Genomic DNA, 235,728 nt, shown 5'->3' on the forward strand with positions numbered 1-235,728 from the left:
CTAATTAAAATGAGTACAATTCCTTACTAGACAAGTCCAAAGGGAGAGCTTGCTGGATAAGGGTCCAGCCAGACCCAAAAGGCCCTTTATACTGCACAAACATTAGTTGTCTTGAATTTAGAGTATTTTTTTAGTTTATTTGATGACTTGAAAAAAAGGCTTTTAATTTAAACCTGGTTATTAAACTGGAATAAATAAATATCCATCCATCCATCTTCTTCCGCTTATCCGGTAACGGGTCGCGGGGGTAGCAGCTCCAGCAGGGGACCCCAAACTTCCCTTTCCCGAGCCACATTAACTAGCTCCGACTGGGGGATCCCGAGGCGTTCCCAGGCCAGGTTGGAGATATAATCCCTCCACCTAGTCCTGGGTCTTCCCCGAGGCCTCCTCCCAGCTGGACGTGCCTGGAACACCTCCCTAGGGAGGCGCCCAGGGGGCATCCTTACCAGATGCCCGAACCACCTCAACTGGCTCCTTTCGACGTGAAGGAGCAGCGGCTCTACTCCGAGCTCCTCACGGATGACTGAGCTTCTCACCCTATCTCTAAGGGAGACGCCAGCCACCCTCCTGAGGAAACCCATTTCGGCCGGAATAAATAAATAAATAAAAATAAATAAATAGCGTAACCAAGCACATCTACAAACCTTTGTGTGCATGAAATACACTGTGTATTGTAGTTATATGGTTTTATGGCATAACCATGCATGGCAAAACTGTCCATCCAAACCAAATGTTTTTGTTAAAACTTATTTTAAAGTGGAAATGCTCGATTGAGAATGGGGTCCATATAAGGTGTAGCTAATGAGAAAAGATGCTCAGGTGCCTGGACGAAATGCTGTGTGAAAAGCTAAAAACACCACATATGAACGGTCAGTGTTTTTCAGATACTGTACTGGACAGCCTAAATTCATTTTCCCATCATTTCTGCTTTCACAAGAATTTGATGCATGATTTTAATATGACAAAGTGAGAATACGGAATCAACAGTACATTTAAGAAAACACAACTGCTTTATTTCTTTTCTTTCAATAAGCTCTTTTTTTTTTTTTTTTTTAAACAAGGGAGAGTAATGACCAAATATCTGAAAGGATAAAGATCAGGTAGGATAAATAGAATGCCAGATCAGCTGTAGAAAGCACTGGTCCTTTGACAAAATGAAATATGCATCTTAAAAGTACAAAAAAAACAACTCAGGGCAACATTTTGGTGCAGGTACAATGATGAGAAGCATCATGATCTTTTGCAGTAAGGGATGAGGCAAAAAAAACTCCAAGCCCACTAAACCTATCAACAAGTGAAAGCAGTCCATTCTGAGAACACAGTGACCTTTCCAACATGAAATCCTTTATAGTGCCACAATATCTAAAATGAAATGTGGGTTTAAGCCTCCCCTCGCTGACAAGGCTCGACTGTACAGTTAAGTATGCATATACATATATACCAGTGAAACACTGTCAAAGATAAATCTTAACATTTTGTAGTGTCATGGAGCGTTATGGTAAGCAATAACATTTAACCAGTTATGACAGGCATTGTGAGTTTCAATAGAGTGTCCATTACAAAAAACAGAATAAAAGATGATTCCAACAGCTTCACATTTTCAAATAGAACAAACACTTTTAAAAGTCCTTCGTAGTCCACTGGAACTGCAGTGCTCACAAAAAAGCTTAAGCAAATAACGTATTTTATTCAACAAGCAATGCTATATGCCCCTCGTTTGTGATCATTAGCTTCTTGTTGGACCCTGATTGTGATTATAGTTAGGCTGCATTTATTGCTAGTGCCACCTCAGAGACCAGATGCTGAATAATCAAATGGTGATGAGTCTGTTTTTTTGCAAGTCCCCCACAGTACTGTTAAGTGGGATTTTACCAGAATTAGAGAGGAAAGTCTTTCAAGAGCCTTTAAAGAAGAAAGCTTAACACCCCAGACTTAGGGATGTAAAAATCATCACTTACATCACATGTTCATTAACAGACAATTTGATGAATTACAACCCAAACAAAGCGATAAGAAAGCAAACATTTCAATCAGCTATTTTGAGGGGTCCTTAGAGCAATTGCGAATGCAGCCCCCCCCCCCCCCCTGCACACACACAAAAAAAAACTTTACAATGAGCCCAAAAAAATTGTTGCCAGCTTGGTTGAACAAAATCCACACAAGTCAATGGCAGCACTATGAATGCTGAGTTCAGGTACAGTCTTTGTGAAATGTTGCTCTGTTCTAAGTAGGAGTCCCGCAAGTTTACACACATTCAGCACATCACATGCACACGCTGTATCAATACCAGTGAAGTTCCCATGGAAGCAACATGATTTTGGTAAAATGTCCACCTTTTAGTTTCAATTTACATACAGAAGAGAGCGAGCGACAGGATGTTAAAGCAAAGAACAGAGTATTAAGAAAAGAAATGATTTCTACCAATCTAAGCAGTTTGCCACAGTTCATTGACTGGGTGAAGTACCCCAGAAGATGCATTACTTGACTTTTGACATGTTGACATGCAATGATGTCCACAAATTGGATTTTTTTTTAAGAAAGTAAGTCCTTTACCAATAGCAGGAATGGGTGATGACTTTAACATTAAATTTACCAGCGAAAATGCCAATGAAAAATGATTTAAAAAAAAAAAAAAAAAAGTGCCCCACTGCATTTCAAATTTGTTTAAAAAAAATACTTTGCTTCCTAATAGTGAGTTATATCAAGTGTCTGCCTGATATTAATGGCAACAGTCCATAAGAGGGAGTAAATACAGTTTGGCAAAATGGTATGAAAAATGAACCATCTGTCTGAGTTGGCCATTTTTATTTTCCCCACCTTGAAGAGAAACAAAAAAAAAACAGAAATATCTTTTCTCTTTACCAATCTCCCCTTAAAAGTGACTAATAATAAATTAAAGAGGACCTTGAAGAGATCTGCTTAAAAGACTGTGTGTCTATGTATATATTTATATATATTTATATATCTCTATACGTGGTGTGAAATGGTGTCCAGTTCTGACAGTTCAAGAAGGGTAATTCATTACGATGTCTGCCCCTTGCCATGGTGCCTTTGGATAACGTGGGTCTTGGAACATTGGTCAAGGGGCTTGTGTTGGCAGGCTAAGTGATGATGAGGATTTAAGGTCCATTGTTATGCCTTGCCCTCCTCTACTTTGACAGCCTGGGGTTTGATGGCTCCAGTGCGTGCTGGTTTGGCTTGCCCTGTGGAGGGTAGGGGCTCCTGGAGTTTGCTGGTCATGCCCCCAGATGGTGTCTTGCCCTCACCCACTGCCTTTCGCACTTCCCGCATGGTTTTATTCTACACAAAGAAAAGGCAGAGTTACTAAGACCTACAGCAGAGCCTGGAAAACCATAGGTTTATGCACTAACATACTGATGCTCAGCTATCGGGTAAAAAAACTAGATTCCAACAATCTTTTGATGATTTTCAACATCTGCACAGTTTCTGTCAATTTTAGCAGTTACTTGGACAATTTATGCTTTGTCTGGAAAAGCAGTATTGGCAATTACTTATTGTTGAATATAACAAATCAGTTTTACAGTGTCAGGCAGGAAAGCTTCTCGGCTATCCAGAACACCATACTTCTACCTCATTTACCATAACATGCTTATGATTCTACAGAGATAATGATTTAGTCTCATCTCTGATCCTATTTTTAAGGCTTTTTAAATGCTACTCTAACTTGACCATTTCTTACGATAACTATCATGCTGAATCCATGCTGACTATTTTTCTATTTTAGATAACCATTTGTAAAACATTGTCATAGTACAGTTTAGTCTATAACAGAGTTTCTGCAGGTCTCAACAAGTCAAATTTAAGACTTTTCAAGACCTTTTTAAGACCATTATGAATGAAATTAAAGACCTTTATCACAACATCAACTGAGCCCTAAACTCAGTTTTTTCAAGCCAAGTAACGCTGAACTTGCACTTCCCCAAAGCTGAAGAATAAAATATTTATGTCGGTGGTACAATCCGAAAGAGACTCGCGCCAATCACACGAAAGCTGATTGGCTTCAATATAAGTTGCATGTTGGTCTCATTTGTAGTCGTAATACAGCGAATGATATTTGTACTAGAGAAAGAAAAAACTACATAATAAAAAAAAAAAAATAGAAAAAATAAAAAAGAGCATTAGAGGTAGTGTTGCAAAGACGTAGGAAAAATAAGACCCGTTTAAAATTATTCAAGACCTAGAACACCATACTTCAGCGAATTTAAGACTTTCAGGCCTAAAAGTTTGATTTTGAAATTTTAGACTTTTTAAGACCCCACGGAAACCCTGTATAAACACATCTATATTACTATTATACCAGTATGGAATTATACTATCCAAGATAAGTCTTATAGCACTACAAATGTATCCTGTCAAGACCTCTCAGATATGTTAACTACATCTCTACACTTAAAGTCAAAGGAACATACAACAAGCAATGCAAATAGAGAAAAAGAAAATGGATAAAATTAAATTACCTATATTTACAGTGGGTGGCTCACCTTCATGCCATCCTCTGGCCCTTTAACATGGGGCTCGGGGGCCGAGGGAGGGGTGGAGTGGGAAAGGTCGCGGCCAGGATTGGGGTAAGGGGGGGGGCGGATGATGACAGGCTTGTTGACCTGCATGACTGGTCTCTGGATGGGGTTGGGGAAAGGGCCAGTGGTGGGGGGCCGCATGTGCATCACCATGCTGCCCTGGCAAGTTGGGACCTATTGGTCCCGGGAAAGAAGGGGAGGGGGATAAATGAAAACACAAATAATTAGCATGTCAGTATTGAATTTCTTAGGGGAATTTCCAGACTTGGTCCAAATACTTGAATTCAGTCGCAGGTTTGTTTCTTCAATTGCATTCCATCAGTGTGTTTAAAAATATAGTTGGTTTATACTGCATTCCAACTTTGCATAATGACAGGTGATGCAAATGTGGATGCGTTAAACCAATCATGTTCTTAACAATGTGAACCCTGGGCAATCTTTTTTGAAAGATGGACGTGGAAGTACTTTTTGACGGCAGCTTTCAGACTTTTGAAAATGTCCCAAACTCATCAGCATTAGGTGTTGATAAACCTCTCCCATTGGCCCAAGAATGAAAATGCCCCAATCAACATTTAAATTAAACATATCTCAGTATGTATATAATTGAAAAATAAATACCTGTTGAGCAAAATGTGTAGGCAGAGGACCCCCAGGACCAGAGGGTTTCCCACTGGGGCTGGCAGACCCAGGCCTGATGAGGTGACGGGAGAAAGAAAATAAAAGATAGCTTTACAATCCATTTCCTAAAATGTGCATTTGTGATACACCATGTCACACTTGTTGACAGAGCAAAGCTGCATGTGTGTTGTAGACAGTTAATTTATATTATTTGCACAAGTCATTTCCACTCACCTGTAGGACCCCCCGGATATACCTGGGGAATGATTCTTCTCAGAGAACTGGAAGCCTTTCATTTCCATCTGTGAGCCCTGAGTATTGGGCAATAACAAAGACGCACTGTCAATTCACATAAACAATGTGTGGCCTAGTTATAGATAAGATATATGCAACATTATACAGATTTGTCTACATGTTTTTGTGGGACAAAATGGGAGTTGACTTCCATTATTGCACTAATGACTGAACAGATCAGTTTTTGGTTGAGCAACAAAAGATAAGTCACACCTCTCGGCTGCCAGTCATGACCGAAGCCTGGGAGCCAGGTGGCAGCATTCGGCGTGGGCCCCCGACTGACAGGTTTTGTCCCTGCTGCAGCTGGATGGACTGTGGGAGGATGAGATGTTGCTGAGCTGAGCCATAGCGGAGCTGAGAGCCTGGTAGGGGCATGGTCACCTAGTGAAAAAAAGGATTTTACTGTTATCATTTAAACCAACAGTCCCAATTATGGTCTGTTTATGCGATGAAGGCTTATACTTGCTGGGTTAACATGAATGCAATGGACAATTTAATAAATCCATTTGAAATAGCCAATATGAAACTGAGCTTCAGCAATCCACTAACCTGGATGAGCTGAGAGTCCATTAGCTGGGAGGAACCCATACCAGGCCCTTGGTTCATCTGGCTGTCATAGACTAGCTGCTGGCTGCCATTCATAGGCTGATAGTGTGAGCCTGACTGTGTCTTGACCATGTCTGAGGGCTGCATGCCAGGGAAAGCAGAGTAAGGCCCTTTGAGAGGGGCTCCGCCCGACAGCACCATGGGGCTGGGCTGTGACAGGTTGGGGTGCATGTAAACCTGGGACCTGAAAGGAGCAAGACAGGGCAGCAGTGAAAAGCATGAGTGAAAGGAAAATATAAACTACATGGAGGTATCACATACATGAAACAGATAATATGACTTAAGTGAAGCAAATGAATGGGCACAGTAGAAATTCCATGATAAATTGAGGGGGCAGTACCTGAAGGGGGGAATAGAGTTGAACATCTCTTGAGACTGAGAGACAGGTAGACCTCCCCGAAGCCCCAACTGAGCCTGAGCCTGAAGAGACGTGTGCAAAGAGATCGGAATCTGCTGTGCTGCGGCCGCCTGAATGATGAACAAATGTAAGATAATGACAATTCTGCTGATACACAAACACGCCTGTGTGTGTGTGTGTGTGTGTGTGTGTGTGTGTGTGTGTGTGTGTGTGTGTGTGTGTGTGTTTATCTCTCTACCTGTTGGTAGGTCTGCTGCTGGGTCATGGGAGGTACAAGGCGGGGCTGGCTAGGAAAAACATGTCCATCCAGATACAATGGGGGAATATGATTACCTAGAGAAGGGACATTAAACAGGCTGTTAGTTTAGTTCCCCTCAAAGATTAAGCCCCCATTAAATAGAGAATTTTTTTTTTGAAAAAAAAGTTTTACCTTGCATGGACATGGAAGGTGCTACTGATGCCACAGGCATCGGAGGCATTGAAACCCCTCCAAAGGAACTGTAGCTAACACCACTGGATGAGCCAACGCTGCAGGGAGGCTGAGCACCTGAAGCACCTCCGCCAGGAGAGCCCTGCTCAGGGAGGGACTGGGAGTTCTCCCACGCCTTGCGTGCTGATTCCATCTGAAGAAAAATAAACATTTAAGGTTGATATGCATGTTTAAATAACACACTCAGTTTTGCCTGTATGTTCCCACTATATTAGTTTCCATTCAAGAAAGGGTTGCATAAATGGACATTCCTTTGTTATATGTATGTAAATATATAGCTATGTATACATTGGATTGTTACACAAATACCTTGAGAGTGAGGTCAGCACTGGGAAAGGAAATGGGGTTGAGGTTAATGCCCGGCTGTAGGTGGTTGGAACGCAGCATGGGGATACTCTGATTGAGAGCCGTCTGTTTAAAAACAAACAAAAGATCAGGATCAATCAGTTGCATGTCAATATCTCTTATTTTTAAGCAACAAAAGAGACTCTTCTATTATCAAAATTTGGATGACCTTGTTATTTTATTTACAAGACACCACATAAGTACAGATATAATCACTCACATTGGTGGTAAGAGCCTCCTGAAGCTTGTTGACAGAACTGGACACGGGCACTGGGGTGGAGCCCGGTGGTAGGCTGAAATCAGAGTCTTTGGCACTGACACCAAACTCAATAGGAGGAACAGGCAGCACAGTGTCCACATGGAGGTCCACACCATTGACTGGCGTAATTGGGCCACCTTCCAGCCGATCAACAGCTTCTGATCCCTTACGGTGCTTTAGGGAGCGTTCATTTCCGATGGGCCCTGGCTTGTGCTGTTCTTTACTCTGCTCTGGGCCAGCATCAGAGTCCTGGCCAAAAGAAGAATTGGCAAAAATTTGTTTAGGTTTCTCAATTGAATCAGATACCATTGTAGCCAATTAGTTATATGTCAATAATGAGGCAGAAAAAAAACTAATAAGGGATTCAGAAATGGTTTACTAGGGGTGTAACGGATCATAAAACTCACGGTTCGGATCCCGGTTTTGAGTCACGGATCAATTTTCAGATCAGCAAAAAAAAGGGGGAATTTAAATGATTTATTAAAAATGTAATAACATTAACTTTCAACAATAATTACTTATTTCCCCAGTAAATTGCGGTTAAACGTCAAAAACAGATGAGAAAAGGGTATTTTACAGTAACTTTGAATGCACCACGAGGTTGACAACAGCAGTGACCAAGTGCTAGTTTGTGTCTTTTAGCTCTTAGCTTTAGTGGCAGACTGTTTTATATCTATGGTTGTACGTCCCGGTGTTGGAATCCTCTACAGTGAAATACAGACACACTTTACACCATTTACAGTTTAGCCGTCAGCATTTTAACCATGTTTAATCCAGCTACTAGCTAACCGTAGGCTAACGTTACCCAATGCCAAGTGTAACGTTAGTGTTTACTAGCGTGACATGCAGCGATGCTTCGGTTGCCTGTAATGTCAGTTTTGGAGCATCAGAGAGCAGCGCAAACATTTAAGTGGCACCGAAATGAGGCACCGAAATCCACGTTAGATACCGCTTGTTAATACACCGGTGCCACATAAGCACCAAATTTTAACATGCGCCGTTCACATGAAGTGAAAATTCCATTGCCTGTATCTTTTCACGGCAACCCTTCATAGAAATTTATCAGCTTACTTCAAGTAACAGCGACAGCAAAAATGCATTTCACACACTATTATTATGGTTAAACTTTGCAATTGATCCGCGGTTAACATGCATTCCAAACCGTGAGTGTTGATCTGTACGGACCAATTATGGTCCGTTACACCACTAGTTTTAACTGCAGACAAACAACACAGACACAGAATATATACAGTCATTGTACTACCTCAGAGTTGGGCTCGCTCCCAGTGTAAGACACCTGTTTAGTCCAAGAGTCTCCCCCTGAAGACTGTACTGAAAGAGCTAAAAAAGATAAATAAATATCAAATCAATGTATCTATTTTCACACAATTTCCATTCGAAAAAAAAACATCTAAAAAATTGGTAAGTGTTGAAAAACTAAAACTGACATTTTAACTAGGGATGCATGTTTTAAATCATTTCATCTAAACATCTCTTCTTTCTGGCGGTTTGAAAAATAAATATAAGGTTAAGAAATGTCATCATAAACTGTCTCATTTTAATATTTTAGAAAAACCTGCACAAAGCTAACTTCTGCTATTTGTAGCAATAAAGCAAATATGCTTTAACAATTTCAAGTTACTATAATGTGTCTAAGGCTACTGCTTAATAGCCCAGACAAAAACATCAAGAACAAAGCATTTACAACGGTATGTATGTCTCCTACCTGAGCTGTTTGTCTCCCAGATTTCAGTTCCCAGGTTGTTGGAAGAAAGCCCTTCCTCAGGTTGTTCAATGCCCAAGCTTCCCTGCTTTTTGGCAAAGCGTGGCGGTATCTTGGATGTGATAGTCCTGTTTTTCACTGGCACCTAATACAGGCAACAATGAGAAAAGCTCAATAAACTACACATTTTTTGTTTATCCTTGGCATAATTACTGAGCATATGTTAACTTACTGGAGCTCCCTGTTCCTTCCTCCTTCTATCATCTTCCTGTGGGCGTCTTTGCTTTTTTGACAGGGCATCCTGGTATCCATCTGGATTAGAAACTGGTCCCCCTGTGTCCCCCTCAACTACAAAACAAAACAGGCAAAAATGATCTGCAGATAGGTAGGAACTGCAGTACTGAACATTACCTGTTTTTCGGTTTCATCATCAGGTTGGTTTGTTAGGTGTTTTTGTTTGTTTGTTTGTTTTTACGTAAAAGGTCCAATATGTAATACTGACAGCTAGTGTTTAAAATGGTTACTGCAGTCCAAATTACAAATACTGGAGAGTCGTCTCCCCCGGCCCCTCCTTCCCAGCATCGAAGTTCAAGGGGGTTGCCAGGTTGCAAATGCTAAACCCAACGTCCCACAATGTCAATGTTAGCTAGATGCTAGTCTCGCATTGCCAGACATAACTCCACAGCGCAGCTAGATGCTGCTTTGTTGACGGTTATAAAAGCCTGTGCTTTCGTGGAGCTCTGTACCCAGCTGACAGTCACATTCTATCGGCTTAACGTAACAATGACCGCTATTAATATCTATAATATAAATTAATGAGGGTCAATGCTTGCCTGTTTAGGAGGAAATTAGCCAACTCTGTGTCCTTTTGGGCTCTAATCTAATCTGGTCTCCATCTTTTAAATACATCTCCAATATTTACCTCTGTTTTACCATGTCTCTGGTCATGCAACTGTTTAGAAAGATGCCAAGTTTTTTTTAGGTCGGGAAGATTGAAATATCTCTGTTAATCCAGTGTGTTTGGTTGCTGCTACCATCACTGCAGCCCGTTGTTTTGGAGTCTCATGTCAAAAATGGGCAGTTGACACACAGGCCAAAACAAAAACAGACATTCTGCCACAGAATGGAAATTTTAAAAGGAGAATATACTGACTTTAGCATTGTTGTCAGAGAAGTTATGTTTCCTTAATATTTGATGACATATTGTGGTACTTTTGTAATTAAATACAGTAAATATTACATATTGAACATTTAAATGAGATCAGCAATCAGTATTTACCCTAAAAATGTTGCAGGGATTTTTTTCAATGTAGATGGCAACAGTTCACCTTTAGAATTTTTCATTTAATTTCTAACAAGGACAACACAAAACGTTAAATTGAAAAAGATTGAACTCACTTGGATAGCTGCTGAGCTCATACTGGGACAGAGGTTCGGCTATGTCTGCCTTGACAGGTCCTTGCTTGAGGTCCTTGTCTAATTTCTTCCCCGAGGGCTCACTGGGCTCCCTCTCCTCCGGCTGCTCTATGCTGTAGACTGGGCCAGACTCATCTGGGCTCCTGCTGAAAAACAGGAAAAAGTAAGACAAATGGGTTTTAATTGGATATGGCAACACAACCAAATAACATCTCGAGAATGTTGTGGTCAATTTGAGTATCACTTTGGCAGTTAAAAACAAATATCTAGAACAAATCTTTCAGTTAGCCACTTAAGTTCAGTGAAGGCTACAGATGACAGGTGGAACAACAAGAAAAAATCAGGAGGGACGTGGTCTACAGTGTTAGTAACCAATCCTCCTGTCAGGCACAGGTGCCTTTCCCACATTCATCTAGCCAATGAAACTGAGCTACACCCTCATCTGGGACCGACTGCATGTTGAGTACTGCTCAGTATCTTAGGCTTTGTTCAATAGAAGGGAAAACATGTTTACTTCCTTAAACAAAGGAGCAGAATGGAATCTTAAGGGTAGTGAGTAGTGACAAATCAGTTTTGGTAAAGAGACAAGAAAAAATTACTCCTCAAAAGCTAACCGTTGGTACAAGTTAACAACAGACACAACAACAGATACCTGTTCACTAACAATCCAGAACTTAACTAAATCAGAATGTCCAGCAGTATAATCAGTGCTGGTAAAATGAAAGCTAGGTATCTTATTGAACAATTAAACAGTTTCTTTATGTAGAGTAATCACTTGCGCTCATACATTTGTACTACAAAATAGTTAGTTTGCTCAAATAAACGGTGAGCAAAGAAATTGTGTTCAGTCCTGTTGCTGAGTGTAAGCCAGAGTGTATTTACTGTAAACAATAAGGAGACACCCTGTGTTTTTGGTTTCCAAGAAACTATAACAAGCAGACACTAAAGCATTAAAGTAATTCACCAGCACATATTGAGGATGCTTCACCCAGGTGGTACAGGATAAGGGCAATTACTTCAACTTGAAGTTTGTTCTATTATTCACCTCACCTCTTACAAGAAGTCCCTCCATTCTGCCAACTGTCACTCCTGTTGGAGGAGGTAGGGGGATTATCAGGTGAATGTCTCATCTTGCTCGCTTCCAGCAGTGATGGTTCCCCTTTTCTATTCTGCCGTTCCACCAATGGTCTCTGGCTGGAGAAGCTTCTCTTGCAAAGTTCCCTCTTCTCACCTGAGCCTGGTTCACTATGGCAAGACTCTGAAGGAATATCACCATGTCCTTGTGTAGCTGCCCCTCCACTTCCACCTCGCTTCTCTCTCCAGTCACCAAAGTCGCTGTTCTCTGATCCCGTCTCCCATTCCTCTGCCTGACCATGCTGGTTAGAGCGGGCACCAGAGTAGTGGCCACTGGGCCAGTTGTCTTCCCCACTGCCTTTGGGGCGACCAGGCCATGGGTTTGCAAACTCTCCATTTATGTACTCATCACTTGTCCACTGGTTTGTGCCAGGTTCACGTTCTTGTTGTAGACGACGAAAGCGGGGAGGCTTGTCTTGACGGGGTGGACGCCGTCTCCTTAACATCTGCCTATCAGGGTTGTCATTGTCAAAGTAAAATTCTCCTTCACGGTCCTCTGTGCCATTTTCCATGAATGAGCCAGTGAATTTAGGGGGGTACTTGAGAGTCTCCCGTTCAACAGGTGGTCTGCGGGAGTAAGTACTCTCAGCTCCAGGACCATAACCATTTTCTTGCATGGAGCCACCAGTGCTACTAAACTGGGGCCCACGGCCCCTCCATGTAGAAATGTCCCTGGATCCTCCAAAGCCTCGACTGTAACTTCCAGTGGTGTTCAGTCTGGGAGGCAGCATGCGACCTCCAAAGCCCCTGCTGGCCTTGGCCTTTTCTCTGGAATCTGGGGCCGTCTGGTCATCTGTGTAAACCTTGTTGGATCTCCAAGAGTCTCTATCAGCCTTACGGACTTCTCCAGACTCTGTGTAACCTTCTCCATTTTCAGATCCCTTCTGACGGCGCCTCTTGGGCAGTTCCTCATACTCAGAGGCTTCACTCAAGGTCTCACTGACATTTCGCCTGCGGGGCTTGCCTCTCTGGAACTCCTCCACCTTGACAAGGTCCCTCGGTGGTGCTCTGCCTCTGGCTGTCCGCTGAGCGCCGCTGTTGTTATTGTTGTTATAAGCCCCTCTGAGATTGTCTCCACCTCGGCCACCACGGGTTCCACCTCTTGAGCTAAATTCCCTAAAGCCTCGACTGCGGCCTCTACCTGTTCCCCTGACTGCACCAAAGGCCTGTTCTTCATCGATGAAGATCCAGTTATTACGCCGAGGTGCCTGGGGCTCCCGGTTTTCCTGGCTATCTCTAGGTGATTGGCTCTTGCAACTGTCCCAGGAGCTCTCCTTGGGAGAGTCGTCGCTATGGGTGCTCAGAGGCCTCTCCGTTTTGGTGGGAGCTGGTGACTGACGCTGCCTCTCTTCGGACTGTTTCTCAACAACAGGTGAGGCTGCATGCCTGTTGCTGGCAGGCTGGTTATCTTTCTTCAAGTCGTAAACATTAGTAAGGACTTCTTTCTCCAGGCGATAAGGGACAGGCTTCTCCTCAGGCTCAGGTTTAGGCTTCTCATTCTCCTTCTCTTCCACTTTGAGAGCCTTGAGTACTGGTTTCTTGATGGGCCCAGTTCTGCGAGTCAAGGTGCGCCCACTGGTCTCAGATGGCTGGCTAACACTACTACTGGAACTGGAACTGGGTTCAGACCACTGGCTTTGAGCATTGTTGAGTCCTCCGTCTTGTTTCTGGCCTCCATCTCTCTTCCAATTGTCCTTGGAGCCATCTAAGGTCTCATCGTGTGATTCAGAGCCGTCTTTCAGATGCTTGTCTCTAGAGTCTTGTTTTGGGTAATCACTATCGGCATGATTCACGGAGAGGTTCTGAGCAGTGGTCAGCAAGCCTTGGTCATGGTGTTGGTGTTCTCTGTCTGGGCCTCGGCTCTGGTAAGCATGATGGGGGATATCATCTTGGGGGTGGGTCAAGCACTCATTGGCCCTCTCTTCATAGGAGTCCTGTGGGGGGCAGGTCATATCACTTCTGTGGAAAAAAGATTAAAAAAAAAGATGAAGAATGACAAAACAGACAGAGGCCCACTAAGGGGAGCCTATGTCACTAAGTACGGTTTTAGGCACTAATATTGCTTTGTGAGGTCAGTTCCAGGGATTTCTTTTATCAAAATACAAAAAAATGCCTTAATTAAAGAACTGCAAAATTCACAGGATCTAATATACTGACCTGTCATCTGGCTGGCCACTATCTGAGCTTTCATGCTGCCTCTGGTAAGGTGGAGTGAAGCTGCGCAAGGGGTAACCATCTTGGTTCCACATAGGGTAAGGCTCAGTGGAAGGGGCTCTTCTCTCTTGGTGCAGGTTAGGATGACATCCCTCATCGGAACCAGGGCTGTTCAGGTGGTCTTGATGGATCATGGGTTTCATCATTCCTGCTGAAAACATTTACAGTGTTCAAATAGGAGTTTTTCCATGATTAAAAAACCTGAAAGAAATGATTTCAGATGTGAAGGTATGTGCTCATTTTATTGAGTTAGAGTGGACAGTACCAGGGTAGTAGTCCACAGGAGATCGTCCTTGGGTCATGCGGGGATCCATGAAAGGTGGCATCATCATCCAGCGGGGATCGAACCCGAGGACATGTGGGGGGTAGTAGCCTCGCTGGCCGTGGCTGGAGCCAGATGGGGCAGGGTGACCTGACTGCTGCCAGTGCTGCATTTTGTATACTTGTTCCTGTAGAATGTATACAACAACTTGTAAGAGAAAATTAAGAGCCCTTGCTCTGTGTAAAAATGAATTCTAACATTCAGCTAAAGCCAATATAAGAATTCAGAGTTAACAAAGTCAAGAGGATATTTTCCAGTGTTCGTCTTCTTAGTAGGGATGTCATGAGAACCGGTACTTCACAGTACTTGTTTTCTGCAGTAGCGTAGGTACCGTTGGTAACAAAGATGAGAGAGGTTGAACTCATTAACATTACTGTACATTACAAACTATAAAACTTCTAATCCTTATCCTGAAACAGGCCCATGTTTGTTTGAAGTAGCTGGCATTATTGCTGTGAAACCAGCTAATGTTATGCTCCATGTAATGTTTGTTAGTTATTTGTCAATGACGCTTATGCATTGCAATGTTACAATACTCCTAATGGGCTACCATGCATTGCCATTCAGCCTGTGTCCTGTCAGCAAAATGTAGCCTAATGTCACTGGATTAAATAATTATTGAAATGTTAATGTTTTAATAAATCTTTTCGACCCGCCAGCATGTCAGTGAATTTAAACTAATGCTTGCATTCAGAGTATAAGGTGTGTGTGTGTGTGTGTGTGTGTGTGTGTGTGTGTGTGTGTGTGTGTTTATGAGTGCACCTTAGCACTAATTTTATTAGTCATTGTCAAACAGTATGTTTGATAACTAAAATATCTCTCTCACCCTCTCTATGTCTTTTTTTTTGCCAGTAACAGACAAGAGGATGTCCTCCAGGAGAGTACAGTGGTTACAGTTTGTTTTCTGTAACTGTTTGTGATTTTGTAATCGATCTTTTTTGTGATAGTTTCAGTTTCATTTTATTTCAAGAGAACTGAAAAAATTTTAACCCATCCTTTAATTCCACATTTACGATTGAACACAGAAGATGTTAAAGCTGCTCTCATCAGCTATTCTCTGGAAAGGAGAAAATTACCATATAGTCTAGCAATCAGCCTTTTTTGACTTGTCATAGTAGGAAAGGTTCCGTTCTATTCATGTGTCCCAGTTAGCCATAGCACTGGAATTCAGCCATCATTCATTCTATAATTTACAACTGTGTTGTCCTACACTGACAGGTGAAGTGAAACTTTGCAAATTTTCTAAATGAATAAATCCACCCCCTACAGATTGCATTTCCTGTTCTTCTTGCATGAGATAACCAAACATCAGCTCCAAAAAAATCCCTGACAAGAATTGACAACGGAAAATCCAATCAAAGACAAATAGGTTAACAACCTTCACAAGGCTGTTTGCATGTTGATAACTGCAACCTTAAAAAATCTTTGCTTCCACAAACTCTTGAAACCCCTCTTCTAACAAACCAGCCACTAATACATTGACACATTAGTCTGGGATCAAGACTTTATGGGTTATGGGTCCTGGCGCTCACCTGCTGCTGCTGTTGTTGTTGTTGTTGTTGTTGTTGTTGTTGTTGTTGTTGTTGCTGCTGCTGATGGTGCTGGGGCTGCTTTTGAAAGCGGGGTGGAATGGGTTTGGAGGGATGACGTCCACTGTAGTCTCCTGAGGGGGAGGAGGGCTCCTGGACATCATCCTCGCTGATACGGTAGTTAGAGAAAGCAGATTCCTCACGGTAACTATGGCCAAGAGAGTTGTCTGGCGGACACTCAGTTAAATCTGGAAATCATTTAATCGTAACACATGCTTAGAATTTATATTATTATTATAATCTGCAATAATCTTTACATTTGATATATAATAGATAGGCCTAAATGTACAAGTCTACATGCAATTTACCTTTTGTGCTGTACTGCCAGTTCTCATGGAGGCCTTTACTTGGTTCCCCGTCTGGGGAAAGTGGAACTTCTTTGCCCTCTCCCTCCTTCTGGCCCTCCTCTGTCCTTGATGTCTGCCTTTCAGTCTTCCCAAACTTTTCATCCAGCTTTTTGAGTTTTTCAGCACAGGCAGCCAGCCGTTCCTCACGGGCACGCCTCTCTTCCTCCTCCCGGCGTCTGCGGGCCCTCTCAACAGCCTCTGACAGCTCAGGTGACACATACTTCGCCCTAGCTGGAGCCTGAGACTGGCGCTGGTGATCTTCCTGGTCAGCCAGTGGCTCACCTTGGTTTTTCTGCTGGGTCTAGAGATGGAACAGAGGCAATTCAAGGGGGAGGTAAATAGTATAATATATAAAGCACATATAAATCTATTTATAATGTGTCCTTTGAGAAATGGTTTAACTGGGAAATTACTCTTAGTGACCAAAGGATTTGCTGATTTTTAAAGTATGCATGCTTAGAGGTTGTTATCCCTTTTCCCCAGCATTGATATTTTGGGTAACAAACATGTCCATTTCTTCAAAAAATATTCCTGATAGTTTATTCATGTTTAACTTTCAAAATTCATCTGACAGATTTTTCATATTGAAACTGGCCCAAAAAAAAAAAAAAAAAAGTCTTTCCATTATGTATGTCACATCGTTTTCAGTTAGTAGTCAGACACATATCTCTATGGTGACTGCAAGGTCATCTCGAGTCTCACTCAAGAGTGTTTGAAGGCACACTGCTATTCATATGCTCTGTAGCGTAGCCTTACCCTCCCCAGTCACGGAGGGATTAAAGAACAAGATGTGTTTTAACTGTAGATATCATAACGAGTTAATTTGAGACAAGACATCCCAGAGGAGGAAGATGAAAGTGGAAAAAACATCATGGTGTGCTGTTACCAGGGTGTCTGTAGAGAGATATCTGCCGTTGGTCTTCCGGGGAGGCTCGTGGTGGTGATGTTGGTAGGAATAGCTCTCCTCAGGGCCCTCCTGGGTGTAAGACACCTCACCTGAATTTAGGGAGGATTGGCAGTCACGCTGGTTCTCCCTCTCCCATTCAGCCCTAAAAAGTAACAGATCAAAATTAAACCAGGAACCCTTTAAATAATGACAAAAAACAAGAGTGTGAGCCTATTTAGAGCAATAATAAGCTATCAGGAAAGAGATCTCACCACATCCTGTTTTTATCACCGTGGTGGTGGTCTTCTTCGTCATCACTGAACTTAAGCTTCTCACTATAATCAACTTCCTCATGGAGTCCTGAAAAAACAACAAACTAACAGTCAGCGGCAGTAATGTAGGATGGGATATAGAGCATTGGGAACAGGCTTTCGTATCCTATCTGCATGCTCTTTGCTGGTTAACTTACACATTACAGAAGCTGAACTCATTAATGAAGTCAGAGCAGTAAATGGTAATAAATGCTGGTTTATGATGACTAACTCAGCAAAACTTCACATGCACACTAGTGCAGCAGTGAATATTCATAAGCTTGAGAAGAAACTTAATGTAACACAAACTTCACACATTCAACTGTAATCTTTTATTCTGTTAAACAAGTAATACTGACCAGCCCATCCATCCTCGCAGTCATTGTCAAGCTCATCCAGATCCTTCAAGTCCTCTGGATTAATGATGGCTGGGCGTTGCGGTCTGTCACCAGGCCTGCGGATGGGCTGAGACGAGGGTCGAGGTGTAGCACGGACAAAGCGGTTCTCTCTTCTCACATCACCACTGCAATCAGAGATGGTAGAAAGACAAATTAACAATCGCCAAACGTCACAAACCTCTTGGTAAAACTACTTAATTAATGGATAAATGCTCTCACATTGTGAATGTACTTACTTAACAAGTTCAGGTTTGGCGTAGTTCTGTCTAAAAGTGGGTTTGCTGTCAAATCGGGCTGGGGCAGCTACGGTGGTCGGAACATGGTCTGTACCCGGGGCTTCACGTGTCTCTTTAGAGCACATCTGAAAACAGCAGGATGAAGCAATGTGTTCGTAGTAGAAATACACAGAGCCACCTAAAGGATTTGAGATGTGTCTGGCTATATTCAACAGCTAATTTTGTACAAGTAAAACCAGTAGACCGTCTGACGCTTTTTTATTGTTGTTTGTTTTACAAAAAATGGCCTTAAGGAGTCACATAGTACTTACAAATGCAGGCAACATGTCATGGTAGACAGCAGTTGAAGTGTGATGAAGCTGGTACTGCAGGGCAGTAGGGACGGTTGTTCTGCGGACTGGCTGGGCGGGTCGCAGGGAAGGCTCCTTGGGGTCAAGGACTGGTGACTGAGCAGTCACTACACTAGAAGAGGTTGTGCCGGTGGCAGAAGGGGGGTGGGATAAGGCTGGAGGGGAGCCAGTCTCACCCAGGGCAGTGAGCTTACCCTCAGGATCTGCCGGCAGGCCAAGGGTCAGGGCTGAGGGTTGAAGGTTCCTGCCACCACCTTCCCTCCAGCTCGTCACATCTTGAGGTGGGGAGAGGGAGATTTCAGAAACATCGATGAACTAATTCTACATGGAATGACTTGCCCTGGCGAAAAATGAAATTAAAAGTAATACCACACTGTTTTTAACCTTATCGCCATGACTTTAATGACAGAAGTTAATTGCGTAGTGCTAAGTCATTGCTCTCTGTATCACTGAAACAGCCAATCCAGAACATCCCAAATTGTCCGGTGAAACTTCAAAAACGACATCTATTCACCCATTTGCCACTAGGGACAATTGCCCGACCCAGGGATGGCGGCTGTAAATCAGTGAGAATATGTCAACATGTCTGTTTGAGGAGTTCTACTTGCTTGAAAAATACTCAAGTGCAGCATGACATCAACAGACACACATCATTGGGTTGTAGAAACTCTCTTCCTCCCATTGTTGGAAGTCTTTTCCTTTAGTTAATGCTATTAATGTAAAAAATCTTGCCACCAATTTAATAATTTGCTTTTCAGCAGGCATTATGTTATCTATGAGTCAGCCAATTCCTAAGCGTTAAGACTTACTCTGGGGGCGGAGGCTTGGTCCGGGCCCATACGACGGATCGAAGCCGCTTCTTTCCCTGCCAGCCCTGTCCTGTTCTCCAGCTGCCTTCAGTGTGGGAAATTCCTCGTGAGAGAAGGGCTGAAGTCGGTTTGAGGCCCTTGAACCTGATGTCATTGAAAGAAGTGGCATAAAGAAAACTGTTTGTCTAACTTATGCAAACAGAAGAATGCTGTGCCAATTGCCATAGACATACAGGGGTCACAACCTGGACAACATATGATTCACCATTAGAATGCCATTTGATTTCAAACACTCCTCTCATAAAGATAAATCTGAGATGACTCACCATCTTGCTCTACTGCCTTTCCATTTAGCTGGGCCCATTGCTTTGGTCCACCTGTGTTTGTGTTCTGTGGAAATGAAGAAAACCAAGTCACAGTCAAATATCTTTTGATTATGTCTCTTTGACCTTTGAGGGTTTTTTTCCTGACAAAACATGGTTAAAAACAGCCAACTCCATCTTGATCTTCTCTCTGTTTTAGCTACACTGGAACAGAACAGACACACTGAGTCAAACTGAGACCCTTAATACAGCCGAAAGTATATAATACACACTGGGACAAACTGAGAATGTATGATATTTTCCATCAAGTACCAACACTGATTATTAAAAAGGTAAAATTGTACTGCAATTGTTCAGTCACATTTATTTTAAGACTGCAGTGAGTTTTCTTGCATAGGAGTGGCATTTTTTCCTGACTTTTTTTTATATATTTAAAGGGATACTTCACCGATTTAGCATTAAGCTTTGTATCAGTAGAAACACAATAGTATTTTCGAATGACCGTGCCTCCCTCCCTCATGTCCCCGAGACGAGAGATCTCTGTATTGTGGGTCTGGAAAAAATGACGCAAAAATCGTCGTTTTCCGTCATCGGAAGATTTTTTGCCCAGAGGAAATGGACTACAGCCACTAGAAGGAGCTACTTCCGCATGTTTTCAAACCGCCCATAGGGGGTTGGACTGTCGTCTTTACACGAAGACTGCCGAAGCTAAACGAGTGTCAGCCATCTTGAAGCTTCACTAACAGGGAGCTCTGTCTTTTCAGCAGAAAACTTTTGCAACAATAATGTGCATTCAAACTACCGCACATGTGTACCACCGGGATACATTGGTACAGATCGGAGAATATGCAGGAAACTTCATTACAGACGGAATACTCGACACACTACGCGAGCTTCGCCTGCTACAGAGACCAGCACCTCAGCCTGCGGTGTCGCCCGATGCCGCTAACCAGGGAGAGGGACCTCGACAGCGGTGTGCAGGAGTGGAAAGCAGCTAGGCGGAAAGCTAACGCTAGGCGGCCACCTGTTCCATCAATCCTGCTTGCAAGTGTCCGCTCATTAGACAACAAACTGGACTACACCCAACTTCAACGAAACTCCCAACCCAAGTTCAGAGACTGCTGTGTTTTTGTTGTTGTGGAAACATGGCTGAACAACAGTGTACCGGACTATTGTTGTACCGGCTGTGTTTATACTTGGTTACAGCCCACCAAGCGCTAATGCTAGTGTGCGTTTACGGAGCCTATAATGTGGGTGCACTAAATGTAGCCCGTTTCGTATTTATTTATTTTTTTCGTCATTTTTATATAATGTCGTTCTTATATATTTTAATTGTGTAACCACTTGAGCCATGGTGAAACGCTGTTTCGTGTATATGGTTGAAATGACAATAAAACACACTTGAGTTGAGTTGACCGTCTCACTGTCTGTCTGTCTGTAAACGGTAGGCGTGGCTTGGGAGTGGACTCTAAAGCAGCGAAGCAAGTGCATTCTGGGATTTGGTGTCTTTCATCCACATGAGCCAAACACACATTTTCTGTCTTTTCTCAGCCTAGAAGCCACCAATTTCTAAAAAAGAAAAAAATTCACATTTCTACTACATAAGTGACCCAATTTAAAGATATATTTATCTTTCCAACGGTGAAATATCCCTTTAATGAAAACTGCCCTAGTCTTGCAGTTGTGTGTTAAGGAGTGCTTTTCGAAGATTAAATAAGAGACGGCAGTTTAAAGACAATCTTTATGATATCCCAGGATGAACATAACCATAGCTACACATACACACCTCCTGGTTGGCTACCGGTGACGGCTTCTGAAGATTGGAGACTGATTTCTGTAAAGCCAGCTGCGGCTGCAACTCCGGCAGCTGTGGTATTGATGCAATAGAACTACAAATAAGCACAAAAAAAAAGAAAAGGTTTTGTAAAATTTAGTCAAAGCGGGCCAAAAGATACAATGACTTGATTAAAGGCACAGAAACACAATAACCTAGACTGACATGCACTGACAGACTGGACAACTATTTCTAATCATATAGTAAAAGCTTTGCAACAACAGCTTGACTTTTACAAAACTCTATTGTACTTTTTCATGATGCTGCCTTCTGTGAAGGATAAAAGTGTTTAACGTTGATGCTGGTCTTTCAGAATGCACCTTCCTATTGCAGCCAGTGTAGTTAACTTACTAACTTTTCTTTTATGTTCGACAGCCTGGCTGTCAAACACTGTAGTGCATAAAAATATAAAATAATTACTTTTAGCACAGTGGATTTACCTGAACTTTGTTATAATGATCAGCTGAGAGAGTAGTTTCAACAGTGTGTTAACCTTTCTCTCCTTACCTCTTTTGATCGGGTTGTTCCTGCTTGTTCGCCCATCCTGTACCGTCTTTCGGAACAATAATCACGTTGGGATCGTTTCCTTTGTTTTCAGACTTCAAGCTCGGCAGGTGAGCAGGTGGGGGCATGCGCCGGGCTGCGGCCACTTTGCCAAGACTCTGCAAGCCATGTCGCGGAACTACTGGGAGAGAAAACGCAGGAAGATAAAGCAAGAGGAGCAACATTACCAACGGGACTGACACATAGTAACGGAGATGTAAAGAATGTAATCTAATAAAATCAACCTTACCTGCGTTTTTCTGAGTTTCTATTGATTTTCCCTTGTACTTGTCAAATAGGCTGAGTGAGGAATACTTGCTTTTCCCATCCTTGGACTTGGTTATTTGCCCCAAACGATCGGACATTGCGATGTAATGTCATCGAGTATGGAAATTTTTCTTTGCGCCTCTTCCCAGTGCCTTCTGATTCTACAAAGAGAAGAATAAATGTCAACCTTAAGTAGACCTCACTAAGTCCGTTTTCATCCACCTGTTTTTAATGCGCATTTTTTAAATTTGCACATAAAAACCTGAGTGGAAAAGCATTAGCATCGCAAGTATCGCAAACAAGTTTAAATACTTGCCCGGGGTGGAAAAGTTGGTGTATCAGTAAAAGCAAAATGCAACAAAGTACAATGGAAACAGATTTAGTGAATAAATAATGCATACATATGCAGTGTTTCCTACAGAATTAGACCCCAGCGGCGGGGGTCTTATCCCAGAACTGGTGCTGGGGTTTGTGCTCAGCTGGCTGAATTTGAGTTGCTCCAGCCGCTAAGGTCTCTGGTGGTCCTGAGCTGGTGAGGAGGGCCGTAAGGTGAAGATCTTTGCTCCAAAAAACTGCAAATTGTAATTAAGGATTTGTAGGTTTTGTTTTTTCTTTTGGTTACATAAAGACAAGAGACATGTAAATATAGGATTGATGTTTTCAAAGTTTAATAAAATCAACTTTGCTTGAAATGTTTCTCCAGCTTATGAACACACAAAAATTGGCCAAAAATGACATTTGAGTATTCGTTTTAAAAAACACACAATTTAGAATATATTCGAATATCTATTTAGGCCGCGGATTACACCACCGTCACGGACCCGTTTGTAATTTGGTCATAAACAACAGAGGCTTTTGCTGTTCCATGAATTTGTACGACGATATTTTCTCGTTGTCTCTGTAGTTAAAGGGGAACTATGCCATTTTTTTTAGCTTAATTTAACTTAGCTGAACAGCTTCGGAGTCATTGGAATGGTTATATGACTTTTTTTGGGTTGAATGGTGGAGTCACACACAAGTAAACATCGAATTGGCGTTTTCAAAATGGGGAGAACTGAGACAAACAGAAGCCTGCAAATTCGATGCTGACCTGGCGTTCTTGCTGTTGCACATGTAAGTATCTTTGGGATAAACTCAGTTTAATCTTTGTATTTCTTGTTATTGTGAGCTCAGGATGTTTGCTATTGTCTGTAAAGGTTTTTATTATGAACGCTGTCTGTTACGGGCTAACTAGCTAGCTTACTAGCTGTCTACCTCAGTGGACATGTCTCTGTGCATTCGTCTGCTTATTTGAAAACAAATAAGAAAAAAAAAAAAAAAATAGAAACGTCAACACAGCCACTCGCTCACTGTGAATTCTCTGAAACTGAACTGAACGTTTAGGCCCACAAACGATCGAACGAGGCAGATAGCCGCAGTAGAGCAGTTTTTTTCACTATATTCTAATATTCGAATATACATTTATATATTCAAATGTCTTAACTATTCAACTATATATTCGGATTTAGAATATTCGTTGACAGCCCCAGTAGACAGTGGGCTGTTTGCCATCACTGTGCCACAGTTTCTTATGCGGTCGACCACTGCCGATAGTTTTAGCTCGATGGGTAGCACTGATGGGTACTATAGTTAGTAGTGACAGTCAAGCATTCATCTGCAGTGAATTAGAGAGAGCTTTCTGATCTTTCCAGTCCAACCAAATGAATCAGTATTTTACCCATAAATGCCAGTGCAAAGCAAATAAAGAAACTGCAAAGCAAAACTTTATAATGCCAGTTCCAACTTTTAAATCAGACATACTTTGTTAGTATTGTGAGCATATGAAGCAACTGTCAAATCAGATTCAGCGATGTAAATATGGATGGACAGTTTGTTCTGGTTTTCTCTCTGATCTGTTTTTTAAATTAGAGACAGACTATTTTCTCACACATTTGCGGTCAGATGGGTGCTGTGTATAGTTTTTCCAATGTGTTCATGTGCAACTTTTAACAAAGATGTGAGCCAATGTGAGGTACCGCATCAGACGTCCTATGTCAGTGCTGGTTCTTCCATAAGTCAGGACCCTTGGCCACACAGTGATCATAAGCATTTCAACTGCCACCTCAGCAAGATCCCAGTACAAAAACCACTTGCACCATGTCGGCTCTGTTCAGGGTTGACACAACATGGCTTGGAACAGGTATCATAACCAAATTTAAAAAGGCTTTTTGTGTTTAATCATTATTTTGAAGCAGGCACTGTCCTGTCTAGGGATGTCACGAGAACCGGGACTTCGGTACCAACATTCTTAAAACGTGACAGTAATTGTTTTTCTGCAGCAGCATAGATACTGTTGGTGATGAAGGTACAGAGGTTGCAATTCTTCCAGAAATGATGGGGGCAGCATATATAATTATTATATATCTATTTTGTAATTGTTTTTTATGATGTGAATGCTACCACTATTGTTGTGTTTTTTGTAATGTTCAAATGTTTAAATAAAGGAATTCATTTTTTGGGGGTTTTTTTTACACACCGTGGTGGCGACTTTGGTATCGAGTATCGTGTACTTTTGGTGGTATCCGTACCAACTGCTAGATTTTTGGTAACGTGATATCCCTACTCCTGTCCTTAAAAGGAACACGGCAACTTATTGGGACTTTGTCTTATTCACCGTATCCCCCAGAGTTAGATAAATCCATACATACCCTTCTCATCTCCGTGCGTGTTGTAACTCTGTCTGACGCACCCATCGCTAGCCTCGCTTAGCCCAGATCCTGGAGGTAACCAACTAGCTCTAGGCTCCAACTAGCCTACAGCTCCCAATAAGTGACAAAATGAAGCCAACATTTTCCTATTTACATGTTGTGATTTGTATAGTCACAGCGTGTACAAATAACGTCACATGAGACACAGCCATCTTCTAACCGTACACATACTGGGAACTATATTCTCAGAAAGGCGAAGCACTGCTACTTCGGCGGAGTGATTTGCTTGCACCACCTGAGAAGCCCCGTGGTGAGGAGCAGAGAGTAGCAGTGCTTCGCCTTTCTGAGAATGGTTGTCAGTATGTATATAGTTAGAAGATGGCTGTGTCTCATGTGAGTTGTTGTTGTGATTGTTATTTGTACACGCTGTGACTATACAAATCACAACATGTAAATAGAAAAATGTTGGCGTTATTTTGTCACTTATTGGGAGCAGTAGGCTAATTGGAGCCGATTACCTCCAGGATCTGGGCTAAGTGAGGCTAGCGATGGGTGCGTCAGACAGAGTTACAACACGTATTCGCGATACGGTGAATAAGACAAAGTTCCAATAAGTCAGCGTGTTCCTTTAAATGCACGTGACTTTATAATGAAAAAGTGTGATTTTCTCCTACATCTGCTATGAAACTTCAGTGTTTGTTTATTCCATATTCTGACCTGAGGGCAGAGACACCAACATGTCCAAATTGTCTATGACATGTGTCACAGTTCCTTGTGTAGGATTACTGGTATTTTGTACAAATACATAACTTACAAACAGCACTGCGTTGCTGTGATCAAAACCAATGCTAAAGACATGCTGCCCTTCATGTCCATAAAGTTATGTGAGTAAGTTTAAACAAGATAAATTGACTGTTTACTCTAATGCCAGACACCAATCAATCAGAGCATTGCCCTTTTTTCACTTATCTCTGTTTGATGGAACAGTTCAGGTTAGTGGATTAAACGGGAACATTGTTTTCTGGTATATTGCTTTTGAGTTTTTCAAATATATTTGTTCTATGCTTTGATCAAGTCTCCACTCCACTTTGAAGTCACTGCAAACATCTGTATGGTTTGCACCAAAAATCTGTCAAGTGCGACTAACCATTTCCATTGGTCGCACCAATGCGCCTGCAGTTCTGTTTCCGTGTGTGTATGTGTGTAGCGTTGGGTTCAGAGAGGAGGCAGACGCCGCCCAACAGACAGCTATAGCTGCGATCAGTTGAACTTGAGATGTGGTTCTGAAAGAGACTATTAGCCTGTAAAATAATTATCTAAACTAAGTAGCATTATGTATAAAAAGCAAACATGTAATAACATGTGAGACACTATTATCTTATAATGCTTAAACATATGACTGCGGCAGCAACAGGCGCAGTAACATTTTTGGATGCACCAAAATTATGTGCTGGTGCACCAATGAAAAAGTTAATGTAAAACGTTTTTCTGGAGCCCTGTAATGTAGTTCACATCTGACAAAATCCATAACTTACATACTTGGATAACAGGAAATTGTCAGCTACAAGACTCCATGTTCCCTAACAGAAATATGCTAATATACACCAGATGTAACGCAACAATATACAGCAAATACTACAGTAACTTTTAACAACACTAACTGCATAAGTACACAGAAACATGTGGATAAACAAAATTATGAAAAATGAAATATACCACCATCTCATTAATAAGTTGAGCTCTTATTAAACCTAGATTTGTTCAGGACTTATTTGTTTGTTCAAGAATTATTTTATATTAAAATTAAATGGTTTAGACGAGGATGAAGATATAGTGCACATTCCAAATTGTGTTTTCTCGCGTTAAATGTTGCGATACGTGGCCAAACATGTTCCGAAAGAACATTTGTATGATGGCTAACGTTATTTGCGCACGCATTTCAAAGTGACTGCTTCACACTAATAACGTTACCAAAACAATGTGAAGAGATGGAGAGACAAAGCTTTAATAATGTGGGCAAAATGTTCGTGTTTGAGTTTATATAACGTTAGCTACGGCCGATATTTTGAATATTTTATACACAAACGTATGCAAATCAATATGGTCGTTTCAGCCGAATACAAGAAAACCCATAACGTAGGTTATCGAAGGCCGCTCCGTTAAAGCTCCGCATAGGCGTTTTACCGGGACTACTGGGAAAAATCTGTCCATCAAGGTCGATTTAGCAGAGTATCAAAACAGACCATGCAATTACCTTCTACTTTGATTTCAGAATAGATTACTACAAGGACCACCGAATTATGAATGTAACGTTAGTTGACGTTTAGAAATGGAAGCTAGCATTATGACAGCTAACACATTCCTTAACGATATTTGCATTTTAAAGGTTATTTCAATCAGACAACCAATATAAAATAACACGTATCACAAATTAATATACTAGCTACAAGTATGACATCATTTTGACGACCGCAGAATAACGTTAGTTGTAGCTAGGTGTCCTTAACGTTACCTCATTGATAAAGCTAATTCCAGCACATGAAACTGACACCAGCCAGTTCGCTGCACGAAAACAAAAACATAATCTATTTCAACTAGTACGATACAACAAAACCGGTAATGGTTAAATAAACAGATAAAGACTAACAGTTACCTAACATTACTTAAATTGTAACGTAATAACACGAACGTCAAAAAGGACCATAAGTGCAGTTGCTAGCCATCACTAGTAAAATATGCTAGCTGGTGGCTCAAGAAAAATGGCTATGTAAACATGGCCAACAGTGGCCACGGTACTGTAGGGATATTAAACTGTGTAGATATGGATAAATTACTGTTTTGTTTTTTTTCAAGCAAGCATGCAGAAATATCAATACGCCGCATATTGTTCTTACTTAGCATTAACGTTAGCTGAGTTAGCTTCGATAGTCACAGCTTGTTCGAAAACAATCCCGTTCAACTTCCAGTCTAGCTAGCATTCAAAAACAACCCTGGCAGGCCGGTGATTTCACCGCATTTGCATGTATGCTTGACATTATTAAACAGTTTTTTTTTTGTGGAAATCTCTATAAAACACTCAGACCCATGTTTATATTTTGAACCTTTGGTGTTTTTTCAGAACGGTCTCACGACTGCGATGGGAATGTAGGACAAGACGATTAAAAATGGCTGCTGCCCAGAACAAAGCAACAATAAAACTGGGCAGCGGAGAAGACAAGCAAAACTGAAGATTTTACATAATCACCCGTATCCATAACTCACCGGTTGAACGACTTAGTGTATCTTCAGATCAGTGACAGTGATATATTTCCACAAAATGTTGTCTATTCAAAGGATGGATGGCGATTGAAAAGCCCAATCTTCATAGGTTGAACCGATCGCAGCGTTGTTGCTGGGGTCCTACCCGGCCTGTGTAGGCTTGGTCGGCTCGGTTCAGAGCGTCATACGTAACCGAACGTCGTTGGCAGGGAAAGCGCCTCTGCTGGTTTATTTTAGCACCTCCAGTAACACCCTTTTCTTTTCTTTTTTAGCAATGTCCATTAGTCTTTTGTGAATATTAGATTACAAACTGCAGTAAATGTCACTGGAGTAAAACTAAAAATATAATCTGAAATGTCAGGCATATTAACATTTAAATGAAAACATAATAACAAAAAATGATGAGATTTGCACCCAGTGATTAGCTGATGAGGTAGACAACTACAGGGTAGGGTATTATAGTAAACGTATCTAATGTTAACTTCTATCTATCTATCTATCTATCTATCTATCTATCTATCTATAAATATATAAAAGTAGGCAACTTCAGAGATAATTTGTCTTTTGCAGCCACAAAGTAACTGTAATCAATAAAAAAAATCCTCTTATGTTGAAATGCATTCACTGTTCTTTTAACATCTGGATGGCGATGTCATGGAAAATGGACTGCATTTATATATTTCTTTTATCCAAAGAGCTCTATATTTTGCATCTCATTCATCCATTCACAACTACATCTATGTGGCCATGTGGCCTACAGCAATACATATCATGTACATGTAAAGATATGTGAGGAATACATTTTAAATGTATAGCCTAGATAAAGAAGTGAAATGTAAGACTTTCCCCTCTCATAATTAATCTAAACAGTGTATCCAGCTATGTCAGTGAGTATGGTTACATTTACATCAGTGTCCAGGTTTTGAGTCATATCCTGGCTTTGATCTTATTCCAGGTATGACTGAGTCTATTTACTGGTATGACTGATTTCTTACTGAAAATTAGTTTTTTATTCAATTGAAATATTTCCACCCAAAAATGGAAAAGTAAAAACAATCCGTTCTTTCTTCTAGCTTTTCATTTATCTACTTATTTACACATTTACCTGTTATCCCCTCTAAATGATAGGTGCTATTTTTTTAATGCTTCATCTGCTTCACAAGAAAGTTGTCTGTGAAAGGAACATATATGAACATGCTTGCTCTTTAATGTGATGTGATTTATTTAAAATATATACGATAAAATAAAGGGATGAAATTAGGCAATGAGAATGAAACAGAGATGCAGAACATTCAAATCTGGATAATCATCAAATTTAATTCCAATGGATTCAAGGATTTTTCTCTCTGTATCATGCTTTTTTTAAATTGATTTGTTGTTTTTCACAGGTCACAGTCTGAATAATTTTAAATAAATAGGGTTTTGCTGCTTTGAATCCTTAAGACAATAAAATATTGCCAGAGCTCATGATAGCCAAGACAAGCAGAACCCTAGAGGGAGCACTTGTCTCACTCTTCTTCAACCATTCGTTTTAAATGGCTGCAAATATCTTTCACTGATCCACCAGCTACTGTATGTTTTTTTGTGTTCTCAGTAATAAAGTCACAAAAGTCACATTGTACAGATTTGGACTATAAACAAAAATAATGATGAATTTACACAAATGTTTATTAAAGCAGTTAACATTGAGCCTATAGGAGTTATGTTTCTAGTGTAAACACATAATTCACTCCACCAATTTGGCCAGTTCAATTTATTTTGAGTTTATTACATTTTTATGCAGTGACAAATGTTTTTATTAGCCTACGGTGCTTTAAATGGTGATATATTAGACCATACTGTTTATCCTAATGAAGGAACATTTCTGAATACTTAGGAAGATGAGAAAATGCAAATGTCACTGACAATCACCAGAATACCTGTTTGGCATTATAACATGCTCAGAGATACATACCTACATGATACACAAAGGTCAGTGGCACCTGGAAAGTTGTGGTGTCTAATGTTTCCCCAGAGCATGATACAAACAGAGCACAAAGACACAACAGTAGAAAGTGTAGTGTCTGTTGAGTCAGTGCATGTGAACGCTGCAAAAACAGACCTGTAAGCACTTGCTCACGGGGATATTTTGGGTACATTCTATGCAGGGCTGTAGAGGCCTTAATTCTGGCGCAAAAACAGACAAACCTGTATTGGAACAAGCTCTAATTTTGTGATGTTGCACATGTTTTGCAAATCCTCCTATATGAAGCTATAACTTAATGCATGGTCATGACATGACAGCAAAGACTCCTTTACTTTGAGAAACTGTAGAGAAAGAGTCCTCAAATACCACGGTGTCAAGTTAGGCTACTGCAGCTTAATGACACTGTCTATTTTTGTAAATCTCCACCCATCTCTTTGTGTGCATACATATCAATATTAATTGTGTTTATGTGAAAACTTTGTTCCAATGATGGCATTGATTAACATGAACAATCATCCTCATTTTGTTGTATGACATTGCATCTTGCGTTGCATTCTTTCTTTGCTACTCTACACTGCTCTACAAAAAACAACAACCATTTGCTCTAAATGTTTGACTTTTTTTTCTGATGTCTAACAATGCACACACAACCAGGTAACACATGAGAATCTCAGACTGCTGAAACTCTTTCCCTTCCGACTCTCTCTGTCAGAGAGTATTTTTAAAGCAGTTTCAGTTCCTGCTATTTGAACTGTTTCAGAGCACACACCATTGCACTGGTGTTGTTTCCTGTCAGATTTTTCTGTGGTAAGAGCCATGTGACGGGAAACTAGTGTCAACGGCTGTGACCATTTGGTATAAAATGAGATGAATGAAGTTAAAAACAATCAAAAGACTGAAACACTATGTTAAAACCACTCAAGCTTTATGTCAAGTAAACATTTACTTTGCATACTACACAGAGCACACTTGTGAACACGTAGTTGCACTGTTGTTGGCATATACACAGTATTCGATGACATAATTCGAAGGGGGCGTCGGCCATATTGTATGGACAAACCTCAGTAAAACCGCATTTATTCACACTTAAAATAACTAGAAAATGCATTTCCTGCGGAAAATGCGTGGGAATGCTGAATAGCTGAATTGCTAAAGCTAAACTGGATGAATAGCTTAAATCAGTAAGAAGAAGTTGAAGTAGTGAGAATAGTTGAAAAAGTGGAAATCGTTTTAATACGTATGAATTTCATTAAAAAGTTAAAAGCTTATGCTAAACTGAACTGTTGGCTTCAAAAGTTAAATAATGACAAAAGACGTAGAACATTGTGAGGTCTGAGTATATTTTCTAACTGATAATCACTCACAAATGCAGAAATATGAAACAAATAGTACGAAAAATCTTAAAGCTCAAATGCACTACACTGCTAAAAAATCAGGAAAATTGTTAGAGTTGGAAGCTAAACTGCATTACCCAAGTGAAGAGCTAAAATACATTGTTAGAAAAGCTTGAAGCTGAACTGTAATACTGTCAAAGATGAAAGTTGAAATGAATTACCTAAAACGGCTGAAAGAAGAAATACTTTGTATTATTATCAGACACTGCATAGAACGAAAAAGCATCAATTTAGCTGATATGAGATGTGAAATATATTAGGTAAAAAGAATGGGGCTGAACAAAAGGAAAGAGAGGACAGAGAGAAGGAGAGAAGAGAGGAGAGAAAGAGAGGAGAGGAAAAAGAGAGAGAGCCAAAATAAAACATGAATAGCTGAATTGTTAAAGCTAAACTGGTTGAATAGCTTAAATCCGTAAGAATAAGTTGAAGTAGTGAGAATAGTTAGTGAATAGTAAAAAGTGAAATGACACCTTGATCAGGGACACATTGACTGATGTAACCCAGTGGTATTTGAAACAGGATCTCCCACACCAAAGGCATGTGCACTATCCACTACACTATCATCTGTATAGATCACAAATGTTCCTTTAGCACTTATAAAGCCTCTCTTTGATCATTGATCACCACACCTGCTAATGAGTGTGAGAGAACCGTAGGTTCTTTATTTAGAACTGTAGGTGAAAGTATGAAGGAGCTGAAAATTTTGGGAGCGGAAGAAAATTTGAAGGATTTGAAGCATGATCTCATTGACTTCAATGTTAAAAAAAAGTGTTAAAAAGCTTAATATTTTAAAAAGTATAAATAGTAGAAAAAAAGTTGAAGACGTCATATTGCATAACTGAGCACATTGGCTGAAACTAGACAAAAATACCTACGTTTTGATGTATAAATTGTGTATGACAATTAGATATTGTGGGCGTGAGAGCAATTTATAGAGAGGGGACAAAGATATTTTTTCTAAGGTGCTGCACTCTAGCGATGACATCATCCACTCTGCCAGACGCCACACACACTCACTAGAAACGCAGAAAAATCCTGAAATGATCACTAAACTTAAACAGCTTTTTCACAAAAACTGTAAAAGATATCAAATTGAAAAGATAGAGCCTAATACCTGAATATTTTGTGAACATTTTAAAGTTTGTTTGGCGTCTGTAGGTGAAAGTATGGAGGGGCTGAAAATTTTGGGAGCGGAAGAAGATTTGAAGGATTTCAAGCATGCTCTCATTGACTTCAATGTTAAAAAAAAGTCATAAAAAGCTTAATATTTTAAAAAGTATAAATAGTAGAAAAAAAGTTGAAGTCCCATCATGAACATTTTAAAAGTTGAATGGTTTTAATAGCTGAACGTATGCAGAAGTTACGGAGAGCCAAAAAACGTACGGAATAATAAGAATAAAGAAAACCGAATAACAATAGTGGGAATGCTGCTGAACAGCATTCCCACTAATAAAACGCAAAGGCAACCACATTTTACTTACTGACAGCCCACTACGCTTTATTAAAGAGATGGAAAAAACAAAGTAAAAACATGACATACAGATCCCTGTACAGAACAAAGCAAACTAATATACACAAAACTGTATTTACACACCAAACCACACAAAAAACAGGTTTCATTCAAAGGTCCATTAAAACACAAAAGAAAGTTATAATTTGTTCAAAACTGATATTGCAAACATATTTTTTACTTTGTATGCCAACATTCACACACACCCCACACATCCCCATTAACTGGTGTTTAGTCTGAAATGTGTACCCGAGGGTATAGCCTAAGTCAGAAACACACACATAGACACACACACACACACACACACACACACACACACGCTTCAGTTGTTTTGTGGGGCATGTAATCAGCCTCACTGACAAACCATAAGCATCTGTTAGACTGATGTGCAGCAGCCTGAAATGAGAAATATCTGCTATAAAAAGAGAAATTAAACTCATTGGAGCATAAATGGCACGTTGAAAGGAAATTATATTTGACCCTGTAAAAAAAATATTAAATTCTGTGCCAAGTGTGATATTTCTTTAACACAAGCAGCTAAACTGAGTGGCATTAAAATAAGTTTATATTTGATCAACATTCAGTAAGAACAGAATTCCATCAGAAATATACAAACATAATAGTCATGCCAATCAGGAACAATGTGGAATATCCAAACAACAACCACTTTATATATTTTAGTGTTATATCCAATATTACAGCCTCACACCACACTATTCAGTGTCCAACGTTAAGTATATAAATATTTCTAAATAAAAGCACAAATATAAAAAAAAAAAAAAATAAATGAGAAAAGAGGAAGAGGTAGCAGGGAAGGAGGAAGTAAAAGGAATTAAGATGGCAAGAGAAAGGAGCACACAGGCAGGAGAGATTTTGTTGAATAGAAAGTGGTTCAGTTTTGGATAAACGGTACCAGCTTTCAATAATGCATGAGAATTAAAAACAAAACAAAAAAAATCATATATGTACATTTTCACCAAATCATTGTCAGTTTTCAGTTTTCTTAATTTCCCTTATATTATTAGTACGTAATTGAAGTTAAGGAGCAGTAGAGGTGTGTTTTAGTAGGGTTGACTGAAAATACTAGAATTTGTGAAGCATTATGAAGGTCTTGTAATGTCTTGTTAACTGCCAGTCTTGGGTGTTAATTGCAAGCCAGCATCTGATTCCAAATATGAATGCTTTTCTATTCACATAGAACTTCGGACCCTTTCAAAAATAACTTCATCAGACCTATAAGTCCTTGACATTGCGAGGTTAGTGTATCAAATAAGCTTTGTGTGCTAGCATAGCCTTATATCAAAAGCTCAGAAAAAGGGGCTCCAGCTGAGCGTGCTTATGGAAATAAGAGTCTGACAAGTGCTTGATGAGAGCCACACTGATTCCATTAAGCTAAAGTGGAGCATACCCAGCGCAAAGCCACACACCATATCAGTTAGGTGGTGTTTCCCCAGCAGCACGCGGGACATGCCCACCAGGAGGGCCCAAAGCACCAACAGGATACGAAGTGGCACAGCCAGGACCAGGTGGGACAGCAGGAACTTGGATACCATAGCGGCCCGGCTGGCATGAGCAGCAGGGAAGGAGTAGATGTCCATGGCGACGCAGTCCATGAAGCCTGGCATCATCTCCCAGGGTCCTCTGCGCTTCACCAGTCTCTGTACTCCAGCCACAGTCATGACGTCAAGAATGAGGGCTGTTGCGAAAAAAGGGAGTTAGATTATAAATGCTAAACAATTTGGTTGACATGCTATAACCTAGACAATTCCAGTAATTAAGATCCTTTACTTAAAAGTAATACCTTCTTTTTTTTTTTTTTTACAGTCTATGAGTAGTACCAATAGTTGACTTTTTCTAAGTGCCACCATAAGGTTCACATTTGTGCTTTTGAGTGAAATGTCTCAACAACTATTGGATGGATTGTCATGACTCAGACATTCATGTTGCCCTCAGGTGGAATTGTAATAACTTTGTGATCCTCATCATCAGGTCATGATTTTAAAGTGTCCAGTACTTTAATTTCTGACTAAATACTTGCAAAAGTTTCCCATCAGCCTTGGCTGTAATTTGTGTTTAGCGCTAATTAACAAATGCTAAAATGCCAACATGGTAAACTAAGTTGGAAAACATGGTAAACATTATGCAGCATGTTAGCATGTTGAAGTTAGCATTTAGCTCAAAGCAACTTTGTCCCCCTAGTACAGCCTCACAGAGCTGCTAGCACGGCAGACTCATAGTCTTGTTAATCTGAAAACAATACTGCACAGAACAATTAACATTTAAGAGTTACAAACTGGACAGCGTGGTTCTATCGTGACTTTTTATATAATGTAGTGATTCTTCAAATAAAGCAGAAAGCAGCTATAGCACATATGTAAACAGATATCTTGGTGACCAAGAATAACCGATAAGCCATACAGTACTGAGAAGCATTTGCTTTGAGTTCACATACCGGACACTTGCAGATGCCCTTTATAGCTCCATAGCACTCCCAAAAATATCCCCAACATTGCCATCTTTAACTTCTGTTCAAGTCTGCCATCTTCACACACACTCAACCAGCCACAAGCTAAATAACTGTCAGTTGTCTGACATATTGGTTTTGCTGCCCTGCTTCTCATTCCAGTCGCCCACTCGCTGTCCTAACAGGGCTATTATTTCATTCTATTCCAGCTCCTTAAAGGCAGGCTAGTGAGGTGGAAGATAAATCTAAATACCAAAAGGAAGAGATGAAGGGACAAAAGAGAGGTGGGCAGACTAGTGAAAAAAGTAAAAAGTTCAGGACATGAGCTAAGCAGACAATGAAACTGGTAAGATGTGAGTGAGGACTTTGGTGCAGGGCCTTATGGTGCCCTCTGGCAGTCCACATCCCAAAGGTACTGAGGGGAGGCAGAAGGTGAGCCAAGCAATGAGGCATCATATTATCAGCTGTAAGGACAAGCCTGTTTGTGGTGCCCTTCAGCTGACTAAAGCAACAGAAAACTCCATCTCCAAGAAGTGCAGAACAGGAGTTGTGTGTGTGTTCAGCTGATGAATGTAAGCAGAGTATTCACTCTCCTTTTAGCTTTGTTTTGGTCTCCACCAACTAATGAGCAAAATATCTATCTCTTCAACACTAAATGCTCCACTACTTTCTATAATTATATTATTATATATAGCTGCTTCAATCGTTGTGGTATTGCTGAATTATTCTGCGAACACAAAATCAAGAGCTGCACACAGGTAGGTGAAATATAATGCTAAATACTGACCTGTCTGTTCCATCAAGCATTATGAAAATTCAATTAAAGACAACAGCTGTGTGATGTCATGTGTTTGTTACTGTCATCATCCATGCAGTCCTTAAATACTGTACATGGAGCTGGGCATTTAAATTACACCAGACTCTGCCTCAATGATCTTATCAAGAGAAGCAGTGATAGTGATGTTATCGATATTGTTGTGATCACAACTGCATACCTGAAGCATCTACCAGTTGTCTGTATCTTTCCTCTTTGAATGAATGTTTTAAAAGAAGTGTGGGTGATATGAGGTAAACATGGCTTCTTGGAGAAACGGAGTAACTAAGTAAAGAAAGAAGAAGAAACCAGAAAACACCAAAGCAGAGCTACACCTCAGTTGATAAGAATGGGAACATCCTCTGCACAGTCAAGGTCTGCTTTGGGAGTCTCTGACATGCTCAGTAGTGTTGTTGACAGTCCCAGTCATTTCAAAACACTATATGGGAAATATTTCTTCACAGTTCATATGCTCATGGTAGTGGAATGAATTAAACCGAACCTGACAGGCCAGTCTTGGTTGATTACTTTCCTGCTAGGTGAAAACAAAACAGAATTTTAGTCAGCATTAAATAGTAATTCCCCACCCACTGTTGAGCATGTTTGGAGATTTTCTCCTGACAGACCTCAATAGAAATGATCCTGGGCCAACAAATAATGAACCAGCATTTGGGGCCTCAATCCACAGATTTACGGACTTCCAGTCAGAGCTCAAGGTAGCCACAGCCAGGAGATTTGTACTGCTTTTAGGTCAATCATCTGTGTTTGGGTCCAGACTGTGTGTGTGTGTGTGTGTGTGTGTGTGTGTGTGTGTGTGTGTGTGTGTGTGTGTGTGTGTGTGTGTGTGTACAGTACATGTGCACTTGCCTGCACACCCCCTCCCCCACACACAAACACAGTACCCCCAATCATTCACAAAAATGTTATCTCATATAGTCTGCTCTGCTCTTTGCTATATAATATGTTGGCTTTACACTATTTTTACCATTAGACGGATGGACAATTTAGTTCTGAATCAACAATAAAGACCTTTTATTTTAAATTTTTCACCTATTCCAAAATGTTGTATTTAAATATTCCTGAATACTGAGGTCCTAAACAGTCTTGGAATTGCATAAATTGAATATGACTGGAAACCTGAGACTCTTGTGGATTCAATTAGCACAATTGTATTCGCGTGTGATTATGTTAGTCCCCAGAGTAGCCATTTCATAGTAGTGAGACCATTTTTAAAAAAATTGACTTCACTGTATAAAATGACCTGTGACCTCCAGAATAATCAAACTCTCATGAAACTTTAGAACTACAAACTAGAGACCTAAGGCATTCAGAGGATTTATTACTTTCCTAGGTCAGAGCAGCCCAGATTAGTATGGGATTGATTCAAATGTATTAGATTTTTCAGCTAAAAAATTAATTCTGAAAACTAGGGCTGCACGATATGGGGAAAATATGCAATATGCGATAACGTTGTCGAATATCGCTATAACGATATGACTTGTGATAAATAAACAGATATTAAAGTGTACTCAGTTCTGCTGCTTTCAGTATTCTGCTAAAATACAACTGCTTGTTTAATTTAAAACAAATGAAAGAAAATCATTTTCAAAACATGAACATTGAATTGAACATAAAAGGCACCACTTAGTGCATTTTTCTGCTGATATTTTCTTTCAACTAACACAGAAATCTCTGTCTTTCGCAATTTGTCGCAGCCTTTTGCGATGTGTTTATTGCGCCAGTTGATATCGCGATGACGATAAAAAAACAATATATTGTGTAGCCCTATTGTACACTCTATAACAAAACTAGGTTTCAAGATTAGTAATGCTGTTTATGCCGAATTCCTACCCTATCTATGTTATGCAACTTAAAAATAGCAACATCAATTGTTGCCTCTCTTTAGATGGCAGGAGTGAAATTTATTATTATTTAATAATTATTATTATATTTCAGAATGATGAAGGCAGTTGGAGAACAGTTCGATAAAAAATAGGATGTAGGCTCTACAGATCTACAGATGATTTTTTGACAACTATCATGTTTTCCCAAATGATGTACAGAGTAAATGGCTTGAAAATATAGGACTATAGCTGCCATTCATGGTGGGGAAAATCTCCACAGGGGATCATATACCCCCGATGTTTAAGACATCTGGCTCCGCCCCTGCCTGAGCTACTGTTGAAGTTTTGGAGAGGTTGGTGAGTGTGGTGTGCCATTTACCAAGCAGCAGGTTGACCAGGACCTCTTGCCCAGCCAGAGTGTTACTCCTTGTGAGACACACGATAGTGCCAATGATCCAAGTGATGCCGTGCCCTGTGAACGCTAACAGGGCGACCATGGAGCGGCAGCCTCCCCAGGAGGACGACGTGTAGGCGCACACCCCCATGCGCTTGGACAGACAGATGTCAATGGCGAGGAGGGAGTTTTTCGCTATTCCCTTAAATGAAGGGTTCAGCAGCATACAGTCTTCCTCTGGCATTTTGATGGGCTCTCTCCTATCCTTGCTGCCACTGTCGGTAGGTTCTTCACTCGGCTGGCTTGTTTGGTGCTTGATTTGACCCGGTCGCCTGGCGCTGCCTCGGCTCTCAGAGGGGCAGCCAGCGCCGCCGCCGCCGCCGCCGCCGCCGCGAAGGGGCTGGTTCAGGGATATGAACTCAGGTCTGCTCAGGACGCTGTTTCTCTCCCTCGCCCTGGATCTCACACTGTTACTTGAGGGCATGTTTTGGATAGGGCCAAGTTCTCCTCTGTGGGTGTAATAACCAATTGTCAATCTCCAGAAGATAATTCAAGTGGTGCGAGTTCACCACGACAGTGAAACGTCCCAGGATGAAGCCCCTACAACAGTCCTCCCCCTCCTGTGGCCTTAATAGATATATTTAGACCCACTGGAATGCGCGATGGCCATGCTGTTTATACCCATGCACGCTGGGAGAGTGTATTGAATGGCATTTTCCTCGGCCAATCCAGTGAAACCCGATCTACAGCATGGAGATAAAATAACAACATGAGCATCTTGTTACGCCACAGCATGGCACAACTACACAGTTAACAGGTGCTTCACTGCGTGTGCTGCTGAGAAAAACAGGCTCAGTGTAGGAAATGTGCAAGGAATAGGCTACGCAAGACACGGTGTTGTCATCTTACCAAGCGAAGGCTTCCCTTTTGCCCTGCAGTCTCAATAACACCTCTGGTATCCTGGCAGCGAAGAGAGGGGGATTTAGCATAAGGCGACGCAGGCAAAACCTGAAACAGTTAACCGTCAGCCAATATCGCCAACAAAGGGTGAAGACGAAGCAGCCCAGCTAGTGCAGCATTTGGTACTGCCGTGAGGATTTGACGTAGTTTACGCACAAACCCGATTCAACCTCTGCAGTGCGCTGTGCTGTGGAGCGGAGTTCTCCAAGGTGCTTAAACAGACAGCGGCAGGACAGAGGAGCACCATATCATGACGTCAGCTTTACACAGACAGAGGGAGGATTGTCAGTGGTACCATGCTGCTAAACAAAAAGCTAATAAAAATAAAAGTAATTGAGTAGCCTAAATAAATATAAAGATAAATAATGTGTTTTGTGGATAAAAGCCTAATAAACTCACTTAATAAAATGAATCACGGAAAAATATAAACAAAACAAAATAGAGAAATTATCACACGTTGTTATTATTATTATTAAGTTACTATTAATTTCTCTCCAAGTTAAAAACGGTAAGGAATATGATCTAGTAAGTAAAACATGATAGTGCTGCTATAGGCTGTTGATTAGTAATATTAGCCTATCGTTAGCCTATTTGAAGACGCATGCGTATACGTCTATAAACATAGGTCTATGGGCAAAATACACAAAGGCTCAGCGTAGAAGGTGTAAGGTGAACTGTTAAAACATGTATAATTTCATCTTTCTGTAGGCTGAAATCCGCTACGCCTACATTTCCCAGCATGCCTGCAGCTCAGAGCGGAAGTGTCGTCTCAAAGATACTTATAAAGCTGCTTCCCAGGCAGCTGCATAGACCAATGCGTAGCGGGGGTGAACCTGCCGTGGCAGCGATGGGACGAGCACGGAGAAATGACAGCTTGTGCAGGAATTTAGGCTAAACTGCATCCCATCACTGACAGGACTGCAACTGTCGGCTCGGTCGAACTATGTAACAGCGGGCATTTCTCCCTTTCGAGGCGTTATATTTTTATTTATTTATTTTTAAATCTAAGAATGGATCCGGTGAAATGGGTACTAAAGTTAACCCAGCGGTGTCCTTTGGATGTTGCGGTGCTCCGTCTCCAACTCGACTAGGTTTCAATGCTTGTGGAAATGCTACCTCTCTCTGTGGGACGGTGAAATAATTTGCAGCAGTAAGGGGGATAGTAACAGGAACGGGTGTGAAGGAGATAACGGAATTACCTCTCTGACCGAAGAACTGTGTGAGCCACCGTTCACTCTGAATTTCTCCAGGATTTCACCCTGCTGAGGACACTGGAGCCTTTCCAGGGAATTGTTATATAGGTAGACTTTCTTTTTGCATGTTGTTTTTGTCGGCTGAACATATCCAATTCATGCAATTTCACTGCATGAGCCGTTCATTTTAAGAGATTTAAAGAGCGGTCAGTATAACGCTCTTTAAATCGTTAAATTGCACTTTTTATTGGGAGGAATTGAAGCTCTTGCGGATTAAATGGACATAAGGCTGCTCCACATAATGTGAGCGTCAGCTCTGAGCTGCCATTTGTCGTTTCTAACTGTCCGCGTGCACTGTCTAGCACAAAATTTTTGATTACGACTCTTGTCACCAGCTGGACATAGAGCATTAGCCTTTGGATAGTCCAGAGATTAGTTGGTAATGACATCAAAAATCACACAAAAGATAATTTGACAAGATGTAACATTATAGTTTTCGTTAATTATTTAACTCATAATTAACCAGAACCTTTTACGCGCATCTTTGCAATGGATGCATGTTGCCATAAGTCCTTTTATGATAAAGCACATTTAGGAGGCGATGACTTGTAACTTGACAGCATGAAAACATCAGTGCACGGATAATGGAAAGTTATTCTACCTGCACATGTTTGATGAAGTTGCGTTTACGCACCGGAAAGCATGCGCTCTACAACTAGGCAATGAAGATTTTTTTAGGCATGTTTTCTTCTTTTCTGAAAGTAGTTTTGCATCAAAGATGCATGACTTTTTTTCATGAGACAGTCTGCTATAAATAAACACTTTTAATCTGGTAAGCTATTTAAAAAATTTTTTTTTTTAAACATGATTTGGATCCGCCTGTGGTGATTTTCTTGCTGTTTCCATGCGTCTTTCTTCTTCTCCAGACCTCTGGACGTTGTTGTGGATTGTGTTGCTATTTAATGCAATGGGCTGTATCCAGAGTATCAGGTGTAAGCCTAAGAGTTTCCGAGACAGTATCATCGTCCAGGAGGTGAACACTTCCATTGACCCAAATCCTACCAGCATCGACGAGTCATCCAGCGTGGTCCTGCGCTACCGGACACCGCACTTCCGAGCTCAAGCCCGGGTCCTGGTGCCGCCAGTAGCCGGTAAAGAGACATGGACCATCGGCTGGATTCAAGCCTGTAACCACATGGAGTTCTACAATACGTATGGAAACAAAGGGATGTGAGTATCATGGGCTCTTTTTTTTTTTTTTTTTTACTGTTGTCAGGCTTTGACAGTCATCATTGTTAGGTGATGAGCATGTGTTGAGCATTTGGTTGAGACTCGTGTACCAGGGATTAATGGGAAATATTAAATATAATGCTTTATGTTTGGAATATTGAATCCCAGCACTATTCAGATTGACACTGCCACAAATCAGATTATGTAATTTAAATCAAGGTTGACAGGCTTACTTTGAAAATGTTGTTTTTTATCACAATTACTATTTACCACTTCAGAACTTTGATCATGGGTTACAGAAACAAGTTAACAACACATTTTTAGTATCGATTAATTTGCCAATTATATTTCCGATTAACCGATAAATTGTTTGGTCTAAGACATGAAAAATGTTTTGTTTTGTCCAAAACCCATATTCAGTTTACTATCATATCCACAGTTTTTACTTGAAAAATTACTGAAGCGAATCAATGATCAAAATAGTTAAAGATTATTTTTCTGTTAATCAACACTTTTACATATATTGTGTTTGTACCATCCAAATCTGATTAAAACAGGAGACACTTTGGAGAAGTGTTTTTACCCAAAGTAGAGAACTACATGGAGAGAATTTCAAGTTTTGAGATTGGACTTAAGTAGAAGAATGCCATTTCAAGTAGGCCTACATTAGGCACTCATGGCCAAACTGGACAGACATAGGAGAGAAACAGAGGAGAGAAACGAAAAGAGTTAACCAACCACCAAAAGAGAACCTTTAATTTCAGTGTAATGTCATTGTGAGAGTGTTGGCGTTCCTGTGTTTGTGTTAGACATTATGCTAAAATTATTCTTCAGTGGAAATATTGTTGGGTAGTGAAACTTGTCAATCTGCATCTGGGTTTCCCAGTTGAACACCTGTGCTGTGCAATCAAAATATTACACAATAACATCTGTATTGAGGAAGATAAGTAAATGATTTAAGGAAATAAATTAACTTGTCTGTAAGTGAACTTTAATGTTCAATCAGTAGCTCAGCTATCTAGAGTATGTGGGTTTGGGGCTGCATGCCTGCAGGCTACAAAGTACTTAAAACCTGACGGATATGAGTGCAGGACATTGGGATGGAAAATAATTGCTATGACCTTTCAGATCCCTCCACTTGTCAATACACAGTTATTTAGCACCAGCTAGCGATTACAAATTCAGCTTTAAGGAAATATGCTTATGACACAGAGTGATTGTTAACAGGTCTCTTTCTTCTTTCTTATTATCTGTCCCTTTCTTTCTCTGTGTGTGTGTGTGTGTGTGTGTGTGTGTGTGTGTGTGTAGGATATCGGGACAAATGTTAGACAACTAGCATTATATAGTTATATCCTGTATTGGGCAACCACAAGCAAACGTTACGTGTGTATGCAGAATATGCTTTATCTGTAGATATTGCAGCTAAGGATGTTTGACTGCTGTATGTCTAAGATTAGAGACAGTCCCCTCCCCAACACCCCAAACCCAGTTTGGCCCTGAATATGTGTGTGTGAGAAATAAAGAGACAGTGAGAAAGTCCTCCTTTCTAAAAGTCCAGTGTGATTAATGCTTTTTGTAAACTGCATTTGTGCTTTCATCCAAGCGACACTATTGTATTGTGTATATTTACTCTTTTATCTAGCTGAAATTAAATTGTTACGCTCTTTTGTCAAGTTATTTTTTTACTGTTCATATAGAAGGAACATAGACAGATTCAAAAACGTCCAATTTTGAAACACAACATATACAAAAAGTAAAATAGCTCCCCACTATGAAGTTCAAAACATAAAATTGGAGACAGGTAATTCCCAGTGTTCTGTACTCTACTGGGCTCACAGTAGTAGCCTAGTTTTCGCTCATCTTTCAAGGTATAAAAGATTCTTTTCAAGACGGCATTAACATCTAACAAACGGGATGCAAAATAGCATGAACTGCCACTTCAGTTATTAAAGAGTAATGGTTAATCAGCATACATATAATATGTGCTTAAGAACATAGCTCCTAAGGCAGGAAAGTATCTGTGCCCACACAAAATTAAGAGATAACATTCTCATCAATTCATGACAGCTTATGGTACTATACAGACTAGTCTCGCTTTGCCATACCTTCCTCCACACGCTGCAGAGGAAGGTCTGGCTAGTCCACACAGCATTCCGGGATGGGAGAAAAACGTGCTGTGGTTTATTGACATTTCTTTGAACCAATCACAAACATCGGCGAAAAGACATGCATCCGGTGGAATTTCCTGCAGCACCAGAGCAATCCCGGAAGTGGAACGTTGTGGATATAGACTATATATGGACAAAACACATCGACAAAAAAGATCAGTGGTCACAAACTGGAACTAACCAACATGGATGTAACAGACACATATACAGAATATAGCCCTATATATAAGGGTTTTTAAATGGACCCACCCACAGATCCCCTCTTTGTGCAGTGTCTACATTATTTATTCTACCCCATGTAGCTCACACACTTATACAAATGTAGCCTACTTTACATGTCATGCTATACCCCAGTATTAAAGTCATTAAACTTCATGACCACATTAAGGCCACTTATTTTTCGTGTTCATTTTTGAATCCGCTCTCAGGATGCAAAAGATGTGTCTGCTCTCGCTGCTGAGACTCTCATACTAAGTAGGTTCTTTGATGGCAATAAAGCTTCAGCGTGCTGTAATTGGAGAGAACAGCTGAGGACAGTAATATGGATGATTTCTCTGTTGGCTTTGGGTGATGTGCTCTGGATTCTAGACACATTCATCGTCTCACCTCCCTTTTTGTTGAACATATCATTTAAAATGGCTTTATGTGTGTATTTATCAACAGGCAGGCACATACGGATGGGTGATTACATGAGGCGTCTTGCACTGTTGTAAAAAACAGGAACTGTGGCAGAAGTGAAACTAAAAAAAAAGGAAATGAATATTCATCTGTTGTAAAAATTAGCACTGGCTAGAGTGTTTAAAAAAGAAGGTTAACCCTTGTCATGAACATTAATATTGCACCCAGAACTTACTGGCAGTATTCTTGGTGGAGCAGTGTGTAAGTGTCTACACACGACACATACAGGTGGTGAGGCTTGAGCATGCTGTAGTTCAGGGGTCTTCAACGTTTTTTAGCCAAGGATCCCTTAACTGAAAGAGAGACGGAGCAGGGACCCCCTACTATATGTTGCATATTAAACTAGGTCTTACAACAACTTGTAAGGCAGCCTAAAGCCTTTATAGATAATGTTTTGCTATTCAAATAGCCTAATAATTGTTGGCTTGATTTTATAAATCAATTTATAAAGTTTTGATGGTAAACATATGTGGCACAGTGAATCTTTAGGGTGAACTGTATCTGTGGGTGACTACCTTACCTATAGGCCAGTAAGCAGTGGGGACTTATATTTACTAATAATATGTTGGATTCATGTTAAGACTTTTTAATTTTTGAAAAAACTTTAAAAAACTAACAATAATTTGGAGGCCCACCTCCATTGACTCTGAGGACCCCCTAGGGGCCCCGGACCCCCTGTTGAAGATCCCTGCTGTAGTTGATTAATGAATTGCATTGGCACACTATTTCTTCCCTTCTACTCCTACAAAGTTGATCCATTTGCCGCCATCTGTTATTATTATCAACAGAATTCTGATTGACTAAACAATGTGCCCACACCATGCCAATGAATGTGGCAGCAAAGTTGCAGAAACAGGAAATGAGCTGTGTTGTCATCAGACCTAAAGCTTATAAACCTTTTACATATCACCAATCTAGTCTGCTCAATTACAGCTCTGTGAAATCAACTTCCATTTAGAGTAAAACACATGCAATCTTCACAGACAACATGTCACAGAAGACAGCAGATATCTTTTGGATGCATTTGGTGCAGCTATTCAAGAAGGTTCTTATACTCTCTAACATGTGGCAGTGAAATTGGACTAAGATATTGGTTCAGTCAATTTCGATGTGTAGAGCACAGGGCTTATAATCACTGAAGGTTTAATGCCATAGGCAGGGTCCAAAATTAACTCTTTTATCCACCAGCCAAATGGCTAGTGAATGTTCAAATTTTACCAGGCACTTAATAGATAACCATTATTTTTTGGCTGTTGAGTGAAGCAAATTTAGCAGCCACTTGCATATTGTACCAGCATTTGGCTAGTAGATGGTGCTAATTTTGGACCCTGGCCACAGGTGAACAGGAAATTGCAACCGTGTACTACAGCAGTGGTTTCCAACCTTCTTTCTCCCCCCCAGCCCTGTCAGATGAACTCAAGTAGCTTCATCAACACCACCAGTCATGTTCCAAATGTGGTCATTTGAACTGATTTTAAATTGGATGTTATTTAACACTCTTGTTACAATATATTTTCATACAATTGAACTGCCAGTGTTTAGTTTGGTTGGTCAAGTTTGCATTTATACCACCAGTAGCAGAAGTTAGACGTTTCAAATACTGTATGTATCTAATAAGGGTAGCTAACTGTTAGAACTGTTTATATTCCTTTTAATGTTAGCTATCTGCTCCAGCCATTTATCCATTACTTTTAGCTATCTGTTTAGACTTCTCTGCTCACTTGCTAACTTGTTTGCACCCACTCTCAGGCACAAACTGTGGTGTTCAGGTGTTACAGCTCACTCCATATGTGGATAATATATATATATATATTTTTTTTTTAGTCAAATCATAATTTGCAACCTTTCCAATTACCCCCTGGCAGCAGCAGAAGTAGAAGTTTCCCTGGTTGGGAATCACTGTGCTATAATGCATTGGCAACATTGGCCATAACCGTCATGCTCTGGAGTTACAATGTGAGGCAGTTTAGTATTTTTTTGTTGTTGAGTGAATGCTTTTTTAACATATCTGTGGCTCTATCACAAACACTCACACCACTTATTGCAGACCATTTGGCTGTGACAAAGCAGGAAGCAAAGGCACAAACAGGAAGTGAGGCGTATCTCGGTAATGTTCTCCCCACTCATGATCAAAGTTCCTCAGCAGGTAGACGACTCCACATCGTACCTGCAGTCTACTCTAATTGATGTGCATTTGCTTGCCCCAAACATGCCATTGCTGCTTGCTGCAACAGTATGTTTGATGTACATAAAAAATACTTTTTCACCAGGACAGTTTCACAGCAATTCATGTACAGGACTCTCAGTTTGCCTGTCAAACCAACCAGCATTTAGGCAGTGTAGTGTATTGCTTTCGAGGGAAGTACCACCTGATGAAGTAAAATGCTATGGACATTACATGTTATATATGGCCTCACAAGCACATGTGATAAAGTTCATATGCTTGTGAGGCCATACTGTCTGTGCTGTTAAAAATCCAGAGATGTATATCAAGCTATGTGCTCATAAATAATAAATAAGAGAAGTTTTCCGCTGAGAATCAGATGCAGATATTCACTGTTAAAATCTCATCTAAGTTCATGGCAAAATGGAGAATTGCTGCAAAATGTTTTGGTAGCATCAGTTGAGAGGATTAAGTAATTTTCAGAACATGCGCGTGCACGTGTGCACACACACACACACACACACACACACACACACACACACACACACACACACACACACACACACACACATCAGGCTATTATCATGCCTGACGTGCTAATCTCACCCCCTGGGCAAATACATAAATCAGAATGCGAGGCCAGGATAAGCAGGCAGTAAGTCATGTGGCTGGTGATCACACTGTTGTCTCCTCTGTCCTGCCGAACCTTGGCTTCAGGGAATGAAAGGTAATCTTTTTCCTGTTGCGGGCAGAAAATCTATAGGTGAGACAGACCGTAGGTGCCAGGTCACTTAAGCCATTCAGTATTGCCTGCTGCGTGTGTCACAATATTTTATTGTTGTATTGTATTTCTCCTCTGCAGTTTAAAAATTGGCGGAAATATCCAACTGTGAGGCTTTGAGACAACTCCTTGTGTCTGTCATGTGTTGTTGGATATACAGTGATATCAAGAGGGAGACTTGTAGTCACACTAATTTGAGATGCAAAATTCTCACCTATTTACAGTATACAGAAAGGATTAGACAGGAAAGCTTTTAACATGAGGAATCCTTTGGTTTAGTGTGCCAGAGATAAACCTAATAGATCATTCTGGTTGATTACAACTTGGGTCTTATTTTTGACCATGATTTATATCAGTAATAGAAATGATGATATAACAAAAAAAGAAGTCAGACGGATCATGAAACGTAGGTAGAGGCAAGCAAACAGTAGAATTATGACCCAAACTGTCATCCATCTCAGTTTAAAGACAACTTCCTGGTTCAACTTTGGCTTACTATACTTGTGCAAGCATACCATTTTCCTGTGTAATTAGGCATTATTACAGTTCACATAAGCTAACTTCCAGTTTAACTTCCAAAAGAGTTTTAAATAAGAACTGGCTTGATTGTTGTTGTTTGCTTGTGTTTCCCTGCCTCATCAGACTTAGTTGTAGCGATGATGATGATGAATACAATGTTATTATAACCGATAGAAATGATGACCAAAACTATGATCAAAAGACCAAAGTGGCAATAAAGTGTGATTATCCTTTAATCTCAACAGCCACGCATTTCTGGTTGAATTCTCATCTGTGACTCCTTTCAACTTCCAGGTCGAGTTGGGAGCTCCCCGACCTGCGTGATGGCAAAATCCAGGCCATTAGCGACTCGGATGGGGTGAACTACCCGTGGTACGGCAACACCACGGAGACCTGCACTGTGGTAGGCCCCACCAAGAAGGAGAGCAAGTTTACTGTTAGTATGAATGACAATTTCTACCCCAGCGTGACCTGGGGAGTGCCCGTCAGCGACAGCAACGTGCCTCAGCTTAGCAGCATCCGCCGCGACCAGAGCTTTACGACCTGGCTGGTGGCCATTAACCAGGCCACCTCAGAGACACTTGTCCTGCAGACAATCCGCTGGAGGATGCGGCTTCACATTCAAGTGGACCCAGAGAAGCCTCTGGCTCACAGGGCTGTTCTGAACGAGCCCGTGGCCCAGGAACAACCACAGATCCTGGGCAAGAATGAGCCCATCCCCTCTAACGCCATGGTCAAGCCCAACGCCAATGACGCCCAGGTGCTGATGTGGCGGCCAAAGAATGGTGACCCCGTGGTGGTCATACCACCCAAATACTGACCTGTTTCACTGACCAGACTGGCCTTGGATACCTTAACAGTATCATCTATTATTTGTTTTCTTTCTTTTGTTCCTGCTCATCACCAGCTCCCACTGCTTTAACCTTTTCCCTCCTTTATGCCTCTGTATACTTCTCTCTTACGTTTTAAAGAAGACTGACAGAGAGAAACAGGCAAACGAAACCAGCTCTGAGAAAAAGACCAGCTGTTGCTCTGAGGTCGGGGCTTGAACACACTTTTGAAACTGGAGCGAACAAACTGCAACCATTCTACCTTCAAACTGGGTCGGGTCGCACTGTGCTAAATGAAATCATTGCAAAAATGAAAAACAAGAGCATTTCTTTGTTTTTTTATTTCAGTTTTATATTTTGGCTGTTTGGGCCAAGTGTTGTGGGGTTTGTGAGTGTGGGTGTATTTAAGTATTTACATGAACATGTCTGCGCACATGCTCCATACATGGACATGCACAAACCTTATGTATGAATACCAGTTGTATTTTTATTTATGGGCTGGGAAAGAGTGCATTTAATTTAGTTTTTTGTTGCATTGGGTGATATTACTAGATTTTAGTACTTTTTTAAAAACATGCAAGACATTCAATCCATGCTGCCTTAAGTTTACATCGCTTTCCACTGCAAACTTTTTTCGCCTTAAACAAAGTGCAATGCAGTATTTTGCTCAATTGTCCCATCTCTTCCAGACTGTTGGTGCTGGCATGTGTAGGTTTAGGACAGGAACAATACCACAGAAGAAGACCCGGACTGAAGGCTTTTATGTTCAGTTGCATTTACCTGACAAATGTATTTTGTCTCATGAGTAAAACCTGCATTATGCGTAGACACAGTTATACAACCAAGCGCAAGTGCATTATGCAACCCTTGTCAATAGCACTCAACACAATAATAATGTGCAATAACAACTTGAGCAAAAAGTAGGAAAGCACTCCACCTTATTTCATTCACTTTATTCTGTTTATAGGCAGCCGTAGCATTCAACATCAGAACACAAGTTTACCTTTGTCTGTATCACTCCATCTCAGGGCCCCTTTTCACTTCCTTCCCTTCTTTCATCCATCCTGTCTGGCCTACTCTTTCTTGCCACAGTGAGTAACTAAGTGTTTGCATTGCTCACATTGAACAAGCAATGCTTTGATTAATAAGCAGCCATAGACAGGGGAAATAACTGGAGACTTAATATTATAGAAAGAAAAGGCAACAAAAATCAATAAAATGTGTATACGATTGTCAAGATTGACAGCACAGCAGATAGCCTGCTGTTTTTATTCTCCAGTTATTAAGATCAAAACATGTCTCTCATGTTAACAGTGTTTTTTGCCTTCCACTATTCTTTCTCTCGTTTTGATCCGTCTTCGAGGCTGAGAAGCAGAGCAGGAGGCATGCAAGTTTGATCCTGACTGCTCGGTTGGCATATAGATGACCCACTTTTGTGCCCTGCCAGTGGTAGCGCTCGCTGCAGAAATGTGGGGTTTGTCTCCCTTAAGTTCACCCCCAGCAAATGTAAGACACAGGCAGACGCATACACAAACAGCTCTGGTCAGCTAAATACCAACATTAAATGAGATGTCAGTTTAGCTGTTGAGCTTTCAAAAGGGCTTCAGCTGCAAACTTAAAACTTTTAAAAGCAGAGAAAAATTGCATCATTTGGCATCATGAGGAGCCAAAATATGGGTAAAAAGTTATTTATGTGCATACTATTTTAAAATGTGTTAACGAGCTCTGTTAGTTTGTTCTGTTAATGGCCAGTTTTTCACTTTCACATGCTACAAACATCTTCTTACTGTTGGCTCACCAACTTCCTGTGTTTTGCCTCCAACCAAAGAAATAATTTGCATGCAAGTCGGACCTGCTCATGTATTTCACAAAGATCAGTAAGCTGCTGCTATTTCAGTGTATTAGTGTCTCCCTACTACCGGCTGTACAAAGCATTCATCCATCAAACAAGCCACATTTCTTTGTGTTTTTTTTTTTAAGATATTCTGTCCATTTAACCATTACAAAACATAACTATTTTATGATTCAACTCATTAGTACTTTGATTTGGCTAATATTTATACCAAGACTGTAAAGGAATAGTTCAACATTTTGGGAAATAAGCTTATTCACTTTTGTTGCAGAGAATAAGATTACAAGATAGATACTCTCATGTCTGTGCGCTAAATATGAAGCTACATCTGGCAGGTAGCTTAGCTTAGCAAGACTAGAAGCAGCCTGGCTCTGTCCAAAGATAACAAAATACACCTACCAGCACCTCTAAAGCTCACTAATTAACGCATTATATCTCACTTGTTTTATCCGTACAAAAACCAAAGTGTAAAAATTACAAGTTGTGGCTTCACGGGGTTTCTACATAACCATCTCCTGGTTGTAGCTTCATGTTTAGTATACAGATACGAGAGTGATATCAATATTCTCATCTAACTCTTGGCAAGAAAACTGCAGAGCACCATGCAGATTCATGTTGTAATATTTAGCTGAACCAGAGCTAAAAAAATTTATAACCACGATAGCCTCTGCTCTGGGTAGGCTGGGTCGCAGGGCACTGTGGTGAAGGAAGAAGAGAAGTAAAAGACTATTGGGGGACTGCTGTCATAATTAGATCTACTGTGACACACTTACATGCCCTAGATGGACTGAACTGTGCCAAGTCGTGCCATGCAATGCAAGGGCCAGCTAGAGTCATGGGTGAGGTTTAAGTGAGATCAGATAGCAAAGGTCAGGGTCAAAGTCGACAGTCGAGTGGCGGTGAGGGAATGAATATGAAGATGACAACAAATTGAATCCATTTAGACATTAAAACCAGCTTAAAATAACAGTGACATTTACCAAGCGCAACTTGGATGTCAACCACAAGTTATTTCAATTTGGGGTTTGTTTTGAGGGGAGCAGAGAAAGCTGCGGCTCATGACCTTTCACTTAACGTAGCATTTGTATCAGCCTCGTAATGTCTTGTGATGATCTATTGACACTGTGGATAGTACTCAAGCTGCACTGTGTAATTAAACCTTGACACGCAAAGTGTCCCACACTCACATCATGTATGTGTGTGTGTGTGTGTGTGTGTGTGTGTGTGTGTGTTAAATCCCATTTGAGGGATTTAGGCAGGATGAGGAGTTTCACTGATGTGATTCTGTTGTTGAGTCATGAATCTCTCTCTCACACAAACAGTGCAGGGAAGGTTACGTCCTTGTCATAAAACAGGGAAATAGCTTGCCCCCTCTCTGTCTCTGTCTGACACACACACACACACACACACACACACACACACACACACACACACACACACACACACACACACACACACACACTCCCTGAGGGGAAAGGAGCAGGCCTGGCGTGGTATCCGATTGTCACAGCAGTGTCACATTGGCAGTGTGAACTTATTTATCAGCCCTGCACGTGGACCGGCTGAACACATGCTACAAAGCCATATTCACAAACACACCTGTTAACTTACAAACAGGAAGTGACACGTGTATTTTTTGTGTGGTTAAATAAGAGTGAGTAGGTTATGAAAGAGAAATGGAAGTATTGAGGTCACTGAGTAGGTGCCTGTCAACAGCATTTCATGTTATATTGTAGGATAAGGGCACTAATAGTCTTCTCTGTGTGTGTCTGAGTCTGTTTAAGATGTGTTAATGTGTATTTTATGTTCGCACAACAGAAGAACTTCATAAATGCTTTATGTGCTTCCTTAACTAAGCCACAGAAAAACAAAATCGCACATTTTTAATTTGCTCTATGGAGGGCAAAAGGTGCCAAAATTGGACAAAGCCAAAACTATGCAGAAGGACATTGTTAGTAACTCGTGAACTCTAAAACCTCTTGGCACTTAATAACAAGCCTGCTTTCAGTTGTTTTTGATCATTAAATGCATTAGCATATTTGTATTTCCAGAGAAACATCACAAAGGCAAATGTGGATGAAAGCCTCCTCTCATAAATCTACACCATTACACTTCTTCTGAGGGCTGCTACCTTTGCTTCAGAACGTTATGCAGTTATTTAACTCCCATGACACATCAGTGAATCATCATCCTTTTATTTAAACCAATAAAACATCCCAAGTTCACACTCAGGACCTCCTGCCTTCATCCTGCCTTTGACTTTTGGTTCTATCCCATGAAAAAGAAAAGTTCAGTTCATCTTGCTGTTCTTCTTACTTCAAAAATAAAGTCAACATGGTTTAAATACAAATGTAGCACATACGATAATATGAGCGACCATGTATGCTTCTCATTTTGTTTGGCTTGTTTTCTGGAAATACATCACTGGAATAGTTAAAGCAGTTTGTGTTTTTTTTTTTTTTTTTGTATAGCTTTGACTTTTACACCGATACTTGAAAATGGGTCAGTTCTGGCAAATATTTAAAACTGTGAAAATGCAACCCCTGAAAAAATACATAAAAAGTTTTTTTTTCATGAATGAATAAAACGTACAATTATTATCTGTTGTCCTTCCTTTTCTTTTTAGCTTAAATGTGGAGATATACCTTTCCCATTGTGATATTCAAACTGAAAACAACAATGAGTTTCCTTTGCTGTCTACATTGCCTTCCTTAATGACTAATTTATACTGCATGATTCTACTAGTTTCATCCATACATGTGTCACTTCAGGGTGATTCCTTACCAAACATGTTGGTCTGTGTGTTCCTTTATTGCACAAATCAAAGAACCAGATAACCCTCTGAGTCACGACAGAAACGTAGTCTTGAGTGTTGAATTGAAAAATCTTGAAAGCCTGTACGCGTATGAACAAACCCAGAGGCTACACATACATGGCTGAGCACATGATGCACTGTATGCCTCCGGCAGTCAAGAGATTTCTACAGCATCAGAAAGGATGTTACTGCTCTAAATATGTCTCTTTTTGTTGACGACAGTGATTAAAAGCAATGAAAAAAGATAGACTAAAGAAAGGACATCTACTAGAGTGAAAGGATGGGATAAAATCAGGAGAGGATGAACAAGATACACGCTATTACCTTTACAGCCAGTATGAGCCAGTACTGGTAAAAAATACTCCAGTCTCTGTTGAAGTGTGGAAAATGGCGACTCATGAAGTGACTCTTTCTATTATCTCTCCTCCATCTCTCATTATTGACTCCTTCACAGTTCTTTTCAATCCTATTCATTTATAGTAGCCTATTATTCTCTGGATATTCATTTATACTTTGTTTTCATTTACACTTTTAGCTATACTGCTATTTAAAAGATAAGACAATATATTGTGTTTTTTTATTGTCAATAAATCCTATTAAAAGACCAATACTTTCTGACTTCCATACCCTGCCTGTGGCATTAAATCTTTAAAAACTGCTTACTAATATTTCATTTCATTTTCAAAAAAGGTTCAGTAATTTCCAAAAACAGCTGGGCATTGGGACTACTTTCAACTATGAATTAAAATACATTTGGTGTCCTAGTGATTATTACAGTATGTGGGATTGACCTAAAATAAACTGCAGTGCCTGTGTTCTATGTAGCGAAGGAACATGTCAGCTAGTGCAAAAGCGTGGCTCATTGATTTGTTGTTGTTGTTGAATTTTTTAGGCCATCATTTTTATAGGACAGCTGAAGACATGAAAGGGGAGAGAGAGAGGGGAATGACACGCAACAAAGGTCAACAGGTCGGAGTCGAACGTGCGGCCGCTGCGTCAAGGAATAAACCTCTTTATATGTGCATGTGCTCTACCAGGTGAGCTACCCAGGTGCCCTGTGCGGCTCATTGATGTGGTTTTAATAGATTTCAGAGAACAATGGAGGTCTATGGCACAGAAGAATAATCTATATTAGGCTTTGACAAAGCAGGCAATAATTGTAAGTATGATCAATTTATTGTTTGTTTTATTTTTTCATGGGATTTGATGGCAATAAGTAAAATATAAAAAAATATCTGTGACCTTATCCGTTCATATATTCTACTGTTTATGTGTCATATTTCTATTTATACTCTTCTCTTCAAAGGAGATTTAAAGGATATCAAAAAGTATAACTGACTTAAATTCTGAGCAACTCACAAATCCTTAGACAAGTTTGGGATTTATCCACTGGTGGCTTTAATGAGAAGCGTGAAAAGTCTGGATAACAGTGAAGTAGAGAAGATAGAGGTACACTGATACTATACTTGGATTTAATGGTACAGAACTATGTACAGCTTCTATTGAAAGTGTTTATGCAGTGTTGACAAAGAATCAATACTTTCTGAAGGCACTGACTGTGATGTTTATGTCTGTTATGAAATGATCAGAGATTGAAGAGGCCACAAACTGCACCGTGTTCGGACCACTGCGCTTTCAATGATGTAATATCCCGTTTGGCCTGTTGGATTCTCAGTCAACACAAACGGGACAAAGGAATGAAGGGAGAAACAATGAAGGATTTCTATTGAGCCACATAGTTTCCTCCAGTCACCAGTTTTGAGATTCATATTGATAGTATTAGTCACAGGGTTTCTGCAGAGTTCTCCAAGTTAAATGTAAGTCTTGTTAATACCTTTTTAATACCACATAAAACGCAATTTTACAATCATACCGACCACAGCATGGAAGTATGATGAATACATCACATTTGTTTTTTCCCCTAACAGAATATAACAATAATTTCTTAGGATTTCATTAATTAACACAACCTGGACTCATGTAAGTGGCAGAAAATGGGTGTATTCATTAATCAATTAAGTTTTTGCTAGACACTTGTATATTATGGGATGTTGAGTTTCCTAGCGACTGCAGTTAGCAGTAGTGACAGTGTTTCCTACATGTCTGAAACTCCACAAAAAGGATTAAACAGCCTGCTGCAAACACAATCTACTTTCGCCACAATTCCACTTTGGGTTAATACATAAAACTGTTTTGTATCTGAGATTACTGGCTACAACAGGCAATTCAATGCTTTTTCAAGGCCTGCAGACAATATCATGTAATTTGTAATGTAAATGTAATGCAGAAAAGTAAATTGTCATTGTCTGCGCTCACATTACAACCTCACAGTTATGTACGAGATTGGTGTTTTACATCTGGACTGTCAGACTAAGACTTAAATAAGGACAACAACGGCTTACTATATAGTATAGTGTAATTTTCCAATTAAATTAATGTTAGCCATTAAACACTGAACATCCCACAAGCTGTGACAAGGTTGCTTATAGGCAAACTTGAATTGCCATCAGTGTAATTACAGCCTGTGATGCAGTTGGATGCTACATCTCCCACACTCTGCCAAGGCTTTTGTGATGAACACAAACATCACAAGCAGCTCCTGAGGGAAAGCATCTAGATCCTTTACACAATTATAAGCTGAACTGCTTTATGAGAAGTTAAACTGAACACCTCATCGGACCTGAACTTGCCTTGTACATAATTCATTTCTGTGAATATTAATACATTCACCCACATTAATAAAACATAAGACATAGTCTCCTTTAATTTCATAGTTACTTTAATTTATCTCTCTCTCTCTCTCCACAGTTGTACAATTTAAAGCGGCTTACATAAGGTCGAGAAAATCCAGTAGGATGAGAACAGGTCTAAAATAGGTTAAAAAAAGCAGAAAGAGCAACATTTTCTTTTAATAATTTCAATTACGGACTCATTTTACTGAGGCCACATTGATCATTCTTTACACGGCCAGTGTCGGTGTGGTATTGCAGCATTGTCCCAGGTGATGATGTGCTGCCACGTGGTGATATATGTTCACATGTCTGGGCCTTTTTAATCTCATGAGGTTCTCTGACTGTTGAGAAATGTCAAAAACATCAAAACAGTTCATTAAGATTGATAGCAGTAAGGACTGCAAAACATTCTTCAACGCCATTTTTCTTAACAAAATTCATGTGTGTATAATGTCATGTCTCGTCACTCCACACCGCTGTGCCATGTGTAGCACCTCCATACATCAACAAGCCATTCAGTCGTCTAACAAAAAATGCATTGAATGAACAATTTCTAGCACCTTTTAGAAAGGATGTATTACTATTGGCTTTATTACTGGACAATTAATCATTTAGTAATAGTAATTTTATAGACCAGTTACAAGCCATTAATGTTGGGTTGCCAAAATCCTAATGGAACAGTCATTAGTTATGACTTATAACACCTTTATAAGGGTACCTTATTAGAAAATGGTCAGCCAACAAACATTGGAAAATATGTTACTTTACACAGAAGTATTATCAGCTAATTACTTACATTTTATTTTATTAATATATAATTTAAATATCAGCATAAACACTATTTACAGCAGCAAACAAATTATCTGTCAAGATCGCTTCATACAAATATACTACAAAACAGAAACAATACATTATCTCTAGGTGGGGTTTTATTAAGGACATTTATTTTCACTGTTATATCTTAATATATGGCAAAGGGTAAAGCTACACTGAATATTTTTTAAGCATTTTCTAACTGATCTAAAGCAAAGCAACAATAAGAGATTGGAACAGTACCTACATTGGCTGGCATACTCTGACATTATCTGCAATCAAACATGATTGGATGTAATTCATGTAAAAGCTTAGTGAGCACATGGCCTATGATTCCTATGCTTATCCTCTTTGACCAATCAGAGAGAAAGCCATTCGTTTGGCCACATGCCTGTTAAAACAAACATATAATAAAGATAAAAGCATGCATGTTGACAAGGAATTCTGTGTGTCTGTAACTCTTATTTTCTAGCAAGTTGACGTGATGTTGTTTGAACAGACCAGAGAGCTGAATGACAAACACTCCACTGTCCAAAAAAGGTAAAAATAAATAAATAAAGTATAAATAAATACCATTTGTGCCGAATCATTGCAATGTCTCATCAGCAAACATTTAGATTATTGATTTACAAAAAACAGAGGAAAAAAGGCAATACTTTTTGGGGCAGATATGGATTAAGTTAATGTATGTACCCTAAATGTGGGCAGTGAAAGACATCTGCTGACACCAGCAGTGTTTAATATGCATTCAAATGCAAGATGCTTGCTTAGTGAAAAGGGGAAAGTCCTAGATTCAGCAAATAAGAGAATGATCTACTGTAAGTAACTGAAATACTCTCAAAGGGATACTGATTAAATAATGCAAGTCTTTGCTGCAAAACAGATTCCACGAATTATATCAAAACCATTGCAATCAAATTATACTTCAAGAGTTTGAAGAAACCTGAGTGATGACTGAGACCATAAGCTCAAGCTCAAACAGGATGCCAGCACTATAGAAACAGGGAATGCTCAGCTCAGTGGGAAATTTAGAGGTGATGCTGGAAAGCCAGCCGTGCAGCTGTGGCTTTGGGGCCAAAGCAAGGGGCTAACATCAAGTGCACTTGACATACTGTCAGAGCAAGCAATGCTCTTCAACATGGCATCCGTTTCCCTTCTTCTGGCCAATTTATATGTTCCCTGTGTAGGGCTGGGTATCGTTAAAAAACTTTAGATACCGGTACCGATATAAATACTGTGACTTTGATACCGGTTCCAAACGGATACTTTTTATTTAGATATTCAGTGTAGCTTTACGGCACAAATCTTTTTATTTATTTTTCAGCTCCTACTACGTGAGCCCTGTCTTTGTGTATAACGTAGAGTTTTCCCTGCGTGTCTCTACGACGTGTAACGTTTGACATCCAATCACAAACGTTATTAGATCTTGGTAGAAGCATGCTGCATGCTTATTGGCTCATTGACGCTGATGAGATTTACTCCTTAAGCCACCTACACGACAAGCGACCGCTACCGCTAGGTAGGGCACAGAGCAAAGCGCAGAAAGCAAAGTGCAGTGCAGATATTCGTTATCGAGGAGCTGTTATCTTATTGGTTGCGCTTCCGAAAGGTCAGCGGCAACTAGGTCAAAGTTGAAATAATTTGAACTTTGAGCGCAGCGCAAAGCGGCAAATTCCCCATAGGAAATCAATGGAACGGCCAGCGCAAATCGATTTTGCCGCTTATCATGTGTAGGCGGCTTTAGGTATTGAAATTGAGTATTGAATGACGAGGCATTTTTCGGTACTCAATACTTTAGAGGCAATTCGGTCTGTGCCTAAAAAGTATTGAATTCGGTACCCAGCCCTATCCCTGTGTGGCTCTGTTGATGCTCAAAGCCTCCCCCCTGACATCTGTGATAATGCCTAACATACATGATCAAGACTATTAGATAAGACTTTAAACCCATTCTCAGTAATCCATCCACATGCAGAGCAAGTGCTGAAATTGCTGTTACATGGACTGGTTTCTGTTGTGTGCACGTAAAGGGAGAGGGAGTGTTGACTTCTTCTGCAGAGGCAGGGCTCTTTTTCTGGACACTTAAAACTAAATGGAGTTTGATTGAAATTAAAGCTCTCAGTATAAAGCTCCTTTGAAGTATCAGAATAAGTAATGACACTGAACTGCATAATCCCTGTGAGTCAGTTAAAGTCAGAGAGGGTAATACAGTGAAAGAGGAGGAACTGAGGCAGGTAGGTAATTTAAAGGTTGTGAGGTTGGGATGGACTTACTGGTATACAGTAGCTGCTCGGGTGTTATTTATCATGCATGATGCTCGTGTCAGTGCCGCTGCTACAATGCTCAAAGCTGTGCTTAGCATTTGAGCATGAATACTGGCATACAAAGTGATCATGTCCTTACATTTTGCAAGCTATTAGTACCAGTACCCGTAGGGCTGTGTGACAGCAGTGAAAGAAGGGACAAACACGAAGCTGGGGGTGAAGAGTTCCACACAATAAAAGATTTTTTTTTTTTATAAAATACGATAACATTTTAAATAAATATTAATAGTAAATGTGACAATGCAAGATTACGGCAAAGTATAAAGCAAATATTGTCACTTGCTTTGGATTTTTTAGCAGTGGGTTGTTTTTGAAAATGGCCACTTTTACTGGGCATAACTATTTGACATGCGAAAGCCAAACATGGTAAAGAATGGATGGTAAAGAATACATCCAATTAACTAACTAAGAGAAGTCAAGTATCAGTATGCAGATTCATGAAATGATATGACAGGCATAAAAAATTCAAATCGTCCACAGAAAAAGATGTTGAACAAGACCAACAGTCTACAGTCATGCTAGCGGCTCTGCAAGGCGGTACTTAGGCACAATGGCGCTTTGAGCTAAATGCTAACATCAGTAAGCTAACTTGCTCACGATGACAATGCTAATATTCAAATGCTATGCACTTATAATATGTATCGTGTTTAACATCTAAATTTAGAGTGTTTGCATGCTGACAGCTCTGAAATATTTGTCTGGAAATCGTCCTGAAAACATCTTGTGAAACTTTTCACAACTGTGTGGCCACTGGCTACTCTTAGGTGCCGTTATCCAAATAGGGGGAGGCCTTAGATCCACAGTGCACCACCATCTCAGGACAGTGTGCAAAGAGAAGCAGGGGGCGAAGTCTCCCTTGTCCGTTAGCGGATTATTGGATTTGGATTATCTGCGCAGACAAAATTACCCATGAGAGACAATTGTAGCATGCTCTATCAGTGGAGCTGGTGCTGGAGACACTCGAGTGACCATCAGAATCAGTAGCTTTCACCACTGTTCATAGAAATGCCTTAAAACCCAAAAGATGCACCCACTGGGGAGTGCAGTGATGAATATGTCCGCAAAGCAAGACAGGATGTGCTCAAGTGCTGATCATCACTCACTTGGGAGGGGAGGCTGGGAAAACACAGAGAATGAAGGTGGGGTTGGGAGAGTGGTGAGAGGTGGTTTTGACTATGCTATTTTTATCTGGATTCCATGAAGACAGCTGCCATTCTCCCGAGTGTTTGTCAGACTTTCCATCATAAGGAACACAAGAAACAAGTAGTGTCTCTATTGAGTATTTCTGTTTCTATTTGTGATATAACCATAATAAAAAAAACAAACACTGTCTTTAATGCTTTCATAGAGGCCAGTTGTGGAGTAGGTGCTGGAAATATCATAAGCTCATCCGCTTTAGCTAAAAGCATTACACTTTGGGCTCTGTAACTGCCCGTGTGGCTCTCTAATCTGCCAGCTGTAATTCTTTACCTGAGACATCAAATAGAGCTGATGCTGATCAAACATAATTGTGATCATGTATACAACACTGCTCAGTATGTCTTCAGACAAAAAAAACAACAAAGTATAATTTATTTATAGCCAATTATTGTCACATCTACAAAGCCACTGGCTCTACTGTTTATATCTACTGAAGACTATTGGGGAATATGGATATGAATATTTCAGCAGTGGTTGGGTGCAGGTCACATTTTATGACCCTGACATTCCCGTGCCACTTCAGCGCGACCAGGATCTCTGCCACCCTTTGGTCAGAGACTCAAGATAAGGATGGACAGAGTGACGGTGACATGCTCCACAGCCATAAGCCGGGAATGTAATTCGGTCGATGGTGGCCAAATGCCACAACACGGAGGCTCTGGTACGAGCCATGGATCCCCATCAGCATTCTCCCATAGCCCAATTTAGCTCTGTATGCGAGTGAATGAATCCTTTACCGAAGATGGAGGAATGAGCTGCATATCAAGGATTTAGCATTAATTAGTGAACCGTGTACACATGGCCTGGGGCTTGCTGCCATGCTTTTCTTCATGCCACTTCGAATTAAACTGTTTCGTTCTGTATGGCTAATATTTAGATTTTCCTGTATTAAGGAAATACTAAGCACAGTGATGGCCTGTTTTTCCAACTGTGAAATGCTGTTACAATGTATGTCAAAATGTTTCAATAAAGGTTTATCAAAACATTACATTCAATAAAATCCTATATAACCAAAGTATAAAGTATGTAAGATCACTTGTCAGTTAACTAAGGAGCATGCTGAAGGCTTTAGATCATTTTTAGCTTCTTAAATTTGCTTCCAAGAATGTAAAGAAGCACTACATTAGTAAAGAGGTCAAATTATGACCAGACTGTTGGTCATAGAATGTTTGCTTTTGTTCCGTTTCATAATCACTAGCGAGAATTAGAATAACCAATGAGCCATTAACGTGACCGCATTAATAAATACAATTTTGAATAGACAAATCATTTGAGAAATTTCATTTATTTCCACTTTTTCATGTAAAAATATACATCAAGCGGGGATTTACTGCAAAAATGATTTGAAAAGAAAAAAAATAGAACTTTTTGCACCTCAAGACCAAAAATCTTTTTATTACAGTTCAAAATGTTGGGTTTAATTTTGGTAAATTCTACATGGGTTTACATTTTTGACAATTATTTACGAGGGTGCTGGCATCTATGACTGGACTGAATTTGAATTTGTATAGCCATGCTGAGAACACAATTTAACATAATTGAATGAGTGAACTGTTCAGAAGCTTGAAAAGTTTTGTGCATGTCTATGTTTAAAAGTGCTGGGAAAAAAAACTTTAAAATGCTGGACACAGAATGAACCTATAAGTCAAACTCACCCTGGAGTTTGAATGTTACGACAACAAAGAATGACTGCATCAATGTGTAACATGGTACTACATTTTCTGAAGAAGGTCACGGACCAAAAAGATTATTTAGAATTATTTCTGAGTTTCAAAAATCTTGTAAGAAATCAGGTTTTCCAAGTACCTCACTAACACGTCTTCTGCTTGTATGGATGTCAATACTTGATTCTTCTGTGTCTAAGAAAATACTGAGCTCAGGCATAAACTTCCCAAATTAATCTATATATATATAGAGAATGAATTGCACGCAAGCCGCTTGAAAACGTACAAAGTTTTCTGGAAAAGAAAATGCATGAATATCTATCTTCTAATTTATTTTATTTAACCAATGCAACATAATCTTCGCCCTTTTCCCTTCATCCATTATGTGGCACAAAGAGCTTGATTGCAGAAAGTACTGTAGCAGTGACGTGGAGGTTTAATAAAACTAGCTTCTCCAACTGGCAAATGTTTGTGGACTTGATCTGGAAGAAGAAATGACAGACAAAGCACAGAGGGAGAGATTATTGAAAAAGAGCTTCAATGCTTTGTCGTACTATTATTAGAATCACCACAAGACCTGTACAATTTTCCATTTGATGTTATGGTGCTGTTATTAACATATTGTGTACTGGATTTGAATATTTCTGAGCATAAGAATGATAAAGCTGCAACCAAGTGTTGGAACAAGCAGACAGATAATCTAAGTGATGCTGAGGAGCTTTGTGTTTTGTCTTTTAAAGAGGATAAAGATTATGGAGTAAGGTGGGAATTTTAAGGGGTACAAGAGGATAAACAAATGGCAATACGATTTTGAATGATTTTTCAACTACTGAATATGTGAGAGTTTCACAGGACTCTGTACGATGACCACAGTGAGTTTACGATGGGCTGGTGATTTCTGTTAATCAGTTATCTCTTTTTCGGTCTGGTTGTGGTTGACTGTTAAATTATAGTACAAAAGTTGTTGTTTTTTTATTTAGATTCAAAATTATAGAGGCTTGTTTTGCATATTTGCAACAAAATAATAGTAATGCAATCCAATAAATATGTAGAGCTTAGCAAAGACGACAATAAGCATTAAGCCCGCTTTACTATGTGAGGAAGTCACATAAGAACTAAAAAAAGATGGAGAGAGAAGGATTATTAACAGCATGCAAATGCGTCCAATAGGCTAAGCCTCGTTGACACACTCCTGCACACTTCAGAGTGCATTCCACTGGAACCCACCCCAGGGGACCCTGGCTGCCATGTGACACACAGCAGCAAAAGCAGTAATAAGAGAAGGAGAGGTAGGAAGTGAAATGGAGGGATGAGAAACCGAAAAGGAGACTACAGGATGAGAAGGAAAATCTAATCACAAGGGGGCAATTAGTAAGAAAGTGCTACTAGAGCATTCAATAATGCACCTCCCATTTCAGGGACAGCAACTTTCCACAGAGGGTCAGAATAATGTATTATAGTGTATAAAGTATATTTAGTATGTGCGGCATTGTACAGTATTTATGGTTTTATTTATTGGATCAACTTTTTAAGGTACTTGTATATGTATCATTAATTTCCCCCTGCATTTCAATATGGTGAAATAGCTTTAAAGCTGAGTCTGACTATAAACGAATGAAGAGAACAGAAAAGACAAAGAGTAGGAAATCAATGAGGGTACATGAATTGGTATTAAATCTGAAAGGTTCTATGGGGAACCGTGTTGTGGAAGAAAGATGTGAGCTTCAGCAGAGTTCAAACACCACAGGCACAACGCACTTCTGCCAAGGAGGAACAGAGAAATCTGGGTCTATCCATTCATTAATTCACACAAAAAAGACTAAATTAAAACTAAATGTGATGAGCACACTTACTGGTTTGCGGAACCAAAGGTGTTTCCAGAGAATCCTGTGAGATAGGGAAAAAGTGGTTAATTGGCTGATTGTAGAAATACAACACAATGACTATGATCAGTGTGCCAAAAGATAAAAACCCACAATCCTAATGCACTTCTTATTTCACAGCATGAGTTATCTATAACAAACATCTGTGTGCAGTGTAAGTAACATGACCTGACACAGGCAAAGAGAAGGTGTAGAAAGATAAATGGATGGAATTGGATGGTCAGTTGTACAATATGTATATGCTTAACAAACAAAGCCATGAAAGGCTGAAGAGAAGCAAAGGTGACTGAACAAATAAAGGAGATGAGAGAGAGAGAGAAAAAAAAAAAGAGAAGAGTGTGAGGAAGACTGCAAGAGAACGCTCATCTGCTACCTTTGGGTCAGGCATGAACATGGCAGTTTCTTTTAATTACAATTTTAATAATAAATAATGTCTGTAGAGCTGCAACAACGAATCGATAAAATTCGATTATTAAAAAAGTTGGCAACGAATTTCATTATCGATTCGTTGTGTCGCGCGATACGGCACTCAGTCGCGGAGATAAAAGCAATTGAGTTGAGTGCCGCGCGGAGCGAAAGAAAAGAAAAAAGAACAGAGCGGAGTAGAGGAAATACGGAGAGAGACCCTTAACGTTGTTCTGAAACACATGGCGGAGGCAGAGAAATCAGTCTGACCTAAGTCATCCAAGGTGTGGGAGCATTTCACACTAAATAAATCGAAAACGTGTTAATTGCAAGATAAGCAAAAGCGACACGGCATGGCATGGACGCACCACGGTGATGATTCAGCACCTAAAACGTAAACATGTTGGAGTCCTTGATGAGGAGGAAGGGAGTTCAACAGCAGGGTAAAGTCACTACACAATCCTACTTTTGTTCTGTTTTGAAGTGAGGAACGTAACGTCCCTCCAGTGGTGCTGGTGTGGGATTTACTCGTTATCCAGCTTGACAAGCATGACAAGCTAGCGTTAGCTCGTTAATAACAGTAGTAAAGCAGGACTAAAGACACGTTTTTATTCACTCGCCTTTTTTGGCCCATTCATTTTTCATCTATTGTCATGTATATATTCTGTGCTTTGTCCCATATCAGTTATTGTTGACGTATATATTTGTGTGTGTTGTACTTTTTAATTTCATTTTAATGTTCTTTTATAGCACTTGGTCATCTTAAGCTGTGTTTAAATGTGGTGTACAAATGAACTTAACTTGCACTTACTACAATGATGGTAATAATTTAATGAATAAGCTTCAAGTGTGTGTGTGTGTGTGTGTGTGTGTGTGTGTGTGTGTGTGTGTGTGTGGGGGGGTCTGTATCTGCTCTTTGGGTTACTAACCTTTACACAACTATTAACTAAAACAACATACATGTAAGTATGTATTGAGTTGATGTAAATTAATGTTTTTTTTGTTTTTTTATCCGATTCATCGATTAATCGAAAAAATAATCGACAGATTAATCGATTATTAAAATAATCGTTAGTTGCAGCCCTATATGTCTGCATTTCAAAGCTTCCTAAAATCCCCAGCTAAGAAAATGAAGTGCATAGACATAAGATAAACCACTATATGGTGGGAAATTACAATTGTGATTTGCACTGCTACTGTACTGGACTGATCTCAAAAGCTACAAGATGCTGTGTTGTCATTACTATTCAGCTGTGCTGAAGTTGGAGGAATTGCATACCAACTACAGTTGAGCCACTGACCGTGCTGCTTGCAATATTCAACTTAGTGCTGGTGAGCAAGAGGACATTTGAAAATGATGAGGGGAAAAACAAGGGGAACTAAAGTAGTAGTCTTACCTCCTGTCTGTGGCTGTTGTCCAAAGCCTGAGAAGCTGCTGGGCTGACTTCCAAACCCAGAGCCCTGCTGGGCCAGGCCCCCGAATGACGGTGCACTCTGATTGGCTAGAGCACCAAAGGACGGGCCGCTGGGAGGTGAGGCAAACCTGAAAACGGAAGCAGTCACAGACGTCATGATGTGGTACACAGTAATAAGAAGGTACAACTATGACGACTAAATTAAAATAAATATCTGATACTGAGTGGGGCTGATGAGACAAAATGACTGAAAATACTAAGACCTGTGGCTAGATGTCATTTACCAGCCCTGCTTTCAACCAGCAATGTATTTGTACAAAGAGAGAAAACAGGGATATAAGAAAGAGAAATTACTATATGTTTATATTCCTTGTTTAGCTCCTTCCAAGTAAACATGCTACAAGGCAGAAAGTGTCAGATAGTGTGTGTGTCTGTGCGTGTGTGTGAGGATTGAGAGACGGGGGTTTAAGTGGTAATCCCACTACCATTGACTCCCAAGGGAGAGAACGGGGAGAATAAGAGGGGGAGAGAGAGAGCAGGCCAGTTTAATCTGCAGGCAGCATGGCCCCAGAGTGAGATTATCTAAGGGGAATAATCTAGTCCTACATAGGGCTCCATAGTTTTGGGCTCATAAGGATGCTCACTGTAACCAAACCCACGCACATGGTGGACAAACAATGTTGAGAATGCTGGAGAAATCATTAGAGTGGAAATGATGGGAAGGAAGAAAAGATTAAAATAATCCATTTTATCTTAAAATGACATTTAAATTGAAATAAGGTTGATTTGCTGGCAGCTGGACAGAATTTCCTGTTCAGTTAATGGAGGTTGATTTAAGATGTTTGTCGAATTTAAAACTAATTTTAAATTTGGGGTTAAAAAAAAAAAGTGTGTGTATTACAGTGTGAAAGCCACCTCCCTTCATAAATGGACAAAGTTTCAATGGGGGCTTCCAAAACTTGCTTTATTTAGTTAATTTTATCACATCATCACTATAATGTTAATAGAGGGTTTACCAATGTGGTCAATGCGTCATGTGTTATGCTTAGTGATGGCACACTGAGCGCGAGAGAACACAGATGTTCTGATTGCTTAAAAAAAATCTGCACCACCCTGCAAGCAAAATCCTGCTGCTCCGCTCCCCCCTCAGTACAGACAGTTTGAATAATATTGCCTTGTGGTCCAGCAGAGGGCGTTCTTAAAATTTCAAATTAGCTTGACCTATTGCATGCCCTATTGACCTACGAGTAAACCAAGCTTGGATAATCACGACACTGAAGCATTAAAGGAGAATTCTGTCTGTTGTTTGTAAATTTGGAGTGCTGTCAGTAGCAAGAAAAACTAAAACAATCGGTGCTGCCTACACCGTGTTACCCTCCTGCTATAGTTAGCACCCAACAGGCTTAAACAGGGCAAGTTTTAAACTTGTTTTTAGTCCCTTAACATGTTCAAAATGTCATTAAAAGTGCCTACCCATGTGAAGTGATTCCTTCCGAGTAAACACTCGGAAGGAATCCGACAGTCAAGTGAATCTGACTGCAGGAGATGTGAAAGAAATGCACGAAAGTTCTGCTAATTCAGTTTAGTTCCGGTGTTGAGACGCAGTTGAGTGCTTAGGGACCGTCTACAAACTACAACACCGAAAAGAGATACAACAAAAATATGTAGGCTATTAATTTAATGATTAAATAAGGTAGCGTCTCTAAACTTACCTCAATTATAACTTGTCTCCTGCTAGTTGTACTACAGCACTTACTTTTAAAAAATAAGCATATGCCTATTTTTTTAAATATGTTTGCATCTCTTCTCGGTGTTGTAGTTTGTAGACGGTCCCGAAGCACTCAGCACTGCAGTCAGATTCACTGTGTTCACTCGGAAGGAATCACTTCACATGGGTAGGCACTTTTAATGACATTTTGAACATGTTAAGAGGCTAAAAACAAGTTTAAAACTTGCCCTGTTTAAGCCATGTTGGGTGCTAACTCTAGCAGGAGGATAACACGGTGTAGGCAGCACCGATTGTTTTCGTTTTTCTCGCTACTGACAGCACTCCAAATTTACAAACAGAGCTACGTGTTGGAATCGACCGGAATTCTCCTTTAAGAAGCGAGTGGAAAGGTTTAGGGTTCTACACTGTAGATGGGGTGGGGTTGGCATTTTGCTATATGGGTTGCGTTTAAATGAATTCGAACAAATTACGCATTAGTTCTTTATTTGTTCCAACTTGACTTTTTGAAAAAGTGGCAGCCATATTGTATATATTGCCATGTGAGTCCAGATGTATTCATACTATTGCCATACCTGTGTCGTTTAAATCGTTCACAGAGCATATTAAGTTTCTTACCCAAATCCTCCCATGTTGGCAGCTGCTGTTCCCTCTCCAAAGACTTTACCAGCTGAGGGAACCATGTTGTTGGGGAAGGAAGGGCTTGAGCCAAATGCTGCTGCAGAACCAAATGCTTGGGTACTACCAAAGGAAGGGGGGCTCCCAAACACTGGAGCACTGCCAAAACCACCTGTAGTGGGGGAAAAGATAAGTGCTTAAAAGGTTTTGTAACAGAAAGCAGCAGAACATAATACAAGGTGTTACATGGTCCTCGTCACTGTTTATACGAACATCTATGAACATCTAAAAAGGGTCAGCTGATCAGATAAAGTGTATTCCTGTGGCTCTTGAAGCATGGTGTGACTGCAGCTTATTTACATATATTTCACCTATGGTATAGGTATTTTTCTTTTGATGTTAGGATAAATAGTTCTGCTTGGACTCATGTTTAAATATGTAAAATAATAACTACACATACAATCCTCATGTGCTCTGAACCAGAGTTGACACTACCTATAGAGTAATAACTGTACACACCTAAATAGATATAAAAATGAGTATGTCCAATAAAAGTGAATATGTCCCCCCTATTGACTGAACATGGTGAACACAGTTATGATACTGTGTCTTGTTGTTTACAGTACATTTTTGTTTTGGAACAACACACTGTGCCAGCTTAAAGACAGGAAGAATACTTCACACCATCTCAAAGCCTCAGAGGTAGGAGTGGCAAGGAAGACAGGGTGTACTGAAATTACAGCCTGGTTACCAGCATGCCTCAGTAAATAATTGATTGAGCTAATGTAACAAGATTAAATTCCCTGTACGTAGGCCAATGATCGGGCATTAGTGTGCTGAGGGGTACCAATATCCCTGTGGAGCTGAGAGAGCTTTTTTATTTTTATTTATTTTTTTTTTTACCAAGAATTGCAAAGAAAAATAAAATAAAGAAGCTCAATCTACATCTTGAAAACCACGTGTCTGTGTGGGAAGGAACAAAGTTAATTTTTCCTGCTTAAACTTGCTCTACAGCTAATTTAATTTGCACTTGATCCCCTCTAAATTGTTGATCTGCTGAATAGTCTTGGTGCCTGGGCATATAGGAGCATAGTGGGCAGGTAAGACCATGTGCAATATCTAAATAGGCTAAATGTCTTTTTTGTTTTTATTATTACAAGTTTATTAAGGACCTAACCAGCAAAGCGCTTTTAAAGCAGTGAGACCATAACCCAAATGAACCATACGACTTGACGTTTAACTGATATTAAATCCTGCATACACGACTCTTACTGTACCACACATAAAACCATAAATAATCAGTTGTAATGAATTTACTATTTTAACTGTATAGCAACTGCAAGCTGTTGTAAAAAGTAATAAAAATGGATTTAAATCTACACTTTTTTACCCGTAACATTGCAGCTTTACTGGATGGTGATTATCCGAGATATAGAAATAATGTAGCTTAAATAAATAATTTTAAACTTTGTGTGCAACAAATATGCACATGCACTGTGACTTGTAAGGTTGAGAGGTAACACTGCATCAGCAGTATTCTGGCAGGTAACGACAGAGCATGGCTAACTCACTTTCTGCTCTGCTGGGGCGAGGAGATAAGGGCACTTGCTGTAGCTCAAGTGATAAAGGAAAACACAATGTCAAGAGTCAGCTGATGTGTAAAATGTGATCGTGTATAGGTTCCCAGGGTTTCTATTATAGCCATCCCACTATCACTGAACCAGAGCCCCTAGGCCAGACCCCAAAAATGTTGAACAGAGAATATCAAACATAACTAATACAAGCCCCTATCAGGTGACTATGTGTAAGCAAGGAATTATAAAAAAATATCATCAATATTTACATTTGCTAGGCCTTTTGCTCAATTCTAATTAAGAAAATGAATCCCTAACCTAAAGATGTATGAACATCACATGGAAAGAAGTCTGGTCTGAAAATGTCAGCACTATAAATTATCTGATAAAATGTTAACTGTAAAGTACAAGCAGGCATCACTTTCACAGAGTGGATGAGAGCATCTTAAGGGTGACACAGTAAGGACTGAAGAACCACAGTACTATTATAATTAAAAGCAATATGGGGAAAGCTGTACCTGATTTTGCTGGAGAAGAGAAGGAGCCAAATCCCTGGGATGCGACACTCCCTGCACCGGTGCTGAAGGTCCCACTAGGTTTCTGCTCACCAAAGGACGACTGTCCAAATCCAAAGGTCTTGGCACCGCTACTCCCAAACAGAGTGTTGGCACCTAGAGGAGAAATAGGCAGATATATGTATCTTTTCAACAACTGTAAAATTGAGGTTTGTTTATGGTAAAAGTCTAACACTCACTCAAAAATATGTGACCAAAAGTTTGATTAAAAAAAAATAAATAAATCGGCAATCTTAATTTTTTTGTACAGATTGCGACAGCCTACCTGTCTGAGCAGGCTGCCCAAACCCTCCGGTGGAGACACTGGTGCCAAATGGGTTCTTGTTGGCAGCATCTTCGCTTGGTTTGCCTCCAAGGCCAGAGAAGAACCCTCCACCAGCAGCTGAGCCTGCTGTATTGGCTGAATTTGAGCCAAACAGAGTCCCACCAGATGATGGCTGCTGCTTGGAGAGAAATGTTACTTATACAATGTATCCAAAAGAATGGGATTTTTTAATTGTATTTTAAGACTATACTATTCATTGGTTGCTCTATCAATCAATTAAAAAAAGAAATCAGTGGGTGATACCTGTCCAAATACACTTCCGCTGCTAGCTTGTTGGCCAAACACAGGGGTGGCAGAAGAGCAGCCAAAAGCTGTAATTAGAAGACAAGAAAGTGTCATAAAACAGAATGAACCAATTCTGGAAACTCAGACCCCATTTAAAATCTGTCGACAGGTGTGACAAACTGCGTCTAACTGCTGAGCTGATGCATTACCATCAGCTGTCCACAGATACACAGACATTCCCATACTGTGTTGGGAATTTGAAGAATCTTCATGGGACAACTCCCCTCATGCCACCCTCTTTACTTAGACTGCCACACCAGCCAAAATCTCACAGCCATTGTCACACCTCCAACCCATTCAGGCACACAGTATACGGTACTACAGACACAATTGGGTGTCTTGTCAGCTAAATGAGTTATGTTTACACAGCCTTTATTATTGCCCACTGCCCTTAACATACAATACAAATAAGGAGTTGTCTGACGTTAGCTTAAATATTGTCAGACATGACTTACCTAATTGTGGCTGTGTAGTTCTGATAGTAAATATAACATCACTTTGAGTGACAATAAAGTATCTGGCTGGCTTGTTTTCACAGTTGACTGGTTTGAAATTGAGAATCTTGTATACCCAATTACTTTGAAAGCCTGGTGTCATTTTTCTAATTTATAAATAGCCACAGGATTCCGAAGATGTGCCAAATTTAGTAGCTACAGCTGTTATTTCAATGTATTAGATACATATTTTAAAACATTTAAGTAAATATAAATATCAGACTCATTGGACTCTGTATTGGCAAATACCCAATGTTAAAAGGTATCTGATCGGGATCAGGGCTAAATAAACTTGATCAGGAGTCGGGATATCTCACATTTTTACAAAACATTTGCTTCAATAGCTATACTTCTATTGCATTCCACAGAATATTTTGTTTCAATACTCAGCGGAAATAAATAAAACCACTAGCCACAAACGCTAACCATATTTTACTAATGAGAGCAGTAAGAAATCAAGTGCATACTCAAACTCACCTGAGGGCTGTCCAAAGCTGAACCCTGTAGATGAGGATGTGGTGGTGTTACTCCCAAACACAGGCGCTTGGCCAAATCCAGAGCTCTGGCCAAATGCTGGTGTTGTGGTTTGTCCAAACAGCCCTGAGCCAGTGCTGCTGGCTGTGTTGGCACTGCTCGTGCCAAAGGAGAAGGAACTGGCATTGGTAGCAGTAGCAGCACCAAACAGAACTCCTCCAGTAGTCGCGCTGTTAGAACTTGCTCCAAATGCTGATTGGCAAAAAGAAAAGCCACCGGATGTTTCCGTGTTGCTGGCAGGCTGGCCAAAGCCACTCACCTGGCCAAACACAGATTTGCCAAAAACTGTTCCAGTTGATGTACCAAACGCTGTTGAGCCAAATCCTGTGGATGCTGGGGCTGTAGGGGCCGAGGAAGCTGGAGGTGCAGCGGGTTGTCCAAACACAGTGCTAGCATCAGTTGTAGTTGTACTGTTAACAGCAGCAGGGGTGGTAGTGGTGGCTGCAGCAGCAACTGTGCTGATAATGGGTGTAAGTCCAAGGGAACTGCTGTCTGTTATTGTAGGGGCAGGTTGAGTAAAAATGGAACCTGGTTTGTCAGAACTGGGCACCTGGAACGCTGGTGGAGCTACCTGGGAGACGGGAGCTACAGCAGCAGCGGAAGTAGGCAGAGGAGTGGTGGTGGTGCTGTCTGGGGTGGCATCAACTGTGGCAGCTGCACTGGCTGTACTTGGAGGGATTGCTTCAGTTGGTGCGGTGATGGAGGAGGGAGGGTCTGGGGTAGGGGCCGTTGTGGCCAAAGGAAGTGGGGGTGTTGGTGCTGTAACTGCAGCTGCTGCTGTTGCTGTTTCTGTGTCGGCTGCATCCGCTGCGGGCTCAGGTACTACAAGGGTGCTCACTACAGCTGGTCCAGTACTAGGTTCTTTATCAGGGGGTGGTGTGGGTTCTGAAGGCTGTGGGGAAACCTTTGGTTCCTGTGAGGCGTCTGAAGAAGCTGCAAGAAGACTACCGAAAGACGTAGGTGAAGCTGAGGCAGTTGAGCTAGACTGGGTAACAGAGAAGGCCGGCTTGGGGTTCGGTTCAGGAGGCTTGAACAAACTGCCTGACGCTGCCCCCTTGGACAAGTCTGCTCCTGTAGAATCATCTGCAGACTTTTGGGGACCTGCAACAAAGCTAAACTGTGCTGCACCCTTGCCCATACCAAGTCCAGTTTCTCCAGAGGTAAATGAGCCAGCAGCTGCTTTTGCGGATGAATCTTTCGCTTCTTCTCCGTGGCCCACACGTAGTCCAGAGAAACAACCCAGAGTTTCTCCTCCAATTGTCTTAAGGGGTGGAGGCTCCATCCTGGAGGCAGTTGTGGTAGAGGCGGGTTTGTCAGCTGACGGGTAGGGAGGCAGGGTGGGAGACCCAGTGCCAAGAGCAGGGGAGGTGGACTTTGGGGTGAGGGAGAATGGCTCCTCTCCAGTCTGGCCAAACATCATCTTGCCATTTCCACCGAAGGAGAATTTATTCACATCCTTCACTGGAGAGACATAAGGGGGGAAAACACTGAAAATGTTGTGGCGTATACATTTGACATCATCCAACAACTATACCAAGTTGCTGTATTGTTTTTACCTTGTGAGATTCCAGCTCCCTGTGTAACAGAACCAAAACTGAAGCCTGTGGACCTGCAAAAGAAAATTTAAGTTAACAATGAACTAACAGTGAGAACATCTTTAGCTCCTGTAATGTCACAAATGTGGGCGGAATATTATTTAGGGATTTGATTACCTGTGTGGTTTGATAAGGAGTCAGGGGCAGAGGGAGAAATTAATAAATTAACCTTAACACTCTTTTGGAAAAGTACACAACCCATTATACTGCTCCAATAGCTACTTCCACCCACAAGCTGACGGTCTAGCAGTTTTATATGATGGAAGATGTTAGTTGGTTGCCCCAAATTACATTTGATTGGATAAATAAGTTGCACCCCCAAGTGCAGGATGAGTCATCAATATTTCAACCGTTTACAGGAAGAGAAAAGAGACTGATTTTGATATTTGAATACTCAAAATATTTGAAATGAAAAATGTTCTGTTTGTTATGTTTTTTTTTTATTTCTCTTTGTCTTTACGATAAATAAAATCATGCACATATAATAAACAACATGTTAAGCGTTCTTTTTATTTCAGAATGCTTCCTTAATTTTCATAAGTTGAATCACCCTGATGCGAAGGAGAAACCTTTGCTGGTGTTTTGCTCTGCTGAGCTAGCTGGAGCCACTGAAACATCCGGTTTGGATGATTGACCTGAAAGACAGAAGTTTATGAAGTCAATCAAATGCACACCTATGGTCAAGAATCATAGGCAATGTTCTTTACTGCAATTTGGTTTATGACCAAATCTGGGCAATAGGTAAGAGGAAACTTATGTAGTGTGCTTACCAAACACAAAGCTTGTCTGTGGGGTGGTTGTACTTTCAGCAGACATCTTCTGCATACCTTGGGTAGGGTTCTGCACAGACAGTTTTAAACAGACATTGGCTATCAGAGCTTAATTCTGCAAAACCTTAATGCAAAGGCGACATGTTACAGTGCAGGCTGTAAACTGCAATCGTATCCTAATGTAGAGAAAAAGGCAAGTGTGCATGTGCACACATTTAGTTGAGATCTGTGTGGGTCATTCCCATTAAGGTTACATTGAACTTGGGCCTGAACAGTGGCGAAGATTTGTGTGAGTAGTTCCCCTTCACCTAACTGCAATTTTTAACATCGACATGGGAGGGAGCTGGGACATTTCTCACCCATGCAGTTAATGGTCTGTCTTCACAGGCAAAACTGTCATCAATCTGTGAATTCTCACAAGTTTAATGTTCTTTAAAGTTGCAGTTAGAGGGATACTAACACTGAATTTGCGTATTCAAGTAACAGCATGTAAATGGATAAAAATACATTGAAGACATTTATGTGTGGCTGCACCATGCAGTTCAACTTGGAAATCTCAACCACTACAGGTTGTCAAGTCAATAATCTCATATTTCTCATAATCTGAATATCTGAGAATCAGATCTGGTATTTTTTAAGCATATGCGGTAGAGGTGGTTGATATGAGCAAAACATAATATCCCCATACTGATATTGCTGTATGGGGATATTGTTGCTGATATTATTTTCATAAGCTTCATCAAGATTTGATCAATCCTGTAAAACATATTTTACTTGCGAGCCAGTCGAGATGTATTTTACAGACTATTTAAAGAACGTGTCACTTCAATGATAGTTATGTAGCTGTGTGGGTGTACAAACACATGACAAAATGAATGACAGCTTGGTGAGTGATGGATAAATATATTACTCACTCGTTTGGCCTGGTTGGAAGAAACTGTTGCAAAGACCGGAGCTGCTGGATCTGGTACCGATGAGCTGGGAAAGAGAGCAGAAGGAGAAGAGAGTGTTCAAGTGTATTTATTTTTTTTATTATTATAAAACACCTTGAAATTTAGTGAAATTAGGTATTCATGTTTAATAAAATGAGGTATGCACAACCAAAAACCTGGTTTCTGCTACCAAATATTTCCTTTGTGTAGGGCTTGACAAAAAAGTAATATTATTCTTGGGAAAATATATACATACATACATACATACATACATACATACACATTTTTTTTTTTAATGAATAAAATTCGTCAAATAATAATAAAAAATAATAATAAACTATATGTATACACATAAATATAGTTTAAAAAAAAATGTTTTTAATTATTTGACGATTTTGTTCTGGTAAGACAAAATATATCGAGCTGGGAATTATTTGAAGAAAAGCCTGAACCATTACTGTACTGCGAGATAAAGGGTATGTTAGTGTGGAATCACACACTTCATCTTACTCTCACAATGCCTTGCTTTCCTTGTTTGTTATTGTGAGCAGGCTTTATTTGGGAAAAGCCTCAAGGAGGGATAGCCTGATGAAATATCAAGCACAAAAGTGGAGCACAGCCCAGTGAGGCAGAAAGAGTAAGGTGTAGGAGACCGGAAGGGGCAAAACAAGAGAGGGTGAATTGTGGAGTAAACAAAGAGCCAAATGAAAGACGAAAGGGAATTGAAGAGGATAATGGTATGAAAAGAGACAATTAGGCATTGCGCATACGTGGCAGTCTAAGTATTCACACTGTTTTGTTTTGGCTCTATTCTCTAGTCCTCAAAGACTGCTGGCATCTGCCAGTCGTGGGCAGAGATTGGCTAAGGTTAGGTGGAGTCAGTGACCTGATACATCTATGCCGGGGAGACACACTCAAAACAAACACTGGACCCCTCAAGGACTAATAGTGACAGACTACTACTACTCACTGTATCCAAAATAGATCCACGTAGATAGAGGCAGAAACTAACGCCATACATATTATATAATGCAAAATCCTAATTAACTTTATCTGCCATGATGTAGATACAAACTACAAACATTTCTGCAGTATGGTATGGTATACTACATTTAAGAAAGATGTAAAGGCAAACAAATGTATTAATTAATTAAAGAAAAATGAGTGATGTAGCTAAAGTCGGATGCATACTGTGTTCGCCACATACGCGTTTTCTGAACCAAATTAAAGTTACATATTGTAATCCAGTTTCAGTAACCTCTAGATTTAAGTTCATCCAAAGATAGCTAGCTGACAGAACCTGATACAATATACAGTCTGACGTTACTCCTTTTTATTCTTGGCCCAAAACCTCCACTACCTTTACACTAGAAACTAATTGTCACTTACTTTAGGACATTTCATGACATCATTTAAAATAAATCTATACCATTTTTGGTTTTTACCTGATGATATTGGAAACCTGCATTGAAGGCCCTTTGTCCTTGAGCTCCTGGACATTGACCACCTGAGGAACAGTCTTCAAAGTGGACTCTGTCAAGGAAGTACTGACGACAGCTGGAACACACAGAAATGCATATGTAAGCAATTCACACACAGAGATGGGCACATAAACCCACAAACAATGTTTATATTAAAAAAACAAAAAACAGAAGAGGTGTATTTAAATGAATTTAGTGTTTCCATGGTGATTTAAGCCTGGTTTAAAATTATACTCAAACGTTTGTAGTTTTTTAAGTGATTCTCTGATATGGCACACACTGTGCTGGGATATAAAGCTACCAGGCTCACATTATTTGGTCTGGAAGTCTGTGTCTCCCCCTGGTGAATTACAGTGGGCATAGCAATACAATATCATACAAACAGCTTCACACACACACAGTTGCCCATAACGACTTAATACATCTACCATTTAAAAATAAACAAATAAATAATTATTTTCAATCGCAGTCAAAGTCATGTTCTTCTTACCTGTCTTCTGATTGGCCATCTGCCTGCGTACAGCGGCATTGGCTGCAGCTTGCTGGGCCGGGATGGTGACAGGGATGCTCCTCTCAGTTGGTGGGGCTCCATGTTTTACTGTCTTTGTGGCAAGAGCAGTGCTTTCAGCCCCGCTGAGGTTGATCTTATTGGTTGGAACTGAAATATCAATACAGTGAGCAACATTTATTAAACAAAGCATGTCTACTAGTGTTTAGCAGCTGTACTCTGTGTTACATGTGACATTTAAAAGCAGTCTTCTCATGGCTTTGAATGCCAAACAACTCTATAACAACAGTTGATGTGATTTACTCACCAGGGCTGGCAATAGGGCTGAGTCCAAACCCCATGCCCTGTACTGAGTTCATTTTTGTTAAGGGGGTGGACTGAATGGCCCCGAAGCCTGGCAGGATAGAGGGGGTCCTCACAACTGTGGGATGGCGGGGGGTGGACAATGCTGGAGGAATGACAGGAAGGGGTTCTGGCTGCAGTTCCTCCTCCTCCAAGTCAGCTGGGTGGGGCTCCAGGGACAGGGAGGACGTAGAGCTTACATCATCCAAGTCCTCGTAGTATTTAGGTGAAAGGAAGGCTGAGCGAGACAGGTTGGCTGGAAGAGAATAAATGAAGAACATCTAAATCACCAAAAACTGTGATATAGCTGCATTATTGTAATATTTTTAAACACTGTTGTCAACATAAAAAAATCAACATGAATCTCATTGACATAGAGCTCCACAAATGCTGAATTTTGACAAGGCATTTCCAGTTCTGATGACATTATTATGAACTCAAAACCAGGTCTTAGATTTCATGTATCCTCTTTTAAATGCACTGGAGAGGCTTGATGATTTTACAGGTTACATCTTTACTCTTGTTCAACAACCCTATTCAAGTGACTATTCTTCCCAACATGTACTTGTTTAAATAGACCTTTTCTTTGTTTGACTGTTATCGGAGTCCATTTGAGAGTTATTACTAAATTTGTAAACTTTCATGCAAACACAAATTTCTAGTCAGTAAACCAAATTTACACAAACCACCAGATATGTGGAGAAAGTGTAACCCTTTTTAAAATTAGTTTGAGCAGGATATGTGTACCTGGTGCAGTTGAGCGGACAGGAGGCATCTGCCCCTTTGAGAGAAAGTTACGCAGCTGGGACTGTTTCACTGGTGATATCTTGACTGCGGGAGAAACATTTACAGTTAGTGTATGTTGCAATTAAGAAAAATTATATCCTTTATTATTCTAATTTTAAATATATAAAGATTAATACCTGGAGATTTGGGTTTGGTCTTAGGAGGGGAGGGGTCCAGTCTGGCTTTCAGGAGTGCATCCCTTAAACTCTCAAGCTCGCTTTCCAAGCTGTCATAAAACATGGATAAAAGTTGCTTAAGTTGCAAATAACACATTTTCTAAGAGCTATTTGCAGTGTACTGATGCTCATAATTAGAAATGAATGCTAATATCCTGTAAAGGCTTTCAAACGGCAATCTATGTTATTCATGGACTATGGTGATTATATTGTTAGCCATCATGCCATCCAGTTACGAAAACAAATAACCTTTGAAGTTGACTTTATTCAGTTTTTATTATTCAAAAACTTAGAATTTCAAGGTTAACTTAAAATATGAAGTCTCTGATTTCTGAACCTACTCCGTCGTCTCCTCTCACACAACAAACTCAAAATCTACAAAATGCAAGACTTATTTATCCTTGAGATTTTAACATTCCTCCACCCCTCTCCTTGTTGTTTGCCAGCTCCTACCCAGCAGTTGTTGCTGTAGCAGAACTGCAGTGTATAGTTGGAGTGGTAGTGTTGTTGTAGAGGCGCAGTGAAGTGAGTTGCTTAATAAACTGGTCCAGTCTGTTCTTCTGCTGGTTGATAATGTACAGGTTGTTGGCCAGTGTAGTAAATAGTCCCTCACGCCCTGGCACGACCATGTGTCTGTGAACATAATTATTTCATAACCAATTATACCAAACCCCAAATCTTTTCAGTAACAAATACTTAAATAGCTGGTATTTTGTGCTTACTTCTGCTTTTTCTTCCTCTCCAGGTGTTTCTCCCATTCCACATCCAGTACGTCATTTACATCTTCCACAGCAAACATTACATACTGGTAAAGCCTGCGAATCTCCTAAATAAGGAAATATTTCAATAAAATAGACAAAATGCTATGAGTGTGTAGGTGACTTATTTAAAAGTTTTACAAAAGGTACCCATTGAGGCAAACATTTCACCTTGAGCTGTTCCTCGCTGCGGGGGTCCAGAGGTTTTTTGTACAGTAGCTGTCTGTAATTTCTGTCTCTGCTCAGCTCACTCTGAGCCTTGGCTTCTTCTGCCCCAGCAAAACCCTCCAGTAAGGTGGTCTTCAGTGTACCAATGTCCCCATGGAGAGACTGTGAAAAAAGAAAAAAACAGGTTGGAAGAGGATTTCCATGCAACAATCACCTTTATTCAACAAGGAGTACACAACTATTAAACTAAAAAAAAATAAAATTCAATGACAATGTAGTTGTTGTAGTTAAGTGAAGGTGATTCTCTGGAATGCTGCCGGTTCTCCTAATTTTGTTTTTGGGAAATACCAATAAGACTAAAATGGTTGTATATAGTATATAAACTATAGACAAGTCATACAAGTCAATACATACTTTGAAGAATAGAATATTTAGGCCTGTACAAAATATGTGTGGTGCACTTTTCAACATCAGAAGTTAAAAAGGGAGAGGAGAAAAAAAAAAAATAGGCTACACACTTTCAAAATGTTCTCGTTAATATATAGCGCCTTTCATGAAACCCAAGGACACTTTACAGAATTACTGTGGCTAAGCTAAGGGAGGTTGTAGGCTGTGGTGAACAGGTGGTGTTTCAGGAGTTTTTTTTTTTTTTAAATGTCCAGGGATGTAGCATTTGAGATATCAGCAGTGAGGGTGTTCCAGAGGGATGGGGCTACAACAACAAAGGCTCTGTCTCCGAAGGTACAGAGTCTGGTGTGGGGAATGGAGAGCAGGCCAGGGTCTGAGGACCGTAGGTTTCGGGGTGGGGTGTAAGGATGGAGGAGGTCGGAGAGGTACTGTGTGGCCAGGGCATGGAGGGATTTATAGGTGAGAAGGAGGATTTTATATTTGATGCAGGACTTAATTGGGAGCCAGTGAAGGTGGATGAGGGTTGGGGTGATGTGCTAATTTATGATAATACCCAAATGTTATGCATCGTCTCCCCCAGCCACAAAAGGGGAAGATGGTATACATGCTGGGGCTTAAGTTTACTACTGCAAACTTATGGCAGTGGGTGTTATTCTAAGATCATTGCATTCTGAGTAGGAGGCAGCTGTTGGGGGTAGGATTTAGCTGGCGAGTGTGATTTAGCGAACAAGGATTTGGGTTAGCCCAAAAAATATCTGAACATGTTTTGGTTTTCCAACCGTGGTCTTACCTCTGTTGTTTCCTTGATCTCCAAGGTGAAAATATGGAGGTCCTCTGACTCCTTCCTCAACTCCTTCATCTCCTCATTTGTGCCAACCTTGAAGTCAGCTCTTGTGCTTCGTGCCTTGAGGTCATCTAACTCCTTCTGGAAGTGTGCAATCTGATGACAGGACAAAGACATGTTTAGTTATGAACTAAACAATTTGAGGAAACATTTCAACACTTGGTGTACAATAAATGACGCGTTATCTTAATCATGACCAGAACCGAGTCGCACCAACTATTCTTTACTAAATTTTTATGTTAAGTTCTTCCTAAGTTGTTAGTACTACAGTAGCACGTTTCTAGTGATTTCTAGTGATTTACTAAATTGGTTTGTACTATTAAAGTTAAGAAATGTCTTGGCTAATAAAGACGTGTATGTATGTATGTATGTATGTATGTATGTATGTATGTATGTATAATATGAATTTATTTACAATATATATAAATGTGAAAATTAGTTTTTAAGAAACTAATCAGTCAGTTCAATATGTAAACAGAAGTAAGCGTAGCATCACATCACTTAAAAAAAAAACTTTTAGGGAGGCCAAATTATATATTTAACTTTAGTGGCAATCGTTTCTAAATATAGCCATAACGTTGCTTTATGTGCGTTTCAGAGTTAGTAGTATTTATGCAGTTAAGAGTAAGCTGGAAATATCTAATTAAGCTAACCTAACCGACGTAACTGGGGCATTTAGTCTGAGTCCATTAGCATAGCTAATGTTTGAAGTAGCTATATTGTTTTGTGAAATGTAGTCTACCTAGTTTACATCATTATTAAACAGCATTTTGATCACATGTCAGAACAGATATGTACAGCACATTCCATTATCTCTTTTTTTTCACTACAATCTGAACCAGTCATATATATAGCAAGCTAACATCAGTTCTGTCAGTTAGCTAACCTAGTACAGTTAGCTAACAGTAAGTAGCTAGCATTATGCTAGTATGTTCCCCTCATATGATTTGGGCCATGAGGGTCTCACTTTTTTTTTTTAAGTTCACCAAAGTGGTACATGGTACTCCAGTGTGTACAGGATGATATGTCTCACCTCCTCTAATATACCAGCCATAATGGGATCAGAGTCTTTCTTTTGCTGTAGCTGTTTCTCCAGGGCCTTCACACTAACAGCTGCCTGCATCAAGAAGTGATTAAGTACATCAAAACCTACAGTTAAATCAGTATGAAACAACAAAAACACACACAACCAAAATACGTTTGAGCAAAAATAAGAAAGATTTCTGGTATCTAATAACACTTTTCTTCACTAACAGTTAGTTTCAGTTGAACATTCTGTTGCTAGTAGCAACAGCTACTAGCACAGTTCCATAGCAGTTGCAGTTCAACTGACATTGTTACATCCACCCATTCTATATCAATGTATCCACCATTTTGTCAGATCTGTTAGCACAAATGTTACATATCTCTACTCCCCTAAAGCCATTGTTGAAGTATTATAAATAGGTACTGTTTTTTTTTCATAGCTGTTTTTAATTGTTTAGTAGTGATTTGTTAATTAACTGCAATCAGTTTACTGCTTAAGGTAGCCATTATACTAGCTGTTTGAGGCAATGTGTTGCTAATATAACAGTCTAAGTTACTGTTGGTTTATGTACGCACTCTTTACTTTTACTCTAGTGGACTGGATGTTTACTAGATTAATTAGGGACTGAATGTGTTTTTTTCACAGGTGACACATTGTTTCTTAATGCAGTGAGGTAGAATGTCGCTAATTCGACAGTTTTCTTGTGATTGTACTAATCCATTTAAACAATAATTGTGGTCTAACTCTTATCCAATAACAATGAGTGGAGGCTGTGTGACTTCAGTGTGTCCTATGGTGGATAGGTTTATCTTTTGACACAATTTTTAACAAAATATCAACTACTACTAAAAGAGGTCTAGTTAATATATGAACAGAGAAACTCCTTCATAATAAACAGGCAGGACCTGTGGAGTTTGGAGACGGCCTTGGGCAGCAGGAGCAGGTTTCTGGACGACTGTGGGTGGTGTGCTGGTTTGAACTGGACGCACTGGAGCTGAGACACAACCAACAATATTATAAATCATGACCTAAGTCATGTACACTTAAGAATTCTTGAATAAAACAAAAACAAATAAGAATGACACACTTGTGCTAAGTATAAAAGTGAAGGAACTGAGGCAGGCTTACTCAACACAGCTGGTGGCTTAGTGGCTGAGAGTGGAGGGGTGGTCAAACTACTGGAATTGGAGGCAACGGTTTTGGGCAGCAAGGGATTAAAGGGGAAAGATTGTGGTGCTGCGGTCTCCAGTGCTGAAAACCTTGGGAAACAGCAGACAGATTTTCTAAGTATTTGTACGTATGTAGAAAAACCTCAACGTTTCAGTTGGAATACCGTAATAAATGATAGGTCAAAAATAATGATTTACCTCTCATTTAGATTAAGTTTCACTGTTGGTTGAGAGGCAGTAGCAATGCTCTGGGGTGTTGGAGCTGGAACTGGAGCTGCCACTCCTGATGTTTTGATGGAAGGGGTGAAAGAAAACGCTGAAGGTGCTGAGGGGGTGTCAGAGGGAGGTTTGACAAAGGAGAAGCCTGAGGACCCTGAGCCAAAAGGTGTGGACACCTCCAGGGAGAAAGCTGGTGCAGAGGTGGAGCACGTAGTTGGCACTGAGAAACTGAAGCTTGACGATGCCGACGAAACAGGAGCTGTGGGAACCATGCTGAACGGGGCAGCGGAGGAAGCTGCAGCAGGGGCTGAAGGAGTAGAAGCAGCCGCTGAAGTAAGACCAAGGTTTGTGAATGTTGCTGGGACAGATGGGAAGGAGGCAGCAATTTTGGGTGGTTGGGCTGCCAAGGAACCTGTAAACAGAAAATAAATTTGCTTTCATTTAATCTCATCACATGTTGGGCAAGTTGTGTCTATACGCAAAGGTTGCTAATTCTAGAAGCCTCAGAGAGAAAATTAAATCCACATTTCTTTATGGTTATTTCTGTAAGACTTCAAAGGAGTTTGTGCACAAGTTTCTGAGCCTCGAGGAGTTTGGCTGTGTAAAAACGCTGGTTTACTAGCTTCATAAAAAGTAAGCACTTCAGTCTAGTCAAAGATCCCTGCATGACCAAAACAACTTGTCTCATTTAATACATAGTTAGTGAATATAGAGTAAAAAACGACTGAAAACAAGAAATGATTAGATAAAAAAAAAAACATTCTAGCAACAGAAAAAACTAAAGAAAACGATTGTCAGCATTAATGAATAACATTTTGCTTTAGTGTGACATTAAGATAAGCTTGATAAGGGATATATTTGGACATGCTGTTAGCTTGATTGACAGGTCTCTCTGCCTGTTAAACTGAGCGGTGAGATTAAACTCTTTAGAAACAAATGGGTGACATGTCAGATGATATGTCAACAGCCTATGATGGCATTAGGAAATGGAAATCACTTGCACACACTTTGGTATCACTGCATTAGATGAGCATTACTTGAGGAAATGTATCACTGAAATGTGTGATTATGAATAATTGTGCAGCCCTCTCAACATTTTATACGAAAATATCTGTTGAGTTCACTGGCTCCCTCACCTGGCTTGGGTTGTCTCTCCCCATCCAAGGCGAGGGCAGTGGGGGCTGAGACCAGTTGCTTAACCCCAGGATTAACGTTGAGCAGAGCAAATGGGCATAGTAATCCCTCCGTGGAGAGCATCAGCATTGTGGGCGCTGGGGGCAAGGTCTTCTCATCAGCTTTGAAAGGGAGAAAAGATGGGATACAGACATTCAGAAAGAGAAATACTGTAGTCTTCATGATGTGTAGTAAAAAAAATGTTTACTATAATTTCACAAAACATATGAAACACATTACTCTCCAGGCAAAACTTACTCACACATGCACAGATTCCATTTCGTCTCCCTCGGACACATTTTGTAACCTTCCACAGATCAGAGAGCCAGGAAGAATCCGTAGCTCTCTTGCAGTTTTGTATAGAGTCTAATAACTGAGAGCCACGTGCATGTGCAACCTACTGTACATTGCGCAGTAACAGACTTTTGTAAAAAATTATTTAGCATTCTTCACAGCTTTGTGCTTCCAACTCACACCACTGCAACAGGAAGATGATTAACAGCAAGTGTTATGATGTACTAATCTCATTGACCTTGGCTCATTCTGCCCCCCTGTGGTTAAAATTAGTAGCCAGCATTCAGTTCAAAAAGGCACACTGTAGTCGTGTACAGAAACTCTCCTAAAACACCTCATTTGGTAAAACACAATCCACCGCATTCTTGTTCTTGGCAAACCCCCAAACAGAGTTACTCTTTCCTGCTCTTCACACCCACTTTCCTGCACTCTCCACAATCATGCAATGTGCTGTGGGCTGCAGACAAAAACAGGCAAAGCCAGTCTAAACCAACATTTAAACGATGAAACCGAGTATTCACAATTCCCAAATTAAAGATGCACAGGTCAGAGGTAATACTAGTGATTTCAGATACGTCAAAAAAAAGTACACTGAACACTTTGTTTTCTCTACAGCTTTCTCATATCTAAAACTATTCCTCAAGTATAACTTTCACTGTCACCAGCGGATGACAGCACTAACTGCTCTTTCTAAGTACATGTCAGTGTTTGATTAATTACCACTGACTCATCTCTGGACTATTATCATATTATTTGCATTTACTGTTTATTCATTCCACGCACTGCATGTCTGCTTTTGAAATTATTAAAGTATATTAGTATTTTATTGCCTGCATAAATACAATGCTATATCTATTACAGACACATACAACCACACACAAAAATACATTTACATATTTAATATACAAATACATATTCAAGCAAACTTGAAAATTGCAAGTATTATGTTTCAAGAAATAAAGTGATCTAAGTTCTCCACAAAATTTGTACACAATGCAGAGAACAAAAACTAAAATACAGCATCTAATGTTTAGTTTAATCTCAGTTATGAAACTATGGTTGAAAGATAGCGAGAAGCAAAACAGATGGAAGAGAGTGAACAGAAGGGAGAGGCACACGGTAAACCTCATCAGCATTCTGCAACAGGATTGTCTGGGCTTTGGTGTTTGTTGTGGTCCTCTAGCTTGTGTGAGCCATTTTAATGAGCGCATTTTTTTTTCTACACAGATGAGTCTTGTTACTCTCCCTTCGCTTTCCCTATCCGATGTCTCATTTCGGATAAAGGTTTTGATCAGACTAAAATCATGTCAAAATGTTGTTCAAATTGCAGGTTTTTTCTTGCTGGGGAGGAAGTTCTTGAGTGAGGGGGGAGAGATGTGACTAGACAGTAACAGCAGCTCTACGTGAATGTCTGGCAGACTAGGCCATTTAAGATAAAATCGTGTACTGAGACGGTAGCTTATCACTATTCTTTGCACATGCTGCAAAAGAGCACTGCAGTGGATGCTGTATGCACAAAGAAACCTGGCAAATTTCAGCTTCATCTAAATATTAAGGGAGTGTTTAGCATCTTAAAACAAAGACAACGGAATGCAGTTCAAGAGATAACACCAACTATTATGAAATTAAAGTTAACTTTAATAGAGACCCCTCAATTCTTAAATATGCCAATCTAATACCACAGGAATCATTAGTTTGCAGGAATCTGAGAAGACAAACGGTGAAAGCCTCAGTACTTTAAAGTTTTTCTTAAAAAAGTTAAACATATGTCTTACCCCTACAGTACGAAATACTCTAAGCATGTTTATTAAAACAGGCTTATTGGGGTGGGCGGTATCGCTGGTGGCAGATGGTGTACAAACCTGCCTAAACTGGTTTAATTCTCGCTACACCGAAGTGCATTCCGTCAGCTTCACCGCAGATGGCAATTGCAGTTGGGAGAGATCAGATTTAACATATTTTGACTATTAAAAGTAGGAAATGTTGTGATTTTAGCTTGATTATGGCAGAGAATATGGTTGAAAACATATTCTATTACCGTCTATGTGATTTTATATTGTGATAGCGATCATACAAAATATTGGGATATAGTACATTTTCTGAAAATTAAATTCAGAAACTGGTCACAAATTAAAAAAAACAAAAAAAAAAACAGATGGTAGTGGCTGTTTAGGACATGAATTAAATACATGTCATATCAAGGTTCACCTCACTGATGCATAAATCCAACATTGCCATAAACCAGTCCTGCTCAATGATTTGAAAACACTGTCCTACTTGAGTAGAAATCTACCTCAGCTTTATATATATTTTCTATAAATAAAGACACACACACACACACACTGGGGTCAGCATTAAGCCAAATTTTTTTTTTACAGGGGTTCCGGCAGAACTTGAATATAATAATTATCACACCACAACAAGACTGATTAAACAACACATTTGTGATAAACAGCATTTGACCTTCGATAAAAAATAAAATAAAAAATAATATTAATTTTAATAGTAAATTAAAGCCTAACTTTGTTATTGTTTTTTGAAAAGTGATAAAAAGACTTTACTGGGCTCCAAGTTGGTGTTAATAGGCCAACTGATAACCATCTTTGAGGGCCCCCTTTGCTGAAGAGAATTTAACAACAAATATTATGGTAAGTGTAGTCGTATTGTGTAGATGTGGTGAAATCAGTGGTCAGACAGAAGAAGAGAGGAAGTACACAGAAAGCCAAATTCCACTTACTGATGTAGATCTCCTGCTGGCTGGTGTAGTCTATGGCTAAGCCAAGGGGCAGAGTGTCGTCATTTGTCTCGGTCACTGGAAGCTCAGCCCTACTTGCATCTTCCAGGATCCAAAGCTCCCAGATCTACAAGGACAACAATCAGTCGTGGTCATCACAGGCTACAGACATTTCCTCACACCATACAGTAAGCGTTCAAACTGCAAATTAAAGCTCAATGAAAAGATCAGAATAGATAAAAAGTTTTCTTCTTCATGTAATCAGTTGTAGCATAGATCAAACCAAGTCTAATTCAGCACTAAAGACCCAAGATAACATTATTTATTTGCAGCGGAGATCTAATACGGTAATTGAAAAACTTCAGCATATCCACAAACTGGCCTAACTGCAGTGAATTTGGCATTAGGTAGAACAGCTATGTAACTGTCCCTGGTACTTTACTATATCGATCTTATAGTTTACTTCTCTCCTGGAATTTAAATGGAAATCAATCATCGTGAGAGACACCTTTCATTTCTATCTTCATTCAAGACAGTGTCATTTAAAGTCAAACTTTGAAATTCATTTAAATTATTTCGATAACATCTTCAGCTTTTCACTTGATTTTGTACCTTGTCCTCTCTGGCGGCTATGACGCTGACTTCAATGGAAGCTGCTGATGCCGCAAACACAAGGTCCCTGGATTAAATAAACAGTGAGGCAAAGAAAAACATTACACCAATTTGATCAATTTACACCAAACTTGAGTTTGAAATTATAAACACAGTTATAATGCTTTTGGATGCATCCTATACCATCCATGCCTGTAAATCGTGATCATTCTTACCAGTCTTCTACATGGCTAAGAAAGTAGTGGTGTTGTCGTTCAGTGCAGCTTCCGTACACTGATTCACTAAAGTTCAAATACTTTATGTCCACATTCTCATCCTTCTTCTACAAAACAACAAACAAAAACAAATCACAATTTAACACATTTGGTTATGGTACATTAACAAGATGGAACAACTGATTAAAATTCTGTGTGGTGGAAGCATATTGTAGCTGGTTAATAATTTATAATTTTACCAGAAAAAGAATGCCACAAGAAAAACTGAGAAGTACATGCTGCCCGGCTGCAATTTAAATTTTCATATTAAGTGACAGTTGATGCATGAACAAGGAGATGTGTGACAAGTTGTGACCTCAGTAGCTCTATGGAACCAACAACAAAAGCCTTATACTGTATGGCTTAGTGGTCAGTTACATGAAGCATTCTACTCAAATAACAATACATAAGGAGGTGCATGGGAGCTGCAGTAGGAGCCTCTATGTAACTACAGAGCCACTTCAAAAAATTATGGTAACACCATAAAACGTGTGGCCTTAAAAGCTACAATATGTAATCTGGCAGAGGATCAAATGCTACAATTTGTTTCTTCGCCTTGTTGTGGCCATGTGGAGAACATAGCTTCAAAAAAAACATGTAAGATTCATGTGAATTTAAAAATAAATATATGGTCATATTTATCTACTGAGGCGATGGGTAAGACAGCATTGAAGATGGGAGGGGTGCAAGATGACAATAATCCAAATGTGAATAGGTGAATTCAGTGGACTATGGATGTAGGGCATACTCACAGGAAGGGAGATCAACACTAGCTCAGGAGGAGTCTCAAGGGAGCCATCTGCAGCAGCATATACCACTGCAAACACAAAGGTTCTCAGCCACAGCACATCCAGAACTGTGAGAGACAACGGAAAGAGAGGCATTAGCTGCAGATGGGATTTACACACAGTTATGAAAGTAAAACTAAATTAGAATGTGATATTTTGTCTCATATGTCATTAATAGTCCAGCTCAGTATATGGCGTACAACACATCTCATTCAATTTAATCGGTACAGGATCCGCCTTACCTTTGACAGGTTCGTCAGAGGTGTAGAAGTTTGGACATGGGATAACTTTCTTTTCTTCTAGTGCCTTTTCAACCGAGGAGAAAATCAGTTATTCATCTTGTCAGTCATCGGATGCTGCAGCTCTGAGGGAGCAATATGTGTTTTATTTTTTAATTACGGTGAATTCGGTTCACTTACTGGTGTATACTGACTGACTGTGGAATTCATTTTTCCTGCAGCAACTTGTTTTCCTTTTGGACTCCAGCAAACTGTGGGAAACGGAGTACATTAACTAAAATTGAGCCACAATAGAGATATAGAAGACAAGTGAACTCAACTATTATGCGCAGAGTTTCACTCACGACACGTGATGCCATTTGAAGCAGGTAGCTCGGCCTGCACTTTGACACTGTCAGTAACATCCAAAATCATCATACAGCCGTCAGACAGACAGACAGCCAACATGGATGCCTGTACAGGATTCCACTTCAAGTCTTGCACTAAACTGCCAGGGGGTACTGCTGGCAGCAGTGATGCAAAAGGTAGCTTCTGTGGTCTTGCCTGAAAGGGCATAAAGAAAAGTAAAAAAATCTCAACAACTCAAATGCATAAACTAATAGCTACATATCTGGGCATGAGAAGCAATCACATTTGAACTGAAATTTGTGAAAGTGTAAATTGATTTAATTTCCATGAAATTATTTCATTATGTACTATCTTCCAATAATAATTTGACTGTTCGTTGCATACAGACTATTCCCATGCAGTAGAGGTTTACAAACTGTATTTATTAAAAGGTATATAAAAATAAAAAAGGTAGAATTATTTGGAGACTTTATGGTAAATTAAATTAAAAATGATAATTTGATTGAAAATAACTGATGCATGTCTGGGTTTTCTTTATATTAGGGGCATCTGCAAGTCTGCTGCTGCTCACACTGGATAGCTCTGAATAACAATGTTAGCTTAAAAAAAGTTTAAAATGTGCACAACATTTTTATAAGAAAAGATCAGTAATTTCTTTGTTTAAATTGTTTATTTCATTAAGTTATCTGCATTGGGCAAGTATTTACTGGAGGACTGTGGTGATCCTGAGACAAACCAGCAAAACCTGAAATAAGCGTGATGTATTTCTAATACACTGGTACATTAAATACAGACTAAAGTAGTCACCTTGTTCATGAAGGTGCGGACATCATAGAATGTGAGGGACAAACCCGCCTCCTCAGTCATGCCACATACTGATAAGGTAAGTTCATCACAACTGAGAGCCAAGTGGTGCAGAGCCAGATCCACATTAACCTCCGCCAATGCTGCTGTCCCCTCGACTAGATCCAAGTGGAAAATTAGAGGGAAACGTAAGAGACACGAATGGACAAAAAAAAATGATGACAATGTTGTGCAAAACTGATTGGATACATATTAAAATTAAAACCTGTATGGTCATATTCATACCTATTTCGTTGGCGTTACCATCAAATTTATCAGACAGAATGTCTTGAGTTAGGTAAACTTTGAATGTTTTGTGGAGTCCGACAAAAGTTAAACCAAATTTGTTTGAGATGGTAAGCAGACTAGTTCTTTCTTTGGGCAAATCTTCAGCAGGGTCAAAGACTCTTGTTTTCTTCATCTGACGAAACTGAAAGTCCTGAAAAAGAAAAACAAGCACTGCTTGTTACTTCAGGGTGAGCAGTTATGGGTGGTAAACATATATGGTTCCAGTTCAATAACTGCAAACTTAACTAAACCGTACCTCCTTTTAGGAAGAAAAACAAGAATATTGTCAATAATGCTAGACATGTGCGCACCATTATAATCTAACAGGCCCCTTTTTTTTTTTTAACTGCGAGTAACATAAAGCGGCATACTTGCCTTTTAAAGAAGTATCTGTCTACTAACCTTGACTAGTTGTTACCAACACAAGTTATGTAAAGCCTCAAAATGAAAGTTAAAACCTTGGTTGATAGCCGACATGCTGTGCAGTCACGTCACGTTAGCTAACAATGCTAAGCTGCGTTGGTAACGTTCCAGCAAATGTATTGAAGTGACACGTATTTAATGACTTTATTTCACACACAGGATGTTGTTTATTAACATAACCTCAAGTTAACATCCAACTATCAGTGAGCATAACGTTTAATGATGTAGCTTTAGCTAATGTGCTAATAGCTACCGTGCTAGCATTTAGTAGCTGGCTACAAACTGAGAAGATAAAAGTTGCTGGAACAGCTTTTTCTTGCAAGACTTTTTAACTCTTACCAAGGTCTCTAACTGCTATCTTTGTATAAGTTATCAATATGGCTCTGTAACTTAAATGTTTATGGGTTAGGGTTAACTAAGCAAAAACTTAAACCCGACCAGCTAAGCTAGCCAGAACCATTAAAGATGAACTGACACAGTGCTAGCAAACATTAGCTCACACATGCTAACCTGTCAACACAACTTGTGGATAACAGCATACCTTCATTTCCCTCTCAGGAGGGGAGTCTGTATCGTCACTCATTTTAAAGCACCAAGGCTGTTGCTTTTCCACGCGATCTGTTGTGTTAGTTTATACCCTCCTTGTTTGTATCTGAGACAAATTTCTGGTGAGCCACATTAGTCTGTCAGGAGCACACCGCGCGATTTTGCCATAAAAACGTCATAGCTACGTAGGATGACAAATTGATGCCAGAGCACCCTGAGGCTATGGATGAGACCCTGAGACCACCACATACTTAGATACACTTAGATTTAAATAACTGTAATTTCTGCCAAAGCTGATATAGAAACATCGACACATCTTATTTGAGTATTTGGATCAAAATGTATACGTTTGAAAATAGCCACCCACCCTTGATGAATATCGTTGTCAATTAAATGTTAATGAATCATTTTATTTGTAGCCTACATATATATTTGTTATGTATTTGTATGGCTAAAAGGAATGCCTTGGCAAGAAGATATTTTGTTTTCACTTGTTTTCCTTTATCATTTTCACAAGATTTTTTTGTTTTGTTAATGTGATGTAAGATTGTATTAAAATCACTTCAAATAAATAAACCAGAAAAATCCTGAGACTAGAACACTGAGCTCATACACAAAAGCTCCTTTAACAAATGGGGACAATATCTGGCTTATTTTGGAACTAGGTTGTTCCAAAATGTGTTACATTTAAAGACAAACACAAAAAAATATATTGAGTTCCAATGCAGATTTAAAAAAGATATAATTTAACACGAATTTATGAAGATATACTATCACTATCTTTATGCCTTTTGTAAAAATAATTCAGACTTCTTATTGTGGCTTTCCAAAAAAGTCTCAATAGCCTATGTTAAGGATGATTTACAAACTTTTGATAGGGCGTAATTGCCCTGCTTCTTGACGATGTCCTCCTGCTATATTTCAATGCATTTCTACAATACATCACAACTTGCAAGAACTTCTCAAACAAGGTTTCTTGGTGTGAAATCTTAATAAAATGATTCTCTTGTGTAACGGGTATTTGGGTTAGCACTGAGCAAATCCCTGAAGGTACACAGCTATCTTTAAGAAACAACCCAATAGCAACAGAGACAAAAGAGAGGAGGGCAGTGTATGGTGAAGTAAGGACTTTTATTAGAAAGCAGATTTTTCTGTATTGCATTTAAAGAAATCAGGTACTCTTGGACTACACAACTGAAACTGCTGATGGCAAATACCATGATGGGAATGAAAAGTAGATTCTTATGCAACATCAAAAGTGGCAACTTGCATTTCTGTTGTATATATTATTGATGCTTGAGTCAGAAGGCGCATACACATTTTAACATTTTTCATTTGAAACATAAAGCAGTATCAACACTGAAATTGTCCCATCCCAGTTTGCCTGGTCCAAGCCCTGTTGATAGTGAAGAACGTTACCATGATCAAAGTGTAGGGTTGCATGATAAGATCCTCTTTTGTCATATGGACATTGAGAGGTTACCAATAAGCCCAGACTTAGGACCAAGTTCGGCCCAAGCTTACCAGAGCATTACAGATATGGTCCATGTCAACATGGGACAGCTCTTTTCACGAAGCACCAAGATATCAGTCAAACATCAGTCAGTCCTTGTTGCAGCGACACACACTTATAACCAAGAAGGCTGGAGTTAACAACACCATGTCCCTCCACTCTGGAAAGTAAGCTAGCACAGACCAAAGCAAGCTGGAGAAAGACAAAGCAAATAACAAGAGCACAGCAAGTCATGTCAGATCTCCCATAATGCACTTTGGGTCTCATCCCTATTCTGATTGTCAGCGCTCTGAACACATGGCTTTAAAAGTTGCGTTTTCTCCTAATTCGCCAAACCCTCGGTTACTCTTTTCTCTCATTTTTCTAAGTAGTTCTAAAGTGCTGGCATTATGTTCAAGGACACATACATACACATAAAAACTTTTAGTGCATTTTTATGCTGAAGGTTCAACTGGGTAGTTAGTTTACGTATTCCACTCTTTATCACTACTTTGCTGTTATTACTATAATAGATTAAACTTGTTGCAAACATTCAATAAAAGGCTAGGGTGTGTAATAAAAAAATACAACCCTACTCATTGCAAGAGTCTTTGTTTGCTAACAGTGACAACAGTTATTCAGCATAAAATACATGTTACATAAAGATCAGAGGTTTCATTGGGTTAGAGTGAGTGTCTGAATGGCATGCATTTTATGATACAAGTGTCTCTTTGCATATGTATTGTTCTCAGGACAAACCACTCAATGGAACACAAACTACTGTGCCTATCAGTTTTACAGTAATGGGGGACCATGTAGAAGGTAAGTAACAATTTATTTGAAAAAGAAATGGTTGTAAAAACAGGTTCTTTTCAACTAACAATCCCATCCTATCTCTTTTCTTGTCATTTTCAATGATCATCCAGGTGAATGGCAGATATTGCAAAAGACAAATTTATGTCATTAAATAAAAAATAAAAACAATCTTAACTACACAGTTTGCTGTGAAGGGGATACTGCTTTCAATTAAAGATGTATGTAAAATACATAACATTACATACATTTTACAGGACTTTTTTTCTTCCAGCCAACTCAAACAGCTCATCCTCCCTTAGGGTTAGCCATGACATTCTCTGAGAATATCTCAGTTTATAGTGCAACACCATTCATGTTCAAATTCACCCTGCCCAAGAAAAACAAAAAAAAGACCCGAAGCAGAAGAGAAGCAATATATAGTATTCCCTCAAAAATGTATGTATTTTTTTGCCCAGGACAGAGTCAGACATACAGTAAGGCAGACAAACAGTGGAGAAGCTGAAATGTAAATGCATCAAGGAAAATAAATGTAAAATGTTTATCTTGGATTGTTTTGTGAGGAAGACTATTCCAAAGTGAAGTTTCCCAAAAGCCTTATCTTAAATGCGAACAAGGAAATACTATATAGGTCTGTCAATCGTATAAATAATGTGAGGATGTCTGTCCAGGGGATCCATCCATCTAGCTGATTAGCTGTTGAATGCATTTAAGTGCCATCTGTTATGAGTTCAAATGAATTGGGCAGGTGCATACAATCTCCATAAAGAATGAGATGATAGCAAACAAACAGTAAGAAGATCAGTGAATTAAATATTAAATACATTATACTGAGCAAAGGTGCTTGGAGCCTAATTTTAGTAGGCACTGCTCCACACCCCTTTATCACTAGTGGAGTATATCAACGTTTCATTTCACATTTCTCTAAGTTAAAGTCGTGGCCATGCAAAAAAAATCTGCCTGTTTGAAAATAGAACTAAAAGCATAGATTTATTGTGCATGAAAATACAAAGAAAAAAATACTGTAGAATAAACATATACTTACTGCACAGTACACAGGTTTCAATTTTTTGGGGGCAGGCTGATTAAACTTATTTTGTGATCTAAAGTAATAACTGTGAATTTAGTTTACTTTAATTATATACATTTGTGGAAGACTGTTGACAAAATCAGAAGTGCAGGCGATCCTTGCATAAAGTCCAATAGTTAAGGTAGTGGTTCCAATAAACAACTGAATATCTTTATTTTTCTTACAAGAGCAACTTTAGGAACTGAATCTTAAATTAAAAGTGAGATAAAGAAATAATTTGCGAAATCTTGAAGTCTATACAGAAAATGTCATGATCTCTCCGTTTTGTGAACACATATATGTCATTTCAACATTAGAGACACACATAACTATCAAAATATCTAAAAAATGAGGAGCTCGTTGGGATAAAAATAGAATGAACAATAGAGTTATAAAAGCCTGTACTCGAACCTCGCTCAGTTTTCGAAATACTCCCTGGTGTTAACAAATTTGGAAGACCAGTTTAAAAATCATTAAATCACTAAAGCTTTAGGTTTGAACATCATCTAGTCTCACAGTCAACTTAATGCTATATTACGGCCCATTTTTAAGTATGAGTATGAGTTTACAATTGAGAAAAAAGCGAGTCTTGACCATATTTGACCATATTCAATCAAGGCTTGGACCCTTCGGCAAAGCAGTGCTACAGTTTACATTCATTCTTCACATCAGCCATTCTGTCACAGCCTTGTTTTATCGTGGATCACATTTCTTCCAAAAGAAAAAAAACTAGATACTGTAAACGTCATTATTATTATTACCTAGTGCAATTATAACCCTGTGTTTCTTGTGCAGGACCATCTTAAAGCTTCTCCTAAAGAATCCAAAACAAGATTACAACCTTTAAGGTGGCACAGCACTGAAGCATAAACAAACAGATCAAATATATCAGGGGCATATACTGTATTATTTTGCTTGGTTGTTATCTTATACTATACATTTTTGCAGTGGAAAAATTAATTTTGCCAAAACTCCACTTAATTTGGTGGTCTGACCTTGTGATTAAATGTGCTTTGACACAGAGAAAAAAAAAAATACAACAGTGTATCTCTTAAAATCAATGCACAAAACAGGAAAGGAATGCTGTTTGGACTGTGTCCCTATGCATGGCAGAAAGCATGAAAACAGATATCAAAAATGAAAATGAGTATGACAAATACAGGTTTAAGTCCCTGTTCGACATTGCCTCATCCGCCCCTTCCAAAATTTAGAAACAGTTATCTTCACAAAGACCAATTTTATCTTTCCAAACCCACAATCTCCCCATCAAATAAACAATCAGGGAGATGTGGAGGACATTTTCAGTCTTTAGTACAGTCACATTTTTGCCAAACTCCTTAGTTTTCCCACCCGTTAACAGTTTTTGAGTGCAAATGCAATAAGCCAGCAGAAATTGCTCTTACTAGTTTTATTCAATAATTTACCCCCCAACCCCCCCAGGAAAATAAACAGGATGGAAGCAGGACTATGTAGTCTTGGTGCCAATCACACCACCACATCAAGGTGAAACAGTGCTTCTTTCTTCTACCACTCAGTGTAGTGCACTTCCTCTTACCACTCCATATATTCAGTCTCCTCTACTCATGGTGACAGCACGATCCATAGTTAAAAAAGAAAATCCGATCGGTACTGTGTCAAACGCAGTCGATCCTGGGTCCCACCCAGGTCAGTTCTAACATGTGTCACACTGATAACAGATCCCAGTGAGAAGTGGAAAAAAGTCCTTTAATGGCATATCTCGAGGCAACAGTAGCTGTTTTCTTATTTAGATGCAGGTTTGTGGCTTGTTGTTGTTTTCAATGATTCTCTGTATCCATTGTTTGTATTCATGCATGCAAGCTGGGATTTTAGTGCATGTTCTTGTTCATGTCTCACTGTATCTCCAAGACAGAATGATGTAATTCAAAAGGATTTTTTCAAAGATAAAAAGCATTGTTACATTTCTTTTGGACAATGTATTTTTAATGCATCGGTGCAGCTATTAAAGACCAAGTATCATAAGGTGAGAAATGTGCGCACGTGTGTGTGGATCTGTATGCGTGTGTGGTTGGGAGGGGCGGTCTGGAGCAGACACAGGCATCACATTGACAACTTAATCCAATTTGTCATGCAAATATGCATGAAAATACAACTCCATGTGATAGATTATTTGTAGGATTGTCGAGAAGTCTTTAGCTTTTGCAGAAAAAGTTTTCCTCGTCTTTATCCTAAAAATTATGTGATGTTTAAACAGAAAGGAAAATTGTTCTGCATCATGACAGTAATGCACTACTTGACCTTTAGTTATAATAAGTTATAATACATTCTTTGTTATATATATTTATACATATTTATCATACAGCAAAATAAGCTGACTATTTAAGAGAGCTTTGTTTCTCTGAACTGTTTTTCCCCAAGGGTACACAGGGTATTTTCGGATTTTTCCAGAAAACTGAATCATTTTACAAACCATTATAACACACTCAATAAACTACCAGCAAAGCAGCGGTTTCTTTTGTTTTGCAATAAAATGATAAATCATTGCAGCCATTTGTTCTGCTATCAGACCTTTGTATTATTGCTGCGGGTGCCAAAATACTAATGGGCAAATTCAAAAAAGGGATTGCGTGGCTTTTGCAGCCACTAAACCTGCATTAATACGACAGAGAGAAACTGTGTAATTCGCAAAAGCACACATTAAATGGTGAAATGCACCCCAAACTGCGCTGCCGAGCATATAGCGTCTCAGTGCTCCTGTGCTATTTGCACATATCTAAGTTAAGTGTTCCTGTGTGTTCTTGGCGCAAAGGCAACATTCATACTTTGCCACATGAATAAATGCAATCGGAGGCAAAAAAGGCAAATTGCACTCTGCTGCAAAACTTTATTATGTTTGCACTGTAATATCATTAGCGCAATATCTTTTGTGAATGGGACCTTGAGACGGGGCAGATCGCGGTTGAAAGTGATGCGCAATTGATGGTGCTATCAGCAGCCGCAATCCATTCTTTGTGAATTCGTCCTGAGTAAATACTGAATATACTAAGAAAAGGGTGGAGCAGAAAGGGTTGATTTTCTTAATGTGCTAATGCCATGCCTGTGTCTACTGCTACTATGAGTGATCTACTTCCACTATCGGTAAGTATGCGTGTACACAAGCACACATGTGCACATGCATGTGTTACAAATTCCTGTATAGTAAGATCTACGATTCCTGTTGAGGAAGCACCATAGACTGTTAATATTAATGGACAACGCATCCGGTTCGGCGAAGTGACCCACTTCTCACTTGATGTATTACCTCAGTAAACATTTTCATAATGAGTTTATGGTCTCAATCGCTAGTTTTAAGTCTTCTGCAACACAGAATGATGTTCATTTTTTGAATGATGGTCTCGTTGATTTTAAAATCGGCGATAAAGCAGGGGGCTATGATGTGATTGCCAGTGAAAGTGTGTAACGTAACCTAGAGTGTAAGCCGCTCCTCCCTCACTCCTCCCTCTCATCTAAAATCGTCACATCCGCAACCAGGATGGCTGCACCCGTAACGGCAAACTCGACGATAGCAGATCTTAACAAACCAATGGGTGACGTCACACATGAGCTGTCCATTAATATACAGTCTATGGGAAGCACAGAGGAGAAGAAAGAGTGGTAGACGAGATGTTAGAGTTAGAGAGCAAGCAAAAGAAAATGCGGTGTTATACAGATTTCACAATGTGAGAGGCAGCCCAAAGGGACATTCACTGTCCGTTCACCCTCAGACCTTGTCCAAAACCTTCCACTTCCTGCTCAGGCGGCGTGGTGCCACTATTGACTGCCTCAACTCCTGGGATCAAAGTTGGCGCCCCCAGTGATCCGTCTACACCCTCTAACCCAGATTCATCCTCCTCTTCCTCCTGTTCCTCCTGGACTACTCCTTCACCTTCAGCCTCTGCCCCAGCTGCCCCAGGCCCAGGGCTACCCTCTGTCAGCGGTGGGTGAGTCCTGAGAGGGTTCTTACGATCTGGATACAACCTTTGCTCTAGGGCCTTGAAGTCAGGCTCGAAGGGGAGGGGTACTCCTGGTTGAGAGGCACCCAGTGCCAGGCCCAGACCCACAGCAGCACCCATGCCCATTCCTGCACGATATACCTCCATGCCGTCAGGCAGCATGGATTTGATCTTGGGCAACCATCGCTTGCGGACACGCCTCGCATTTGTGCACATGTCAGCAGCAATCACATTCATTTCACTCTCCTTGAAGTTAGGGTTGAAATTTTGACAGTAGACTGCAAAAGAGAGAAAACAACAACCTCAATCTAGAGAAATTGTTCTCTTTTAAAATTTGATCATATATATTTAATGATTTGGACAATAAACCTACGTTTGACAGCATTGAGGACCCTGCTGTCCAGGGGTTTCCTACTGGGGTCACTAGTAGAAGAACGGATACCTGTCCCGCAGCTGTTGGCTAAAGTGTTTCTGCAGGGATACAGAGTCAACACCAGGGGGCAGAGTCAGCAACAGGCACATGCAGTAGATAAACATGGGAACACACACAACCAAGGCATTGCACAACATGGCCACAGATGGAGTGTGAAAGTTGGTTTGAGACAACAGCGGTAGTGTTCGGAGTCATACAAAGAACTCAAATCTTACAGCAGGCCCTTATAGTCTCATACAAACTGTTCTGCTTAGGTGTGCATGTCTTTATACTCACCTATCAAAGAATGTGGCTAGCAGACGGCGAAGCAAGACTTTGTGTTTGATACCAGCACATAGATGACAATTCATCAGCTGTCCTCGGGTCATGAACACCTGTGTACCTGCCGGTTTAGAAAAAAAAAAAAATGTATTTGCTGAGAAAACTGTTCATATTACAATCCATTTATCTTTGCAGACTCTAGGGCTTTGTCCTTTCTCTCTTTGTCCCAATTGCCAGTTCATCTTTTATTCTTTTGCTACATTTGAAATTCATGTTCAAGGATATCTTTAATGCAGTTAAACAAAGCTTCAGCTGTACAAAGTAACAGAAACCAGGAGAAGAATAGAAGTTGAAGGCCATAAAAACAGCACACTATTAATTGTTTTTTGTTTTCTTTTCAAAACCATCTCTTTCACATTATTGTGTACTGTATGTTACATGCAGACTACAGAACTGAATAACCCGTTTCCACTGGGGTTTTTCAATTACATCACTATCTGACTGAATCTGAGCATGCAGTAACGTTTTGAACTCTTGTACCAGAAAGTTTGGGATTGATTACTGATTCTAACATGCATCTGCACGCGTCTGGAAAGTTCACTGGGAAGTATTCAGACTCTATTCTTTTGTGTGAAAAGATTTAATATTAAATTGATTAAACATTTTGTCCTGCTCCTTTGTATGAATTATATTAGCTACATGTTGAACAGTACCTGGTCTCTTTGAAAGTCTATGGTCTGACTGCCAAGAGCGACATCTGACAGTCAGACCAAAGAGTTCAGTTTTTGTTTCATCATACCAAAAAATCCTTTTCCTCATGCTCTCAGAGCCTTGTAAGGGCCATTTGGCAAACTCCCGGCAGGCTGTCATATGCTTTTTACTCCAGAGTGACTTCTATCTAGTCACTCTACCATAAAGGCCTGATTGATGAATACTGCAGAGATGGTTGTCCTTCTGTCACGGTCCTCAATCTCTGCAGAGGAACTCTGCAGCTTTGTTTTGTCCCTTTGAGATCACCACAGTCACGCGGCTCAAAACCACTATAGCGGCCATTCAGAGTCTGGTTGAATGTGGTTTGGATGCTACTAAATGGTGTTTTCATCAGGGATCAGAATTCAATTGAATGTTATTGACATCTAAACATAGTTTAACCAAAATATCGTAATAACATGGTTTACCACAATGTATATTTGAGCTAGAGATGACCAGAGATTAACCTCTGACTGCAGTCTCATATGGGTCAAATGCAGGTGGAATACATGTGTCTCCTGCATAAAAGGGATATTAGTAAGGGTCACTGGGTTGTGGGTAACCTGCTCAATCAATGGCCTCTTTTCACAGTTACTGATTTTGGTTGGTTGGGTTTTCTTTTTCACAATGCAATAGCTGGAGTTCTCTTGTGTCCTGAATCTTTAGTTGAAATTAATTCAGTCAGTTTAAGATGACCAACTATTGAATTTTAAATTATCTAAATGTGGAAAAAAGTGGAGGTATGAATACTTTCCAATCTTACTGCATACAAATCATTCTCCATATGTGTGCATGTGATAAAATGTGAGCAAGTAAATGTGTGTGAGTGGATGCATGTGTTTAATTGTTTGTTTGTGTGTGCCTACCAGCTACCAATTCCAGCTTCTCCCCAGGGTCCCCCTCAGTGTAGAGCTTAGGGTGGCAGCGGTAGCCTATCTGGCTGATGAGGCTTGCAGGCAGCGCCACCAGGTCCCTGCGGATCAGCACACAGTTGCGGCTCTCCAAGGCCAAGGGCATCGCTGCCATCTCTGGCTTGTCCTGGACTGATTAATTCAAGCGAGAATAGACACGTGTTCAGAAAGCTTTTTCTTACACAGAAAAACAGAAATAGATAAATGTGTATGCATCAATATAATTATCAGACTATAAACTACAGAAAAGACCATCCCATACCCACTGTGCCCTCTATTTAAATATAGGCTAAACATGTAATTCGTAAAGCAGGTTGGTGTAATCTCATACAATCATCTTATGTTTCATAAATGTATTAGAGCATTCCAAGTGTATCACAGAAAAGTCATAATGCTGCATCAGCAACTTGAGTTTTGGAGGGGGACATTTCCAAAGCTGGGTGTTCTGGGTAGGTTCTTACTCCCAAAATTGTTTTCCCTAACCTCTGAGATGACTTGCAGATACATGCAAACACATGCATGTACAAACACACATAGAGAACAGGAGAAATGAATCCATTAATTGCCAGACACATGCACATGCACGCAGTGTATACAGAAAAGTGTGGATTATTGCATTTGCATGTGCATTTACACTACAGTATACACACAAACCACACACACACACACACACACAAACCACACACACACACACACACACACACACACACACACACACACACACACACACACACACACACACACACACACACACAGGAAAGAAGTGCATGGTTCTCAAATATCCCACAATGTCACCCTGGGGTGCTCTGACTGATTGCAGATAGAGTGGATTTCATAAATATCTGAAACTCTAGAATTTGACAAACCTGTGTGATGCCTTTGAGCTGCAGGATGCTAAGAATGATGGAAGGTGTTTGTGTGTTTGTGTGTGTGTGTGTGTGTGTGTGTGTGTGTGTGTATGTGTGTGTGTGTGTGTGTGTGTGTGTGTGTGTGCATGCGTGCGTGCCTGCATGTGTGTGCACATCCATGTGTGAGTTTGAGTGTGTCCTCCATTGGTGTATGGTCTGTGTTTATGTGTGAATGCAAACACGACTAAATATACTGTAGCATCTGCACCTGCATGTGTAGGCAAAACTGTACCAGTATGAAAACTATAACAAAAAGCAGTAGAGACCAGCTGTTGTAGCAATGATAAGGTGTGTGTTGTTGGTCACGATGCACCCCAATCATAACTCCATAAAGCTATCTTTATGCTGAGAGAACCCACACATAAACTGGAGGCACACAATCCTGCTTTTTCAAGATGCTCAGGATACATGATTTATGAAAGATTAAAGTTAACTGGGATGAAATCAATGTGTATCAGGTTTTATTTTTATTTTTGTTGCACAATACATAACAAGTCTGGACAAGGAGCAACTATGTTCCATAAACCCTACATTCATCGGTAGCTTTATATTTCTGCAAGTCATGCAGAGTTTTACTTTTAGATCGGTCTGATATCAAATGAATTACCTCCATCTGAGCCAAGGGCAATTGGGAAAGCAACTCACTTACTGAGATCTTACATGACTAGAAAGATTTTGAAGACACTGACAAGAGGATATTGACGCAGGATTGAAATGAAAATTGTCTTGATTTTGACCAGTTTTTCCTTAACTTTAATTTACTTGAGTTAAGAGTAAATACGATAATAGTCGGTGTCGTGGAATAAAATATTTTTGAATCGCATTTTTTATAAGATACAAATGTAATATTAGTTTGTGATTATAACTGAGAACATACTATATTTTTTAGAAGTTTTTAATGATGAAAAACATCCAAAGTAAAGCTTCAGTGATGAGTGCTCTCCACCAGATACACCAAAGCACTGCAACACTTCACAAAGATGTTATAAAATATAATACTCACTCCCGTAGGGGTTAGCTGAACGTCCATAGAGATGACTGTAGGCATCCTCTGTGATCCCATCATAGGGCTCTTCCTCAAACTCCTCATCCTCATTCTGGTAGGATGTAGGACTGTCAGTGGTTGGCAGGCTGGATGCTCCAGGACTGGACCTTTCAACTCCTGATCCTCCTCCTGCTCCACCCCCACCGGGCCCTTGAAGGTGATACGGAGGCATACCGGGGATGGGGGTCCCACCAGCTGTCGTGTAAAACAGTGAACCGGCCCTCGCCAGCCGACTTCCCAACTCCGAAGACGAAATCTTGCTTTGCATTAAAGGTATTGTCAAGGGTGTCGGGTCACCCCCTTCTAGTTTAATCTTACGTTGCGGCATGAGTAAGGATGGAGACCAGCCCGGGGTTCCCAAAAGGGCAGCCACCGCTAGGCCGTTACCATTATTACAAGGACTCTGCGGCTCGGATCCTGTTTCCTCTAAAGACCCTGCTGTTTGCGAGTCACAGTGAGGTGAGTTTGCCTTGAACATTAGGTCCATGCCTCTTTCAACTATATGCTGAATTTGGAGGTAGCCAGCTGTGTACATGACCACCAGCTGTTCACTAGCTGCCATTGTTAGCTTCCCTGTATAGCAGAAAGTGAGGATCTGCTCAAAGCAAGCAGGTGTGACTGAGGAGGGCAACTCAAACTGGCTCTTGGTGGAGCTGCTGAAGAGGTCACGAAAGTAGAGGCTGCTGGCAGCCAAAACGGCCCGGTGGGCTTTGAAAGCCTGACCTGGTTGATAGAAATAACAGAGAACAGAAAAGAAGTTGAGAATATTGATACAAATTATGAAACATTTCAAAGTTCTGTAACTGAAATTTCCAGATTAACTACTAACTAACCTTTGACCAGGATGGATACATCGCAGTAGTGTCCCAGCAGGCGCTGCTCATTAAGGGAGCCCAGAACTGTAGCTCCAAAGTTTGGGATCTCCACATGGAGCAGCTGGGACATGTTGGCTGCAGAGGAATAGGAAGATGGGGTTTCAGATATTTACTGCAGACTCTGCCACTGAGAGAGGCATCTGTGAAAAAAAACAAAAAAAGTATGTAGAATGCATTGGGAAGACAAGGAATGCAGTGATAAAGATGGAGTGAAAAGACAATGCGTGAAAGATGACAAGGGATGCCAGAGGGAGGTAGAGGGGCGAGAAGAGAAAATGCAGAGAATCTTAAAAGAAAAGAAAGAGCAAGAATGAAAATAGAGTTGAGATGAAGTGAGAAAATGAATACAGTTGTTGAGGGAAAAGTGAGAGGTGTGTGAAAGAGAGATGCATATGCAGAGATAGTGGGTGAGAGAATAGAGGCAAGAGAGAGAAGGAGGAGTCAATTCAGTCCACATAAAAAAAACAACAATAAAATGCTGTGCCTACTGTATATGAGGACGCTGTGAAATACCTTAAGGCTATGTATTGTTTAACATGGATTCAATTCCAAGAAACCTGAACTCATTCAATGTATTGCACTTAATGTATCAAGCATGAACTTTGATGACTTGTAATTCAGCCTTGACAACAACTTATCCAAGGGGGGAAACCACACTAAATACAACCCGTTTTTCATTTCAGAGTTAAGAGATTTCGCTGACTCTATATACCGTTGTCAGCATTTGTCCTCTTTCTAAACTCTGGCTCGAAAACAAAACAACACAACTCACGTCATACACACAATTTCACACTAACTTTAATAACTGCATATTTTCACCTTCTTTCCTTCCCTGAACCTTGTTTCATTGTTTTTCTTCTCCCCACCAACCCACACACACACACACACACACACACACACACACACACACACACACATGCACACACATATATATGCACTGGTTTCATTATTAAGCAATGCTGCAGAACAGTTTCCAGGAATACAAACTGAAAAAAATGTCACCGCCTCTCTCTCACACACACACACACTCTCGCTCTCTCTCCCACTTCATGCACTCCATAAAGACAGGCATGCACTCTGGCTTACTTACATAAAAGTGTGCGAGTCTAAACACACACACACACACACACACACACACACACACACACACACACACACACACACACACACACACACACACACACACATACAGTACAGGCTGCATAGGGAAATGACTGTGTACTCTGGCACACAAGCACTCACCTGGAGAAACTAGCACACGACTTTCCTCTGCTTACAGTCTTTCACACATGCACAAATGCAGAGAAAAGCGCTCACAGTTATCCCAGACCATTCTGACCTGTGTAAGCCAGTCTTCTGGTTAAAACACACCATGGAGCCTTGGCACACACTAGCACACCAGCAGCAGGACAGAAGAGGAGTAGTTAGAGATGGAAGGAGAGCACTCTGATGTACTCCGTCTGGTTGACTCTCTCTTTCAATTAAAGTGTCATTCCCACTGTCTCAAAGATGATTTTCTTTCTGCAGTCTTGACTGACTTTTCCTCTGTCTGTCTTTCCCAGCCTAGCTTCTATCTCTATATGCTCCAAAGCCCCATTCTCTCTGCTCACGGTCTGTTCTAGCGTTGTCTTAAAGCCTCCCTCTGCCTCCCTGTCATTATCTCTCTCTGGTTCTCTCCCCTCTCTCTATTCTCCAAGGGTTGAATTCAACAAGTGCCGCTGTAGAGAGAGAAAGACAGAGAGAGAAAGACAGAGAGAGAGAGAGAGAGAGAGAAAAAGAGAATGGGGAGAGAAAGAGAGCAGAGCGAATCAATGATGAAAGGAGTGGGAGGCTCAGTGTGTGCGTGTGTGTGCATGTGTCTGCGCGCGTGTGTCTGATCAATGCAGTATCTATACGTCGCAGGGAGTGGGAGGGAGAAAAAAACACAGGCTACAGTTACAGACGGAGACAGAGACTGGGCAGAGCTAGAGAGAAGCAAAGAAGGGAGGGAGGGGAGAGTTGAGACAGAGAGAAAGTCATTTGAGGACAGTACGAGTAGAGAAAGACAATTAGGTTGAAGCAACTTCTGCCACTTGCCCCTGGACACAGATTCCTATATGGTCTAACAGAAAGGGGGGGGGGGGGGGATGACTAAGACAAAAGAGAAATGAGAAAAGCATACCGAGGTCATAGCCACTATTAATTAATTAAACATCCAATAGTGAAACTTCTGAAATCCCTGTTTGATGCAACTCTGGAGAGAATGTGTCACATCATTTTATAATGTGCACTATTGGTTATTTATTTAATTATTTATTGATTCATCTTAGCTATTGGACTGATGATTGCATGTCACCACCATTGCTGCATTGTTGATGTTGTTGTTGTTTATGTTCTGTTTTCTGTATCCTCTACGTCTTCAATGTTGTTGGATGTTTGGTGTGGTTTTTATTGTTTATTGTTATTTACTGTTGTCTGTGCTGAATGTTCAATGTGGCTCCCTTGAGTGCAAAACAAATTCCCCTCGGGGCAATAGAGGTTTCATTCATCTTGGTAAAGCAAAGCTTTACTAAACTGGAAGCTTTTAATATACGTGATGCCTGAAACCTCCTATCCTTCCAATTGTAGAATTAAAAAGGTTCATCGAAAACACAATCTGTCATTTCAAGGTATTTCCCATTGTCTTACAATTTATTGGAGGACAATAATTAAAAAAAGAGGTTTTACTTTTGAGCAAGTGTTGTGTATTTTCTCTGAATCATGCAAGACCTCTCTGCCAAACACCTACACACAAGCGGAGAGAAGTTCTGTCTTAAGGAATATTTTTTGTGTATTCATGTATTGTCTTTATACATGAATTGGTAAATTAAACGATTGATCAACGTGTCCACTTCACTGGCTCAGCTTATTCAGGTGACATTTTCGGTATTTTCTGTTATTACATTTTTTGACCAGCACATGGAAGGCCTCACTAAATGTTGCTCTATCGATGTGGATAAGGGAGGACAGGAGCCAGATGTCGCAGCCTGTGACAGGGAAGGAAAGATAAAAGAGAACAGCTAACAGAAAAGGATAAGTTCCAGAAAAGTGTGTGTGGGAGGATAAGAATGCAACATTGCTGCGACAGATGCATTTGTACAGTATGTGCGTACCTACATGTTAAGTGTTGTGTAATTCTTGTCAGAATAAAAACAGAGGAGGAAGCTCTCTGACCTCTGCGCTGCATTGTGGTTGAAGAGACATGAAGACAGTAAACATTTGTGATTTCAAAATCTCATTTCATCTTTTCACCTCACAACACAATCTGTTAAAGAAATAAAAAGCTGATGCAGAGCATTTGTATAATGGAGCGTATCCCCAGAAAGTATCCAGACACATTGCGCTTCATGTTTTTTGCCAAAAAAAAAACCTTAAGTGGAGAAAGTTATGCTAAACATAGCAAACTTTTACTCTTCAGTCACAGTGGAAATATGAAAGCGAGGATATCACAAAGCGTTGAATACAGTGAGTCAGACTTTGGTTTAGAGAGCTTTGCCCCAGCAGTGTGATATCTGCACGGCACATATAGGCACACATGAGTGAGCACACACAAAAAGCACAGTCAAATGCAGGAGACACAAATGCGCAAACACACTAATGCAAACAGACATATACACACTCCCCCCTGTTCTCTTACACACACGCCAACACACAGTCAGGTAATCTCCCTGTGCACACTCAGCAATACACATTCTGTTTGTTTGTCTGTCTGTCCCTCTGTGAACCTGCCAGACTGCTTGTCCATCGGTCCATCCATCAGTTATTGTCACTATTGTGTCCTTACATCGCCTCTTGCTTCCCCCCTGCTCCCTTTTCTCTATCCTCCCCGCCCTGCATACCACATACCCACTGTCTCTCTGCCAATTAATGCACACAGGGCTGCATTGCAGTGAGGTTGGCGCGTGCCACGGCAGCAAGCACAGTACAGAGTCTACAGACATGCATGTACGTGCCAGCCGGGCAGAGGGAGAGGGGGGGGACTGAGGGAAAAGAGGGAGGGGGAGTGAAAGAGCAAAGAAGAGTGAACAGAGAATATGTTGAGTCAGGCAGACAGGACGGCGGCGGTGTGCCACACTGCACATATACACAGCCGCATGTTCATGTAAATGTATGCATGAATGAATTTGAAACAAATATGCATGTACATGTACATTATGAGGATATGCACACACATTCAAACGTACATAATTTACACACACAAACATTCACATGGAAATTGCACCCTCCTTCTGCCTGCATCAAATATAGACTTTGCACATCCGTGATGAAAAAATATACATAAGGCATGAACTCACTCAACTTGTGTGGCTAACGGGTGATTATGTGTGTGTATGTGTGTGTGTGTGTGTGTGTGTGTGTGTGTGTGTGTGTGTGTGTGTGTGTGTGTGTGTGTGTGTGTGTGTGTGCCTCTCTGCTGCTTGTGTTCTCATTTATCTCTGTGTTTACATTTCCATGTCAAAGTTTCTTGCATACCAAGGCGTGTTTTTATAATCATTGTTATATACACGGCTGTGACTTTTGGCACCACTGTATAGGCGTGTGTGTGTGTGTGTGTGTGTCTGTGAGTGCCAGCGTAGTTTGTGAGTAGAGATATGAGATCTAATTGCTGTTCAGATAGCTGTTGTGTGCTTTGTTGGAATGTGTTACATGCACTTTAATCAAGCATCCATACCTACGCACACAGTGTTATTAACTGTAGCAGCAGGTCCAGACACTTTTAAATAATATGAAGAAATTAAATGATTCGCCAGATGGCACACATGGACACACACACATGCATACAGATTTAAATACTAGTTACACTGTAGCTATCTACCAAATAACAATAGGGTAACATTCAAATGGGACACTAAAAGTCATACACAGTTATGTTAGTACTTTATGGAATAGTTCAAGTAAGTTGAATCTTGAAGTTAAGTTTGTGTCACACTAACTTGTATCTAAGATGGAGATAACAAAAACCTAACTATGATAAACATACATTTAGAAGACAAATACAGTTAAGAAATGTTTGAAGTGAGCTGAATAGGAATAGCTCCTTCCTCTCTTGCTTATGTTGCCTCTATACAATCTCAATATCAACAGTTCCCTCGTTATAAATATTCAGATCCTGCAGTTGTTCTCATGTCTAAAGTATACCAGACAACAGATTCTATCCACGTTGAGACGGCAACGCTCCCTGGCAACAGTTCTACCAATCGGGACTGAGCGGGTGTCTGCCGGAGTCTGTCTCAGTATCATTATGGGATGTCGAGAGAGAGAGAAAGAGTGAGAGAGGCTGCTTATCACTGCTTATAATGCAACATCATTCTCTGTGTATAGTCCCTGCTGGGTGAAGTTGTCTGCACATAGTCAGGATCAAAATCATCTTAAAAAAAAAGAAAAAAATCTTGCTATGATTCATGCCGTTATGTAACAAACAGACAACTATGAAATGATTTGTTGTGGGCTGAATATTGTCTGGTATCTTTCCACTTGTATTCACTCAATATGCACCAATAATATAACTTGTGGTCTGAGTAGGAGAAAAGAAAAAGTGGCTGAATTTCAGATTTAACTAATGGCACAATGCTGTCTGTGGCAATATACTGTAAAGATGACAATGTGAATATAAAGTCATGTAAAATCATAGGGCTGGATGATGTGACCTAATACCTGTGTCATAATATCTTGTCACAATTAGTTTAGTTTAGTAGTATTCATCAGTATCAGCGCCTGATAATTAATTTCATGGGCTGATTTGTTTGTCCTGATTAATATAGTATGAACACTCAGTTTTTTGGACTTTTGGACTGGACTGTAAGCTGATTGATTTGTTGAACTTCAGGTTATTTCCATTAAAGTGACTATATGTAACTTTTATATGTTTCTGAAACTGTATCATTTTTCATCTAAAGATCATAAATGACATGTAACAGCAAATGAGACTAACAGTGAAAGAACACTATTTCTATTTAGTTTTTAGTAAAGCCTTTGCCCGGGAGCAATTTTTCCTGCAAAGTCACAAAATGATTTACGGTAAGTAGACGGTGCTACAGAGCACACATTCTGAAGGAAAAGCTTGTGTTAGTGTTTCCAGCCAGGTAAAAGGTAGCACGTTGTTTTGTTTTTTCTGGCCTGTAACTTAATTAGTTTACTCTCACTGCTCTCATAGTATTGTTTTGGCCGCAGAAGACAGCTATGTTCAGCAAAACATATTTGATAAACCCACTGTAACCTACCTGCCCAACACCAAAAAGCAGACAGAGAAAGTTAGCAGCTAGCTGGTGAACAGACATATTTTTCTCAGGAGTCTGTAGAGACCAAAAACAGAGCTAAAAGGAAAGTGAATACTGGACTTACGTTCGCTTAATGTACAGAAACACAACTCCAAATGAAACCCAATAATGTTACTCTGAATCTGCTGGATGTGTAAATAGGCAACTGCATGCTAACAAGTTAGCCATAGCTACGAAGAGATGATCATTTCAGGGTTGTGTTCACAGCTTGTTTCAGGCATTTCAAGTGGCCAAAAGTGAGGCAGAGGACACACCGCAAATTAATTGAACATCAATTCTACAAGGTAATACTTGGAACTAGGCTATGTGGGTTGTGTTCAATTTTATCCGAACACATATTGTGTTAGTTCTCAATCATTTAAAGTGACAGCCAAAACGGCTTTTGTAGATATTCTCAATTTGATTATATGTAATTCAGTTAAATGTGCAGTTTGAGACTTGGATTGTGACATTTGATAAATGTGGTTATATTATTATGTGAATCAGTCAAAGGCTCAATTGTCATTTGTGTAAAATGAACAATAACATCAATTAGGGGTGTAAAGATTCACCGATACGAATCGTTATCCGGTTGTATTATCGAAGATACGCGTAATACTGTATGATTATTATTGGAGTGCTCACAATGGCTGTGTAATGTGGAACTATGGTTGAGTTACTGTTTCTAAGATTACACCTAAGTAAATGTATTGTCCCAGAACCGTGTCATAGCCCATGTATACATATTGGGTCGTCTTATAAGGGAGAGATGCACACCCCTAACATCAATCCATCCATTTTCTAGTGCAAGGACAGGGGATAAATATTAACATGCACACACTTATACACAAATAGCCTATATAAAAGCAGTTTCGTGGAAAAAGACAGCACTGCAGCAAGTTAACGACCTCTCAGCACACATAAAACTCTGACATTTCACAGTGACAGGAGACTTTATTAAACACAAAGTTGTGCTTACGATGGACTACCTGTCAGTTTAGCTTGTAGCTCTGGTGATGGGCATGAGAGAAAACCAGACAGTGGCAAAGAGAGGAAGAGTCTGTGTGTGTGCATTTGTGACTGTGTGTGGATGATCCTCCTGAGGCAAAGGCATTGCTAATGAACTCCAAGTGGCTGTGGGAGGTAAACAAACAAACAGTAGCAGCGGATACTACGGTACATCACACCAAACTCTGCCGACTAGGACATCGGGATTGCTGCACACAGCCACACACAGAAACATATCAACCCACATACCCTTGAATATACATGATGGCTTTTGGGTATGCAGTTGAGAGATACAGAGATAGACATAGAAGAGGGAGACAAATTGAAAGGTGCATAAGGGGAGATTAAACTGAGAGGGGTGGAAAAGAGGAGACAGACGAACAAAAGGAGATAGGACAGAAAGCGGGTGCGTGAAAAATGCAAATAGAAAAGAACAAGACAGAAGTTGACAAAACTCAGTCACAGGGAGAAGAGAGTTAGAGAGGAATAGGGAAATCAGGCAGAGTGATAAGAGAAAAAGACTTCTGGGTGAGGAAAGAACTGTTGGAGCCAAAACGAAAAAATACAAAATGCTGGAAAAAGAAATCGAAATACTAATAGGCAAAATAGACCTGATTGTCTGAATCAATAATATTATCATTCAAAACTTGATCAGAATGTCCAATAACTTGGTATACGTTGTAATTCCATTTCAAACATTTGCATTTGGTGTTTACTTGTCCGAGCAAGGCAACAGATGAAGCCAAGTGATATCAACAAACTGACCATTTGTTCTAATCGAAAGAGATTCCACCTCCACATTACTGACTCCAAAATGTCAGCTCCACCACGGAGGCTTCCAAGACTGCCATTTTTTTGAGAAAGAAAATCCTGCTCTAGACACAGGAAAGGGGAAGAGAATACAGTATAACATGAGAACAACAGGGAAAGTGTTAAAATGACAAAGACATTTTTTGGTAATACTAAGCTCATATTGCAAAACTACGGGGGCCAGCAGGTCGTTCAGTTTATAGCAACACATAAGTGTGACGTTAGAGCAGCAGGGAAACTCAGGCCCAGGACTCACGCAAGGCTGAGATATTTTGAACAAACACTGACACAAGACCGAAAATTCCCCCTGATTTCCAACTTAAAAGGAAGCCACGTAAGTAGCACAGGAAGAAAAGGAGGGAAGATAGAGTCCACCAACACAAGAAAAGATTCAGGGGGCATCAGTAGAATGACTATGTATCTTAAGCAGCAGCATTTGTGTGTGTATACACAATGATAAAGTATACAGCACCATGACTACCATGTGATGTCTCTTTCTTTGGGACAGTTTCTAATAAATACTTTACATTGGCATCAGCTCCGAGCTGTCATGTGACTGGTGGGTGTCCAAAGCGTAACACAGAACTGTACGTTTTCCATGAGCCTGAGGGCCTTCTGAGGGCTTCTGCCAGCAACGTATCAGTTTTGATGGGCTCAGGCAGATTTGCCTGTTTGGTGATGAAATTACTTGAAAATAAATAGTCAAATGAAGAGCAAACTGATATTGGTGTCAATTTTGGTATGCATGGCATAATTAATTATAGTTTAATTGTAAGGTTAAGGACTGTATGCAAATTAGTGTCCAGTAGAGGATTATGTAATTTTCCTTATCCTACCTTTATGAAGGTAGGGTTTATTGCAAGGCTGTTCTAGACTCAATTTGTTTTAACTAGGTGTACCTAAAAAGTGGCAACAGTGTGACTGCAGAAAAACTATGTTCATCTACAGAAAAAGTGAAACGAAACAAACATAATTTGCCCTTGGCATCACACTATGGGTGTTGAACTCCTGCCTTGTGACTCTGCTTTGACAAGGACATTGAGTTTATTCTCAGGAGAATCCTTTGTGGCATCTCAAATGCGCTCCCTCATTAACTGTGATTGTGCAATGGCAGAGAGTGTACAGGTTTAAGAAGGAGCTAATTGGCTTTAGTTGATGCCTGCTTTTAGAGCTCCTTGATAATTTATTCTTGCAAGTACACTTACAAAGCAGGTGTGTCACTGATGTGCTGGCACTCCTGGCCACAAGACACTTGATACTCAAGTAGGCTAAAACACAGCAGATTTGAGCAGCTGCTTGCACTTTGTTTAAAAAGCAAATGGCCCTAAAACCCTATTGATATCCTCCTCCGTAGCATGACCTTCATCTGGGGACAAGGGCCATGAGACGGCCTGCTGAGTGTCACTAACTGTCACACAAGGACTACAATTAGGTTAGATTTCACAGCAGGTCTGTATGTTTGCGAGTGTATGTGTATCGGTGGTGACACTCAGTATGCATTTGTTCCAAACATGATTTGATTTTCATGGTGCACAGGACAGTGAAATAGGATATATCAGCATGAAATAAAAGCATATCAGTGGTGATCCTGCACACGCATATACTATACAGAAAACAGACACCATGTGAATGGAGTGGGTAAAAAAAGATGTCACTGTACATACTGTACGTACAATGAAATGCTCCACCATTGAAGCCTCCGTGGTGGAGCTGACATTTTGGGGTCAGTAATGTGAAGGTGGAATCTCTTTTGATTAGAACAAAGTGTCTATTGTCAACAGATCCATATAAAAAAACTTAGAGTTAAAACAAATGTTGCTGTTTATTGATGTTTTTGTCTTGATTTATCGATAAAACAAACATCCTATTATTTTGTAGTTTGTCTTCACTAGGGCTGTACCGAATACAATTGTTTGAGCTTCGAAGCTTTGGTGCTTTTCAACAGCGAATATTTGAAGCTTCGGTGGCGGTGGTGGCAGCGGGGGAAACCAACATTTCCGACCACACTTGAAGGCAGCTTTATTTCATGGAAAATGAGAAAAAATAAAAGGCGACGAAGCGAGAGATAAAGCGACTGCTTTGTAGGGCTGTGCTCAATTAGAGAAATTCTTAGTCGACTAACACTCATTCAATTGTATCGACTAATCGATTAGTTGATTTAATCGACAGATCTGTAAATCTGAGTTTCTCTGCAAAGAGTCATGCAAAAGCACCACTTTAATTCTTGTGTTTACCAAAGATGTACTCGTACGTTTCTTGGAAATAAGTCATTCAGCATGAAAAAAGCATAAAACATGACTAATCGACTACAGAAATCTAAGTTGACTAAGACCAAAGCGACCGATTAGTCGACTAATCGACTAAGAGGGAGCAGCCCTACTGCTTTGTTATTGCAGGACACAGTCACCTTTTAATACACAAAACGGGCAGATCAGTGCATGTGTTTCGTTTCTTACCCTAATAGTGTTTAAAACGTTTTTAAAGAAACGTTACGGGACTCGCACGCCGCAACTGATGCGTCTGTTAGCCGGTTAACGCTGAGTTGCTTTTCTCCCAAAGTTGATTCAGACTTAACTTTTATCGGCAGGCATTCAAAACAAATGGAAAGACCTGCGTTTTTGCCAGACTGTCTGACGAGTGACGACGGACACAGTGTGTGGAAATTAATCTTCAGCCTGTATTGACATTATGCACAGCCGTACTATCTTTACCTTTATCAAATCGCCTGAAAAGGACACAAGGCTGCTACAGTAACCATACAGCCCTCTACAAACATCAGACTGCTCGCTTGTAACTCAACATTTCTCCGTTGTTGGCTGAGATGGAGGACATAGTGCTGCATAAATTAGCCAGCGGCTAGTGGACATTTAGCAAGCAGCTTAATCCAGACAAAACACCACAGTGAAAGTTAAAAAAAGAATAATTTATGTATGTATGTATGTAATTTATATTAAGAATATTTTAATCCGAAAACCGAACCCGAAAATCGAATACCTACCCATCAAACTAATATTCGGATATTCGGATCTATCCCTAGTCTCCAAATGTTGCTGGTGGATATGTTGGTCTTCATATTGTTATCGGCATTGTGGTTTTTGTCTATTAAGGCCTAGTCCGCACGTACATGGGCATTTTTAAAAACAAAGCTTTTTCTGTGTGTTTTGGCCAGAGTGAAGACTTTTAGAAACGTTGTTTGTGTGTTGTCGTGTAGACAGGGAAAACAGAGTTTATGGCATGTAACTAGTGTGCGCTGTTATATCCTTTGTGAGGCGTCATAAATGAGGAGGCATTTCTTGCAATGGCAGATGTGGCCAAAATAGTAGAGGTGGACTTTTTACATGTTACACATAACTGTAAAGTTACTCTTCCATTGTATTGTGGAACAGAGGCGTCAGAGGTCACTGCTACATAATCCAACACTGCCGCGACACAGACCCCGCAGGTCTTGAAGGCGACCGTCAGACTTCTAGTTGGTAGGTAGTCTTCCGGTAAGAGCTTTTTTTCAGGCTTCTGACTGGCCATGATGTTGGCTTTGTCTTCTTTGCTTGACTGGGGTTATATCAAACACAGGAAAAACCCTGCTTTTAAAAATATCCGTTTACATGTGGACTAGGCCTAAGATTCTTAGTCATCCAGGTCAAATGCTATCTAGAAGCCAACACAAGCTAAATTAGCTGTTTTATACTCATCCAAGGAACTTTATTGATTCTACTGACAGGTGGGGAGTTCCCGGACATTTAAACCTCAAAGAGACTATTTTTTTTGCTAGGGGAGTTTCAAACCGATAACAGTTTAGGGTTGGGCATAAGTGTTTTAAAAAATGTTAAGTTATTTATCAATTTCACAGCCTCATCGATCCAAGTCCTCTAGACCACTATGATACTAGGTACTTTTTTTTCATAATGGAAAAACAAAAAAGGCGAGTAGAGTCGAGGCGAGTCGAGCAGGTGCCATGTAATGGAAAAACACCATAACATTTAAGTAATCTGAAAATTGCTGTACTTAACACAGATTTTGAGGGATGTGACTTGAAAAGAATAACTAGTTTGCTATCCAGCAAAATATCAAAAAATATATCTAACATTGTTAGAGGGCCTGTCCTATCCTACCCTCCCCTAACCTAACCATGAGACTAACGGGCTTTGCAAGTTCTAGCCTTGTCTGATTTCAGCTGAAACAGTTTGGGAAAACAATGCTGTTCTACCTGCTGCAACGCTATGTAAAAGTCTATAGGTATTCACATGTTGGAAAAGTGTAACATGTTATGTAAGTGGATGTTCATCCAAGAACAATTAAACATGTTGGATAGCAGCTGCAGCAAGAATGTCAATCAAACCGGGGCAGGCAAGGTTAGAGAAATTAAAACAAAAAATGAGGTTGTGCTCTGATAGGATTGTGGCACATATAAGTGTGAAAGCAGCGCTTAATTCCTTCCAGCAAAGCAGCTGCTTTTCTCCTGCCTCATGAGGCGGGGTGTTGTATGTTAAAGTTTCCAGTGCATATAGCACAGTGAGTAAAACAGTGAGTGACAGTAAGAGAGTGACACAGAAGTAGAAAGAGGGTGGATGGAGAGAGAGGATGAAGATGCCATTTTGGTAACCCTGCGCTGTTGTTTCGGTGTTGTTTTGCAGTGACACATGCGTGACATCAGAGCAGCCCAACATGACCGCCAGAGGAGCCCAGTGCAATGCAAAAATGAGGACACATCTTTCAGCATCAGTGCCCCACTGTCTACAGACAGGCATACACAAACTCACACCCACACAAAGACATACAAGGAGAGCAGTGCCCACATCGACTGAGTACCCCATGTACATTTTTCAATCAGAGCAGACAGAATGCTTTAAAGGTCCCATGGCATGAAATTTTCACTTTATGAGGTTTTTTAACATTAATATGCATCCCCCCAGCCTGCCTACGGTCCCCCAGTGGCTAGAAATGGCGAAAGATGTAAACTGAGCCCTGGGTATCCTGCCCTGCCTTTGAGAAAATGAAAGCTCAGATGGGCCGATCTGGAATCTTGCTCCTTATGAGGTCATAAGGAGCAAGGTTACCTCCCCTTTCTCTGCTTTGCCCACCCAGAGAATTTGGCCCACCCATGAGAGAGAGACATCCTGGCTTTCCAACGAGCAAAGTGGCAGTTGGTCAAGGCCACATCGCCACTCTCCACCTTCCCCCCCCTCTCTCCTCCTCAATAGCTACAGACACAGAAATGGAACATCCTAAGGAAAGCTCATTGTGCAGGGCTCCAGGCTAACTTTTTTCACTAGGAGCACAGTGGCCCCCAACTGAAAATTTTAGGGGCGCACACCAGAAAATTTAGGGGCACACACCATAAATCAACATGCTAACCAAATATTCACATTTCTACTAATTTCCACTGTATTACTAATAAATACTTTGATAATAGATGCAGAAATTACAATGTGCTGTTTCAAATTCAGTGTCACTTTTGAAGATGCAACATAGAAGGTTAACCGACAGCACCATCGCTGTCATGAAAAACAAAAAATATATATATACACCAGCTCTAGTCTACAATTACAATGAATTCAACTTAAAATTAAACATGCATTGTTTAGGCTACTACTGAACCAATATTGGTACCGATATCTGAAATTCGGTTCCGTTACCCAACAGTACCTTTTTTTTGGTACTTTCCCTCTATAATTACAAAACAATTATTTCAGTTGTAAAAATTATTGTCAAACCTATTTATCCTATGTACTTAGAACATTATGTTATTTTACTAATTAAACAAAATCCTCCTCCTCCCAAACCCGTCCCTACAACCTATTAAATTGAATAATTATTAATTTGTTACTCACTGTAACTTTTATTCTTGTATTTGTATATTCTTTTTTAGCCTGTTTTATTTTCATGACCGTTTTTAATTTGTTGCTCTTTAATGTTTCATGTAAAGCACTTTGAATTGCCTTGTTGCTGAAAGGTGCTGTAGAAATAAAGTTGCCTTGCCTTACAACCTCAGCCTGTCAGTCAGTCACCAGGGCACAGAAACCACTGTTGTGCCTGCTTAGGAAGTGTAACATCAACAGCACCGCGACTGCTTTCGACTCTCCATTAATATCATATCGCAGCAAACGCTGTCTGCGTGAAGTTTTGAAAAACTGTAACCACTTTATCGGCATCTCCGTGATTCACTGTGACTTCAACAAAACTGCAGAGCCGACGTAGTTTGCACCGTCCGCAGCTATGCGTGTGTATGCGAGTGTGTGTGCGAGTGTGTGTTTGTGTCAGAGCTCGGCTCTCTGTCAATTTTCAGAGAGGACAGATAAGTTTGAGCTTACGCGCTCTCAGGTACCGAAATTTCGACGTTTAACGTGTAAAAAAGGGGGCAAATTTACTGGTCGCACATGTGCGACTGGATGTAAAACTCAGTCGCACACTCTCAAATTTTGGTCGCAAAATGCGGCCATTTGGTCGCAGTCTGGAGCCCTGTTGTGGGACTGGCTCTAGTGGCTGTAATTCTGCACCAAGGCTGACTTTCGGGAAAGAGACTTCAGATACAGTATTAGGGGACCACTAAGGTCTATAAAAAACATCCAAATAGCACCATTTCATGGGACCTTTAATTCATTCTCCTTCATGCAAAAGAAAAGAAAACAGTGGGGGAACGAAATGCAGTTTGATATGATCAGGGTAGGTGAATCAAAAGAAAGTCTCATGACATGCGGCATTTCAAATGATAAAATTCATAATGCATCTTGGGTTACAATGTATCATAAAAGACTGTTTGTTCAAGTGCACAGCATTACATACACATTTATTTTGAGTGCATACCCCCCCCCCCCCCACACACACACACACACACACACACACACACTACTGTGACCTAAGAAACTTCCAGTCAGCACACCAGACTAAGCTAGCATACATGTGCTCAAATAACATGCCACCTTGGTTAACCTGATCACACTGGTGAGACACTGAAAAGGGCCCTAGCTGACCTATGCGAACAGAGCTTGTTTATCTCTGTCTCAAGTCTGATTTGAGTAAACAACACGAGGAGCACCCTCACACAGCACAAAAGTCCTATGCACGGTTATATGTATATATGTAGATGGGGGTCAGTTGAGGATGAGTAAATTATTATTGCTAAACATGTGACAGTTCCACAAAATGAACACTTCCTTGCTGTTGATCCTGTACAAAGGTACCCTAGTCTTCCTTGAGGAGATAACATCACGTATACATAGATCCAGATCAGGATGTTTTTGTTTTTTTACTTTTAAGGTCAGGTAATTTTGATTTGCTGATGGACTGACAATATGGAGCAATGCGAATCAATCATGAAAGTTTTATTTTAGTATTTTGGGAAATTCACTTTTTTTTTCCGAAAGTTAGATGAGAAGGTTGATACCACTGTCCAATATTTGCGCGATAAATATGAAGCTACCGCCAGCAGCCAGTTGGCTTAGTTTAGCACAAAGACTGAAAACAGTTACTGCGTTACTGTGCTGAAGGGGGGGCTCCATGTACTGTAGAGATACGTCGGAAAACCAAACACCGTCCTTGTCTGGGTATATGAAATCATCGGAGGCACATACAGCTCGGCGTATTTCACCGCCCACAGACAGCTACAAACATTTTTTTCCTCCATTTCTGTTTAAACAAGGTTGAGTTGAAAAAATAATTTGCATCACGTAATTTGCGTAATTCACATGCGTCCTTTGATTGCCAAGTGCGAATTTTTGCCTCTTTGCATTTACTTTGTATGTAATCGCCGTGCACGAAACATTGAACTGAATGAACATATCATAAAATATCATAAAATATCATAAAAACAACAAGTTGTGGTTTTACAGGGGTTTATGTGCTGGACTATTTATTGGCGTAGTGATTTCCAACCAGTGGTTTTTGTATGGATGAAATAAACAAGATATAGCGTATTAAATAGTGAGCTTTTTGAGGAGGGATAGGCAGATTTCCTTTTTTTTACTTTGCCAGGCTAGCTGTTCCCCCTGTTTCCGGTCTTACTTATAGAAGCGCTTACCATCTCATGGCTGCAGCTACATACTGAACAGACAGATATGAGAGCTGTATCAATCCTCTCATGTAACTTTTGGCAACCAAAAAAAGGTGTACTTTGTACATCAATGGATGATAAAATGAATTGTTGCCATCAGAATAACCACAAATGCCATTTCTAGCATTTTAATATATTACAAACCAATAAAAGTTGGGGCAAGATTTCAAGTCAGAGTGGCTTTCACCTTCTGCAGGGAACACACACGTGATGAAAGCATCAGGTAGGTTATGCTGTGATTTAGCAATAATTGCTAACGCACGTTAGCTGTGAAAATGGGAAGGGTTGGGGGGTAGTAAAAACTACCCGCCTCAGATTCCTGTCTTTTTCCACTGGCTCCTACCAGTATTCTGCCAGGTTGTTAGGCCATGAACAGCACATACAGGACAGATCATCGCCACAGAGAAGGGGTCAGCCTATTTGCTTTCCTCACTTATAACCTTATGCACTAATTAGCAAGCTTTGTTTACGGCCACAAGTCTTGAGAGAGGCTTGAAGTTTGCAGCAATTTAATTATTTACAGCAGACAGCAAAATGGCATGGAAAATTGAGGTGGGCTGCAAGCATAAATGCCATCCACAGTGTGTGTGTGTGCTCTCTCTCTCTCTCTGCTTCTGTGCGAGTGTATGTATCGGGGTTTATTTATGTTTGTGAATGTGTGTGTGTGTGTGTTTGTGCATGTCTGTGTGTGTCATCCCCCGAATTATAGGTTTGACTTTCACAGTAAATGTAACGTCCCCCTCACTGAAATGCTAAGGATTTGAGAAAATGTATCAGACTACTGTCTGTCTAAGATATATTGGGAGTTTAAAAAGTTGATTTAAGCTCACACATTCTTCTCTAGAGATATTTAAGTGATTGCCAGTGACCTTATGGTAGTGAGCCCAGACAACTGTGAATTAAATACACAAAAGGAGTTCAACCAAGGTTCCCAGAACTGGAATTTAAGTACCAGGTAATACTGAGAGTGATTACAGTCATTGAATGAACAACTTGGAAATCTTTTAAGCTTTTCAGAATCGCCCCTGATGCATAGTATCACAAGTGAAATAAGCTCTCTATAAGGCTACATAAGGAATTTTTAATGTGCTGAAATAGCTTAGACTATGACGTGTTATTGTGCAAAATCTAATTTTCTATCCAGTTTGAGAACGCAATCTCATGACTGTATTAGAAACACATCCTCGTCATACTTCTCGGCAGTGTGTAATTCTCTGCTATGGCTACGTGTTCCTATTCATGCTGAAAATACTTGGAACAATCAAATGTGCACATGCTCCGTTTCTTTTCTTTTTTTTATACTCAAGCACAAATGCACAGACATGAACACACACACACTCACACTCAAACAACACAGGCACGACATTCATGCCATGTGATCTTGCTAGGCACTATGCCAACGGCCAAACATGTCACTTACCAGAAATCTCTGAGACAGAGTGAGAAAGCGAGCTAGAGAGGGAGAGAGAAATAGAGAAAGAGAGAGAGTCTGCACATTTGTCAGTTTGTGAGAGCTCCTTGTCAAGTGTAAGTACAGTACATACACAGGGTAAATGAGATTTAGCTGCTACAGTTATCTGCAATGTAGTGTGTGGTGTGGGAGCAGTCGATTCTGAGAAAAAGAGCCACGTGATCTTTGAGATCTAATGTGGAATTGTTATGAGGAACATGCCATGTTTACTGTTCATTGTCTAAATTCTTGGAAGGCTTCCTGAAAAGCACGTAGCAAGCCAAAGCAGCCCAAATCAGTTACATTTCTAGATTCCTAATGGCTTTTGCTGATCCTTTCTTTCATCTGCTTCCTCATTATTTTTCCACGTTTCTGTATTTCAGCATGTACATAAATGGACTGTACCCGTGTTTTTGTGCACAGTACATAACAAAAATTAAATTAAATGGTAGCAGCAGAAACTTAGATAATTAGCTACATTAATGTGTGGATTACAAACCACTGGGGAAATAAGACATTAATTTTAAAGGAATACTTACATACATACATACATACATACATACATACATACATACATTTGTATATCAATTACTAACCCTTTGTTACCTTGAATTCTTGAAAGAAAAATTGTCTTCTTACATGGATCCACAGTGAATGAAGAATTTAATTCAAGGTAACAGGGTTAGGATTTGATATACAAATGATCATTTTGCGGGTTAAGTATTCCTTTTTTAAATCCTCAAATCTGTGTGTTCTTAAAGTGAGGCTAAAACTAGGAGGGACTAACAAAGGGTAGTAGCAAATTCCAAGAAACAAAGTCTGCTACATTACATATTAAATGAGCAGTGCATTTGAGGAAGTGCCCAACCCTCTTTTGTGGCTTTGGCAATCACCTTTTACACCATAAACATGTAGTTTGGCTGCAAACTAATACAGGTTCAATGCAAATCTTCCATTGTCATCTTTATCGATTATGTCTTACATGTTTATATCATTAAAGGCTGATCTTTACTTTTTTGATTTGTTTCCCTCTTCTTGATCAAACAGTCTTTATTATTGATTCAGGTTACCTACTGGGTAGCTACTGTATGTCAGTTAGAAGACAGACTGGGGAACATTGGTCATTTGAACGTAATTTAGTTTATCTTTTCAGCAGTGCTGCCAAATTCACAGATTTAGCAGTCAATCTGATTTGATGTGACTCTCAACTTCATTTTGAGTTTGATAAGAAAATATGAGGACAAGGCAAGGTCACGGGGGCCTTCAACTTACTATCCATCTGCATTTCAGGAGAATTTATATCCCATTAAACCCACACATTGAGTTAAGTGGATACTCTTCCTCTGTTTGTATCTTTCAACCCTTTTGGATGGCGAACATTGAAGTCATCTCCGATGTATGGACTTACCAGCCATTTATACTGAACTACTCTCATATTGACAGACCTATCACCTCACTAAGAAGAAAACCAAACTTTCTTTTCCTTCTCTGTGGTACATTAAATAGTTTTAGTGCTCTACGAAAAATGCCGCAAGAGGAAAAACTACCTTACAAAACATTTGCATGCTGGCTAAACAGAACCAGTGCCATGCAAACCTGGAAATAGTTAACTATAATTTACAATCAGATTTTAACTGTTGCCACTTCAAGACAAAACCACCTTCAAACCTTCACAGTCAATTAGAAACTAGGCTACTGTGTGCTGGAGTGCAGGCCAACTGATTGGGCCAGGAAATGTAGACATAATTAGAATCAGCTTCTAATAAAATATACTATTCACATTTCTTACTGCGGTGACATTACATTCAGTAGAAAGACATTTCTTCACAGTTAACCTGCTCGAATTTCCATTCCATTAACAGCAACCAACAAGTCTGAACACACCAGCAGCACCAGCAGCTGTAGTAGTTCTATGTAGAAGATGTATGAGAATATGATGTAGGACTGGTTCCCTGTATCGCATACCATCAGCAATGACTCATCACCATCTCAGGAAAGAAAAATCAAACAGACATAAACACACTCCCCACATGAGTATACACGCATATACAGTGCAGAAAAAAGTGCACTCAGCATGAGGGCGCACACACACAGAGCAAATTAAGCAGCACTCGGGACAAAAACTCCAGGTTTTAAATGTAGTTTGGATCAATAAAGTGTATTACTGTTGTCCTAAAATATGTGCAGTCTGAGAATTAAAGAGTGGAAATCACCTTTATGTGTCTCTTACGAAGCTTTAGAGCTTGTAACCTGTTTTTTGTTACAGTGTATCAATATGTCGAAGCAACATCAACTCTTCTTTATTTATGGGTCTAACAAGAGATGACGCAATACCCTAAATGAGGCAAGACTCTTACAGTCTTTGTACTCTCTCCCTTTTTCACCTTCTCTGTCAGTATCCGCATCGGTTATATTTGAAACTGTGTTGTCGTTCTCTCTCCTTGACACTCCCCACATGCACACAGCCCCGGGCCCCCTTGTGGAATGCTGTATAATGTGAGGCCTATGGAGGAAGGGCATCCCGGGACACGGCGAGAGCACACACACACATGCAAACACGCACACACAGACAAATACAGCTGTTGAGAGCCATCACAACCCTTTGGCGGACGTCCAAGTCAAAGACGAGTGGTGGAAGGCCTCCGTATAGAAAGAAAGACAAAAACAAAAATGTCCCACATTTTCCATGTATGCTGCATTAAACACTGAAGATAGAAACCTGGCAGCACAAACTCCAATTACCCCAAACTGATTTCCCCATATTGGGGGGGGGGGGGGTAATCATAAACTACCTTGATAAAAGCTGCCTTTGCGTTGCCTTAGGGATGGCAGGTATGGATTCATACTGTTTTAGTTGCTCAAAAGGGAAGTATAATACATCTTGTCATCCCCCATGATATTTCTACATTGGAGAGGCAGAAACAGATGGGCACTAAAACGCTCAATCACTCTGAAGTAGGATTCAAAACTGTAAAATGGTGAGGAACGCTCGCACTTCACACTACGCTACTTAAAGCAACACTAGAGAACCGCTTTGGTCCCCCTACAGGTTGGAAGCAGAATTGTCCCATTATGTCTCATTCGAACTACAGATCCGCTACCCGATCTGGCAAACTTGCATAGTGCGGTTATAGCCGGTAGAGAGCCTTAAAGTGCCCATATTATGAAAAAATCACTTTTTCTGGGATTTGGGGTGTTATGTTGTGTCTCTGGTGCTTCCACACACATACAAACTTTGAAAAAAATCCATCCATACTGTTTAGAGTGAGATACGGTTTCTGAATGTGTCCTGCCTTCAGTCTCTGGGTGAGCTGTTCAAAATCGGCACGGCTTGTGACGTCACAAGCCGAAACGAGCAGGCTAACCGCAACCATTAGCTCGTAGCGTTAGCATGCTAACGCTAATGCTAAAGCTAGCATGCTAACGCTAGCATGCTAACGCTATCATGCTAACGCTAGCATGCTACCTCGTTCTCAATAGCAAAGCACTGCTACAACACACACAAGTTCACCATAATCTTCAAAAGAACTACTTACATGTGCGCCCTCATTTAGAAGTCTCCCAGCTAATCCTGCCTGGTAACTGACCGAAGTTGTAGAAACAGCCTTTCTTTTACTGTCTATGGAGCTAGCTAGCTGACATGATCTACATCTGAGCTACTGGGCATGTGCGAGTGCAATCAAAGATAGTACAGATGAAGAAGAAGAAAAGAGGTCTCGCTCTGTAGCTAAAACAGAGACCAGCTGAAAAGAGGATCTGCAGCAGTGAGAGAGAGCACTGCAGTACAACAAAAATATGGTGTTTTTTGAAAATTAAACCATGTAAACCTATTCTGGTACAACCTTAAAATACAATTATGAACCTGAAAATGAGCATAATATGGCTGCTTTAAAGCGAATGCAGAAATGCCATTCACCCTGTTACGAGTTGATGAACCACTTAAACAATTTTGGAAACATTATTTTAAGTTACAAAAAGTTCTCTAGTGTTGCTTTAAATGATTCATATGATTCTATAAGGAAAGCTGTCGTTTTAACTTCCAACCTGTGCGACACCTGGCCGGGAACAGGATGCTACTGTAGAGTTACACACTTATAGATAAAGATATAGACCATAACCAACTTGCAAATTTTGGGGATTTTTTTCATAGTCATCTTGAGAACAAACACACTGCTTGACGGCAGACCAGAGAATAAGAATGAGAGCAGGGTGAAAGAGAGAAATAGCACATGTGAGAGGGAAGGAAAGTGACAGGAAATGAAGAAAATTGCCACAAACATACTGGCTAGCAACACTCACACTGCACCCATGTACACACAGGAGAAAGGAGGGCTATTGCATGTATAGTCAGATGACTCCTGCAGGGTTCAGCTAAGGTAAATAGAGCCACAACTGACACATCTGACCTTACCTGACAGTAAAGTGTATAAATGACATTTGTTTTAACTTTTTAAATGTAATATTAATATTGCAATCACTCTGATTTTGCTAAACTTATTTCACACAATTATTTTAAATTTCTTGATCCACGTTGGTTCACAATCCTCACAGCCGAAATATTTTATAGCCTATATCATGTCTTTTTTATGTTATAGAAAGCTTAGTGTTGTGTATCTTGTACTAAGGCAAGAGTTTAAAGACGTAACTATAATTTAAAATATATATATAGAGATAGCATTGTATTGTATTGTATTTAAATTGCAAATGCAACACTGTTATAACAGTGTTGGCAATTTAAATACAAGGAAAATGCTTATGGTTGAGGATTTGAGAAGCCAGCTGTAGCCTATTGGATTATACTCACTTGTGGAATTATGGCCCTGACAACACCAGCAACTTCAATTGATTTGTGTACAGTATTGCTTGTCGCAATCATGCAACATATAGCACTACAATGGATGCATTATGGGTGGAGATTTGTTTTGGCTTCATCGTGACGCAAGATGTCGTGCCACTTTCTCCACTCATACAGTTGAAACTAATGACAACACTATTTCCCGTGGTTAAGTGTTTAAAAGTGCTGCCCAACATTATAATTGGACTACAATGACATTTGGGAACTACAAATATTATCAGTCTGATTAAATTATCCTCGTGGCGCGTGGTACACCTATCATCCTCCGCGTAAAACCTTCACACTTCGCGACATTACTTCATGAGAGTTTAAGAGTCTAACTTAGTTTAGCTGGTAGTTTTATCTAAATCAACTCCCATGCTGTAATGTCAGCAGATTGTCGGTGTGTGCAGCTGCCTATCGTACCTATAAAGAAGGAGAAGCGAGGAAATAATGCATGGTAAAACCTATGCGTCACACAAATCAGGCACTTTAAACATCAAGCCAAGCCAGAAGGGGATATATTTACCCGATATATGTCGCTATTCCATAAACTGCGGCTGTCAGCTGGCGCAGATGTGGCAGGCTTTCTCTTCGGACAACCTATAAAGTTTGCGGGGTGTTAAAAAAAAAAAGCAGGCCCCGGTTTCCCCTCGTCCGCTGGCTCACTCTATCACTCCAGTCCTATCTTGGCTGCTCGTCCCCCATCTCTCTATCCCACTCTCTCTTTCTCTCTCTGCCCGCTTCTATCCCTTTGCAGGAAGTGAACGCTGCTCACATGAACAGTGCAGGCAGCCTGACATCATGCACCACACGGCAAATAGTTCTTTTTAAAGACGCAGACATTTTAGTAGGACCTGCCAGGTTACTGTAGCTACACTGTCCTACTGTAGTCTACGCGGCAAATGGACTGTCAGCAGTGTTCGGTCATATCGTGCGCCTTTACGGACACACGAACTCGGTGCACTCTGCAGGCTTAAAGGTGCAGACTTCAGTACAGTATAGCAAACCCACGGGGCGAGTTAGCCTGCTACTAACACTGTGTGTAATATGTTATGAAAAGATAACTTATGGGGGAACATTTGCAGCTATGAGTAAGACAGGGATGCCTAGTTGTACTCCTTTTACTGTACATGTGTGGTTACCTCACGTGTCCCTATGTGATGACAGCTCAGGCTACATGATGCGCATGTGTGCTGTTCTGCTAAATTATTAGCGCCAAATGCTGGCAGTGTGTCCTCAAGTCAACTTTTCTTTACTGCAGGCATGCGATATCACAGTACGTGCCACAGCTCACTAAACCACAGAGGGTACTGTACTTCATGAAGAATATTCTTATTTAACATATTTTCTGGTAACCATGATCAATCTACATAGCATGCAACATTATATTTAAAATGTTTACCGTGCACTAGAATTTTAATAGATGTTTGTGTGTTTCTTCAACCTCATGATTCATCACTCTTCCTACATATCCATGGCAGGGTATCACCCACAGTGTATTGACGTACCTCAAAGTCAGAGCCGTACCTAAACCCAGTGGTGAAAATTGTGTTAAATCCATAAGTAATGGAAAATATTTCATTTCAGTCAAGAAAGCAAATTTAACTTGTGAAGAAGTGTCTGAAAAAGATTTTCAATTGTTTTGGGTTCACTTTTTATTTTTTTTTTTTTTTTATAACAACAACCAGAAAAAGGAAAAATAAACTTGTATTCACCTTTATTTTAATATTTTAAGTCTTTTTTGGCTTGCAACCTTTTAAAACAAAATGAAGTCAAAACTCGACCTCTCAACAACGTTTACATATACTGTAAATGTAAGCTGTGAGCTTTTCAAGCAGCCATTTTTATACCTTCCTAGATTGTTAATTTGATGACTTTTTTAGCGGCCTGAAGAGGTAAAACCATTCATGTGAAAGGTAAACAGCAAAGATTAAAAAAAATGTCATAGTTACATGTTAAGATGTTTCTTTTTTCCGAACTCCTTAATTATCTTATGACCCCTCAAATTGATCCTGTGACCCCTTGAAGGGATCGAGAGCCCCAGCTTGGGAACCACTGTTGTAAGTGGTCCATGTTAAACTACAGCAATCCAACATACCTTATTACTACAGCCATCAGATACATGTTGAGTAAAAAATATAATTGACTGCAATTACAAATTTGCATAAAATGAATATACTGCCTGGTACATTTAAGTAGCCTACAATGTCTCCAAAACTGTAATTTTAATTTTTTTGTCTTTTTTACTGTAAACCAATTAACCTGTGTATACCTGGCCATATCCCAATTGCTTTACAATTCATTCTTTCATCTGACATTGGCGTTTATCTCTTCATTTCATGTAACACTGAATTACCTTTATTTCTCTCTTCCCCTCTCTATTATATCTTATTTTGTGAAAGTACTTCGACGTGGTACCGTTTCCTTGAAATAAAGTACCATTTACATCTGTCTGTACCATGATGAGAAATCCCTCTGTCCTGTGGTATTCCTCTATGAGCTTACAGTGGGCTGATGGCATTTAATTAAGAGTTTACAGTGTCCTTATTGCACCCTTGGTTTTTAAAGTGTATGGTAGCAGCAGTACACTATTCCTAAAGGGACTATCAGGTATCCATGGTACTCAGTGGCGAGTTTATAATTATCTCATTGTACTTAGCTCAATGCCATTAGAACACTTACATTAATGTTTACAAGGGAATTAAAGATGTTTAATCATGGCTTATTGTTCAGCTAAACCTGTAAAACTGTAACTGTTGCCTAATAAAATGGCAGCTGATTTTGTTTGCTCCTATTGTTAACTGCGGTCTAGTAGCAACACAGTTAATAACACTTGGGATGAATGAAGCTGACATGGCATGACATACTTCATGAACTTCAAAAGGTAATCAAACACAGAAGAGCCGTCAATGTTGATCAATGATCAGGACAAAAATTTAAACTGAGAAGTCATTCAGACATGAGCAATCAACTTCAGCCTTTCAAACAAGGAGAAATGAAAATCAGTAGGTCATGACTTAATCATCAATCCTACCTTCTGCCCTATATTGACATCACGAGAGGACTCATGTTCTCTAGTGCTTCTCTGTTGTAACTGGGCTGTCAGATCAGCCCAGCTCAGAGCATGAGGCATATGATGTGTTGATCCTCAGAACAAAAGCTTTTTGTTTCCCCCATGATTATCCAATTACAGCCCTCTGGCCATACCAGTCTCAAGCATGTCTCACTCAGGTCACCAGCCTCTGTCGAAAGTTCATATCTAAAGATGGTAGTTTCCAGCCACTTGCTCCGTTTCCTGTATTAGCCAATGATAAACATGGAAATCTAAGATGTTTTGTACATGACAGCAGTTTTCCTCACAATTAAACTAGATTAAGAGTAAAAAGCATATTTTGAGTGCTTCAGTCCTCCTTTGAAGTAAGCATACTTCATGCCATGTGTAAATGAGGCTATATAAGGTGATTGGGACACAGCCATTGCCACTGTTATGCTTGGCAGCAATAGCGGGGTCTAGTTGTGGCTGGTGTTTGCGTGCTGCAGGAAGCTAAACAGAGAAGTCTGTCAGAGCAGCTCTGAAGCAACATGAAGAGCGACTGATGGAACATTTGACCCAAAGACGTTCTCAATTTGAACTGTCACACACTCTTGTGACACAGCTCGAGGCATGCCATCATGGGTGTTAGCCAACACAGTAAACACATTCACTTGGCATTTTAAAGCATGAAACATTTCATCAACAGAAAATGTATTTATTCACTTTACAAAAGAGTTGACGTTTGTCACTTATTCTCCTATTCTGCCCCAACCATTTCCACAAAATCACATTACACACACTGTTGACAACATGTTTTTGGTCACTTTATCCACCAAAAGTGACTGCATCTCTGTGGTAAATGTATACAGTATTTGCATATATATATATATATATATATATATATATATATATATATATATATATATATATATGTATATATAACATAACACTTATTATCACAATCTAGGAATCAGAGTAGACTTGTGTTTGGAGCCCAACCTGTGTTATTTTAGCACAAACGACTGTCTTGCATCACACAGCCATGATGCACATCAGTCACTTTTCCATGCAACACTGACTTTGACATTCACATTCTCCATTATTATAAACAAATTAGTTTTTAGTCAAGATGCCTTTCAAAATTTGTGAAACGGTTTGAAAATGGCATTAAAATACAATTGAAATTGAAGCGATTTGGACCCTATTGGTCTCTTGAGAGTCCTGCATGATGACTCGAGTCAGACTCATGCATCATTTTTTATGGACACAGTTGTTACACAGACTCTTATTGGATTCTATCATATCTAAAACTAAACCAAATAGGACTTTGAGTTGACGTCAAAAGGGTCTTTTTGACTAGAGCGGAGATATGGAGCAGTCCTACAGAACATGCTAAAGACTTATGTTGTCCCATAGCACCACACAATTCTGAAGTTACAGTGTTTAGCATCCACATCACACACTACATTTCCCACGTTGCTCACATTGCAGCTACATGTCCACGAACACCATGAAGCACCAGCCGAGCCCCCCTACCAGAAACATGGTGATCTGCATGCTGTAGATGATCAGGTCATTAAGCACCCCAAAGTCAAGGCGCCGGTGTCCTAACAAAAGCAGAATGACAGACAGCTTGTACTGCAGCCGCAGGAGGACGCGCACGCTGACGTACTGCAGGAAGAAGAGAGCAGAGAGCGCCACCCAGAGCAGAGAGGTCAGCAGACTGCAGCCAAAGTAGAGGAGGAAACGGAGGAAGCTGTACATGCAGCGCGAGCGCAGGTAGAGGTCAAAGTTATTGTACTTCGTGCGCACCAGCTTGGATGCGTGCGTCGACCCACAGGCCGAGTGCATGCAGGTGGTGTGGGGGCCATGGAAGCTGCGCACCCGCCGTGGGATGGGGATCACAGGCATGGGTGGGCTACTGGAGCCCAGCACAGGAGTCCCAGTTATAGGTGGAGTCCTCTGTGAGTGCTGCTTCAGGGGAGGAAGTTAGCTTCATCAGGTTGTGGAGCAAAGAGTGGCTCTTACAGGAGCCCAGGAATGAGATGTAGCTGCTGCTGGTGTCTGTCTGCTGTGGATTCCAGTCAGCAACGTTTTCCCCTTTGAATGCAACAAGAAATTGTTACTGTATGTTTTGATACATTTTCAAAATGCATATGCACACATTGTTGCAAACCTAGTACAAGAAATGCAGACCAGTGCATACTTAATCTACTTAAAGCTGTACTCTCTAAAGTCACCATCTATCGCTGAAGGAGGTAACACAATGCTGATTTAGCCTATGGTCCACTGATGAAAGTATTGCAATATTTATATATTTGCAGTATTACGAACTGGGTGTCTGTGGTGACATTCCCAGAAAAATGCTGTATTACAGTTTTGTATACACACAAAAATGGAACTATACACACAATTCTAAAAACATGAAGGTCATGTATCAACAACAAGACTCGGGACAATAGAAATAGAATAAGATTAATTAAATTGATATGCCCCAGACTGCTGAACTCGGCACAATTCCATTGCTTTCACTCAAATAGAAATTCTAAATCAACCAGGACTGAAATCTTTAAGTTGCAAACAATATGTATAGATAGGCTACATTTTAACAGATTGTTATAAGCCTATGTCTGAGCATATTACACAATTATGTTTTAATGGCTAAATCATAGCTAGCACACAGTATCTCTTGTCCCTAAAGGACATTTCATCCATATTCTGCTCTAGAAATAAGTGATCGAGCAGAACCAGTGGTAATCTTACATGAAACACTACGACGTCTTCCTCCTCACCAAAAAAAGCTAGTGTTTGAGTCTCAGAAGACTGGAGCATTGTATCACATTATAAACAGTTGGCTGTTAACATAAACACACGGAATTTGTTTTCTTTTCCCTCCTCCCGCCTCCACGACGCATTTGTTTTTATGCCAGCGGAGATGAGGCAGCGACGGCGAGCCGGTGCATGTACATCCTGTCGCAAAATATACGAGTCATCCTGCTGTGACGACAGCTGCAGAGTTAAAGGGGAAGTGCCCCAATTATGCTCGCTTTGCATTTCAGCTTTAACAACCACACATTTAGCAAACATCACACAGGGATTGTACGTTGTGTTGTGTATGCGCGTGTAATTAAAAAAAGAAAGAAGTAAAAGTACTTTGGGAAGATGGTCTTAGTTTAATTTTAGGTTCAAAACTGCATTGTAAAATTGTGATTTTTCCTACTTAAGGTAAGGTAAGGTCAATTTCACAACCACTTGGCCTTTAAACTAATTTCGTACAGCATTCATGGCATTTAAAATAAAATGCAATTAATATGTCACAATATTTGTGGATCATGGCATTGTGTGAAACATTTGACCACAAAGACCCGAGATTCAGGAACTAAAACGTCTCAAAGTTAAAAAATAAATAAATAAAATACAATAAAACACTGAGTAACTCCAAATATGAGGAAATGTGTATTACATTCTTTTTTTATAATCATTATTTCTGCCACCACCTATCTACCTGCAACATGGATGTAACTTACAATCCAGTTCCACATTCCCCAAAAAGAAGACTTGGACTGCAAAGGTCATGTGTGCATCTCATGTGTCTGTAATCCTCACACAAGGTTGCACAGTGCGTCCAAACACATGTCCTCAGAAGTGTGTGAAGCCTCTCACTCTGTATATCAAGTAACTTTCATTGGGCAGATTTATGGGTTGGCCAAATGATTACATCCCAGTCAGCAAGCCAGATGGCACTGATGAAAAAAATCATAATAAATACATGCTTTAAAAAGAGAGAAAGAGAGAGAGTTCATTGCTGTTGTTAATAACGTGCTGGATCACTTTACTGGGTGTATTATGCAAACTTAGAAAAACAAACCTTATAATATTTAATCAAACATACATAAAGCTGTTGCTAAGGCTGAATATATTAATCTGTGTACTATGCTTTCACATTATGATTGAGTTTAGTAATGAAATCCATAGCATACTAATTTGAGTGGCAGCCAAAGTCTTCAGTCAGCTCTGACCATACAAATTGAAATGGCTGCATTTAAAAAAAAAAAAAAAACAGAGAGCATTTTCTTTGTCCACAAGAGAGCGCTCATGGTGCACCACTTATCTAAACATCTTCTGTACTATACAGTTTATATACCTGACACTTCAGGAAGCCACATTGGTCTGGAATAAACCCAGATTGTGCAGGACACAGCCTACATTTAAATTGAATCCTGGTTTACAAATATCAGCTCATCATGTCCCATCTATTCTTATCAAAAGCAAATCTGAAGTGCCATCTGCTACATCAGTGAACATCAAAGCTATGACAAAAAGGGTGTGTTGGCCAGAGGCAACTGACTGCGGCGTTAAAACCCACTTAACAGGCTTCAGCCATTCTATATTCAGTCAGTCAGTATTCAGTGTGTTGTCGACAGTAGTGTTGCATGATCCATTTGCCAAAATGGCTTATTTTTTTCTCATAGTATTCTCTATGAAGGCTTTCTGATAGAGTTCTAAAGTTCAGGGTTATGTGTTGAATTAATTGGAAGAGCTGCTTTCAGTGCTCTCTTTCATTTGCTCATGTAATCTCATTGCTTCTGTATGAATTTGAGTTTTGTTTTATCAATGCCATCACTCTGACAAACAACCTTAAACCAAGACACTGAAAGTCTTGCTTCATAGAAAAGAGAAGCCTTTTCATTTTCTAAATAATCATAATTAATTAATATAATCAATATTAAATCATATGAATTAGGATGTTTGTCATAGGAACCTTGCACATTAATTCATGATTTATTCATAATCATACCCCAAACAATAGTTCTCCTGTAGCCACCAAATCAGTTCCACCTGGTGAACTTCAGTATGGTTTTTACTTTTAAAGTAGTTATTTTTGAGACTGCAATTTAAACATAGATCAAATAGTACTCACTAAATGTGATGCTGAAAACTTTTGAAACACAATATCTCACAAGGTGTTGAACCATGTCATTTTAAACTCACAAAAACGTCCTTATACTGTAAATCACTGAGTTATCTCAGCAGTAACTTGGTTCAGACACTTTCTTTCAGCAGGAATCTTCTTTTTCTATCTGAATTGGATTTTTGGATTCTGGATCACTTTAGGACCAGAACCTGCTGTGCAGGTTGTTGCACTTCTTATCTCAGCTGAGTTGATTCCATTTGGCAAAAAAACCTTTCTGCTTATCTTCCTCTGTAACTCCCTAGAGATATGTTCTTATAATGAGTTGCACTATTTTCTGGTTTGAAGATTAATGGTGGTCATTTGGAGAAAAAAATACCTTGAGGGTTATCCTAACTTGTCAGGTAGTGAAGAACTAGATTCCTTTCTCAAGGATATATAATGTTGGCTCATGAGGAATGGACAAGGTTCCATGGGAGCATTACAAATATACAACTATGAAATTAGCTGTGGACAAATCTTACAAAACAGAAGCAGAAGAAGAGGAAGTTCGAGGTTAGAGTAAATGTCGAAGGATAGGTTGCAAATGAAAAATTAATCCGGTTACACTTTGATTATCTAAGTGCGCGTATAAGCATTTACCCATAATCTTGTAAAAACGGACGAGAACACTTCTTCAATCTACTGTTGTCTGACACACATCAGCTGTTTCTTTTTAATGAGAGTTGGCCTATTTACAAGGCTCAATGATCAAACAGAACAAAGCAACGTTTGAATGTAGTTGTGGTGCCAAGTTCCAAATTGGTGTTTCACAATGGGAGATCTGATATAATCTGCTCAGAGGAACACAGGCCTACATAGAAATTTTCACTATAAATAACAATCATACGGTACAAAATATTCACAGAGAGACATTCATTTTCCTTTTTCACATTTGTTTGTATTGTCTTAAAACAATTAATTGCATTTTCATTTATTCTGCTGTCTTGGATGAAAAGTTGGATGAAACTTTCCTTGTTGGATGCTGCCCTGGAGATGAGCTCAGCTCACAAAAGAAAACATTTAGCCCTTCCACCACTGGAGGGAGCTGTTTGTTCAGGTTACACTGCATGTAAGTGTGCCTTCCAATTCATTGCCCATGAGGAACAGCACATTCAAGGGCATGGCACCAAGCTCTCTCTCTTCCTTCTTATATAGGCGTATTTGAACAAAATCCAGCTCCTACATTACTGCCTTCTTTGATAAATGAACACATGCAGCACCCATTACAGCTGCAAATGCTTCTAAAAAGTGCCAAGTTTAGATGTTGCCTTTCCCCTACATCTGGTTAATAACTGCATCCAAGCTCAGGAAGCTCCTCTGTCTCATACCATTATTAAGAAAAACGATGTCAATAAAGTGGATGCTAGTGATTTAGGCATCCAAGTACTCTTATAAAGGATGTATATTGGTTCTTATCATGCATTATGGCAATATTATTGACTCATATTTTTCTCCTCAAAAAACATGTCGACCTTTGGAGCATTGCCTCATCTTCCCGAAGGTAGAGGCTGGCCAGGGAAAGCAGATTCTGAGCAAAGTTTTTTTTCCAAGTTTCAAAGCAAGTGAAGAATGGTGCTTTTAAAATGTCACTGCCAAGGCTACTTCTTCATTCACTGACAAACTGCAGAAGGCCAAAGTCTACCCTGTACTCGTAGCCTTGTGGAGTGGCAATTGAGAACCATAGCTATCCACCCCTCCATCCCCGCAAACCTTTGCCAATACATTGCCATAGTGACCCAAAGAGTGTCTAGAGTAAGCAAGATTAAAGGGGCAACATGTCAAAATACTCTTTGATGCCTCCAAATACACTTGGGCTAAATCAATTAATTCATTAACTAAGTAGAGGTCACAGCCAATAGTGGAGCTAAGACAAATTAAATCAATTAGTCGGGCTAATAAGATGAGGGAGACTTTAATTAGTGAAAGTTTAATCAAAGCCATGCTTGCGCTCTGAAGCAGCTCAATGGATCTCCTATAGAAAGATCCATAAGGCCTGATGTCAGACTGAACTTTGGCCACATGTATGAAATATATATGTAAGTGTTTTATTTGCTTATGTATTTGTTCCATTTTAGTAATATGAGTTTCTTCCCTCTTTTATTTGTGTCTAAGGAATGTAATGCATGTGTCTAAACATTTCTGTTGAGGAATCAAATTATGAATGAAAAAAACTTTAAAAAAAAGTCAAATTAAAAGATGAGAAAAGGGCCTAACACTTATCACTTATCCACTTCCAAGACAGTTAGGTGTGCGTAGGATGCCAAGCTTCGGAGAGCAAATTAAGTACCCAATTAAACTAATTAAAATAAAACAGGATGCAGGCAGCCGGGTCAGACCGTTGCTTCCAAGTTTTTATGCTATATAAAGTTAAATTATTAAGGAAATAGCCCCAAGACCGTTCAAACACATTCAATCTTTCACAGTGTTTTTTCTTGTGGTTTCATCTCATCATCTCTTGTGCATGTCTGTTAAGTGTATGCATCTGTGTGTGTGTGTGTGTGTGTGTGTGTGTGTGTGTGTGTGTGTGTGTGTGCGTGTGTGTGTGTGTGTGTGTGTGTGTGTGTGTGTGTATATGTGTGTTTCATAATCCTGTCAAGCCATCTGTTGTCATTAAAACCTGCTCCTGTTGCACCATGGATTCCAAGTATTCATCTGGCCAGATGTTCCTTTGAACTATTGTAGCTCAAAGTTTAGCTGGTTGTTTTGCACAAACCTCAAAGTTCACATTTGTCAGTAGTGGTTTCTGTAATACTTTTAGAGGAGTTACACCTTGGGGAAATGCTCTTTTTAGCTGCAGATTTAGTCTATAAAAAGTAAATTATTAAACAAAACAGAGAACAGTTCACATTGATGCAGATGTTTCCCTTTTGGTCTGTCTTGTCTTGCTTTCTTGTCCTCCACATGTGGCTGGATTGGGCCTGGCTAGTGTTAATCCTTGGCATAAGGGGGCTAGGCTGGATTATCGATTATCTGGAAACATCTGCATGCGTGGATGAGAGGGTGGTGAAGCTGCTTTTGAATCTCCAAGACGTCACATATAATAAATATCATCACCAGATCTTTTCATGGGTGTCCTTTCTCAACTGCCATTTTAGCACACAACAGAATCAGCATTCTAACAACTTTTTTTTTTTTTTTTTTTTTTTTTACTATTTTGTATACTGAAATGGAAAAGCTTAAATATGGAAAAAGAACTGTAAGGACAAATCCGTGTATGAGGCTTTATTTGAAGCATAACATCTTCTGAAAATTCTTTAGCATGTGGCTTAAACACACCCTAAACTACAACTGTTCAAACATGGCTCAAAAGGTTGTTTTGCTGTTGTTTTGATGATTTGCTGATCATAATTGTTCTCACTCAACACATTGTCACCATAGACAGTAAAAAGGACACAGCGACCCCATAGTCGGAGACCAGTGAAGGCAATTAGAAGCACTTTTCCGGTGATGGCTGAGCGTTACTGCGCAGCCTCCAACTGAGCTTGACGATGTAGATGTGATGTGAGCAACCTGTCTGAAAGTTGTAAGTCTTCTGGTAGCTGTGCCAAGAAAAATCTCAATCATTCCCAATCTTGCAGAGACGGAGAGCGTAGGTATATGTAAGGAGATAACATGGGCACAGGGTAATTATTGCTAACTAAAATGCTAGTTAACATTAGTAATTAAAATGAAACAGCTAATGTAAGTCGAAACTGGCTGCGAGCTTCTCCTGTACTGTACGGTAATTCCTCTACTATGCGACAGTAAGTCGCGTGGTTATGACACAATCGTTAGCCTATTTTTACAAAAACGTCTGCTACGGAGCCATAACGTGAGGTACAAGGTAATGGAGCCTTTTATACATTGTCGTGTTTCTTTAGAAATAAACAATGGACAAATAAAGTCTTTAAACGCTTCAGATGTAAAGTTTTTTCGCTGTCAAAGTAACGCCAAAATGAATGGCAGTCAATGGGATGCTAACGGGGGTGATGGCTTGATAGCAACAAAATGGCTCCATAGGAGCTACGGTTTGTGGAGGCTGACTTACCCCCTTGATTGTCACGCTGTCACTGACACTCAATACCCCTGATTGGCTACAATCGTGAATGATTGACTTGTTGCTAGCCAATAACAGCTCGTCCTATCATGGCCGCAAAGATACTTGACAGAGCCCATTGGCCTTCCAAACTGGGAGCGATTGCTGTACTCCAGGGGCTGTCCTGGGGTAAAAACTAAACTGAAAAAGTTGGGGATATTTTCGTTTTGTAGGCAGCAACCTAACGAAAACAAACATACCCAACAACACTATTGCAGGAAGTGGAAAAATATACTTTCTTTCAAAAAATGTGTGAAGCTAGCTGACAGTTAGCAATGGACTTCACATGTTGGATTCATTTTTATGAGAAATCCTTTTGGTTCTTTTGACCGGCGGACCCTACGGACTAAAGGAAATAATGGAGTTATGAACATATACTGGGACTTTATGACAGCTTCAAAGGAAAGGTAGGGAGTCACCACTGTTTTTCTTCTGTTTTGTTAACCATGTCGGCAAATCTGAATGAATTATACCACGCATATGCATATGCACATGCACATGGTTTATGTAGAATGAAATAAACAACTGAATAGTGGAGAGTCCAGCCGGTCTAACTATGTGTAGCATATTGACAAACATTTATGCCAGTTTAAATGGGTCGCCAGTGGGCTAGTGGGTGTTAAAGTGCTCATTTTATGCTCATTTTCAGGTTCATAATTGTATTTAGAGGTTGTACCAGAATAGGTTTACATAGTTTAATTTTCAAAAATCACCATATTTTTGTTGTACTGCACATTGCTGCAGCTCCTCTTTTCACCCTGTGTGTTGAGCTCTCTGTTTTAGCTACAGAGTGAGACATCTCACTTCTGTGCCATCTTTGTTGGGAGTTGCACATGCACAGTACCTAGGTAAGGACAACAAGAAGCAGAGTATGAGGGCGTGCCATGCTAGCAGCTAGGCGAGCATTATAACGTGTTACAAAGTGACAGAAGTAAAGGCTGGATTACAATAGAGCTGTTTGGAGCAGTTTGTGAACAGTGTTTTCTGTGGGAGATGGTAAGTCCCTTTGGGGTGGACTTTTTTCACTTTGTAAACCTATAACATGCACAAAAAAGATATATAACACGATTAAGGAAAAGGGAGAAAGCCAAAAAGCATAATATGAGCACTTTAAGAGGTTTTAAAAAAAATGGTTTAATATAGTCTACCTAACATTATAGTAAAAGTAAAAAGCATTTTTCAACAAATAAGAAAACTTTTTGTCCACATTTCAAACAGGTCTGCTATTTTAAGATTGTGCTGATAACTCTGTTAGGCCTACTCTAAAAGAATTAACTGATAGGCTACTAAATTGTTTTGATATGTAACGTTACTTGGATCAGGATATTTAAAGTCTTCTTCTTTTTGTTTTACTTAACTTTACTGCCAATTTGCCAGCACACTCAGCTGTTAAAAAAAATCTGTTTCTCTACTTACTCATCATGAGGCCTGGGTTTTGTGTTTTGCATATTTTGCATATACCCATTTCTATCTGCATAGAGCCATTAATATGCATGGATGATTTAGAGGGCAGGGGAGACTGGGATTAGGCCTGATTCAGTCGTCACTGGGGGGAGTTTGACGAAGGAGGAGGTTTACATCAACAAGCCCTGATTTATGTTGGTGAACAGATGGCGGAGAAATTGCTCTGTTTGGAAAAGATGTGCAATTTATTTCAGCTGATATGAGAGAGAGAGAGAGAGAGAGAGAGAGAGAGAGAGAGAAAGAGGGCTGAGATTAGGTTAGTGTAAAACTGGCAGGGTGATCTCACTCATTGTATGGTTAAAAACAGGTGTTTTCAGAAGCTATGACGTATGTGCATGGTTTCTAGAGTAACATAAATCATGATAGTCCAGAGTGCAGTGCAAGCACATTGCAGCAGTTGGTTTTTAGGAATTTCTTTCAACTCTTTTTTTTGCTATTCGTGGTAGAAGTCTAATTCTTTATAAATGAGCTGTGTTGATGTAAAGTAAACGGCATGCAATGTGAGGCCAACAACAGTAAGACCGCTGTCCATTACATCCATGTAACAGATAGCAACCGATGTAACTGTTCCATCTGTTTTTGGATCCTTTTTTTTACTTTGTTGTTCTAGCAGAGCATTAAAGGTTGCTGCAGTGTTTACTGTTTGTGCAAACTCACGACTTTCTGCTGCTGTTTCAGTACCTTCCACCAGCAAAGCATCGCGGACCGTTTAATCTTGGATATGAAGAGTTGACTTACTCACCAAGGTTAGCAACTGACTGCTAAGTCCTATACGTTGTGTGTTTTTTGTTGGCAGAGCAGTTTTAATCAAACATTGAAAAGAATAGGTAGTAAACTGGTTAGATAAAGTGGTGCAGGCAATGTGTAGTTTGTGCAACCCAGTTACAGCAGCGTTTGCCCCTATTCATTTTCTATGGAATGCAAGTGATTCATTTCTAAAGGCAAAACACCTGTGCCGATTGTTATCAATGTAAAATCCCATATGCCGGCTACATCTTGACACATTTCAACTCTCTGGAAAAGCAGCAATTCATCACATTTGTTCCTTTGTTTGGCACATCTCAGCTACTGAACCGTTATTTGATGTGATGCTGTGATTCCGGCATGTCTAAGAAGTGACAATGAGTACAGGCGCCCTATGAGGGTTTGGTTTCTGAACTGTCAACTTCTTTTTATCCCACTTGAGTTTGACCTGACCTCCCCATAGTGTATAGAATGACACCCCTGATGTAAACCCTCTTGTCAATTAAGGATCCATACACTACCATTACATCAAATAAGTGGAAACATGATACAGTTACCACATACTGGATCTGATCAATACCGCCCACTACCACTTCCCATCTACACACACACACACACACACACACACACACACACACACACACACACACAGCATGTTACTATATACCGGTAATTGATTTATGGAGATTCAGCCTGCCGAAACATTGATCCACATGAGGCAGTTTTGATGGAATATGGTGATTTGGCATCGTCATGGTTAATATGAACAAGTGGTCCCAAACATAGTATTTTGTACATTTTACACAAGACTGAGAACTGTGACAGCAAAAATGTAGTCATGCTTCCAAAACAGAGGTCTGTTGACTTTAACAAGCATTCAGAGAGAGAAAGGTCAATGCTAACGTGAGTCCCTCAGAAAGGGCATGCCAATACACGTAGTTAAAATTGAGATGGGTTAGAAACCTAGGGCGTGAGATAAGAGTGGATGTCAGTCTGTGTTTGTGTGTGTGTTTGGACACACAAATAAGGAGTGCAAGTGAAAGGATACCAGTGAGGTAAAGCTCAAACCACTAGCCACCATTAGCCTGATTGGCCTGAGAGGTCAGCAGGGGTCAATTGATGGGTCAATCACATTGTCGATTTGATGACCCAACCACATTGGTTTGGCAAATAGAGGGCTGGACGCTGGACACGCTTGCTCTCCCTCCCTTTCATCTGAGTTATTGTGCACGCCAGGGCTACGTTACATTAACACAGAAAAATCTATCCGATCACTTATGCTGATTTACGCCTGGACTGCGCTGCCCCGTCAACCCTCTTGACCAGCTCAAGAGAACGTTTTTAATGCAAGCAGATTTATGCTGCAAATTACATCACAGTTGTAAAATACGAGTGCATGAGATCTGACATCTGAGCAGTGTGTTTGTGTTGGATTTTTTCTTCAAACTACACTCGGTAAGAAATCTGATATTTGTGTGTGATATTTCTAAGATCTATTTCTTAAAACAATTTCACTTCACTTTTTTTTAAACAAAATATATCACCATTGTCTTTGCACTAGTGTATCAATTACAGCTATTAATTAAAAAAAAGCCAGACCTACATGTGATTTGAACCAAAACGTGGCCTAGATAGAAAACACAAGATAAACGCATCAGTTTTCGAAGCCTGTCTCCTAATCTGTAGCAAAGTGCCACAAGATCTGCTTGTCTTTATCTGTGATCCATTAATGATACAGCAAGTACAAAAGTACCCCAGCTCAGATACCACTCTTCCTTTAACCTGCCAAATCCAGATCTGCCAGAGCCACTAGAAAGAAATACCTCCACACGCTGCTCCAGGCCACATGATGTCAGGGGTCAAAAGGTTAAGGGTCAGGAAAGCAGGTGACCTAACCTCATCACATTATTGCCACCAACACAGCAATGAAATGATTCAAACGGGGGAAATAGTAAACTTGTTAACCTAAATTTATTTTGTTTTTGTTTATTAGCCTGCCCCTTTTCATTCGAAATCACATTGACATTTAAAAAAAAGCTAATAACAAAAATCCAGACCTGGAACATAACCTTAATCTAAATAAGGAAAGTGCATTTCACTTCACTTTCACTTGTTGAACGTCACCAAGTGAGTCCATGGGCAAGTCAAGTGCTTGTTCAGACATGTCTGAAGAGACATGTGTTGTAAACACAGCAAAGATTGTGGAAAACATAAAAAAAGACATGAGAAGGGAATGGATATCATTTATATATGGGAGAAGCCAAGCTTATCCAACCATCATCTTATAAAGTTAATATGGGGAACATGCTAGCAAACAGTTGGTCATTTATGCATCCAGCAGATACGGAAAAAAATTAGCATTCATTTGGAGTTATGCTTGTGTCAACCTGATTAATGCAAGTCCAATATTCACGGCTCTGATCTGGTCTCCAGTTCCTGAGGGAAATATCTGGCTCATTAGCAGCTAAATGCTCCACTGTGTTCATTAGTTGTGTATGTGAATGGGTCACTATGAGCAACCTGTTTCACCTCTGCATATTGTTGATGTAAAAATATTGATAATAACAGCTTTAATAGCCCTGAACCCCAGGAATGCTCAATGAGAGATTGTATAGAGTTACAGAAGCTGGAACAGCAGTCAGCCCAGAGGTGACGTCAGGACTTGCTGTCTGTACCTTCTCTGTTTCTTGCATAACCCATGTTTGCTTTTCATTTAACTCGCCTTTCACAGAACTTCACATATTACTGCTCCCTCTTCACTCATTCTAGTTGCACATTTTCTCCACTATCTCTCCACCTGGCCGCATGAGTTTACTCACTGCATAGCTGTCTACACCTTTCTCCTACATTTCCCTCTCTCCACCTTTTGCTCCAGACGTCAGCAGAGGGCTTTAAGTATCTGATTGATCGCTCTTGTACCTCGTATTTCTTTGTCTAGCTGACGGGAGATTACCGGTGTCAATTAGTGTTTATAGGATTCCCGAAACTGTCTTAATAACCTTATTGGAAGAAAGATACAGTATTTATTAGCATTCTTCTCGTTTGCATATTGCTATTTCACATTCAAATTTCACATGAGGAGGAATAGCATTATTTCAGCTGTGAATAGCAGTAAATAAACTGTTACATCTTCTAGACCCTTTAATAACACACATAAAATGTATCAATAAGTGAAGCAAATGGAACAAAAATCAGGTTAGGGATATCAGTCCTCCAGGCTACCATTTTGACAATAGCTGTGTTCAGCAGTGCTGCAGATCAGGTGTCCAGCTTCACACACAGTGACCCCAGGTTTGCAGGTTTGCGGTTACCTCCAAACTCCTCCAATATTAAACACAGACGTCTATTATCTGCGACTGATCTCCCTTTACACTGGGACACACACAGACACACATGAAAGCACATACACAAGTGACCGCCTTTACACATGCACGCATGTTTTGTGTGGTTGTGTGCGTGCCCATGTGTGTATGTGTATGTGAACTGAACTACAAGTATGTGGCTGGTTTGGCTCAGGGGGTCGAGCAGGTGCGTGTATATTTTGAGGTTTATGCCTCGACACAAAGGTCCAGGGTTCGACTCCGACCTGTGACGATTTAAAAAAAAAAACTGAACTATTAGTACAATGGATGGGCTCACAATGAAATATTTAAAAATAGAGCAGCACATATGGTGTTAGAGGTCACATCACTAGGAGAAAGAGGAAGAAACAGGTAACGTCAAACTTTGTGGTTATGTGCTTAAAACTGGAATGGTCCTGGCAACATTCACTTCCTGTGTGCTTTCATGCAGTTGTTTCCTGCTTCTCCCAACATCCCTAATGTTAGCTTTTAGCACATGTGCTTTAGCCTAATATTTGTGAGCATTCTCCTATTTTCACTTATACTGAATATGTAATGTTCTTCAGAACTTTGAAAGAAACATGTGTTTTTGGAAATCAATTAGGTTATTGTTTCACTTTTATACGTTTTGTCTCATTGAGATATGCTAACACACCTTCAGAAAAAAAAATGTTTTTCAATGGTAAATGGCTACACTTATATAGCCATATAGATTTCAGTGTAATTTTCTTTGGCAAACTCCAAAAATGTCACTATCATAAAAAGGTTGGAACTAAACAAGCTTTCATTTTTCAAAATCAGCTTTTCCACACCAAGAGATGATTCCTACCAGGATAATTAGTTCCTCCACAATTCCTAGAATGTAACAACATTTTCATACTATAAGAGCGGACTTGCTTCAGAGCTTGTGGTGGCTTATTCTGCCCAGGTGGGGTTTTGTCCCAGTCAGCTTGCTACAAAGAGCGTTTAGCCTCTCCTGAATAATCCAATGAGAGCATCCGGTAGATGGAGGCCTGGGGTTTCGAAACCTGAGAGCGACATCTGACACATACACACAGAGGGGACCTGAGGACTGGATGACTTCGGGTGGTTGGTGGTGGTGTGGCTTCTGGACATGTCATCTAACCCACAACTCTCCCTGCCCCCCAACCCCTCCGTTTGCTCCCTTGTTGATGCCTAAATGGGGAAGAGCGGGTAGTGGTTGGAATATTACACACAATCTCACCTGGCCTTGAAGGGTCCAGTTACCACCAGAGAGTCTCTGGTCTGGCTTGATATTTTAACTCTACTGTGTGTGTGCATCTGAATCTGAATATATATATATATATATATATATATATATATATATATATATATATATAAATACACACAGGCCTTTGAGAAAAACAATGTTGCACCTTTTTAATACATTTCCCCCAAAGTACGTCATGGTGTGGTTCAGCTGTGACAGAGGTTCATGTCCCAGCTGTCAAGCAATCACAATTACTGTATATTTGTGGCCAACCTCTAAGAGTCGCCCTGAACATGGTGCTCAGTAACTTATCGTCCCGTCCCTAACCTTTCTGGGTAGAGGGAGCATCCATCATCTTAAAGTGCGATCTATTCCGGTCCACCTTCAGTCAGAAGGGGAAAGGCCTGAGCCAGCGTGTGTGTGTGTGTGTGTGTGTGTGTGGGGGGGGGTGTGTGTGTGTGTGTGTGTGTGTGTGTGTGTGTGTGTGTGTGTCGGCACAACTTATGGGCTGTCAGCACAAAGTGCAGAGCCTTGCCGGAAACTGACAACCACTGAATGACTGACAGGGACATTGCACCATTATGTTCTCAATGTGTGTGTGTGCATGTTTGTATGCTTGTGTGTATAATAATGCACATTAAACCTCCCTTCAGTTATAGTTCTCTCTTTGCCCTAAAGGTTCTTTCCGTTTTTTTGTTTTTTTTATACCACTTGTCACATATGTACACAACCACCACTTATCATTATGATGGCTTCAACACTGTCACCTATAGAAATGTGACTTGGAAAATTACAAGCCTTCTTTATTCATTGCTACAGTAATGGTGTTAATCCTTTCCCAAGACTCTGTATTGTTAATTGTAATTGTTTCTTTTTATATTTTAATGTAGTTCTATACATTTTTATATCTTACGCCCAAAACCATTAATTTCCCTCTTGGTGACACCAAATAACAAGTTAAAATTCTGCTGTCATTTTGCTGCTTTGTCAGTGCACCTCTGTTGCTTCTCAGTGTAGCTCTTATTCTCACATTTTCTCCAACATGCTCCTCCTCCTTTATTTCTCCTTTTTTACTCCTTTTCCCCACTTTCAAATATTCTCGCCTTTTTTTCTACTCCCTCTCCTTACCATGTGATCCCTCGCTCCATCTCTCCCCCCGCCGACCCTCCTCTTTCCCATCAGCACCCAGGGGCTGATGAATGTGTGGCCTACTATTGATCGCGATGGGTGATGGATGATGGCTGGGAGATGAGTGATGGGGTGCAGGCAAAGGTGCCAATAAGGGGGCAGCCGGAGGGTGGGGTCTCCCCTACTGGCGCTAATGGGAGAAGACTAGGGGAGACGGCCGCTCAGCCCCGCCTTCTCAACCCCAACTCCGTTCAATGCTGCGTTTCAGCTCTGCCTTGCATTTTCTTCCCACACACAGCATCTATGGGTCCCACTTTTATGTCCTGTTTGAGACAGGCATTGCATTGCATCCATGTGTGTTTGTTCGTGCATGTATGTTTTGTGTAATTGCTTGAGGTTGCAGAAAGTGTTGCTGTATGTGTGGCCATGAGTGTGGGAGGAAAACAGGGGGCAAGGGTGCATGTGTGTGGGTGGTTGCACGGGGGAGGGGAGATGGGGGTGGAGTGCCCAAGTGGTGGTTAGTACGAAAAGATGATGGATGATGGGGCAGGAGGGGAAGACTGCTTCGCAGCTTCAAATTGATATCCCAGCAAATGTTTTTGTCTGCTGTGAAAAATGGTGCTGCAACTCTCATCTCCACTGGCCCCCTCCTCCCCTCCTCCCTCCCCCTCTTTGGTCTCTCTTCTCTCTCTGCAGTGAATCACACCCTGCAATCCATTTCCAACACCCACAGCTTTACTTCCCACTCCCCAGTATCCTGACAGCAGCTGATCACCTTGTACCACATTGTATACCTAGCTCTTATTTCCTTGTTGCCATAGAAACCTGCCTCGGATTATTGTTCATCACCCCTCATCATTTATCCCTTTCTTTGCCTTGCCCCTCCTGGTGCAGCATTTAGAGACAACTACTTATCAGAGTGTGCTATCAGTTGTGGACTATTAGTGTGGCTGCTGGGGGAGGAGTGGAAAAAAAAGTAAAAGTCCTCCAGGGAGAGGGCAGCTGATTCTCTAATTGACTCAGATGATGTGGAAGTTTGGCAATAGAGCCATACAGTTTAGGAAGGCTATGTTGTGCAGACTCTTCAAAAATACCCTTTTTAAAATACAGTTTTGGGCAAATTTGTGAATAAAGTAGTTAAGAATACATAACCTACATTAGTCTAAAGAAAGAGAAATTAAATGAAATGGATTCAAATATACAGGTGTGTAGGTTTTTAACAACAGATTCTGTGTACATTTCACCTTTTTCTGACCATTTTGAATGCGTCTTTAGATGTATTGTTCCCACCATTTGAGGCAGCCATTGTCTTCCAATCTTTTCTGTACAGTATGAAAATCAATTAGCTGACTCATAAAGCTTATTCGGTTTGTGTAATTCTTCACAGTAAATATCAAGTCTGCATTAGCTCACCATTCTAAAATGAACTGAAACCAATGGCCACATGGCTTGCAAAATCATGTAAAACATGATTCATAGTAAATTGGCCAAAAACATGCAGAAGCTCTGATATGGTCTTTTATGTTTTTGAATCTAAGAATGTAAATCACATTGTACATCACAACAGGAAAAGGGGAATGCAAACATTCAGGTCATCACAAAATAATTTAATATCTTAAACATTTTAACCCCAAATAAAGTGGTTAAGATATTCTGGTAATAGTGTATTCTGGCCACATTCCCAGAACTCAGCAATTGCTTTGGTGAGCAAAATAAAATCCTATATAGATAGACATTATGACAAAAAATAAGACCCATGTTGTAATACACAAAAATCTTCTTTAATAGTCTTTTTTTTTTTCTTTAGGTTGCAGTGTGCAGTCTGTGTGGGTTTAAAGGAGTGCAGGAAGTAAGGCTGACACATTCACACCGTTGGATGGCATGAAAGTGCTCTATGCTTGAAAGTGCTCTATGCTTTATGGTTCTGTGGAAAATCAAGTGATCAGGGTGAGAAATGAGAGAGTAATATTAGGAGAAAGGGATGAGGGAGTTGAGAGATAACAGGAGAGATAAGGATGAGCTCACTTCTTGTTCGGTGCTTAAGGAGAGAACCATCTGCAGGAGAGATTTTGCCTCAGATTAGGAGTGAGGAGAGGCTCCAGTGGAGAGGATTACGTCTGCGAAACAGAAGCAACACTAATTGAGGACAATCCAGCTGCCCGGAACAAGCTTTGTCACCCACCCAGGAAGACACATTAGCAAAAGAAAACAAAAACAAGAAATACAGACACATAGATATACACATAAACTCCACACTAAAAAACATACATACTTAAAAGTAGATTTTCGACTTCTTGGAATCAGCAGCAATGAGGCAGTGGGCCAAGAGCAATATTTGGGAGACATGATAAATATTTGTCATAAATCAGCCTCATTATTTATCACCCTGTTCTGGATCTAGAACACATTGTTAATTTGTCTTTTATGAGGACATTGTTCTACTCTTTAACATAGCATTGACTTGATTATCACAAAATGACTGGAAATGTTGCTAAAACTATGATGGCTATCTATATCTTTAATTATTTTTAATAAAGGAAGTGAAAACTTTAACAACAGCAGAGATGTTCTTACAGTTACAAACTCTAAATCTGAGGATAGAATCTGGCTATATTTGGCTCCAGGATATGTCGTAACTCTAATCCATAGTTCACTGACTGGGCTGCCCAGTGAAGGGGCCAAGAAGCCTACTCCCATAAGACCAATCTCTCTGACATCTGGGCCTCTGCCTTTCTCTGGGCTCCAGACAGATGTTGGATGATTGTTAAGCTCTCAGGGTTCTTAGGGAAGGAGAAGTGAGAGTTGCCAGTGGCTTGACTGTGGCTCTAAAATAGCTCTGTGGCAATAAGTATGAGAAAGGTTTTGTAGATGCTGGGGATGTCTTATTATCTGTACATTTAAGACCCATTGAAAGAGAGTGAAGGGTTGAAGCTCCCGTTGAGGGCACGGAGGCCATGTTCTCAGGAGTTATTTCTTGGAATTTGGGGGTTACTCCAAGCGCATTTTTTGCCATGCTAGCAGTGTCTAGGAGGAGCAACATTTGTCTGTTGATTGGTCGGTCAGTCCACCACTTTCATCATTTCAACATGGATGTTGTGACGTAGACATTTGTGGTTTTGAGTGAAATGTCTTGGGGAGCGTGTCTATGTTCCCCGGGCCCTATGTTCCCCGGGCCCTATGTTCCCCGGGTCCTATGTTCCCCTCTTTGTATGAGACTGGGGAACATAGGACCCTTTTTCAAAAAAAGGGTCCTATGTTTCACGGTCTGTTACTTTTTCCACCATTACTGCCAAATTCCATGGCAAATAGGCCTTTGTAGGCCTACGGGCTACCTAACCCTAACCCTATGTTCCCCGAGCGGGGAACATAGGACCCGGGGAACCGGGGAACATAGGACCCGGTGAACATAGGACCCAGGGAACATAGGGATGACCCCCCACTAACCCACACAGTTTAGACTTAATCTGCATTATTGTAATGGCCAATTGCAGAAACAACAGAAAAGCAATGTAGGTCAAGGACAATAGGAGCTTGGACTTGGTACAGCCAAGGCCTTGAAATGTTTTAACCAATTCATCATGATAAATCCTAAATATATTTAGCTGTTTATTGCACTGTAAATATTAGCATGTTAATTATGGATTTAATCAAGTCTGTGGACAAAAGTCACATTGTGCATCTCTGCGTTGGAACAGGCAAAGGTCACAATGGACTTCAGGACAGAATATCCTTCTCTGCTGCTTCATCAAATCCAACTTGACATCAGTCGGCTGTTTTCTAACCACAGAATGACCTACTGTGTTAGACATTCAGTCAATGTAAACGTGTTAAAACTCCTATCACGATCGTTTTCCTGCCTCTGCTAACTTTAGCACTCTCCTCCAGATTTACAATTGAGGGGGGATCAGATCACTTGTTATTCTCAGTCTACGCAGATTTATGGAGTTTGGGTGAGTCTCTCTGGTCAGCCAGTACTGAACACACACACACACACACACACACACACACACACACACACACACACACACACACACACACACACACACACACACACACACACACACACACACACACACACGGACAGTTATCACAATAAATTGCACTTATGTTAATAATTACATTAAAGCCTGCAATTTAACTGTTTTCTTCACTCTCACTGCTCTCATAGCGAAGTTGTCTGCTGCAGCAGGTAACTGTTTTTAGTGAGAAAGGTCTTAAAAGACCACTGTACTCTACTTGCTGAGCACCAAATGGCAGACAGACACAGTTAGCGACTAGCTGGTGGACATAGTGGATCATTTATCAGCTAAAGAGCTTATAGTTCCCTCAGGAGTTGGTAGATACCATAGGAGTGAATATTGGACAGTACTACATTTCAAAGTGTAATCCCTTAACACTACTTGTTACTGAAAAAATAATCACATTATTATAAATGACTAAGTAATGTCTTACATTCCAACACTGGTCATGATTCCACAGTACACACTTTTGTTGATTGAACTGTATGGCCCTCTCACTTCATATGGATTTTAGTTTATCTCTGCAATTACCATTCTTCAGTTCTTTCAAATACTGAATAGGGCTTTCAAGCTAAAATGTGTCATTATATCTGACTTGCCACAATCCAGTGGGCCACTTTCGGAATCCTACATACCGTAGTAGGTTAAAAGATGCTAAAACGTGAACCCACCTTGTCCAGTTGTCTCTCTATAATGGCCATGATATTGTTTGATACGTGGATTAAACACTTATCCCTCCCCTCAGTCCGCCTTATTGATTTTCCCCGTCCCTCTCTCCCCCCAACCTTTCTCAACCCACCCCCCACTTAAAGGTGAGGTGGATGCATGGCCTGATAAATGGCAGAGGATTGATTCGTATTTAATTAACAATTTGCTGGAGACTCTCTCTCCCTCCCCGCTCTACTCCCCATCCCCACCCCTCTCTTCTTCTCTCTATAAGGTCTCAGACGGCTTGTGAGACACGCAATGAGGAAAGGAGAAGTGATGCATGGGTAATTTATAGTCTGATCGATAAGTCCTGGCCTAACATCTACACTGCCTGGATATGAGGGCTAGAAGGAGTGTCAGGGTCCACAAATGGGAAAAAAGGTGAACGTTGAAAAAGGAAAAAGTGACAGAAAGAGAAAGATTGATAGAGGCAGACAGAGGCAGACATGGAGACAGAAGCACAGAGAGAGCAGTTTGGAAATCATATTATATTGAAAACATAATGAAAATGTTCAGATGCTAAAACAAAGGGGAGAAAAGGATGGAACACGTTTTAATTAATAAGTAATTGTTTATTAATGTAAAGGTGCAATATGTAATACTGACAGCTAGTGTTTAAAATAGTTACTGCAGTCCAAATTCAAAATACTGTAGATGGTCATCTCCCCTCCTCCCCAGACTTGAAGTTCACGTTGGTTGCCAGGCTGAGACCGCAACATCCACAACAATGTTGCTAGACGCTTGTCTCACATAGCCAGACATTCACAGCACAGTGGAATAGCTAATGTTAGATGCTGGCTATATTGACAGTCATAAAAGCCCGTGCTCACGTGGAGCTTTGTACCCAACTGACACACATTTCTTTGGCTTAGAATTACGGTAGGAACCGCTAAAAACACAACAATCTTGCCGTCCTCTCCACCCGATGGACAGACACACTTCCTCGGCTTAGAATTACGGTAGGAACCGATTTACAGCCCCCTTCTCTTGGCTTAAAATAGCTCACCGTTGTCGGCTACAGCCGCTGAACGGGCTACACATTATAAACAACCGTGGCCCGCTTGCCTGGTCCTCCGGTAACGTTAGCTAGCAGTTAGCAGGGTTAGTATGGCGGCATAAGCCAGGACCAATCGGGATCACTTTACTGGCTGTGTCTCACTTGTTTTGGTGAGTAACCAACTCGGGTACTCTAGCTATATAATTCAATGTGAGTACACAAATGTTGAAATGACATAAAATGCCCGTCTTTATATATTAGCCTGAAGCTAATGCTTACCTGTTCAGGAGGTTATTAGCCAACTCTGCATCCTTTTGGGCTCTAAGCTGTCTCCTTCTTTCAAATACATCTCCAATATTTACCCAGACGGGTTTGTTACGTCTCTGGTCACACAACTGTTAGAAACATGCCAATTTGTTTATGTCGGGTAGAATCTATCTCCGTTGATCCTGTTTGTTTGTTTGCTGCTTTCATAGCTGTACTGACGTTACAGCTGTAGCGCGCTGGGTTTACGTTTTTACAGGTATATCTGGCAACCCGGCCTGGCTGACAGACTGGGCAGCTGATAACAACACACAGGCCAAAACACAAACAGAAATTCCGTCACGGAACGGAAATTTCAAAAGGAGAAAATACTGGCATTAGCATTGTTGTCAGAAAAGATAGTATTTTAACTTAGCATGTTTCCTTAATATCTGATGACACATTGGGGTAATTTTTGGATTTATTACAGTAAATATATTACATATTATACCTTTAAGTCATTTTTTAAGCAAAATAAAAGCTAAATATGATCTAGTTCCCCAGCTCCTCAGTTGTGAGGATTTGCAGTTTTTCTTTTTCTTATGTGTGACAGTAAATTGAATATCTTTTGGGTTTTGACTGTTGCTTGGGCTAAACAGGTCAGTTTAACACAGCACATTGAACTCAAGGTCATTTTAGGTGATTTTTATAGACCAAACAATGAATATTCTAATAAAGAAAATAATCATCAGATTAATGAATAATGAAAATAATTGTTAATTGTTAATTGTAGGTATGTAACACATATTATACATCAAGTTAAGGTGCTGTTATTCTATGACACATCCATCAGGGGGCAATGCTGAGTTTAAGTCCATCTTCTCTATGCTCCTCTATCAGCCCACACACACACACACACACACACACACACACACACACACACACACACACACACACACACACAGCAGAAAAGAAAACATGAAAAACACCTCTTCAAGCCAACTTGAGAAACCCCATATATGTATCATATGTCTGTGCAGCAAAATTAAGCCCTCATTATGATAAAATACCTCAAGAGAAAACAGATTCTCATAAAAGTAATGATGCACACTTAAGATACAAGTGTTTGCATGACTTGAGAGAGGCAACAAATTAATTTTCCCACAACGAGCCTGGACCAAGGTGAGAACAAAGACAATTAGTCAGTGCTGCTGCCCCCCCTCATTCAGGATCACTGGATCTGGAACCTGGACACCCCCACACACACACACACACACACACACACACACACACACACATAGACGAAATGGGCCGCTGAGTGGGCACAGTGTGGGATGAGACCGCAGCATTTACAGCCCTCCCCATAAAAGTGTTTTATCACATATCTTGTAATGCAACACATTAAGGGTTGCTGTTGTTATTTTCAGCAAGGTCATTTTTACCTCCTTCCTCTGCATTTTACGTCTCACTGTCTCTCTCCCTCTTGCTCTCCGTCAGCTACTCCTCTTTGCTTTTCTTAGCACGGCGTGACACCAAGGCACGATGGTATTATTATGCTTGTAAAGGTGTGACCACTGGGAAACATACACACGTGGGAAGGGCTGGATCGTGACAAGGTTATCCTTAGCATCGTAGCATCTGCCCCACGTTCACAAGCAATGTGTGTCTGTGTGCTGTCTGTGTATACATTTTTTTTTTCTTTGGTTCAGCCGATATGCACATTTCTTTGTTAGGGAGCTTATGTGAGATGTGTCTGCACTAAGTTTCCACTCTGTGTGTAATCAAGGGCCTTTGCGCAATCGTCTTCTCTTCTGTGTCATTGTTGAACTGCTTTTGGTCTTATTTTGGGATTATTATTCTGTCCGACCTACTTTTACCTTTTATCAGTATTTTTAGCCATTCTTGTATTCAGGTTTTTCATTCAGGCATCATCTTAATGAACACATATATGTATTTTTATTATTATTATTCCTCCCTTCTTATTTAAGTCCACAGGATTTTCTGGTAATCCTATCAGTTCGGCCTTACCCCCTAACCCCACAACTCTCCTCCAGCTCCAGCAGTAATAAAAGAAAAGCATAATCCAGTGTTTAGAAATATCAGATTTGCTTGTTGGAATCCAACCATGCTGGATTAAAGATGGCCTAGGCTGTCCCAGAGGCGGTGGCTCTGAGCCTCCTGCTGATCAGGGCTCTGGATGGATGGAGAGACATGGAGGGAAGTGTGAAAAGCACAAGTTTGGATAGTGTAATAGTTCCAGTTAGTGAAGCCGTACTGACATCAAAATTAAGATGTAAAAAAAAAAAAAAATCTTAAGCAGTGATAAGATTCTGGCAAAAATCAGTGCATAAAAAATCGCAAACAGTTTGGTTCAGAAATACAAATATGTTTTCTACCTCCATATAAAAAAGAAGAGAAAATTTCCTTGTGCACATACTGTATGTGCCTTTGATTTTCTTCTTCTTTCTGTACATGTGTGTGTGTGTATAAGGGTGATCGAGAGAGAAACTGTGTGTGTGTTTATGTAATTTATGGCTGCCAGGATTTGAGATGATAGAACAGGAAATTGGGCCGCTTTTTTTATTTTTTCCCCTTCCTATTTTACTGCGCTCCGCTCATTTCTTTAATACTCTCTAAAATGTAAATCCGTATGCACACATGCATCCTGGACAATGCCCCGATGTGAATTTTATGTAAAACGTACCCATAACTCTAGTCGACGGTGTAACATATGACTCTATGTAATTTCATTACGTAAAAGGGTTTTGTGTTTGTTGGAGAGCGGGAGGTATATGTATGTGTGTGTGGGCATGTGTTCTGTTTGTGGTTGGGGGTTAAGAAGATAGAAGAAGTGATTATAAGTAAAGCCTTATGTTTGTGTCATGTCTGTGCGTACTGTGTAGGGTGAATGTGTGTCAGCATGAATATCACAGAAATGCAAAGTAGGCAGAGGTATTAAGTAAAGAGGAGAGCCTTTTATTGACATTAGAATAATCCAAACAGTTTTTTGTTTGGATATTTGACCATGCACTTACAGTATGTAGGTAGGCACTCTACATATGGGACTAAATTGAAAAGGTCAGATCCCAATAACTTGTAATATTCTAAGTAATGTAAAACAGAGGTTGATCTCAACTTCGATAAACCTCATGAGAAACATAAATGAAGATTAGAAATGTGCTTTATTTTGTGAAGTATGTTTTATTGTGGTGCTTAAAACAGCACTTCCATGTACCAGTAATCCCATACAATCACACGTATTGTAAGATGTACCATTTAATGTTTTGTATAAGAACATGCCTTTGTGTTTTGTACAACATTCTTTCATAAAGATCATAGAAAGACATAGGTGTTTTTGATATGATAGTTTGATATATATGACACGTATTGCATGTCATAATAAAGAAGCTGCATAATGAGATGGTACTAAAATAGCTAAACAAAAATAAAGCAAGCTGTAAAATTGGGCTGCACAATTTATCATTTTCTTATCGTCATCGTGATTTCAACTGGCGCAATCACGAAAGACTGCGACATTTCACGGAAGACACGAGAGAGATTTTGTGTTAGTTGAAAAAAAACTGCACTTTAAAACGTCACTGTCATTCGTTTTTTAGTGGTATGCCTTTTTATAGTCAATTCAATGTTCAATTTGTGCAATAAAAGAATGTTGGAAATTATTTCATTTCCTTTGTCTTAATGTAATTTAACGAGCAATTTGTTGTATTTTAGCAGAATACTGAAAGCAGCAAAAATGTGGAACTGAGTACACGTTAACATCTGTTTATTTATCACAAGAAATATTGTTATTGCGATATTCAACAATGTTACTGCATATTTTCCTCATATCGTGCAGCCCTACTGTAAAATAAAATCAGTATGAAAGTGGCCATAATTATGTCAGACAATAATAAAAGCTTATCATGAAATTAATTTAATCATTCACCATTTTCATGAATTCAGCCCAAAACCAAACGTGAACAAAATATTAATTTATTATCTGTGATGCATAATCCATCTTTCTCTGTTGGCTTCATGAATACTTTTTCCAATAAATACATATACAATTCATACATACAATCCATGTATGAATCTCCAAAGTTTATCACTCTGCATGCCCTTGTGGGTGCATGTTAATATCTTTTCATGCTGCTCTGCTTACACCATAATTTTCATATATATATATGTCCTTGTATGTGTGGATTTCATTCAATTAGTGTAATTAGAGGTTGAGTTGGAGTATTTTATCATGTCCTGCATTTTTTTTTACCCATTAGCCTTTTTTCCATCTGTGTGTGTGAAGCAGTTCACCGTTCAAGGGGTGAGCTGTTAGTGACAACAGATTGCCTTTTCTTCTGTTGTGTGCAAAGTTGTTCCCATGTGTCCTTTCTGGATTTTCTTATGTATTTGAAACATATTTTCTTGGAGGGTCAAAAAGCCCTTGTAATGTAGCTGTAGCTGCTGAAACCTGCTGCAGCTGGAAATATAGTTATAGCCACTCTCTTTTCCTCTCAGTATCTTTTATATTCTCTCTACATAAACAGCATACATTGTACACACACTGCACACACATGTGAACATCGATGCTCATACACAGATGCATACCTTTTCTTTTATTAAGGGACTGCCAATCTATAATGTGGAAATCATGCTCTGCTGATATTGATTGGGGTGGTGTGCTATTTAGTAGCAATGGCAGCAAAACCGTGAGTGTATATATATATATATATATATTTGTGTGGTGTGTGTGTTTTTATGTGCAGTGTGTGTGTGTACAAGCTGTACCAGACACTCCAGTCTATTGGATTGAGATTCATTCGCTATTTAAGGGTCAGGGTTCGGGCTGCGTGTGCGCTGCATGCCTCACTGATCAATACCGCCGCCACACACCCTGCCTGACCCCGGCATTTTGTCACCGTAAATCCCAGAGCTCCCTTTTTCTCCTGTTCGCCACCCCCTTTCCTTTTTTTTGCTTCTTAAGTCATGGAAAGAAGTGATGGATTCAAGGGGGAGCACTTTATCAGATCTAAATACATTTAATGTAGCCGGGGATGGCCCTTTGATGGCCAATGCTCAGAGATTCAAGTGATGGTCTTGTCTCAGGAGGGATGTGCTGAGGAAGGTTGACTCAGTTTGTGTGAGGAGAAAGTTGGAAAAGGGTTTCGATGTTGAAATCAGTGGAACTACGTGCAGTAAGAGCCTGATTTCAGTGGACATTTTTACTTATTTGTACAAAAAAGAAGTGACATTTTTTTCAACTGATATGCACACATTACACAGCTTTTACACTGAACCATTACCCAAACCAGATGAATAAGTTTTAGTTTAAGTTCAGGGTGATATACTGTATTCTTAACCCTCTCAAAATTGACCCTAATCTTAACTAAAATAATTTAGCCTAATGTTGAACCCCCCAAAATGAACCAAAAAAGTAATGTAACAATATACAAGGCTGTAATTTGTCATAGGATGTGATACTAACACTAGTATTTCCTTTGTATATGTCAGACATAAAGTTCATGGCATTTGGTTGACACACAGACCAGTAAAAATACATTGTCGTCAGTGTAGTCAAGAATTTCCAGGCCTCCTTTTTCTGCTTTTCACACACACACACACACACACACACACACACACACACACACACATTCATGAACAGCCACACGCACAGGTACGCAAATACACACACATGCAAAAATAAAAACACACAGAACATTTGCCCTTCCTTAGTGTCCTTCACACACGCTCCTCATTCCATACAAAATGCAAAGACGGTGCCCCTTCACCTCCCATCACTTCTGCTCTACATACCTCCCTCCCTCCCTCCACCTCTCCTTCCTTCCTGCCTTCCCTCCCTCTCCTGGTTGACGGTGGCAGCCGTCACACCGCTCAGACATGTCTGCCTGTCTGCTTTGATATAGTGGCATAAGGTTTGCCTGATAACCAAGGTCAGGGACGAACAATCTATTCAATCCACTCATTATTATTAGGGGGTATAAATAAATTTGGATGGAAGACTGCACCTTGAACCTTGAACCTTTTCCCCCCAACTGAAATTTATCTTTTTGCCATTTTTTCCCTGTTGCTTGGTGACAAAAGGTGTCTCTTCCTCAACCTCTCTACCGCTCCCTCTCTTGTGGTGTTTGTGTGCAACAAATCCATTAACTGAATGAGATGGATGCTGCCACTCTACATATGCAATATTCGGAAATACAATTTCCATATAGACAAATATCTTGTTCCACTGTAGAGTTAGACAGATGTATGGCCCTAATATAGCTTTTTATTGAAACATAGGATAAATATAATCTACATTTAAAGTTATATTTCCATACATTTGCATTCTTATTCTATTTTATTTTTTTTTTTACACTGGCAAGAAACACTGTATACCCGAAAATATGAATATGAATCTTCAAACCCCAAATACCTTCAACATGATGTAATTTCAGATATTTATGATTATTTGTGGTCAGTTGGAATAAAAAATATTTATTATATTAAAAAGATGACACAACCAGGTGGCTGGTTGGAAGAAAATACGATGTTAAATCCACAATTCACCTCTGTGAAGTTGGTTAACGTAACACCACAAACAGGACAGAAGGTGAGAGCACATAATGCTGTCCTACAACTTTAAGGTTTGGTTACAACATGTCAAATGAGAAGTTGCTGTAGTTTAAATAGACTTTGGGAGAGATTCCTTTCAGTGCTGTTGAAAAATGTATGGTGGGCGATGTTTTTTGAAAAGACTATACTACAGTGAGAAGAGATCAGCTCTGTATGAATCTCCAAGTTGCAACATTAAAAGCACATAAACCTTTTCAGATACAATATCTAAGCTTAAAATCACATTGTGAAAGTCGTGCACTGTAGTGCATTCTGCTCAAGTGTTAACAATAGTTTGGCATCTACCCCTTGCTTTTGTCCCTGCCCCCCCACCCCCAGAAACCAAATTATAAAATCATCGAGAGCATGATGAGATTGCTGCTCGGTTATTAATCTTCAATAAATACATCTTGACCCAGGGATTAAGTGTATGCCCTCTCCACCCCCTTGTCCTCTCCACCCATCGCCCCCCCCCCACCCCAACACACCACCCTCACTCATCTCTCCAGAGATGCTTTGACATGAATTATGAAAAAAAAAAAAGAAAACAACAGCCAAGGGTTGAGGGAGAGAGGGGCTGGAACAAATGTTCCAACTTGGATTGAGTGTTGGCGACTGATGGCGATAACCTTGGGGGGGCCCTCGGGCTGAAGCGGGATTACTTCTTCTCTCTGGGAAAGACAAATAGCATGGCTGGAAACAGTCAAATGGAAACCCAGGCACTCATGTTAAGGATAGGTACAATGAATGACACCATGCTCGCATCTCAGAAATTTAGAAAAATCATATTAAACCTAAAATTACAGCATCAGGAGATATTATTATACCAGCAATTTATTCACATAAAACTAAACTATATACAACTATATATGTAATTAGACATGAAGTGGAAAGATAACCAAAATCAAACTGCAATTATAATGTATATCATCACAAAAAAAAGGAACTCACTATCTACCTATAAACTGTTAAAACCACTATAAACAAATAAAGACATATACATCCATAAACTGTGATGTGTTTAACAGCAGAGGTACACTCCGGTCCTTTATATTGTGGCAGATGTCTTCCTGTTTTGTCAGGCCTAATGAGAGAAGACCTGGCTCTTGCCACATGTTTCTGGCCTCATTGATTACCTGTTGCCCCCCAGATGCAGCACCCAACAGGGATCAGCAGAGGAGGAATAAGGTGAACTCTAAATGGTGGATACAGTTGGAAATTGTAAAAAGAAAACCCCAAATTGGCATTTGGAAAATGTCAAAAGAAATTTGCATTTGGATTTGGAAAATATGCACTTGATTTACTCTGCAAGTGTAAACTGTAATGACATTAAGCAAATGATACACAATATGGGGTTGTATACTATAGTGTGCACCGTGGTGTGAGGTGGGCGCCACAATCTCTCAAAGTATTGCATCATTCATTCATTCATTTTTAAGTTTTTTGAGACAGTTATGACACAGAAAGCTTAAAGAGATGCTTTTGGACATTTTAGACATGATTTGCTTTCTTGCAGAGAGTTAGATGTGAAGATCAATACCACTTTCATGTCTGGCTGTCAAATATGAAGCTACAGCCAGTAGTGTATTAGCTTAGTTTACACTTTAGTTTTTGAATGAAGTAAACATTTCAATCAGGAGAGACTTCGTTGCAGATATGCAAAGATTTATTGTACGAATGCATGATATGACATGTACAGTCTTTGGAGATTAGACTCCATCATTATTAAATGATATATAATTAGGGGGTTAGAAGGCCAGAAGCTGATCCCCCGATGGAGTCTAGACACTGATGGCGGTGTGAGGAACCCAAATACCGAACCAAGGAGCCGACGCAGTCTGGTCGAGGGAGGAACCAGGAGCCATGCAGGATGAAGGCCGGAGGAGCAAGGGGAGGAGGAGGGTTGTGTTCTTAGCCTGAAATGACAACTGAGCAGCAGAGAGAGACAGGTTTAAAACAGGGGTGTCGTGCTGTGATTGGCTTGAGAAATTCAGGGCCTCATCTGATTGGTTAGCTAAACGTGAGCGCCTCTAACATCTGTTCAGTTTTAGAAGAGAGAGAAACGTGATTAAGTTTAGAAGTCTTCCTGCCAGAATTTTCGCTGAGCTCCATTAGAGGTGCTTGTCAGCTCAGTTACAGTTCAAGACATTTCTGATTATTATTTCTATTTTCTTCAATGCCTTATTAGGAAAGGCACTGAAAAGCCGTTGCCTATAAGTAGTAGATGCACTTGATAAATTATGTCTTGCCAGATGCCGTGTTCAACTCTGATTGGCTCTACATTATGCTCATCAAATTAACTTTCTGATCAAACAGCAGCTACAGAGGCCGACCTGAAGCTACTAAGAGATTCAGTTCCAGTAGATTTAAGATTTTCACCTCAGGTAGAATACTAATATTGCTTGTTTGTTGATGGCTGATGATAGGTTGCTAGATTACAGGTATGCAAAGGTACATATGGTGAAATGATACATATTGAGATACAATGGATGTGCTTTTGTCTGAAAACAGCCAACTGGAGAACAACACTCAATATCCTGCCCTCTTTCCACTATGAAGCAATATTCAAAATAAAATGCTAACAAGCAATCATGCAAGGCTTACCCTCCTCGTCTCCCCTCCCCTCCCTCCATTTTTATGCAGGCAACAAAAGTGAGCCACGAGTACTTCAGCTAGCCTTTGCCACGTCAACAGCTGGCTTCAAAAACAACAATTATACTAAGTGATTTATTGCCTCCTTCAGCCAGAGATCAGAGCAGACTCTGTACCAGGAAGACCCTCTTTGATGGTCACTGTCAAGCAGTGCATTGCTGGTTGGATTCTTTGTTTGGAGCAATGATCGTGTGTGTGTTTCTCCAAATACTAGTCTGTTTTTTGGGTTTTCCGACTTTTGGATGCAGGAATTCTATGTCTCCCATCCCTCTCTGACTCCACCCCTACCCTCTGTGTCACTGAGTGGTGACAGCTGAGCAATGGCCTCTCCCTGGCGTAGCGATAATTGAAAAGCGTGATGGCTGGCTGCTGGTATAGCGACCATCTGTGAGCCTGAGTGGTTTGGTGAGTGTTGCGTTTGTGGGCGGGAAGGTCGAGGGTTCTGTGAGAGCCAGACAGCCTCCCGTGGGGAGCTGTTAACACCTCGTAGATGCCGAAAGGCCTCAAGATGGCCCTTCGCAGAGCCAAGGCTCCTAATAAGAAAAAGGGTGATTATCCCACTGTGAGGCAAATATAAACACGTGCTGTTATGAATTCCTGACAACAGTTATAAGGCGGCAAAATCCAGCAAAAAATATGGTTAAGGCATCAGTATTTAAAATTGTTCATAGAATGTCTGCCAGCGCCTGTACACACACAGGTTGTCCACACAGCAACCGGCTAAATCATTGCTTTTATATTGTACCTGGGAATTTGATTGCGATAAACCAACAGAATTGTAGAAGCAAGATTTATCACCTATAAAAAAACAATTAATGCTGAAATGATTACTCAATTATTCAGTTGAACCATGGAAAATTAATTAAATCCAGATTGAATAATCATTTTTTTCAGTCGTTTATCAAAACAACTTCAAAATGCAAAATAGTTTTCCGTTATTAAAGATTGAGTGTTTTTTTAAATGGTCAAAATAAGTAAACAATTTCATCATTAGAAACAAATGAATATATATATATATTTTACTGTTATTGATGAATAAGATAGACAGGATAATAATTGTTAGAATTATGTAAACTTTCCATGTCATTTGGTAAATATCACTGGGTTCAGATACAGCTCAAATGAAACCATTGTTAATGATGAGCAAACATGCTATCTGAAAATCAGTATGCTTCTCATGTCCCACTCCGCGGTTAATGCCTGTATGAAGTGCTTTGAAGATTGCATAAAAAATGACAAACATCTAAATGCCAGCAGTGAGAAGAAGCGCTGAGTGATACATTAACCAATACATTTCAAATATGAATGCTCCTGAATGCATTTCAGTCAACCATTGCAGACAGATTACCAGATATTGCATTCCCGTCTAAGAATGAAATGAAGAGATAATTATGTGGCCGGCGGGTAATGGAGAGGTGGAGCCGTGATAGATTTGATTAAAGTTGTCAGTAAACGCTAATGACCGTGTTGATTAGTTAGATTGCTTTAATGCGGCTGCTGCCGTTAATCTACAGCATAAACAAAAGTATCCTGTGTTTGCAGTTTGTTTGCCTCTATGTGTGCACCATCATGGAGACACTCCGTTTTGTATTTTCCTTTTTTAAACTTTCCAGTCATTTACATTCAATTTAAAGCAGCTTTTATACATAGTTTTTTTGTTATTAGGAAATTAACTATTGCAGACAAAAAAAAAACTATTATCGGATCATTTTTCATAAAAACAAAAACTCAAATCATCTTCTATGTGTGACTAATCGTCCTTCCCTCTTAGTTTTCCCAGCACCTTTTTTCTTTACCATATCTGCCTCTATACAACCACAAAACCCTAACCACTGCAGGATCTTATTCATTAACACATTGTCTTAATTGATTGATATCTGTAGCACAGATAATCCACTGCGCTCCTCCTCTCTTCTCTCCCCCGTATCCCTCCCCTCCTAGGTCCCAAAATGTAACGCTGCTTCCATGCATTTGCGCATGCACACACACACACACACACACACACACACACACACACACACACACACACACACACACACACACACACACACACACACACAAAAACGCACCACGCGGCCTCCCCTCCGTTGCTGCTCCATTAGGTCTGAATTGTAGCTGTGATGTGTGGGACCCAAGGGAGGTGTTATTGTCAGACCTGATTTACTCACCACCATCTGACATGGGGCTGGGGTGTGTGTGTGTGTGTGTGTGTGTGTGTGTGTGTGTGTGTGTGTGTGTGTGTGTGTGTGTGTGTGTGTGTGTGTGTGTGTGTGTGTGTGTGTGTGCGTGCGTGCGTGCGTGCGTGTGTGCGTGCGTGCGTGTGTGTACGTGTGTGTATGCATGCATGTGGAGACAAACAGGCTTGCTGCCAGACTAAGAGTCCTTTACAGAAAGGACAGTCAAAAGCAACAGTTTAACAGTAGCTGCAAAGAAATAGGAAACCTTAACAGTCATTGGGATATGAATTTATATTTCATGATTTACACCTTGTAGTTTATAGATTGTGGCCTTAAATATTGAGGCCTGGTCTTTAGAATGATATGCTTATATAATTTATTTAGTTATCCACATATTCTTAAAGCATTTAGAGATTAAATCGCTTTAATAAAAAGGTCTATCTCTGAAATTGCATGGTAGATATTTATTGCTAATCCAATCACAAACTTGTCCCAGTGAGGACCAATCAAAATCTTCTTTTCATCAGAGGCGTTGCTAATGTCTTCTGCACATATACTAGCTTTCAATTATCTTCGTACATGCCATAGTATTAGATACAAGATAACTGATAGCGTTGCATTTCGTATCTCTCAGCTTCCTCATCTCCGGCAGCTTTACACTTCATCACCAGGAAGGAGAGTTTTTTTTTCTCACATAGTTTTCCCACCATTTACTAAATTATTGTGAAGCTCCCTTTGTTGACACTAAAACCCACCCAAAACTCCTTTTCTCACCTTCTGTCAGTCTTATACAACCCATCTGACAAATTGCATATCCAATTTAATTTAATTCTTTACTCAGAAAATGGTGGATTTCCAACTCAATCTGAAAGAGTGGGTGGGATAATCCCAGGTATTTGCTTAAAGAGTTCAGCCCATGGTCACCAAAATCTCACACCTGCTGTGTGACAGAGTTTGCCCACTGTGGTTTTTAGAAATGCCATGCAGTCAACAAATTCAAAGATGTGCAAGTGCATGTAGCTTCAGTATAGGTGGCCTGTTGCTTGACTGGTAAACTTAATTGAGCTAAACAGAAACACAGCTTGGACATTTGAGCCAAGAACTTCCTGTTTGCTTTGAGTCTGCAACAACTCAGCCTGTCTAATCCCAAATACAAACAGTTTAGTAAACTGACCAATGCAGATATTCAGGAGATTAACACAGCCTTTGACACTTCACTCTCACACCCTTACTGTCTTTGCCAAACTCTCTTTGGCTCAAGTTACACACCTGTCGCTTTTGTGAGGCAACAATGATACCTGCCACTCAGCTGGAAGGATTCAGCTGGATATCCTGTCTGGTGTTCCTTTTCTTGTCTGAGATGCAGAGCAGGCAGCCATTATTGGTGGAGGAAGTTGAGGGTTGCACTCCAAAACAAAAGGTTTGAGGACAGCTGGCTATCACCTTCATGCATGTCATACTTTGCAGATCTGCAGAAAAAGATGCACAGTCATGCAGACGGACATTCATGCATATAGTAACACAATAAGCACACAACAGTATTTACTCTGACTGCTTTGTCTCAAATGTCTTACTTAAGTAAAAGTACCATCAGCAAATATACTCCCAATAAAGTATCAAAAGTAAAAATTATCATGATGCAAACGTGTTAATAGGTGATGCATTTTAATGTTGCTGGAATATGCAGCATATGTAAAATCTTAATCTACAAAGTAACTTGTAACTATAGCAGATAAATGTAGCGAGTACAACAAAAGTACATCATTTCCCCCAGAAATGCAGTACGCTTATATAGCATACAATGAAAATACTTACTGTAAGTAAAGCACAAGCAGGATACTTTAAAAGAGTACTTTAATGTACTTGAGTAAATGTTCTTAGTTACTTTCCACTTCTGGTTGTCCAAAAAAAAAAAAAAATGGATTCCCACAAACTTGGCTTTTTAGGAACAAATAAATAAAAAAATAAATTTTACAATATATCACTTGATTATCTCCTACAATCATGCAAGCCTTTCATATCACATAACACACACACACACACACACACACACACACACACACACACACACACACACACACTTACCTACACATATACTGTTTAATCTACTTAATTGCACCTGACTTTGAATAACTAAACAAATGAGGAAATTCACAAGGGGCACTTGATCCCTTCTCAGCTAATGGATTGGAGATTCCTTTCCCATAGGGGCATTTGGGCAAACAAGACCCAGTAATCTCTGAATTGATGAGTTGACTCTCTGTCTGCATCAAATTTCTCCACTAAAGAGCTGTTGAACCCCTGATACAGTGTTGGTAGTTAGCCAGACACTCAATTTGCAGACACAGGCAAAACTATGGGCTTGCTCTGGTTTCACTATCAGCACTGTAATATGCTATAGATTTGCAAGATTAATGCAACCGAGGATAGATGCTTCATGTACGATTAATGACAAATGTCAAGGATGATTCTACATGGCTCTTGACTCTTGGCTTTGACAAGATATTTTCTAATTGTACAAATTACTTTGAAATGTATCATAGTTTTTTAACCACTGTCCACAATCATTTTTAAGACCACTCATTAGATTATTTTGTCTCATATGATGCACAATGTTGTAGTCCAGCCAAAAAAGATGGAACTCCTTTGTTGATTTAGGTGACAAATTTATTAAAGTCCTGTCATTTAATCAGGAATCATCATCATTGTCATCATTACCAGAGGGAATAAATAAGACATAAAACATTTTCCACATAAACAAACATATACATCAAACCCCGAGTGCTACAGCAAGTTCTTCCTTGGGGTTGTTTTCGGTAGAACAAATCGAACAAGATACATCTGAGAACACACAAATGCATAGAAGTAATTGGACCCCTAGGTACCATTTAAGACAACATCTACATTTTGCCTATATCCCTGTTTAAGAATGTACAAAGTCCTCATATCTGGGTTCCTATTTGTGTCCAGGAAGGGGTTTGTATAAAAATAAAGTCTCCACAATGATAACCATTATATATATATATATATATATATATATATATATATATATACAGTATATATATATAGACATTTGGCAACAACCAGACATTTAAAGACTCTGAACGTTGAGCTGAATTCTGCACATGAACACAGTGTAGAAAACAACGAGATGAGAATAAAGAGGGAAAGTTGGTGCAAATCTGAATAATCAAGTGAGTCTCATTGTTTAGAGAAAGCTTATAGTGGTATCTGAAAATGAATATTTTGACAGATGTCTTGCTTTACATATGGTTTAACTACTGAGGGGCAGTTGTTAGGCCAAGTGCTGTAAATGAAGGACATTTTTTTCTCCTTCCTTCCTTCCATCCTGATCCCAGATATTGAATGGACCTGTTAATCAGATGTTTGAGAGATCCAAGGTCAGTCTAGTCCTTTGCACAATCACTGTCCTGTGTGACTTTTTTCCAATTCCTAAAATCCAAAAGAAGACACAGAAACCCAAAGAAAAAAAGTCAAATTTCTAGTCGTTGACCAATCAAAACTGCCCGTGGTCCACTTCATCTAACCAGGAGGCAGGACTGGCAGGGAAGTCAGGGTATCCTCCGCTGCTGCCAGTCGATAGGTCCGAGCTGGGGCCGTTGGCGGCCCCCATGGAGACCCTCACGGCAGGGTTGATCCCAGGCCCACTGCCCTGGGTCATGATAGAAAGGCCGGAGTCGGGGTAGACCAAGCTAGAGATGAGAGGCTGGTGTCTGGGCAGCGCCTGAAGCGACCCCGGCGACTGAGGAAGGCCGTAGGGGCTGTTGGAGCGGATGTCGTGGAACTGGTCTTGGGAGGGGAGGACGCCATGCTCTAGGGGGAAGGAGCTGTGGTTATTGCCCCCCTGGCGGCCCCCAATGGCTGGGGAGGACTCACTCAGGCTGCTGTAGATGCCGTTAGTGAGGCCAAGCTCTGACATTGGTGGTTCATCTGTGTAACAAGGACAAGAAGACAAATGTAAAAAATTGTTATTCTGATTGGATCGCAATTACTAAAACTGAAATATTCCACAATGAAAACATGAATTTATTGTATATTTCTTCAGCATCTTTTTTCTTTCAAATAAACCGTCTAAACTTATTGTCCCTTTAGCGACTGAGCTAACATGCTTGCTTCGCTGGCTTGGATAGCTTTATCCCCTCCTCAATAACTCTTTTTATTAAATGAAATAATGTACAAATCCATGAACAAAAATGCCAGGGTGGGGTAAACGGTATAGTACAGGAACAATAGAAATAAGTTTGGCAAGCTTTTGTGATTGCATAGCGCTAACATGTTCCCTGCTGGCAAGTTGGCTCGCCAGCTACAGTATTTAGCCAGCTATACATCCATGAATAACTCTATGAGAAGTCACTATGTCACCCAGCTTCTAGAACCACAAACGCAAGGAAATGGCAAAGTACAAAACACTTAAATTTCTCTTCGAGATTATTAACCATTTCAGCTAATTAACAATGAATTATCTGGAACAATAGTAAATATGTTTTTGCATTAGAAGGTAAAACTCCTGGCAATGACATGCCTAAATAAAGTAAGGCACTACTGGCAGTCATTTTAACATGTCCCCGTAGAAAAAGCATATGTATATATGTATATAAAAGGGTCCTGGTACTGTGTATGCAATGCTTGAATCCAACATGTGCTTTTCCTATGACAAGTCAAAATGTCGCCTATGAAAAATGCCTACTCTATTTATTTAGTGTGGTTGACTCTGTACCTGTAAAGGACACCTCGGCGTCACTGTCCAAGCCCTCCTCCTGGATGCTGTCCTTGTCTGATTTGGAGCTTCCTCGTGACCTCTTCATGTTGCGGAAGTATTGCCCCCACCTCTGCCGACCGGCGTCTTTCTTCAGCCTTTTCTCTTTAGCTCGCCTGTTCTGAAACCAAACCTGAAGGAGAAAAAAATGAGATGTCTTATTTGACAATGGCTTTGGTGACATTTTAATTGTTTAGCACAAGAGAAATTAGGCTTGAGTATAAAATAATAAGAAGAAAAACATATTTTTGTCGCCTTAACTTGTTCTTTATTTTGTAAACTACAGACAAATACACCTTTGAGACAGCAAAATTAAACAAAATGCTTTCTGACACAATTTACATTCATTCACCTAATTTACATAATTCTCTCAGTCTGGAGAACCATAACTATACAAATAACCCTCAATGTTTTTAGTCATCATGCCCCCATACACAAGTCAAAGTCATCTACATCCAAAGTCCTCTGCATGCTCTTTCAATGATGCGCATATTATGCTTTAAAACATTGAAAGACGAAATTAATTTTCAAGGACTGTCTGGACCCGGCTTCGCACCTTTGTGAGTCCAAGTGGAAGAGTGAAACAGTGACACTGAACTGTAATCCTGGGACCAGCGTCCCCCACACCAGATTTATCACGCATTTAATTAACTTCACGAGAGCTACAAGTTGTCCTCACCCCGGGAGCAGACAGGTTAGCAATAAATTATTCAACTTTAAGTTTTCTTTATCCACTCTTGATCTGATCTATAAACTTTAGCTTTAGAAAACACCAACGCAACATAGTCATAAACTTCAACAGCGTTTAACCTGACTGCTTGCAAATGTCTATGATTTCTGATACAAAATGAAGAAAGGCCCCATTTCTTATTAATCTTTATCTTACGCAGAAATTTAATTAATTTCAGTCACAGGCACAAAAAGCAGTTTTACATTCACCTTAATGGTATTCCGCCCTAAGTGAACCCTCTTCACCCCTTCCCTTTCACTGAATAATGAGGAGCATTTTAGTGGCTTCCGTCTCTACTTTTGTCCTTGCAAATAAAACAATATATATGACCACCACCTAGCAACCGGCGTGAGGCTCCTCAGCGGCAGACAATATGCGAGGGGCCCTCTTAGCATTGTTAACGAGCTTGCACTTAAACCATGCTGACTTTCATGTGGACTTCATTTTACCCCATCTAGCCGTAAATCCCCCCCCCCCCCCCCCCCAACACACACACACACACACACACACACACACACACACACACACTTATTCGGACAGTAGGCTTGTGCCAGTTCAGCCACGATTGTCCCTTGATAATGAAGCCAGGACACTAATGGAATAGCTCTTAATGGATAATAATATACTTTACCTGCACAACCCGCATATCCAGGCCCGTCTCTGATGATAGCTGCTCCCGGACATGTCGGGCAGGTTTGGGAGAGTTATTGTAAGCGTTCTTCAGCGTTTCCAGCTGTTTAGCAGTGATGGTTGTTCGTGGCCTTTTTGCAGTCGAGTCTGCTTCTGAAAAATTAATAGACAACACACAATGTAAGCCAATGCTTGACAGTTATTCTGCTTCAAAGCTATCCATTTAAAAAAAAAAAGGTTCCAGGCCTGACGTCTCAGGAAAAATAGTTTAATTTTGTAATAATTAAATTAACAAGAAAATAAAAGACAACTTAGAGAATGAACAAACATAGTCTAATGATTCCAATTGCTATTATACTTGTACAGTTTTTCAATTCATTGCTGTCTCTTACACTATAATGCAAAAAAAATTATGATAATAAAAATATAACTTTCAACTTCCTTTATGTGGATGTATTTTGGGTCAGTAACATGAAATCCTTTGATAGAAACACAAATTCACAACAACCAATAGCATAAAACAAACTTGTATAATATACAACTTTCTAATTTGCCATAAATGGATACATTCTCCTCTGTCTATAAAGCAAAACCTGGCATCCTGTGCATAATTGCATCTTGTCTGCACATCTGTTGGCCAGCACAGCAAAATACAAAACCATCATCCAAATGGATGCTGTCCAAGTAATTGCGCCCTCTCATTAGTAAAATAAACGTGTGTGTTTTTAGTGAAAACTTGCGTTAACTCGCTGCATAAATCAACACTTGGTGCTGGGCAGTAAATTCAAACAAACAGATGGGGAGATAAAACTTGACCATGCCCAGTCTGCCCTATCAGGAACAGAGCCTGCTGGGAAGTTAATGTGGCCTTGGTTGATATAATCAGGGTATATAATTAAAATATTTTTGTGCTTATAAAAAGTGTTGGGGGGATATCTTAAAGTGATATTAACTATTTCCTGACAACACATGTTAAAGTGTATGCAAATCAACTATTTTACAAATCAACTATTTTAAAGCAATACGTTTCGGCTGGTGTATAGCAATAATCATGCCTAGTTGTAAAAGTCCATATGATTGTTAATTATTACTTGTCATTGGACAACAAATTACCTAAATACTGTAGGTAGGTCTTTGTTTTTGGTAATAACACGTTTTTGATAATATGGCTTGATTGAACTTTTTATAACTTGTTTGTTAACACGTTGTTAAAGTAGGCTATTATTAACAAAATATTAATATGAGTTCTTTTGAGGTAAATAAAATACTGTTGTTAAGCGTTATTGTTCTGATGACTTTTCAATGGCGTCACTTGAAATTGTAAAAATGCAAATTTGTTTTTCATCATACATGAAATACATGAAAATTCTCTCTTTCAGATTTATTTGCGGCTAACTAATACACAAGCATAAAAGCAGGAAACTACAGAGTGAATTTACTGCAAATAAAATTTCCAGAAAATACTAACTATTATATGCCTTTTTAATTTAACTCATTTTAATTTGTTATAGCTGAAGTTTTTGCAACTATAACATAATTAAACAAACAAACATAATAGTGTTTATCTCTCTAAAACACACACACACACACACACACACACACACACACACACACACACACACACACACACACACACACACACCTCTCCTGTCTCTACTACAATTATAAGAGTTATTGAAAGCTGATTCCTTCAAGGCGCAGAGTGCAAGTGGAAGCCTCGAGGCCTTCACTTTACGCAGTTTGCGATCGATTGGGTTGCGGGGCAACGACGCAATTAGCACAGGTGGGTCACAGTTTATGGGTGACCTCATTGTTACGTCAACGCACAACTCAAAGCAGGTACTGTAAAAACAATTCTGCAGACAAACGCGTCATATAAGATTCAGAGTTAGCTCTGCAGATGACGCGATGTTCAGGCCAATAAGAGAAATGTAGAGCCAGTCATTTTGCAGCTCACCTCTCTGTTTGGCGGTCTCGTAGTCGGCCTTACACACCAGCCTGCTGTCCTCCATCAGATAGTACTCGTCACCTGTGGCCAGTTGCCTCTTGCACACGATACAGGCAAAACAGTGCAGGTGGTAGACAAATTCCTGCGCTCTCCTCACCACCTGTGTGGGCGGTATCCCCTGCTGACAGGCTGCGCATTTGGTCCCGAATCTCCTTTTGGGAAATCAGACGGTTTCCATCAATACATAATAACTTTCTAAACAACATTCTATAATTTTAAGTAACAGATATAGCCTAGGCTACAGAAAATTAAAAAAAAAAAACAATATTTGAAATGGCCTTGAGGTACGTTTTTGAAAGCTACTCACTTGAAGAAATCCTCTTTGCAGTAGACGCTGTCGCCCCTGCTGAAGCACTTCTCCGACAGTTGCGCCTGGCAGTCGCTGCATTTCAGGCACTTGCTGTGCCAGTGGCGATCCAGCACTTTGAGGATAAAGCGGTCCACGATGTGTTGACTGCAGCCTGCACATACTGGGATTTCTGCAGGAGACATTATGGAATGACTTCAGTTTAAGACAATTCAGTCTGTTAAATGGCGTGGAGGAAACATTGTCACACGCGCCGAATAACAACCGAACCTGCTCATTGTGTTAAATATGTGCACACGTAATACGTATTTATCTGTTAATGTGCTACACACGTTAACTTATACAAGAAAGTCATACCTCATAGCTGAAACAAAGCTCAGCAGCGTGAATAACGTGTACGTCGAGACAATGATTCACTTTTTTAATCCTTTTTTTTTCTCTCTCTATGTTTGTATTTTATATGTTAGATAGTAGCCGTTTTGGTCGTTTTTTATGATCTTTAAAATAAAAGCATATACTGTATATAGCAAATTATATTAACATGTATTTCACAAATAGCCTGTAAAATCTTTTCAACCTTCGCCATGTATTTACTCTTTTTGTTTTACATAACCCAGAATCAATGTAGCCTTCCACCCAAATGTAATATGACTAAATATCAGATAAACATAATTACATTGCACAGTATAAACACACAAATAAACAATAAAAAAGAGTAAGTAAAGAAATGGCAGTGGTGTATGGAAGCGTACATGGGCCTATTAGTCAGTAGGCTACATTACAGTACAGACTTTTATATTAGGAAATCCAGTTTCTAATATAACTTACATTCGGCTTTTGTTCCATATGGTCGAGAAAGGAAAACCCAAGGCCATTATCCAAACTCAATCACTTAATCACCACATGCCTGAAATATTTAACCTAGATAATAAATAATGAGATTGTTTCTATTTTACATTTCGGAGGTAGCCCTTTTCCTTAGTGTGGAAAAAAGGGTTTCATCGGCTCGAAATCAGATTTAGAGAGAGGCTCTTTCATACATTTAAGTAAAACGACTTGAAACCACTAGTGTATTTAACCTTATAAATCTCACTGATGAATAGATAATAAAATAATTCACATTTCAGAGTGATGAACTTATCAAAACTGTCATAGAAATATTAGAAATAAGTATGGATATCACAGCAAACTGTAGCGACAAACAGACCACCAAACTACTTTTTAAACATTCATGATTTAAATAGACATTTACAAACTTATTCTGCCAATAGATTATACTGAACAGAATTTAATCTAAATCCATATATCCAATTGTGCAGACCGAAGTTTGCAGGATTCTTTAAAAAAAAAAAAAAAAAAAAGACAAAAAGAAAGCTGCAGCATCATCTTGGGAATTAATAGCTCGTTGATCGAATAGTGGTCGGCTGGTTATTATTTTGTCACGCGTAATCATCTTTAACAAGCAGCAGCCACTTTTATGCAGGGTCAATTTCAGCCAGACAGGCCTACAGTGAGGTATTTATTTAACAATGTTCCCTCGAAGCAACGACGACCGATTAAGACAGCAGCTTTCTGAGATAATAAAATATATATATAAAAAAATAAGGACAACTAAAATGCCAAGTAAGACGTTATCCGGCCTCTTTTATTACTAATTAAAAGAGGCTCAACCACTTCATATTCCATCTGTGTAAGGAATCGCATTCCTATTGTTCTAATTCATGAAACATTAATGAACCATTTCTTCTGGCGTCACCAGCGAAGCCCTGCACAAGTTTGGTGCTGGGAGCCACGTCACGAACAGGTGTATCCAGGTCATCATTAATTCAATGCGCTCTGTAAACCTAGAAAGCTGCTGCCTATAGTCTCACGGTGCAAACCAATAAGGTGTCCAAGCAAATTGCTGGCCTTATGGAGCCCACTTGAAATGTTAACAATATAGATGCCTGCAAATCCGAATGGAAATCTCTTGCGTAAATTCCCCATATCTAACTGTGGAGCAGGTGAGGTTCGATGCATCACTCCACGTGTAATAGTGAATACAGAGCGGACGTCTGTCTGTAGTGAATAATAAACATACAAACATTTAACAAAAGTTCATACAACCCTTTTTATGTATAGCCCAGTTTACGCCTTAGCATGTGTGTAGTTTTCTTCAACAAGTACAATGCAAGTCAAATTTATTTCTAAAGCACACTTAAAACAACGTTAGCTGACCAGAGTGCTTTACAACCTTCTGAATCTTTATCACAAAGGTTTATGTCAGACTCGAAAATGCGTAAAAACAATGTCCAAATTAAAACAGTGCGTAAACCAAGTACGCCTTATTTACCCAACAAAACATTGCACTATATGTGACATATAATATTCCGAAATTTGGTCAAAGGTGAAAAACCTGATGCGTAAAAAGATCTGAAGCAACGGAAATGGCACACGTCCTCTGTCGCACCAGCTGTAAAACTGATTCGTGGGACAGGACAATTTGCCCTAAATTAAAACACACAGCACAGCTGTAGCAGCCATCATCCATATACCAGTTATGATAGTACACACTTATTCAACATGGTGGAAACATTATCAACATGCTGCAATTATAGCCACACTGGCATATTTATATGGCATATTTAAAGACGCGAAGGTCCACACAAATGTGTGTAATATGAACAGTGCAAAAACGAATACATTGATTATATGTAGGCTTCCGGTTACCTTTCCGTAGCTCCTCACTGTGCGAGAGCAAAGCAAGGAGCATCTCCGTGTTATTGGGTCCCTCTTTTAGAGACTTGCGCTCACCATGTCCATCCATTGCTCATGATTTACGCTTACATTAATGCAAATCTGTCTTGTTTGTGATCTATTCACACTCACACACCAGGCAAGTGTTGTCAAATTTGTGTATCAGGAGCCCCAATGGCGAAAACGAGCGCGCGACTGTGCAGTGGAGTTTGCTTTTATGCTTCACTGTGTTGAAGCCTGTGCGGGATTACGCTGCGCGCCGTTTCCTGGGCGACAGGGAGATAGATTAACACGCGTTTCAGTGTTGGGTGGTGGTATCGTTACTCGGATACGCGTTACAATATTATAGCCTATATTACTCTCCAAATAATATGAAAAGGATATAGGAAAAAAAAAACTCATTTCTTTTAAAAAGGTTTACCAAACGGAAATCGAAATATAGAAAATAATTTTTTTTCCAACTCTGAAAAAACTTCCTATGAGAGTTAATTTCTGAGAGTTTATATATATATATATATATATATATATATATATATATATATATTGGCTGAGCTGATCATGCAACAGGGAAAGAAAAAGAGAGTGTTCATGCTATTACAGTTTTGCATGCATATGCTACTTTTGAATAGTATATGTCAAATACTCTGCAACCAAGTCTGATAACAGTCTTAATATTGCTTTACCAAGTTTTTGCTTATTATTCTCTTAAGTGTTTTGAGTAAGAAGCCATGCAAGGCATGCGTTTAGACATAACTTTATTACCTAAAATGTTTATGATCCCCTTGCAGACAGGTGCAATGAGCACTTAAAAACAACTAAACGAACTAGATCTACAGCCCAAAAAAATCCACAAAACTGGACATCATAATGTTGTTGATGTATTATGTGAATTGGCCGAAGTCCTTTCTCGCGAGGATTCGCCATGGTAATCCATTTTTAATTCAGATTCCAGTACTGCCCTGCATAAAGGAGAGATTGGGCCCTGAGGGAACACTATACAGTCTTGTTTAGACCCTTGCCTTTTTAATTATTATATTTTTTTTTCAGCAGAATATAAACTATAAAATAAAATAAAAACTAACAATAGCAGTGAAATAGGAATTCTTTCTCTCAAATAATCGCTCTTTTTTTTTCTTTTTACAAACGTGCTATATTTTCACCCTTGGATGAAGATAAAAAAAAAAAATCACTATTTTGTTCGTCGCTATTATTATTATAATTACTATTGTTATTCTTGGACAGCAGTTCATCTTTTACGAATTTAATATATTTCCTTTGAATCAAGCTTTGATTCGGATCAGATATTAAATAAGTAATATTAAATATCACACACACACACACACACACACACACACACACACACACACAATCTCCATCTCCTGTGCGTTGAGTGCTCAAAGACAAGTGTTTATTTAGGGGACAGATTGGCTGTTCAATAACATGTTGATCGGGCCAACACCCCAATGAATTTTATTGACACTGATCTTTGGCACAAAAGAGCGCCTGGGGAAATCACGGGTAGTGCCACAGCCCTGTGCCGCTGATGAATCCAAAATCAATGTCCTATTTGCCTGCATTTTTGAAGTATATGAAAGACGTTTAGGAGAAAGGTGCGGGGTTCATGGGTGCCCCTCTTACTTTTCAGCTTTGTAATAATTTTTATGTCATATTGATCGCTCATTTTTGAGGGGGTGAACCCGACAGTAATGTGCCAACAAAGCGATAAAATGACTATCAGAGTAATGGTCAGTCAGTAAGAGAAAGTCGCAAGATGATCAAGTAAATTCACGTTTTTGTTTTTTTGCGTGAATTTGTAAATTTAGTTTAAATGAATTTGGGTGACCTGAATCAAATGGTATTTCTAGAGTTTCAGTCTCCATAATTTCACACACAACCACACACCACATGTATTCAAAATAAAATGAAAATATAGGCTAGTTTTTTGTTGCCTTAGACACAAGGAATGCAGCTTTACAATAACACTAAAGCTCATTCCAGAAACAGGCCGCACTAAAAAAAAAGCATGCGTTTCCCTATCTTTGGGTGCCACTAAATATTTGTACATACCACTAATAATTTAGCTCTCATCAGGAAGATGAGATGAAGATGAATCCGACCACTACTACTACATCATCACCTCCACTGGCAACCTCAGGTGTCCCACCTGTCAGGGCAGGAATGGGACACCTGTTGAGCATTTTGTATCGGTGGACTGCGGGAGGGAGCAGCTCTGCGCCTACTGGCAGTCTGTCTACAGCAGAGAGGCTGCTGTCGCCACAGTAGGTCCGGTGATCTCTCCATATCCGCTCCCGTTACAACCGCACGCGGCGGTGTGAAATGACAGCATGCGCATAACATCTGTTCGTGTGATTCTCCAACAATGAAGGCTCATTACAAATTCATAACGTCTCTCACACGCAGCGCAAAGGAAGCGCCTCTAAACAGTAGACATCAACGTGGGTCGGTGAATAACAGAAGGTTTTCTGCAACCGTTTGCATCTGTATTCCACTTTTTAATGTCTACGTCGTACCCTGTTTGGGCGCATCTAACCCTCACATTACCAAAACACAACATTTGAAAGTCATGGTCTTTGCTTTTCACAATACAAATAAAAACGGTTTACAAGGTCCATTTCACGCTTGTCAGAGTTCACTCAGTAAAACAAGAGCCGCGTTCAGTCCTGCTGTGCTCATTTGCTGTATTATCCTCTATTTCACGCCTAATTGTAACTCATTAACTGACCCCAGGGCATCAATTAAACCTCAGAACTGTCTGTATCTGACCCCAAAACCAAATCTTAAGCATAGGCACAGTGCAATTAGTTAAAATGGGCTCTTACCTTGGCCTGAACTGTACCGGGAGAAGTTTCCGGTGTTTTGACAGCTTGACCCCGGGTGTTCAAGCAACATTTTTAAGATGTTCCGATCTTCCAACGGAAGAAAGCAGCGCCGAAACGCCTGTGACTCTTTAAAAAAAAGAAAAAAAAAGCCTAACGAGCTACTGAGTATGGACGATGGATTCAAAACCGCACTTTCCTGGAGATTTATCCTCTCGAGAGTGAGTTAAGCTCTGTTCGATGGCAGCTTGATTTCTGACAAATGTTAAAAATGACGCCAGTCGAACTTTCTCCTTTCGTTAGCCACCGGGGATGGAAACTTTGAATATTCATCAAGTTGCTCTTGGATTCTGTGTTGATAAGCTCGAGCTGCGCTGGAGACGAGGGACGGGTGGCTGTGGAAAAGTGTCCTTTACCACTGACCATTAGCAGCGTCAGCTGACCTGACTGTGAGCCCGGCAGCCTGCGGCTTTACTAAAGTACTGAAGTAACCGGCGGTCAGCTCTGCCTCTGTCCAGGGTGCTGAAAAGGGGAGTTTCTCTAACCACGCTGGAGGCTTGTGTGCTTCCACACACACACACACACACACACACACACACACACACACACACACGCCTCCCCTCTTTCTCCTTATCAATGTTGTGGTGCACGTGTCTGTCTTTCAAAGTGCACAATGGGGCAATTGGGTGGCAATTGGGTACTGCTCGGGACATTGTTATCATGCGTTTCCATCGTTGTCTGGTTAAACTTAGACCGCATCGCATTAGTGATACAAGTGGACGGAGCGTACATACCGTTAGCTTATGGTGTACGGTTATGTTATACTGGAATACCAGAAAGTACGTGCACATCTTTACTGCTGGGATTAGTTTAGACACGTAGTTTTCAACACTGTTTTAAATAAAAAATACTTTTGATTGAAAAATATTACCCAAAGTACGGGATATTATGGTTATGGTTAATAGGTATAAGTGGAGATTAATGCAGTCCATTAGTAGGCTAACACCTTTCTTACTAAAAAAAAAAAAATCCCTAATTTATGCTTTCCTGTAAGATTTCAATTCAGGCGCTTGCGCAGAGCTGCGCGGCTATTTGGCTCAGTGCCATTCCTCATGCCTTTGACACTGTGCCAATTACCACCACAACGCACAAAACTCTTCTGACGTAGTCCTACAGCTTTGATTCAATTTTACTCGCCCAGCATGCCAGCCCACAAGTGGTGTAAGCCCATTAGACCTATGCTGTTCATTAGTCCACTCAGGGCAATTAGCCTGACAAACTTGGAAAGAAATCAACATTTTTTTTTTTCTTCTCATTATACCTCACTGACTTTACACTCACTCTCCCTCCATCCTACATTCACATGATGTAGAGATTTTAAAAACAATATCTAGAGGATGTTTGTTTTTATGGATGAGAAGCACATTTTGGGTGTTTTCATGGGCAGTAATCTCTGGTCAACAAGTCAGTGTGGATCTTTATGCAGATTAAGGGAGAACTGTTTGTAAATCTGGAAGGAGCTGTACACAGTAACCTAAAACCAATGCAGCGTCAAAGGAGCTTAGACTACAAGCACAACAACAGGCCTGCTTTGCTTTTCCTTTTATCCACTGTGAGTCTTTACTATTCCACTGGAACACGTATGCACGTTTGAAACCTTTCAAAATAGGATCTCAAATGACACTGTTACTAATAAAAGTAAATTCATAATCTATGACAAAATCATTTTACCTCTATTATTTTGATAACATGTAACAACAAAATTATTGCTTATATCACTAAGTTACTGTATGTTAAATAAATAATTTGAGGGATAAACTGAGCAAAAAACAGCAATAGAAATTATAAATTGTGTGAAAGACTAAGCTGAGACTGTCACTTTTTTAAAGGCTTTTTCTGGTACAGTATTCTTGGCTCCCTCGAATGAATATCACGATGAGCCAACCCTGAAAACATGCCGAAGCTTTTATCCTGATTTTGTTGTCTTCTGTGGAACCTAGAGCATCATCACAGAAAAATGGTAAAGTGTTAACACACCTGGGTCCTACTTGAGAAAGCAGATGCAATCAGGCATTAAGGGTCCTCCATAAAGACTTTGCTCTTTGCACCTATTAGAACTTTTGGCCTTGAATATGGTTCAACAGGCTCACAAGTGGATGACAAGCCTCGGCCCTTAAGGAGTACTTGAAAAGAACAAACAGTATACTGCACATGAAACCTCTGTTACCTGAAAAGAGAATTGAATAGTTAGTAATAGAAAAATAAGACATGTGAGTGAACGTCTACTATGAATGGCTACTGTCTGATCCAAACTAAATTTTAATAAAAAGAAAAATCCCCATTCACTTGGGGGATTGCTAATACTTAAATCAATATATAATTGAATGGTATATTTTTGTCTTTAACATTCTATAAAATATGTTTAGCCAAATTATTTCTTTTGGCAGCCATGTATAATGTAGTTAAAGAAGCTAAGAGATATGAGAGGATTTATTGTCATTTATCTATACAGAGTGCAGTACTGAACATAGAGGAACGAAATTGTGTTTCCCCGGTCCCAGTGCAAAAACAAAAGAATGGACGAATAAGCTTACAGTAAGGTGCAAACAACAAGATAGGAAAACAGGCACATAACAAGATACAAGACAAGGTACAGACATATAGTGCAATAACAAACATGTAGTGCAATATTAGAAAAATATAAATACAGGAAGTGTAAGTAAACAAACATAAAGTGTTAAAACAAATAGTGTAAAGAGATACAACTACTAATGAAAGTATCTAGTTTTGACAGTGATTTACAAAATAGATAATGTTAACATTTACTGAAAAATGACCAAAATTGGACAGATAACGGTTTTCTAGAAGAGAAAACATCAAAGGCCTTATGTTAATGACAAAAAATTTGGATAGAAGAATGAAACATTTTGAGAATAAACTTCTATAATCTACTGCCTATATCTCTCAAGGGTGATTCATCAGATTTTAACAGAAATCTTTTAAAATGTGTAGTTCGACTGTCAATGTGCGGCCTATTATGTATTTACATGCACATATTGGAGCACATTACTTTGTTTCTACTTGCCATTTTACATGCTTGTGTATGTCCTCAAGTGCCTCTGTGTGCTGTGCTGTCCTGAACTGTGCACATACGTATATGTGCATATACATGCCATGTGTGTGTAACTGCCTTTGGACAGCTAAGTTGGGTGACTGAGTGTTACCGCGGGGGGTCCATGTGCACCCATGCCACCCCTCTGACACCAGGCTGCCATTGTGCTCCTGTCATGATCAATCATGTCCTCCAAAGACTGGCCTTGTTCAGGAGGGAGGGGGCCAATCACACGCCTCATTACCCAGGCTTGGTTACTCCTAAGCGGAATAGTCCCAGGACACCTCAGCCTGTTGCTGTCTGGAGAGAAAAAGGAAGAGAGGAAGTGTGTGTGAAGGAGTGAGAGAGAGGGAAAATAAGATAGAGAAAGAAATAGTTAGCAAAAGGATGTCAAAGATGGCAGGAGAATGACTTCTGAATCTGAAATTAACAAGCCTTGACAGTGAACATGCAATATAACAGGGGTTGAAGGAAAAAACTTGTTAACATTAATTAGATGTTGTATGAATTTTTAGATAGTTCTGAATCAACTGCTGCTAGAGAGATATGTCAACAAATTTATTAGAACTGGAAAACTTTAAGGAAACTAATATTTTTGCAGGAAGAAGTTGCTGACCCAAAGAATATTTCTAGATATTGCAAACCCAACCACAGGTTGTAGATACTGTAAATAAAGGTCCACCCGCTGCGTCCCCGGAGCAACCAGCCTCTAGTTTTCAACCATCGCAAGCAACTCTCATTGTTTTGAAATGGCTCCATCTGGCAAGGTTTCACTGACCAGGCCAGCCGTGGCTTGCTCCCCCAGCAGCTGGCTAAACTGCCCAACCGCTTTTCCGCTTGGCCCTCGGAGTAACCGACACTCTGGTGGCTTTACCCCTCCAACACCACACACACACACACACACACACACACACACACACACACACACACACACACTCACACTCACACTCACACTCACACACACACACACACACACACACACACACACACACACACACACACAAGGTTAACTGTTCCCTGGCCAGCCTTGGGGTCAGCTGGCTTGAGTCGTGGAAGGGGAGGGAGGTATGCTGGAGGGGTGGTGTGGGGTGGGTGACACCATTTAGCCCTTTGTTGTTCACCCAAGAGAACTGGAGAAATGGTTTAAAAACTGTTTCATGTGTACTGTATGAGATATTTGAAATAACCTTTGGAAATGTAGAGAAAAGGACGAAATGGACAAACGCTCTAAGCTGTGTTTCAAAGTCAGCGCTATGATTCATCACACTTCTTATCATTATGGACTTAACTCAACAGCTGGCCCTTAAGAGTTGAATGCAGGTTTCATTATTTGTGCATGAGGGTCTACTCTAGGCTAAAAAGGCTGCCACCTCTGCCCAGCATCAGACCCTTTGAATATTGATATGCTAATGATGAACAACACAGGGAACAAAGCCTGCCTGCTACCACTGGAAACCAATACAATGGCCCTTCAGTCAGGCCTTGACACTTTTACCACCCAACATGTGTCCCTGGTTTCATGCTCAGACAATAAAGGCCAACAACTGTCCATCCATTTATATGGGGGATGCTGTTACTCTGTTCCGACGCACTGTCTGGGGACCCAACTGGTTATGTTGTGTTTTACCCGTCTTTGTCCATGGTGGGAAATATCAGCTTTTTAGAGCAATGATAAGCCATCCCAGAGGCAGACATAATGCCTGGGAGGTCAGAGTTCAAACCTTTCAGGCAGAGCTGAGGCTTGACCTAGCTTGTCATTACAGATGTTGGCCGGCTGTGGGGTCTATCTGGTATGCAGGTGGCACATTTTGGTAAAAATACTTAATAAAGAAAATAAAGATTTCTACCAGTGATACAAGCTTTACTACAGGATGATTTAAAGTAAGTTATGTAGACCTAATCAGCTTTAAAAGGCTTAATAGGATATTTATTGTTATTATTATTATTATTATTATTATTATTATTATTATTATTAGTTTAGTTTTACTATTGTGTTGCAGAGTGGCATGTTTTAATCAAAAAGAGGCATCCATGTAGCCAATGATGCAGTTGTGGTAGACTATTCAACAGAATCAAATATATCAACATTTCTGAATTATTCTTCTTCATTAACTTTTTTATCTTGTCGTATTTGTTGTTTTTGAGGCTATAACACAATGCTCAGCTAACACAAATTAATATTTCCACATAAGTAGTTGTCTAAAAGCTTGGTGTGCTGCCACAGCTACCACTGAGGACACTGAAGTTATGTCCTCCATATTTTCTCTGGGAATTTGGGTTTACATTCTGCGTACTATTTCCCCTCCAGAATTGTATTCTTGTCCAGTTTAGATAAGTCAGGAAGTCTTTGCAAACAGGCTTTGGGAAATAAGAGTTTGAATAAATTGTAACAGTTAACTAAATAAATAAAACATAACTGAAATTAGTGAAACATTTTACTTCTAAAATTGTAGTTATGGCTCTGATGTTACAGTCTGCATCTTCCAGAATCTTTTTACAGAAGAATTGTGTTCAGGACCATTAGCAATCCTGACAGTTGGTATCTTAATCATAATATTAATATTTGAAATGTTCAGTATGTTCTAACAGCATCTTAGATGAACAGAAATTAGTCCACAGCTTACTGTAGGGGACCTTTAATTTGTCATAGCTGGAAAAGCACAGGTGTAACTAGTAACACTGATGATGACCACAGGACAAAACCAGGGCTCTGGCATTCAAACACTTATATGGAATGCAGCCAAACTTAAAAAGCTATTTTTTTGTTGTCAAGACAATCAGCAGTAAGTATTGTCCTATACTGTGGGATATAGGGGACAAATTTAAAGCAGGCTACTTTATTTTTTATAAAATGAGAAGTCATAATAACGTCTAAATTCAGGGCTTTATTGTGATCAACTGTGCGGTGCTGTGTAAAATTATTGATAGATTTAATGAAAGACGAGGAATTATTTTAACCAAGCACAATTTTATAAAATATATTTATTATCCTGTACCCTTTAGAGTGCACTGGGATTATGTAATATGTGTAATATCTTACCAGATGCCAGAGACAGAAGACAAAATGTTAAGTAAATTCCTGACAAAAAGTAATATTACTGTCTTGTAATTTAACTGTATGGTACCAAGTCATAATGTAATTTTGTCAATACATATTTTCGTTTATTTATGTCAGCACCCTTATAAGGCCTAAAGAAAATAAACTGCTAGTATGACAAAAAATACTCACTCATTTGAAAAGGACACCATGGCTCAATTTAATGTCATGTTTGCATTTTCAAAGAGGTCACGTGTGGCAGTGAGTGCTTATAATTGAACTCTAATTTAAATCTCTGTCCCACCCCTCTCTCTCTCTCTCTCTCTCTCTCTCTCTCTCTCTCTAATGAACCCCCCTAGACACAGAGTGAGCTAGACCCCCAATCTGGCCAAAACAATGAGAGGAGCAGATGAATTATAGTTCCCTCTCTGCAGCATGAAACGGCCTCATTTCTAAAACACAACAAACTATTATTTTGTGTTATTTTTGTTATTTTTTTTACTTGATTTTAAACCCCTCTCTTAAACATATTACTAATACCTGACCCCATCTTTCTTTTCCTCCAACTCTTACTTTGTATCCGCCTGTCAAAGCCTCCACAGTCCCTCATTGATGTATCCCTTTCTTTGGCCATCAGTAGGTGGAAGGCGAGAGAGGGACACTGATTAGCGACTGTACAAGGCAAAGTTCTGAATGATGGATGTAATCATTCTGCTGCAAAATGAATGTATTTCTTATTAGTAATTTATTTGCTGATTAATCATACTCCATGTCATAGCATACCAGACATCCAGCCTGCCATTAGTATCACCGGGTCAGCTGTTTAAAAGCTAGCATTTATCATGGCGTCGCTATTAGATGTCATTATTGCTGAGCTGGTTTGGGATTGGTAAATTAGAAAACTGTTTATTGGGAACATCATACAAATCACACATCCTGGAGGATGCCAATGTTTTTTTCTGTTTTTCTTTTTTTTAGTAATACCATGTTGTAATTGTTGTAAATATGCATTTCCATGACTTGTACTGTTGTACTTATGGATGTACTTTTCCCTCAATCACTCCATTAGTGGTGCCCATTGGGAGTCAGTTCTGAATTGTCTTAGACTAACAGGCTTATGGCTAAAGATGAATGTTTGTTTACCGGGGGGTGGTGGGCGGAGCGCATGTGTTTTTTGCCTTTTTTTTCCACTGAAGGCAGGGGGTGTGGGTGGGGGTCTAAACATTACGGATAAGAGGCGGCCCGGCACACGCCTGCCTGACGGCCGGTAATCCCACAGTCTCAGACTCATGACCCACTTTCTTGGAGGAGCGTGGTGGAGCAGTGGCCTCTTACCCAGGAGGAGCCTCCAGACGCAGGGTGGAGGGTTCCCCCCTCCCTACTTTGTCAAGACAAAGGAAAAGACAGACTCTTGTGAAGACTCCTGAAAGCCAAATATGAGGTTCATGAACGCTAATACCTCAACCTGATGCTCTTATTATTCTATCTAATAAATAATTCAGAGAACGGGCCACTTTGTTCTCAGTGTAAAATATCTGTTAGTTGGAGTCTTCTTTTATTCCTGAATGCACCTGTTGTTGTTGTGCTTGAGATTCTTTATAGAAACTACAGTATTTCAGCTAAGCTTTGACTTGCGAAAATGTCATTTTATGCAGATGATGTTCAATTTTACCTGAAGATTCAAAATTGAGTAAGTGGAACAAAGTGGCAAACATGTCGACTCTGCTAAGCTACGCTTGGCCTTCCTGTCAGATGGACTATGATTCTTTTTGGGATGCTTCTTAACACTGGATGCTTTTATCAAATGCAAGGACTCTGCTTTTGTTTCCTTAATCAGGAAATTGTGAGACCAATAATATTAAGCAAAGATCCAAGCTATTTCCTAATTAAACCAGCAGAGATCATCCACTATTACAAAGGAAATGAAAAGAACAGCTTCTTCTCGTCTTATCCCTTGAAAACATACTGAGCGACATCATGGCACGAGCCACAAGCAAATAGGTCAACAATGATGCATTGATTTAGATCATATCACCACCATACATCTTATTCTTTTATTAACCACCACCTGCCCCTCCTCTTCCATATTTTGTTGTTGAAAACATCTCCCCATGCGCACCACAATGCATGGCGCTCTTACTTCTCTCTGTATCTTAATCCCTAGCAGACTTTAAGTGTCTGGCATCGGGGCAAAATCCCAAACTGGAGAGGAGCGTGTTTGAGGACCTAATCCCCTTACCCATAGACTCGAGTTGCCCTAAATTCACCTCTCCCAAAGTAGGCCAAGAACAAGGAACCACAACAGAGAGGCAAGCGGCTTCACAAGGGCTCAGCGTTATCACCCTGCCAGACAGACAGACAAGAGTGACACACACATTGGCACACACACACAGACAGACGCATGGACAGATGATGGATAAGCTGGTATACAGTACAATATAGACAAGCTGACATATAGACACACCCAGATGCTAACCTGAAATTATACACACACTTGCTTCAATGGTTTCTCTTATGCACTCCTTACACAATTCTGAGTAACATACAGACTCCTGCAGTACTTGTCTTTAGCCATATTCTATTCTTCAGCAGTCACCTTTCAATGTTTGACTTGGCCACTGGAAGGGAAAATGGATCAGTTCCACTCCAGTGTGTTTATTCTCTGTTTCCTCTGATTAGATAATAACTTTCTTTGAGGGTACAGTGGCTTAATGGGAGATAACGCCCTGTTTTCAGTATGGAGGAGCGTCTGAGTATAAGCTGTGAACACAAATCAATAATTTTCTAAATATAAATCCCCATATGCTGTTTTCAGCAACCTGTGAGCTTGCGCAGATAATACCCTTGGTCAAAAATCTGTGGAGGAAGACATGAAACGACAACTTAAAAGGCTTGGTTAAGGTGGAGAGTGTTGCTGCTGCACATTTAGCTACGGGGATGCGTCTCCATGGAAACTCATGTTGACAATGGTTGCCTTGATGACAGGTGTAACTAAAGCCATGACAGCCTCCAACAGTATGAAGATGACGTAATTGGTGATGCAAACATGTGCGTAGTGGTCCCCTCAATTACAAAAAGTAATCCTTCCCTTTAAAAGAAATCAAGTGGTCAGTTTAATGAACAGGAATGGTGACAACTTTCTAAACATGTTAAACATTCTTAGATTATTTATCAATCAATCTATCAGACATATCTACTTGTTTATTGGTGCATATGTCAACTTTAGTCCAATTACAGACCAGTGGTTTAGCATGAAAAGCACATCAACTGAAATTTTTCAGGTGTTAACGAGTTGCTGTTTAAAAGATTGGTTCAAAATTCTTTAAGTCATGTATCAACAATCAAATGGCCATATGTTCGCCAATGCTGTTTTTGGTTGCTGTAATCATTCCTCTAGTTTTGAATTGATCGCTTCCAAATGTGATTCCGTTGTATTGCAAGTAACGGGGGACAAAATCCACATTACATGTTCTGTGTGCAAGATTGCATTCGTCCTTAGTTCAGACAAAGCTAATATGAGGCTTTAGCACTGAGTTAGACAAATAAAGTGGGAATCATCCAACGTTACAGCCTTTTAGAAAAACATTTTCTTTTTCTGTTACAATCCTTCCAATAAAATACTGTCTATCGAAATATAAATTTCCCAGAACAGAGACTGTGTGGATTATGGCCCTTAGCAATTACATTATAGTCACATTTCATAGTGCCAGAAAAAACAATTATAGTGACAAAAAAACAAACAGTTTTAATGTACTTACATGTGAGACTTGTTTTTAGAATACATGATTCAATTTCTACTGTTTTCTTACTGTCTGCATGCTAATGTTAATGTACTTTATAATCTTCTCCTTAACAATTGTCCATCTTGAGTAAACTCATGCCAGAGAGGACTAAACAACACTGCCACCCTTTGGTCACCAGGAGAAAAATCTACACAGGAATGTTGAGTTTACAGTAGATGGTTACAGGATTTGCTGGAAATCACACATGCCTGCATAACATTATGGAAAACAGAGACATACCAAGCTATGCTTCTATAAGAAGGGGGTTGTTGGAGGCTAAAGCATTGTCTTGGGGATTGCTGCAAGATAACAGGCATTCCCCTTCATCTTCTCTCCAAGCTCCCATGCAGGCTGAGTTGTGATGTAGATTAGGTCTGATTTTTCCATTATGCAGATTGTTTTCTCCTTCCCAGCCCCCAGTCATCACTTAGTTTTGTTGAGAGATTGCTTTGTCATTTGAACCAAACTGCACATAAAATAGCCATCTTTTAGTGTAGTGTATTATAATGAGCTGCATAGGCCTTTTGTCCTGCTTTCAGAAATTAGAAAGACACAATGTTTGAAGGATAATCGTCCTGACGTGAAACAACACTGTAATAGAAAAGATGTTTGTAATGGTAATTCATCAGGTGCTCACCTACAGTATATACCTGAATATTTGTTGCATATCTTTATGTTTTGACCACAAAACGAATGAAGCATAAGCCAAAAACTTTTACTTTTAATTTATTTTGCAATTTATTTTCAAAGTAAAAGTGATATCTTATTGTTGATGGCATTGCCTTGATTGATTGGATTGGTAATATTGTATATTTTGACATTATAAAGTACAGTATGCAAACAAAGCAAATCAAAGTTGACTACATGGGTACATGGTTTGAATCTTTGGAATGCAAAACGTAAAATAATAATAACAACAAATTGAAAATGTATATAAAGTTAAAAGGTTTAAATGCATGTATTTAGAAGACTGTAAATCCCACTGATTAAATCAGCGAGGGCACAGATTGATAGTAATCTTCACACTGCCTCACATGAGAGGTCAAGTGGTCTTAAACAGGCTTAATCTATATACGTACATATATATATAGTGTGTAAACCATATGATAAACCCAAGCTTTACATATTTAGCAGTCTGCACAGAAGGACAAACTTAACACCTGCCGTTGAATAAGCTGTGTTTGGAACTTATTGGAGCAGAGACAAACGATGCATGTTTTAACAGCATGCAGCTATAAATGTCTTCCTCCTTGTTTACAATCAGCTTTCATCTTTTATCTCTATCTGTTTAACCCTGTCTTAGATGAAAAACTTGGTTTCTATTTATGAAACTGGTGACTTTCTGGTGTTAAGAGTAGCTGTAGCCATATTTGATGATTCATATGTTTGTTGTTAATTAAAAACCCTTGATTGGCCCGCTTTTCTTCATCTACTTTACGTTTACCTTCATTTTTATTTAAAAGAAAAAAGATTTGCTATGGTATTTCACATTTGTCTTTATTTCTCATGCGCCAAAATTACCAAAGACCTTTTTTCTTCTTCTTGTGTAACCGAAAATACACATCATCAGTTACAAGTGGAAGCACAAATTCTGGTATGATGCAGATGATATACACCAAGCTTGTTCAAAGCAGGAGCACTTCCTTATATTGAAATGGCAGCAGAGAGGTCAGAATCAATAGGGAACTGGTGCTTTTTACATTACTCTATTTTTTATTATTTCACCAAATCCCACACTATTACAAGAATAAGCAGACTATTGCCACAATCATGCCAGAAATCTGCCTGGTGTCATTATCTAAATTTAAGCTGTGAAACGTATTTTTTAAAGATTAGGGCACAATTATTTTCAGAAGAAAATGTACCAAGAGTTTGTTGTTCTAACTGTCAAGCAAAACAAACTTTAAAAGATCATATTACTGTTTAATCCTCCTCATATTTCCCACCATGTTACCAGCAGAAACACAATTGTCTGCCTGTTTTGTGGCCGATAACATACACATTGTATTGTATACATGCTTAGCTTTTATGAACAATGATGAAACGGTAATATGTTTTACAGTTTTTTCCCTACATAAATGCAGAGAGATGCAAAGAGTAAGGAAAATGCACGTCTCTGTCATACATCTGTACTGACTGATGTTACCATAACCCTGTGAAAAACAATACATTTCCAAGAGTACCTAATAGATGCAGGCAGATGGTTTTGTTTTTGTAACAAATTTGAGTTGCTCAGTTTAAATCTGAAATCAGCTTTCCTCAATCTCATTTTGCTTTTGCTGCTCCTTGTTGTCTGTAATGAGCTGCTGCCATGCACAAGATCCACCAGATACACGGCCGAAGGATTAAGGCAAAAACACAACAAAACGTAGTGAGACCAAAAACACTTTTTTAGAGAAAACAACAGCATATAAGAATCTGAAGTAGGTGATTTGAGGAGCTTATTATTTCAAATGTAAAAGTGGGGTTTCATTAAAATAAGTGGTTTCCATTGCAATAATATAATAGCAGACAAAACAAATACAGCATAAACATACAGTACTCTGAAGATTAGTGGTTGGTCGTTTGTCCTCTAGGAACAGTTTTCTTATAATCCCTAGTTTGTCGAAGCAAAAGCTCCAAATAATAAATAAATTTGACATGGAAATGACATCAGTGTGTTAATATATATATATACAAAGTGATAATGTAAAGAGTACAATAATACCATATCATCATTATTTTCTAACTGTAATTGTAGAAAACGTTTATGTCAGTGATATGATGGGTAGGATGAAAATAAAACAGAAAATGGATTGGACACTGTGATACACAGTGTATAAAGAATTCCAGCTGTTTTCTTTCATGATTTTTCTTGCATGAAATTATAAAATTCACAGAAGACCTGCATTTATTGACAGATTATGATCCTAGGCATATTTAACATAGTTAATATTTATTCTTTCTTATTCTCTATTTTCATTTCCTGTTCTGGTGGATGAAGGAGGCTGGGAGGTGCATGGATGTGTGGCTCTATGCATTAATAGGATTTTCATATATCTAAATCTCGTTATACATTATCATGTTGCTGCTAGCTAACATATTAATGCCATAGAAGAGGAGCATTGAGGAATGCTGAAAAGCCACACGACCTGATACACTGCAACCAAAAGGATTGCAAACATCACAGCACAACAGCTTGGAGCCTATAGTGGGGCTCCGTATGTGACAGAAAAATCCCATGAAAGGCGAAACAGAGAATGTGAAATCATTTCATAACATTTGTATATTACATACAAACTATTTTACACAATGAATCATTAAATGAATTGCAGACAAAATTAGTGGATATGGAAAACTAATATCAACTTACTTATTGTTATGTATGCAGCCATGTATTCCACCAGTGGTCCATGTACATGTTCAAATATTACATGGTACATTCAAACAAATAGGCAGATGATATAGAGCAGTAATAAAATGGTAAAAAAAAAATATATATAATTACTGAAATATGTACTATCATGAGAAAAAAGAGGAATACCGCTGGAATTAAAAAACACAACAATGAGAAGAATAAATCTTAAAAAAATAATAACTAAGAGGCAAAGTAGTATAAAGTATAAAATTTATAAAAAAAAATAAGATTTATGACTTTGAAAGATGAGAGTGTAGCAGACAAACAAGATTTATTTAATGCTGATTTTACATCTTATTAAAAAAGGCATAAGAGTAAAAACAAAAATTGAGGCTTAAAAAAAGCTTAACATTATAAGTAGTCCAAAGACTTTTGTTGTTGTTTGGTATTTTATGGTTAGGTCTTCATGTTATTGTCTTGTACTCCTGCATCTCTGAGATGCTTCAGTATGGAAAACAATGTTGTTTCTTTAGGCTTGTAATTCACTAGTGCAATGCTGCTCTCTTATGGTGAACCTTAAGAACTGCAGAGACCTCTTAATCATTCTAAGATAAGCCTTTATTGATCCCCAGAGGGGACATTTGTTGCAGCAGCACAAAGACAAAAATGAGTACAGATACTGTAAATAGAAAAGTGAAAACAAAAAAAGAATGTATATACAACTACCATATGTGTACTTCTATTCTTATGGTGGTTGTCAAATACTATAAGAATTAGTAAACATATGAATAAAGTGCATGGTGTGGTTAATAGCAGTAAGTCAGCAATTTGCAGTACAAATACAGTGAATTTACAGTGCTAAAAAATAGTTTTGATGTATTTAGACAAAACAAAAGAATATGGCTGAACAGCAAATTGACAGTGAAACTGTATGTCATTTATTATGAGGGATACATTTAGCAATTAATATGTGAGTAACAAACTCCATATGGCAATGTTATAAATTAATTTCAAGATAAAGGGATAGATGGATAATCCTATGTATATTCAAGTAACTATGAGGTAATAAAATGGATTAAAGAAATTAAAATATTAATGAAAGCATCACATGCATTTAGTGCATGTCTAAAAGTATAAACAAATTTGTAAAACAGGCCCATGCCAATGATTTTACTATTTCATGCCACTGACTACTGCTGGCCATTTTCCAAAGCATCATTTTACGTGGGCAGCCATTGTTTACGGTTGGTAGTGAGAGTCTCAGGGAACATGTTGTGTGTCTGCCTGGTTATCTGGCACAATTGGCATGTATTATTTGATGTAACATCAGAAAAACAACATTTTATTTCTGAATCTAGAGAAGTGGTTCCCAACCTTGGGGTCATGACCCCCAAGAGGTCACAGAATAAATCTAAGTTTCTACACAAAAAGTACAATTATTTTTTCAGATGTTCCTCTAAACTTCTTGTAAATTGCTAGATAATATCTCTTCATAGGCATCTAATAACTACTCAAATCATTTATGCTTTTTGGTTGACTTGCTCATAATCCATAGATTTATGCAACTGTAGTTGTGATGGGTGTCAAGTAGGCATTGCTTAATTTTACAAGGTTACAAGGCCAAAAGGTTGTGAACCACGTACGTACCTAAAGTATATAATATATTCAGATGTGTTTAACAAAAACAGATTTTACCAATATAGCTGGGCAGCATCTGGGGATGCATATTATAGCAGGGTGCATGTTTGCCTTTAGCTCTCACTATGACAATGGTAAATAAGGTGGTGGGGTGAAAGGGCAACAGGGTGGACTGCGTCTTTGCATAATTGAGCATATGTATGACAGCATATGTTTGAAAGGGCTACTGAACAAACTTAATGACAATAGGCTGAAATGAAGAGTATATCTATTGTTAAGGGAAAGGTATTTTGAAGGCTCTGCAAAGCTGATAATTTAGATACCTGTCATAAATCTAGTAAGGTGGTGTGACACAAATCTGAATGACAAGGAGCAAGTCTATTATAAGCAGGTGCAGATAGCTGGAGGCATTACGAGAAAGTATCCCTAAAACAGGATTGTCATGCAAGTTGAAAGTTACTTTGCTTGCAGTTTGGGACTACCGACTCTGCTAATGTGGCCGATGTATAGCTCTAAACTGACAATATACTAAAGATGGTATTTTGAAAAACGCTGGTCAGCATATGCAGTTTGTGTTGCTTTATTGCAGTATTATTAGTATTTAACCATTTTCAAGATTTTTTTCTGTTTTGACAGGTATTCCTTTCTGGAAAACTAGGGGTTTCAGCAACCTGGATTGATATTATTTCATGGGCTGATTAAAGTATGTTAAGACTTATATTTATTTAGACGTATACAGTATATTTTGAAAATCTACTGCTTTTAGGCTAATAATTAAATGAAAAAGTAGACTTTAATGGTAGTGTGTGTGTAGAAGGCTTTGAAACAGCATTTAGATCCTCATGTCGGGATATAAAAATTAACAGATAATATAGTTAAAAAAGAGTTAACTTGAAATATGGAAAATCCAAATTTCTGTCATTATTTCTAAAATCTTGAATTAGGTCCTCTGGGTTACTAGAGATATTAAACTTCAGCCTGTAAGTAAAAGCAAAAGTAGGCTACCCTGTAATATTCGTGAGTTAGCCTACTGGTGAGGAACAAAGAGGCTGGAAGTATTTTAATCGTTTTAGACAGTATTCATTCAACATATTGAGTAGCCTACTCACTTGCTTTGTAATTGTCAACTACCATGTGCTACTAGCCTAGCCTGTAACAAACAGCCCATGCCAGCTGGCAGCCACCAAGATAATGTGTACGGTAACGTTAACATTCGACATGTTCATAAAGTTATTTTTAGTAGCCTATGATTCTTTTGACCGTAAGCTACAGTAGCTGTATAGGTAGTCGACTCATCTAATGGTAAGTTAGCAAGTTAAGGTTACATTAGCTAACAATACTTGCGGCTATTTCATTTATCACTTCAGATAGATTTTCATTGGCAATGGTGGTTGTTTAACAATGAAGACAACTCTCATGATCACGCGCTACTTCAAGAAGTTATCAAAAACTTAGCTTGAACCCGATTCTTATGTTATTTTTTACTCAAATACTTTAATATTTTAATGTGAGTACTTGAATATGAAAATAAATTAAAATGCCCATCCCTAGTTTTAATGGTAGATACACTGCATTAATAAAACCCTATTAACCCTTGACTGTGCAATACTGCAAATACATTTTACTAAACTTAGCACAAAAAGTAAGGAAATTTGTGTTTGGTAGATTATTTCTCGGTGGTAACAATGCTTTTTGGCAATAAATCTTATACCGTTGGAAAGCCTGTTTAGTTCCCTTTCAAATGGTGGTCCATTTGTAAGAAACATGCATTTGTGGGATGAGCAGCAGTGCTGAGTATGTCGGTTGTTCCAATAAAAAAATTGCCAAATCTTCTCTGCCAATGCCAAACAGCTTATTCTGCCATTGACTCGTTTGGTGTTTGGTGGATTGGATGATTAAAGTTTGAAGAAACGAGACATATTGGCAATTTAACAATTTATTCATTTTACAAACAGGAGCCTCAGTAGCGTGTGGAGGAACTATACACAGCCACAACAGCCTGGCACCTCCTCCTCATGCTGGTCACCAGCCTGCTCACACACTGCTGTGGGATGGCATCCCATTCTTCAACCAGCATTTGTTGCAAGTCAGCCAACGTGGTTGTGTTGGTCACTCTGGCATGAACAGCACGCCCAAGCTGATCCCACAAGTGTTCAATGGGGTTGAAGTCAGGACTGCTGGCAGGCCATTCCATCCTCTCCACTCCCACATTCTGGAGGTAGTCTCTGATAAACCCCGCCCTGTGGGGGCGAGCGTTGTCATCTTGGAGGATAGAGTTCGGTTCCAGACTGTGGAGATATAGGACTGCCACTGGTTGCAGAATCTCATCTCTAAATCAGGCACCTGATTGGCAGCACCTGAGGGTACCAGAAGCTCAAAACAAGTGTCAATAGCGACAGCAAAATAACCTGTTTGGCAATGGCAGAGAAGATTTGGCAAATTCTTCATGGCCGCAACCCACATACTCAGCGCTGCTGCTCATCCCACAAATGCATGTTCCTTACAAATGGGGCACCATTTGAAAGGGAACTAAACAGGCTTTCCAACGGTATAATATGTATTACCAAAAAGCATTGTTACCACAGAGAAATAATCTACCAAACACAAATTTCCTTACTTTTTGTGCTAAATGTATTTATTCTCTTAACTTATATTTATTTATTCTTTGTTTATCTTTAGAGTATCTTGTACTTCCCCCCTTATCCCTTGCTGCTGCAACAGTGTGAATTTCCCCTTGTGGGATTAGGCCTAATAAAGGATTTTGAATCTTGAATCTTAACACCCTGTGGAAATATTTTTATTGCTGACCTACAGTGGTTTAACTTCTCACCTTGCTGCTGTGTGTAGCCTACTCCAGGACCCTGTGACGTCACTGCTGGTGAGGGTAGCCTACAGGTAAAAGAGCTGGCAAACTTCTGACCACACCTCCATTTGTTGTCAGAGGTAAAACAGGCTACAGGTTACACTTTAAAGAGAGAAAGAAAACTTTTTGGAGAAGAGACAACAACAACAAAAAAAAATAATAATAATATTTGTAATATGTTGCTTAAAACCCTTTACACACAGTTTGCCATTGCTCCCCAGCCAGCACATTTAACGCTCTCACGCACAAGCAACTCCCCCACCTGTGACGTAATTTCGGGGGAGGGGCTGTGTATTTTATGGTTTATTTGCACAATACCTCACTTCCTCAGTCAGCAGCTGCCATTGCTGTGGTGAATAAGGAAAGAGGGGAGGGAGAGAAAGAGACAGTGGCGAAGAACGAGAGAAAAAGGAGGAGGGAGTGACAGAGAAGCGAAACGACAGAAAGAAGAAAAGGGTAGCTGCCTCTGGAGGAAATAATTGTGAGGGGGCCTCATAGCGGGAGGAAGCAAGCTAGGAGGCAGGCAGATTAGCAGCGGTTCTATGGCTCAGTCGGCTGCTAACGGTGTGGACCAGGATCTGGCCAGCAAGAGGCTGCACTCAAGGTAGGACCCGGGGGGAGTTCACCGGCAAAAGGGGGAGGAGGGGTCTGACAGGAGAAAGAGAAAAGAGAGACAAGAGGGAACGGCTGAAGGGACAGAAAGCAGGGAGCATAATAGAGGCTGCCAGCTCAGGGCTTTGCTAAGGAGGAGTCAGGCAGGCGGAACTTGACCAGCCAGCTTTCACTGATGTAAAGCTCAAGACCCAGCCACAGTTGCAGCCAGAGCCCGGTTCCAAGCCTCATTCCTGGCTCGGGTCATTGAGCTGCTGTGGCTGGAATGTACAGACTGAGAGGAGCCTCATAAGATGTGAACGTTAGAGGAATATAGCAAGGAATGTGTTTGTCCAGGTTGGACACATTGACAGTACACATGGCTTTGGTTTAAACGTGCCATGTGGGTGCAGAAGCACACCATTTAAAGTCAGGAAATGACTAGATGAAACCTGAACACAGATGCACATTGTGTGGGAAGATAGATTTGTGTAGCAGAACTTGTCAACATGTCAGTTTCACACCTTATTTGTATATTAGGTGTATATGTCATAACCATGTTCCCCCTCATTTGCAGATTTTCTCTTTCGTCTTTTCTTGCCTCACTACTATCTGTGTTGTTGCTTCATAAAAACACCTTTAACCTTTAAAAAACGTCTTTCAAAGCAGTATCAATAGTTGCACTTGTTTGCTGATACACTGTCAGAAAATAGTGTAAAATAATGACAAAGCATCAAATCCTCACTTTTGAGAAGCTGAAAACAAAATAGTGCAGATTCATTTTCATTCAATCAACTAATCGTTTCAGTTCTTCTTCTTAATGTATTTTGACAGAAGCACTGGCTTGCCTATGGGACAGTTTATCTGTTGTTTGCCTTTTGTGTCAAGTCATATAGATACCACTGAACAGATTTCGGAATGACGCAACTGTGTTTCATTAAACACTGATTACACTGTGCCTCCGCATTTTTGTTACTCAGTCAAGTAGAATAAGGCAGATATACCACCCAAGCATTATGCAAAAATGTAGGGAAATCATCTATGTAATAAATGCATGGTAACATTTTCCAAAGAAGGTTTGGATAGGAGTCCTGCAATTCAAATCAAGATAATATAGTATGTGTGAAATTTTGTAATATACTTTGAGCAAGCACATTTTCTGCATTGAAATTGTATCCATTACTAACTTAACCAACATTTAACAGAACAGATACATTTTTTTTAAGCCCAGTGTCTGTGACTAAGTGCAGGCTGCTGGGAATGTTAAGAACTGTTGAGAGTTTTGAAATTACCTTCATCAACCCTGCCAAATTATCCATGTCTCTCTCTCTCACACACACACACACACACACACACACACACACACACACACACACACACACACACACACACACACACACACACACACACACAATGTATGTACGGGGTCTTTGTCAACAAACTAGTCCTGTAAAGTACTTTTAGTTTTGTTAGGCCTTTGGTTCCAGACTCTTCATTGGATAGCCTGACCGAGAGGAGCAAAACAGTTGCATCTCCTTAAGGCCGTTTTACAGTCGCCGTAGCCGAGCTGGCGCGCGCCAATGTGACGTCAAAATTACGTAGCTCTCGCTGGCGCGCCAGGATTTTGAGTGCTCATAGAGCGCACCACTCTATTTTTTTCAGCGGCGCGCGACAAAGTGGAAACAGGAAGCATGAACGAGCTCGAGGGTAACCAGATGCCAGGACTCTCAGAGTGACTGCAAGTGTCTCTTGTAAACTTACTGGGTTAAGATGAGTTCTTTTATGGTGAATGAAAGGCTTGATCCAACGAAGTAGGTCATTGAATCAAATCGAAGCATTGACGTCAGTGCTGCTGCCAGTTCTGCCGTTGTTTACCTTTTTCTGCTAGTCTGTAGAAATAGCAAAGTCGGTAGCCTTTCCTCATTAGTGCCACCTCTGTTCAGGAGAAGACTGCAACTAATGTCGCGACCACCACGTGCGAGTATAAGCAGTTTACGGCGCTCCCATGACGTCACACTGCCGCTCGACAGGTTGGCTGCGGCGAGTATACCCCACGTTTAAGTCACACATTTAGCATTATCCAGTCTTCAATCAGCTACAGAATTGGCTAGTGAACATAACTATGAAGCAAAAGGAGTCACTCCATGTCACCTCATTATGAAAGGATAGATGCCTGACACTGAAAATGGGATCATTAGATCCATGTCATGTTCTTCACTGAGATCAAGGAACATGGGAATAACGGCCTATGATATGAAATTACAGTTATTCTTTCCTAAGCGTCATATTGTGTTCTTTAAGTGTTTTCTAGGACCATGTTAAATCATACTGCCCCGTTAATATTGCTACAGACAAAACCGGGTTAAGAAAAAACGGAATAAAAAAAAAAGCAGTTTTACAAGCAAATCAGACAAAAGAAGAAAGAAGGAGACAGCTCTGCTCTAACTGGGGGTTGATATGCACTGCAAGAGAAAAAAACATTCCTAGAGAGTTTCTCCTTGGTTTCCGTGACAACTAGCCATGGCACTCTGTAATTATGGCTGGATTACTACTCTGAGCACAGAGTTTCTTAGCTAAGCCAAGAATAACGGGGACAGTAGTGTAAACCCCTGAATATAGAATAAGGATCTATTAATAAAGAAAATTTTAAAATTAAAAAGTGCTTGTTTTTATCAGGATTTAATAGGGTCAGATCTCATATTCAGGTTGTGGCTGCATATCGGAACTATTTAAAATTGTACTATTTATTATAAATGACATAGGCCCACCTTTTATGGGTTTATGGGACTTGGATTTTCAAATACAGTATACAATATAATGGTAGACAGTATGTAGCAGCAACTATTTAGGCTAGGTTGTAAAAGTTGTATCTAGGGCTAATGATTATTTTCATTATTGGTTATTCCGCTATTGTTTTATTAATGAATTGTTTGGTCTATACATTTTTTTTTTTTTTTAAATGCCCATCACAACTTCCTAAAGCCTAAAGTGCCAGTTTCAAATGTCTTGTTTTGTCAACAGTCCAAAACCCAAATATATTCAGTTTACTTTATGACAAAGAAAAGCATGCTCTTTTCCACTGAAAGAACAAACCATGTCGTAGTTCAGTTTACACACAAACCTCACTTCTACCTCCCTTCCAACTCCCTTACTTCCTGAAACCTGTCCAATATGGTACATGTACTTTGTGCTGTCATGGTAACAGCACTGGGAGCTTTTCTCTCTTAGACCACAGGCAGGCTATTATGGGTTAAGTGTCTCCCAAACAGACCAATTAGAGTGGTAATCAGAGGAGGCATTGCAAATTGTACTGCACAGATCCATTGTTTCTCTAACCACAAATATGACAAGAATCAAAGTCACTTTGTGAAAAATCATTTTCTTTGTCTCTGTCTTGTTTTTATGTCCATAAATGTCTTTCTCTTACTCTTGGTCTCTTTTTATTTTATCCTTCTTTCTGTCAGTTTGCCCTCAAAGCTAGCTCTCACGTAGTACTTGTAGTTTTCTGACTTTGATGAAGATGAGTGATGATATATTGGCCTCTAACTTTACAACTGCACAGCTTAAGTTATTTAACCATGTCGCCAGGCGTTTTTAAGGCTACACCCTTTTTCCACAATCCCCTTTTACAATTCAGGGTTTTACAATTCGGTCGTGGTTTACAGAGGCCCCTGCACCATCTGCAGCAGGACTTAGTCTGTCTTCCTCCTCGTCTTTATCTTTCCTCTGTAACATTGCATCTAAAATGACCTGCTTCAACTTTACTCCTTATCACAATCATGCTCACATGAAGACGCTGCACTGATGTCCTTGCAAACCCTCACCTATGATTGGATAAATGCTTGAACACAAGTCGAGAAGACAGTCCTTGCAATCATGAAAATTATCTTCATGGCCATTTGGTTATATCCTCCCGTTTTTGTCAGATTAAGCTGATTGTATTGGCGTTTTTCCATTACATGGTACCTGCTCGACTCGCCTCGACTCTACTCGCATTTTTTGGTTTTCCATTATTAAAAAAAGTCCCTGGTACCTGCCAACAGGTACTTTTTTTAGTATTACATCCGTCGAGGTTCCAAGCGCGCTGAGGCGATACCAAAAGGTGACGTGAAAACCTGCAGACTACTGATTGGTCGGAGAGAATTGTCACTAATCACTGCGTCATCATTGCTAGCGACAGACGGGGGTGTCCTGAACAAACCCGCCATTTTTAAATAGTTTAGCCAGCGGTGTTTTTCAGCTTCTTTTAAAACTAAATTTGTCTTCTGGCTGTGGCAACAGCCACACACCGAGAATCAAAAACAACACACCTTCGACGTTCTGTGTGTATGTCGTGTTAGGTCACGGCAGTTTCCTGCGGCGTCGCTATGACGACCAGCCAAGCTTGCCTCATGCATGAGGCGATACTAAATCTGCAATGGAAAAAGGAGTACAGGGCACCGCGGCCGAGCCGAGTAGAGCTGGTACTAGCAGTGGGTAAGCGCCATATGAGAAGCAAAGGAGACAAAGGAAAGAAACCTCTCTGCCTCTAGTTGGAGTGGGAAAAAAAATCGAAAATTGTATGTATCGTTATTTTTTTGCGATAATTTTTAAAATCGATTCTTTTCCCAAGACTCAAAACGTTTTATTCATTTCTTTTACCGATGATTCACCTAAATATTTTCTGTTTATACTGTACTGCTGATGGCGATTACATCATATCCGTTTCCAGCAAAACAGAGCGAAAGCAGAAAATGCAGAAAACACGTTATACATCTTTAACAAATGAAATAAATGTCAAACTGACTGACTGACGTGATGTGCATTCTTCTTAGAAAACAATTCGTTTTTAGAAATGTCTCATGATGAATTGTCTCTAGAAGTGTATTATTCAACTTTTGTTTTTGTTAAAGAAGGAAATCAAAATCGCAATACTCAATACCATCGAATCGCAATACTTTTAGAATCACAATAAATGAAAATCGCAATACAAATCGAATCAGCACCCATGTATCGTGAAAGAAACGAAACGGGGCAAAAGCATATCGTCTCAGCCCTGGCCTCTAGTGCTCTATGTGCAACGTGACATCATGACTTTGCGTAAACATACACGCCACTTTCCTAAAGCCAGGCGTGTTATCTGTACGCATTTTCAGCTGTCCGTGTGTATGTCTACGTTGTATACAGCTGACTGCAGTCTGCAACGTCTTTCTAAAGCCACGTGGCGTGTGGGGGTTGCGTTGAAAAGAAAAAACTGTTTGGATTAGGAAAAGAAGAACGGGGTTGAGTTTAGGTTGAAAAGAAGAAACGGTTGGGATCAGGAAAAGAAGAACGGTGTTGGGTTTAGGAAAAGAACAAACGTGGAGAGGAAACATCACACGAGGGACACAAAGGAAACGCCACACGCGGGAAGCGATCCCCACTCTCCTGGGTGAAAGTCCTGTGTTTTACCCATCCACCACTCCAACCAATCAGATTTTCGGCCTTTCATACGGCGTCAATTCACACGCAATCGCAAGGTAATGTAAGTCAATAGAGGCCAAACAGCGTTGATAAACACGCCAAATAGAGAGTATGCGTCTTTATAACACGCAAATCATGGCATATGAATTGGCGTGTCATACATACGCCACTTCATCAGTCTGCTCTGTGAGCTTCTGAGGACATGCTGAAACCTTGCATCAGAACAAACAAAAGAGGGTTGCTCAGTGCCATAACACTAGTGCAAGTTGAAGGGACAGAGTCTTTACAGCTAGAAAGAAAGAAAGAAACATGCTTTATTGCTCAATCAACACAAGGCAATTTTTGCACATGGCAAAGAGAAAGAAACAAATGTATCTCTGTGCATATCCCTTCTAGATACCACACACTTTGTCTTTTGAAAAGATGTTGCAATTATTGAACTCAAAATAAAACAGATCAACAGTGAAAACACCTTGAACTGTGAAATTTCCTTTAATACTTTTGCCGTTTGAAAAATGTTTTTCATTCTGAACACAAGACAAAATAACTTTACTTGCAAAATGTTATGTGCAAAATAATAATTTCCCCCACCCAATTAATCTTTTTTTGTGATTATTAGGAGCTGAAATCGTGATTAAAATTTCGATTAATTGCACACCTGCTTTTTTTTTGCGGGGTCATCCTGCAGGGTTAGTAGGTTATGGCGCCCCTGATTAGTTAACTACATTTGCTGTCTTCTACATCATGGATATGATTGCTCAATTACAAACATTCCCTCTGTGATCTTTTGTATTATTTACCTTGTATACCTTTCATCCCTCTGGCTACTGCTATCAGTGCTGGCTCTAATTTATGGTTTGCACTGAAGAGTAGCCTTGGCTCAATCTAAAACTGTGTGGGCCTTCTTTTGATGGCAGATCTGGTTACTGGAATTATGAACATTTATGGTCTTTTTCCTTTTTCCAAGCTGGAGGGCTTCCCTGTATTTGATGCCAAGGATATGACCTTGCAGCCTAGAAATCTAGACGCACCCTAGTGGCAGCAAATTTCTTTTGCAGCCAGGGGGGGTCTAGGCACTCTCCGTTGGCTTGCGAGCTGGAAAAACCAAACTCTGGTCAGGCCAATCACATCGTGTATAGAGTTGGTAGGCGGGCTTATGGCTGCTGCTGCTGCTGGGAACAGCGGTCTTCTGGAAGACTTGGAGTTAAGCTTTTCTTTGAGAAAAGAACAAAGAACGACACTGAAATCATTCTTAAAAAAGGAAGATGTGTTCGGAGTTTAATAAAAATGTAATCTATCAACTAGCTTCGCTACCTTCTTCGTTGCTCTGCCTGGTTGTAGCGCTATCCTATTGCGTGCAGATGGAATTTGAAAGACAACCGTTTATCCCGTCCCTCAGATTGAGCTCCGTCAATGGTGAGTTCCCAGACCCAACATCTTGATGTGGGTCTGGCTTGTCTTGTTGTTTGTCTTGTCTTGTTGTTTAGAGTACTTCTGCCCTAGGGCTCCTTGGACATGTTGCTCCAACAACGGCAAGATTCATTTGTTATAATAAAATACAAATAATATTTGATGAGGAGGCTGAATGGTTAAGATGGCCTACTGTTTATCTTGCCCTAAAAATTGCCTATTGTTGTAATTCAGTTGCTCTAATAGTAGTTCCATATGTTTTAAAAGAATTGTTGATTTGTCACGCAAAGCCTTGCTGTCTGAACCAGACTGATAATATAGTACCAATAAAGATTGAGAGAGGTATAGATTTGGGCAATATAACAATATATACAGTGAGATGATAAATGTCTACATTTGTCTAGCATCAGAGATTTTGCCATACTGTTGTATGTCCTGATTTCTATCCATTTAACATATCTGGCTGTAGAAGGCCATTGTAGGATATGTTGCAATTCAATTTTCTCATCAATGTAATGAAGTTCAGGTATTACATTTTTGGGATTAGCCACCAATAGACATTTCTGTCTGGTCATGTCATTCATCAGTACAATAAATATCAATACTACAATATAGAATTATTATTTACTTTTCCTTATTGCCCACTGCTAGAGAGTGTTATAAGTAACAAGGGGGGAAAATACAAAAGACCATCTGGTGGACTCTGCCATGGTGAGTTTACCAGCTCAAAGAGGATATGCTTTTCTAGTTATGATCTCAACCTGCGTTATCAGCATCTGTCTTGGAGAGGTCAGCACATAGGCCTTTTTCTCACAGAGGACATTTTAATGTGTCACAGTAACAAAAGCACAGGTGTAAATAATAAAATGAATGATGGCTAAATGCCATGTAGCTGCTTTGGTTACAGGGTCCTAGTATTGTGCATGCTGGCTCACTATCAAGGAAAACTAAGATGCTTGAATACAACCGAGCTATCGCTAATGTTATTAGTATCACCTGTGCTTTTTCTACTCTAACAAGTCTAAATTTCTACTATGAGAAAAGTCTAGAGTGGCCAATGGGGTCACTCTAGTATTGAGACACAGTGTAACTGACACTAGGATATGTCTAAAAGCTGGCAAAATACTGGGTTTGCCATAGAAGAATAAAATACTCCATTTATTTAGATTGTGGGGTAATAAGTAATACCTCTGGCAAGTTTGTATGATGTTTCCATGGCCCTTACACACATTAGCAAAGCAGACATACAGTTCAGGTACAGTATTGCGTGTAGGTCAACTGTGTTTAGAAGTGGAAAAATAGGCTTTGGGTCACGTTTACGTGTGTATGGCGTCCACCGGTGGCGTCTTCCAGGATTGTATATTAATTTGTTTTGTCACTGGACTGCCTCGGACAGCATGTCTGTTTACTGGTGGATTACAGCCATGCTTAGCCTATACTGCCAACTTCTGTTGAAACTACGCTATAACGTAGTTTCTTCGCTCCAAACCATTTAATGAAAACTCACCTAATTTGCATTTCTTTTTTGCAACATTTCAAAAGTTTGCATACAATTTACTTGACAATTGAATGTATAGGTCCCTTACCTCCTCTTTACTCACAGTCTTATTTGTCTTGACTGGTGACCTAAAAATGTTCCTGCTAGTGTCAGCAGATAGTTGGATTAGTCTGGGCCAATCAGTGCACTGTGTGATCTCTACCAAGCAGGTGCAGGTCACTGGATTAGCAATTTTCTCTCTCTCTCTCTCTCTCTCATATATCCTTCCTCTGTCTCTCATTGGGGCAGTGGTCAAGTTTAAAAGTATTGCACTCGCTTGACCCCTGCTCTTACTGAAATTGTTCCCTAGATTAAACTCTTCCTCTTTTAAAGCGTGGCTTGTTATGGCAAGGCAAAACAATGGATCTGGCTGTCACAGCTGAGTACAGGTTGAAGAGGATGAAAAGAGAGGACACATTTCTGTCGGGGATAGTAAAAACTGAATGACATAACCGCAACAGAGAACTCTACTTCTTGATTAAGTTCAAGTTCAGTTGGATTAGTAAAACATGCCCTTTGTAGACTTTTAAATTAACATGTTTTTGCTAATGAATACAACTGTAACTGGAACATTTTTTGTGGAGTTTCTACAATCCACATTTGACTGGCTCGGCTATGGGAGTAGAGAGTTCGTTGAGTTTTTGGAACGTTCTCGAGGACTTGAAAAGCAGATGTGATTCTTGGCTGGTCTGGGACTGTGTGTCGAAATTCCAGTTGGATTGTGTCCAGATTTGCTGCAACATTGCTGACATTCTGGATTCCTATGGAGTAATTCAGTGGACAATATGGACTTTGAAACAGAGCAACTATTAGGTGGAAATTTCATCTCAATTAGTCAAATCAGCTCAGCACTGCATTATCAGTGATAGCTACTGCTTTAATGCACTGCAATCTCTATGTAAAGAGTTGCTCAGTTCTCAATTTTTTTGACGGCTAGTCTTGTTAACACTTGCACTCATGGCATCTGAGCCTTGCCCCCTGACTGGAGCAGAGAGAGCTATGTGTAGACTGGTGCACTGTGGACCCCGACCTCAAGCTATGCTAAGGCCGTTACACTTGGAGCTACAGGTGTATGTAGACAAAACACGAACCAAGCAAAAACACAGGTACTGCTTGAACACTGAAAAAGATCAGTTCTGTGATGATTTTGTTGCTTGGCAAGAAAGGTTTTGCAAACCAAATGACTTTGGTGAGCATACTGATTTTAGATCAGGACAAGTTGAGAACATTAGACAAGAAGATCAAGTTGGTAATATAAATGACGAAATGATGTTAAATGCCTGTTACAATAAATTCTCTTGGCATTGAAAAATGTCTACCATTGCAATTACGGTCATGTTTTTGGCAAGCAGGAAGACAGGAGAAACATCTGCATCTACATTTCCCCTTGACTACAAAAGGGCTACAAAATACAAATTAGTTTGTACTGAGGAAATTGTGCTGAATTAATTTTAAGATGACCAACATTACAAGGAATCAAGATGTAGTTTGAGTGCATGTAATATGATGTAAACATTCCTGTGTCCTTGAAATAATAATATATGGTGGGGAATTGCAACATGGCAATATGAAGAAAAGGGGAACAGGTAGCCTATCAAATACATATATAGTATCTCACAAAAGTGAGTACACCCCAGGGGTGTACTCACTTTTGTGGGATACTGTATATTAAAAAAGATGGGGCCCTGACCAATGTAAATAGAGAATAAATAACAGAGAGATATAGTTAATAGGTGAGGAGGAGTGTAAAGAAGTGGAGGATGTGAAGTGTTTCTTCAATGCACCCATGAAATGAATGAACGCTTTGAGTTTTCTACTAAAGTTGCAGGTAAAACCACACAATGGTACACATGTCTCCTAAACTTTTGAATAGTGCCATTTGTAAAACAGATTGGATTTCAGGATAATCCTTGCTGTACTCTACATTCTGGTACTTTATCAGGAATTTAGAGCTGCAACCAATATGGCTGATCTTTATCTGGATTATACAATGAATCTGGGGTGTATACATTCTGGATAGAACTCACTGACTCAGCCTTGTTGTGCATGATGTGACTGAGTGCTTTGTGTGTGCAAAAGTTCTTTAAAGGACCCTATGGCTTGATACATCAATATTTTGGTACATGATTATTTTGCCTTTGGAAATTCCTCTCACATAACACTTGGTTTTTGATTCATTTTTCTCAAAAATAATGTGTGCAGTGTGCACAGCATTGTATAGCCCTAAAATGCTTACTTTTCAGATTATTAAAATAGGTTCCATCAAATATTTAAGAATGTGTTTGAAATGTCCTCTTAACAATAAGGAAGTTGTCAAAAGACACACAAAGTTAACATTTCTTTTACATTCCCTGAGTTAATCCAACAGTTGCCATGGTAACCACACTATTGTATAAGTGGTGGGAAAACTCCTCTTGACTTCTGATTTCTGAAGGTTATCTCTGGAACATGAATGACCAACATAATTAATTTGCTGATTTCTCCATGTTCACATACATAGACTATGAACAATATCACTTAATGAATTACTCTTTACTTTCTTACTCTATTAATTTTTCATAGAAAGCATTACTATAAACACAATAAAAGGTTGATTTTAATCTTGGCATGCAAAGCATCTGTACGTCTTTTATAAATCAGACTCTAAAAAACAAGCTGATATGAGCATTAATGACAAAAAGTGGTACACCTTTTCAAGGTACCCATCCCTGAGCCTTAGACTCAGTTGCTAAGGCAACAGTCCACATATTTGGCTACAGACCTTGTTGTCATGGTGATACTGGCAATTTGTTCCTCACCCTGAGAAGATATTGCACTGCCACTGTAATAAGTGTCTATATTGCTATACATTGTTCTATCTCTGATAGTGCTGATGTGTTAATACTGTTTCCTGTCTTTCCCTGTATGTGTGTAAACCTGTGTGTGTGAACCATTTAGGATGGAGGCCTCTTGCTTGGAGTTGGCCTTAGAAGGAGAGCGGCTGTGCAAGGCTGGGGACTTTAAAGGGGGAACAGCGTTTTTTGAGGCAGCCGTACAGGTCGGCACAGAAGACCTGAAGACCCTCAGTGCCATCTACAGCCAGCTGGGCAATGCCTACTTCTACCTCAAAGAGTATGGCAAAGCCCTGGAATACCACAAACATGACCTGACTTTGGCCAGGTGAGCATTGTACCTTTTTAATAGCTGTTACCTACTACATAGTAAAAGTTGGTGTCAAGTTGCCACTAATTGTTTTGAGCTGTTCAGAATTTTGTGTAAATGGGTGTTATTTCCTATAGGAGAAAGTGAGTTACGCAATGTACTAACCATTGTAATTGAATTTGAGAGGTATTCACATCCAGTCAGATATGGTGGAAAATTTGCCTGTACTTTGACTGTAATTTGTCTGTACAAGTAAAAATAGTAAACCCTTGAAAACACTTGACAGGCACAGAAATAGAGTACACTAGTGTCTTCATACTAAGGGAACGTATAGATAGGAAAAAGAATACTATAAGGAAGCAAAAGATTAACCTGTTTTTTACCAGCATTTGTCTGGTGGCTGGTGCTAATTTCCAAACCTCTCAGGGATTTTATTATGTTGACATTGAGTTAGACAATGAAAATTCCAAGAAAAAGTGAGTGAACTTTCATATAGTAACAGTCGACAACTACCAGCTGGATATTTAGCTTGTATGAGTAATCCGGTCCCCCGCAGAGAGTGCAGCTGGTCCTTCAGCAGGGAACTGATCAAAGGCCCCGAGGAGATTTACGTTGTTACAATACAGTCTCACCAGGACCACTGGGACCTGGTCCTACTAAGTAAGCAACCAATTAAAAAATATTCTTTACAGCACCTACCAATTAAATCTTCTTATAGTACCTTAATGGATATTGTTTTAACTAAATAACATTAACATAGAAAAACTATAGTCTTTGCTCCCACCACTGACCATCAAAAATGTGTTTCTTTGCTTTCTCAGAACAATAGGAGACAGAATTGGAGAAGGAAAAGCCAGTGGCAACCTTGGTAACACATTAAAAGTGTTGGGGCGCTTTGATGAGGCTGTTGTGTGCTGTCAAAGACACCTGGATATTTCTCAAGAGCAGGGAGACAAGGTAACAAGCGTCTTTTATAATGCCTGTATTGTGTATTTGCACCTTTGACTGCAATGCAAACTGTCCTGGAGAATCTTTATTTAATATTTGAGACATTTGAAATGTATATACAGAATTGTAATACCTTCAGTTTGTTTCTGAGCATCATGAAACATAGTAGCCTAAGCGTATTACTGCTCACGTGCACGCAATCTTCTGGGGTGGGGGGGATCAAAACAATAAAAATAAACAAATTAAAATCTTTGTAATTGATATGCACTCATATCTTGATATCTGCAGAGAGGTCTTTCTGCATCCCTTTTCACTCTTTTCTTTAATCTTTCTTTTCTGTGTCTCTTTATTATCTGATTGCAGGTTGGAGAGGCCAGAGCACTGTATAATATAGGGAACGTGTTTCATGCCAAGGGCAAACAGCAGTTATGGGGCTGCACCCAGGAACCAGGGGACCTGCCTCCTGATGTCAGAGACACACTGCAAAGGGCTACTGGCTTTTATGAGTATGTGTTGTTGAGTAGTAAACTCAAAACAACAGATGGCTGTAGTGAGTTAAACTGCATTTTGTGGTCTCAAAATGGATTTATTGTAGAAAACCCCACAATATTGATAGCTTTAGAATGTTTTGCTTTCCAAAAATTACAAACAGAAATTTCATTTAAATTGGCAATTGTGTCATTACTTTGATCCCTACTTAGACTCACCTCTGGTAGTTTGGTTATTATTGAATACATCTGTTCCTGCGTAGCACATCTTGATTTGTGTGCAGTATAACGTGGATGGAGCGCATCTGTGGGGGGAAAAAAGCAAACTGTCCGTACACAGATTTTCACAGACATTTTTGAACTTGCCTTTGGCTGCACCTCTTTTCAAGAAGCAGTCCAGACTTGATTTGGTTGTGTGGCCCGTTTGTTCAATCAACTGCCCTAAGATAATGCTTACTCATATAAAAAATTACATTTACCTGAATTTGCCATTGTTCCATTTATTTTCACAATCCCCTCAGTGCCTATTGCTTAAAAGCAACCCCACAGATTGCTACCATTGTCATACTTTACAACTGGGATGCTGGGAGAATTGATGATAATTGAGTCAGTTTTCAACAGAATGTTCTTAACCATTGTTGCTGGAGTTTTCAGTTTATTTTCATCAGACCACAGAATAATTTACTCCATGCTCTCAGTGTTTCATACGTCTTCTGGCAAATTCCAGGCTCCTTTTTAAAGTGGTTCCTTCAGGCCAATCTGCTTTATAGCACAGCTTTGTGAAATACTACACAGATTTGTTTTGACAAGATCTTCCCTCACAGCAAAAGAGCTCTGCAGTTCTGTCAGATTTGTCCTTGGGTAAAGAATGTTTTCACTTTTAACGCTTAAAGAATATTACACCATTACGCCATTATCTGAATGAACTCAAGTTTACATTAAAGCTTAGGTGCAGCAAAATTCAGGAAAGGTGGAGGTGTTAAATACTTTCTGAAGGTTCACTAGAAAAAGGCAACTCAATGATGGGAATGTGTGGAGCTCCATAAACGTGAGGCAGGTTGGTGATGAAAAATATCATGCACATTTAGCATTGCCTGGATAGATAGAACATTATGATAATAATAGCTCATCTCACAGGGCAATTCTCTAGGCCCTATTAAAGCCATTTTATTTTATTAACAATGGAGCAGTTAACATCAAATTGAGAAACAAGATGAAAGAGGACTCACATGAATACCATGTACATATTAAAGGCTTAATTAGTCCTTTTATGTGCAAAAAGAAATACAGTAAGCTTTTGTATGTTTTCTAACTAATTCTGATAAAGGTATAACTTTGTTTTACACCAACATTTAGTTTAGTTTACATTTAGTAATGTAATACAGACTTATATTTAGCTATTGTCTAATGTTAACTTACATCATTACGATACCCTTTAAAATAATGTACATACTGCTACTAAATTGGTGTGTACTTCTCTTTGTAGGATGAACTTGTGTTTGGTCAAAGAACTTGGAGATCGAGCTGCTCAGGGGAGGGCCTATGGGAACCTGGGCAACACCCACTATCTGCTGGGAAACTTTGTCGAAGCTATCAAGTTTCACCGCCAGGTGACAAATTCAAGTGTTTTGCCAGCATCATATTAATACCACTAGTGCATAGATAATAGTTATCAGCCTTGTTGTTGTGCCAGAACAGTGACCTTGGGTCACCTGGGCAACAGCCTTAGTTTGCATTTTACACAAGGTCACTCCCATTACAGCTATTCAGTAACTTTGTGGCTCGCCATGATATCGCACTGGAATGCACTTGATCGGAGTGGAAATACAAAGAGACGCAATGCAGTTGTCGTGGATGGAATTCCTTGATCTCCCCTTATTAAGATCAAGTTTCTGTGAATACTGTGAACATAAACACCCACATGAAGACACCTTCCTGTTTTAGGTACTGCCTTTTTAAGTTGCCTTGTCCAAACCATTAACATACACAATAAAATGTGGGGTTTTTTTTAGTGGCTTGTGCACACACTGTGTGGCTATTACATCCTAGCCAGGGATCTTTAAACATCCTCCCTGAAGCCACAGTGCCACATGATAAATTTGCAGACCTTGGTTTTCATCCTGTTAAGCCTTTTGTGTGCGCTTCCGTCTTGTGCAGCCCAGAAGCAAACAAGTGGTTACCAAAAACTTGGATTTACTGTTGCGTTGTGATCAAATATGTTTGCATGATTTTTAGCTAATAGGTGCAGTCAGACTACACTGCTGTTCATATCAGTGAAGAAGCAGGCTATATGCATTTGCTTCTTGTTAAAAAAAAAAACTCTTACCTGTGTGCCTTGCACAGGATGACTAAAATCTTACATGCAAAATAGCAAGTCTCCCCAATGCACAGCCAGTTTGAGTCTGTAGGGGGGACTTACTTTTGTCATTGTATTGTACCTGTTACAGTCTGATTTAATACAAATAGCAGAGTAGAAGAGATGGCATGGGTGGCAGTGAGTGCAAGGACAGGGATAGAAGGTAAAGACAATAAAGTGATTGATTTGACAAAATCTGTTATTTTCTTGTGGATTGCTAGCGTGAGATAGCGAATCATGTTAGTCCTAGCTTTTTTTGCAAGTAAATAACACCTTGGTGAGTTTTTCAGTGGATCACCATCCACCTCACTCTGTACCAACACACAGTGTGCAGAGATTGATGGCGTCTCATTGGAAAAAAAAAGTGGAGGAAATTGGTTTCTTGGTGAATAACTTGCAAGCATGGCTTCAGGCTCTCTCTCCCCATGTTTTCTCTCCATTGTAAACCAATTGTCTCCCTGTGGGAGAAGGCTGCCTCTCCTCTCTTTCCCATTACAAATCTATCATTGTGCCATGGAGGTGAGCACACTTCCTTTAAAGGGAATGAGAGGAGCTGATTTGATGCACCACTGCTGCAGCAGCACATCTTTTCATGGAATCATGTGCCCCAACAGAGCTTGCAACTTGAGCTTGTGTAATTGCCTCTGCTTGTACATTGAAGCAGAGAAAAAAACGGGTAAAATAGGGTGAAATGACATGGAATTTATATGTTATGCTATTTAGCTGCTTAGAGGCAGGTTTAAAATATTGTGCTAATTTGGTTTGACTTGACCTTGCTGCTCTGTCTTTCACAGCGATTATCCATAGCCAAAGAATTTGGGGACAAAGCGGCAGAACGGCGAGCCTACAGTAACCTAGGCAATGCCCTGATATTCTTGGGCCAGTTCAACACAGCCACTGAATACTACAGGTGAGGAAAGAGGGGAGTCTGACATCTAGTGGAGGGATGGTGAAGTGAACCAATTTCTAGAAAGTGTGAAAATGTGACTGAAGTACAAATTAAATATGACAAAAGAAATCATTCTGATGCATGACACAAGCACTCTTAAAATACCAAAAAGAGTGCTGTAAGGCTTTTTTCCCCTTTTCTATTCTCCTTTTCACTTTAACCTCCCTCCTTATTCATCTGTAAACTCACTCACCTCTGTATTACCGTCTTCAATGTTTCCTTCACTCACTTTATCCTTCGGTTTCTTTTTCTATAGGAAAACTTTGCAGCTGTCCAGGCAGCTGAGGGACCAGGTGATGGAGGCTCAGGCCTGTTATAGCCTTGGAAACACTTACACTCTTTTGCAGCAGTATGAGAGGGCCATAGACTACCACCTGAAACATCTGTACATAGCCCAGGAGCTTACTGATAGGTAAGATGAGCAATATCTAATGCATATACACAGATATGCCCAAGCACAGAAATAGTTTTTAACATTTGTCTGTATGTTCATGTTTCATTAGAGTTGGAGAGGGCCGTGCCTGCTGGAGTCTGGGAAATGCATACGTGTCTTTAGGGAACCACAAACAAGCTTTCCACTATGCCCGAAAGCACCTGGACATCTCTAAAGAAGTGAGACATTGAGAAAGAAAATGCACCTTTGGGAAAGTTGAGGCTTCTTGCATTCTGCCTAATTTGACTCATCTGGCTCAGGTTTGTCCTCTTCAATTTTCCCCTCAGATTGGAGACAGAAATGGGGAACTGACAGCCAGAATGAATGTGGAGCAGCTGATGGATGCTCTGGGGGTCAATGAGAGTGACCTTTCACCCTCCAGTTCAGAGTTTGAGATGCAAGGTGACACTAACAAACTTATGGGACAAACTTATTTCTTACCTTTTTTATACGAGATATAATGTGTTAATTGGTTAAAGCTAGGTGTTTCCCCCCGATTCCAGTTTTTATGCTAAACTAAGCTAACAGCTTTATAATTAATGGACAGACATGATATTGGTATCAATCTCCTCATCTAACTCTGGAGAGGAAAACAAATAAGTGTATTTCTCACACACACACACACACACACACACACACATATATACATACAAATTCACAGAGTGGGGCAGTCTAATTTAAGAGAGCCCTGAATTTACTGTATGTCATATACTCTATTGAATGTTAGCAATGGAATGACACTAGATTGCTTTTATTGCGTATTGTGAAGAATTTGTCAGTTTTTTTGGTGTTCATTTAAAACAACATAAGCATTAACTTACAATTTCACCTGGGAAACATACAGTATGCTAAACTATTGTACAAGTAAGATGTCCTTATAAAATAATAATTTAGTTTGTACATAACAACATAAGCTGTCAAACTACTGAGTTTAGGTTTACTGTAAATTGAATTATGTAATGACATTAATGTTTGCATCTCTCTGTATGATTTATTCTGCTATAGATTTGTGTGTGTGTGTGTGTGTGTGTGTGTGTGTGTGTGTGTGTGTGTGTGTGTGTGTGTGTGTGTGTGTGTGTGTGTGTGTGTGTGTGTAAAACCAAGACCTATCTGTTTACACTCTGCAAACTGTGGTTAGGAGAAGCTGTCTGGAGCTGTACTTGCCCTCCAATCTCAAAGAAATCAGAACAAAAATGAATGCCATTGAGCCAGAGGAAATGTATGTATTAATAATACATGTAATGTATTATCGTGAATGAGGGGTTTATTAAATGGGCATTTATAAATCCCCTTAAAACTACAGAAAACTAACTTTAAAATCTACTTTTCAATAGTTTTTAGATTTTGCTCTTTTAACTCAAACAAAAATAACGTGTGGGCTTGAACAAGCGAACTGAAATACTGTATGTGTACACAAGGTGACCATTTAAATGTAAAACCAACTTAAGGTGAGACAGACCGACACTGTTTGTGTTATGTCTGAACTAAGGCTAAATGTGAGAAAAAGCAATGGGTGTGTACATTTTTGGGGTAAGATGAAAATTCTTGACTTTACCCCCAGTCTCAGGAAGATGGTTTGATTCTAAAGTCTATTGTCAACATTATCCTAAATAATAAAATTGATTATTATTTTTATTAATATCATAGATTCCCATCAACTCACATTATTTGGAGCATTTGAAACATATACAATGAAGAGTGAAACATTGTAAAAGTTTTGTCTGTACAGTCAGCCTGGCTTTTGTGTGATGTTTGCTTTCATGAACCCTCCTCCAGGCAGAAATTCACACCCATGTCCTACATTTCCCTCTTTGGTGCAGAGCTGGCAAACAGACTCTTATTCAGATTGTTTGGTTGTCTGGCTTCACCTCAAATCCACACGAACATCATGGGACCAATGCTGAAACGAGAAAAGACAGAGCGCCTTGCATGCTTGATTTAATTTTAGACTAAACTGTTTGCGAGAATCTACAGTTGTTTTAATGTTATGTAATAAGTTATGTAGTTATGTTTATTTACTTCTTTATTTTTTCTGTAGGAGCAAGACCCAAATTCACCAAGAGAAACAGCATGGACAGTGTCGAATTGTGGAAGTACTCTTCAGATAAGGTGATTTATCTCTGCCTGTAAATGTGGCCCACACACCTCTCCCCTCTAACGATGTATTCTTTTACTTGCAGAATGGTGAGAACCAAGACTTGGAAAGCATACCCAGGAGATCCAAAAGTCAGCTGTCACAACCAGGCAAAAGAAAAGGCTATCCTGACAGCCAATCATCAGATGAAAGGCCATGGTTGGACTCTCCTGTAGACACTGATGACATCACTGTGCAAGTCCCGCCTCCAGTACCAGTGAGTAGCTGTAGCTTTATTTTGTTATTAGCTTCTTGCTCTGACCCAAGTATGCCATAAATCTAAGATATGCCCTCCTTTTATTTCAATCACTGGGAGCCCATCTGAGAAAGAATAGGTTTAATTTTTCTCCTAGAAAGCATCGGACCTGAAATGCTGACTGCCGAATTTACCTAACTACTTTTTCCCTTCTTATCTGTTCATCCTTTGTCCAAAATGTCTTCAGGGCTTCTGCTTTAAAGAGAAAATGAGACAAATTAAAGAGATTAAATTGGGAACATTACCCTTAATTTCCCATGAGGTTATATAGTATTATGTTAGAAGTCAGATACAGTGTAAAAGGTGTCTTCTCATTAAATACCAACAGTGCTCCATTTGCTCTGAACTACATTCTAAATGAATTTGCTGCTTTGCAGCTGTTGTATCCTAAAATCCTATGCCCCCACAGCACCTAATCATGCCTTGCTTCTGTGACAATGCTAATGGTTGTAATCAGCAAGCTGACATGCTAGAAAAGAGTGAAAATGATTAGGCTGCATAATGATAGTTTATTACCAGGGACTAGAAAGCTAAATGTAGGTAATCCTGATGACATTGAAGCATACCCTTTTTTTAATCTGCCAATCTTTTAAAGCCATCTGGGAGTCTGTGAATTTGGACCACTCTTTCCTAAGGCTAGAACTTGTGATTTCTTTAGGCCCTGATCAGACAGAGAGCTTTTTAGCAGCCTGGGGCTTTTTGTATTTGTTTTCGATGAGCATTTTTACGCTCTATGTGCCCCGCGTTTTTGCAGGAGAGCCCTGAATGCTCGAGTTCAAAAAAGTTAAACTCAGAGTAGAAAAGCGTAGAACATCAATTGCATTTTTTTCCCCCGTTTTCTAATCGGATGAATTGAAAGCGGGTCTTTTGCGGTAGTTACCCAGCAACAAAAACAAAAATGACACAGCAAGCTGCTCTTTTTCTAAACTGTAGGCTTAAAAGAAAAAAAAGTGTGGTGCACCTCGCGTTTTGCAACCTGCAAAAAGCGCTCCATGTGATCGGTGGCCTAAGGTTGTTGTTGGTCAGGGACAGTTATACAATAAATAGCACACCAAATCCTGATTCGTTTTAAAAATGAAAACCCTGTCAAAGAGTCTTAAATAAGCAGTGGATGGCAACATGCATAACATAATGCTTAAGCTACACGCCCAAAGCAAAAAGTCAGCATCCTCACCAGTTGAGGATCCATGTAGAAGACATGCAAATGAAGAAACTGCATTGTTCTTGTATTACAGAGTGGAGCAGTAGAGTAGTTATTCCTAGTATTTTAAATATGATAAGGAAAAAGTTACGATTGGACAACTGCTGTTCGGAGGAGTGTGTGAGTGGGTTAGCGAACGGACAATTGAGGATTGTGTTTTAGGTTTAATTTCTTTTTCCTTTATTCTTCATCTGTAATGAATTAAAATATGAACATATAATAAAGCATAGTGGTGATATAATGTAGGAAGAACTGCCTTTGTCTTTTATTTTCCTCCATTCACACACTATCTCCCCCTCTCTTCAACACACAACTTCATTTCCCTGCATCTCTCTCTCTCTCTCTCTCTCTCATCATCATCACCGTCACCATCACATGTTCCTTTCTCTCTTGTTCTGTCCCTTTTGGCCTACTTGATTAATTGGACAATAAAGGGAAGTGAGGAGATCCACACATAGACCATGGGGCCAAGGACAGAGGACAGAAATGTCTATAAGTCACAGCTGATTAGAGTGCAAAGAGCAGTTAAATAACAAACCCATTGAAGATTCTTATCTTAGTGCATGTCAGAAAATATCCTTGGTTATGAATGGTGTATTATAGAATGTATAGTTTTTAAGAATTGAGTGCTGACATTGGTTCCTCTCATTTGAGGGTAGTTGAGTAGTTAATCTCTGCTGGCTGCCACTGTTGGCATGCGATTTACTCATGACTGTACCCATGCACCCGTCTTTCCACCCCCTTTCTCCCCTCATCCCATTACCCCCTCCAGCTCTCCCCCTCTGCTGATAATGGGACCTTGATCACAGAGCTGCTACCCTCCCTACAGGGTCAACCCCCTGCTTCCCATAATGAGTTGTTTTCCCACAGTGGGTGAACGGGACAAAAATGGCCTGCAGGAGAGCCACAGAGAGTGAGAGAGAGAGTGAGACAGAGAGAAAAAGAGAGGGAGACTGAGAGTGGCTGATGGAGATTAAAAGAAGGCTGTAGTAGAGGGATGCAAGATGAGAGGAAATTAGAGGGAGGGAGTCGAGTACAGCAGGGGAGGAGAGTAAAGCAGTGGGTGAAAGTAGGGGAGAAGGAGGTGTGAGCCAGGCGTGTGGACAGAGCGAGAGGGAAAGAGAGCTTAGAGAGATATGAGAGAGAGAGAGGGATAAATAGATAGAAGACAAAGAAGAAGTGCTGTTGGTAAGATATTTAATTGACGTTTTCCAGCTTGAATAACAACATGGTGCAAAGGATACCAAGAGGTTATTAACTATTTTTCCCTTTTAGATTATTGACATGGGTGATTGTGTATGTATTTGTTTCTACTCTATGTACAGATCTCTTATTCTCCTTTCAGGGAGTTGATGTGGCGTAAGTGGAGAACTGTTTTTTTTTTTATAAATGGTAAAAGTTCTGTTTTGTTTGAAGCATAGTTAGATTTTCCAATACAAAAGTTCCTAGAATAAAACTGAGTGACGCTGACCTACTTTACATCTTGCTGTAAGGCAAAGTCATTTTAACTTCATCCACTAGTTGGTGTTCAAAGTGTCATATCTTATTCTGGCTCCGTGGTACATTGGAATACTTGTAATTGTGAATGTTAATGGGGGTAGTATGATAAGGTGGGGGAGAGAAGGATAGTCAAAAGCTTTTATAATGGGGACACTATTTTTAATCTGTAATGCTTACTTTTACCTCGTCTCCCATTAACCTGCTTTTGGACATTTTGTTGATGTTTTGTCATCACAAATTGCTTTTGCAATGTAGTGATTGTTGTTCATGTTTACTAAAGTGAATTGTCTTGTCAGTGTATGAGTATGATGAGTATGAGTAGTTAAAATGAGTCCTAATCCATCGTTAGTTTAGTTAATGTTTATCTTAGTTTAAGAAGACACATCATTCATTGCAAAACAATACACTGTATCTATATGTTTGTCTTTCAATAATGACCACTTTAAGTCTTACATATCTTTAGCGATATCTTGCAATTTTAGCAGACGTAGCTTTATTTTGATTAGTTGAAGATTAATTTTGAGATTTTATTGGTTCATTTTTGTGGTTCAAGTTTTGGCCAGAACCTACATTTTAATCTCTTTGAGAGACATTTTTAATTATTCATCTGCTAAGTAAAAGTCGGAACAAGTCTTTTTGCAACAGCCCATGTTTCATATTTGAGGATTTTTTTTATTATTATCCACATTTCTTAGTAAACCTCTTCTTGGAACTGACCCCAGGCATGTCTAAGTAGAACCCTTGTAATTGGGAGGATAAGATGGAGGATTCAGCCTATTTTAGTACTTCTACTGTAGTTTATTATTTTGTTAAGAATACAGATATAGTTGTTTTTAATTATTATATTGATTTTGCTTTATTTAATAGTTTGAATTAGTTTGTCTGCAGTTTTATATGTTCTCAGATCATTTCTCAGTAGGCCAGCAGCTTAATTTTTTTATTTTGGCTCAATATTATTTTTTTTATTGCTGCTGTCCAGTAGATTAGTTCTCATTCAGTATCATAACATCGCAATCTGATTTCCAGGATATTTCAGTAGCACTTTTTAAACCTAATAAATTCCACATCTGCTTTGCTTTTGTGTATTTGTAGTTAAAACATTTTTTTCATGCATATGTTATCCACTTCAGTTGCAAAGCTTAAACACATTAGCTAGACTGGAAGAGGGAGCATCATGTGAGAGAGCACCTCTCTTAAAACAAACAATGGAAGCAGCACTGTCAGAGGCTGACTAGCCGCGAGGATGTAACACGTTAATACATTCAGCCAGTCAGGGATTTCATTATTTTTCGGCTGGTCATTGATTAGATCTATGTGCTCATCTGCCAGCTGAATCTGAAACAAAATACAGTTGGTGTTTAAATCTACTGCTTATGTGTGAAAGTTTAAACCAATGAAAACCTTTTTTAAAATAACGTATGCCTTATTAGGTCAAGGAACTAAATAAACCAAAAATATAGCAAAACCCAGTACAACTATTAAAAAGTGACACTCCATATATTATTATTCTATCACACTGAAGTTATAACTAATTAACATGCTCTATAATATGGTGGTTACAGCTGTATCTGTTGATATTTCCAACTGCTTTTAGAGGATACCACTATATGGCTCATTTTACTTAATACAAATGGGTTGTTCATTTTTACATGACATTTTATGATATTGTACCACCCTTCAGTATCTAGGCCAAGGTAGTTTTACCAGGAAGGCCTTCCCATGTGAGTTAATCAGATTATTTTTCTCTTCCACAAGCTGGTCACCTCGTAAATCCTCATCCTCTTGCAACGCATAATGTCATTGAGTTTCATTATCTGTAGATCATGTTTCTTGGATCTCAGAACAGCTCATCCTAATCAGGTAGTCCAGTAAAAACGTAGTGAACCACATTCTCTTTCTCAGAAGCTGGGCCGTGACCCCTCCGATGAAGACTGCTTTTTTGACCTCCTTAGCAAGTTTCAAAGCAGCCGCATGGATGACCAGCGCTGCCATCTTGATGAGCCACAGAACGGAGACAACGGAGAAGGTGCTGCGAACTCCGTGCCATCCCTGAACGAGATGATAGGTTGGTTGAGAACAGTGTTCAGTGACTGTCATGTCCTATTTTTAAGGACACTTGTGCTCCTTTTTAATAACTCTTATCTCGTCCTAGATCCTGCAATTACCACTTCCCCCCAGACTGAGGAGCTGTTTGATTTGATTGCTAGCTCCCAGAGCCGCCGTCTAGATGACCAGCGGGTTAATGTTGGTAACCTTCCAGGCCTGAGGATTACCCATAACAATCTGGGACACCTGGTGGGTGAGGGAGATCATCAAGAACCTACCGATGACTTCTTCAACATGCTTATCAAGTGCCAGGTAATGCCCCAATTCCCATATGACAAGAACTCAAGGGTTTAATCCTTTTTTAGATTCTTAATTATTAGTCTTATAGACAGTGGGGATTGTTGTATAGGGAATAAAATAAGTTGCCCTAATACATCTGTTTCTCTTTACAAATGTGTAACATTTGCTTCTACACTCTAAATGTATAAATCTTTCTGACTGCAGTCCTCTAGGATTGATGATCAGCGGTGCTCCCCACCAGAAGCGGGCCCCCACGCCCCCACAGTGCCTGATGAAGACTTCTTCAGTCTGATCCAGAGGGTACAGGCCAAGCGTATGGACGAGCAGCGTGTCCAGCTGCCCTCAGACGACCAGGACGACCCTCCGTCCCCTGATCCAGAGCCACCTGGTGGTTTTTCCAGCTAGGACTTGGTGAATAATGCTGCATAACCTAATGTCAAAGAAAATAAAAGCAAAAGAAATGAAATAGAGATGAGCCAACATTTAAAGAAGGCACTGAAGAGTGAACTAACAAGTTTTTAATAACAAGACAAATCCCATGTGCAATAGGTGGTGCCCTGTCAAATGTTGCTCAATGTATTATGTTCTAAATATGTTGATAATATAATGGGAAAACACGCAGAATTGAAGCTCGGTGGTGTGGAGAAGAAGAAAATATGTTTAGGGTAACGTGAAACAAATATGAAGTCAGTAATCAGTGTAATGCCTTAATTAACATTTTTTTCCAGACTCAAGATTGTATTCCCTGGTGTCAAGTGTGTTCAGTAGAAGCACATGATGGGCATACAGTGTAATATGGACAATTAATGTGGAGACCTACAGCATGAGTCGTGGGAATCACATAGACTGTAAAAATAATGGCCGTAGTATCAGTGACCAAACCCATTGGTTTGTGGACTACTGTTTTTGAAGCCTTGAGTTTGTCAATTTGACTGTCACCATCTTGGTTTTTTAAAACCAGACCTGACGATTTTTGGACAAGAGAGTGGAGCTGGGGAGGATGATGCGACCAAGCCAGTGTTGTCTATTCTTGCAGTGGTGCTGCGCTAAGAGGGAAAGTTGCCGGTTTTCAACCCTTCTGATGCGACTCATCCGGCAGAGTTTTACCAACAGGTGTGCGGGCCTCCGGGTACTTTGCACTTTGATGAAGTGAAAACACACAGTGAGAGGTTCAAAGTTTAAGACGAAAACATGGTCAACACCCAAAACTAGTCCACGTATATTTTAAAGCAGCCATATTATGCTCATTTTCAGGTTCATATTTTATTTTAAGGTTGTACCAGAATAGGTTTACATGGTTTAATTTTCAAAAAACACCATATTTTTGTTGTACTGCAGTGCTCTCTCTCACTGCTGCAGATCCTCTTTTCAGCTGGTCTCTGTTTTAGCTACAGAGTGAGACCTCTTTTCTTCTTCTTCTGTACTATCTTTGATTGCACTCGCACATGTGCAGTAGCTCAGATGTAGATCATGTCAGCTAGCTAGCTCCATAGACAGTAAAAGAAAGGCTGTTTCTACAACTTCGGTCAGTTACAAGGCAGGATTAGCTGGGAGACTTCTAAATGAGGGCGCACATGTAAGTAGTTCTTTTGTAGATTATGGTGAACTTGTGTGTGTTGTAGCAGTGCGTTGCTATTGAGAACGAGGTAGCATGCTAGTGTTAGCATGCTAGCGTTAGCATGCTAGCGTTAGCATTAGCATGCTAACGCTACGAGCTAATGGTTGCGGTTAGCCTGCTCGTTTCGGTCACAAAACGTGCCGATTTTGAACAGCTCACCCAGAGACTGAAGGCAGGACACATTCAGAAACTGTATCTCACTCTAAACAGCATGGATGGATTTTTTTCAAAGTTTGTATGTGTGTGGAAGCACCAGAGACACAAAAGAACACCCCAAATCCCAGAAAAGATTTTTTCATAATATGGGCACTTTAATGTACACAGGGTCATGCATATGCATAGCCAAGCCTCTGTCCTGATTGACAGATCCGTGTGTAGCCACGCCCTAAAGCATGCCCTGCTTTATTATCTATTTTAAAATAAATGGGACCATAATTTACAAAATGTCATGCTGTATTGAACAAGAGGTGAAAGTAGCGATTGAGGCCATACATTAATTATGAAAATGTTTACTGACGTAATAAATCAAGTGAGAAGTAGGGTCATTTTCTCATAGACTTTTATGCAATGGGACTTATTTTTGTAACCAGTGGAGTCGCCCCCTGATGGAAATTGGATAGAATGCAGGTTTAAGGCACTCACTTTTCAGACCCTGAGGCTCCTTCCATTATTTTTTACGGTATATGGGGAATCAAAGAGATTTAATGATAGGATCAAAGATCATAAAAACAACATAGACATGACAGATTTGCACTGAAATCCTTATCAGTTTTATAAAGACATGAGATATATATATATATATATCCCCCAATTGTCTTTATCAAACAAGTTGAATTTTCAACAAAATGTATCAGTTCAGTTGTAGTCTGATCAATGCTGCTTTTATCATTCGATTTGTTGTGGTTCCCACTGCTCATGGAGAACTGGTGTTATTTGTGCAGTAACAGTATTAGGAATCATCATCCAGTGTTAAACTAACTGCTTCGGTCAGTGTAAACTTTCCACTGATTGATCACCATTCATTTTTTTCTGACTTAGACAAAGTAATATGATTTATTTAAACGGACAGACTAAAATAGGACTTTCCACATCAATGTTATTTATTTGCATTTCTGCGTTTATAAAAATGCATCTCCTTACACAGTATGCAGTAACCAAGGTTACTGAGCAAAAAATATGAAATAGCTGCTCTTTTTTTTATAGATTCAAGATTAGAGATGTGTGATAATTCAAGCTCCAATAAAATGTTGCTGCTTAGCTTTAAAAGTAATGCTATCTGCTGCCCATAATGTTCTAAACATCTGATAACAGACTATGGCTTACTGCCATTATTATTATTATTATTATTATTATTATTATTATTATTATTATTATTATTATTATTATTATTATTACTTAACATAGAAATATAAGCAGATGGATAAGATGGATGTGTCATATTTTGAAGAATTTAATACCATCACCAAAGCACAAATTTGAGGTTGTGCTGCCGGTGTGCTGACCCCCTGTGGTCAAAACCTGGTATTACCCATGGGAAATCCAGACTACAATCGATTGGGGATAAAAGGCATTCCCTACTCTTGAATATCTGTAGGACAACATTATAATATTAATATTTTGTGATACAATGTGATGATTCTGAGATCTTTCCTCTGGTTTCAGTAACTTAAACCATAAATGTGGAGATTTTTGCAAATCATTTCATAAAGGTTATATTGTATCATTTTAGTTCACTCTTCATTTCTATCCATTTGTTGCCATGAAAGGTCCAAAATCAGCAAGAGAAATACAAACCGCAGCTAAGAGTTTGAAAACCTTTTGCTGTACAGAGCATCTGTATAATGGTACTGTACAATAAATATTTGACCTTACCTATGGGCTTGCTTTCTATTCAAAAGTAGTGCATACCTCATCTTTGTACCTTAAAGCTCATGGACCTTGGCGATGTTGATTTCTGAACCAGGATGGATCATGTACCAAGTTCATAGTGGTTATGTGTGATTCATCTGTTTTTGATAAACAACACATTGGGAGTTAACGTTAATATTTCCTTTTTCTGTTTTTTGTTTTTGTGAATTAACATTTTTAGAAAGCACCTGGTACGCTTCTATTTGTCTTTGCCATAATTTGTACATATAAATATATTTTGTATTTGTGTTCCTTTTGAGAACATGAATATGTCCCCTCATGCTTTTAATAAAATATTTCAGCTGTTTATTTGGCCTCTATTTTTATTTTATTATTAATTATTAAGTTTTGGCAAAATAATGAATAGAGTTTTGTTAGGTTTGCACACATCAATTCCTCTTTGCTTAGGAAAATTCCATGAGTAACACTGACCTCTATAGCACAGAAAAAAAATCACATTTGCTACATTGGAAAAATATTGGATTTCACAAGCTCTAATCTTTGGAACAAAGCACAAAGAGCTAAACAAAAGTGTTGGTTTACTACCAGTTTGGTTGCATCACCAAGATTCAGTAGTAATGTAAATAATGTGTTAACACACAAAGATATTTATTCAGCTTTTTCATTGTTAAATTGACACTTTCCTTTTTCTGCCTGAAGATGCAGTCCCTTACATTAGGTCATGAACCAAGTACATGCTGGTTATGTCTAATTTATCTCAATTCTCTCATAATAATAATACATTTTAAATTCCAGTTGTATTACTGTCAATAATACAAACACTTTTACTATCACATGATTATGACACCTACATCCATACCATGACAGTTCATTTCAAGTTTCCAATATTCTGCTGGGCCCTGATAATAAGTGAAGTACAACATTTCATGTTTAAAATAATGCTGTACAAAATGACCCAAGTGACTTACAGTGGTGCATTCTCCCACAGTCCTCCCCTCCTCTCCCTTTAAGTTCACCCATGCCTCTTCCTGTCCATCATCCTTTCTCTCCCCTCCTCTCTTACCCAGAATGCAACGCAGGCTGAACAGGCTCAGCTGAGCTATAAAAAGCCATAGCAAGGGGAAGGGAGGGCTGCCGTGCAGTAGGAACTGTGCAGACACACACACACGGGGATCCAGGGACAGCAGCCCCTTGCACTGGGATCTAGAGCCACAGCGCCAAAGAGAGGTCAGTACAGAGGACAAAGGCTCCATAGAGGAAGCATGAAATGACAGGGAGTGGGTCTGACATTGTCAGAGCGAGTGAAGAATACAGAGAGATAGAGAGAGAGAGAGAGTGTGGGTAGGCAGAGTGGGCTGGGCTGTTTGATGGGATGGAGAGTGAGAATAACAGACTGTAATGGTAAACTGTCATCTGGTTTCTCGAGACACTTTGGTTAGTCACACTGTTTAAAATGCTTGACATTGTCAGAAGATCAGGCATTTCTGCATAGTGCAAAGGCACGTAGCTCTTGTGTGACATTGACAGTGATGCAACTCAATGCATGACATAATTGGTTGCTAAACAAATATGTATAACTATAATTTATTCTTATTTTTTTCCCTCCAGACATTGTATTGCACATGGTTTGCCTTCACTCTAATAACATTATCCTCCACCTACACCCATTAAGGCAATTTTAATGCAAGCTGCTCTACCCTTTTACTTCCACTGCCATGCTTCTAGCCCCAGTAGCGGTCATTAACAACTGATTAGGGGCTTAGTACTATTGATCCTTGTGAGTAGATGACACACATTAAAGTAAACCAACGTATGCAATTTGGAACACAAATACGTCCACAACAGCTACAGCTAACACAGAAATGATCTCGCTCCATCCTTTCACAAACATGGAATGTCTCCCACTGCACTGACGTCAAAGGGTCCCTTGTACTCCCTTAAAGGAGCAGTACACTCAATTAATTTGCAGAGTGCCTTAGTAACCAACGATACACAGAGAGAATGCACTAACAGATCATGTGCTCAGTACTTTGTTTTCACTCCTGTTGCTTTCTAAGGGAACTCAGTGAAGCTTTATCCCCGTGTGCTCTTTGGGAATGGTTGACATGCTATCCCTTAACAGCTGAGTCTTTTTTTAGCAGGGCTGAATGTTAAGAAAGAGTACTAAGACATGAGGGTGGGACAGGTGACTCACATTGGGGTGGGGGTTGGGGTGTGTCCAGTTTCTCTATATTTCAAATCAAGGATAGAATAACACAAATCACATGTTCAAATGTGTCTCCATATATCAGGTTACACTCAGCATAAACAGCGCACTCAGTCGCAAGGTATTACATTATTTAAGCAGTAAAAGATTCATGAATGTTAAGGGAAACAATCTGGATCCAATCCTACAGTACATTCACAGGGCTTTGTCCACATATGATAAAGTCCAGTTCAAACATCTTGCCACATCTATCTCCAGTACTGATACAGTCTCTGTTTAGAAATGTATTGGCACAATCACACTACAGCAAAGCCATGTAATGTTTCACTGCATGGTAGGTTTTTGTTCCACAATTCCATGCAGTACTGGGAGGAAGTCCCACACCGACAGCCATGTAATGTTGTTTGCACCATATTAGAACCAGAACACGTCTGGCATGCCATAAGAAGCAGGGGACCCAGAAGATGGTACCATAATAGGCCAGAGAGGCATTACCAAACAAGATCTGTGCTGACTCAGATGTCATCCTCCAAGTGACATTTGCACAGACCACAGGGTTAAAGGCCACTGACATAAATCTGGACACCTGAGAAGCAGCACCACCAGTGCTAAGGAGTGTTGCATGTGAGAATCAGAGAACAAGCTGGTCGCATTTACATCTTAAGTGTACACTCTGCTAAAATATATCTTAATGGTTAAGCAGGAAACACATGTTAGCTCTGGAAAAAGAGAAAATCTGACAAAGTATAATTTAACTTTTTTTTCCCATCTGCAGTCTAGCTACAATGAAACATATCACCTTTCTAATACCATGCATTTCTTAAAGCTTACTTGTCAATAATAGCAGGCATGTGGCAGTGAGCAAACAGTCACATTGAAAGTCAAATTTAAGTTTTGTTAAATCCAATCTAATGTCACTCCCCCAATTTGTATCTATTGGGCTAAGAAAATATGTAGGGTGTAGAATTATCCATCAAGACTTAGAGAATAAGTCTAAAATCCCATGATTATACTCAAGGTACAAGGTAAACTTTATTATCCCAAATAAGGAAATTTGGGTGGTCAAGGTGCAGATACGCAAAGATATACAAAACAGTCATCATAAAAACAGAAATAAATACAAATATTCAATATGCAATTCCCCTCCTTCCATCCCCCCAACACACACACACACACACACACACACACACACACACACACACACACACAGAGCAAGTACCCTCACTCTTGAATACGCTGCCACACACTCATAAATACTATGATGTGCAGTGTGCTACGTGATCCCTGTGAATGTCCAACAGCACTATAATCCACTAACAAATAAATATATATATATATATATATATATATATATATATATATACCCCAATTGTCTTTATCAAACAAGCTGAATTTTCAACAAAATGTATCAGTTCAGTTGTCATGTCATATATATATATATATATATATATATATATATATATATATATATATATATTGCAGCATATAAATATTGCATACAGATTGCCATTCCTCATAGCCCTGACCAAAATACCACCAGATCCAATGTTTTTGTACTGTCCCTCTTATTCTTATTTAACAGTCTAATTGCTGAAGGAACAAAACCTAAACCTACAGTAGCTGTTCTTATTTTCCGTTGCAGAATCCTTACTTTTCCCCGACAGCTTAGTTGGAAGCTGTTGTGCAGAGGGTGAGCAGGGTCATTAAGGATGCGCTTAGCCTTACTCTGACTGAGGTCCTTACACAACTGAGCAGCTGACATCTGGTCATACTAACCCTGCTCGCCATACTGTTCATGTATACTTTTCCGCAACCCATTATAGTTTAGGATGCACATGTTTACAAACATGCAAATCAGGCCAAAGCACACAATGCTCTGTAGGACAGCCTTGTAAAACCGTTGCAGAACATAATGATCCACATTCAAACTGGACAGTTTCCTTAAAAAGAACATTCACTGTTGCAGTTTTCTGACCTTTACAGTGGCACATACATCAAACTTCAGCTGGTCATTAATCTCTATCTCTAAGTATCTGTAAGTGTTAATGCTTTGATGGGTTCATTAACCTTGGTGAGTGGGACTTCTCCTCTACTACGTCCAAAGTATATGTCCATTTCCTTTGGATGGAAAGGTGAATATCACTGTAATGTAATAGTAGTTATAGACAGTATATAATATCAATTCTACACATTTACAGGTGACTTAAGGTGGTATTCTGACTCCAAATTAATTCCTAACATCGAGGGAAATAGTTTTATTGGAGATATCAAATGTATTTCAAAATACATGCAATTGAGAACTGAATTTTATTCACGGCATTATGAAATTTGGCCAACAGAGTCAAAGCAGATCTAAAACTAGGTGGTTATTTTGGCATAGGCAACACCTGTTGAGCCAAATCTTAAAGTTATTTAAAATCAATTCTTTCAAACACATTCATTTTGAACCCAGGGCACATGACACATGCAAGCAGCTAGTTGAAGATATCTATTTACAGTTGCCAGCACACTCCTTCCTCATTCTTCTGTATTTAAGTCAGCTAAAAGGGGAGTGTTACCAGGAAACCACGTACAGTAGATGTTGTCTTCTTTAGATATATTCAGTAACACAGAATGAATAGACATTTCCTGTTTCAATCAGATGTTCAGCGACTAGAACATTTTCTTACAGACTGTAAAAGCTAAGTATTGTTATGCTCTATGTAAGGTAAGCACGGCCACATCATACAGTCTTTAATAATAAAAACAATTAATCACTGCTCCAATTACTCATCCTTGAAATATTGAAAAAAGTACTAGTACTATTAGTACAGCTACTTCTGTTTATGTGTTTGTGAGGTAGAAGTGAAGCAGTTAAAACGTCTGTGGGTTTCTTGGGTTGGTGTTATAGTATTACAAAATATTCACAGTAAAAATAAAGAATGCACAGCAATACTGATTCTCTGAAAAGATAACACAGTTATTAACACTAAAAGGAAATGCTTTTGGGGAAATAATTGTATGACCTTGATTATGTTGCTTCAACAACAGAAATATGCAAATGATGGGATTATGTTTTGGGATTTACAATGGGAAGCAATTTGTTTGGAGTGTCCTAAGTTGATTTGATAAATTATCAAATGATAAAAACATGATCAACAAAGTGTCACTTTTCTGACTGACTTCTACCTTTATTTCAAAATATGTGCTGTAGTGAACTTATTTACTTTTCTGTCCTTTTCTTTTTATTTAGTTGAAGGAAAACACTCATCTAACGCAACACAATGGCAGGTAAATAATATACCATTTGAAAGATTGATTGATGATGATTAATGATGTGTGGAGTTAAGAAGGCAGAAGCAGACTTGATGTGTTGTCTTAGACTCTACTGCCCTCTTATGGTGATTTTTGAGAATACAGTGGAGGTCTTTTTTTTTTCTTGCATTTTACATTTACAACACTGTACAGATATAGTATTCCTTTAAATAGATTGTTATGATATTACATTTAATTAACAGCACAACATTTTATAATAATGCAATTATCTTATGATGTACAGTAGTTGCACACATTTTCATACCATATAATTAAGAGCAAATCCAAATTTTGTGGTTTCTTTTCATTGTTTTGCTCTTTTGTTAGATTTATAACTCAGGCTTTTCCGGTTGCTCCCTGTGATGAGTTGTATCAGGCTAAATAACATTATCAGGTGACAACAGTTGCCATAGCAACACTGTTTGAGTAATAGCACAAACCTACACCAAAGCAAGCACAGTCAAAACAGGCTAGTGGACCAGGCGACACTGTGCCTTGCAACTAAATAAATGGGAAATATGTGTACTGCTGATCACACTATCGACATAATCCATACATTGGACCGTCGAGATGGTTTGTTTCAAAAATCTTTTACTTGTGAATTTAAAGAAGAAAGCTTTGCCAAATAACATGCGTGGACTCATAAGGTCTTTTGTACATGCTCATTTCAGACAAAATTAAAGATGCCAAGATCATCTTTGTTGTTGGTGAGTACACATTGTGTCATTTTGCAAAACAACACATTCAAATATAGCTAAAAAAACAGCTATCTCCCTCGTGCTATACTAATGCTTTTTGTGTTTCTTTTTCAGGTGGGCCTGGCTCTGGAAAGGGCACCCAGTGTGAGAAGGTAGTTGCAAAGTATGGTTACACCCACCTGTCATCTGGGGATCTGCTTCGTGCTGAGGTGTCTTCTGGCTCTGAGAGGGGCAAGCAGCTCCAGGCCATCATGCAGAAGGGAGAGCTTGTGCCCCTGGTAAGAGACAAATAATCAAATACAACAGTTCATGAAGTTTATAATGTTCACTTTTTTGTCGAAACTATTTTAGAGAGGTGGTTCAAGTAATTCAAATTGATCATTTTGGAGGATGAAGTTTGTGGTGCTGTTGAACTGTGCTGCATTATACAGAGAGGTGCCTTTGTTATTTAGCCCATCCTCATTGATATTTATGGGGAGGACAAAATCTGTCAGTATAATAAACTAGCAACTGAGTGTATTTTCTATCAGAAGAGCCAAATCATGGTGAAGGTTGATCATAATGTCTTTGGTCTGCTTTCAGGACACAGTCTTAGACATGATTAAGGATGCCATGATCGCCAAGGCTGATGTCTCCAAGGGCTACCTTATTGATGGCTACCCCCGTGAGGTGAAGCAGGGCGAGGAGTTTGAGAAAAAGGTAGGAGAGGGCATGAGGTGTTGGTCTATAATTCATCCCCGCAAAGCAATACATTAAAAACGTTAACGAGCAAACTACCTTTGATCCCAGATCGGCAAACCCTGCCTGCTGCTTTACGTTGATGCAAAAGGAGAGACCATGGTCAAGAGGCTTTTGAAGCGTGGTGAGACCAGCGGCCGTTCTGATGACAATGAGGAGACCATCAAGAAGCGCCTGGACTTGTATTACAAAGCAACTGAGCCAGTCATTGCCTTTTACGAGAGCCGGGGCATTGTCAGGAAGGTGTGTATGACTGCTATGATAGTGAACATTTAAAACAAAGTATGAACTGTGTGTAAAATCTAACATGTATTTTATATTTGTCCTAGGTTGACTCTGAGCTGCCAGTGGATGAGGTCTTCAGCCAAGTTTCCAAGGCTATTGATGCACTGTAGTAAAACAACATGACTAGATGAACTGCGTCTGTTTTTTTTGGTTTTTTACATCAGTATTAATTTCATCAATACATGAAGAACAACAGAAATAATACCCTAAAAAAAAAACTGAAGGCCGTTAAGGATCAAAGATGCCTTAACTCTACTCCTACTCCAGCAATAGGAATCTTCACGTTTTAAGCTCATAACCATGAATCTGCTAAAAGCAGCATCTGAAAATCCATTTGTTTCTTTATATAAGACTTGCTTCCATTCTGTGCTGAACATGTATGTGAATGTATCCCAGTGACATCGCAAAAGGAACTGCACAGTAGGTGTCAACCATCTCTGGGGCACTTTACACAATCGTATTTCCTGTGTTAACCCTTCTATGTAGAGTTCATTGGAAAATTATAGAGTCCTTTATGATTGTGCCATTGAACAATAGCAGAGATCACCCACTGTGGACAAACTGGTGAAACTCTGTATACATGTACATTCACAGCACTTTTAAACTTTTCTCAACCACCATTATTCATCATACATTATTTTCTATTAATCCATTTACAACTATATATCAAGAACAAAAAATATTTTTCATCAAGATGCGCACATGTAACATGGGTGTCTATAAAGTGGTATATGTAAAAAATAAAATAAAATAAAAATATATGAAAAAACTCGATATTTTAATTAGTTTATTAGCTATGACTTTGAATTTTCAAAAGACTTGCAACTTCCAATGACATGCAATCTACTATATAACTGTACGCATATTGACATTATGAGTAATCCTGGACAACCACATACACATACATAAACAAGGGACTTTGACAATGCATCATGGTTGAAAACACTTTTCTATTCAGACAACATTGTCAAGGTGCTGGAGCATGTAGACACAACAGGATACAGGACATGCTGCTAAAGCCACAGTTCACTGCTGTTTTTATAGCTTTTTCTTTGAGCCCATGATGACCAACATGTCTTCCTTTACCTCTCACCTTCCTCACACTCACATACACATTCACACACTTCCAGCTGGCCAAGCAAACACCACAACAGGTATCCGGACTACCCTCCAAGGAGAGCTCTGATCATGACTGCGCTGTGGGGATGAGGAAGAGGAAAACAGCTTCTGAAGGGGGACAGGATGTGTCCATTGGAAAGTCAATCAAGAGAAGGCGTCTGCGAGCACTTTCATAAAGCCATCGAGGATGCTGCTTGAATGCTAGGAATGCTGCCCTTACCTAATAAAGGTACAAAATACAAAGGGAAGAAAGGGGACGGCAGTGTTATTTATCACGTACAGCCAAGAGAGAACAAAAAGAGTCACGTTTTTGAATGTGGGGGAGAGAAGAAACTATGAGCCGACACGTGTGTGTGTGTGTGTGTGTGTGGACTTACCTACAGTCCTGCAGTTCAGGGGATCGCAACCTAACCTATTATGACTTAAGTTTGAAGACAACCCCTTGAACTGCCAAGTACAGAACATTTGAGCATTCAAGACAAGTGATAATTTACTTAAAGCTCCGATGTGTAGGATTAAGGCAGACATTTTCAATTTGGTATACAATTCCTTCTCAAACCATCTACTCATCTAGGCTGCATGAACAAATCAAAACAAAGTAGAAATGCAAAGGCCCTGCAATAAAGGAACAGCAAGATACATATATTTTGGATCTTTCAAAAATAGTAGATGATCAATGCATTAACGTTTTGTAAAGGAATAGCTAAATGATAGGATGATTTTTTTTTTATCTGTTACCGACCTGCGGAGCTAATGGTTAAATCTTTGAAATAGACTAAATGACTATAAACATTGATTAATAAGCAAATTGCAATTTTGCAAATGTAACATTTTGTGTGAGGCATTCATCAAGGCAGATAAGATGAATCTAAAAATAGCGTTCATGCTATATAATTGTGTGCACCTGCAGAGTCTGACATAATTACAAGGACAGTAATGGGCAATCAGCCTTGAATTTCACATACCAGTTTGGTATCACCTACTTGGGAAATAATTGTCATTTTCCAGTTGGTAATAATAAAACTAAACTGTACTGCTGCATGTGGCAGCTAAAAAAAAGATTGATACAGAATGCATACATGATACTTTACTTTCTGCTGTCAGATGGGTGTCCAAAATATAAAAGCTAGTAGCCCAGAAATAACTATTGATAATGAGAAGTAAGAAAGGCTGGTAGGACAAATGTAACCTGGATTATCTGTATCTCATGGGAATCATCTGGCCTACCACTGAGTTATCCATCCAAGGTTGATATAGGGACATTCACAGCTTTAAATACAGCTAGCTTGCTGAGAAAATAATCCCTTTTTAGAATTTCACACACAATTACATGCAGCGTTGTGGCTCCAACGTAAAATTAACCAGGACCACTAACTTAACTGAATCCTAAATGCGCTTAAATGCAAGTAACATTTAAAATTGAGATATGTTTTTACAAATGGGATGTTTATATAATGAAGGCCCTGACAAGCTGCCTTTTAGGATTGTACATTAAGTGACTTTGTAAGGCTGACAGGCCTCGGTTCATCTAATATCCGTCTTGGATATTACGGCTGCAAGTGAATGCGTCAGATCCCCCCTTGGAGGGTGATAAGGAAAGTAAGCTGGAGTAAGCTGCCGGATACACTTCATTCTCTCTCTCTCCTCTGCTATAGACTGCAGAGGGCTGGCTGGCTGGCTGGCTGGCACCAGAGAGACCCAGTGGCACCGTGCGGGAACCAACGTCAACCTGTGATGAAAGACGATGGCCGATTGTTTCCTGTTATTGAAACACTACTCATGGGTGGGGGTGGAGAGTGTGGGGTAGGCTCCAATAAAAAGGAAAGCCATTGAAGTAGAGTGCTACTGTAGAAGTATCCTTTAGCCAGCCTTGGATGTGATGAAGTACCTTAAATGAATGCCAACTGTGACATATGCTTAGCAACTAAATCCAAGTCATGTCAACTACTAGAGTTGCAATTATTTAAGTAACAAAGAGTACAAGTAGGCTATAATCAAATTGTCCCTACTTGAAGTGTAGTATCCCATGTGCATTTCACTGTTTGTGCTGCCTGAAGGAACGAGGTAACTGTTGTAAATGCACTGTGGGAGTTTAGCACACTAACATGTCAATTAGTCCAATTACTTATTAAGCGCTTGTGATCTGCAGTCATGACTTAAATGGATTAGGCCTGGCGTTCAAGTACACATTAGCTAAGACTTAACACTGTTTACTGCTTCATTAAAGTGGGTATCAATAATGTTTCATTTACCGTGGCTGGAGACATTTTAAAACTCTAAAACTAAGAAATATTGATTTGTTTTTCAGGTCGCACCAGTTCTGGTTGATGAATCCAATAAAGACCTTAAATCAGAGCCATGACACTAGTTGTGACAACATTTCACATTACTTTGTAGGCCCTACCTTCAAGATTTGTATTTATCATATTCATGACCTGCACTTAATCTGTAATGAGTAGTTTTTTGTTTTGTCCTGCTACTGCACTTTGTTCCTGATGTGCATGTACAGTTTGCTCATGAATCCCAAATTCCATATATAGGAAAGGAGACACACTTCCCTTCAAACACTCCTTTGAACTTTCTTTTCCAATATCAGAATTAGGAACAAATTTAACTGAAATTAACTTGACTGGCTTTTCTTACTGATGAGAGAATGGAAGAGGATAGAGAGCTTAGTTCCGCTCTCCTGTTACTGTTAAAAAGTACAACACATGACACACATATGGAGCCAAAACAGAGAGGGGGGGAAAACAGAGAGAGATTGACAGAGTTGTTGTTTGCTACAGCAGTTTTGTAATTTTTCTAAATGCTTTTGTAGCATTGTTGAAATGTTTTTTTCCCCTTCATTTTCTGCTACTTCTCTGTTCAGCCAATAGACTTTGTGTGGAGAGTTGATTTGACGGGATGATGACTCCTCTGAGTCTGTTCAGTACAGAAAGGATGTTGTGTCTACACTTTGTTCCAGTCTATTTCTCACAAAGTACTAGTGGTGGCAGATAAATGCTGTTCCTCCAAAAGAAGGAA

The 235,728-nt window shown here is 39.7% G+C and overlaps 9 protein-coding genes across 35 annotated transcripts; 3 read left to right on the forward strand and 6 right to left on the reverse strand.

The window, feature by feature from the left end:
• Positions 1-740: 740 nt before the first annotated feature.
• On the reverse strand, positions 741-28,363 carry prrc2b (proline-rich coiled-coil 2B). Of its 9 annotated transcripts, none has more exons than XM_035991221.1 (32): positions 28,159-28,363; positions 22,194-22,371; positions 21,908-22,085; positions 21,353-21,455; positions 19,570-19,633; positions 19,244-19,387; positions 18,396-18,709; positions 18,085-18,209; positions 17,810-17,973; positions 17,412-17,499; positions 17,140-17,302; positions 16,215-16,554; positions 15,913-16,094; positions 15,849-15,867; positions 14,261-14,440; positions 13,939-14,143; positions 11,698-13,740; positions 10,630-10,793; positions 9,464-9,579; positions 9,235-9,376; positions 8,773-8,849; positions 7,470-7,757; positions 7,214-7,315; positions 6,845-7,037; positions 6,653-6,747; positions 6,397-6,524; positions 6,000-6,240; positions 5,664-5,831; positions 5,391-5,467; positions 5,157-5,229; positions 4,503-4,712; positions 741-3,300 (listed from the first exon to the last, which is right to left on the reverse strand). In XM_035991221.1, the coding sequence occupies exons 2-32, from the start codon at positions 22,306-22,308 to the stop codon at positions 3,133-3,135; spliced, it is 6,669 nt and encodes a 2,222-aa protein (XP_035847114.1). In that variant the 5' UTR covers positions 22,309-22,371; positions 28,159-28,363; the 3' UTR covers positions 741-3,132. The 9 variants fall into 9 exon arrangements, with proteins under 9 accessions (XP_035847114.1, XP_035847113.1, XP_035847109.1 ...); XM_035991220.1 differs by having other exon boundaries at positions 13,939-14,146; XM_035991216.1 differs by having other exon boundaries at positions 13,939-14,146; positions 14,261-14,444; positions 15,850-16,094; positions 21,908-22,082.
• Positions 28,364-32,993: 4,630 nt separating this feature from the next.
• On the reverse strand, positions 32,994-39,763 carry LOC116062841 (inactive phospholipid phosphatase 7). 3 transcript variants are annotated; one of them, XM_035991513.1, is made up of 3 exons: positions 39,451-39,763; positions 38,527-39,050; positions 34,333-34,721 (listed from the first exon to the last, which is right to left on the reverse strand). In XM_035991513.1, the coding sequence occupies exons 2-3, from the start codon at positions 39,023-39,025 to the stop codon at positions 34,333-34,335; spliced, it is 888 nt and encodes a 295-aa protein (XP_035847406.1). In that variant the 5' UTR covers positions 39,026-39,050; positions 39,451-39,763. The 3 variants fall into 3 exon arrangements, with proteins under 3 accessions (XP_035847405.1, XP_035847406.1, XP_031173441.1); XM_031317581.2 differs by having other exon boundaries at positions 38,527-39,284; positions 39,451-39,761; XM_035991512.1 differs by lacking the exon at positions 39,451-39,763 and having other exon boundaries at positions 32,994-34,721; positions 38,527-39,025.
• A 520-nt stretch (positions 39,764-40,283) lies between these two features.
• fam78ab (family with sequence similarity 78 member Ab) lies at positions 40,284-53,516 on the forward strand. 3 transcript variants are annotated; one of them, XM_031317584.2, is made up of 3 exons: positions 40,286-41,526; positions 41,621-41,924; positions 48,529-53,516. In XM_031317584.2, the coding sequence occupies exons 2-3, from the start codon at positions 41,662-41,664 to the stop codon at positions 49,052-49,054; spliced, it is 789 nt and encodes a 262-aa protein (XP_031173444.1). In that variant the 5' UTR covers positions 40,286-41,526; positions 41,621-41,661; the 3' UTR covers positions 49,055-53,516. The 3 variants fall into 3 exon arrangements, with proteins under 3 accessions (XP_031173442.1, XP_031173444.1, XP_031173445.1); XM_031317585.2 differs by having other exon boundaries at positions 40,287-40,802; XM_031317582.2 differs by having other exon boundaries at positions 40,284-41,924.
• A 2,971-nt stretch (positions 53,517-56,487) lies between these two features.
• Positions 56,488-92,218, reverse strand: nup214 (nucleoporin 214). 5 transcript variants are annotated; one of them, XM_031317579.2, is made up of 36 exons: positions 92,016-92,218; positions 91,010-91,202; positions 90,728-90,882; positions 89,917-90,115; positions 89,753-89,823; positions 89,576-89,639; positions 89,298-89,401; positions 88,507-88,613; positions 88,292-88,358; positions 87,683-87,806; positions 84,615-84,773; positions 83,458-83,890; positions 83,219-83,349; positions 82,996-83,084; positions 82,097-82,180; positions 81,010-81,159; positions 79,815-79,973; positions 79,608-79,711; positions 79,339-79,518; positions 78,847-78,935; positions 78,671-78,754; positions 77,889-78,179; positions 77,564-77,731; positions 77,038-77,149; positions 75,575-75,638; positions 74,661-74,730; positions 74,441-74,525; positions 73,852-73,904; positions 72,239-73,756; positions 71,226-71,293; positions 70,923-71,100; positions 70,601-70,753; positions 68,509-68,680; positions 66,147-66,292; positions 64,315-64,348; positions 56,488-56,804 (listed from the first exon to the last, which is right to left on the reverse strand). In XM_031317579.2, the coding sequence occupies exons 1-36, from the start codon at positions 92,055-92,057 to the stop codon at positions 56,789-56,791; spliced, it is 5,916 nt and encodes a 1,971-aa protein (XP_031173439.1). In that variant the 5' UTR covers positions 92,058-92,218; the 3' UTR covers positions 56,488-56,788. The 5 variants fall into 5 exon arrangements, with proteins under 5 accessions (XP_031173439.1, XP_035847397.1, XP_031173438.1 ...); XM_035991504.1 differs by lacking the exon at positions 56,488-56,804 and adding an exon at positions 62,064-62,943 and having other exon boundaries at positions 75,575-75,641; positions 77,044-77,149; XM_031317578.2 differs by lacking the exon at positions 56,488-56,804 and adding an exon at positions 62,064-62,943 and having other exon boundaries at positions 70,923-71,097.
• Positions 92,219-93,132: 914 nt separating this feature from the next.
• LOC116062840 (nucleus accumbens-associated protein 2) lies at positions 93,133-127,930 on the reverse strand. Of its 5 annotated transcripts, XM_035991510.1 has the most exons (9): positions 127,502-127,930; positions 122,109-122,140; positions 104,507-104,688; positions 103,632-104,396; positions 101,676-101,852; positions 100,075-100,180; positions 99,739-99,836; positions 99,010-99,643; positions 93,133-98,602 (listed from the first exon to the last, which is right to left on the reverse strand). In XM_035991510.1, the coding sequence occupies exons 3-8, from the start codon at positions 104,616-104,618 to the stop codon at positions 99,117-99,119; spliced, it is 1,785 nt and encodes a 594-aa protein (XP_035847403.1). In that variant the 5' UTR covers positions 104,619-104,688; positions 122,109-122,140; positions 127,502-127,930; the 3' UTR covers positions 93,133-98,602; positions 99,010-99,116. The 5 variants fall into 5 exon arrangements, with proteins under 5 accessions (XP_035847403.1, XP_035847400.1, XP_035847402.1 ...); XM_035991507.1 differs by lacking the exon at positions 122,109-122,140; XM_035991509.1 differs by lacking the exons at positions 122,109-122,140; positions 127,502-127,930 and adding an exon at positions 105,888-106,625.
• A 3,012-nt stretch (positions 127,931-130,942) lies between these two features.
• LOC116063002 (transmembrane protein 250) lies at positions 130,943-133,017 on the reverse strand. 2 transcript variants are annotated; one of them, XM_031317827.2, is made up of 2 exons: positions 132,773-133,017; positions 130,943-132,109 (listed from the first exon to the last, which is right to left on the reverse strand). In XM_031317827.2, exon 2 carries the CDS (start codon positions 131,918-131,920, stop codon positions 131,501-131,503), a length of 420 nt encoding a protein of 139 aa, XP_031173687.1. In that variant the 5' UTR covers positions 131,921-132,109; positions 132,773-133,017; the 3' UTR covers positions 130,943-131,500. The 2 variants fall into 2 exon arrangements, with proteins under 2 accessions (XP_031173687.1, XP_031173688.1); XM_031317828.2 differs by having other exon boundaries at positions 132,802-133,016.
• Positions 133,018-167,000: 33,983 nt separating this feature from the next.
• Positions 167,001-178,499, reverse strand: lhx3 (LIM homeobox 3). 3 transcript variants are annotated; one of them, XM_031317905.2, is made up of 6 exons: positions 178,380-178,499; positions 172,804-172,975; positions 172,446-172,648; positions 170,490-170,641; positions 169,090-169,261; positions 167,001-168,302 (listed from the first exon to the last, which is right to left on the reverse strand). In XM_031317905.2, exons 1-6 carry the CDS (start codon positions 178,447-178,449, stop codon positions 167,869-167,871), a joined length of 1,203 nt encoding a protein of 400 aa, XP_031173765.1. In that variant the 5' UTR covers positions 178,450-178,499; the 3' UTR covers positions 167,001-167,868. The 3 variants fall into 3 exon arrangements, with proteins under 3 accessions (XP_031173765.1, XP_035847615.1, XP_031173768.1); XM_035991722.1 differs by lacking the exon at positions 178,380-178,499 and adding an exon at positions 175,513-175,723 and having other exon boundaries at positions 172,446-172,645; XM_031317908.2 differs by lacking the exon at positions 178,380-178,499 and adding an exon at positions 175,513-175,723.
• Positions 178,500-196,476: 17,977 nt separating this feature from the next.
• On the forward strand, positions 196,477-221,589 carry gpsm1b (G protein signaling modulator 1b). Of its 3 annotated transcripts, none has more exons than XM_031317668.2 (14): positions 196,477-196,749; positions 208,063-208,284; positions 209,088-209,223; positions 209,578-209,720; positions 211,189-211,312; positions 212,853-212,968; positions 213,264-213,419; positions 213,511-213,619; positions 213,728-213,842; positions 215,479-215,549; positions 215,621-215,791; positions 220,434-220,596; positions 220,684-220,889; positions 221,082-221,589. In XM_031317668.2, exons 1-14 carry the CDS (start codon positions 196,688-196,690, stop codon positions 221,280-221,282), a joined length of 1,995 nt encoding a protein of 664 aa, XP_031173528.1. In that variant the 5' UTR covers positions 196,477-196,687; the 3' UTR covers positions 221,283-221,589. The 3 variants fall into 3 exon arrangements, with proteins under 3 accessions (XP_031173528.1, XP_031173527.1, XP_031173526.1); XM_031317667.2 differs by lacking the exon at positions 196,477-196,749 and adding an exon at positions 205,378-206,231 and having other exon boundaries at positions 220,437-220,596; XM_031317666.2 differs by lacking the exon at positions 196,477-196,749 and adding an exon at positions 205,379-206,231.
• A 3,838-nt stretch (positions 221,590-225,427) lies between these two features.
• Positions 225,428-231,729, forward strand: ak1 (adenylate kinase 1). 2 transcript variants are annotated; one of them, XM_035991714.1, is made up of 7 exons: positions 225,428-225,591; positions 229,803-229,840; positions 230,536-230,571; positions 230,677-230,840; positions 231,145-231,261; positions 231,352-231,543; positions 231,630-231,729. In XM_035991714.1, exons 2-7 carry the CDS (start codon positions 229,834-229,836, stop codon positions 231,693-231,695), a joined length of 582 nt encoding a protein of 193 aa, XP_035847607.1. In that variant the 5' UTR covers positions 225,428-225,591; positions 229,803-229,833; the 3' UTR covers positions 231,696-231,729. The 2 variants fall into 2 exon arrangements, with proteins under 2 accessions (XP_035847607.1, XP_031162434.1); XM_031306574.2 differs by lacking the exons at positions 225,428-225,591; positions 229,803-229,840 and adding an exon at positions 230,303-230,437.
• Positions 231,730-235,728: the final 3,999 nt, after the last annotated feature.

Source organism: Sander lucioperca, chromosome 14, assembly GCF_008315115.2.
Source record: "Sander lucioperca isolate FBNREF2018 chromosome 14, SLUC_FBN_1.2, whole genome shotgun sequence".
NCBI lineage: Eukaryota > Metazoa > Chordata > Actinopteri > Perciformes > Percidae > Sander > Sander lucioperca.

Bases quoted from the DNA above. Each gene is read 5' to 3' on its own strand.
- prrc2b (XM_031317442.2), bottom strand. From the start codon at position 22,308: ATGTCCGATCGTTTGGGGCAAATAACCAAGTCCAAGGATGGGAAAAGC. The intron at 21,456-21,907 runs GTAAGGAGAGAA...GCTTATTTGTAG, and splicing joins GAACAACCCGATCAAAAGAG to TTCTATTGCATCAATACCAC. The intron at 9,377-9,463 runs GTAAGTTAACAT...TGCCTGTATTAG, and splicing joins GGAAGGAACAGGGAGCTCCA to GTGCCAGTGAAAAACAGGAC.
- fam78ab (XM_031317582.2), top strand. From the start codon at position 41,599: ATGCGTCTTTCTTCTTCTCCAGACCTCTGGACGTTGTTGTGGATTGTG. The intron at 41,925-48,528 runs GTGAGTATCATG...TTCAACTTCCAG, and splicing joins ACGTATGGAAACAAAGGGAT to GTCGAGTTGGGAGCTCCCCG.
- LOC116062841 (XM_035991512.1), bottom strand. From the start codon at position 39,025: ATGCCCTCAAGTAACAGTGTGAGATCCAGGGCGAGGGAGAGAAACAGC. The intron at 34,722-38,526 runs GTAAATGGCACA...TTTTCGCAACAG, and splicing joins CCTGGTCAACCTGCTGCTTG to CCCTCATTCTTGACGTCATG.
- gpsm1b (XM_031317666.2), top strand. From the start codon at position 206,083: ATGGCATCTGAGCCTTGCCCCCTGACTGGAGCAGAGAGAGCTATGTGT. The intron at 206,232-208,062 runs GTACTGCTTGAA...TGAACCATTTAG, and splicing joins CGAACCAAGCAAAAACACAG to GATGGAGGCCTCTTGCTTGG. The intron at 209,721-211,188 runs GTATGTGTTGTT...TTCTCTTTGTAG, and splicing joins AGGGCTACTGGCTTTTATGA to GATGAACTTGTGTTTGGTCA.
- LOC116063002 (XM_031317827.2), bottom strand. From the start codon at position 131,920: ATGCCTGTGATCCCCATCCCACGGCGGGTGCGCAGCTTCCATGGCCCC.
- LOC116062840 (XM_035991507.1), bottom strand. From the start codon at position 104,618: ATGTCCCAGCTGCTCCATGTGGAGATCCCAAACTTTGGAGCTACAGTT. The intron at 101,853-103,631 runs GTGAGTATTATA...TGAATTAATCAG, and splicing joins TTCAGCTAACCCCTACGGGA to TCCAGGACAAGCCAGAGATG. The intron at 99,644-99,738 runs GTAGGTTTATTG...TCTCTTTTGCAG, and splicing joins GGTCCTCAATGCTGTCAAAC to TCTACTGTCAAAATTTCAAC.
- ak1 (XM_031306574.2), top strand. From the start codon at position 230,374: ATGGGAAATATGTGTACTGCTGATCACACTATCGACATAATCCATACA. The intron at 230,841-231,144 runs GTAAGAGACAAA...GTCTGCTTTCAG, and splicing joins AGGGAGAGCTTGTGCCCCTG to GACACAGTCTTAGACATGAT. The intron at 231,544-231,629 runs GTGTGTATGACT...TATTTGTCCTAG, and splicing joins GCCGGGGCATTGTCAGGAAG to GTTGACTCTGAGCTGCCAGT.
- lhx3 (XM_031317908.2), bottom strand. From the start codon at position 175,609: ATGGATGGACATGGTGAGCGCAAGTCTCTAAAAGAGGGACCCAATAAC. The intron at 172,976-175,512 runs GTAACCGGAAGC...TGTCTCCTGCAG, and splicing joins CAGTGAGGAGCTACGGAAAG to AAATCCCAGTATGTGCAGGC. The intron at 170,642-172,445 runs GTGAGCTGCAAA...TTAATTTTTCAG, and splicing joins CGAGACCGCCAAACAGAGAG to AAGCAGACTCGACTGCAAAA.
- nup214 (XM_031317577.2), bottom strand. From the start codon at position 92,057: ATGAGTGACGATACAGACTCCCCTCCTGAGAGGGAAATGAAG. The intron at 90,883-91,009 runs GTATGAATATGA...ACTTGGATCTAG, and splicing joins TGGTAACGCCAACGAAATAG to TCGAGGGGACAGCAGCATTG. The intron at 70,754-70,922 runs GTAGGCTGTCGC...TTTCTCCTCTAG, and splicing joins TGGGCAGCCTGCTCAGACAG to GTGCCAACACTCTGTTTGGG.